The sequence below is a fragment of the Capra hircus genome (genome assembly GCF_001704415.2).
Source record: "Capra hircus breed San Clemente chromosome X unlocalized genomic scaffold, ASM170441v1, whole genome shotgun sequence".
Lineage (NCBI taxonomy): Eukaryota > Metazoa > Chordata > Mammalia > Artiodactyla > Bovidae > Capra > Capra hircus.
Genome location: NW_017189516.1, coordinates 23,083,092 through 23,371,449, shown reverse-complemented (window position 1 = coordinate 23,371,449; position 288,358 = coordinate 23,083,092). Strand labels below are relative to the sequence as shown.

At 40.2% G+C, this 288,358-nt stretch overlaps 1 protein-coding gene, 1 non-coding gene and 2 pseudogenes across 12 annotated transcripts; 2 read left to right on the top strand and 2 right to left on the bottom strand.

The window, feature by feature from the left end:
- Positions 1 to 38,312: 38,312 nt before the first annotated feature.
- On the bottom strand, positions 38,313 to 39,014 carry LOC102186199 (annotated as a pseudogene).
- A 23,267-nt stretch (positions 39,015 to 62,281) lies between these two features.
- HUWE1 (HECT, UBA and WWE domain containing 1, E3 ubiquitin protein ligase) lies at positions 62,282 to 222,125 on the top strand. 10 transcript variants are annotated; one of them, XM_018043737.1, is made up of 85 exons: positions 62,282 to 62,387; positions 62,584 to 62,684; positions 68,894 to 69,030; positions 102,659 to 102,727; positions 109,103 to 109,201; positions 109,877 to 110,083; positions 111,695 to 111,847; positions 130,438 to 130,500; positions 132,298 to 132,375; positions 135,271 to 135,318; positions 135,400 to 135,468; positions 135,908 to 136,007; positions 136,960 to 137,060; positions 137,231 to 137,381; positions 137,520 to 137,647; positions 138,208 to 138,348; positions 138,549 to 138,654; positions 140,502 to 140,627; positions 141,141 to 141,242; positions 141,705 to 141,785; positions 147,335 to 147,441; positions 147,961 to 148,138; positions 148,960 to 149,051; positions 149,862 to 150,073; positions 156,470 to 156,527; positions 157,516 to 157,692; positions 161,099 to 161,344; positions 162,399 to 162,532; positions 163,514 to 163,608; positions 165,802 to 165,993; positions 168,467 to 168,683; positions 169,086 to 169,208; positions 170,007 to 170,244; positions 170,632 to 170,862; positions 172,100 to 172,222; positions 172,667 to 172,762; positions 173,344 to 173,613; positions 174,661 to 174,813; positions 176,372 to 176,499; positions 176,728 to 176,809; positions 177,493 to 177,669; positions 178,149 to 178,308; positions 178,599 to 178,957; positions 181,369 to 181,564; positions 182,741 to 182,908; positions 184,402 to 184,547; positions 184,963 to 185,029; positions 186,967 to 187,181; positions 190,284 to 190,495; positions 190,950 to 191,132; positions 193,646 to 193,818; positions 194,171 to 194,319; positions 195,074 to 195,149; positions 195,975 to 196,073; positions 196,663 to 196,796; positions 196,983 to 197,151; positions 198,450 to 198,678; positions 199,560 to 199,738; positions 200,003 to 200,092; positions 200,253 to 200,407; positions 201,249 to 201,294; positions 202,771 to 203,058; positions 204,167 to 204,422; positions 204,620 to 204,750; positions 205,256 to 205,470; positions 205,549 to 205,837; positions 205,978 to 206,080; positions 206,917 to 207,463; positions 208,146 to 208,746; positions 209,643 to 209,770; positions 209,910 to 210,066; positions 211,283 to 211,415; positions 211,682 to 211,884; positions 212,474 to 212,601; positions 213,697 to 213,793; positions 215,603 to 215,758; positions 216,143 to 216,388; positions 216,653 to 216,770; positions 217,585 to 217,725; positions 218,707 to 218,994; positions 219,112 to 219,217; positions 219,832 to 219,949; positions 220,246 to 220,427; positions 220,709 to 220,899; positions 221,497 to 222,125. In XM_018043737.1, exons 4-85 carry the CDS (start codon positions 102,683 to 102,685, stop codon positions 221,597 to 221,599), a joined length of 13,257 nt encoding a protein of 4,418 aa, XP_017899226.1. In that variant the 5' UTR covers positions 62,282 to 62,387; positions 62,584 to 62,684; positions 68,894 to 69,030; positions 102,659 to 102,682; the 3' UTR covers positions 221,600 to 222,125. The 10 variants fall into 10 exon arrangements, with proteins under 10 accessions (XP_017899226.1, XP_017899224.1, XP_017899225.1 ...); XM_018043735.1 differs by having other exon boundaries at positions 136,939 to 137,060; positions 184,405 to 184,547; XM_018043736.1 differs by having other exon boundaries at positions 136,939 to 137,060; positions 204,182 to 204,422.
- Positions 122,777 to 123,950, bottom strand: LOC102183136 (annotated as a pseudogene). Its single transcript, XR_001297528.2, has one exon. The product of XR_001297528.2 is annotated as a ribosome biogenesis protein NSA2 homolog pseudogene (transcript).
- Positions 202,265 to 202,383, top strand: MIR98 (microRNA 98). Its single transcript, NR_129804.1, has one exon. It is a non-coding gene; the product is annotated as a microRNA 98 (primary transcript).
- Positions 222,126 to 288,358: the final 66,233 nt, after the last annotated feature.

The following is a 288,358-nucleotide window of genomic DNA, read 5'->3' as shown; positions in this document are numbered from 1 at the left end:
GATGTCATCCAACCATCTCATCCTCTGTCATCCCCTTCTCCTCCTGCCCTCAATCTTTCCCAGCATCAGGGTCTTTTCACCTGAGTCAGCTCTCCCCATCAGGTGGCCAAAGTATTGGAGTTTCAGCTTCAACATCAGTCCCTCCAATAAACACCCAGGACTGATCGCCTTTAGGATGGACTGGTTGAATCTTCTTGCAGTCCAACGGACTCTCAAGAGTCTTCTCCAACACCACGGGTTTGAAAGCATCAATTCTTCAGCACTCAGCTTTCTTCACAGTCCAACTCTCACATCCATACATGACTACTGAAAAAACCATAGCCTTGACTAGACGGACCTTTGTTGGCAAAGTAATGCCTCTGCTTTTTTTTTTTTTTTTTTTTTTTTGTCTCTGCTTTTTAATATGCTATCTAGGTTGGTCATAACATTCCTTCCAAGGAGCAAGCATCTTTTCATTTAATGGCTGCAATCACCATCTGCAGTGATTTTGGAGCCACAAAAAATAAAGTCTGACACTATTTCCACTGTTTCCCCATCTATTTCGCATGAAGTGATGGGACCAGATGTCATGATCTCCATTTTCTGAATGTTGAGTTTTAAGCCAACTTTTTTACTCTCCACTTTCACTTTCATCAGGAGGCTCTTTAGCTCCTCTTCACTTTCTGCCATAAGGGTGGTGTCATCTGCATATCTGAGGTGACTGATACTTCTCCCAGCAATCTGGATTCCAGCTTGTGCTTCTCCCAGCCCAGCGTTTCTCATGATGTACTCTACATATAAGTTAAATAAGCAGGGTGACAACATACAGCCTTGACGTACTCCTTTTCCTATTTGGAACCAGTCTGTTGTTCCATGTCCAGTTCTAACTGTTGCTTCCTCACCTGTATACAGGTTTCTCAAGAGGCAGGTCAGGTGGTCAGGTATTCTCATCTCTTTCAGAATTTTCCACAGTTTATTGTGATCCACACAGTCAAAGGCTTTGGCATAGTCAATAAAGCAGAAATAGATGTTTTTCTGGAACTCTCTTGCTTTTTCCATGATCCAGCAGATGTTGGCAACTTGATCTCTGGTTCCTCTGCCTTTTCTAAAACCAGCTTGAACATCTGGAAGTTCACGACTCACATATTGCTGAAGTCTGGCTTGGAGAATTTTGAGCATTACTTTACTAGCATGTGAGATGATTGCAATTGTGTGGTAGTCTGAGCATTCTTTGGCATTGCCTTTCTTTGGAATTGGAATGAAAACTGACCTTTTCCAGTCCTGTGGCCACTGCTGAGTTTTCCAAATTTGCTGGCATATTGAGTGCACCACTTTCACAGCATCATATTTTAGGGTTTGAAATAGCCGAACTTGGATTCCATCACCTCCACTAGCTTTGTTTGTAGTGATGCTTCCTAAGGCCCACTTGACTTCACATTCCAGGATGTCCAGCTCTAGGTGAGTGTGAGTGATCATACCTTCATGATTATCTGGGTTGTGAAGGTCTTTTTTGTATAGTTCTTCTGTGTATTCTTGCCACTTCTTCTTCATATCTTCTGCTTCTGTTAGGTCCTTACTATTTCAGTCCTTTATTGAGCCCATCTTTGCATGAAATGTTTCCTTGGTATCTCTAATTTTCTTGAAGAGATCTCTAGTCTTTCCCATTCTATTTGTTTCCTCTGTTTCTTTGCATTGATCCCTGAGGAAGGCTTTCTTATCTCTCCTTGCTATTCTTTGGAACTCTGCATTCAAATGGGTATATCTTTCCTTTTCTCCTTTGCTTTTTGCTTCTCTTCTTTTCACAGCTATTTGTAAGGCCTCCTCAGACAGCCACTTTGCTTGCATTTCTTTTTCTTGGGGATGGTCTTGATCCCTGTCTTCTGTACAATGTCACGAACCTCTGTCCATAGTTCATCAGGTACTCTATCAGATCTAGTCCCTTAAATCTATTTCTCACTCCCACTGTATAGTCATAAGGGATTTGATTTAGGTCATACTTGAATGGTCTAGTGGTTTTCCCCACTTTCTTCAATTTAAGAGTGAATTTGGCAATAAGCAGTTCATGATCTGAGCCACAGTCCACTCTCAGTCTTGTTTTTGCTGACTGTATAGATCTTCTCTATCTTTGGCTGCAAAAGATATAATCAATCTGATTTCGATGTTGACCATCTGGTGATGTCCATGTGTAGAGTCTTCTCTTGTGTTGTTGGAAGAGGATGTTTGCTATGACCAGTGTGTTCTCTTGGCAGACAAACAGGTGACAACTTCAGAAAATGCAAAAAACATTCTCAATGAGATTTGAGAGGACATTTCAAAACCAAGTCAAGCTTACTTTCAAATGAAAAAAAGTAATCATCAAATTTGAAAACACAATGGAGATAATGAACAGTACATTGGATTTGCTGCAAACCAAGTCAGTTATTGAGAATAAAGACCAAACAAATTCTTCTATAACCTAAAAGAATGAGAAGATGACAATAACGAGTAAAAAGAAAAGCAGTATGAAAGCATTTCATGAGTAAAGAAAGAAATCTTGTAAGAATCCAGAAAGAAAAAAGCAAGCCAACCACAAAGGGGGGAATATCAGGTCACCCTCAGATTTTCTTTCACATCACAAAATATGAGAGGACAATTGAGCAATACCTATGGAATTTTAGGGGAAACCAAGGTTGTGACACCAGAATTCTATAACCCACCAAGTTATCACTCACATATGAGGGCAGAGAAAGAGACATTCCCAGATATGCAGGGACTCAGAAGGGACACATTCACTTCCTCTAGGCCCAATCCTGCTTTGTCAGAAACTGCCCTGTGCGCATCATGGAAAGTGCCCCCAAATGACTGGCCATAGCTCTTTGGACCAGTGCTGGACACATGCCCAAAACTGAGCCAATCAGGTTATTCTAAGAGCTGGAAATGAGACCCTGAGGTCAGAGAGATAACTCTAGGCATTTGAATCAAAAGGTCATTTAGAGTCAGGGTGGGAGTCACCAGCATTGTAAACCTGCAAGTTGAAGCTCCCATACTTTGGTCACCTGATGTGAAGAGCCAACTCATTAGAAAAGACACTGATGCTGGGAAAGACTGAGGGCAAGAGAAGAAGGGAGCGACAGAGGATGAAATGGTTGAATGGCATCACCAACTCACTGGATATGAGTTTGAGCAAACTCCAGGAGATAGTGAAGGACAGGGAAGCCTGGCATGCTGCAGTCCACAGAGTTGCAAAGAGTTGGACACGACTTAGCAACTTAACAAGTTGAAATTATGGTGGAGCAGTGGGGATCTGAGAGGGAGGAAGACTCTGACTTGCAGAAGGAAAAAGAATGGAGTGGACTCAGAGAGAAAAAGGAAAGAGAAACCATGATTTATTTTCCTGTCCTTGATTAAAGAGGCTAGCTGTTGTTTTTGTTTTATAAAATACCTTATGTTTTATTTCTGTAGTAATGTTCTTTTGGTTGCAAGTAACAGAAACAAATTCAATTTAGCCTATAAAGATACTACAGTAGCTAGAGAAATCCAAAGACAGAAAGAAACTGGGCCTCAATAAGGAATCAAAGTCTCAAACACCCAGGAAGTCCTCTCTTTCCATCTCTAATCTCTGTTAATATATATTTGCTTCATTCTCTTTTTTTAACTGGAGTATAATTGCTTTACTATGTTGTATTGGTTTCTGCTGTACCACAACGTGAGTCAGCTATGAATCCCTCTTGAGCCTCCCTCCCATCCCCCATCCTACCCTTCTAAGTTGTCACAGAGCACAGAGCACAGAGATAGTTGAGCTTCCTGTGCTTTACAGTGGCCTCCCACTAGCTATCTATTTTACATATGGTAGTGTATACATGTCAATGCTACTCAATTCATCCCACCCTCTCCTTCCCCACTCTGTGTACACAAGTCTGTTCTCTACATCTGTGTCTGTATTCCTGCCCTGAGAATAGATTCATCTGTACCATTTTTCTAGATTCCATATATATGTGTTAATATATGATATTTATTTTTCTCTTTCTGACTTTCTTCACTCTGCATGACAGACTCTAGGTTCATCCATATCATTACAAATGACCCAATTTCATTCCCTTTTATGCCTGAGTAATATTCCATTGTATATATGTACCACAACTTCATTATACATTCATCTGTTGGTGGATATTTAGGTTACTTCCATGCCTTGGCTATTGTAAATAGTGCTGCAATAAACACTGTGTCTTTTTGAATTATAGTTTTCTCAGGGTATATACCCAGGAATAGGATTTCTGGACCAAATGGTAGTTTCATTCCGAGTTTCTTAAGCAATCTCCATACTGTACTCCATAGTGGTTGTATCAGTTTGCATTTCACCCAACAAACTGAGATAGTTTCCTTTTGCTTCATTCTTCTCTTTCTTACTGCCAATTGATTCTCACTGCTTCCCGGTCCACAAGGAGGGAGATTATTACCAACAGTTTCAGAGTTTCCATCTCCTCCACTGTTTAAGAGAATTATCAAACTGAGACTGGGACCTCTTAGTCTCAATTCCAAGGGCCCTACAGAAAGGGCTTATTGATTCTGTTTGGATCAGATGCCTACTCCCAGTCCAATCCTCTGTGGCCAGAAAATAGGGCCATGTTTATAAACTTGGTGTCTGAAAGCCCACACCTGTGTATCTAGGGTGGTTCCCAAAGTCCTTCTTGGAGTCGTCCACTGTAGATTATTTAAATAACAAAAATGAATACGTTGGACAGTAACAAATGCTGGTGAGGGGTGGAGAAATCAGAACGCTCATACATTGCTGGTGGGAATGTAAATGGTGCAACTGCTTTGGAAAATTGTTTGGCAGTTCCTCAAATAGTGAAACAGAATCACCATATCACCCAGAAATTCCACTTCTAGGTATATACTCAAAAGAATTGAGAATGTATGTCCACATGAATGCTTGTACAGAAATGTTCATAGGAACATTATTTGTAATAGCCCCAAAGTAGAAACAACTCGAATATCTATTGATTGATGAATAGACAGACAAAATGTGGTATATTCTTACAATTTAATATTATTTAACCTTAAAAATTGAAGTGTTAATACATGTGACAACGTGGAAAACTGCTGAAAACATGCTGCTGCTGCTGCTAAATCACTTCAGTCGTGTCCGACTCTGTGCAACCCCACAGACGGCAGCCCACCAGGCTCCCCCATCCCTGGGATTCTCCAGGCAAGAACACTGGAGTGGGTTGCCATTTCCTTCTCCGCTGAAAACATGCTAAATAAACGAAATTAACATAAAAAGCCACATGTTGTATAATTGCTTTTATATGAGATGTCTAGAAAAGGCAAATCTATAGAGAGTAGAAGTGGTTGCCTGGGGGAAGGAGAAATGGGGCATGACTGCTAAGGAGCATAGAGTTTCTTCATGGGATGAAGAAAATATTCTAGAACATTCAATACTTAGAATTAGATACTAGTGATGATTATACAACCTTGTGAATACATCAAAAATCATTAAATTGTACACTTTAAAGTAATGAATTTTTGATATGTGAATTCAACAAGATCATTTTATGAGAAAAAAATAAAGAAACCTTTAAGAAAACAAATACCTCTTTTAAAAAATCTAAATAATAAATAATTCCACAATGTAAAAAAGTATAAGTAGTTTCCTGATCACCTCTAAGGAATAACCACTGTCAATTGGCTGCTGTATATTTTTCCAGATCCGTTGTTTCATTTTTGTTTTTTTGACTGCCACCCCACAGCATGTAGAATCTTAGTTTCCCAACCAGAAATCGAACCTGTGCCTCTGTTTTGTTAGCACTGAGTCTTAACCACTGGATCACCAGGGAATTCCCCAGACCCTTTGTCGTGCACATAAAATGTATATATATTTAATATTCTCCATAAATAGGTTTGATGAGTTTTTTCCCTTTTCACAATGATCAAATAGATGTAATCATATTATATGTTGATTTCAAATTTTCTCTGAATCTTGCATGAGTGCTCCATTGTGTTAACCAGAGCCTGCACTCAGTGTTGGAGAAAGGGTCAGGGTCCTGCAGGACAGAGTTCACTCCTAGGTAGCCTTCTGGAGGTAGGAGAATTTCTTGCCTGCTAAGGGACATCAGCTGTCTGGATACTGCCTTACCTCTGCAGCCTAAATGCTTCTCCTCATACAGCTGTCCTTGTTTCATCTTTCAAGCAAATGCCCTTGACTCTCTTTTGCTACACGTTTCCATTACCTCTAAGCTTGGAACATCTTCGCTTATAAGATGTCCCCACCTTTTGCAGCAATTTTTGCCTATTTTTGTGACTCAAGGGTTTAGTTTCCTTTATCTTTCCAATCACATTTTCCTTCCATCTTCCACAGATTCCTCACAATTCTGGGTCTACTGGGAGTACCTCTTCCAGTTTTCAAACACAATGTGTGTGTTAGTCACTTGGTCATGTCTGACTCTTTGCAAACCCATGGACTATAACCTGCCAGGCTCCTCTATTCATGGGATTCTCCAGTCAAGAATACTGGAGGGGATACCCATTCCCATTTCCAGGGTTCAAGCACAATACTTCCTTTAAAAATATATCATTTCTGTCCTTTCCAATTACTTAGAATAGAAGCAGGATACTAGAGTGTGTGTTTAGTCCTCCATCTTGATCTACTCTCCTTCATAGTACTTTATGACTTGCCTTTTTCACTCAGCAATATATACTGGAATATTAGTTAAGGTTCCTTGATTGCAAGCAACCAAAGCTAATTTATTCTAACAAAAAAAAACAAAGGAATTTACTGGAAGAAGAATGAGATAACTCATAGAATTAATTGAAAAATCCCAACAACTGAATCTCAAGAAGGACAAGAATCAGGACAACTCCTAGGATCTAGGTAGTCAGTTCTAAATGACAAAGCGCCATTGTCAAGATAGATCTACTCCAATGATGTGTTTTCCTATCTTTGTATTATTACACAAAGGTTTAAGTTCCTGAGAGAGTCTTACTGGCCTAAACTAAGTCACTTGCTCACCCCTTTTCCATAGGAAATAAGAGGACTTAAATGGTAGTTTTGTCAAGAATGTATGTAGATATATATGAACAATGGGATATACATATACAATGGGATATTACTCCTTATTACCATAAAGAGGAATTAAATTATGCCATTTACAGCAACATGAATGGACCTAGAAGTTATACTAAGTAAAATAAGTCAGAAAAAGAAAGACAAATACCATAAGAGTGTGTGTAATTATTGGAGTGGGATAGTTCCCATAGGAAAAAGGAGGAGTTATTACTAAAAGAAGGTTGCTGCACAGGCAAAAGCAATTGCTGTCCACCACAGGCCACTCCTTGTCCACCCAATAGCCATTTCCTATAACTATAATTTCAAAATTTGCATAATGCAACCCCTTACATAATGGAACTATTCCATGTACAACTGAAAGTATACTTACTCTTTCCTCATAGACAATCAACAAAGGTCTCACTAGTTATTACATTCAGATCCAAGTTCAGGATCTCTACGTGATGTCTTTCCTTCTCCAATTCCATCCTGATCTTAATAGTCTGTAACCTATGGACTAAATGATGAAGCTCACCATCACACCCATCATATCTACATACAGCAATGGATGAGAATGAAAGAAAAATAATTTTAAAACATATATAAATATGTACACATATGTGTAACCTTAAAGATATTCAAATGGAAATATTCACCTCTATAACTGGTCAGGAGCTTGTGGCTGGTATTTATGACTTCCCTTCCCAAATATCCATCCTAAATTCTTAGCCCTTGGTGGTCCTGCCTATATTGAGTTGCTTTAGTCTTCCACTAGCTTTTATTTCTGGACATGGTAGTAGCAGGAAATGCTCCAGAAGAACCTCTTCAGGTGCCATCAATACTCATTTTTGCCCCATTTATTAGTAGCAGCCTTATTTTCCCTTGACAGTGTCAATAATTCCAACCTAATCAGTAACTCCCTCTCTTTTTTCTGGCCTGCTTTCCAAATGGCATGAGAAGCTTGAAAATGACAAGGTGGCTATTGTCAAATATACCTCAGGGGAAGCATTCTTCTCCTCAGTATTAAAACTTATTAACTGGGAAAGTTCAGAGTAACAGAGATAGGAAGCCAACATTTTATAATTCATGAAGTGTAATAATGATAGAGATCACCGCTCTCTTCAATCTTTGATTGCTGAATCCATGTATTCTGGCTATAAGAAATAAGCACCATATGTTTATCAGTTACTGTAGAATGGCACACCAACCTAACAAGGTGCTGCCTCCCAACTAGCGCCATAACTTCCCTTCCCATTCTATAAGGCCAGTTGCTTTGGGGTGATGGGATATGTGGTTAAGACCAGTGAACATCAGTTCATTGCCCGGCTTTTCTGCTATAAGATGAATTCCTTGGCCAGAACAATGTTTTATATAATATCATAATGGGGAATGAAGTATTCAGTACACCCATGGATAGTGAGAATTGCAGATGCACCGTGGGCAAGAAAAGTAAATTTGTTTCCAGAATAATTTGACATTTCAGAGACAACAAATCACTGCCTGCTGCATAAGGTAAGGAGTCTAGTATAATCAACATGCCACTGTGTGGCTGGTTTGTCCTCACTAGCCATAATTGCTCATTGGAAGCTCATGGCAAGCAATCAGGATTAACAAAATAGTAACTCAGCAAAGACAAGTCCAGGTTTATGAGGAGAAGTTGGCCTTTGATCATGAGTACGTTGAGCAGGCGTGGGTTTTTGGGAAGAGAGGTTGACCAGTGTTCACAGGATGGGTCATATTGTATGATCTTTGAGAGCCTCTTCTGTAGCTAGGGACTTTGGTATTATCAAGCTATATATACAGTCCTAAATTCTGGGACCATTTAGAGGGTTCATTTAGAGGTGGGCATGCTTCTTCCCCAGGTCTTTATGCCATTATACTTCTAATCTTGTTCCTTTCCAGTTCCCAAGCCTCCAACCAAACCATTTGAAATTGTCTATGATTTAGTGTACGTCTCACATCTTTATCTCTGCTTCCTGGCAATTAAACAACCACTGATAAATTGTTCCCTCACCACTGTCTTTCAAGGCCATCAGTTATTGGAACTGCAACACTGTAGCAGTCTACTTCCAACTAGCAACAGCAAACTTCACATGGAACAATCTGTAAACTATGCCAAATAGTTTTTTATTCTTCTGTAATCTGGCCATAGATAATTCTTATTGATCTCATTGGTGTGGGATCCAAGAAATATGAAACAGCATTTATGCAACTTGCAACCATGTAACTTACTTCTGTCTATAGGATCTGCTTGGATGCAATCTTGTATTTACTTCACTTTCATTTTGGAATACTTGTAGGAATGCCATATGCTATCATTTAGTAGATTAGAAGAAAATTCATGATAGACAACTTAAGTTGTATGCCTAGGTGTATTGTATGCCTAGGGTCAAGGCATTCAGTCTCCACCAGAGTAAACCAAAATATGTTACTCAAAAAAAGATCAGTGCTTGAGGAAAGGGGCACAGATTACAAACCCCGAGAGATCTTGATTATGATTCAACTAAAAGGGCCTTCCATGGGATCTCTACATGCTACAGATTAAGTTCTTTGTTCTGTAAAGGAGACATGGGCAAGAGTCTGGGTGGGTTTTGGACATAGCAGAGGCTGCTGTTCCACTCCCCTAGCCAGTACCACAAAAGGAAAGAGAGGAGAAAGGGAACTTATGATTCTCTCCATTCTATTGTAAGAACCTGGGGTGGAGGGATTCCTGGAGGAAAATGCAGCAAGAAGTTGAGACTGCTGCTGTCACTACAGCTCCTAAGAGATCCATACTATCACACTAGCTCACACACCAGCAATTGCCTCCAGCAATTCATCAAAATTTTTAGTTCAATGTTCTTACTGGCTTCAGTTCAGTTCAGTCGCTCAGTCATGTCCGACTCTTTGCGACCCCATGAATCGCAGCACACCAGGCCTCCCTGTCCATCACCAACTCCTGGAGTTCACTCAGACTCACGTCCATCGAGTCCGTGATGACATCCAGCCACCTCATCCTCGGTCATCCCCTTCTCCTCCTGCCCCCAATCCCTCCCAGCATGAGTCTTTTCCAAAGAGTCAACTCTTCGCATGAGGTGGCCAAAGTACTGGAGTTTCAGCTTTAGCATAATTCCTTCCAAAGAAATCCCTGGGTTGATCTCCTTCAGAGTGGACTGGTTGGATCTCCTTGCAGTCCAAGGGACTCTTAAGAGTCTTCTCCAACACCACAGTTCAAATGCATCAATTCTTCGGCGCTCAGCCTTCTTCACAGTCCAACTCTCAAGTCCATACATGACCACTGGAAAAACCATAGCCTTGACTAGACGGACCTTAGTCGGCAAAGTAATGTCTCTGCTTTTGAATATGCTATCTAGGTTGGTCATAACTTTTCTTCCAAGGAGTAAGCGTCTTTTAATTTCATGGGTGCAATCACCATCTGCAGTGATTTTGGAGCCCCCCAAAATAAAGTCTGACACTGTTTCCACTGTTTCCCCATCTATTTCCCATGAAGTGATGGGACCAGATGCCATGACCTTCGTTTTCTGAATGTTGAGCTTTAAGCCAACTTTTTCACTCTCCTCTTTTACTTTCATCAAGAGGCTTTTTAGTTCCTCTTCACTTTCTGCCATAAGGCTGGTGTCATCTGCATCTCTGAGGTTATTGATATTTCTCCCGGCAATCTTGATTCCAGCTTGTGTTTCTTCCAGTCCAGCGTTTCTCATGATATACTCTGCATGTAAGTACATGACATCAAGTAATGTCTGCCCCAGGGAAGAAAACATTTTGGTCCTGTGTCTTCCTGCAGGGGCCCCTGCCTCTCCATTTTGACTTATTGCCTCAGTTCTCTGAGGGGTTCATGAAGAGCCATTAATTTGCAATCTGCCCAACTTTTTTTCTTATTAGGATAAGAGTGACATCTTTCCAGCTGTCTACATGTCCAAGTTGAAACTAAGTTTGTTGGACACTGAAATTTGAATTTCATATAATTTTCACATGATACAAAATATTATTCTTCCTTTCACTTTTTCATCCCTTTAAAAATGTAAAAACCATTATTAGCTCACAGACCATATAAAAGTAGGCAGCAGGCCGTATTTGACCCACTAGTGGTAGTTTGCAAATCCCTGATCTAAGGGAGTTTATGCTAGTTTATGGACAGTCATGTGATATGAGGAAAGATCTGTCAGGGGGTTTCCCAGAAATTTTTCTCACTCTGAGAGACACATAGGAAAGACAGTCCAGATTCTTTCTTTTGATGTTACCTGTTTGTATAGGATACACAGAACTTTAGCAGCCACTTGAGAACTATGAGGAGACCAGCCTGAAGATTAAAGCCAGGAGGCTAAGGATGGCAGAGCAAAACGATGAAAGGAATCCTTGATGACATTGTTGAGTAGCTATATTAGCAAACACCAGAGCCATCCTAGCTCAGCACTTATTATATGAGATAAAACAGTGTTCTTATCTTTACTGTTTTATTATTGAGTTACATTTGCTGTTACGAATTCTTTAAAAAAACACACACACATCATTTTGAATTCTGTAACTTTTTAAAAAAAATGTATTTGGCTGTGCAGGATCTTAGTTGCAGCACGTGGGATCTTTTGGTTGCAGCACGTGGGATCTAGTTCCCTGACAAGAGATGAACCCAGGCCCCCTGCATTGGAAGCTCAGAGTCTTAGCCACTGGACCACCAGGGAAGTCTCTCTGTTAGGAATTCTAACTAAAAAAATAATAAATCAAAAATTCTTTATTTTTAACCTTATCAAAATAAAAAATTCTGCTCATTGAATGACACTGTTAAGAGAATGAATACACAGTCACAGAATGGGAGCAAATATTTGTAAATCATGTATCTGATAAATGACTTGAATCCAGAAGCTAAAACAAGATCTCAAGAATAAAAAAATTTTTAATTAAAAACAGGGAAAATATTTGACCAGATGCTACTACAGAAGATATATGGATGGCGATAATCACATTAAAAGACACTCAACACCGTTAGTCATTAGGGAAAGGAAAACTAAAGCCACAGTGAGATACTGCTACCTTACAAATGGCTAAAATTAAAAAAAAAAAAATTGTTGGAGTATGTGGAGGAACTAGAACTCTCTTACACTGCTAGCAGAATATAAAATGATCCAGCCACTGTGAACAGTATGGCAGTTTTTTAAAAAGTTATCCATGTATCTACCATATGATCCAACCATTCTCCTAGGAATTTATCCAAAGGAAATGAAATTATATTTTCACACAAATACTTAAAGAGAGTGTTTATAGCCACTTTGTTTTTAAGTCTCCAACCAGAAACAATCCAAAGCTCCATTAAAAGGTGAATTGAATAAACAAATTGTGGTACATCTATATAATGGAATTCTACTCAGCAATAAAAATAAGTGAACTATAATACAACAGCTTCCCAGGTGGCACTAGTGATAAAGAAACCGCCTGCCAATGCAGGAAACATGAGACGCAGGTTCAATACCTGGGTCAGGAAGTTCTCCTGGAGGAGGCCATGGCAACCCACTCCAGTATTCTTGCCTGGAGAATCCCATGGACGGAAGAGCCTGGTGGGCTACAGTCCATAGGGTCACAAAGAGTTGGACACGACTGAAGTAACTTAGAATACACGCACAATACAACAGCACAGGCAAATCTCAAAGTGTGCTGAGTAAAAGAAGCCAGAAAAAAAAGACTACATACTGCATGACTCCATTTATATTAAAGTCTAGAAATTACAGCTAATTTATAGTGACAGAAAGCAGAGCAGCGGTTGCCTCAGTGGAGGGGAGGAAGGCAAGGGTTGGTAAAAGGAATTACAACTGGCATAGGGAAATGTGGGATGGTGATGGATATATTCATTGTATTAACTTTAGTGATGGTTTCCCATATATATACATATTTAAAAACTTATCACAATTAATTATGCACCTTAAGTGTATTTATTACATATTGATTAAATCTTAATAAAATTATTAAAATAAAAAAATTTTGTCTGCTCATGCAAGTTTATATAGGTTTTCTATCATTTTTAACTAAAATATTTTTCAATTAGTTATAACTTTTATTATTCAGATATTTGTTAAAATTTTTAACTGATACAATTATCATGGTTATGCAAAGTAAAAGTGAAAGTGGCTCAGTTGTGTCCAACTCTTTGTGACCACATGGTCTATACAGTCCATGGAATTCTCCAGGCCAGAATATTGGAGTGGGTAGCATTTCCTTTCTCCAGGGGATCTTCCCAACCCAGGTCTCCTGCATTGCAGGTGGATTCTTCACCAGCTGAGCCACAAGAGGAGCCCAAGAATGCTGGAGTTAGCCTATCCCTTCTCTAGTGGATATTCCCGACCCAGGAATTGAACCAGGGTCTCCTGCATTGCAGGCGGATTCTTTACCAACTGAGCTGTCAGGGAAGCCCTGATATGCAAATTATGTCTAAATGATACATTTAAACAACCTCTAATATACCCAGTTCAGAGAAGGCAATGGCACCCCACTCCAGTACTCTTGCCTGGAAAATCCCATGGATGGAGGAGCCTGGAAGGCTGCAGTCCATGGGGTCGCTAAGAGTCGGACACGACTTAGCGAATTCACTTTCACTTTTCACTTTCACGCATTGGAGAAGGAAATGGCAACCCACTCCAGTGTTCTTGCCTGGAGAATCCCAGGGACGGGGGAGCCTGGTGGGCTGCCGTCTATGGGGTCGCACAGAGTCGGACACGACTGAAGTGACTTAGCAGCAGCAATATACCCAGTTGCACAATGGTGGAAGGAAAACCAGATAACTGAAATTAAAATTTGCATTTGGAAAAGAAAAAAGGAAACAGTACATACTCTACTGGGATAGCAAAGGTTCTCTTCCTCTGACAGTAGACTGCATCCCTTGATGAACCAATATGCTCCCACCTCTGGGTCTGTCTTAGGAAAATTTCTCCAACCTATTGTCTCCCTTGGCCCCATAGAAGAGGGTTATTGGGGAGAATTCCTCTTCTTGGGGCTGTATCACTTCAGTGGCCCACTTCTGGTTCACAGAGTCAGTGTTTCTGAAAGTACAATCCTTAATGTGTCTGAATCAGAATCACCTGTTTGAAATACAAACAGGTGTCTCACCCCTGAACTACTGAATCAGAATTGCTGGGAGCCTAGGAATCTACATTGCACTCAGCATTCTAGGTAATTCTTAGGTACACTGTAGTTAAGGAACATTGGATTAAGCCTTGAATTGTCACTCTCATGTAACACAAAGAAAACTCCAATTTAGGCTTAAATATTATTTCTTCCCATATTGATAATTCCTTCTGAGACTGTCTGAATTTAATATTTCTCAAACTAAGGTCCATGGCCCGTCAGAGAGTCCAAATGTATATTCTCAGCTGTCCACAAATTCTTCATAAAATATTTTAATTTTGTCTCTTATCATAATAATCTAATTACAACAATTATGATTATAGATTTAGATGAGTGTCTTACAGTCAAGTCCAACTACATAATTTTTTAAATTTATTTATTTTTTAATTGAAGTATAATTGCTTTACAGAATTTTGTTGTTTTCTGTCAAACATCAACATGAATCAGCCATAGGTAAATGTATGTCTCCTCCCTCTTGAGCCTCCCTCCCATCTCCTTCCCCATCCCACCCCTCCAGGTTGTCACAGAGCCCCTGTTTGAGTTCCCTAAAACATACTGCAAATTCTCACTGGCTATCTATTTTATATATGGTAATGTAAGTTTCCATGTTACTCCCTCCATACATCTCACCCTCTCACTCCTCCCCTCCCCATGCCTCATGTCCATAAGTCTGTTCTATGTCTGTTTCTCCATTGCTGCCCTGCAAATAAATTCATCAGTACCATCTTTCTAGATTCCATATGTATGCATTAGTATAAGATTTATCTTTCTCTTTCTGACTTACTTCACTCTATATAAAGGTTCTAGCTTTGTCCACCTCATTAGAACTGACTCAGATGCATTCCTTTTTATGGCTCAGTAATATTCCATTGCATACATGTACCACAGCTTCTTTATCCATTCATCTGTCTACAGACATCTAGGTTGCTTGCATGTTCTAGCTATTGTAAATAGTGCTGCAATGAACATTGGGGTACATATGTCTTTTTCAATTTTGGTTTCCTCAGGGTACATGGCCAGTAGTGGAATTGCTGGGTCATATGGTAATTTTATTCCTATTATTTTAAGGAATTCCCATACTGTTCTCCACAGTGGCTGTATCAATTGGCATTCCTACCAGCAATGCAAGAGGGTTCCCCTTTCTCCACACCCTCTCTAGTATTTATTGCTTGTAGACTTTTTGATAATGGCCATTCTGACTGGTGTGAGGTGATATCTCATTGCAATTTTGATTTGCATTTCTCTGATAATGAGAGAGTAACAGTTAGAACTGGACATGGAACAACAGACTGGTTCCAAATAGGAAAAGGAGTACATCAAGGCTGTATATTGTCACCCTGCTTATTTAACTTCTATGCAGAGTACATCATGAGAAACGCTGGACTGGAAGAAGCACAAGCTGGAATCAAGATTGCCAGGAGAAATATCAATAACCTCAGAGATGCAGACGACACCAGCCTTATGGCAGAAAGTGAAGAGGGACTAAAAAGCCTCTTGATGAAAGTGAAAGAGGAGAATGAAAAAGTTGGCTTAAAGTTCAACATTCAGAAAACGAAGGTCATGGCATCGGGTCCCATCACTTCATGGGAAATAGATGGGGAAACAGTGGAAACAGTGTCAGACTTTATTTTTTGTGGCTCCAAAATCATTGCAGTTGGTGACTGCAGCCATGAAATTAAAAGATGCTTACTCTTTGGAAGAAAAGTTATGACCAATCTAGATAGCATATTGAAAGGCAGAGACATTACTTTGCCAACAAAGGTCCATCTAGTCAGGGCTATGGTTTTTCCAGTGGTCATGTATGGATGTGAGAGTTGGACTGTGAAGAAGGCTGAGCACCGAAGAATTAATGCTTTTGAACTGTGGTGTTGGAGGAGACTTTGAGAGTCCCTTGGGCTACAAAGAGATCCAACCAGTCCATTCTAAAGGAGATCAGCCCTGGGATTTCTTTGGAAGGAATTATGCTAAAGCTGAAACTCCAGTACTTTGGCCACCTCATGCGAAGAGTTGACTCTTTGGAAAAGACTCTGACGCTGGGAGGGATTGGGGGCAGGAGGAGAAGGGGACAACAGATAGCTGGATGGCATCACTGACTCGATGGACGTGAGTCTGAGTGAACTCCGGGAGTTGGTGATGGACAGGGAGGCCTGGCATGCTGTGATTCATGGGGTCACAAAGAGTTGGACACAACTGAGCGACTAAACTGAACTGAACTGATAATGAGAGATGTTGAACATCTTTTCATGTGTTTGTTAGCCATCTATGTGTCTTCTTTGGAGAAATATCTGTTTAGGTCTTTTTCACACTTTTTGATTGGGTTGTTTGTTTTTTTGGTATTGAGTTATATGAGCTGCTTGTATATTTTGGAAATTAATCCTTTGTCAATTGTTTCCTTTGCTATTACTTTCTCCCATTATGAGGGTTGTGTTTTCACCTTGTTTGTAGTTTCCTTTGCTGTGCAAAAGCTTTTAAGTTTAATTAGATCCCACTTGCTTATTTTTGTTTTTACTTCCATTACTCTAGGAGGTGGATCATAGAGGATCTTGCTTTGATCTTGCTTGTCATACCTATGTTTTCCTCTAAGAGTTTTATAGTTTCTGGTCTTATCTTTAGGTCTTTAATCCATTTTGAGTTTATCTTTTTCTATCAACCATATAATTTTAATACCTGTGTAACCACTGTTTTTGATACTGAGGATGATACTAAAACATGTTATTTCAGTTGTCAGGTGTATAACAATATCTTTGACCCTCTGTCCATAGCTAATGATATAGTAACATGCCCCAGTTCTTGTTTTAAAATGCAGATATGAGAGCTCCTCTCTAACACCTGCAGATGTCCAGAAAGCACCCCTTCAAGTGCCATGGCCAAGGATCCTCACACATTGGCTAGATGATTTTGGCACAACGTCTTAAGGCACAGACAGTATCTTGTTTCCATTCATGTAATAAGAAGGCAGTAAGAAGGTGAGTCGTGGAGGTACAGGTGTGGCAACTGTTCGTTTATGCAGATGCTCAGGTGGCAAGATGTCAAAACACAAATAAGGTGATGTTTCCATTCATGGGATGGATACTCTTAAGACTTTAGCCCCTGGCCATGGTTCTGGGTTTGGTTCTCTGGTCCAAGTTTCTCATGGCAATATGCCTCATCTAATGACCTGGTCCTTCTCGGCCACTGACCAGTTATGTAACTATACCCAGTAGCTGGTCTACATTACCTTAAAAGACAGGTAAATATTTTTATTTTTTCATGATCTCAGCCTACCCCCCACCCAAAGACTTCTTGACACAATGTGTGAATCATGATTTGAACTCTCATAACCTACTACACCATGCTCTCAAAGAAAATCTTTATGCTTCTGCAAAGAAGACTTACTCCACATCCCACATCCCTCTTTATGAGAAAAAGGAATGGGTCATTTTCTAAAACTGGTTCAAAAATTCCTGGATGGTAGTTTCAGGGTTGATAGAGTTAGTAATCAAATGCCATCATCAAAGACACAGGGGCTTTCATTCTTTTTTTCTCTGCCTTCCTCTACTGACAGCAGATCTTTCCTCCTGGTTGTAAGATGGCTGTAGGAGTTCCAGCATTGCATGTAGACATAGCAATATTGTGTTTAAAAAGAGGGGAGTTTCCTCCTATACATTTCCTTTCACTTCTGAGGAAACCATTCCCAAAAGTCCCCCAGCAGACTTTCCCTCAGGTTCTAGGACTGGGTCATGTTCCCACACCTAAATCAACCACTGGCAAGGAGAATCAGGCCACCAGTAATTAGCATTGACTATTCAAGATTCCATCACCACCTCAACATGGTGCTAGGGTACGTATGACCCATCCCTAGGCAAATGACCACTTCAGGACCATGCCAGCAAGGAGGAATATGGAGAAATGGATTTGGGCAAATGATTGGCCTTATCTGTTTTACTCACCTATCTCCAGATTTCCCACATATGGACTGTTTTGGTTCAAAGAGTGCTGCACAGGATTCTCTAGGGCTGTAGGTGGGTGGGCAGCTTGATAGGTGGCTGTCTCCTTATCCCCACTTGAATTTACCATCCAACTTTCTCATTCTCTGATGGTTAAGGTGCTGTTTCCTTCAATTTAGTACAAAGCTGGAATCCTCAAAGCATTGTTCTTGCCTTCTGTTCTGGGTATGGAAAGATTGTTACCTGTCTACACTAGTGTATGGGTGGGGGGGATTTCCTAACCAGTTCCTTTATAAGCAATACGTTATTTTGGTAGATCACTTTATCTGGACTTGCCCCACTTTCTGACTACACTTTGTACACAGTAAAGGGATTCAAGTTTCCTTATCACATGCTAGGAAGTTGCTGCTCACAGGGCAGCCCCAAGTTTCACAGCAGCACCCAGGCCCCCTATCCTGTAGTTTCCCTTGCCTTTTCCTCTTTTGAATGATAAGAGGCAGCAAGTGACTGGCCTACCAGCCACTACTAACAATACTAAGGGCAGTTGAACAATCACTGAAGTTCCCTATAGTCTTGCCTCCCTCACCCATTCCAAATCAGAGATCCATGAACAGCCAAGTGTATTTTCCAAACACCAAAAAGCAACAGAAAAACCTAATGCATTAATTCTTCCTGGTGGCATTCCAGATGTGTGCCAAGAATGCCTCATACTGGTTTCTCTGCATTTTCTAATCAAGCCTGAGCATCTCAAATATATTTACTAAAATTTAGTTAAGCCCCTCTAGTTGTGGGTCTCCCCAGGTACAATGGGGCTCATCCTGAACCTCTGCACCCTAGTGCTGTTGTCAGAAAATGTAAATCTAGGGAAGAGTTCATACACTGAGAATTTTAGAGCAGGAACTTCCTAAAGTTGTTGCACATAAACCTCTTAGCTTTGGAACCAAATGACTATAGTCAGAAAATATATTGCGGGTGTCTGATTTTGTCCCCCGATATGTTCAGGTGCATCTCATCAAGGGATCAAAGGCAACAACTTGCTGAGAAAAGTACTCTAAATTCTCTCCCACTACCCACCACCACCACCCACTCGCTTCCAGATCACCCAAGTCATCATGCCACAGTCTTTAGACAAGGATGATTACACTTATTGCTTTCTCTGCCTTGTACAGGGCACTGAAGCTCCAGATAAAGCCCCCACCTCCAACAATTAGGCAGTTCTCATTCCCTCTAAACTTGCAAGAAATTAGTAAGGCCCTGAGGGAAACAGAGCCCTTGTTTCTTTCTTTGACCACCTTCCTCAGCTCAGGGTCAGCCCATGCTGTCTTCCTCTACACTGCCCCCGAATGAAGAAGCAGTAACTAACTTGGTGCCACGTGATACCAAGCAGCCCCCAACCGTTGGCCTGGGCTGGATCTTTTGCTACTCTTTTTGGGTATGCATTTGAACCCACTTCCTCTGGTTAGGGACTTCCCCATCTTATGATTCTTGGAAGGAAGCAGAGCCTGCCTCCCCCTACAGACTTGAGAATGCCACATTTACTCTCTTTCACAACTAGGGTGTTGGCGCATAACCTAAACCAGTTACCTTAGATTTTGTCCTAAGAGTTAGAGACAAAGAATCAGGGAGACAGGCAGTCTCACAGGCAGCACTGGCATTCAGAGAAAGAGAGAGCTCCTTGCAGGGTGACAGTGGTGAAAGCTGCAGACTCAGTGCTCAGAGGTGCTGCAGTGGGCTCCTCACCAGACCACTCCTGCAGCAAGGTTCAAGTGTTTGTTCTGTCTGAAACCTACTTCTTCAGCCCACCTGCTGATTCTGGGAGCTGCCCAACATCCTTTCGATGAGTGCTTTTCCTGCTTAAATCATCTAGAGTCAAATTCTGTTACTTACAATCAAAGATCTGGACTGATACACAGCTATATCTCCTTCAGGAACTTGTCCTACTTCTGAGAAGTCCCCAAGGGCTTTTTTTTTTTTTTTTGGTCTCCAGGGAGAGTTGAAGGGGATTCTTTGTAGCTGCCCATTTTCTTATGAAGGCTAAAATTAGAAACAGTAAATCTACCGCCATTGTCCCACACTATCTAGCTTAGTATCAGTGAGCACATATGTTATGAGCAATGTTGGAAAGCCCCTTTTAAAGACATTTTGCCTCAGCAAAAAACTTTATAATGCTTCTTGAAGTAGTTTCATGACATCCTTTATATAGTAGACCTGATCTCTGTGAATACATTATTTTGAAATGGGAATTTAATATGTGCTTTGGCAGGAGCTAAATATTCAAATATAATGAGCTTAATTGATTATGTTTCCTTTGAGATGATGCAATAACTGCCTGGTATTGAGTCTGTTGCTCCAGTGTGTGCTGGCAAGAAGGTTTTCAAAGTTTACCTTGATACATTTGAAATGTGGCAAGCCATTGGTTCTCTCTCTAAGTTCTGGTACAGAATCTAGCCGTAAATCATAAGGCACTAACATTGTCCTAAACCCTGACCAAAACAGGGCCAAACCTTGCTAAAACTTTGAATTCCAGTCATGTGGATCTATCTGGGAAAGCTATGGGGTCATCTCCCCTCTTATAATTATCAGGACTCACCTTTCGTATTATCTTCACTTGATGTGCTCACTTTAGGATGGTCAAAAATGGACTGAACTGGATGTTGTGCCAAAATTGTCATAGAGGCTCTAAGTATCTGGAGCTTAGGGGAATGCATACCAAGTATATATGTGCTGGTGAAGGAATTTCAGAAGTGAAGGAACTGTTCTATACCTTCATTGTACTGGTGATTATATGACTCTAAAAGCTCTGTCTAAACTCACAGAATTGTATACTAATAAGAGTAAATTTTATTGTGTGTAGATTAAAATTTCCTGCTTTGTTGACTATGCCAAAGCCCTTGACTGTGTGGATCACAATAAACTGTGGAAAATTCTGAAAGAGATGGGAATACCAGACCACCTGACCTGCCTCTTGAGAAACCTATATGCAGGTCAGGAAGCAACAGTTAGAACTGGACATGGAACAACAGACTGGTTCCAAATAGGAAAAGGAGTATGTCAAGGCTGTATATTGTAACCTTGCTTATTTAACTTATATGCAGAGTACATCATGAGAAACCCTGGGCTGGAAGAAGCACAAGCTGGAATCGAGATTGCTAGGAGAAATATCAATAACCTCAGATATGCAGATGACACCACCCTTATGGCAGAAAGTGAAGAAGAGCTAAAGAGCCTCTTGATGAAAGTGAAAGAGGAGAGTGAAAAAGTTGGCTTAAAGCTCAACATTCAGAAAACTGAGATCATGGCATCCGGTCTCATCACTTCGTGGCAGATAGATGGGGAAACAGTGTCAGACTTTATTTTTTGTGGCTCCAAAATCACTGCAGATGGTGATTGCAGAAATGAAATTAAAAGACGCTTACTCCTTGGAAGGAAAGTTATGCCCAATCTAGACAGTATATTAAAAAGCAGAGACATTATTTTGCCAACAAAGGTCCGTCTAGTCAAGGGTATGGTTTTTTCAGTAGTCATGTATGGATGTGAGAGTTGGGCTATAAAGAAAGCTGAGTGCCACAGAATTGATGCTTTTGAACTGTGGTGTTGGAGAATACCCTTGAGAGTCCCTTGGACTGCAAGGAAATCCAACCAGTCCATCCTAAAGGAGATCAGTCCTGGGTGTTCATTGGAAGGACTGATGTTGAAGCTGAAACTCCAATACTTTGGCCACCTGATGTGATAGAGCTGGCTCATTTGAAAAGACCCTGATGCTGGGAAAGATTGCGGGCAGGAGGAGATGGGGATGACAGAGGATGAGATGGTTGGATGGCATCATCGACTCGATGGACATGGGTTTGGGTGGACTCCGGGGGTTGGTGATGGACAGGGAGGCCTGGCATGCTGCAGTTCATGGGGTCACAAAGAGTCGGACATGACTGAGTGATTGAACTGAACTGAACTAAGATTAAAAATGAATTTTAAAAATTTAAAGAATATGAGTGCTCTAATAACTAATTTCCATGCGTGAATTATGGCTGTGCATTGGTGCAGCATGCAGGCACATGACCACAGAGGAGGACAGTGTCTCCAGCTAATCTGAAAGTACTATGTGTCTATTAGTTCATACTCCAATAGCCACCTCAGACATGAAATTATGAGACTTGTGAGTGACTGCCCTTTTCAGGGCCAAGAATTCAAATTTGTAAAGAGGGTACGGGGCATGACTTTTTTTCAGGCTCCTGCTGAATCTATTCCCCTAGGTATTTCTATGATACTATTTATTCTTAAACCCTAAAAACTGACATCTATGGGCATAATAAAAGGCCTAGTAGAGTTATGAATGCTGGGAAAGCAATTTGCACTGAACAACAAATTCCCAGTAATATGGTCCAAAATCCCAGTAATAGGACCAACTTTCCCTAAAATGTGTATGAGGTAGCTGGATTGCTACCATTCTGTTGATTTGTTGGTAAAGCCTTGGTTTCATTTATTTCCAGTTGCTGTGCACATAACTCTTGGTTGACCTCCTATCCTAACAGTTCTCAAACACTTAACATTTTAGAATTACCTTATACCCAGGATACCACCCAGACTAATTGGATAAGAATCTCTGTGGTTTGGAGCCCAAATAGCAGTACTTTTTAAAAATACCTCAGGTAGTTCTGAAAGGGGGCAAGTTTCTATATCATGGACAAACAGGAACACAGGAAAAAGAATTATTAGTCTGATTAGTCTGCCATAACAAAGTACAATAAACTAGGTGATTTAAACAGAAATTTATTTCTCACAGTTCTGGAGGCTGGAAGTCCAAGATCAAGGTGCCAGCAGGGTTGATTTCTCCTGAGGTCTTTCTTTGGCTTACACATGAACATGCTCTTTCTGCCTCTCTGCTCACTTACTTCTGGTATCTTTCTGTGTCCTAATCTCTTCTATTTATAAGAACACTGTAAGATTAGATTAACACGCACCTTAACAGCCTTTTCTTTTCACAGCTATATTTAAGGCCTCCCCAGACAGCCATTTTGCTTTTTTGCATTTCTTTTCCATGGGGATGGTCTTGATCCCTGTCTCCTGTAAAATGTCATGAACTTCAGTCCATAGTTCATCAGCCACTCTGTCTAGTAGATCTAGTCCCTTAAATCTATTTCTCACTTCCACTGCATAATCATAAGGGATTTGATATAGGTAATACCTGAATGGTCTATTTGTTTTCCCTCAGTTCGGGTCAGTTCAGTCGCTTAGTCATGTCCGAATCCTTGCAACTCCATGAACTGCAGCACGCCAGGCCTCCCTGTCCATCACCAACTCCTGGAGTTCACTCAGACTCACGTCCATTGAGTCAGTGATGCCATCCAGCCATCTCATCCTCTGTCATCCCCTTCTCCTCCTGCCCCCATCCCTCCCAGCATCAGAGTCTTTTCCAATGAGTCAGCTCCTTGCATGATGTGGCCAAAGTACTGGAGTTTCAGCTTCAGCATCATTCCTTCCAAAGAAATCCCAGGGCTGATCTCCTTCAGAATGGACTGGTTGGATCTCCTTGCAGTCCAAGGGACTCTCAAGACTCTTCTCCAACACCACAGTTCAAAAGCATCAATTCTTCAGTGCTCAGCTTTCTTCACAGTCCAACTCTCACATCCATACATGACCACTGGAAAAACCATAGCCTTGACTAGACAGACATTTGTGGCAAAGTAATGTCTCTGCTTTTCAATATGCTATCTAGGTTGGTCATAACTTTTCTACCAAGGAGTAAGCGTCTTTTAATTTCATGGCTGCAATCACCATCTGCAGTGATTTTGGAGCCACAAAAAATAAAGTCTGACACTGTTTCCACTGTTTCCCCGACTATTTCCCATGAAGTGATGGGACCTGATGCAATGATCTTCGTTTTCTGAATGTTGAGCTTTAAGCCAACTTTTTCACTCTCCTCTTTCACTTTCAGCAAGAGGCTTTTTAGTTCCTCTTCACTTTCTGCCATAAGGGTGGTGTCATCTGCAGATCTGAGGTTATTGATATTTCTCCTGGCAATCTTGATTCCAGCTTGTGCTTCTTCCAGCCCAGGGTTTCTCATGATGTACTCTGCATCTAAGTTAAATAAGCAGGGTGACAATATACAGAATTGACGTACCCCTTTTCCTATTTGGAACCAGTCTGTTCCATGTCCAGTTCTAACTGTTGCTTCCTGACCTGCATATAGGTTTCTCAAGAGGCAGGTCAGGTGGTCTGGTATTCTCATCTCTTTCAGAATTTTCCACAGTTTATTGTGATCCACACAGTCAAAGGCTTTGGCATAGTCAATAAAGCAGAAGTAGATGTTTTTCTGGAACTCTCTTGCTTTTTCCATGATCCAGCAGATGTTGGCAATTTGATCTCTGGTTCCTCTGCCTTTTCTAAAACCAGCTTGAACATCTGGAAGTTGATGGTTAGCGTATTGCTGAAGCCTGGCTTGGAGAATTTTGAGCATTACTTTACTACCGTGTGAGATGAGTGCAACTGTGCGGTGGTTTTCTTCAATTTAAGTCTGAATTTGGCAATAAGGAGCTCATGATTTGAGCCACAGTCAGCTCCTGGTCTTGCTTTTGCTGACTGTATAGAGCTTCTCCATCTTTGGCTGCAAAGAATATAATCAATCTGATTTTGGTGTTGACCATCTGGTGGTGTCCATGTGTAGGGTCTTCTCTTGTCTTGTTGGAAGAGGGTGTTTGCTATGACCAGTGCGTTCTCTTAGCAAAACTCTATTAGCCTTTGCCCTGCTTCATTCCGCATTCCAAGGCCAAATTTGCTTGTTACTCCAGGTGTTTCTTGACTTCCTCCTTTTGCATTCCAGTCCCCTATAATGAAAAGGACATCTTTTGGGGGTGTTAGTTCTAAAAGGTCTTGTAGGTCTTCATAGAACCATTCAACTTCAGCTTCTTCAGCATTACTGGTTGGGGCATAGACTTGGATTACTGTGATATTGAATGGCTTGCCTTGGAAACGAACAGAGATCATTCTGTTGTTTTAGAGATTGCATCCAAGTACTGCATTTCAGACTCTTTTGTTGACCATGATGGCTACTCCATTTCTTCTGAGGGATTCCTGCCCACAGTAGTAGATATAATGGTCATCTGAGTTAAATTCACCCATTCCAGTCCATTTTGGAGAGGGCAATGGCACCCCACTCCAGTACTCTTGTCTGGAAAATCCTATGGATGGAGGAGCCTGGTAGGCTGCAGTCCATGGGGTCGCTAAGAGTCAGATATGACTGAGGGACTTCACTTTCACTTTTCACTTTCATGCATTGGAGAAGGAAATGCTACCCTCTCCAGTGTTCTTGCCTGGAGAATCCCAGGGATGGGGGAACCTGGTGGGCTGCCGTCCATGGGGTCGCACAGAGTCGGACAGGACTGAAGTGACTTAGCAGTCCATTTTAGTTCGCTGACTCCTAGAATGTCGACGTTCACTCTTGCCTTCTCCTGTTTGACCACTTCCAATTTGCCTTGATTCATGGACCTAACATTCCAGGTTCCTATGCAATATTGCTCTTTACAACATTGGACCTTGCTTATATCACCAGTCACGTCCACAGCTGGGTATTGTTTTTGCTTTGGCTCCCTCCCTTCATTCTTTCTGGAGTTATTTCTCCACTGATCTCCAGTAGCATATTGGGCACCTATTGACCTGGGGGGTTCCTCTTTTAGTATCCTATCATCTTGCCTTTTCATACTGTTCATGGGGTTCTCAAGGCAAGAATAAGGAAAGGAGAAAAGGAAAAATATAAGCATCTGAATGCAGAGTTCCAAAGAATAGCGAGGAGAGATAACAAAGCCTTCCTCAGCGATCAATGCAAACAAATAGAGGAAAACAACAGAATGGGAAAGACTAGAGATCTCTTCAAGAAAATTAGAGATACCAGGGAACATTTCATGCAAAGATGAGCTCAATAAAGGACAGAAATGGTATGGACCTAACAGAAGCAGAAGATATTAAGAAGAGGTGGCAAGAATACACAGAACTATACAAAGAAGAGCTTCATGACCAAGATAATCACGATGGTGTGATCACTCACCTAGAGCCAGACATCTTGGAATGTGATGCCACGTGGCCCTTAGAAAGCACCACTGCGAACAAAGCTAGTGGAGGTGATGGAATTCCAGTTGAGCTGTTTCAAATCCTGAAAGATGATGCTGTGAAAGTGCTTCACTCAATATGCCAGCAAATTTGGAAAACTCAGCAGTGGCCACAGGACTGGAAAAGGTCAGTTTTCATTCCAACTCCAAAGAAAGGCAATGCCAAAGAATGCTCAAACTACCACACAATTGCACTCATCTCACACGCTAGTAAAGTAATGCTCAAAATTCTCCAAGCCAGGCTTCAGCAATACGTTAACCATCAACTTCCAGATGTTCAAGCTGGTTTTAGAAAAGGCAGAGGAACCAGAGATCAAATTGCCAACATCCACTGGATCATGGAAAAAGCAAGAGAGTTCCAGAAAAACATCTATTTCTGCTTTATTGACTATGCCAAAGCCTTTGACTGTGTGGATCACAATAAACTGTGGAAAATTCTGAAAGAGATGGGAATACCAGACCACCTGACCTGCCTCTTGAGAAACCTATATGCAGGTCAGGAAGCAACAGTTAGAACTGGACATGGAACAACAGACTGGTTCCAAATAGGAAAAGGAGTACGTCAAGGCTGTATATTGTTACCCTGCTTATTTAACTTAGATGCAGAGTACATCATGAGAAACCCTGGGCTGGAAGAAGCACAAGCTGGAATCAAGATTGCCAGGAGAAATATCAATAACCTCAGATCTGCAGATGACACCAGCCTTATGGCAGAAAGTGAAGAGGAACTAAAAAGCCTCTTGATGAAAGTGAAAGAGGAGTGTGAAAAAGTTGGCTTAAAGCTCAACATTCAGAAAACCAAGGTCATGGCATCTGGTCCCATCACTTTATGGGAAATCGATGGGGAAACAGTGGAAACAGTGTCAGACTTTATTTTTTGTGGCTCCAAAATCACTGCAGTTTGTGACTGCAGCCATGAAATTAAAAGACGCTTACTCCTTGGAAGAAAAGTTATGACCAACCTAGATAGCATATTGAAGGGCAGAGGCATTACTTTGCCAACAAAGGTCCATCTAGTCAAGGCTATGGTTTTTCCAGTGGTCATGTATGGATGTGAGAGTTGGACTGTGAAGAAGGCTGAGCACCGAAGAATTGATGCTTTTGAACTGTGGTGTTGGAGAAGAGTCTTGAGAGTCCCTTGGACTGCAAGGAGATCCAACCAGTCCATTCTAAAGGAGATCAGCCCTGGGATTTCTTTGGAAGGAATGATGCTAAAGCTGAAACTCCAGTACTCTGGCCACCTCATGCGAAGTGTTAACTCACTGGAAAAGACTCTGATGCTGGGAGGGATTGGGGGCAGGTGAGTAGGGGACGACAGAGGATGAAATGGCTGGATGGCATCACCAACTCGATGGACGTGAGTTTGAGTGATCTCCGGGAGTTGGTGATGGACAGGGAGGCCTGGCGTGCTGCAATTCATTGGGTTGCAATGAGTCGGACATGACTGAGTGACTGAACTGAACTGAACTGAACTAACAGCCTTATTTTAATTGAATTTTCTCTTTAAATGCCCTATTTTCAAATATAGACACATTCTGAGGTACTGGGGGTTAAGGCTTCAACATATGAATGGATGAGGGGTATAATTTAGCTGTTTACAAAGGATATGTTCGTGTAAGACTTCTCAGCCTTTTTGTTTTCTTAATCTCTTGGGTTTAATAACCAAACTGATGATTCTTTTAGAATGTGGCTGCTATCATCAGGGGTAGGAGAGTAGAGTTAAATAGGGCAGTCTGGGTTTCATCTTCATGACACCATTCTCCCAGTACTAACTCCTGCTCCTCCTAGGACCAATGTAGAGCACTTCTGCTTTGTCTCCAGAAGGCTCTGAAGTGGATTATAATAGGACATTAATCAAATTAACTCCAAGTTCCCCACAGCATAATAGGCTGTAAAGTCTATCCCTGTTGTATTTTCCTATCTTAAATTAAGTCCAGCAACATTGTCCAATATTGTTTACCAGAAGTCACACATTCAGCCCAAGTGATAGCATTAAAATATCCCAAATAATATATAAATGTCCTAGATTTGAACAGGGAAGGCAATGGCACCCCACTCCTGTACTCTTGCCTGGAAAATCCCATGGATGGAGGAGCCTGGTAGGCTGCAGTCCATGGGGTCACTAAGAGTCAGACATGACTGAGTGACTTCACTTTCACTTTTCACTTTCATGCATTGGAGAAGGAAATGGCAACCTACTCCAGTGTTCTTGCCTGGAGAATCCCAGGGACGGGGGAGCCTGGTGGGTTGCCGTCTATGGGGTCACACAGAGTCGGACACGACTGAAGTGACTTAGCAGTAGCAACAGATTTGAACAGTGTGAGTTCTTTCCTCTAATGAAATTCTTAGAAAGAAAAGAAATTCCAAAATTACAAAGAAATTTAACTCCAAAGTCATTTCCTCTCCAATTTCTGTCTCTGCCCACTTTCAGCTAGAAGTGTCTCACTCTGAGGTGTGAGGAGAGTGGAAGTTCCATTGGCAACTGCAAAGTGGGCTGTTGTCCACTGGAATAGGTGATGTTCACATAGGACCTCCAAAAAGAATTAATCCAACTCCAAGATTCACATGTCTAAGAGTTCAAAAAGTTAATCAGACATGTAAGATTTTTCCCTGCACTAATGCCACATGTACAAACTTCAGAAGAAAATAATGCAAGGGAGCAATCAGACAAACCCAGTAAGTGGAACATTCTGCAGAATCATTGGTATCGTCAGCAAATTAGTATCATTAAAATATATAGAGAACATTTAAATACATAGAGGACAGACTTATGGACAAGGGCATGGGGGAGAAATGAGAGGGTGAGATAAATGGCAAGAATAGCATGGAAGCATATACACTATTCTATGTGAAACAGATAGTCAATGGGAATTTGCTATATAACTCAGGGAACTCAAAATGGAGTTCTGTAACAACTTAGAGGGATGGCAGCTGGCATGGAGGTTAAAGAGGAAGGGGACATATGTAAACCTATGACTAATTCATGTTGACGTATGGCAAAAATCGACACAAGACTGTAAACCAATTATCCTTCAATTAAAAATAAATAAATAAACTAATTTTTAAAAATGGTGTCTGTGCTAGATTAAAAGAGATTAAGGGACATAAGGACCAGATGCAATGCATGGTCTGGATTTGGTAGTGCTTTGGATGAAGTAGCTATAAGGGATATTTTTAGGACATTTGGAGAAATACAAATATGATCCAAATGTTAGATAAGTTTAAAATTTACTAAAATAGCAAAACAAAGGTTGACAACTGAAAAACAGTGGGCTATAGAACAATATGTGTAGTGAGATCTCAGTTTGGTAATAAAACAAGAGCATGTCTAGATACACACACACACACACACACACACACACACAGAGTGGGGTGTGGGATGGATCCTGCAGGTTATGCCTAGGGTCTTACTTACCTAGGTGGTGATTTCTGGGTAGTGGAAATTTTACTTATTTAATTATTTATTATATTTTCATTAGTCTATATTGTCTAATTTTCTAAACTCCACCTGCACTTCATCTGTATTAATAGTTATTTAAAAGAAAAATTCTTAGCTACAAACAAAACTCAGTTCTTGAAGTAGCTATCCCAAGCAAAATTATGTGGTTAGAACCTAGTACATAACAGTGTCCAGACCCACACTGTTGTCAGAAAGCAAAGCATAAATCCAAGACAGTGATATCTGGAGGAAAAAAAGGGTAACCATAGAAAACGTGAAAAAAAGAGGTAATCATGTTGCTTTCAGCCTCAACAGGAGGCAACTTAGAGTGTGTTAGTTGTCTAAGCTAGGGTCCAAAATCCCTCAGTTTAAACTGTCCTGTTAATTAATTATCAAGAGATTAACAATGGCGCTGTTTGCCATATACGGGAGAGTGGAGCTCCATGCATTTTTACTGTTTTCTCTCTTGGAGAGTGACATTTGGCACAAACCTGTCATCTTGAAAAGTTAAGAGATTTTCTGGGATGACACCCCTAGTTCTCAGGTCATCCTTATTTCTATTTGAAACCACTTATATCTATGTTTTGAAACCCATGCTTCTGGCATCCCAACATTATTGCCATGAGGATGGACTTGGTGTGATAACCCAGCCTTCACACTCTTGTGAGCAGCCACCTCCCTCCTAAAGTAAGCATGGCTCTGAGCTTGGTTCAAAATCTTGCTGAAGGAATTTCCTATTGCTGCCAAAACAAATTACCACAAACTTAGCAGATTAAAATACACGTGTGCTCTTTTACAGGTCTGGAGGTGAGATGTCCCACACAGGTCTTGTTGCTGTTGTTCAGTTGCTCAGTTGTGTCCGACTCTTTGATACTCCATGGACTGCAGCACACCAGGCTTACCTGTCTTTCACTATCTCCCGAAGTTTGCTCACTTTCGTGTCCGTTGGGTCAGTGATGCCTTTCAACCATCTCATCCTCTGACACCTCCTTCTGCTTTTGCCTTCAGTCTTTACCAGCATGAGGGTCTTTTCCAATGAGTTGGCTCTTTCCACCAGGTAGCCAAAGTATTGGAGCTTCAGCACCAGCCCTTCCTATGAATATTCAGGGATGATTTCCTTTAGGGTTGACTGGTTTGATCTCCTTTCTGTCCAAGGGACTCTCTAGAGTCTTCTTTAGCACCACAGTTTGAAAGCATCAATTCTTTGGCATTCAGCTTTCTTTATGGTCCAACTCTCACATCCATACATGACTACTGGAAAAACCTTAGCTTTGACTACAAACCTTTGTTGGTAAAGTAGTGTCTCTTTTTTAATATGCTGTCTAGGTTTGTCATAGCTTTCCTTCTAAGGAGCAACCGTCTCTGAATTTCATGGTTGCAGTTACCATCTGTAGTGATTTTGGAGACCGAGAAAATAAAATCTGTCACTGTTTCCAGTTTTTCCTCATCTATTCGCCATGAAGTGATGGGACAAGATACTATGATCTTCGTTATTTAATGTTGAGTTTGTTTCAAGCTAATTTTTTGATGCTCCTCTTTCACCCTCATCAAGAAGCTCTTTAGTTTGTCTTCACTTTCTGCCATTAGGGTGGTATCATTTGCATATCTGAGGTTGTTGATATTTCTCCCAGCAGTCTTGATTCCAGCTTGTGATTCATCCAGCCTGGCATTTCACATGATGTACTCTGCATATAAGTTAAATAAGCAGGGTGACAATATACAGCCTTGATGTACTCCTTCCACAATTTTGAAGAAGTCTGTTCTTCCATGTCTGGTTCTTACTGTTGCTTCTTGACTAGCATACAGGTTTCTCAGGAGGCAGGTAAGGTGGTCTGGTATTCCTATCTTTTTAAGAATTTTCCACAGTTTGTTGTGACTCAGAACTTACTAGCAGATAAAAATCAAGTGTTACCAGGCTTGTTCCTGTCTATTGGCTCCAGGGCAGAATCTGTTTGGTGCTCATTTGAGCTGTTGGCAGAATTCAATTCCTTGCCATTGTTGGACTGAGGTCCCCAGTTTCTTGCTGGCTGTAAACTGAAGCTAACTACATTCCTTGGTTTATGGCCCCGCCTCTGCTTTCAAAGTCAGCAACATGGGTCAGGTCCTTCTCACAACATATCTCTCTGACCTACTCTTCTTCACTTCAAAAACAAAATTAATTAAATTAATTAATTAATTTTAATTGGAGACTAATTACTTTAAAATACTGTAGTGGTTTTTGCCATATTGACATGAATCAGCCAAGGGTGTACATGTGTCCCCCCATCCCAAACTACCCTCCCACCTCCCTCACCATTCCATCCCTCTGGGTTGTCCCAGTGCACTGGCTTCAAGTGCCCTGTTTCATGCATCAAACTTGGACTGGTCATCCATTTCACATATAGTAATATACATGTTTCACAGCTCTTCTCTCAAATCATCCTGCCCTCCCCTTCTCCCATAGAATCCAAAAGTCTGTTCTTTACATCTGTGTCTCTTTTGCTGTTTGGCATATAGTGTCATCATTCCCATCTTTCTAAATTCCATACATAGGCTTTAAATACTGTATTGGTGTTTTTCTTTCTGGCTTACTTCATTCTGTATAATAGGCTCCAGTTTCATCCACCTCATTGGAACTGATTCAAATGCATTCTTTTTAACAGCTCAGTAATAATCCATTGTATATATGTATGACAGCTTTCTTATCCATTCATCTGCTGATGGACATCTAGGTTGCTTCCATTTCCTAGCAATTGTAAACAGTGCTGCAATAAACATTGGGGTACATGTGTCTCTTTCAATTCTGGTTTCCTTGGTGTGTATGCCCAGAAGTGGGATTGCTAGGTCATAAGGCAGTTCTATTTCCAGTTTTTTAAGGAATCTCCACACTGTTCTCCATAATGGCTGTACTAGTTTGCATTCCCACCAACAGTGTAAGAGGGTTCCCTTTTCTCCACACCCTCTCCAGCATTTATTGTTTGTAGATTTTTGGAGAGCAGCCATTCTGACCAGCATGAGATGGTACCTCACCGAGTTTTTGATTTGCATTTCTCTGATAATCAGTGATGTTGAGCATCTTTCCATGTGTTAGCCAACTGTATGTCTTCTTTGGAGAAAAACCTGCTTAGTTCTTTGGTCCATATTTTGATTGGGTAGTTTATTTTTGTGGTATTGAGCTGCATGAGCTGATTGCATATTTTTGAGATTAATTCTTTGCCAGTTGCTTCATTTGCTATTATTTTCTCCCATTCTGAAGGCTGTCTCTTCACCTTGCTTATAGTTTTCCTCGTTGTACAAAAGTTTTTAAGTTTATGTCCCATTTGTTTATTTTTGCTTTTATTTCCATTACTCTGGGAGGTAGGTCATAGAGGATCCTGCTGTGATTTATGTCAGAGGGTGTTTTGCCTGTTTTCCTCTAGGAGTTTTATAGTTCCTGGTCTTACATTTAGATCTTTAATCCATTTTGAGTTTATTTTTGTGTATGGTGTTAAAAAGTGTTCTAGTTTCATTCTTTTAGAAGTGGTTGACCAGTTTTCCCAGCACCACTTGTTAAAGAGATTGTTTTTAATCCATTGTATATTCTTGCCTCCTTTGTGAAAGATAAGGTGTCCATAGGTGCATGGATTTATCTCTGGGCTTTCTACTTTGTTCCATTGATCTATATTTCTGTCTTTGTGCCAGTACCATACTGTCTTGATGACTGTGGCTTTGTAGTAGAGCCTGAAGTCAGGCAGGTTGATTCCTCCAGTTCCATTCTTCTTTCTCAAGATTGCTTTGGCTATTCAAGGTTTTTTGTATTTCCATACAAATTGTGAAATTATTTGTTCTAGTTCTGTGAAAAATACCATTTGTAGCTTGATACGAATTGCACTGAATCTATAGATTGCTTTGGTAGTATACTCATTTTCACTATATTGATTCTTCCAATCCATGAACACATGAATCCATGGTAAATTTCTCCATCTATTTGTGTCATCTTTGATTTCTTTCATCAGTGTTTTATAGTTTTCCTTATATAGGTCCTTTGTTTCTTTAGGTAAATTTATTCCTAAGTATTTTATTCTTTTCGTTGCAATGATGAATGGGATTGTTTCCTCAGTTTCTCTGTTTCCTCATTGTTAGTGTATAGAAATGCAATGTTAGTGTATAGGGACTTCTGTGTGTTAATTTTATATCCTGCAACTTTACCATATTCACTGATTAGCTCTAATAACTTTCTGGTGGTATCTTTAGGGTTTTCTATTTAGAGGATCATGTTATCTGCAAATAGTGAAAGTTTTACTTCTTTTCCAGCCTGAATTCCTTTTATTTCTTTTTCTTCTCTGATTGCTGTGGCTAAAACTTCCAAAACTATGTTGAATAGTTATGATAAGAGTAAGTACTCTTGTCTTGTTCCTGACTTTAGAGGAAATGCTTTCAATTTTTCACCATTGAGAATAATGTTTGCTGTGGGTTTATCATATATGGCTTTTATTATGTTGAGATATGTTCCTTCTATGCCTGCTTTCTGGAGAGTTTTAATCATAAATGGGTGTTGAATTCAGTCAAAGGTTTTTCTCTGCATCTATTGAGATAATCTTGTGGTTCTTATTTTTAAATTTGTTAATGTGATGTATCACATTGATTGATTTGCAAATATTGAAGAATCCTTGCACCCCTGGGATAAAGCCCACTTGGTTATGTTGTATGATCTTTCTAATATGTTGTTGGATTCTGTTTGCTAGGATTTTATTGAGCACTTTTGCATCTATGTTCATCAGTTATGTTAGCCTGTAGTTTTCTTTTTTGTGGAACCTTTATCTGGTTTTGGTATTAGGGCAATGGTGGCCTCATAGAATGAGTTTGGAAGTTTACCTTCCCCTGCAATTTTCTGGAAGAGTTTGAGTAGGATAGGTGTTAGCTCTTCTCTAAATTTTTGGTATAATTCACTTGTGAAGCCATCTGGTCCTGGGCTTTTGTTTATTGGAAGATTTTTTATTATAGTTTCAATTTCTGTGCTTGTGATGGGTCTGTTCAGATCTTCTATTTCTTCCTGGTTCAGTTTTGGAAGGTTATACTTTTCTAAGAATTTGTCCATTTCTTCCAAGTTGTCCATTTTATTGGCATATAGTTGCTCATAGTAGTCTCTTATGATCCCTTCTTTGTATTTTTTGTGTTGTCTGTTGTGATTTCTCCATTTTCATTTCTAATTTTACTGATTTGATTCTTCTCTTCTTTTTTCTTGATGAGTCTGGCTAATGGTTTGTCTATTTTATTTATATTCTCAAAGAACCAGCTTTTACTTTTGTTTATTTTTGCTATAGTGTTCCTTTTTTCTTTTTCAATTTTTCTCCTCTGATTTTTATGATTTCTTTTTCTCCTAACTTTGGGATTCATTTCTTCTTTTTCTAGTTGCTTTAGCTCTAAAGTTAAGTTATTTATTTGATGTTTCTCTTGTTTCTTGAGGTAAGCTTGTATTGCTATGAACCTTCCTCTTAGCACTGGTTTTCCTGAATCCCATGGTTTTTGGGTTGCTGTGTTTTCATTTTCATTTGTTTAAAGACTCATGTGATTGTGATTAGACTGGGCTCTCGCTGTTGCTGATCCCTGGGGAGCTCCTTTTTTGTTGTTGTCAGTTTTCAAGCTCAGCTGTCCATTTTCTCTAACTTCAAAACTATTTTATAAAAATGTGGAACAAATGTTTCAAATCAAACACACTAAAGGGACCACAACATACAATACAGGAAATTGACTGGCTCCTGGCTTTAAAAATGAAAAAAAAAGATATTTGGGGGACAACTAGGGAAATCTTAATATGGCTTGGATGATATTATTAGAAGATATTAAAGTTTTATTATAAGAATATTATTGTTCATTTCCTTAGGTGTGATAAAAGTGTTATGTCAGTTATGCCTCAATAAAACCAGGCAGGGGGAAAAAAGAAATTCTGGATCTGAAAAAGCAGATCAATAATCCACAGTTCAATGATTCTTATTCACTTTCACCTCCAAGAATTGGATAATTCCACCATTAAAATCAATGTCTACTCTAGGCTTAACTCAATCTATTACTGTCTGGCCCCATTCTCTTGTTATATGTCTCATCTTCCCTGCTTCTTTCTCTTGGTGTCCTAAATCCATACATGTTCTGAACTTCTGCCCATGAGAACATGTTCACACATAATTTTGTTGCCTTGAAACTCATCTAAAATGCTTGAAATAAAGATCTCTATAAATGTATAAAATTTGAATAAATATTTTATATTGCTTCCTAAAAAATAAAATGCTTGAAGTACTTTATGATATTCTTGTCTCCCTTTCATAAATCTGTTTAAATGTTTTATATCCACTTAATATTATGGCATATAATATTTTTCTATTGCTGTTGTAACAAATTATCACAGATTTCAAGATTTAGTGATACAAATTTGTTATCTCACTGTTCTATAGGTCAGCAGTCTGGATTGGCTCAACTGGTTTCTCTGCTCTGAGTTTCACAAGGCTGTAATCAAGGTATTGGCCAGCTGGGCTCTTATCAGAGGCTCTGGAATCTGTTTCCAAGCTCATTCAGGTTGTTGTTAAAATCTAGTTCTGTACTCTGGTAGACTTGAGGACTGTGACTCCTTGTCAGCTATCATCTGACAGGCTAAGGTAGCCCTTAGCTCCTAAAGGGCTCTTTCCAGTTCTTGCACATGGACCCCTACATCCTACCCTTGGAATCCCTCTGACTTCTGCCATTTCTCTCTTGCTGACAGCCAGGATAGGTTTGCTGCTTTTAAAGGGCTCATGTTATTAGATTGGACCTACCCAGAAAAACCTGAATAATCTTCCCATCTTAAAGTCTGTACCCTTATTTACATCTGCATAGTCCCTTTTATCATGTAATATATTCACAAGTTTTAGGAATTAGAGTGTGAACATCTTTGGGGAGGGCACATTTTGCCTATATTATGTGGATTTTCCCCCAGTTGCTCTAAATATAGACAGTCTAGGGTCAGCTTTTGGAGAACAGTTTTCTATGGGAATACCTGCTCAGAGCATTGTAGATATGCACTCTTGTGGTTAGAGTAATTTCTGCATTTTTTTCTTATCTCCCTATCTCTTCTTGGTTTCTTTGGGACGCAAACAACCTCTCTGACTTAGTAATAATTAATATATCCTTGTTTCCTAGTTACATCTTTAAGAAGCTTTAGATTCTTAAGTGTATCTTCTATTTCCCTTTCATCTCTGTGTAGTTTGTTCTCAAGATCACATTTTCCTAAGAAAATCCTTGTTTTTCCACCTTAAATAGTGTATTTTCTTAGATCTTTTTCTTTCACTCTGTCACTGATCTTGTTCTGACAGGAAAACCAAAGCTTTATTTTTTTAATGTTTTATTATGGGAAATTTCAAACGTACACAAAATTAGAGAGAACACTATAACAAATACCTATGAATAATAATGAATTACTCAGTGAATTACCAACACTTTGCCAATTTTAATTCATCTATTAATACATTTTTCCTGTGCATATTACTATACTGTGTTGTCACTAAATTGTGTCCAACTCTTTGCAATCTCATGGACTGCATCACACCAGGCTCCTCTGTCCTTCACTATCTCCCAGGGTTTGCTCAAGTTCATGTCCATTGAGTCAGTGGTGCTAGTTAACATCTCATTCTCTGTCACCTCCTTCTCCTTTTGCCTTCAATCTTTCCCAGCATCAGGGACTTTTCCAATAAGTCAGCTCTCTGCATCAGGTGGCCAAAGTATTGTATATTCAGCTTCAGAGTCAGTCCTTCTGATGAATGTTCAGGTTGATTTCCTTTAGGATTTATTGGTTTGATCTCTTTGTGATCCAAGGGACTCTGCAGAATCTTCTCCAGCACCACAATTCAAAAGCATCAATTCTTCAATGCTCAGCCTTCTTTATGGTTCAACTCTCACATTCATACATCACTACTGGAAAAATGATAGCTTTGACTGTATGCACCTTTGTCTGCAAAGTGATATCTCTGCTTTTTAATATGTTGTCTAGGTTTGTCATAGCTTTCCTTCCAGGGAGTATGCATCTTTTAAATGTAATAGTGTTTATTTAACTTTAAAAACATTTCAGCATTCTAAACATACAAAAAAAATAACAGAACGTTGCAGATTGTGTTTAGTACAGAAGGTTCTTGAACTTTCACTGGTGCAGTGGCTCTTGGCTTTGCTGACAGTGAAGAGTTCTATGGCTTATTTTAAAAAAAATGCTTAAAACAACCACACTTCAACTAAAAAGGATCCAGAACACTTCTCATGCTAGGTGACCCCCCTCCTTTTCCACAGCTAAGAATGGCAGTGGGATGCTATGTCACTATATACAAAAACATGACAACCTGAAGCTAAATGGATGCCCCACAGTGCACACCCTAAGCTATGGCCCCTCCAGAAGGCATCACCCCCACAGCCTCCACACCAAGCAAGGAGCGTCAAGAGTGTGTCTTGGTTGCTTTGTTCTTTTTTTTTTTATATACAAACTATAGATATGTAATAAGTTGAGAACTCGGGATTTCTAGCCAATGACCATAGAGTTAACATACTGCCTTCCAAATTAAAAAAAAAAAAAGTCAGAAATATTTTTAAATGCCTTGTCACACCAACAGCAAAGTGCACTGAGGAGAAGATGAGAGCCTTTTCATTTTAAAAATGTTTGGAAATATGTATAACTTTGATACAGTTTCCAGGTGCTCCATACACCCATGGCCACTTCATGTAAACCACTAATTGCTAGAGCACTTTGAGAGACTACGATATGATCATGATCCAGTTGGGTAATGAAACCTAGTGAGGGCAACAGACATGTCTTGGGTGAGAGGTGTGTCAATCATGGTGCTCCCTAGTCTAAGGTTTTCAGAAGGAGACAGATCAACAGTTTTTTTTTTTTTCAATTCATCCTCATCCTCTTCTTCCTCCTCCTCCTCTTCCTCTTCCACCTTTTTCCAGGCAACTTTAGCAGGACCCTTGGTACCATCAAACTCCCCTTTATAGTCTGTAACATCTTTCTCATACTTCTCTTTTAGGTTTGCGGCCTTGTTGATGTATAGCTGCTTCTCACTGTCACTTAAGTTATTCCACACCTCACCCAGCTTCTTTGCCACATCTCCAATAGAGATGCCAGGGTTTGTAGACTTGATCTTGGAGCAGAATTCAGAGCAGAATAGGAAAAATCCAGACAGTGGTCTCTTGGGGGCATTAGGGTCCTTCTTCTTGCCTCCCTTAGCTGATCCATAATCCTTCATTTCCTGATTATAGTGCACTTTATCCACCTTTGCCATTTCATCAAATGTAGACTTCTCTTTCCCAGACATGGTCTTCCATCTCTCAGAGCATTTCTTGGAAAATTCAGCAAAATTGACAGGGACTTCGGGGTTTTTCTTATGTTCCTCTCTGCACATCTGTACAAAGAAGGCATAAGCAGATATCTTGCCCTTTGGTTTCTCAGGATCACCTTTAGCCATCTTGACTGTATTATTCACTAGTCTGGGCAGCCCAGGGCATGATGCACAGCTCAGTACTCCACATCCTCGTGTAGCTGCATCCACAAGAGTTGCCTCCAAGGAGCAAGCATCTTTTAATTTCATGGCTGCAGTCACTGCATTGATTTTGGAGCCCAAGAAAATAAAATCCGTCACTTCTTCCACTTTTTCTCCTTCTATTTTCCATGAAGTGGTGGGACCGAATGCCATGATCTTAGTTTTTTTAAGTGTTAGTTTCAAGCCAGCTTTTTCATGCTCCTCTTTCACCCTCATCAAGAGGCTCTTTAGTTCCTCTTCACTTGCTGCCATTAGGGTGGTATCATCTGCATATATAAGGTTGTTGATATTTCTCCCGGCAATTTTGATTCCAGCTTGTGATTCATCCAACCTGGCATTTCACACGATGTACTCTGCATATAAATTAAATACGTAAGGTGACAATATATAGCCTTGCTGTAGTCCTTTCCCAGTTTTGAAGAAGTCTGTTCTTCCATGTCTGGTTCTTACTGTTGCTTCTTGACCTGCATACAGATTTCTCAGGAAACAGGTAAGATGGTCTGGTATTCCCATCTCTTTATTTAAAAATTTTCCACGGTTTGTTGTGATCCACACAGTCAGAGGCTTTAGCACAGTCAATGAAGCAGATGCTTTTCTGGTATTCCCTTACTTTCTCTATGATCCAACAAATGACATATCCTTGCCGCTTTCAGTCTGTGTCTAATAGCCCTGAAGTGAGTCTCTTGTAGGCAAGATATTGAAGGGTGTTGTTTTTATCCAATCAACCACCTTAAGTCTTTTGATCAGAGCACTTATTCTGTTGACATTTAAAGTAATTGTTGATAATTATGTACTTATTTTCATTTTTCTTCTGTTTCACAGTGGTTCTGGTAATTATTCTCTGTTCATTTCTTCATTTTGTTTCTACATATGGTTTGATGACTTTATTTAGCAGTATGTTTTTGTGTCTTTCTTTTTGGTTTTTGTGTATCTATTGTATTAACAGGTCTTTGATTTGTGGTTACAGTGGGGTTCATATATGTGTAAAAAGTGTGAAAGTGTTAGTTGCTCAGTCATGTCTGATTCTTTGCAACCCCATGGACTTTAGCCTGCCAAGCTCCTCTGTCCGTGGGATTCTCCAGGCAAGAATACTGCAGTGGGTAGTCATTCCCTTCTCCGGGGGAATCTTCCTAACCCAGGGATGAACCCAGGTCTCCTGCATTGCAGGCGGATTCTTTACTGTCTGAGCCACTATACAATGTGGCCTGGAATATTAAGCTAGTCTCAAACATCATGTCATATCACAAACGTCATACTCACAAATATGTTAGTATGAAACACTCATCATGTCATACTCACAAATATGTTAGTATGAAACATTATTCTGAAAGAAACCCAGTACCTTGATTTTGTGAGCAAACCATATTCTTTGAGAAGGCAGTCTTTAAAGTATTTTTCCTTATGTTTGGAATTTTAATAAATTTAAGACATGTTTCTCTACCTTAATACAAGAAGATGCCTATATATGGTAAGGACTCTCATTTCTCTAGCTGTTCAGTTCAGTTCAGTTCAGTCGCTCAGTCGTGTCCGACTCTTTGCAACCCCATGAATTGCAGCACGTCAGGCCTCCCTGTTCATCACGATCTCCCGGAGTTCACTCAGACTCACGTCCATCGAGTCAGTGATGCCATCCAGCCATCTCATCCTCTGTCGTCCCCTTCTCCTCCTGCCCCCATCCCTCCCAGCATCAGAGTCTTTTCCAATGAGTCAGCTCCTTGCATGATGTGGCCAAAGTACTGGAGCTTCAGCTTCAGCATCATTCCTTCCAAAGAAATCCCAGGGCTGATCTCCTTTAGAATGGACTGGTTGGATCTCCTTGCAGTCCAAGGGACTCTCAAGAGTCTTCTCCAACACCACAGTTCAAATGCATCAATTCTTCGGTGCTCAGCCTTCTTCACAGTCCAACTCTCACATCCATACATGACCACTTGAAAAACCATAGCCTTGACTAGACGGACCTTAGTCAGCAAAGTAATGTCTCTGCTTTTGAATATACTATCTAGGTTGGTCATAACTTTTCTACCAAGGAGTAAGCGTCTTTTACTTTCATGGCTGCAGTCACCATCTGCAGTGATTTTGGAGCCACAAAAAATAAAGTCTGACACTGTTTCCCCATCCATTTCCCATGAAGTGATGGGACCGGATGCCATGATCTTTGTTTTCTGAATGTTGAGCTTTAAGCCAACTTTTCACTCTCCTCTTTCACTTTCATCAAGAGGCTTTTTAGTTCCTCTTCACTTTCTGCCATAAGGGTGGTGTCATCTGCATATCTGAGGTTATTGATATTTCTCCCGGCAATCTGGATTCCAGCTTGTGTTTCTTCCAGTCCAGCGTTTCTCATGATGTACTCTGCATATAAGTTAAATAAGCAGGGTGACAATATACAGCCTTGATGTACTCCTTTTCCTATTTGGAACCAGTCTGTTGTTCCATGTCCAGTTCTAACTGTTGCTTCCTGACCTGCATACAGATTTCTCAAGAGGCAGGTCAGGTGGTCTGGTATTCCCATCTCTTTCAGAATTTTCCACAGTTTATTGTGATCCACACAGTCAAAGGCTTTGGCATAGTCAATAAAGCAGAAATTGATGTTTTTCTGGAACTCTCTTGCTTTTTCCATGATCCAGCGGATGTTGGCAATTTGATCTCTGGTTCCTCTGCCTTTTCTAAAACCAGCTTGAATATCAGGGAGTTCACGGTTCACGTATTGCTGAAGCCTGGCTTGGAGAATTTTGAGCATTACTTTACTAGCATGTGAGATGAGTGCAATTGTGCTGTAGTTTGAGCATTCTTTGGCATTGCCTTTCTTTGGAATTGGAATGAAAACTGACCTTTTCCAGTCCTGTGGCCACTGCTGAGTTTTCCAAATTTGCTGGCATAGTCTGGGTCTTTAAAATCCAAAGTCAAGGTCGTGGTTTATGTTATTAGTTAATCAAAAGCCAGCCTGAGACCATGTGGAGATGGTATATGTGTGGTGGTCTAGGAGTCTGTGGATGTGCCGTAAAAATTAAAAAAGGCAGCTCCTCCAGAGTTTTCCCTTGCCTCTGGGGTAGGATGCAATTCAAATCAAGATAACAGTGCTGATCAAATTCCATCTACTGAATGTAAAGATATAATCTGACCTCTTAGCACTGACCTGGAACTTAGCTACTTTTGCAGTTAAAAGCCCCAGGCTATGATCCTGGCTAAGTATTAAGAAAAAGGGAGTAAAAAATTTTCAGTCCTCTGATGCTGCTTTGAAGCTGTTTTGAGGTAAACCTTAACAAGTACCAAAATATTCTTTTCCTGATATCCTAATCCCTGTTTCCACCACAAAAGCATGCACAGTCTGTTTTTACTAGGACCCACTTGGGCCCACCTGCTTTTAGACACCAGCCACAGTTGTAAGGTCAAAAACCTATGAGGCTTATGCTTTCTAAAGTTGCCATCTATTAGAAGCAGTTGTATGCCTGCAGACGCCAATTATAATATAAACTTCTGTAAATTCCCATAGTCAATGATATGCATGGCCAGTGCTTTCTAAGATGCCTACTCTTATGAAAAAAAAAAAAAAGCAGTTGCAACACCTATGCATGCCAGCCACCATACTCCCACAAGGAGAACTGCCTCCCTCGGATGTTACTCTAGATCTCAAATGCCAGTCCTTATAACCATTTCCAAAGTTTTTTTACCCATGGGATCTCTCCAAAGGTCCTATAATCACCTCATTATCTCCCTTTGAATTTCAAACTAATGGATAAAGTTACTGTTGACAAGACTGGCTTGGAGAATGGGTCTGTGGCCTTGCAGTCTGAATCAGGTTTTCAACTTTTTCACCCCAAGCCTAGACTACAACTTACCGAGTGAATAGGTGTGTCTGTATAGCAGACCCTCACCCTGCTGAGGTCACCCAAGTGGGGCTGACTACATGGATGGGCAGAGAGGAGGACACAAGCATGATATGAACAAGGGAGCTCTGAAAAATAGAGAGCATAATGCTCAACAGGGGCTGAGCAATAAGCCTGCAATGACATTTTGGAATCTCATCCATCAGTCACTATGGGAAAGAGGTGGGTAAACGCAGGAGTAGGACAGTGGGTGCTAAGTTCTCTTCCCAATACTTCTGAAAGGGCAAAAGCTTCTACTTCAGGTACAGATGGGAATACTTGGAAGGGAAATAATAAGTATGGTCAAAGCAAAAGCACCAAGAGAAGGGCTCCTTCCCCAAGATATCAAGCTTTCTCCAGTGGCCAGCCTTACATCCTCACTACATGACTGGAACAAATAAGAACACAGTGATATGTAGAAATGGGTGCTGTAGTGCTCAGTAAAAACAGTGGAACCTACAGCTTTCACTCCATGAACACCTCTTAAAAGTCTTGCCTGATTACTGTGGCCATCTGGGAGAGAGAGATTTAAAGTCAATTTAAGCCCAGTTATTGGTGGTGGTTTTTCTTCTTTTGCCCTAGATGGCAGAAGACTTCAAGTCCAAATGCAAGATAGAGGATAGAGGAGAGCTTAGAACAGAGCTTGCAAACTGACAGCCTGCTAAACAAATCCAGTCTACAGATGTGTTTGATTTGGCCCATATTTTTAAATTATTTGTCAGCATATAAAAATTGGTAGAGTTCATGTAAAAACTCAGATTTTACGGCTTTTCTGGAAAAGTCAGGAGATTCTGGCCATATGGATGTGCATTTCTGTATGGCAAAATCAGCTGGACAGAAAAGGCCTTGTTCCTCTTAGGAAGAGGCACAGTGTCCATGTAAGCTTTTGTGTGACCTACCTAGCCCTTGTCTATATTTGAGCTTGTGATCTCTGATTTAAACTGACCAGCATTAAGATATTGTTTGTGATCTGAAAGACATGCAAATCATCCATATCCAAAAGTGTTTAATCATGTCAGGGCAAGTATTTGGCAATATGGAGGGTACCAGCGAGGTGTGTGCTAAGAATCTGACCATGTATCAGGAGGGGGAAGGATAAGCAGATATCTGTCTGTGTAACAAGGATGGGAGGATTGTTATGAAAGGCAGAAGAAAAGGGGGCCATAGCCTGCAGTGTGGAGAAGCAGGCTAGGCAGGTAACAGCGGGAGTCAATTACAGTCAAATGTTGCTAGGGCAACTCAGGCTCCATGAACAGCCTGGAGGGCCTCTGGCCTTCTTACTGCAAAGGCAGGTGATTTAGGAAGTCAGAGCTCTGAGGTCAGCGAAGCTTATGAGGAAAAAGATAAGGCTGTGGAAGCACTGTCTTGGTGTTAGGGCTCAAGTGTTGGTACAGATGCAGATGGAGCCACAACATTGCACACAGCGCCACTGGTAGCCACAAAGGCCTCCGTAATTGAAAACCATTACATCTCCCCACTTAAGGGCTTTTTTTTAGGTTGTAACACATTGGTGGGCAGTGACATTGATTTAGTGGGATGGAGATCATAATTTTTTAATGAAAAAAAGTACAATTTTTTTTAAAAGAGTTGTATTACACACAGTAAATACTGTTTTGTGAAACGCTGATTTCAGGTATGTGTTTGTGCATATGTATGCAGGTACATGTATACTGAGTTGTGATGTTAAATATATATCTTACTCTGTGAATTGAGCTCAGAAAAGTTTGAGAGCCCCTGTCACAGGCTACAGAGTGAGTCATCATGGCCAGCTGACTGTATGCACCTAATTTGGCATGTCTAGTGGATTTTTTTCTCTTTTGCTTTTGTTTTTGCTGTTGTGAGTAAGAATGGCAGATGTAGGCCAATTATAGCCTTCTAAGGAGAACTTTCTGGTATTACAAAAAACACAGGTAATGTTGCCAGCTGGGAAAACAGGTTTTGGGGTGTGGCTTTCTACGAGAGGCACAACTCCACCTGGCTGTTCAAGACTCTCTCGCCTGAGAGTGGTAGCACCACAGGTAAACATACAAGTGAAGCCAAAAGAAGAGACTGCTCTACAGCACTGGACCCCAAATCTGTTCTTGTCTGGGATTTTCCAGGGTTTCTAGGAGCAACATCATTCCCATAAATTTTTTTGCTTGGCCCACACTGTTGGTACCCTACCCAACGGACATACTTCACTTTTTTCCTTCCTAATATAGTCCCCACTTTTGTGAATGTTTAGAGCAATCCTGTGCATCTTGGGAGCTGGGATTCTCAAGTGAAGACCTACCTACAAATTGCCAGCCCCCAATTTTTATTATATTCAAAAGACATAACAACTACTTAGTCAACTCGTTATTAAAGTTTTTAAACAACAGACATAGAAAACAAAGGGGCAAAGGGGAAGGGATAAATCAATAGTCTGGGATTAATAAATACACACTACTCTATATAAAATAAATAACCAACAAGAACCTACTGTATAACACAGGGAAGTATATTCAACATCTTAAAATTATCTATAATGGAAAAGAATCTAAAAATATACATAACTGAAATATATATAACTGAATCACTTTGCTCCACACCTGAAACTAACACATTGTTAATCAACTATATTTTAATTTTTTAGAAGTTTCTGAATGTATAATCTCAATTTCTAAACCTAGTTGGTAACTAACAGTTGCAGACTAGTACCAGTCCAGGGGTCATAATGCAAGTGGCACTCGTCTGAGGCAACTAATCATGGTAATTCTATTTACCTTGCCAAATTGTTGGCTTCAGCATAGGCATGAGACATGATTTTTGGCCATTGAGCTAAGGAGGGGGGGGGCTCATGGGAAAAGTTTCTCTTAGTCATAATAAGGGATACATGGCAGTCAGCCTCTTGACGTTGGTATAAGACTATATGATGATTGAGTAGTTGTGGCCATCTCAGGATCATAAGGTGAAGGACCATAGGCTGAGGATCGTGAAACAGGATGGAAGTAAGTCAGTACTTACTGATGTTGCTGAGCTGTTGAATCATCTACTCTTTAATACTTCCATCTATGTATATATGGAGCTTCCCAGGTGCTCAGTGGTAAAGAATCTGCCTGCCAATGTGGGAGATGCAAGAAACATGGGTTCGATCCCTGGGTTGGGAAGATCCACTGGAGTAGGAAATTCCAGTATTCTTGCCTGGGAAAATACATAGACAGAGAAGCCTGGCGGGCTACTGTACACGGGGTTGCAAAGAGTCAGACACGACTAAGCGACTGAGCACGTGTATATATGGGAGATAATGAAATGGCCTTACTGGTTGATTCACTTTGTGTTGGCTTTGCCATTACTTGCAACTGAAAGAATTCTAACTGATGTACTTGCAGGACATGACAGGGTTAACTAGCTTGAGTACAGAGGCCTATCTGTACCTAGGATATTTTATAGTGAGCTTAGAATTTTCAGAAGAAATTGTTCAAATTAAAACAGTTAAACAAAGCTGCGGTTGTGTACTGACCCAAAAGACATAGCACATGTCATTCTAATTCTAGCATCTTTTTTTTGTATTTTATTTTTAATTAACAGACAGGAAATTTGATTTTTGTGTATACAGTTCCATTTTAACACACACATAGATTTGTGTAACTGCCACTGTAAACAGGATACAGAACAGTTCCATTGCCCCAGAAAACTCACTTATGCTATTGCTTTGAAGTCACAGCCTCCTCCCATTCCTAACCACTGATTTATTCTCCATCACTATATTTTTATCCTTTTAAAGATGTCATATAAATGAAAGTATACAGTACGTAATGTTTTAAGATCATCTTCTTTCACTCAGCACAATACCTTTCAGATTGATTCAAGTTGTTGCGTGTTCTTTCCTTTTTATCATTGAGTAATATTCCACTGGATGAATATACCACAGTTTTGTTTATCCATTCATTCCACAAAGGATATTTGTTATTATCTAGATGTTGGCGATTATGAAAGGACACTTTAAGTTTTTGTGTATAGTATCTGTGTGAACCTAAGTTTTTATTTCTCCAGTGTAAATACCTAGGATTGGGATTATTGGGCCATTAACTTCCCAGGTGGTGCTAGTGGTAAAGAACCCGCCTGCCAATGCAGGAGACGTAAGAGATGCAGGTTCGATCCCTGGGTCTGGAAGATCCCCTGGAGGAGGACACAGCAACCCGCTCCAATATTCTTGCCTGGAAAATCCCATGGACAGAGGAGTCTGGCAGGCTACAGTCCATGGGGTTGCAAAGAGTCGGACACGACTGAGACAAAGTAGCACACACTAGCATACAGGCATGTTAAGTGTATATTTAACTTTATATGAAACAACCTAATTCTTTTCCAGGGTGGCTGTACTATTTTGCATGCCTACTAGCAATATAAAAGTTCCAGATGTTTGTCTATGTTTTCTTCCAAAAAGTTTATAGTTTTATTATTGACATTCAGATCTATGATCCACTTTGAGTTAATTTTTATACAAGATGTGAGGTTTTGGTCAAGGTTCATTTCTTACACATGGATATCCAATCATTCCAATATCACACATATCATTTGTTGAAAAGACTGTCATCTCTCCATTGAGTTCTTTGCATCTTGTCAAAAAATCAATTGACCATATTTATGTAGGTCTATTTCTGTATTCTCTATTCTGTTGCATTGCTCTACATGTCTGTCACTTCTCTAATACCACACTGTCTTGATTGCTGAGCTGTACAGTAAGCTTTAAAATCAGATGGTGTGATTCCTCCACCTTTATCAATATTTTCAACATAATTTTGGTTATTCTACTTCCTTTGCCTCTCCACATAAATTTCAGAGTCAACTCATCCCGTCCATAAACATGGTATATTTCTCCAGTTATTTAGGTCTTTGGAGATTTCTTTCATCAACATTTTGCAGTTCTAGCATATAAATCCTGCACATGTTTTGTTAGGTTTTACCTATTTCATTTTTTGGAGCTATTATAAGTAGTATTGTTTATTGCTAGTATATAGAAATGTGATTGGTTTCTGTGTGCTGATCTGGTATTCTTGAACCTTGCTAAATTCATTTATTAATTCCAGAAAAATGAATGTGTGTGTGTGTGTGTGCATGCACACACATGTTTATTTGTGACTGTCTGGGTAGACAATCACATCATCTGTTAATAGGGACAGTTTTGCTCCTCTCCCTTCTTTCCTCTTCTCCCCATCCCTAACTGCTTAGAATTAAGATGCCTAATGTGGATGAAATATAAGAGTGGAGGATAAGTAGAGTCACCACAGGTCATCTGCAAATTATTCAAGCTGTCTAGCAGTCTGGACTTCATCAATGGCTCAGCAGGTAAAGAATCCAGCTGCAACACAGGAGACGCAGGAGACATGGATTTGATACCTGGGATGGGAAGATCGCCTGGAGGAGGGCAACCCACTCCAGTCTTTTTGCCAGGAAAATCTCATGGACAGAGGAGCCTGTCAGGCTATGGTCCATCAGGTTGCAAAGAGTCAGACACAACTGAAGCAACTGAGCACGCACAGGATTCATTCTATGAGATAATAGAAATATCATATGCAGATGATGTTATCATGTACTATGAAAAATGATAATAAAAATTTTAATCATAAATATTATAAAAATATCAGTGCTCCCTATGTGCCAGGGACCACTCTAATAATTGTACATAAATGAAACTTATCTAGTAATCACAGCTCTAAGACATGGGTACTATTTTCCCCATTTTACAGATACAGAAACCGTAAGTAGCAGAGCTGGGTACAAACCCAGGTAGTCTGGCTTCAGCACTTACACACTTTATTATTACACAATAGAACGTTAGATTCTAGAAATGGACTCTAAAATCTCGGACATATAGCATTTAATAAAGGAGCATTTCAAATGAATGAGTAAAATGGCAACTGTTTAGTTTAATTTAACATAATTATGTAGGAACAATTGGGTAGCCATTGGGAAGAATTAAAGTTGGAAATCTACATTTGTTTTGTACCTCAAAATAAAACCTATATGCTACAAGTATTCAAAAGTAAAACTTCAAAACATAAAAGTGCTAGGAGAAAACATGGAGAAAGAATTTTATAATCTTGAGGGAAGGAAAGCTCTTCAAAGTATAGTACATTTACCAGCTATTATAAATGAAATGAATAATAATTTGATTTAAATAAAGAAAATATTTTAAATTTGTATATTCCAAGAAAAAATTTACAAGGTTAAAGACAAATAACAAACTCAGGAAAATATTAGAAACAGGAAGACAAAGGGTTATTATCCACACTATTAAAAGATCTATTCCATTTTAAAACCTAGTTGTTTGGGGTTTTGTTGTTGTTGGGTTGTATGAATTCTTTATATATTATGGATATTAGCACCTTATTGGCTATATGATTTGCAAATATCTTCTCCCTTTGAGTAGGCTGTCTTTTCATTGTGTTGATGATTTCTTTTGCTATGCAAAGCTTTTTAGTTTGATGTAGTCCCATTTGTTTATTTTTGCTTTGTTTTCCCTTGCCTGAGGAAATATATCTAGAAAGATATGGCTAAGATCTGTGTCAATGAGCATACTGCCTCTGTTTTCTTCAAGGAGTTGTATGGTTTCAGGCTTTACATTCAAGTCTTTAACCCATTTTTGAGTTTATTTTTGTGTACGGTATGAGATAATAGTCTAATTTCTTTTTTCTTTTCTTTTTCTTATATGTGGCCATCCAGTTTTAATAACACCATTTAGTGAAGAGACTAAACTTTCTCCATTGTAAATTCTTTGCTACTTTGCTGTAAATTAATTTTTCTTATATGTATGGGTTTATTTTGGGGCTTTCAACTATGTTCCATTGATCTAGATATCTTATTTTTCTGCCAATACCATGCTGTTTTGATTACTATAGCTTTGTAACATAGTTTGAAATCAGGCAGTGTGATACCTCCAGCTTTGTTCTTTCTTCTAAGGACTATTTTGGCTATTTGAGGTCTTTGTGCTTCCATTTAAATTTTCTGTTCTATTTCTGTGAAAAATTTCCTTGAGGTTTTGATAGGGATTTCATTGAATCTGTAGACTGTGGTAGGTAATAGGGACATGTCAACAATGTTAGTTCTTCCAATCCATGAGCATAAAATATCTGTCCATTTATTTGTGCTGCTATGGAAAACAGTATGGAGATTTCTCAAAAAATTAAGAACTACCATATGATCTAGTTATTACACTTTTTGGTATTTATCCAGAGAATATAAAAATACCAATTTGAAAAGATATGTGTACCCCTATGTTCATCACAGCATTATTTACAGTAGCCAACATATGGAAAAAACCTAAGTGCCCATCAACAGATGAATGGATGAAGAGGATGGTATATACTACTCAGTCATAATAAAGATGAAGTCTTGCCTTTTATGACAACATGAGTGGATAATAAGGGTATTTTGCTAAGTGAAATAGACACATACTGTATGATGCCACTCATATGTGGGATACAAACAAACAATAAAAGATAAATGAATAAACCAAAACAAAACAAACATGTATATATGGGACAGAGTAGTGGTTACCAAAGGAGAAGCAGCAGGGGGGAATGCACATTGGGGAAAGGGGGCCAAGTGAATAATGATAAATGGGAAATAAATTTTTGGTGGTAAGCATGCTGGTGTGCATTCAGAAGTAGAAATATAATTTGGTATATATGAAACATATAATGTTATAAGTCAATGTCACCTCAATAAAAATTTTTATAATAAAAAATTTTAAAAGAGAACTATTCATAACTGGCAAGAAAATACTAAATTCAATGAAAACATGGGCAAACAACACAAACAAGCTGCACATTTGAAAAAGGAAGGATGCAAATGGCTAAGAAACAAAAGGTGCTCAATTTTACTAAAAATAAAAAATAATGAAAGTAATGACATATCACGTTACACATATCAGACTAGCAAAGAAAACATGAATGAAAATGCACAGCTTTGGCAAGGATATGGGGGAAAATCACTCTCATACTCTGGTCCAATGAATCTAAACTTCCATAATTTCTTTTAGAGGGCAAGTTGGCAATAGCTATCCAATTATAAAAAGTGCATACCCACTGGAGCAATTCCATTTCCAGCATTTGTTTTAAGGAGTGCATACATGTACAAAGCTATTTACAAGGATGTTCATTTTAGCATTCTATAAAAATAAAAAAATCAGTTAACAATCCAAAGGCGCACCCACCTTATGCAACTAATTTTTTTAAAGGTAAAACTTTAAGTATTGACCCCATGGACTATAACCTGCCAGGGTACTCTCTCCATGGAATTCTCCAGGCAAGAATAACGGAGTAGATTACCATTCCCTTCTCCAGGGGATCATCCCAACCCAGGGATCAAATCTGGTCTCCCACATTGCAGGCGGATCATTTACTATCTGAACCACCAGTGACCCCAATTGACATATTATGAAACCTATAATCTACTGTTACCTTATCCATTTATTTCTGAGGATTCTCAGAGGATTCTTAAAGGGTGACGATTACTTAAACGAGCACACCTTTGCAACCCATCAGTTCAGTTCAGTCACTCAGTTGTGTCCAACTCTTTGCAACCCCATGAACTGCAACACGCCAGGCCTCCCTGTCCATCACCAACTGCCAAAGTCCTCCCAAACCAATGTCCATAGAGTTGGTGATGACATTCAACCATCTCATCCTCTGTTGTCCCCTTCTCCTCCTGCCCCCAAACCCTCCTAGCATCAGAGTCTTTTCCAATGAGTCAACTTTTCTCATGAGGTGGCCAAAGTACTGGAGTTTCAGCTTCAGCATCATTCCCTCCTAAGAAATCCCAGGGCTGATCTCCTTCAGAATGGACTGGTTGGATCTCCTTGCAGTCCCAGGGACTCTCAAGAGTCTTCTCCAACACCACAGTTCAAAAGCATCAATTCTTTGGCGCTCAGCCTTCTTCACAGTCCAACTCTCACATCCATACATGACCACTTGAAAAATCATGGCCTTGACTAGACGTAACTTTATTGGCAAAATAATGTCTCTGCGTTTTAATATGCTGTCTAGGTTGGGCATAACTTTCCTTCCAAGGAGTAGCATCTTCCAATTTCATGGCTGCAATCACCATCTGCAGTGATTTTGGAGCCCCGAGAAACAAAGTCAGCTGCTGTTTCCACTGTTTCCCCATCTATTTCCCATGAGGTGATAGGACCGGATGCCATGATCTTCGTTTTCTGAATGTTGAGCTTTAAGCCAACTTTTTCACTCTCCTCTTTTACTTTCATCAAGAGGGTCTTCAGTTCTTCTTCACTTTCTGCCATAAGGGTGGTGTCATCTGCATATCTGAGGTTATTGATATTTCTCCCGGAAATCTGGATTCCAGCTTGGGCTTCCTCCAGCCCAGCATTTCTCATGATGTACTCTGCATATAAGTTAAATAAGCAGGGTGACAATATACAGCCTTGACGTACTCCTTTTCCTATTTGGAACCAGTCTGCTGTTCCATGTCCAATTCTAACTCTTGCTTCCTGACCTGCGTATAGGTTTCTCAAGAGGCAGGTCAGGTGGTCTGGTATTCCCATCTCTCTCAGAATTTTCCACAGCTTATTGTGATCCACACAGTCAAAGGCTTTGGCATAACCAATAAAGCAGAAATTGCTGTTTTTCTGGAACTCTCTTGCTTTTTGGATGATCCAGCAGATGTTGGCAATTTGATCTCTGGTTCCTCTGCCTTTTCTAAAACCAGCTTGAACATCTGGAAGTTCACAGTTCATGTATTGCTGACACCTGGCTTGGAGAATTTTGAGCATTACTTTCCTAGTGTGTGAGATGAGTGCAATTGTGCTGTAGTTTGAGCATTCTTTGGCATTGCCTTTCTTTGGGATTGGAATGAAAACTGACCTTTTCCAGTCCTGTGGCCACTGCTGAGTTTTCCCAATTTGCTGGCATATTGAGTTCAGCACTTTCACAGCATCATCTGGATTTGAAATAGCCCAACTGGAATTCCATCACCTCCACTAGCTTTGTTCGCAGTGATGCTTTCTAAGGGCCACGTGGCATCACATTCCAGGATGTCTGGCTCTAGGTGAGTGATCACACCATCGTGATTATCTTGGTTGTGAAGCTCTTTTTTGTACAGTTCTCCTGTGTATTCTTGCCACCTCTTCTTAATATCTTCTGCTTCTGTTAGGTCCCTACCATTTCTGTCCTTTATTGAGCCCATCTTTGCATGAAATGTTCCCTTGGTATCTCTAATTTTCTTGAAGAGATCTCTAGTCTTTCCCATTCTGTTGTTTTCCTCTATTTCTTTGCACTGATCACTGAGGAAGGCTTTCTTATCTCTCCCTGTTATTCTTTGGAACTCTGCATTCAAATGGGTATATCTTTCCTTTTCTTCTTTGCTTTTTGCTTCTCTTCTTTTCACAGCTGTTTGTAAGGCCTCCTGAGACAGCCATTTTGCTTTTTTGCATTTCTTTTTCTTGGGGATGGTCTTGATTCCTGTCTCCTGTACAATGTCACAATGTCCATAGTTCATCAGGCACTCTATCAGATCTAGTCCCTTAAATCTATTTCTCACTTCCACTGTATAGTCATAAGGGATTTGATTTGTGTATAGCTGAATGGTCTAGTGGTTTTCTCCACTTTCTTTAATTTCAGTCTGAATTTGGCAATAAGGAGTTCATGATCTGAGCCACAGTCAGTTCGTGGTCTTGTTTTTGCTGACTATATAGAGCTTCTCCATCTTTGGCTGCAAAGAATATAATCAATCTAATTTTGGTGTCATCTATCTGGTGATGTCCATGTGTAGAGTCTTCTCTTGTGTTGTTGGAAGAGGGTGTTTGCTATGACCAGTGCATTCTCTTGGCAGAACTCTATTAGCCTTTGCCCTGCTTCATTCTGTACTCCAAGGCCAAATGGGCATAACTGTAATACTTGCCTCATAGGATTGTTTATTATTCATTCCTTCAAAAATATTTATTGAATAGGTAAAATTTTCAGGCACTGTGCTTGGTGTTTATATTTATATTGTACAAATATAAGCAAAACAGACATGGTACCTGCTCTCTAGATGCTTACTCTCCACTATAAGGTGTGTGTTTAGGGTGTATGTATTTCTGTATGTGGTGGAGGGAACAGACATTAACCACACAACTGTACAACTGTCTTTGGTGCCTATGGAGTAAATAGCAGAGTATCACGAAAGTGTATCATAGGCCGCCTTGGTCTAGTTTTGGGGGGTAGGGTGAGGGAAGGGTTCTGGTGAAGTTATATTTGAATTTAAAAAAAGATAGTGATGGGCCAGGCACTTTGCATAAATGTTCACCCCAGAATCCAGATAAAAAGAATAAGTAAGGTAGATGTATATACAGTGATATAGGAAGCATGTCAAGAATACATTGTCAATAAAGCAATTTGTAAAACAGATACAGCATGATTCTCTCCCTTTTCATGGTTTAAAAAAATCTATATTATAATACACATATCTATCAATTTATAGATAGAAAAAGATCTGGAAGTTTATATACCATACTAACAATTGTTAACTCTATTTGAATAATTTGTCTTACATTCTCTAATCAAAAAAGAATAAAGACATGTATGAAAGTGAAAGTGTTAGTCACTCATTCATGCCTGGCTCTTTGTGACCCTAAGGACTGTAGCCCGCCAGGCTCCTTTGTCCATGGGATTCTTCAGACAAGAATATTGGAGTAGGTAGCCATGCCCTCCTCCAGGGGATCTTCCTAACCCAGGAATCGAACTCATGTCTCCTGCATTGCAGGCAGCTCAGACGGTAAATAATTCTTGCTTGGATAAACCCATGGACAGAGGAGCCTGGCGGGCTATAGTCCAGTAGGGTCACAAAGAGTCTGACATATATATATACACACACACACAAATATATAAGCAACTGCATTAACATTAGAAATAGTAGTATTAAGGTAAAAAAGTTTTAAATAGGGTAAAAGAGATACTGATAAAAGATACTATCTACCAAGAATATCTTAGTGTCATAAGCATATATACAAATGACATTCCATTAAAATATATAAAGAAATCACAAAAGCAAATAAGTTACAAAAGAAAGCACAATACATTTCCAATAGTAGGAATCATGAAAGTCATGCTATTGTACCACAGTGTGATACAACTAACTTCTAAGCACGAAAAGAGCATCCCCAAAAGCTGTCACTTTGAAAATCAAATAATACTTATAAATAACTAATGGTCAAAGAGGAAATCAAAACCAAAATTATAGACTAGAAATTAATGAGGATGAAAGCATTATATATTAATGTCAAGTAGAAAAAAAGTATCATCTTAAATTATTTTAGAAATAAGTAAGGAAGACTGAAAACAAATAAGCCATATATTTAACATAAGCCATTTCAAACAATACAGCAAATCAAACTTAGAAATAGAGGAATATATTAATAAATATAAAAGCTAAAAATAATTCATTAAGTAGAGAATAGCATAAGGGGAAAGTGGTAGAATGGGAAAATAAATCCAAGAAATATGGTTTAATTGATGGATAGACAGATGATAACTATATGATAAAGTATAACAAAATATTAATGATAAAATTTATGCTGTGCATTTATAAGTGTTCACCGTAAAACTCCTTCAGCTTTGCTCTATGTTTGAAATATTCATAATTAAATAGATTAAAAACCTATTATTACCCAGAACATGAGTTTGGGAAACACTGTACTAGAAGTTTCACTAAACCAGGAGAAAGACAAAGATGTCCACTGTTGCCTTTACTATTTAACCATTTTTTGTTGAAGTTCAATAAAACATAATATATATCAAGTAAATGCATATAGGAATTATAAATATGATAAGGAGGGGAAATCATTATCTACCTGGAAAACCAAGGAAAATAAATAGAAAAACTATTAGAACTGATAAGGAGGGTAAGTTATAATAACAAGGAAGGTAAGTAGGATGCCCAGTTACAAAAATATGTCCCATTATGCACAAAAAATATATAAAAGGCTATTTCTAAATAGAGGTAGTAGTGAAGGGGAAAGGTGGTGAAACATGCTTTTCATGTTTTGCTCCGTGTACAGTACTTCCATAATGGCTGAATCTTTTACAACCAGAATGATTCATGTAGTTTTTTGGGGGAAAAATAAATCTATAGTAGTAGGCAGAATCCTAGAATGCCTCACCTTAATTTCCCTAGATTTCCTACCTTAATTTCTGGATTTTGAATATGATGAGATACGATGCCGGTGATTATGTTAACATCACCTGTAAAACAGATTTTGCAGATTTTAACGCTCCCCTTAAAATAGGGAGATTATTTTGTATTATTCCCCAATCACATTAATCTAATTACATAATATTTTTAATCACATAAATCTTTTAAAAGCAGAGTTTTCTCAGGCTAGTGGTAGAATGGAAAGTCAGAGAGATTCCAAACAAAAAAAGGATTCAGTGTGCCAGAGCTGGTTTGAAGATGGAAGGGGACACATAAGGAAAAATGCGAGCAGCCTCTAGAAGCTGGGAGCATGGGATCTCAGTCCTGCAACAGTAAGGAACTAAATCCTGACAACAACCTGAATGAATTTGAGTGGATTCTTCCCCCAGATAACTCCAGATAAAAGCCAATTCTGGGGACACCTTGATTTTGGCATTGTATGATCCTAAACAAAGAACTCAACCAAGCCCACCAAGATGTCCTATCTACAAAACTGAGACAATAAGGTGTTATTTTAAATGGCTAAGTTTGTGGTAATTTATGATGCAACAATAGAAAAATACAAAATACATAACATCAACAGAACAATGATGTATGGTAGTGATGGTTTAGTCACTAAGTTGTGTCTGACTCTTGCAACCCCATGGACTGTAGCCTGCCAGGCTCCTCTGTCCATGGGATTCTCCAGGCAAGAATACTACAGTGGGTTGCCATTTCCTTCTCCAGGGGACCTTCCCAACCCAGGAATCAAACCTTGGTTCTATCAAATTTTCAAAAGTTCAAAATCCATTAATGGCCCAGTCATGGAGCAGGATAGGGAGATGACACCCATACACCTCGTGGAAATGTATTAATAAACTGGCAAAATCTTTCTCAAAGTATACTGAGCAATGCCTATCAACCTCTCCCAAAATGTGGATATGCTGTGCCTTGCTAAAATTTATTGAAGTTAAATAATTATAGTGGTAAGGAAAGATTTTTTCTAAATGTCCTTTATAGAATTGCTTATTCAGTTCAGTTCAGTTCAGTTCAGTCGCTCAGTCATGCTCGACTCTTTGCAACCCCATGAATCGCAGCACGCCAGGCCTCCCTGTCCATCACCAACTCCCAGAGTTCACTCAAACGCACATCCATTGAGTCAGTGATGCCATCCAGCCATCTCATCCTCTGTCGTCCCCGTCTCCTCCTGCCGCCAATCCTTCCCAGCATCAGAGTCTTTTCCAATGAGTCACCTCTTCACATGAGGTGGCCAAAGTACTAGAGTTTCAGCTTTAACATCATTCCTTCTGAAGAAATCCCAGGGCTGATCTCCTTCACAATGGATTGATTGGATCTCCTTGCAGTCCAAGGGACGCTCAAGAGTCTTCTCCCACACCACAGTTCAAATGCATCAATTCTTCGGCACTCAGCCTTCTTCACAGTCCAACTCTCACATCCATACATGACCACAGGAAAAACCATAGCCTTGACTAGACTGACCTTAGTCGGCAAAGTAATGTTTCTGCTTTTGAATATACTATCTAGGTTGCTCATAACTTTTCTTCCAAGGAGTAAGCATCTTTTAATTTCATGGCTGCAGTCACCATCTGCAGTGATTTTGGAGCCCCCCAAAATAAAGTCTGACACTGTTTCCACTGTTTTCTCATCTATTTCCCAGGAAGTGATAGGACCGGATGCCATGATCTTCATTTTCTGAATTGCTTATTAACAGTGGACAATTAGAAACAACATGAGTATCTGATAATAGAATACTGGTTTGTCAAATATAATATCCTACGCCCATTTGATGAAATAAATTTTTTCAATATAAAGCCCAAAATGAATTCTTATAGAATTTTACCAGTTAATTTAAAAATTTATCTGAAAAAGAAAATGCACTAGAATAGCCAAGAAATCTGTGGGGAAAAAAAGACAGAGGAGCTTGCCCTAGCAGAGATGAAATAATAATTTAAAGCTCAAATTTTTTTTTAAAAAGTATGGTATTGATGCTGGTACAGATTTTAGGACTATTGAAATGATGATTTACATTCAAAACTATATATATCCTTAGAAATTGGTTTTTGATAGAAAGAATGAATCTGTTCAATCAAAGCTTTTAGGGCCCTATGAAAAAATACTAATAAGTAATGATACCAATAAGTAATGATATTCACCTATGAAGCATACACTAGTAAGTAATGATATTCACCCATGAAGTGTACCATTGTTAGAACATATAACTGAGAAAAATATTTACCAAAAAAATCCCCCCAAATTAGAGTTAAATCTATAAAATTCTAAAATATTACAAGGAAATATAGAAACAATGTTTCTAATCTTGGAGTAGAAAAGTATTCTTATGCAAGATTTAAAATGCAAAAGCCATAAAAGAAACGATTGATAAATTTGAACACACCAACATTTAAAACATCTATACCCTAAAAGACCCCAAAAGCAAAGTTTAAAAATAAGGAAAGTCTGCAAAAAAATTTCCAGCACCGTGGGTTGGGGATTGGGTAGGAGGGAGATTCAAGAGGGAGGGGAAGTATGTATGGCTGACTTACATTTTTGTACAGCAGAAACCAACACAACATTGAAAAGCAATTATCCTCTAACTAAAAAAAAACTTCCAACACTTGTAACAAATACTCATATCCAAACTACATAATTTAATAATAAGTCAAACAATCAAATTGGAAAACAGATAAATGATATGAATAGGCAAAGTCACAAAATGACATAAGCAAATAGCCAACAAACATATGAAAATACTCCTTAACTTCTATAATAATCAGGGAAATGCAAATAAGGATACATTTTTCAACCATCACATTGGTACAACATTGAAATGATTAATACCAGCATGGATAAAAATTTAGGGAAATAGTTATTTTTATTCACTGCTGGTGGAGGTATAAACTGGGTCTTTTGGAATGGCAGTTTGGCATTACCTATTAAAATTCCAAAATGTGCTGTTTGAGCCACCTATTTTACTTCTTCATATTTATCTTATAGAAATACTTTAGCATATGCACAAAAAAGCATGTACACATTTTAAATTGCAGCACTATTTTTAAAAAAGTACTGTAACAGTATAAGATTGGAAACAATTTATATCTATCAATAGGTGTGGTTTAGTTGCCAAGTTGTATCCAACTTTTGCAACCCATGGACTGTAGCCTGCCAGGCTACTCTGTCTATGGGATTCACCAGGCCAAAATACTGGAGTGAGCTGCTATTTCCTTCTTCAGGGAATCTTCCCGCTCAGGGAATGAATCCGGGTCTACTGTATTGCAGGCTGTCTCCTGCATTGCGGCGGCGGGGGGTGGGGGGGGGGCGGGATTCTTTACTGACTGAGCCATCAGGGACTTACCAATAACTCTAGTACATTCATTCGATGGAGTTCTGTGCAGTATGTCGGAGAAGGCAATGGCAACCCACTCCATACTCTTGCCTGGAAAATCCCATGGATGGAGGAGCCTTGTAGGCTGCAGTCCATGGGGTCACGAAGAGTCGGACAAGACTGAACTACTTCACTTTCACTTTTCACTTTCATACATTGGAGAAGGAAATGGCAACCCACTCCAGTGTTCTTGCTTGGAGAATCCCAGGGGCGGCGGAGCCTAGTGGGCTGCCGTCTATGGGTCGCACAGAGTCGGACACGACTGAACGACGCAGCAGCAGCAGCAGCAGCAGTGCAGTATGTAAAAGAATGAGGTAGATTTATACATACTGACATGGAAAGATTTTGAGACATAGTAAGCGAATACAGCAATTAAAATGATACATAAAATAGAACATCATTCATATTTTTAAAACGTAAAAAATGAAACAATATTTCTATATGTGTATATAAGAGGAACTTTACATTTTTCTGTTTTGAGTGTTTGGCAACAATGTATTCATTCATGTGTAATCAGGCAAACATTTTTAAAATGAAAAAAGAACAAAAAGTTAATTACACATTAAAGAAAGGAATGCTTCATGTTGCCATTAAAATTATGTTATAGACAAACATTTCATGATATGGCAAATATTCACTAGGTTATCAAATAACATGCTATGATATTTTTTATTAGAAAAAATATATATATATATAATGCATAGGGGCTTCCCAGGTGGCTAGGTGGTAAGAATCCGCCTGCCAATGCTAGAGACGCAGGAGATGTGGGTTCAGTCCCTGGGTTGGATCTTTTTTATGCTTTCATATAATTTCTGAATAGTCTACAATTTAAAAAATAGAAACAACAGGTGTATGTGTGTGTGTCTGTAGATGTTAGTTGAAATTAGGACTGTAAAAGGAGTGGAGTTGGCAAGAGAACTAAAGGGGGCTCCAGACTAAAATTAAAACTAAAGTTGTTAGGTATGTGGGATTTTAGAATTAGTAGTTGGGGAACTAGACTTTGTGGGGCCTAGGAATTGACAATAGAAATGTAAGGGTTAGAATCAAGAGTAGAGATGATGGATTATCAGAATTAATGTAGATGCTGTGAGAGATTGGAATTAAAATCAAAGTCCCTGGCCTGAAAAATTCCATGGACAGAGGAGCTTAGCCAGCTATAGTGCATGGGGTCACGGAGTTGGATCCGACTGAGAGCGACAGAGCAGGAGCACGCAGGGTGGCTCAGTGGAAAAGAATCTGCCTGCCAATGCAGGGGACACAGATTCAGCCCCTGGTCTGGGAAGATTCCACATACCAAGGAGCAACTAAGCCCATCCTCTAGAGCCTGGGAGCCACAACTATTGAAGCCCGGAGTGCCTAGAGCCTGTGCTCCACAGCAAGAGAAGCCACCACAATAAGAAGCCTATGCACTGTAATGAGTAGCTCTGGCTTGTCTCAACTAGGGAAAGCCGGTGCATAAGACCCAACACAGCCAAAAATAAATAAATTAATAAATAATTAAAAAATCAACATCCCTATTAAAAGGCTTTTTGAAAACTATAATGGCAATATTGGTGAGAGTATGGGAATATTTGAATAAACTGGAATTCTCATATATTTCTGGTGGGATCCTAACTACATTTCTACAAATCTCTCCTTAAGAAAAGTCTCAGAAATATGCAAATATTTAGTTACATCAAATTTCATGTTTGTATTTCTTACAATTAAAAAAGCCACAAACATTGAGTCTTGCTTAAATAAATAATTAGCATTACAATGGAATAACAGCCACCCATTAAAATAGCATTGTAAGTATATTTAATAGGTCAGTCTATCTCAAAAGGGCCTCCATAATGCTGAGATTATACACAAAAGTTTATGTCTAAATATATATATTTGGCAGGCAGTGGATACATTCATCAGATTCTCAGTTTGGAGCATGAACCACTGCTCTGGAGGGTTGGAATTGAACAAGAGGGTAAAATTACAGTTTTTATTTCCTCTATGTCTCAAGAATACTTGTAGAGGGGGTGGGAGGAAGGCAAGAGGGAAGGGATATATGTCTACTTACCGCCGATTCGTGTTGTACAGCAGAAACCAACACAACATTGTAAAGCAATTATACTCCAATTAAAAATAAATTTTAAATTTTAAAAAGAGTACCTCAGATAGTGCTTTTGTCTCTATACTTTAAAGTACTGAGTTAATACATGCTTTTAGTTAAAAATTCAAACCTTACAGGAGTATCTAGAGTTTCGAGTCAAAGCTCCCTTCTCTCTTTTCAATTTTATTCTGCACCCCAGAAAAAGCACGGTTAATAGAGGTAACTCCTACCTGATCCTTTTTATTGCTATGCATTCACAGATGCAGATCCTCTATAAGCTCTTTGCCAATCGCACTCTCACAAATAACACCAAGGAGAAATAGAGAATTTTTTTTGAGGACTCACTACGTTCCTGAAGTAAGTGTTCTAAGGGTTTACTACCCGTGTAAACTCGCTGTGGTAGGCGCCCTCCACACTGTGTCCCCTCTTACCCTCTCGCCCCCCGTTCTTCGCTAGGCAGCTGGAGAGATTAATTTTTAAACGTTAGTCAAATCAAATCACGTCACCCTTCAGCGGTTTCCACCGTACCTCGAATCAAATCCAAATTCCTTAGCGACCCTACTATTCTTTATGGTTGGGTTTGCAGCGCCTGGAACAGCTCAGGCGCGATCGCCACCAAGGCACCCGGTTTCACCGCTGAGGGAGCGCCTTCCCAAGGGGCAGAGGCGGGGTTTCTCGAGCCGGGGGAGGAGCCTCAGACCTAGTGTGAGGAGAGGCGGAGGGGGAGGTTTTCCGCGGAGGGTAAGCGAGGGGAGCAGGTCTGAAACAGGGCCGCGGACTCGGCACGCTCCTGCGGGCCCCGCGGAGCTAGTGCCGCGGAGGTGAGCATCTTCCTCCGGGTTGGGGGGCGGGATCTGCTCTCGCGGCGGTGCTCGGCTTCTCGCTGGGGTTGTTCCCACGGGACCCTGCGCCGAAGAGCGGAGGTGGCGGCCTCGGGGAGCCTGGGAGAGGCTGGTGAAGGGGCCCGGCGGCCTGGCTCAGCCCTCCCTCAACCCCGCCTTCTCTCCCCTCCCCCAGGCCTCGGCCGGCGCCAGTGGTGAGAGCTCGCCGCATCCTCGGGGGCAGCCCGGCAGTGGCCGGCAGTGCAAGGAGAGAGTGGCCGACAGTGGGGATGCGAGGTACCGGCATTAGTCATGGCCAAGTGGCCCTAGAGAGGGAGTAAAGACCGGGTCTTCGGCATTTCTCAGGGGTTCGAGGAACTCGGCCTCAGAGGAGGGGGAAGGTGAGGGGCTGGCAGGCAGGCTTCGCGGGTAACTACTAGGCGTCGTACATGTAGGTTTTGGTATCTAAATGGCACTACACACACACACACATATTCATTTCGGGTAATTGCTTCTTAAAAACTTAACAATATGTCTTGTAGATCTTCCTATATCGGGAAATTTAAATTTACCTCATTTATAAACAGCTGCATTGTATGATTGTACTACAGTTTATTTAACCATTTCCGATTGATGTACATTGGCTTGTTTCCCTTTTGGGGGAGGGAAGGGGCTATTACAAGCAATGCTATAATGAATGGGCTTGTGTGTGTGTGTGTGTGTGTGCATATATTTCATGTATGAATATTTTTGTAGGAGAAATTCTTAGAAGAGTAATCGCTGGGTCAAAATGTATGTGCGTTTTGAATTTTAATAGATTCGTCCAAATTGTCTCTTTCTAAAAGGCTATACTAATTTACACTGTTCAATGTTATGCGAGAGTGCCCATTTTTCCACAGTTGTGCCAACACGAATTATCATCAATCTTTGTAATTTTGGTTAATTTAAAGGGCAAAAAATGTTATGTCATTGTTTTATTTGCATTTCCCTGATTACTAGTGAAGTTGAACGTATTTTTATTTATCCGATTACAAAACTAAATATCAATAGTCTATAAGCAGTAAGCATTTTGGAAATTTAATACGGCCCATTCGCAATAGCAAGAAAAACGAGCAAAAATACCTAGAAGTAAACTACAAAACTTTATTGAGGAATGTAATAAAAGAACATTTGCATACATGGAAAAGGGGATACCATGCTTCTGGATAAGAAGGCTCAGTTTTGTAGTTTTGTCCTTTTTTCCTGTGTTGATTTATACGATTCATGCAATTTCAATAAATATACGAAGTGTTTGGAATTTAATATTATTCTAAAGTTCATCCGGAAAAAAAGATGGCTAAGAATAACCGAGAAAATATTTTAAAGATAAGGATGGGGTGTTTGTACTACCAGCTGTTAAAATGTATTCTAAAGAAACAATGTATAAGTTAGAATAGACAGAATAATATATTACAATAGGAAAGCCCACAAATCGAGCCAAATTGGATTCCAAGATTTATTGGAGAAACATTGTTGGCTAGACGTGGAAAAACTGCCATATTAAAAGCTTCAAGCACGCACTCCCCCCACCCCCCCCCCGCACACACACACTCCCCGCCAACTCCCCCTTGGAAGCTTGAATTTTCCAAAGAGGGCAGACCTCTTTGTTTGGAGAAAAGCACTTTATTGGATCTTTTGGCTTTGCCAAGGTAAAGCCTCTGGAGTTAAAATTTGTGGCTTTGGAGCTAGAACTAACGATATGAGCTTTTAGTTAGATTAAGATGGATTCAGTAGCCTGCAGTGCGGCGAGGGAAAGAGTCTGAATATTATGTCTTAAATTTTCTTTTTCTTATCTAATTGGCAAAAAATGTTATGTCATTGTTTGCATTTGCATTTGCGTGCTTATTGTGAGATTGAACGTCTTTTATGTTAGTCCAAAATAATAGGTGATTCGTGGAAGCAGGTAACAATAGATCTATTGCTCCTCTTCCAGAATGGAGTTGGTAATTGGTACAGCTCTGCTCGGAAGTGTGAGAATAAACAGGTTGACTTTTTAAATTTTCCTCAAGCACTAGGCTCTAGACACCTTAGATCGGGGGCGGAGGCAGTTTTCAGGACATGGCCGAGATTTGGCGCTGAGCTGTGTCATCGCGAGGTTTGGCAGCCAGCTCCGCAGTGGGTCGGAAACCTCGTGGTAGGCGAGATCCCTGCAGGACGGGAGGTTCCTCCCTTCCCCTGAAAACTCTCAGTCATTTTCATGGAGCTCCGCCTCTCTCCTTTTTAGGAGAGTTCCCTAAGTCTCGCGAGATCTCGTGTTTCCTAAAGGCGAGGCGCGGGCAGCATCCTGCGGTGAATTCGAAGGTCTCGCAGAGACAGAAACGTACTATCGCGATAGTTCTTAAGACGCATGCGGGAGACGGTGGCGGCAGGTTGGCTCCGCCCCCTCGGTTCTTCGTGAGGTTGTGCGTCATTTGCTTTTTGCTTCGCGTAGGGTGAGAGTGGAGCCGTAGCGATTTCGGTTTTTGGTGGGAGGAGGGGTCTGGGAAGGGCTGGGCTCAGGCTGTTCCCGTCGGGTCGAGGTTATCGCGGGATCGCGCGGAGGCGGCCGCAGTTAGGCTACAGACTGCAGTAGCTGCGGAGGCGGCGGCAGCGTCTTCGGCTCGTGCTGTACCTAGCTGGTGAGTTCTCGCGGGAGCGCGGTTACGTCCTCGTGGGATCCGTTGGCGGTGGTGGAGGTGGCCCGGGGTGGGGGGGGGGGCAGTGACTAGGGTCGGTCTGCTTGCTGTTAAGATGGCGGCGGAAGCTGATGTCTGTCCGGCCAGGACCCGGGAGTGAGGAGTTGGCTCTCGGCGTTTGTGACGCTTCTCAGGTTCCCGACGTTAAGCAGGTGACGATTGGCGAAAAGACGAGGTGCCAATAAGCCGAACCTGAGGCGAAGACCACCCCCTCTCTAGTAGGTTGAGGCGTCACCATTTCCCGGGCCTCAGCCTCGTGTGGGCCCGCCTTTACCCCACCAATCGGTCAACGCCTCCGTTGTCGCCGCTGCAGTGGGCGGGTTGGGAATGATGGGGGGCAGGAGTCCTAGAGTTCGTTGGGGACTAAGGTTGGGAGTTAGATTGGGCACTGGGGGAGAGGGAACCATCCAACGACTATTGGTTTCCTCCCACTACCTTTTTGTGGGCCCGATTTTCCGCTCCTTCGGAAAAGGGGACAAATGAATCCTCTAGTTTTACTTGAGGTAGGCTCTACTTCCTCAACCCCCATGGTCTTTGAACTAAGGTATAGGAGGTCAAGCTTTGATGCCTCTGACATTCCTTCCCCATTCCCCCCTAGTTCCACCGTCCCATTGAATTTTTGTCTACTACATGGATATTTGAGGCTCATATTTAAGAGGGAAAGTCAAAGCTTTTCCCTGTCACCCCCTCCCCGGTCCTGCTAAGGCAGGGCTTAGCCCAGGTCCCCTAACCTGTCCTGTTCTCCCCCTTCCATCGGTCCCCTTGACACAGATGTTGACCAGAGACCCTTTCCTGTTCCCTGTATTCCATCTTTGTGGATAGAGTCATAGTAGCTTTCACGTTTGTATGACCCTGATTGGAGCACAGGGCACTCATTTCTCCCAACTCTGCTGCTCAACCATTCTTAGGTGGAACAATGAATTGGGTTGATGGTTGAATCATTGCTGTCTTCATGATCTCTTAGTCTTCGGGGCCGTTAGACAATCCCCCCTCCCCATCATAACACTCACTCCCCTCAAAAAAGGGAAAAGAAAACTTTTTTTAAAAAGACTGTAGAAAATAACCCTCCAGTAAGCCAACTTTTTGCCCTTTCTCACCTGCCATCCCCTTTGCAAACTTGGGAATCACCTCTTTACCCTGCCTTGCTCTTGAGATCTTGTGGCCTTTTGGTCTGGACATCTCTTTGCTGCTAACCACCTCTTACATGTTTCTCCTGTAATCATTAAGGATTTCTTAATCCTTCTATTTCCACACCCCACCCCATGCTGTTTTCCTGGGAGCTGAATCCCCTAGAGAGAAAGTAGCCCCTTAGGCTCCACAGCATTTACCCACCTCCATGTGCTAGAAAATAAAATAGCTTTGATAGATTATCTCTTGACAATCATTGCCCCATTCTACTCCCATCCCATTCCACAGTTACTGTAAACAGTTCCCTATCATTTGTTTCCTTTTTAGATTACATGTCCAACATTGTTTTCTTTTAGCCCCAGTGTTGCCTGTATTGAGGAGATAGCAACATTCTCCACTCAAGGGAAGCAGCCTGGTATGGTAGAAACACTGTATGCTTTGGGTTCACACCAAACTTTGTGACCTTGGGGAAATTACTTTTCAGATTCTCAGTTTTTCATGTGTATAATGGGGATAGTAGCTCTTAATAGTTGCTAGAATTAAACAACTTACAAAGTGCCTAGATTATGATAGGTATATAGTAAATTGTGGTTACTTTTTCTTGGTGTAAGAATACATTGGCAGATGCATCTGTTTCATATGGTAGTTTTATGACCTGGGAAAGAAGAGGCTTTTGTTTAAAGAAACAGTTAACTGTTAATTTAGTATATTTCTAGAACTGTTAATTTTTGGTATATTGGTAGGCCAGTCCTGTCATTTTTGTGTTTTTTTTCCCTCCTTGTAGGCCAAGCTTTTTATCTCCAATGGTTTATTATGTTTGAATGTGATTCCCACTTATGTTGACCTTCTAGTCTAGGAATTTTAGTGCAGAATCACCATCCTGGAGTGACCATCAGCCATAATGTTCCTGTCAAGAACCACACCCAAGTGTTCTACCTTTTGAAAGGGATGTTTCATCCCTTGCCTACTCCCTTCTTGCACTCCTTCAAAGGTAGTCTGTCCTGTCATTCACCCTATGAAAGTAATGAAATTTGGTGCTGTACTTTTCACAGTAACAGAACTTTTGCTAGCTAGTTTTTAAGTGTTCAAATGCTTTTCCTCTACCTCCTTTCTTTGGTCCCTCAGATCAGAGTGGTGGTGGTGGTTTAGTCACTAAGTCGTGTCCTACTCTTGTGACCCCATGGACTGTAGCCTGCCAGGCTCCTTTGTCCATGGGATTCTCCAGGCAAGAATACTGGAGTGGGTTGCCATTCCCTTATCAGAGTAGGGATCTCTTATTTGACCTTACCTGAGCAGGATAATTCCTATCTGAGAGGGTTTAGAAAAGTTTGGGGTACCAAGCTTCTTTTCCAAAGTGAATTGCTGGCAGTTCTTTAATACACTACCTCCTGTTGTGTGTTTGCTGGATTATATTTTTCAACACTAAATAGAAGTGACTATATTCAATTTGGATGTAGTTTTCCTTACTGTTAATATTTTAATTAGGCCAGTATTAAAATGAGTGCTTTTTACTAATTACCTTGGATGAATAATGGGGTTTGAAATATGATGGTGAAAAGTTTACATAGTATTAAAATTTTACCATAGGTAACCATCTAGTAATTAACTATACACAGACACTGGTTTTGTGCTTTGGTGGGTGCTTTATTTAGTTTGAAGTGCTTTGGAAGTCATTTAATTTTCCCCCTTTTTCATTGGAGGACAAGAATGTGAAGAACAATTGGGTCTGAGGCTTCCCTGATAGCTCAGTTGGTAAAGAGTCCACCTGCCATGTAGGAGACCCCCGTTCGGTTCCTGAATGGGGAAGATCCACTGGAGAAGGGATAGGCTACCCACTCCAGTATTCTTGGGCTTCCCTTGTGGCTCAGCTGGTAAAGAACCTGCGTGCAATGTGGGAGACCTGGGTTCGATCCCTGGGTTGGGAAGATCCCCTGGAGAAGGGAAAAGCTACCCACTCCAGTATTCTGGCCTGGAGAATTCCATGGGCTGTATGTATAGTTCATGGGGTCACAAAGAGTTGGATACAACTGAGCGACTTTCACACACAAGTCGGTCTAGCAGTGATCAGAAATTAAACCTCACTTTTACTTTTGTCATTTAGAACTAGAATAAATAATGGGAATGATAATCCAGGTGTGACCTAAAAGGTTTAATTTATTCTAGGTTGATCTCTGAGAAGAGAGGAAGGAGTGGCAATACCAGTTAAAAACTTTGTTTAACATTCAGTGACAAAGTTCAACCTGAGTTTCCAGGGTGTTTACCTTTTGTCTCCCAGTATGGCCAAAAAGCATGTATGAAGGTGAAAAATAATTTATGTGTGCAATGTTTTTCACAAAAAGTTTAAAATTGTCTTAATGTCAGTTCTCAGCAAAGACAGAAAATTGTCTGTAAAATAATCAGTATCCCCTGTGCTTTCATTTGGATTGAGAGCAGAGTTTTCAGGAGTGCCGTCTAAATGCCAGATTAGAAGAATTGCTTTAACTTTGGTTCTGAATTGTTGCTCCTCAAAGCAGTTCCTAAAAAATGCAACTTGATGTGTGAGAGCTGTTGCTTAAGAGGTAATAACTGTGATTAAGTTTGAACATTGATATAATGGTTAGCTCCCCCACACCCTAATAAATGTTGTGTATCTCTCCCTCTGTTTTTGTTTTTGTTTTTTTATAGGTCCTCCGGTAGTCTGACCTGAGTGGGTTAGCACTCCAGAGGAACCAGCAGACCAACTTGGTCAGGAAGGTTCAGGAAGCTGTTGGAGCAGTGTTGGGATTTCCCACCAGGATGAGTATGATTGGCTGTGATTTTAGGTTAGTTTTTGTGGATCTTTGTGGGTAATGTTTGTGTTTTATTTCCTGGAATGGAGATAGTTGGGGTGTATGTGTTTCCATTCTGTAATTGAGCTACTTTGGTTTCTTCCATTGTCTGGATCCGATGTGGTACTACTGGGTGATCTTGTGTTTAAGTGGAGCTCATTAGTAAATTAAAATTTAAATGAATTCTATCTGTAAATGATTTTTTTAAGTCACTCTGAGCATCATTCAAAAGTAAAATTGCAGGTTATTACATCTAACCAATTCTTTTTGGAATTTTTCAAACATAGCAAAACTGGATAATATAATGATCCCCCTCTGTACCCATTACTGGCTTTAACAGTTAACATCTTGCAGCCATTCTTTTTCATCTCTACTTCTGCCCACTGCAGCCCCTTACTGCCTATCCCCTAGATTACTTTGAAATAAATCCCTGCTGTTGTTTTCTTTTTATTTGCAAAATATTTGTATTTAAGGGCTTCACTGATAGCTCAGTTGGTAGCAACCACTGACCACCCCCCCACCCCCCTTCAATTCTTGGGTTGGGAAGATCCCCTACAGAAGGGATTGGGCTACCCACTCCAGTATTCTTGGGCTTCCCTTGTGGCTCAGCTGGTAAAGAACCTGCGTGCAATGTGGGAGACCTGGGTTCAATCCCTGGGTTGGGAAGATCCCCTGGAGAAGGGAAAGACTACCCATTCCAGTATTCTGGCCTGGAGACGTCCATGAACTGTATTTAAAACATAAAAGGCTCTTTTAAACCTAACTTCAAAAGCATTACCACAACTCAAAAAGTTACCTGATTTTCTAAAATGTCAAATATGAAGCTAGTGTTCAAATTTTAGTTTGTTTGAATCAAGATCCAAAGAAAGTCCTTTTGTCACTAAGGATGATTGATATATCTCTTAAATCTATTTTAGTCTGCATGTTCCCTCCTTTTTCTTTTCCTTCCCATTTATTTGTTGAAGAAATGGTCCTGTAGAGTTTCCCACCACATTTGGTGATTACATCCTCGGTGGTATCTGACCCATTCTTACTAGGTTAAAGACCCTGGAGGACCCCATTATAATGGAACAATGGCAGTAATCTCCTGTATCCCAGTTGGAGTTGATACTGCTGGCCTAGGCACTCTCCCAAAATAACTAGTCATGGATTCCTTTTTCTGTGGCAGAGTCTGATTTAATTGATATCTGACTTCAGTAGTTCCATGTCTTGGCCCTGCTTTCTGCTCCATGTGAAAAGTAGGCCTCCTTGTGGAAGAAGCTAATGTTTCCTAGATAATGACCTGATTGTGCCTTTAGGGTTTTTCATCATGGTTTCAATTTCCTTAGGTGGTTTAGTTATCTGTATACTATCTTACAATGTTGCTTCTTATTACTTTGATGTTAGTATCTCAGCTGCTCTGACCCATAACTTCTAAGCTATTAAGACACAGTAATTAGTTTCTCTGGCTGTAATAGTTTTTGAAGTGGCAATACTAAACGATTTTTGAGAGCTTCCACTAACATCCTGATTTTTCAGCTATTATACACAGCTGTAGTTTTCCTGTTATTTTTTTTTCCATTTTATTCCCTTTGGAAATGCTGTTCTCCCAGCATAGAGGCCTTTAAACTGTCTTTCCTTGTTCTGCATTGGCCATCATAAAATCTACCAAATGTCCCTTCCATGGTCAAAACCTGAAAATGGAACTTGGAATGCTCCAGCCAGCCTTTGACTTAAGCACATGTCGGGGAAGAGCAAGGCCACTTGTGCTTACCTTTAAAATGAGTGCAGTTACAAGTTGAAGGGACACAAAAGGTTTTCTGAGATGTTGAGATAAAGTATAATTGTGAATCACTGGTGCTGTGGTTCCTGAGTTCAGGCTTTTTGGTTCTTTGTTCATTAATGGAGAAATCAGATCCTTAGCTGTAAAGTGACTAAGTATCAAAGAAGTGATTTTTGGGGAATTACAGTGAAATCCATTTGTTCAACAAAATAATTTGAGCACATTGTATATAGTGATTAAATATTTACCCTTGTTCTGAGTTTTCTGTAGCTAGAAAGTTTGAACAATATCCCTTAAACCTTCTAATCCTGAGTTTGTGAAACTAGAATAACTAGATTTTGTGGACAGAGCTTTGCACACAGTAGGCATTTAGATATTTGAATTGTTTCCAGAGTTAAAAGTTTACAATAGAAATTCTGTTTCTTTTACCTCCTTTTGTTGCGTGTTTTCAACCATGGATTCAAAGTATTTCTGAAATGCTAAAATCGGTTGCTTTGAAAACATTTGCCCTTCACATTACATGTTACCTCTCTTGCAGTTTGATTAAATTGTTAAAATCTGATGTGTAACTGTAACAATATTTGGCTACTTTACAACGATCTCACTCTCTGTAAAGTTGATAGTCACAAGCAGTTGGGTGTTTTGCTATATTGTTCGCTGACTCGTTTCCTCAATGACTGGTTGCCAGATGTTTGTATGTTAATGTCTGGGATAACTCAGCTCAGAAGATTCTTAGGAAGCCCTCTCATTTGATGTGTCATAGAGGTTGAGTTGCTAAAACTTGATGTACTTGTTGACCAGCTTGGTTATAGAAACACTTTTAGTTAGTGAAGGAGTGGTTCTCTCTGAGTAAAAAACAACTGTAGGTTTTCTTTGGGCTGTTAACGCAAGTATTTTCAACTTTAGTTCTCCTGAAAAGTTGGCAGTGGTGACATAGGTTGGTTCTAGAATGTGATTTTACAGAAAATTGGAATTTCTTTCAGCTTCTTATTAATGTCTCTTTAAATGGAGATTGATATTGTAGATTGATTTATTTTGGATTGCTGACTGGACTAAGTGAATATGAAAATTGTTTTTCAGCTCGAAGATTCTGATTGTATCATCTTAGATGATGAAAGGAAGCAGTTTCTCCTTTTCATTAATCTTCAAGTAGTGACTAAAAGAAACTAGGAGTAGAGATGCAAATTATTCTGGAATGACTTTTTAGTATAATTTAGATTTTAAAGACTGGTAAGTGTGAACATATTGCCATGAATTTATGTACCATCTTTAGCATATCATAGATTTTAAGTCCTTGTAATTAGGTACCAGAGATAATTGCCCTGGAAATACTTGGGTATATTGTAGTTTGTGGCTGCTTATATTTTGGAACACGTATGATTACCTTATTTGCTACAATTGTTTTCTTGTTTTCCTGTCTATAGAGGTGTATGTCTCCTGGTTTTGTGTTTTTTTTTTTTTTTTTTCTGGCCACACCACAAGGCTCACAGGATCTTAGTTCCCTAGCCAGGGAACCTGGGCCCTTGGTAGTGAAAGCACAGAGTCGTAACCATTGGACCACCAGGAAATTCCCATCTTCTGGTCTTTGCCTTTTTTTTTTTAAACTTCCACTACTAATTCTTTATTACTGCATTCTGCTGATTGAGTTCTAATAGGTGGAAAGATCTTTCAGCACAGTGATTAGGAACCCAGACTCCCAGATTCAAGTTCTGACTCCATTTCATACTAGCTGAAGTTTAGCTAAGTTACTGCATATAAAGTTCATAGAACAGTGGTTCAGAATCACCTAGAGGGCTTGCTAAAACACGATTGCTGGGCCCCACCCCCGGAGTTTTTGATTCTGTAGGTCTGGGGGTAGGGGGCAATATTTTACATTTCAGACAAGTTCCCAAGAAGATGGTGGTATTGATGGTCAGTGAACAAACGGAATAGAACGGTACTTGGCAACAGGTGTTAACTTTTTCTTCAGAACTGCTTTCCCAGTCCCTGAGTAAAACACTTGACTCTTCAGTGCTGATTAGTATTGCCTTCAACTTAGAGCAGATTTGGAATCCTTCATTGCAGAGGTTCTCAAAATGTGGTCCCCAGATCAATATCACCATCTGGGAACTTGTCAGAAATGCAGACTCTCAGGCTCCAGCCCAGTTTTGTTTTAAAAGTGTGTTTTGACTTAATTGAGGTGTCTTACACTTTTATTAATAGCTTTATTGAGATATAATTTACATACCATATAATTCATCCATTTAAAGTATGTTGTTGTTTAGTCACTAAGTCATGTCCGACTCTGCAATGCCATGGACAGCAGCCCACCAGGCTCCCCTTCCTTAGCAACCACTAATCTATTTTATGTCTCTAGATTTGCCTATTCTGGGCACTCATACAAAATGGAATCATAGCATATGTAAGAAGCTTTAATGTGATTAAAGTCTTTTCCCTTTATTGTGAAAAATAGAAAACAAATATGGAAAACCACCTCAAAACAAATTTATGTACATAAATTATCTTAAAGTGCTTTTGTTACTACCACCCAAGTCAAGAAATAAAATTTTGCCTTTCACCCATAGAAGCCCCTCCATGTGCCCATCCCCATCACAGCATCCTTCCTCAGTCTGGAAAATAACTGCTATTCTGACTGCATAGTAGTCACTTCTTTGCATTCTTTTATAGTTTTAATCATACAGGTGTGTGTCCCTGGACAGTGTGATTTACTTTGTCCATTTTTTAAAACTCAAGTTTGTCTTGTCAAGAAGTATTTGTATCTTCTCTTTCTCCTTTTTCTTTATGCTTTCTATTGAAGAACTCAGGCCATTTGACCTGTAGAATTTCCAACAGACTGAAATTTGTTGACTGCATACTTAGTATATAGTTCAGCATGTTCTGTCCTCTGTATTTCATGTTAACAGCCACTGCTGCCCAAAGCTTAGATTCTTTGTTAATTCATTGGGAGTTGCAAAATGGTGTTTTTAACTCTCTCATTTTGTTTTCATATGTTGGCTGGAATAATTTATAGTTTATATAAGAAAGGCAAAATAAATGCTCGGTTTTTAAATGTTTTTCTGGCAATTTAACTATTTCTGTCTCTTTGGACAAGTTAACTTAGTAACCTATCAGTTGCTCCATCTGGGGAAAATACCTTATTTGTGAATTTTAAATGTGAAAATACACGGTATATTTATTTATTTAACATACTATTTCACTTAATTCCTCTAACAACTCAAAGATGTGCAGTCATGGTGGTGAACTCATGGTCAGTAAGCAAAGCCTATCTGGATCCTTCAGGCCTGTGGTTAAGGAGGAATGGTATTTGTTCTTTGATCATTTAGAGGCTAAGACTCTGGTCAGTGATAACTGAATTTTCCATCAGAGTCGTTTTTCACATTGCCAAGCGTTTGGGGTCACATTCGTACCCTCTGGAGGGTCTTACCCAGTTCTGTGGTGATGTGCAATACATTGATTGCCTTCATCTCCCACCCTCCAGCTACACAGCCCCCTACTGTTTTGGTTTGTTCGAGGTTCTGCTGTAACCTTAGTAACTCACGAGTCTTCCTAATGGTCATCACTGTTAACATAGTTGAGTAGCACTTTTACCATTTCATACATTATATAGAAAACAGCATATGGCACATAGTAAGTGCTCAATAAAATAGAAACCATTGTTGATTTCTTTGTTGTTATTGTTGTTAATATTATACCTTCTTTTTCTCTCTCACATCTTACCTCTCTTCAGTTCAACAAACATTCACTGAGTGTTTCTAAGTACAAGGAGCTGGGAACATAAGATGAATGAGAGTTAATCTCTGCCCTTGAGAAACTTACAGTCCAGTTTAGGACTGTATGTGAAATCATGTTTAAAGTTCTTAGGGTTTTCCTTTGTGTTATCATTTCTTTGCTTTATCTGTGAATGTCTATTGTTTTTCAAAACCCTCCTTACCTCTGTATCCCTTCCCAGCCTTTGAAACTTCTGATAGGTGAGAAAGCCTACAATTGTATTCTATGAATACAGGCTAATATCAAGAAAACCTTTGGGCCAAGATTAGATTTCAAAAGTGACATATGTGTTTGATACAACGATATCAGTTTATGGTCTTTAGATGAACCTACACCAGCATCTATCTTACTGCTTTAACTATCTTCATTTTGCCTTCTCCCTTCTGCTTCCCTTCCCTGTGCCACCCCCAAGATGTTTGCTACATAAAGAAAGAGGCTCCTATACACAGTTAGTGATCTATCAAGTATGTAAACAGACAGCTTCATATAAACTAAGTTTTGAGTGGGCCTAGGGTTTATCACTAAATTTTCATATCTATAAAATAATATTCATAAAGCCTGCCTTGTAGATTGCTGTGAGCATTAAAGTGAGATGCTGTATTTTTTTTCTTTTTTTAATTTTTATTTATTTATTTTTATTTTTACTTTATTTTACTTTACAATACTGTATTGGTTTTGCCATACATTGACATGAATCCACCACAGGTGTACATGTGTTCCCAAACATGAACCCCCCTCCCACCTCCCTCCCCATAACATCTCTCTGGGTCATCCCCGTGCATCAGCCCCAAGCATCCTGTAACCTGCAGAGATGATGTATTTTAAAATGTTTTATATAGAGTACCCTACAAAGGTAAAGCCATTATAATTTATGTAAATACTTAATACCTATGTTACTTGGGGCAAATTACATCATCACTGAGCTAGTTTCCTCACCCTTTACATCCTTTACATTCACTCAACAAATATTTGAGAACATACTCAGTAGAGCCAGGTACTAGGAATACAGAGATGAGCAACTGGAGAATGGAGGGCAGCATGGTCTATAGGGGAAGGAGACTTATAAATCATACTCAAAGGAATCTGTATAATAACATGAGTGAACAGAATGTGCTATAACAGTTTATAGGAAGGCATCAGAAAATATCACACAGAATTTTGTTAGTGTTAAGATACATGAAAAGTGTATCAACTCAAAAATGCTATACAAATGAAATTAGTTAAGTGTATTCCAAATGAACCAATACCCTCAACCATTATTTCATTTTCTCATTACTTGTACTTTAGATGTATTTATTTTTTTGAGCTAGATTTTATGTGCTCTTTTAAAAATATATATTTACTTATTTATTTATTTGGTTGTGCTGGGTCTTAGTTGATGCCATGTGGGATCTAGCTTTCCCTAACCAGAAATGGAACCCGGGCCCCCTGCATTGGGAGCTTGGAGTCTTAGCCACTGGAGCACCAGGGAAGCCCATTTATGAACTCTTCCAAGATGTTATATACTCCTATAGTAGAGTACCCTGAAAGTAATACTTTCCTCTAAAAGAATTTTTTCTTACCCTCTTTATCATTTTCTAGTTTCTATTGCTAAATTAATTTAGGAAAAACTGGAAAATGTGTTATTTTGGGAAAAGATTCCTATTCCCACAGTGATACTCAGTCACCTTAACATTTTGGTTGGTTTGTTCCCATCTTTATAATAAAATAACATTTAAAAAATAAACCCAGTAGAAAACTGTTGTTGTTTGCTTACTAAGTCATGTATGACTCTTTGCTATCCCCTGGACTGCAGCACATCAGACACCTCTATCCTTTATCTCCTGGGGTTTGCTCAGATTCATGTGCATTGAATCTGTGATGCTATCTAACCATCTCATTCTTTGCTGCCCTCTTCTCCTGCCTTCAGTCTTTCCCAGCATCAAGATCTTTTCCGCTTAGTTGGCTCTTCGTATCAGGTGGCCAAAGTATTGGACCTTCAGTTTCAGCATTAGTCCTTCCAATGAATATTCAGGGTTGATTTCTTTTAGGATTGATTGGTTTGATCTCCTTGCAGTCCAGCTGACTCTCAGGAGTCTTCTTCAGCACCACAGTTGGAAAGCATCAATTCTTTGCCACTCAGCCTTCTTTATGATCCAACTCTTAACTTCATATATGACTACTGGAAAAACCATAGCTTAGTTACAGGCTTTTGCTAGAGTGAGCGCTAAAAATGTCTAGTAACAAGAAAGGATATTCAAACTAAATGTCAGAAATACAAAGTAAAATAGTATCTTTTTTAAACCATTAGATTGGCAAAAAAATAATTTGCTAATATCAAATCATGGCAAAAACATAGGGATGAATCTGGTCTGAAATACTACCCACAAGTGGTCCAAACTAATACAACTATTTTGGAAATAAATTCGTGTAAGTTGCATGATATGAGGGCTTCCCTGGTGGCTCAGATGGTAAAGAATCTGCCTGCAATGCTAGAGACCCGGGTTCAATCCCTGGGTCAAGAAAAGAATGGCTACCCACTCTTACTATTCTTCCCTAAAGAATTCCATGGGTGGAGGAGCCTGGTGGGCTATATATATATAGTTCATGGAGTCACAAAGAGTGGGACACAACTGAGCAACTAACACTTTCACGTCACTTCATATACTGTGTGATGCTGTTTAGTATATATATAAAACTAGAGTAAGTTGATGAGTTTATTTGGGAGAAATGATCAAGGAACTTCAGCTTTTTTTTGTTTGTTTTGTAATGTTCACAAGAAACTGTAAATATCCTAAACAGTATCAAGAATAATTTGGCAAAAACTTTTTCCTACCTTCTCCCTCCCAAATTGATCACTTTTAACATTTATTTTTGCTTCAAGTCTTTGGGGGCAGGTGGTAATGATACTTCATTTAACCCAGCATTCTACTTCTCCTTGCAGTTATTACCATGAATTGCTTGATGTTTTTAATACTGTGAGAGTAGTATGAATTATTGATGTAAGTGGAAGTTTCAAAAACTATGTGGTGTCCACCCAACAATCTGTTATTGCTTGTATAATAAATTAGCATACTGCTTTAGAGTTACAAAATGATTTACTAAGAATTCTTTGGGAATGAAACTTTAGTTATTTTTGAGTAATGTTCTTCATGATTATAGAAGTATACATGGCTTATTGTTGGAAAGTACGGATAAATACAGAAATCTCCCCAAATCCTACCATTCAGAGAGAAATATTATTAACATGTTGTACACAGTTCATTTTTCCAAGGCTTTTCTTTATGCCTGTGTAACATGCCCATATGTTTTTTTCAAAATCGGTCTTTTAAGAAATTATTACCTTCCTTCCAACTTTTCATTATGGGTTTCAAACATAAAAATGCTGAAAGAAGAACACAATGAGCATTTGTGTATCACCAGCTATATCCAACAGTTGTTAAGAATTTGCCATATTTGATTCATATGTACCTAAACATGTTTTAATTTTTCTGAAGCATATGAAGTAAGAATGACACGTCATCCTTAAGTCCTTCAGCATGCATGTCTTAAGTACCTACAAACCACATAGCTGTTATCACACCTAGGGAATTTGTTCTTTTTGTTAATGTTATCTAATATTCAGTCCATATTCAAATTTCCTCAGTTCCCAAATTTTTTTGGCTGTTTCTCCAAACCACTATAGACATGGTATTTAAAATTTTGATTTCCACCTAATAAATTGATCACTGTTCCCTGTCATTTTATACTACTATAATTTTTAAAAATATTTATTTATTTATGTGACTATATTGGGTCTTAGTTGTGCTATGTGGGATCTAGTGCCCTAACAAGGGATGGAAGCTGGGCCCCCTGGGTTAGGAGTGTGGAGTCTTAGCCTGGACCACCAGGGAAGTCTCTTCTATAATGTGTTTAATGGCTACATTGTATTCTACTGAATGTGTGATCTATAATTTTATAACCAATTCCCTATGTTCAAACCTATAAGTCCTAGTTTTTCACAATATCAGTGCTTTCTGGCACACAGTAGGCATTTGGCAAATAAGTATTGAAGGAAAGAAGGAAGCATAGCATCCTAAAGAGAAATCTTTGTGACATACATGTTTATTTCTCAAGAAATTTCTAAAACTGGAATGCAAAAAGTGTAACAAGACTTCTGATACTTGTTGCCAAATTGCCCTTTAGAAATACTATCTTGCTTTATTCACTGTGCTATGTTTAGCATATAATACATGTTGATTTACAATATTACAACACCTCAGGGTAAGCCTTGATATGTTAGTCTAAGAGAAGAACATAAATCTGGATATATCCAGTATCATTGCTATAGATGCCTCTCTCCCTATATCTATGTGTGTGTGTTAGTCACTGAGTCATGTCCAACTTTTGCGACCCCATGGACTTTAGCCTGCCAGGCTCCTCTGTCCATGAAATTCTCCAGGCAAGAATACTGCAGTGGGTAGCCATTTCCTTCGCCAGGGGATCTTCCTAATCCAGGGATGAAACCCAGGTCTCTCATATTGCAGGCACATTCTTTATTGTCTGAACTATCAGAGAAGCCCCCCACCTTGTACCTATATAACTGCTGCCATATTTTGCAGAGGCTAGTTTGACTACTCCAGCTTAGAGTGCCTATTCCATCTTAGAGTGCCTTGCAGTCTGTTGACCTAATCTGGGGTTCCAATTCCCTGCCTCTTAAATTTCGTTGCCTATCTCCATGAGGGCAACCTTAAAAGGAAATATAATCTGGAGAAGTACAGATGTCACTTGAATACACCCCTGTTACATAAAGCATTTTGGGCCTCCCTGGTGGCTTAGACCGTAAAGCGTCTGCCTGCAATGCGGGAGACCCGGGTTCGATTCCTGGGTCGGGAAGATCCCCTGGAGAAGGAAATGGCAATCCACTCCAGTACTCTTGCCTGAAAAATCCCATGGACAGAGGAGCCTGATAGGCTACAGTATGTGGAGTCGCAAAGAGTCTGACACGACTGAGCGACTTCACTTTCACGTAAAGCATTTTAGATTTTTGCTTTTTAAAAGTAAAGCTAGGCTGTCTGCATGGGTGAACCCAGATATCTACCTCTAGCAGAACAAATTACTAGTGGCTTTTAAAATGGTAGTCTTCTCCATGTCCAACAGAAGATTTGGATAAGACCCTAATATTTGATATTATCCTTATCAAACTCCTTATTTTACAGCCACAGATTTTGGGGAGAAGACTTGCCCAAGGTAATATGGCTGCTTAGTGGTAGAGTTGGCCATTGAACCCAAGCTATCTTGTCTGATATGTTTCCACTGTGCTATATCTTTCCTTAAAACTGAATTTATCTCTATTTCTAAATACACCAACAGGTGTCATCCACAGAAGTGCAAAATAAGTGGCCCCATTCCTATAAGAAAGTTAACCCCCAAATTGGGAGACATTTAAGGGAGTAGAAAAGTAAATGAGAAAGTCGACAGTCCAGAGTTGTGTTTCTTTTGCCCTTTGCCTATGGTTGTTACTTTTCTTTTTCATGAATCAATTCAATTTGGTTGCATATTTATTTGATGATTTCATGCATATTTATTCATGCTGTAAATCTATAGTGTGACTAAATTTTCTGCTTGTAAAACTTTCAAATTAAAGTGGTTTTCTACGCTCATCTTTTTCCCTTCCATTTCAGCAGTTTTAAATTAGAAAATTAATTTGTTTGCTGTTTAAAAAAGATTCAAACAGAATAAACATTTCAGTTAAAAATTAGTACCCCCCCACAAATGAGTCTCCTTTATATCTGTTACAATATATATGTATATATTATTTCATGCCTCTTAACATTTACATACTATGTCCGTTTACGTACTATGCATATTTTTATATGTTAGAACATATGGCTAGACTCCATTTCTTTTTCATGGTTGCATTGCATCCCACAACATTATTCTGCTATAATTTCATCATTTCCTATTGTTGAGCCTTGAAAATAGATTCATTCTGGGTTAAAGGGTGGTACTCATTAATTTTTTTGATAGGTACTGCCAAAATGACCTCCAGAAAGGCTCTATTGAATTGCCTTTTCCACTGAAGTGTTTGTGAGTGTCCTTTTCTCCACCTACATTTGTCAAAACAAGATATTATTGGTTTTTTAAATTTTAACCAGTTTTTAAGTGAAAAATTGCATGTCCTTGCTTTGATTAGCATTATTGTAGTTACTAATAAGGATAAGCAAATGGTTATAATCTCTGCAAATTGCAAGTTCCCTTTTGCTTGGTTTTCAGATTATTTGTCTTAGTGAGTTTTGAGAGTTCTTTGTATATTAGAAGTATTAACCCTTTTCCTGTTGCAGAAAATATATTTATGGTTTAGAATTTTTATATAGTCAAATTCTTTTCTTTATGGTTTCTAGGTTGCACCTCTTTCTTGGGAGATCATTTCTTTGCCAGGATTACAGGAATATTGCCCTGCATTATCTAATACTTTTTAATTTGACAATTTAATTTGACCAAGTAGAAAACTGAGTTAGTTACTTTTTGCTCTTTAGCTTTTGAGAATAATTCAGGTTGTTCATCTTTAATACTTGTAACATTTGTCTTGAACTTAAGACATAGTATTATAAATAATTTGTTCTTTTAAGCATATAAAAGAATCTTTGTTCCTTCTAAATTCATTTAAAGTAATTCAAAATAGTTGAGATACACTTAAAATTGCTGATTCTTAAGTGGCATGGCTCCAACATCAATAGACTATTTAACCTTTGGAAAACTATAACTAACTTGAGAATGAGACCTGGAGCTTCCTAATCTTGTCATCAAAGTTGGGTTTATGCTCGTACTTAAGGCTAACAATATGGAGATTAATAAATAATTTCTGTTCTTCATATACAGATAACATGTGCAAAGGCTAAGGAAAAAACACTCTTTTTTGGCTCTTGATCCTCTGTGTGTGTAATATCCAGCATAAGATCGCTGTCCCTAGATTAATCTGGAGCTAAAAGAAAAAGAAGATATAAAAATACAGTTTACTCTTTGCCAGGCACTATCCTGTATTAAAAAGCAGAGACATTACTTTGCCAACAAAGGTCCGTCTAGTCAAGGTTATGGTTTTTCCAGTAGTCATATGGATGTGAGAGTTGGACTATAAAGAAAGCTGAGCGCCGAAGAATTGATGCTTTTGAACTGTGGTATTGGAGAAGACTCTTGAGAGTCCCTTGGACTGCAAGGAGACCCAACCAGTCTATCCTAAAGAAGATCAGTCCTGGGTGTTCTTTGGAAGGAATAATGAATGCTAAAGCTGAAACTCCAGTACTTTGGCCACCTCATGCAAAGAGTTGACTCATTGGAAAAGACTCTGATGCTGGGAGGGATTTGGGGGCAGGAGGAGACAGGGACGGCAGAGGATGAGATGGCTGGATGACATCACTGACCCGATGGACGTGAGTCTGAGTGAACTCTGGGAGTTGGTGATGGACAGGGAGGCCTGGCGTGCTGCAATTCATGGGATCGCAAAGAGTCGGACACAACTGAGCGACTGAACTGAACTGAATCCTATAATATAGACTGTGTTGTTTATTTTACAGACTTAAAGAGTTAGTGACTTGTCTGAAATTATATAGCTAGTAAATGGAATTTAAACCCAGCCTGACTCCCAGGCCTTTCCATTCTGTGTTGTCCTCTATTTCATTTTTACTTTCTTCCAGTAAGAAATCATAATCCACATATATTGTTGTTGTTTAGTCACTCAGTGTGTCCAACGCTTTGCGACCCCATGGACTGCAGCACGCCAGGCTTCCCTGTCCTTCACAATTGCCTGGAGTTTGCTCAAACTGAAGTCCATTGAGTTGTTGATGCCACCCGACCATCATCCTCTGTCTCCCCCTTCTCCCGCCCTCAATCTTTCCCAGCATCAGAATCTTTATTCTAATGAGTCAGCCCTTCGCATCAGGTGGCCAAAGTATTGGAGCTTCAGCTTCAGTCTTCCAGTGAATATTCAGGACTGATTTCCTTTCAGATTGGTTGGTTTGATCTCCTTGCTGTCCAAGGGACTCTCAAGAGCCTTCTCCAACACCACAGTTCAAAAGTATGAATTCTTCAGCAATCAGCTTCCTTTATGGTCCCAATCTCACATCCATACATGACTACTGGAAAAACCATAGCTTTGATTAGATGGACCTTTGTCGGCAAAGTTATGTTTCTGCTTTTTAATATGCTGTCTAGGTTTGTCACAGTTGTTTTTTTTTTTTTTTCCCCCCCAAGGAGTAAGCATCTTTTAATTTCATGGCTGCAGTCACCATCTGGAGTGATTTTAGAGCCCAAGAAAATAAAGTCTCTCAATGTTTCCATTGTTTCCCCATCTATTTGCCATGAAGGGATGGGACCGGATGCCATGATCTTCATTGTTTGAATGTTGAGTTTTAAGCCAGCTTTTTCACGCTCCTCTTTCACTTTCATTAAGAGGCTCTTCAGTTCCTCTTCACTTTTCTGCCATAAGGATGATGTCATCTGCATATCTGAGGTTATTGATATTTCTCCTGGCAGTCTTGTTTCCAAGCTTGTGTTTCATTCAACCTGGTGTTTCGCATGATGTACGCTGCATATAAGTTAAATAAGCAGGGTGACACTATACAGCCTTGATTCACTCCTTTCCCGATTTAGAACCAGTCCATTGTTCGATGTCTGGTTCTAACTGTTGCTTATTGACCTGCATAGATTTCTCAGGAGGCAGGTAAGGTGGTCTGGTATTCCTGTCTCTTTAAGAATTTTCTGCAGTTTGTTGTGACCCACACAGTCAAAGGCTCCAGCATAGTCAATAAAGCAGAAGTAGGTGTTTTTCTGGAATTCTCTTGCTTTTTCAATGATCTAATGGATTTTGGCAATTTGATCTCTGGTTTTTCTGCTTTTTCTAAATCCAGTTTGAACATCTGGGAGTTCTCAGTTCACATACTGTTGAAGCCTGGCTTGGAGAATTTTGAGCATTACTTTGCTAGTGTGTGAGATGAGTGCTATTGTGCGGTAGTTTGAGCGTACTTTGGCATTGCTGTTCTTTGGGATTGGAGTGAAAACTGATCTTTTCCAGTCCTATGGCCCACTTGACCTCGCATTCCAGCATGTCTGGCTCTAGGTGAGTGATCACACAGCATACAGTAGCAGATAGATACATTACTAAGTTCTCTCCCCCTTATACATATCTTTTTCCAGAATATTTTAAAGCCTTAAAACCTAGCTTTTATTTTTATTAAACAAAAGAAATATGCTTAATCTTGCTCTGGTGGACTAGGGCATGCTCAGTAAATCTTTAATCCAATTGTCTGCTGATGGGGGGGACTGTGCTCCCTTGTTGTTAGTTGTTTGGCCTTAGGTAACCCAGTCTTGGAAAGTCTACAGGCTCAACGTTAGAGCTACTGGAAACCTCCAAAAAAGACTTATGCCAACCCAGGCTTCCCAAGACTGCTACCACCAGGGCCCCTGTCCATATGGAAGGACACTTCCAATCCACGCCTCCAGGGGAAACTGTCAAAACACTCACAGGCAGGTCTGGATCAGTCTCTTGAGGTGTCACTGTAGTCAGCAAAAACAAAACCTGTAGGTGTCACTCTAGTCAGCAAAAACAAGACCTGGAGCTGACTGTGGCTCAGATCATGAGCTCCTTATTGCTTAAGGAGCAAAATTTAGGCTTAAATTGAAGAAAGTAGGGAAAATCACTATACCATTCAGTTATGACCTAAATCAAATCCCTTATGGTTATACAGTGGAGGTGACAAATAGATTTCAGTGGATTAGATCTGGTAGACAGACTGAAAAACTATGGATGGAGGTTCATAATGTTGTGAGGAGGCTGTGACCAAAACCATCACCAAGAAAAAAAAATGCAACAAGGCAAAGTGGTTGTCTGAGAAGGCCTTACAGATATCTGAGGAGAGAAGTGAAAAGCAAAGGAGAAAGGGAAACATATACGCACCTGAATTCAGAGTTTCAGAGAATAGCAAGGAGAAATAAGAAGACCTTCTTAAATGAACAATGCAAAGAAATAGAAGAAAACAATAGAATGGGAAAGACTAGAGCTTTCTTCAAGGATATTGGAGATACCAATGGAACATTTCATGGAAAGATGGGTACAGTAAAGGACAGAAATGGTAAGGACCTGACAGAAACTGAAGAGACTAAGAAGAGGTGGAAAGAATACACAGAAGAACTATACAAAAAAGTTATTAATGACCAGGATAATCACAGTGGTGTGATCACTCCCCTAGAGCCAGACATCCTAGAGTGTGAAGTCAAGTGGGCCTTAGGAAGCATTCCGATGAACAAAGCTAGTGGAGGTGATGGAGTTCCAACTGAGCTATTTAAAATCCTAAAAGATGATGCTGTTAAAGTGCTGCATCAAATTTGGAAGATTCAACAGTGGCTACAGGACTGGAAAAGGTCATTTTTCATTCTAATCCAAAAGAAAGGTAATGCCAAAGAATGTTCAAACTACTGCACAATTGCACTCATGTCACATGTTAGCAAGGTAATGCTCAAAATCCTTCAAGCTAGACTGAGCAGTACATGAACTGAGAACTTCCAGATGTATAATCTGGATTTAGAAAAGGCAGAGGAAACAGAGGTCAAATTGTCAACATCCGTTGGGTCATAGCAAAAGCAAAGAAATTCCAAAAAAATATCTGTTTCATTGACCATCACAACAAACTGTGGAAAATTCTTAAAGAGTTAAAAATTCTGGACCACCTTACCTGCCTCCTGAGAAACCTGTATTAGGTCAAGAAGCATGTTAGAACCAGACATGGAACAACAGACTGGTTCAGAATTGGGAGAGGAGTACTTCAAGGCTGTATGTTATTACCCTGCTTATTTAACTTCTATGCAGCGTACATCATGCAAAATGCCAGGCTGGATGAAGCAAAAGCTGGAATCAAGATTGCCGGGAGAAATGTCAACCTCAGATATGCAGCTGATACTCTTGGCAGAATGTGAAGAGGAACTAAAGAGCCTCTTGATAAAGGTGAAAGAGAAGAGTGAAAAAGCTGGCTTAAAACTCAACATTTAAAAAATGAAGATCATGGCATCTGGTCTTATTATGTCATGGCAAATAAATGGGGAAAAAGTGGAAACAGTGACAGATTTTATTTTCATGGGCTCCAAAATCACTGTGAACCTTGACTGCAGCCACAAAATTTTAAGAAGACGCATGCTCCTTTGAAGAATAACTGTGACAAACCTAGACAGTGTATTGAAAAGCAGAGACATCACTTTGCTGACAAAGGTTCATCTAGTCAAAGCTGTGGTTCTTCTAGTAGTCATGGAGATATATGAGAATTGGACCATCAAGAAGGCTGAGCACCGAAGAATTGATGCTTTCGAATTGTGGTGCTGGAGAAGACTCTTGAGAGTCCTTTGGACAGCAAGGAGATCAAACCAGTCAATTCTAAAGAGAATCAACCCTGAATTTTCATTGGAAGGACTGATGCTGAAGCCAAAGCTCCAATACTTCGCCACCTGATGTGAAGAGCCAACTCATTGAGTTGTATAAATTAGTTATCTTAGTTGCAAATGTCACAAAAAGAGTTTAAAATGATTTGAATTTTTTAAGCTTCATTTAACATTTACTGGGTAGTCATTCATTTGTTTATTAATCTACTAAGTGACAGGTCCTATGCTGGCAACAGGAATGCAAAAATGAATACACAAAGTCCCACTGATGCAAAACTCACTCTAGTGGGGAAGTCTGTTCCACAATTTGCTGTTGATTAGTTAAGTCGTGTCTGACTCTTTTGTGACTCCATGGACAGTAGCCCACCAGGATTCTCTTATCTATGGGATGTCCCAGGCAAGAATACTGGAGTGGGTTGCCATTTCTTTCTCCAGGAGATCTTCCCGACCTAGGGATTGAACACATGTCTCCTGCATTGGCAGGTGGATTCTTTACCACTGAGCCACCAGGGAAGCCCAACCCTAGTGGGGAAACTGGCATGTAAATAGAGGTGTGTTGATTGAGGGTATGTGCAGGATACAATGGGGACACAAAGGAGATTAATTAGTTTTACTCTGGGGAAGGGGATATCTGAAAAGGCTTGACAAAGAAGGTGACATTTAAGCTAAGCTTTAGGAGTATACGTAGGGAGCAGCCATTTTAGCAGAGAGAACAATTTGAGTCAAGGTATCAAAAGTCTTGAATAGTGGCCAAACTGTAAAAACTTGACATGGTTAAAGCATGTGGGGAGCCAAGAGGAATATTATGTAATGTCATGGCCCTGATAAGAGGTAAGCAGGGTCCTAGAGGTCTTAGATACTAGTCAGGTAAGGAGTTTACACTTCATGATGTAGGTAGATTTTGAGTTTGAGGAAGATTGCCCTGGGAGCAATCTGGAGGATGGAATGGGAGGATCTAGCAGGATAAAGTCTTAATTTAAAATATTTCTGATTTATGGGATTTTCAAACATATACAAAAGTTTCAAAATAGTATTAAATCCCCATGTACCTGATACTGAGCTTCAACAGTTGTCAGTACATGACTGTACTTATTTGTATCCTGCTCCCTATTATTTTAAAAGCAAATTCCTAAGTGAATTACAGATTAGAAAAGCATAATTAATAATATATAACAAAGTGAATAAAGGGCTCTTAAATCTGGCTATGTGGCCAGATTGTGTACAAAGCTTGAAAAACAAAGTTCCTACATCATATTTGTTGAGTCAGATTATGTATATGGGCAGACATTTTTAGTTTTACTAAATAAGTGTCAGTAGATATTGCACAGCTAGGGTTGAGAACTACAGATTTTAAGATATTTTTAAATTAGCTTTGACTTCTGATGGATGTCTTTTCCTGAATTCACTGAATGCTGCCTCTGGTTCCTCTGGGTGAAGTTCATCTATTAGATAGTGGCAGGCTTTTGTGTGTTTTAAGTTGTTAACAATTCAGTAGAGAGTATTAGTATAAAGGCTGATGTCCTAATTTTTTATTAAAGGTAGGACAGGCTGAAAAAGTACTTCCATCTTTGAATGTGATGAGATAGGGGATAATCAGTCGTCATTATAATTGATCTTCTGTACCAAAATCAGCCACAAGTAAGGAAGGGAATGGGAGACTGAGTCTCCTCCTTTCCTCCTTAATAAGCATAACTTTTATTCAGGCGGTGCTGTTTTGCTTTTTTTCCCTCTAGGAATGCTAGGAAGGGAGGGCTCCTTGGCATGCTGCTACTTCCTCTCTACTGGCAAAACTGAATTACTACTTTGGCAGACCCTATTTTCTTGCCTAAATACTTTTGATGCCAGTTTATCTTTTTCTGAGTAATTAGGACTATCACCAGAAGGATAACTCTTGGATCTGTACCTTCCCAGGACTATTAAGGTAGAGGATGTTTAGGGGATGCCTTCTCAGACATTATTCTCATCTCCAAAGTCAACATTGGAGGTGTCAGGTTCCTCCTTCTTGGTATCCCTGTCCTTATCTTGAGTATCAGTTCAGTTGCTCATCGTGTCCAACTTCTTTTCAACACCATTGACTGCAGCACGCCAGGCTTCCCTCTCCATCACCAATTCCCAGAGCTTACTCAAACTCATGTCCATCGAGTCAGTGATGACAGCCAACTGGCCCATCCTCTGTCATCCCCTGCTCCTGCGTTCGATCTTTCCCAACATCAGAATCTTTATTCTAATGAGTCTGCCCTTTGCATCAGGTGGCCAACGTATTGGAGCTTCAGCTTCAACATCAGTCCTTCCAATAAATATTCAGGACTGATTTCCTTTAGGATTGACTGGTTTGATCTCCTTGCAGTCGAAGAGACTCTCTAGAGTCTTCTCCAACACCACAGTTCAAAAGGATCAATTCTTTGGCGCTCAGCTTTCTTTATGGTCCAACTCTCACATCCATACATGACTACTGGAAAAACCATAGCTTTGATTAGATGGACCTTTGTCGGCAGAGTAATGTCTCTGCTTTTTTAATATGCTGTCTAGGTTGGTCATAGCTTTTCTTCCACAGAGCAAGTGTCTTTTAATTTCTTAACTGCAGTGATTTTGGAACCCCCCCAAAATAAACTCTGTCACTGTTTCCATTGTTTCCCCATCTATTTGCCATGAAGGGATGGGACCAGATGCCATGATCTTCATTGTTTGAATGTTGAGTTTTAAGCCAGCTTTTTCACTCTCCTCTTTCACCTTCATCAAGAGGCTTTTTAGTTCCTCTTCACTTTCTGCCATAAGGCTGGTGTCATCTGCATATCTGAGGTTATTGATATTTCTCCTGGTAATCTTGATTCCAGCTTGTGCTTTATCCAGCCTGGCATTTCACATGATGTACTCTGCATAAAAGTTAAATAAGCAAGGTGACAATATACAGCCTTGATGTACTCCTTTACCAATTTGGAACCAGTCTGCTGTTCAATGTGTGGTTCTAACTGTTGCTTCTTAACCTGCATACAGGTTTCTCAGGAGGTAGGTAAAATGGTCTAGTATTCCCATCTCTTTAAGAATTTTTCACAGTTTGCTGTGATACACACAGTCAAAGGCTTTAACATAGTCCGTGAAGCAGAAATAGGTATTTTTCTGTAGAAAAGCACCAGGATCAAGCATGAAAGCATATCTGAGCTATACCGTTTTCAGAGTTTGAGGGAGGGACCCTGTCGAAATATTTCTACACATAATTTCAAGTTTTGTCTTGAGTGAGCAAAGGCTGTACCTTAATTTCTTTATTATTACATCTTACTGTCAATGTCAGTAAAATATAGGTCAACAGTCCTCAGGGTCATGATTAATGTGGCCAACAATAGGAGTAAAAAAGTGAAGAGGAACTAAAAAGCCTTTTGATGAAAGTGAAAGTGAGAGAGTGAAAAAGTTGGCTTAAAGCTCAACATTCAGAAAACGAAGATCGTGGCATCCAGTCCCATCACTTCATGGGAAATAGATGGGGAAACAGTGCCAGACTTTATTTTTGGAGGCTCCAAAATCACTGCAGATGGTGACTGCAGCCATGAAATTAAAAGACGCTTACTCCTTGGAAGAAAACTTATGAGCAACCTAGATAGCATATTCAAAAGCAGAGACATTACTTTGCTGAATAAGGTCCGTCTAGTCAAGGCTATGGTTTTTCCAGTGGTCACGTATGGACGTGAGAGTTGGACTGTGAAGAAGGCTGAGCGCCGAAGAATTGATGCTTTTGAACTGTGGTGTTGGAGAAGAGTCTTGAGAGTCCCTTGGACTGCAAGGAGATCCAACCAATCCATTTCTGAAGGAGATCAGCCCTGGGATTTCTTTGGAAGGAATGATGCTAGAGCTGAAACTCCAGTACTTTGGCCACCTCATGCGAAGAGTTGACTCATTGGAAAAGACTCATGCTGGGAGGGATTGGGGGCAGGAGGAGAAGGGGACGACAGAGGATGAGATGGCTGGATGGCATCACTGACTCGATGGGCGTGAGTCTGAGTGAACTCTGGGAGTTGGTGATGGACAGGGAGGCCTGGCATGCTGCGATTCATGGGGTTGCAAAGAGTCAAACACGACTGAGCAACTGAACTGAACTGAGGGGGGTGAAGTGTGCATATTGACATTTTGTGCACTGTAGGTTTGTGGAGCAAATGTGGTTTGAATCTGGCTTCTACTTATTAGGTATATTGCTACTCTTGACCTCAGTAAACGAGAAACGATCCTCTTCTCCAAACTGTTATAAGGATTAGAGATAACAGATAATAGGAGGTCAGTATTATCTTATTACGGCTGATAAATGAGTTCTCAGAATATTTGTTTAGTGGGTATTAAAAGGAAAGATATAAGCATCTGAATGCAGAGTTCCAAAGAATAGCAAGAAGAGATAAGAAAGCCTTCCTCAGCGATCAGTGCAAAGAAATAGAGGAAAAGAACAGAATGGGAAAGACTAGAAATCTCTTCAAGAAAATTAGAGATACCAAGGGAACATTGCATGCAAAGATGGGCTCAATAAAGGACAGAAATGGTATGGACCTAACAGAAGCAGAAGATATTAAGAAGAGGTGGCAAGAATACACAGAAGAACTGTACAAAAAAGATCTTCACGACCCGGATAATCAAGATGGTGTGATCACTCACCTAGAGTCAGACATCCTGGAATGTAAAGTCAAGTGGGCCTTAGGAAGCATCACTACGAACAAAGCTAGTGGAGATGATGGAATTCTAGTTGAGCTACTTCAAATCCTAAAAAATGATGCTGTGAAAGTGCTGCACTCAATATGCCAGCAAATTTGGAAAACTCAACAGTGGCCACAGGACTGGAAAAGGTCAGTTTTCATTCCAATTCCAAAGAAAGGCAATGCCAAAGAATGCTCAGACTACTGCACAATTGCACTCATCTCATGCTAGTAAAGTAACACTCAAAATTCTCCAAGCCAGGCTTCAGAATACGTGAACCGTGAACGTCCTGATGTTCAAGCTGGTTTTAGAAAAGGCAGAGGAACCAGAGATCAGATTGCCAACATCTGCTGGATCATCCAAAAAGCAAGAGAGTTCCAGAAAAACATCTATTTCTGCTTTATTGACTATGCCAAAGCCTTTGACTGTGTGGATCACAATAAACTGGAAAATTCTGAGAGAGATGGCACTACCAGACCACCTGACCTGCCTCTTGAGAAATCTGTATGCAGGTCAGGAAGCAACAGTTAGAACTGGACATGGAACCACAGACTGGTTCCAAATAGGAAAAGGAGTACATCAAGGCTGTATATTGTCACCCTGCTTATTTAACTTAGATGCAGAGTACATCATGAGAAACGCTGGGCTGGAAGAAACACAATCTGTAATCAAGATTGCTGGGAGAAATATCAATAACCTCAGATATGCAGATGACACCACCCTTATGGCAGAAAGTGAAGAGGAGCTAAAAAGCCTCTTGATGAAAGTGAAAGTGGAGAGTGAAAAAGTTGGCTTAAATCTCAACATTCAGAAAACGAAGATCATGGCATCCGTTCCCATCTCTTCATAGGAAATAGATGGGGAAACAGTGGAAACAGTGTCAGACTTTATTTTTTTTTGTGGCTCCAAAATCACTGCAGATGGTGACTGCAGCCATGAAATTAAAAGACGCTTACTCCTTGGAAGAAAAGTTATAACCAACTTAGATAACATATTCAAAAGCAGAGACATTACTTTGCCGTCTAAGTTCCGTCTAGTCAAGGCTATGATTTTTCCAGTGGTCATGTATGGACTTGAGAGTTGGACTGTGAAGAAGGCTGAGCACCGGAGAATTGATGCTTTTGAACTGTGGTGTTGAAGAGGAGTCTTGAGAGTCCCTTGGACTGCAAGGAGATCCAACCAATCCATTCTAAAGATCAGCCCTGGGATTACTTTGGAAGGAATGATGTTCAAGCTGAAACTCCAGTACTTTGGCCACCTCATGCGAAGAGTTCACTCATTGGAAAAGACTCTGATGCTGGGAGGGATTGGGGGCAGAAGGAGAAGGGGACGGCAGAGGATGAGATGGCTGGATGGCATCACTGACTCGATGGACGTGAGTCTGAGTGAACTCTAGGAGTTGGTGATGAACAGGGAGGCCTGTCATGCTGCGACTCATGGGGTCACAAAAAGTTGGACATGACTGAGCGACTGAACTGAACTGAATGTAAATAATCCAAGACTAAACTGGATGAAAAAGCCTGGTAATCAATTGGTATTCCCTTTTGCAAGTCAGGTAATGTGATGATTCTGCTTCTAATCAAATGGTGAATAGCAGGCTGGGTTTCAGGATTCAGCTTACTATTTCCTGACACTATGAATGATCTGGGCATTTCTCACCCGAATTTACTTTCAGGGGCTACAGAGAGGCAAAAGGAAAATATTATCAAGTATTTTGCTTTATAGGACATCACAGTTTAGTATTATCTAAAGCATTGCTTAAAAACCACCATAGTACTTTTCCATGATTTCAGTGGAAATTTTAGGCTGACTTTTGTTTTGTCTTCCTGTTTTTCATTTAATTAACCAATATTTTTTATTTCCTATAAGAGCTAAGTGTACAGCAGTGAACAAAACAATCTAACAGGAAATATGCTCACAGCTTCATGGAGCTTACATCCCCATGGGTAGGCTGACATTGATTAATCCACACTCCTATACATGTGTGCAGCATTTCTTAACCTACCAATAATAAACCAAATTAATATTGAGTGCTTGCTGTGTGCCAGGATTAAACAACAACAAGTATGGAAAAGAAGTTCCAAGAGAAGATAGCAGCCAATCCAAGGCATTTGTTTAGATAATATTTTTCTTAATTTGATGCAGCCCTTTGCCTCAGGGGCCACTTTTTCTCTCTTAAGAAAAACTGTACACAAGAAAAATTCTCATTACAAGTGGATGCGTAATTATAGAAAATTTGGAGGCTCTGAAAAGTATAAATAAAGCTGTGTTATCCTGCCACCTACAGGGAGCCACTCATAATGTTGTATACTCTTTTACCAGGGTTGGTTGGTTGGTTTTCCTCCTCACTCTGTGACAGATATAGTCACATTAATGTCAGGAAGTGATAGGTACAGGGTACAGTGTGAGTACATAGGAGGGACACTCAGTCAAGTTTTAAGAGATTAAGAAGAGGATTGTTCCGGTTCTGATTAATACTGTTTCTGCTGTTCAAAACCCAAATAAATGTTCTTTCTGCTGTTCAAAACCCAAATAAATGTTCACTGTATAAGGTGAAACAGAGGCTAAATAGTCCCCTTCCCTCAACTCTCTTATTTTCTTTCCATTATTTCCTTCCCCTCTCCCGTACACTCTTTCAGTGAGACCCCCATAATTCTCTGCTTTCATTTACAGACAGTCTTTTCAAAAAAGTATTCTACACATGTAATCTATATTGCCTCACTTCCTAGTGATTCATTGATTAATTCCAGTCTGGCTTTCTTTCCAACCACCCTACTGAAACTAATGCTTGACAAGTTATCTCTATTGCCAATTTCAACAAACATTTTTCTGGACATACCTCGTTTTGACATTTGATCCACGTGCCATCTTTTGCCTTTCATGATACCGTGATGAACTAGTTTTGCTTCTACCTCACCAGCCTCTGCTTTGCTGGATTCTCCTCCTTTGCCTTCCCTTTATTATTTTTTTTGTTTTAAATTTATTTATTTATTTTAATTGGAGGCTAATTAATTTACAATATAGTAGTGGTTTTTGCTGTACATTGACATGAATCAGCCATGGGTGTACATGTGTTCCCCATCCTGAACCGCCCCCCCCCCCACCTCCTTCCCCATCCCATCCCTCAGGGTCATCCCGGTGCACCAGCCCTGAGCACCCTGTCTCATGTATCGTACTGGACTGGTGATCTATTTCACATATGATAATATACATGTTTCAGTGCTATTCTCTCAAATCATCCTACCCTCGCCTTGTCCCACAGCATCCAAAAGTCTGTTCTTTACATCTGTGTCTCTTTTGCTCTCATACATAGGGTCATCATTACCATCTTTCTAAATTCCATCTACATGCGTTAATATACTGTATTAGTGTTTTCTTTCTGACTTACTTCACTCTGTATAATAGGCTCCAGTTTCATCCACCTCATTAGAACTGATTCAAATGCATTCTTTTTAATAGCTGAGTAATATTCCATTGTGTATTTGTACCACAGCTTACTTACCGATTCATCTGCCGATGGACATCTAGATTGCTTCCATGGCCTGGCTATTATAAACAGTGCTGCGATGAACATTGGGGTACAAGTGTTTCTTTCAATTCTGGTTTCCTCAGTGTGTATCCCCAGCAGTGGGATTGCTGGGCCGTATGGCAGTACTATTTCCAGTTTTTTTAAGGAATCTCCACACTGTTCTCCATAGTGGCTGTACTAGTTTGCATTCGCACCAACAGTGGAAGAGGGTTCCCTTTTCTCCATACCCTCTCCAGCATTTGTTGTTTGTAAACTTTTTGATAGCAGCCATTCTGACTGGCATGAGATGGTACCTCATTGTGGTTTTGATTTGCATTTCTCTGATAATGAGTGATGTTGAGCATCTTTTGATGTGTTTGTTAGCCATCTGTATGTCTTTGGAGAAATGTCTGTTTAGTTCTTTGGCCCATTTTTTGATTGGGTCGTTTATTTTTCTGGAATTGAGCTGCAGGAGCTGCTTGTATATTTTTAAGATTAATTCTTTGTCAGTTGCTTCATTTGCTATTATTTTCTCCCATTCTGAAGGCTGTCTTTTCACCTTGCTTATAGTTTCCTTCATTGTGCAAAAGCTTTTAAGTTTAATTAGGTCTCATTTGTTTATTTTTGGTTTTATTTCCACTACTCTGGGAGGTAGGTCATAGAGGATCTTGCTGTGATTTATGTCAGAGAATATTCTGCCAATGTTTTCCTCTAGGAGTTTTATCGTTTCTGGTCTTTTTATAGTTTCTGGTCTTACATTTAGATCTTTAATCCATTTTGAATTTATTTTTGTGTATGGTGTTAGAAAGTGTTTTAGTTTCATTCTTTTACAAGTGGTTGATCAGTTTTCCCAGCACTACTTATTAAAAGAGATTGTCTTTTCTCCATTGTATATTCTTCCCTCCTTTGTCAAAGATTTATCTCTGCTTTTGCCTTCCCTTTAAATGTTAGAGCAAATAAGAACTCAGTTCTGTGTCTCTTCCTTCTCTGTAAGTGATCATCTCCAGAACCATGGCTTCAAGTTCTGTCTATATGCTTGCAATCAGAGATTTTATTCTCAGTGCATACTTCTTTCCTGAACTCAATTGTACAAATATTTGCATACCTACCACATGAAGGATGCTGTATGAGATGCTGAGAAATTAACATTGGAGACAGTCAAACCAGTTATTAGTATATGTGCTGCTGAAGCGAGCACTCAAACCAGTTATTAATTGATATTTTCTATGAGAGAAATAAGCAGAGCACTGTTATTAAAAAATAGCAGTTAGACCAGCTTTAGGTGGATTGCCTTGGGAAGCCATTTTAGGTCTTAATTTAAAGTCAGATCCTGAAGTAGAGGTAGCTGTGGGAAGAATGAGTGTGGAGCAGTAGCAACAGCACCTGTAAAGGTCTAGAGGCCAGAAAGAATTCAGAATAGTCCAGAAACTAAACAGAAAGACTGATGTGTGTAGAGAGGAGATTGGAGAGAGGTCCAGGAGCCAAATCATGCCAGGGCTCTTTGGGTCATGGTTAGAATTTGGAAATAATTCTAGGGAAACTGTTGTAAGGTTTTAAACAAGGAAGGTAACTTGAGCTGATTTATGTTTCAAGAAGATTACTTTTGCTGTTCTCTGGAGAATGGATTGGATGAAAGTGAGTATGGAAGTAGGGAGATTGGTTATCCATATTTCACAGGTGAGGAAACAGAAGTGCACATCACACGATTTGTCCATATGCTTATATAGTACATAATATAGCAGGGATTCTAATCTGGGTTTCCTGATTTGGAGCCTATATTATGATCTGGTGCTTCTCAACTTCAATATGTGAATCACTAGAAGATCATCTTAAAATATAGATCGATTCTTCAGGTCTAGGTGGGGCCTAAGATTTTGCATTTTTAATAACTCCCAAGTGATCTCCGTGCCGCTGATCCTTCAACCATACTTTGAATAATAAGGCCAGTCTACCAATATACTCAACTGCTGTTGACCCAGGTTTGGAACTACAGGTGTCCTCTGCCCTTAAGCTGATTTCAATATTGAAAGTCTTTCTAAAATTGATAAACTGGAGGTGATTACTACAGAGTGAGTTATCCTTTAAAGAATGACTTTGCTTGGTGTATTTTAATTATGCACTCTTGTCTTGATATAAAACCTGCAAAACCAAGATTCAAACTTCAAAGATAAGTGAAACTGGCAGCGGCAGTGGGGGGAGGGGGGGTTGGTGAAGAAGTGAAAAAATGGTTAATTAAATAGAAGTATTTAAGTTTAAAGATAATTGGTACCATTACCATGGTGGTGGTTCATAATAATTCATTAGTTTTCTGCAAGTTGATTTTTCTAACCTAAGTTTAGAAAGAAATATTTTTTATGTATAGAGATTGCTTGGTATACAGAGTTCTTGTCTGACTGAACAAAAGCAATAGGTCATTTCCAGGAATTTATTTAGAATTAGCTTCTTTTTGTTAGAGGTTTTTTAATGTAATGAGATTTTCATTTGTTTAATTTCTAAACATTAGGTAGAACTCATTCTTCAGTTATTGTTCCATCATTAGTGAGATTGATAATAGCTTTTCACCAAGTGACTGAGCTTCCTGTCTTACAATGTTTTTTTGAACAATAGGATCCAACAGTGTAGGAGAATTGGTCACAAATTGGTATTTTCGTGTGCAGGTATTTATTGTTGTAATGAAACTAGCAAATATTGAAGTATGAACTTGGGAATCAGAAAGATCTGGGTTTAGATCTTGGAGCCTACATTCACTAAACAGGCAAGGTACTTAATTTCTCTGAGCCTCAGTTTTCTATCTATAATTGGGGACAGAACTTGGCTTGAATGGTGAGGGTTGTGTTAAAGACTACTTTATTAATCTCCTGTGCAGCATGTCTCAAAGTATATTCTTTGAAATTCTTAAATTAGACTTCTAGTAGATGCGAGCTGGGGGAGGGGAGCAGGGAATGGCTCTGTGCCCGAATAAGTTTCCATTACCTAGGATTTCTTGGAACTGTTAGTAATGTCAGTCAGCCATGTGACTGTCCTAAAGGAAGAGAAATTTTTTGTTGTTCAGTCGCTAAGTCATTTCCAACTCTTTGCAACCCCATGGACTGCAGCACGCCAGGCTTCAGGTTTCCCAAGAACCTAGTCTTTGTGAACAAGTTGCTCTAAAATGTTTTGGGAAATACCAGCCTAAGTATTGTGTGGCTTATAGTAAGCACTCAAAAAGTATTCTCCCTTGCCACTGTGAAACCAGCTTCAGTTCAGTTCAATTAAGTCGCTCAGTCGTGTCCAACTCTTTACCACCCTGTGAACCGCAGCATGCCAGGGCCCCATGTCCATAGAATCGGTGATGCCGTCGAACCATCTCATCCTCTGTCGTCCCCTTCTCCTCCTGCCCTCAATCTTTCCCAGCATCAGGGTCTTTTCAATGAGTCAGCTCTTCACATTAGGTGGCCAAAGTATTGCAGTTTCAGCTTCAGCATCAGTCCTTCCAATGAACACCCAGGACTGATCTCCCTTAGGATGGACTGGTTGGATCTCCTTGCAGTCTAAGGGACTCTCAAGAGTCTTCTCCAACACCACAGTTCAAAAGCATCAATTCTTTGGCGCTCAGCCTTCTTCACAGTCCAACTCTCACATCCATACATGACTACTAGCCTTGACTAGACGGACCTTAGTCGGCAAAGTCATTTCTCTGCTTTTGAATATGCTGTGTAGGTTGGTCATAAGTTTTCTTCCAAGGAGTAAGCGTCTTTTAATTTCATGGCTGCAGTCACCATCTGCAGTGATTTTGGAGCCCGGGAAAATAAAGTCAACTACTGTTTCGCCATCTATTTCCCATGAAGTGATGGGACCGGATGCCACGATCTTCGTTTTCTGAATGTTGAGCTTTAAGCCAACTTTTTCACTCTCCCCTTTCACTTTCATCAAGAGGCTCTTAAGTTCTTCTTCACTTTCTTCCTTAAGGGTGGTGTCGTCTGCATCAGTTCAGTTCAATCACTCAGTCGTGTCCGACTCTTTGCAACCCCATGAATCGCAGCACGCCAGGCCTCCCTGTCCATCATCAACTCCAGGAGTTCACTCAGACTCACGTCCATCGAGTCCATGATGCCATCCAGCCATCTCATCCTGGGTCGTCCCCTTCTGCTCCTGCCCCCAATCCCTCCCAGCTGAGGTTATTGATATTTGTCCCAGCAGTCTTGATTCCAGCTTGTGCTTCCTCCAGCCCAGCGTTTCTCATGACGTACTCTGTATATAAGTTAAATAAGCTGGGTGACAGTATACAGCCTTGACATACTCCTCCTATTTGGAACCAGTCTGTTGTTCCATGTCCAGTTCTAACTGTTGTTTTCTGACCTGCATATAGGTTTCTCAAGAGGCAGGTCAGGGGGTCTGGTATTCCCACCTCTTTCAGAATTTTCCACAGTTGATTGTGATCCACACAGTCAAAGGCTTTGGCATAGTCAATAAAGCAGAAATAGATGTTGTTCTGGAACTCTCTTGCTTTTTCCATGATCCAGCGGATGTTGGCAATTTGATCTCTGGTTCCTCTTCCTTTTCTAAAACCAGCTTGAACGTCTGGAAGTTCACAGTTCACATATTGCTGAAGCCTGGCTTGGAGAATTTTAAGCATTTCTTTACTAGCGTATGAGATGAGCACATTATTAGAATAACTAGGAATGACAAAAAACTTTTGAATTTTCTTAATTGATGTCTCACAGGCAGTGATATTTCTGTTTTAGACTATAGGTATTTCTTGCAAAAAAAATTATAAAAGCCAGGTTAACATTGCATCTAGGAGGACATGTGCTTGATCAATTGTTTTGGCTTGTTTTATTTTTTTTACTTTGGTGCCTATCATCTGAATCTGTTTGTTTATAAAAAGTTTCGAACCTGAACAAAACTGAAAAAGCTGAATGCACTTGCTCTCCCAGAACCTTGACAGCTAGAGCATAGGCATGAGACCTCAGCTTCACCAATTAGATGGTCATTCTTGGGACTTTGCATCTAGGGCCACTGATGCAAATAACTTGAGACCATTTAGAAATCATACTGCTGCCAGCAGTTGCTTCTGGGCTTCCAGCATAGGTACTTCCAACTGAGCTGTGTCTGTGGCAGTTCCTTGGCTGTAGTTTGAGGATGTCTGGCTTCCTCGGCTCCTTCTGTTTTCTGATGTGGCTCTCTAAGCTTTCCTGTCAGTAGCATGAGCTATCAGTTATCCTTCCAGTAAATTATATTTTCACTTTGGTTCACCAGAGTCCATTGTTTTCCACCCAGACCCTTGACTGGTACAGAATAAGTCAAAATAGCTTTAGTTGAAGTGAGGTTGTGTGGAGATTTGCCAGCGACTTCATCTACATTTTTTAAAACAGTAAAATCATTGTAAGTTGTTTATTTGCATGAGTTTTAGTCAGTGCTCTTGTTTTGGAAGAATGGTGGGTTTTTTTATTGTTGAGTTTGAGAATTCTTTATATATTCTAGATAGTATATGTGGTTTACAAATATCTCTCCCAGTAGATTTTAAAGTTTTACATTTAAGTACATGATCTTTTATTTTTTGAGATGTAATTGATGTTTGACATTATATTAGTTTCTGATATTCAATATAAAGATTCCATATTTGTATATATTGTGAAATGATCACAATAAGTCTAGTTAGCATCTACCAGCATAGTTACAATTTTTTTCTTGTGATGAGAACCCTTAAGATATACTCTTAGCAACTTTTAAATATACAGTACGATATTAACTTCAGTCATCATGCTGCTCATTACATCTGCAAGGCTTGTTTTATAACTGGAAGTTTGTGCCTTTTGACTATCTTCACCTATTTCACCCAGCCCCAAACCCCTGCCTCTGTCAGACACCAATCTATTTCGTGTATCTGTAAATTTTGTATTTCGGGTTTTGTGGGTTTGTTTGAGATTCCCCCCAAAAATGAAATCATACAGAATTTATCTTTTATGTCTGGCTATTTCACTTAGCATAATGCCCTCAAGGTTCATTCATGTTATCACAGATGACAAGGTTTTCATCTTTTTTGTAAGACTGTTCATCCATCAGTGGACACTTAGGTTGCTTCCATGTCTTAGCTATTGGAAAGTAATGCTGCAGTAAATATAGGGTTGCATATGTCTCTGATCCAACATCCATCCACTGGATCATAAAGCAGGGGAATACCAGAAAAACATCTACCTATGTTTTATCAGCTGTGCTAAAGCCTTTGTGTGGATCATAACAAACTGTGGGAAGGTCTTAAAGAGATGGGGAAACCAGATCATCTTACCTGTCTCCTGAGAAATCTGTATGTGGGTCAAGAAGCAACAGTTAGAACCCCATATGAAACAACTGGTTCAGGATTGAGAAAGGAGTATGACAGGGCGATCTGCTGTCACCCTATTTATTTAACCTATACACTGAGCACATCATAAAAAATGCCAGACTGGATGAGCTACAAGCTGGATCAAGATAGACAGGAGAAACATCAACAACCTCAGATGTGCAGATGATACCACTCTAATGACAGGGAAGAGCCTCTTGATGAGGGTGAAGGAAGAGAGAGCTGGCTTAAATCTAAATATTAAAAAAACGAAGATCATGGCATCCATCCCCATTACTTCATGGCAAATAGAAGGGGGAAAGGTGGAAGTAGTAATAGATTTCCTCTTCTTGGGCTCAAAAATCACTGTGGATGGTGACTGCAGTCATGAAATCAGAAGACAGTCACTTCTTGGCAGGAAAGCTATGACAAACCTAGACAGTGTGTTGGAAAGCAGAGACATTATTCTGCCAACATAGGTCCATATAGTTCAGGTTGTGATCTTCCCAGTGATCATGTATGGTTATGAGAGCTGAACTGTAAAGAAGGCAGAGCACCAAAGAATTGATGCCTTTGAACTGTGGTGCTGGAGAAAACTTCTGAGGTCAAAGACTCCTGGTACTGGAGAAGATTCCTGGACAGCAAGGAGGTCAGACCAGTCTGTCTTAAGGGAAATCAACCCTGAATACTCATTGGAAGGACTGATGCTAAAGCTAAAAAGTTAGTCGTTCTGCTGCTGCTGCTAAGTCACTCAGTCGTGTCCAACTCTTTGAGACCCCATGGACTGTAGCCTGCCAGGCTCCTCTATCCATGGAATTCTCCAGGCCAGAATATTGGAGTGGGTAGCCATTCCCCTCTCCAGGGGATCTTCCCAACCCACAGATCGAACCCAGGTCTGCCACATTGCAGGTAAATTCTTTACTGAGCCACCAGAGAAGCCCAAGTTGAAGCTCCAGTATTTTGATCACCTGATGCAAATAGCAGAATCATTGGAAAAGTCCCTGATGCTGGGAAAGATTGAGGGCACAAGGAGAAGAGGGTGTAAGAGGATGAGCTTGCTGGATGGTATCACCGGTGCAATGGACATAAACTTGGGTAAACTTTAGGAGATGGTGAGGGACAGGGAGACCTGGAGTGCTGCAGTCCATGGGGTCACAGAGTCAGACACAACTGAGCAACTGAACAATAATAACAAAGTATCTTTTCAAGTTTTTTCATTGCCTTTGGATAAATATCCAAAAGTGGAATTCCTGGATTGTATTTTTAATTTTTTGAGGAACCTCCATACTGTTTTCCACAGTGGCTGCGCCAGTTTACATTCCTACCAATAGTGCACAGGAGTTCCCTTTGCTACACATCCTTGTCTCATGACCCATTTTGAGTTAATTTTAATATATTAAAATACAAGGTTGAGGTCAGAGTTCATCTTTTTGCCTATAGCTACTACTTGATCAAGTACCATTTGTTGATAAAAATATCCTTTGGTCTTCTTGCTTTATTTTACTGTACTGTAAAATAGTAAAAAATACAGAAAAACACAAATAAAAGAAACATACATAATCCATTTGGTTAGATTAAGGTAACATTTGGATGCATACCCTTCTGAGCTGTTTTCTTTAGACATGGGTTTATACTGCTTTCTGTTTCATAGCCTTATTTCACTGTGAACATGTTTACTGTTAATAGAATTGTGCAGTGTTTTTAACAGCTGTGTAATGCTCCGTTTTAAACCAACCCTATTCTGGGTATTTGCATCTTTCTAATTCACTGTTAGACATGGTCATGCAGTATGGATTCTTGTGATTAAATATTTATATACACTTTCATGATTTTCTTTGGGTAAGTTCCCAGAAGTGGGATTGCTAAGTTTTCCAGAAAGTTGTAGGATATGGTGAATTTTTTCCATCCTGAGGTGTGTTTAAGAAAACTTTTTACTCTTATTTTCAAGTATGAGTTTGAGAGTGAGTGAGGGGTAGGGGACATTTTAATTTTACCTTAGATTGATTACAAGCTGGTGGGCCAGCTTATACACGGATGTGGGTCAGCTTTGTCTGGAGAGATTCTTTATCCCTCCCTACCTCATATCTATGCCTCTGAGTTGGTTTGCATCATGATTCTCTTTTACTTAAAGAATTTTATGTTCTGTTTATTCTGTATTTTCTGTGTCCATGCATGTAGAGCTCAAGTTTGCAATGTTAAGTTCTCACTTTTGGGGAAATTTCCTTTTCAGATCATAAAACAAAAAATTGGAATCATGAAAGTAGACAGGACTAAACTGAAAAAGACTCCTACTGAGGCTGTAAGTATCCAAAGTTTGCCTGTTATTTTCATTTCGGAAAAAATTCTTTGCAGTCAGTTCACTCATACTGATCTTCCAAACATATCATCACTTATATATATACAATGTAGTAAAACAGCAACTTGTCTTGAAACATTGTTGACATTCATGTAGACTTCTTATGCTGTAGTTCAAGGAGCACAAGCTTTAGAATTAGACGTGTGTTTGAATTTTACTAGATTTTTGTGTCTGAGAGTTTATTAACTCGCCTGGTTTTCACAGCTATAAAATAGCTTTGATAATTCCTCACTACTTGATGTGAAGCAGGTTTTCAGCAAAGTATTGGGCACATAATTAATCAGTTCATTTTCTAAATTATAGGCCACTTGGTTTTTTAGAAACTGGAACTACCTGGCAGGTATCACCCATGGGTATCACTATTGATATTTGTTCCGGTCCTTAAAAGATTATTACATGGGCAGTTCTCCTGCCCTTTCCTTCAGTTTTACACTAATGAGTTTGAGAAGTGTTGTCTTCCCACATCTGCTCCAGCATTGCAGGTTATCTTTTAAATTTTTGTTAATAAGTGAAGAAAATATATTTCACTGTTCTAATTGCATGCCTTAATACATATATTTTCACATTTATTGGCCTTATGCCAGTTATCTGCATGTTTTATTTTGTATTTGACATTGAAATGTCAGTTTCTTACTGAATGCCATATGTACTGAGTATATATATTTTACATACCCGTTTATTTCCTTTTCATTTGGTTTTTGATATGTTTTGAAATCAAGAATTTTTGACAATTATATACTCAAATTTTTTCAAAACTGAAGAACAAAAAGAAAACTTGCATGATGTCCTTAAACTTCCATGATAATTCAGCCTTATAGATAATCAGAGAAATTCAAATTCAGATTCTTTATCTTTTACCTAGTACTTTGTTATTGATTTGTTCTTGGAGTCATGCTTATGTGCAAATTCCTGATTCATGTTAGTTGACAGCTATTAGTAAGTTACTTAGGGTAAACTGGAAATGGAATTTTTAGATCATTGACTATGTACATTTTTAAGGCCTGAAGATGCCTATTTTCCTCAGGCAGCAAGCCCAATTTCCCATACTGTGATCAATACTAGGTATTATTTTTAAGGAAAACATTTATTTATTTGGCCCTCTACACATTTCTTCCACCAGTCTATTTTCTATATCTGTGAGCTTGGGTTTCTTTTGCTGTTTGCTTTTTTGTTTTTTAAATTCCATATATATAAGTAAGCTCATATGGTATTTTGTCCTTCTCTGACGTATTTCAGTGCCCTCAAGGTTCATGCGTATTGTTACAAATGACAAGATTTCTTTCTTTATATGGCTGAATAGTATTTCATTGTATATAGGTACCACATCTTTATCCATTCATCTATCATTGGACACTTAGGGTATTTCCATATCTTGGCTGTTCATGTGGCAGTAAACATGGGGATTCATATATCCTTTCAAGTTAATGTTTTCACTCTCTAGATGAATACCCAGAAGTGGAATTGCTGGATCGTATAGTAGTTCTGTTTTTAATTTTTTGAGGAACCTCCATACTGTTCTCTATAGTGGCTGCACATTTATTGATCACTTTATGTATCAGTTCCTGTGTGAAGGATTTTTTTCCCCCTAGATTTGACATCTTTATTGGAGCAACTCAGTATATACTGTGGCAGTTGGTATGCAGCCATTGAACTGACGTGCTTTCTTTTGCATTACCATGAGTAAGGAAAATCTCAGTCTGTTTACATTTATGTAGCAGGGACAAGATGGTAAAGATTTACTTTTGTCCCTGGTGCATTTAGTAAACTCCAAGGTCCATAGGGATCTTGATACTCCTGATAAAACAACATTGTTCTGGTATGTTAAATTGATGCTGTTATACTAACTGGCATAATAAATTCAAATTCTAAAAGATGATGCTGTTAAAGTGCTACACTCAATATGCCAGCAAGTTTGAAAAACTCAGCAGTGACCACAGGACTGGAAAAGGTCAGTTTTCATTCCAATCCCAAAGAAAGGCAATGCCAAGGAATGTTCAGACTACCACACAATTGCACTCATTTCACACACTAGCAAAGTAATACTCAAAATTCTCCAAGCTAGGCTTCAACAGTACGTGAACCAAGAATGTCCAGATGTTCAAGCTCAATTTAGAGAAGGCAGAGGAACCAGAGATCAAATTGCCAATATCCATTGGATCATAGAAAAAGCAGTGAATTCCAGAAAAACATCTACTTCTGCTTTATTGACTATGCCAGAGCCTTTGACTGTGTGGATCACAACAAACTATGGAAAATTCTTAAAGAGATAAGAATACCAGACCACCTTACCTGCCTCCTGAGAAATCTGTATGCAGGCTAAGAAGCACCAGTTAGAACCAGACATGGAACAACAGAGTGGTTCCAAATTGGAAAAGGACTGCATCAAGGCTGTATATTCTCACCCTGCTTATTTAACTTATATGCAGAGTACATCGTGTGAAATTCCAGGCTGAATGAAATACAAACTTGGAATCAAGATTGCTGGGAGAAATATCAATAACCTCAGATATGCAGATGATACCACCCTTATGGCAAAAAGTGAAGAGGAGCTAAAGAACCTTTTGATGAAGGTGATAGAGGAGAGTGAAAAAGCTGGCTTAAAACTCAGCATTCAGAAAATGAAGATCATGGCATCTGGTCCCATCACTTCATTGCAAATAGATGTGGAAACAGTGGAAACAGTGACAGACTTTATTTTCTTGGGCTCCAAAATCACTCCAGATGGTGACTGCAGCCATGAAATTAAAAGACGCTTACTCCTTGGAAAAAAACTATGACAAACTTAGAGAGCATATTAAAAATGCAGAAACATTACTTTGCAGACAAAGGTCCGTCTACTCAAAGCTATGGTTTTTCCAGTAGTCATGTATGGATGTGAGAGTTGGACCATAAAGAAAACTGAGTGCTGAAGAATTGATACTTTTGAACTGTGGTGTTGGAGAAAGCTCTTAAGAGTCCCTTGGACTTCAAGGAGATCAACCCAGTCAATCCTAAAGGAAATCAGTCTTGAATATTCACTGGGAGGACTGAAGCTGAAGCTCCAGTACTTTGGCCACCTGATGCGAAGGGCTGACTCATTAAAATAAAGATTCTGATGCTGGGAAAGATTGAAGGCAGGAGAAGGGGATGACAGAGGATGATATGGTTGGATGGCAATACCAACTCTATGACTACGAGTTTGAGCAAGCTCCAGAAGTTGGTAATGGACAGGGAAGCCTGGCATGCTGCAGTCCATGGGGTTACAGAGAGTCGAACATGACTGAGGGACTGGACTGAACTGATGCTAACTGGGGCTTGTGACCAGAAAACACAAGCACTTAGGAGGCCTTAGACATACCTGTGCCAGAGAGTGCCCTTTGAAGGTTGAGTGCCTACCAGAAGTCTGGGAAATGTCAAGATTTCCTTCTCAAGTGAGAGACGTAGTTCCACACCTTGTACCACATACCATGAAGGTAGAGAAACAGTGTATGCCATGACTCTTTAGATTTTGGAGGCAGCATATGTCATGTTTATGCATGCTATTTTGATCCATATACTGGATAACTTCTATGGTGATAGTAATGTTTGGATCTAGAAAAGACTGCAAAAGGTTCAAGCTATGATGTAAACTGCCCTACTCCATGGACATTATGGTCTAGTAGAACCAGGTGTCTACCTTAGTGTCAGCCAAAGGCACTATGTGGTGCCTCTGGCAAGCCCCAATAGGAGAATAACAGCTTAAGACCTGGGGGATAGAGTTTGGCCATTAGAAATTGAAGTGGTATTGATAGTAGGCTCAAGTAGATCCAAAAGGCACAAGTGAACTAACTGCATGAGCAGGTAGTTCACACTCCTAAGTTACCTGTTTCTACTGCTTCATACCTCTCCTTCAACCTGTATGACTTAAAGGAAAGAAAGAAAAGGTGCACGTCTGGTTTGTGGAAGGATTTTGTGCCAAGAATTTTCAATGCCTTAAATTTTCACAGAAATTGAGATAGTTCTTAATGCTCATTTTAGAGAGAGGAAAGATACCAGACTTAGCTTTAAAAAAAAATTTGCCCTTGAGCCCCTGTTGTTCCACGTTCAGTTTTGGCTGCTGAAAATGCCCCTAGTTTAAATCTCACAACATTGCTAGATAAATAGGTTGTGTTAGTTTATTTTGTGAAAGAGGATATAGAGAGTCAGAGATGTAGCTTACCGACTACCTTAATTCTAAAGCCCATGGCCACCCAAGATGGACAGGTTATGGTGGAGAGTTCTGATAAAACGTGGTCCACTGGAGAAGGGAATGGCAAACCTCTACAGTATTCTTGCCGTGAGAACCCCATGAAAATTATGAAAAGGCAAAAGAAATGACACTGAAAGATGAACTCCCCAAGTTGGTAGGTGCCCAATATGCTACTGGAGAAGAGTGGAGAAATAACTCCGGAAAGAATGAAGAGACAGTGCCAAAGCAAAAACAACGCCCAATTGTTGATGTGACTGATGATGGAAGTAAAGTCCAATGCTATAAAGAACAGTATAGCATAGGAATCTGGAATGTTAGGTCCATGAATCAAGGTAAATTGGAAGTGTTCAAACAGGAGATGGCAAGAGGGAATATCGATATTGTAGGAATCAGTGAACTAATAAAATGGACTGGATTGGGTGAATTTAATTCAGATGACCATTGTATCTACTGCTGTGGGCAAGAATCCCTTAGAAGAAATGGAGCAGCCCTCAAAGTCAACAAAAGAGTCTGAAATGCAGTACTTGGACGCAATCTGAAAGATGACAGAGTGATCTCTGTTCGTTTCCAAGGCAAACCATTCAATATCCCAGTAATCCAAGTCTGTGCTGCAAGCAGGAATTCTGAAGAAGCTGAAGTTGAACGTTATATGAAGACCTGTAAGACCTTCTAGAACTCACACCCCCAAAAGATGTCCTTTTCATTATAGGGGATTGGAATGCAAAAGTGAGAAGTCAAGAGATCTATAAAGAAAGCTGAGCACCGAAGAATTGATGCTTTTGAACTGTGGTGTTGCAGAAGACTCTTGAGAGTCCCTTGAACTGCAAGGAGATCAAACCAGTCAATCCTAAAGGAAATCAGTCCTGAATATTCATTGGAACAATTGATGGTAAAGCTGCAACTCCAATACTTTGGTCACCTGATGCAAAGAACTGAATCATTGGGAAAGACCCTGATGCTGGGAAAGAGTAAAGGCAGGAGAAGGGGATGACAGAGGATGAGATGGTTGAATGGCATCACCGACTCGATGAACATGAATTCCATTAAGCTCCTGGAGTTGTTGAAGGACAGGGAAGCCTGGTGTGGTTCAGTCCATGGGGGTCGCAAAGAATTGGACACGACAGAGCGACTGAACTGCCTGATGTTCTTGGTAACAGTATGCTGTCTCTCAATATTTATGCTCCTGTTATGTGAGATAAGTGCTTTATGTATGTGAAAACACTTGAGCTTCACATTTCCAAGGTAGTTCTTAAAAGGTCTTTTTTCCTGATGAGAAAACTGTGGCTAAGAGGTTGGATTTGCCTATGATCAAACAACTTAGTAAAACATTGAGCTAAAAACTGAACCCAGATTTGTTTGGTTCCAAATCTAGGCCCATTCACAACATACCATACTGTTCTACAGAGTTAAATAGCAAGCATGATCACTTCCAGTTGCCTTCCATTAATAGAAGCTTCTCTGTCCCAGTCCCTATCCCTTCCCTGTCTCCCCCCACCCCCCGCCATCCCGCTTTTGAAAACTTACTATGAACTCTGAATCCACACCTGACAAGGTACCTGACAGGCCCTTTTATCAGTAAAACGAGAGCAGGAATATATGGAAATGGGAACCACAAGTAAGAATGGAGTCCTAGTTTTATTTGGTTCAGAAGGTCTTTGTCTCCTATAATTGGATGGCTTAATATTGTGAAAAATATAGTCAATGCTAATCTTCACCTTTGTGAATTCACTGTGACTCCTCAGTGTTTCTCTGTTTGAACATTTCTAGTCACTTTGGTTAACTTTCAGACCATGATACAGAGTCCTTCATTTTGTTTTTATTGATATTTAGCTTGTTTCCTTTATTTCTGTTGTTTGTACCCTTCCAAGTAGTTTGTCTACAAGTTCATCCAGGTTTAAAAAAATAACACCGATGGCTTGTATCATTATAAGATTTCCATATTAATCTCAAGTGATTGTCTGGAAATTTTCCATTTTTCTTAAGTCTGTTCTATCAAAAGTTAAATTGTTGTGTGTGTTGACATAAGGGTGTTTTTTCCCCCTGTTCTTTGTCAATGTGTCTCCCTCATACCCCCAAACACCCTTTTGTGAATATCCGTTTGTTTTTCTCAGCCTGCAGACTGCAGAGCCTTAATAGACAAACTCAAAGTTTGTAATGATGAGCAACTTCTTTTGGAACTGCAGCAGATCAAAACATGGAACATTGGAAAGGTATGTAAACCCATGCTCTCAAAAGAGAAACCACAATGAGGTGACCTCATTCAGCAGTTGCTTAATAAGCATCTAGTGTGTGTGTGTATATGTCTTGCACATCTCTAGACTGGTAATTTTAGCCTGTGAATGGTTACCAAGGAAGTTTTAAAAGAAATGTAAGGGAAAATTTTGCTTGCTGAGGGTGAAGATTGCTTAAGGTGATGATAAATAATCTCAACCCCAAAATACCTTTAGTTTAACTGACAATGTGAGTTTGAGATAGTCTCAGGATTTTTACTTTTAGTTTAAAAGACTCTTCTTTCGATGACTCGAAAAAGAAGCACTTCAGATAAAATGGATTTTAGCAAAGAAAGTCCTTGTGTTTTTAGACCTCAGAGTATAGCCAGAATTCTCTCTCTGAAGACCTAGCTACAGAGATTTTGTGGTGTCTCCTGGTGTTAGAACATGTATGTTTTGATGGATAAAACAATGAACTCGGGTCCATGTGGCTCAGAGTATGATTTTTCTCATTGGTTTCTGTATTAGTGGCGGATTGAAGAGAAGCAAAGCTGGGAGGTGAACTTATCTACGTATCATGATCAACAATCTATCGTAGCAAAGCTCAGCTGCGAAGTACCCACACAGTACTTTTACCTTGTTCTTACATATTCCTCTTTCTCTTCCCTTCTCCAGTGCGAGTTATATCACTGGGTGGATCTGTTGGACCGCTTCGATGGGATTCTGGCAGATGCTGGACAGACAGTGGAGAATATGTCATGGATGCTCGTGTGTGATAGGCCGGAAAAAGAACAACTGAAAATGCTTCTCTTGGCTGTGTTGAACTTCACAGCCTTACTCATTGAGTACAGCTTTTCCCGGCATCTGTATAGTTCCATAGAGGTAGGAGAGGTTTAAGCCTATATAGTCTGTTCTTTACTAGAATTCTTCATGTCCAGAATAGTCAAATTGTTATTTCTTTCTGATGATTCTTTCCTTTTCGTTATGAAATTCTGGAGTTTTCAACATCAAAGACAATGGTAGGATGTTTCTTGGCTAAACAAACCCTTCAGAGTGTTGATGAGAAGGTTCTTTACTGTCACATTCTCCTCATCTTTTAAGATTAAAGAAATTAATGAGAATGTAATACATGTATTGAAGTATTCTTGGGAATTTTCTGGAATTTATTTTTGTTCCAAGTTATCAGAACAGCCCCAGATTACTTTACTATGACATAATTTGATTACCTTGAGACATCACTGGACTTGGTGCTCTTCTAAGTTTTAGTGTGCTGCTTTTCAGTCTCCTCTCCCCTCTCCCCAAAATATATGTTAATAGCATGCTATGTATTCTTAAAAGAGTATAGTGGGCATGGGAATTAGTGAACTTTTGAATTCATCAGGAATCAGTATAAGAAGCCGTTCTCTTCCTTTAGCCTAACTTTGGAGTTTTTATCACTATTGATAGTGCCCTGTTGTTTGTTGTGTTACTTTTCCTGTCTTCATTAAAGAACCAGAATCAAAACAAACAGGTAGAAAGTAAATGGCTTAAGAAGAGAAATGAACTGAACTAAAGATAGCACCTGAGCAATCTGTTGAAGATTAAATAAATAAGTTGCAAAAGGAAATCCATAGCTTTCTGGATAATCAGCAGTCAGAAATACTTTGGTTCATTTCCAGCTAAATTACATACTGATTTTAACACTAACCAAATGTTTCAGTATATTGGTGAATTTTTATTGTATTAAAAAGCAAAAATAGTTACTCGGGTTATTGTTAAATACACTGTAACAGTTTTAAGTACCACCGACTGTTGTTATTTTTAGTTTCTATATAAAGAACCCTGTGTTTTATCTAACTCCAATTTTATATTTGTTGTAAAGGATACAGAAGGAGCAAAAATTATCTTACTCTACTTTTAGTCTAGTTGGAGAGTTAATGTTTTGAGTTCTGCTGTATTAAAATGCCACATTTGTCTCTTGTCATTGGTTTCTTGCTGTGGAGATGCCTATGTAATTTTGAACTACTGTTTACATTTTTTAAACTTAAATTGGACTTTCATGCTGTCAGATTATAAGCTTCTTGAGCATAAGATTGCATGTTGCTGTTACTGCTAAGTTGCTTCAGTCGTGTCCGACTCTGTGCGACCCCATAGATGGCAGCCCACCAGGCTCCCCCATCCCTGGCATTCTCCAGGCAAGAACACTGGACTGGGTTGCCATTTTATTCTCCAGTGCATGAAAGTGAAAAGTGAAACTGAAGTCGCTGAGTTGTGTCTGACTCTTAGCGACCCCGTGGATTGCAGCTTACCAGGCTCCTCCATCCATGGGATTTTCCAGGCAAGAGTATTGGAGTGGGATGCCATCACCTTCTCCGTAGATTGCATGTTGTAGGTGCTCAAATATTTACAAATCTTTTTATATTGTTAAACTTCTTGATAACTTTGTAATTGTTGATAAATCTATTACTCTGTTGGCATTTCAAGTTTTCAAAGTCACCTTTTTGTCCCCTGTAGCACTTGACAACTTTATTGGCTTCTTCTGATATGCAAGTGGTGCTGGCAGTCCTCAACCTTCTGTATGTGTTTAGCAAAAGATCAAATTATATCACACGCCTTGGATCTGACAAGAGAACTCCACTGCTAACCCGGCTTCAGCATTTGGCAGAGGTGAGTCATGGGTGAAGAGTTAAAAGAGCACGAAATTTGGACCCTATTATTCCTTTTCACAGGTGTTTCTTGCAGTGTCAAAATGAATAGGAAGCCCTAAGTTAACTTTACTGGCCTAATTAAGTAGGACTATTGGGGACCATTTAGAAGCTAAGTTCCCCCCCCAAAATCCTAGGAAGTATTCTCAATTTTATGAAGTAATTTTGAGGAATTTCATGGATATCTGTTCAAAAAGAGAATCTGTCTTAATTCAAAAATGCCACTTCTCTTCTGGAAGTAAAGTTTAGAATCAGATCTACTTGGAAGGAAATACTGGCTGCAAAAATCTGGATTTTGAGTCCTGGCCTGCCTACCTTATTAGTTCTGATAGCAATTTTTTCATCTGAGAATTTAGTTATATCTACCTTAAGAGTATTTTCAGAATAAAATAAAATGTAGGGTTCTTAGTGCTATGATGTGGTGGTAGTAATTGTTATTGAAGGCAAAAAACGCTCATGTTAAAAGTTCAGCTTACTCAAACTGTTGTCTACTATTCCTAGAGACAAATATATAACTAAGATTTGAGAGAGAGAACCATTGCTAGAAAGGTTTCTTGGAAGAAAATTGATAGGGCTGACTTTTTATTAATAAAAGCAGAATATAAATAGTTACCTCACAAGTCATAAAACTCGAGTTTCAGGCTAATTTTAGGTGTGTGGTTACTTAAAAATCATTTTTGCATGATTATAAATATAACACATTTATAAAAATTCTAGGATATATAGGAAACTAGAAAAAGAATAATCACCAGTTATTCATCTAGATGTAGCATCCCTTAAAATTTGAGCATATTTCCTTGGATTTGCAAATATGAGATTTTTTTTAACCATTTCTCTTTGAAGTCTTTTAGTGACTCAGTTAACTCAGTTGATGTGAGCCAGTTGTTAATATGCACAGATACTACTGAACTGAAAATGTAACAGAAGTACTCCCAAGAAGTCTTGAATCTGTTAAAAGCCAGTTGGTTTGGTTTTTGTGAAGGTCTGGGATACTGGTTCTCAGACTTGGCCATGCATGAGAAAGAATTGATTTATTAAAGCATAGGTTAGGGCCTGGTAATGTGCATTGCTAACAAGTTTCCAGGTGAGGCTACTGGTCCAAGGATTATTCTTTGAAAACATTGGTCTCGTCTATCCTATTGGGCAAAATTACAGAATCTTATCAGATTCTTATAGTTCCATCCCAAAGGCATCAAGACTTTTTCCCCTGTCTGAATACATACCCATTTTTTAGCAAATCCCATCTAGTGAGGTAGTATCAAATATGCTATGTGTTCTTAATTGCCAGGATCACATGGAGACTCTGGTAGGTGAAGACAGGGAGATTCAGAAGTTACATTACTTTTAGGAAAAGCCTATGAACTTTTAGCCTCTGATAAAGTGTGAGATGTGATATCTGCTCTTTATAGTGTTGATTATGGTTTTTATCCCAAACCTGGGTGTCAGCCTGAACCCGGCTCCTTGAATCCACATCCACATCTTCCACTTGATAACATTCAAGAAGTATATGACTAATCCTGTGTTGGATCTAGTATAAAACGTGTTCTTTTTTAAAAAAACAAAAGCTCACATAGTAGTTGAGAAAGTAATATATATGCATAATTAAAAGGATGAAGAACTAGTTATTGTGAGTAGTACTGATAAGTACCCTGGAATCTTAAACATTCTATAGATTTATCTTGTTGGTGGCATTTTTTTTTTCATGATAAAATTATGTGCTCAGTGTTTTAACATTTTGGAAATATACAGAAGAAAATTTATAATGATGTATGTATCTGCTGATGTATGTATCTGCTCATCATTTTGGTACATTTTCTTAGTCTTAAGGCATATTTCTTTACATATCTGAATGCATATATGTAACTTTATATCCTGCTTTATTTACTTAATGTACTAGCATCCATTGTTTTCCCATGTTAACTTTACATAATTTTGTGAGAAATGTTTCTTTGTATTTAATAATGGTAACATCTCAGAAATGTCACAACATCACAGACTTTCATGAATCAAGTTTGGCTTGACATGATCTTTTAAGGATCCCAGGTTACAACTTTCTTGTTGTTGGTGCTTGAGTCTTATTAGATCACAAAAGATAGGAAGATTTGTGGGTGACAGTAATCGGAGAAGTATTCTAAAACAGGTAGTTGTGACAACAGAAGAAACAGAGGGAAAGTAATTGTGAAGGTGTATAGCCTTTCAAGCTTATTCTGTCTTGCAAATTCAGATCGTTGGTTTGACTTACCTGTCACCTCTTAAGTACCATCAAGTGTCTATATATCCCTTATCCTCACAGTTTTCAGCAAATTCTTATTTCTTCAATGGAAGTCTGGGGAATCATGAAGAAAATATTGAAAATTGAATGAGGAAGTACTTTTCCTTTTGGGTATTAGCCTTTTTTTATAAAGCTAAAAGGAGTTAAAGTTGTGTAGTAACAATAGTGGAAAGTTTCCAGAAATAGATGTAACGTGTAAGAATTACTAAGCTTAACCATTTCTAGCTTTTGATATAAAGTGAGACTTGGAACTGTTCCTTTTACTTGAATACTTAGAGGCCATTGTAGGTTTTCTATGGCCTAATTATAATATTGTTGTGTCTCAGGGAATAGAGAAGCCTGAGGAGAGGGAGAGAGGTGCCAGTCAGAACACACATTTTTTTTCCATTAAATTTGCCATCTTGTAGGGGTGTGATTGATGGCACCCCAAAACAATGACAGTTGTAATAGCAATTATCACGGATCATATAGATCATCATAACAAATGTAATGATGAAAAATTTTGAAATATTGCAAGAGTTACCAAATGAGACACAGAGACATGAAGTGAGCAAATGTTGGAAAAATGAAGAGTAAGCATGAGAGAGCAAGAGCAAAGTCCAAATTTGCTTTAATTTAACTGATCCTGTTTTTCTATTTTGTTTCATTTATCTCTATTCCAGTTTTACTATTTCCTTCTTTCTGTTTGCTTTGGGTTTAGTTTGCTGGACTGTTAGGGTACTGATTTGAAATTTTTCTTTCTTATCAATAAATGGTGGCAATGAACAACTGTAAATTTCCCTCTGTATACTGCTTTATCACATAAGGTATAGCCCATGAGTTTTGATATGAAATGTTTGCATTTTCATTCATCTTAAGGAATATTCTAATTTCCCTTTTGATTTCTTCTTTCACCCATTGTTTGTTAAGAGTATATTGTTTAGTTTCCATGTGTTTGTGAATTTTCCAGATTTCCTTCTGTTACAGATTTCTAATTTCTTTCCATTGTCACTGGATATGATACTTTGTACCATTTTATTGTTTTTTCTTAAAGTTTCTTAGTTTGTATTGTGGCCTAACCTATGGTCTGTGTGAGAGACTGTTAATTATTTGTACTTCAGAAGAATGTATATTCTGCTGTTTGTTAGGCAGATTGTTCCATATATATATATATATGTATATATCTGTTACGTCTAGTTGATTTAATGTTCAAGTCTTATATTTCTTTGTCTTATCTTTTGTCTAGTTATTTATGTATTCCCTGTGTATTACAACTAACATCTTCATTAATGAGTTGTTCAAATTAGTACCAAGTTTTAAGAGTAGCCAAAAAGTTTCCTCCTATATAGTACTTTCTTCTCACTTTATGTTGTTATAGATTACATCTTTATATATATATTGTGTGTCTATCAACATAGATGTAGCATTTACTTTTTTATAGTTATAAAACACACAGAACAAAAAGGAATTACAAACCAAAAATAATTATGCATTTTATACTTACCTTTGAAATTAATTTAGTGGTATTCTTAATTTCTTCATATGGAGTCAGGTTACTATGGCCTATCCTTTCATATCTGCTCTTTTAGCATTTCTTATAGGCAGGTCTACTAGCAACAAACTGTCAGCTTTTATCTGAGAAAATTAATAATTGTGCAAGATATAGAATTCTAATTAGCAGTTACTTTCTTTCAGCACTTTGAATGTGTTTTCCCACTTCATTCCAACCCCTATGGTTTCTGATGAGAAATCAGCTGTGAGGTTCCCTTGTATATAACAAATCACATCTTGCTTGCTGCCTTCAAGATTATTCTGTCTTGGTCTTTGAAATTTTGATTATGTCTTTTTGTGAATCTGTGTATTTTTATCCTATTGAAATTCATTGAGCTTCTTGGGTTTGTAGATTCATATCTGTTGTCAAATTTGAGATGTTTTGGCTATTATTTCTTTAAATAATCTCTTTGCCTTTCTCTCTTCTCCTTGGATTCCCATTTTGTATATGTTAGTATACTTGATGAAGTCCCACAGAACTCTTAACCTTCATTTACTTTTTTCTGTCTGCTCTTCAGACTGGATAATCTCAACTGACCTATCTTCAAGCTCATTGATTTTTTTCACCTTCCAATATTTATTTTCAAATAAATTTGTCAGAATGTTTACAAAAGTATTCAGTTCAGTTCAGTCAGTCAGTCGTGTCCGACTCTTTGCGACCCCATGAACCGACCACAGCGCGCCAGGCCTCCCTGTCCATCACCAACTCCCGGAGTTTACTCAGACTCACGTCCATTGAGTCAGTGATGCCATCCAGCCATCTCAGCCTCTGTCGTCCCCTTCTCCTCCTGCCCTCAATCTTTCCCAGCATCAGGGTCTTTTCAAATGAGATTGGCGCAAAAGTAATTGTTGTTTGAGACCATGAATTTTAAATCATTATAACTAGTCTCAAACACATCTTTGTTAATCAAAATGGCAACCATTACAATCAACATATATTTCTGATAACAAGAAATAAGTTTGTTTATTCCTGTAGCATAAATATCCACAGTGTGTGTTTTTTTAATCCAAAAAACAATGTGTTGTGTTTTTGTTTTATTTTTTTAATTTTTGGTCAGCTCATGAGGCACCCACTTAGTGAGTTTTGTCACCTTTCCAGTTTGCTTCAAATGCTGAATGAGCGTCAAATGGTCAACATTTTCTTTGGCAGCTTCTCGTATAGTTGTAAGAGCATCAGTTTCAATGATTGGTCTCAGTCGGTTGTTATCAACTTCCAATGGCTGTCCACTGCAATCCTAATCTTCAAGGCTCTTGTCCTCTTTGCAGAACTTCTTGAACCACCACTACACTGCACGTTCCTTAGCAGTTCCTGGGCCAAGTGCATTGTCAATGTTGAGAGTTGTTTCTGCTGCTTTATAACCTGTTTTAAACTCAAATAAGAAAATCACTCAACTATGCTTTTGTCTAAAATCATTTCCATAGTCCAAAATAAATATAAAATAAACAGCAAGAAATAAATCATTAGCAAAAAAAATATAAAGCGAGAAAAGCACATTAAAATGATGTGTAATAAAATGACATTTATATTAGAATGTATTCTGATATCAAACAGCAGATTTTAGCAATGCAGAAACTGCAATTACATTTGCATCAAACTAATAATACATGTTCATTGTTGAAAATTAAGAACTCAAAATTATAAAGAAGAAAACAACAGTAATCCTCAGCTTTTACCATGTAGATAAAAAAAATTACACTGTTTCATGTGCTGCTTTTCCCAATATGTAACCTATGGTGGGTATTTTCCCACAGCATTAAGATTTTTCAAGATTGGACAACAGTCTTAGTTTCCAAGCCACCCTCCTGGTCCTCCATTGGTGCCCTTGACTGGTGCCTTCTCTTTTGCTGCCTCCAAGTGTTGGAGTGGCTTAGTGCTTCACCCCAGATTGTGTCTCTTATCCATTTATATTCTGCCTGTGTGATCCTATCCAGTTTCATGGTTTTAAGGACCATTAACTCCCAAAATTACGTGATTTCTTTGAACCTCAAACTTGTATATTTACTGCCTTCTAAACATCTCTTTCTGCTTTATTGACTATGCCAAAGCCTTTGACTGTATGGATCACAATAAACTGTGGAAAATTCTGAAAGAGATGGGAATACCAGACCACCTGACCTGCCTCTTGAGAAACCTATATGCAGGTCAGGAAGCAACAGTTAGAACTGGACATGGAACAACAGACTGGTTCCAAATAGGAAAAGGAGTATATCAAGGCTGTATATTGTCACCCTGCTTATTTAACTTCTATGCAGAGTACATCATGAGAAATGATGGGCTGGAAGAAACACAAGCTGGAATCAAGATTGCCGGGAGAAATATCAATAACCTCAGATATGCAGATGACACCACCCTTATGGCAGAAAGTGAAGAGGAGCTAAAAAGCCTCTTGATGAAAGTGAAAGAGGAGAGTGAAAAGTTGGCTTAAAGCTCAACATTCAGAAAACGAAGATCATGGCATCCGGTCCCATCACTTCATGGGAAATAGATGGGGAAACAGTGGAAACAGTGTCAGACTTTATTTTGGGGGGCTCCAAAATCACTGCAGATGGTGATTGCACCCATGAAATTAAAAGACGCTTACTCCTTGGAAGAAAAGTTATGACCAACCTAGATAGCATATTCAAAAGCAGACATTACTTTGCCAACAAAGGTCCATCTGGTCCAGGCTGTGGTTTTCCAGTGGTCATGTATGGATGTGAGAGTTGGACTGTGAAGAAGGCTGAGCACCAAAGAATTGATGCTTTTGAACTGTGTTGTTGGAGAAGACTCTTGAGAGTCCCTTGGACTGCAAGGAGATCCAACCAGTCCATTCTGAAGGAGATCAGCCCTGGGATTTCTTAGGAGGGAATGATGCTGAAGCTGAAACTCCAGTACTTTGGCCACCTCATGAGAAAAGTTGACTCATTGGAAAAGACTCTGATGCTAGGAGGGTTTGGGGGCAGGAGGAGAAGGGGACGGCAGAGGATGAGATGGCTGGATGACATCACTAACTAGATGGACGCGAGTCTGAGTGAACACTGGGAGTTGATGATGGACAGTGCTGCGATTCATGGGGTTGCAAAGAGTCGACTGAACTGAACTGAAACATCTCTACTGGATATCAATTGTAATGTGTACAAAATCAAACATATGACCACCCCTCACATGTCTTTCCCTAATACTCAGTCCATTTTAGATACCTGGCAGCCTTGCTTTCCTAGACAGTGCCAGGCACATTTTTGCTCCAAGGCCTCTGTGCAGCTATGTCCCCAGTTGTCTCTATGACTTGCTCCCTCATCTTCTTTTAAGTCTTAAAAACTACCATCTCAGTGAAGTCTTCCTACCATCCTGTTTTAAAATCAGAACACCTTCCATATTCTCTATTACAGTTTGCTTCATTTTTCTCTGTAGCACATATTACCATCTAACATTATATATTTTTAAAGTTTATTTATTCATTCTCCCTGCTTAAATCTGCTGTTGAACCACTTTAGTGAATTTTTCATTTCTGTTACTGTGCTTTAGCTACAGAATTTCTATTTACTTCCTTTTTTAAAAATAACTTCTAATTGGCAGTCTTTATTTGATGAGACATCATTCTCATGGTTTCCTTTAGTTCTTTGTATAGGATTTGGTTTAGTTCTTAAAGCATATTTAAGATAGATGATTTAAAGTCTTTGCCTAAATCCAATGACTAAACTTCTTCAGGAATTAATTCTACTAGTTTTTTTCCAGTTTGGGGATATATAAACCCAAATGAACTTTTTGGCTAACCCAATGATTGAAATAAAGCATTGTGTAACTTTAAGGTACACAACATGATGATTTGTTACACTTGTATATTGCAAAGTGATTCCCACAGAAGGAATAATTAACATCTCCATCACCTCGCATAATTGCCGTTTCCTTTTTTGTAGTGAGAACATTTAAGATTTATTCTTTTAGCAACTTTAAAGTATATAGTACAGTATTGTTACCTATAATTGCTATGCTATAGGTTAGATCCCCTAATGTTTTCCATTATATAATTGGAAGTTTGTGCAATTTGACCAACATCTCCCCTTTTCCCCCAGTCCCTAGCAACCACCATTCTAAGCTCTTTGTGGTCAGCTTTTGTAGAGTCCATGTATAAGTGATACCATACAGTAGCTGTCTGTCTCTGATTTACCTCACTTATTAGAATGCCCTCAAGGTCCATCCATGTTTGTCTTAAAAGGTGAGATTTCCTTGTTTCTCATGGCTGAGAAATGAGATGTTCTCATTTTGTGTGTGTGTGTGTATTTTTTACATACATGTATTTTACACACACATATTTTTTACACACATATATGGCACATCTTTATCCATTCATCCGTAGATGGGCACGTATATAGTTTCCATACCTTAGCTCCTGTGAACAATTTTGCAATAAAAATTGGAGTGAAGATATCTCTTTTTCCTGATTTCCTTTCCTTTGGATAGATAGCCAGAACTAGAATTGCTGGATCATAATGGTTCTGCTTTTAATTTTTTGAGGAACTGCTGTACTGTTTTCTGTAGAGGCTAGTTGTTGTTGTTGTTCAGTGGCTAAGTCGTGTCCAGTCTCTGTGACAACATGGACTGCTAGATAGATAGATAGTTAGAGGCTATACCAATTTATGTTCCCACCAACTTGCCAGTACTTGTTATCTCTTGTCTTCTTGAAAATAGTCAGTCTCTCAGGTGTGAGGTGATATATTACTGTGGTTATGGTTTGCATTTCCCTGATGACTAGTGATATTTAGCACCATTTCATGTAACTGCTGGCCATTTGTGTATTGTCCTTGGAAAAAAACGTCTGTTTAATTCCTGTGTCCATTCTATTTACTTATTTTTTAAAGGGATGAAGATAAATTTTATTTTTTAAAGCAGCTATTAGAATAGAGGAAAAGAGACCACAGTATAGAAGTTGGCTCAATTCTGAATGCAGGATGGGTGGGGACAGTGGGTGGAAAATTATTAAGAGGAAATATCAGGGGTAGGGGAGATTCTGGTTCCCCTGACTTAACTGGTTTCTTGCTGAAACTAGATTCTACAGGGAAGGACCCAGAAAAGCCCAAATTTGAGGACTTGCTGAGAAAATTACTCACAGGAGCCTGAGCAAGTTTGGGTCAAAGAGAGAGTCTTTGTCAAGACCCAGGATCTGAGTTCAGGGAAGGAAGGGGGGGAGTATAGGGGATTGAATGGTAGTCCCCAAAACGATACGCCCATGTCCTAAACCCCAGAACCTCTGACTATGAAAGAAGAGTCTTTGCAGATGTAATTAAGAATCTTAAAATCATCTTGGATTATCTGAGTGAACTTAAATCCAATAACAAGCATCCTTCTAAGAGACAAAAGATAAGGATAAAGCAAACACACAAGGAGAAGTCCATGTGAAGACAGAGGCAACTGCCCATTTTAAGATCAGATGGTTGGTTTTTGTTACTGTTACTCAGTTGTACGAGTTCTTTATATTTTGGACAGTAATTTCTTTTCAGATATAATGGTTTGCAAATATTTTCTCCTGTTGTACAGGTTATCTGTTCATTTTGATTGTTTCTTTTGCTATGCTAAAATGTTTTAGTTTGATTCAGTCTCCTTTATTTTTGCCTTTGTTGCTTTTGGTATCATGTCCAAAAAATTGTCACCAAAACTCGTGTCAGGGTGCTTTTACTCATGTTTTCTTTTAAGAGCTTTATGGTTTCAGGTCTTATGTTAAAGTCTTAAATTCATTTCAGGTTAATTTTTTGAGTGGTATAAGATAGGGGTCCAACTTGTTTGTTAGTTTTCTCAGCACCATTTATTGAAGAGATTATACTTTCCCATTGATTACTGGCTCCCTTTGAAATATTATTTGACTGTATATGTAAGGATTTATTTCTCTGTTCTTGATTATGTTCCATGGGGCTTTGTGTGTTCTTTATGCTAATACCTTACTGTTGATTACTACAGCTTTGTAATGGTATTTGAAATCAGGAAGTACAGTATCTAGCTTTGTTCTGTCTCAGGATTGCTTTAGTTATTTGGGGTCTTCTGTGTTCCATATAAATTTGAAGATTGTTTTTACTGTTTCTAGGGAAATTGTCATTGGAATTTTGAAAGTAAGTAAAATTTATAGATTACTCTCAGTACTGTGACATTTTGACAGTACTAATTTTTCCAGTCCATGAACATGGGGTATTTGTCTCTTCTTTAATCCCTTTCATCCGTGTTTTGTAGTTTTCAGTGTACAGATTTTACCTCCTTGGTATAATTTATTTCTAAGTATTTTACTTTTTTATGGTATTATAAATAGGATTGTTCTATTTCTTTTTCAGATAGTTAGTGTATGGAAATATAACTGATTTCTATATGTTAATTTTGTATCCTGCAACTTTACTGAATTTATTAATTCTAAGTTTTTGGGTGGCCCCTTGGGGATTTTCTGTATATCATTTGCAAGTGAAAACAACTTTTTTTTTCTTGCCTAATTGCTCTGGCTAGAATTTACAGTATTGTGCTGAATTTCCAGTTCTGTGTTCCACTACTGTGAGTGGTTAGAATGGACACCTTGTCTTGTTCCTGATCTTAGAATGAAAGGTTTCAGCCTTTCATCATTGAGTATGCTGTTGACTGTGGGCTTGTCGTGTTTACGTATGTTCTCACTATACCCCATTTTGGGGTTTTTATTATGAAAGGATATTGAACTTTGTCATTACTTTTTCTACAACTTCTGAGCTAATCATGTGATTTTTGTCTTTCATTTTCTTACTGTGATATCACATTTATTGATTTGCAGGTTTTGAAACATCTTTGCCCCCCAAGGATAACTCTCACTTAAATTCTGATCTATGTTCCTTTTAATGTGCTCTTAAATTTGATTTCCTGTTAGTTTACTGATTGCAAGTTTGTACATCAGGGGTATTGGTCTCTAGTTTTCTGTTCGTGTATTGATTGTCCTTATCTGGCTTTGGTATAAGAGTAATTTTGGCCAAACAATGGTGATTTTCCCAATTACCAGTTGAGAAGTGTTCCTTCTTCAATTATTTGGTAAAAATTTGAGAAAGATTGGTTATTTAAATGTTTCACCAGGGAAACCATTTGGTCCTGGAATTTTCTCTTGGGGGTCTTTTTTTTTTTTTTAAACTAGATCATTTTAATGTTGGCTTTTTTCATTTTTAAAACAGTAGAATAAATAGTTTTCTTTGACTGAAGACAACATGTAAGGTTGATTGGTAGTATTCAGAAATATCAGAGTAATGATTTCCCAACTGGTGTGTAGTCTTCAGTAATTATAAGGAGTTATTTGTATGTAACTGCTGTCAAACCAGTAAGACTGCATTTATGCATCCATCATTTTCAGGATTATTGGTAACCTGGGCATATTTTCCCCAGATGACTTTGCCTCCTTGTGTTACAAGGCCCAATTCACTTACGTTCACCTCAATGACGGTTCCTTTGGTAATAACACCCAAAGTTGTATATAGTGGGGATGAGGGATTCTTCTTTACACCAAGTATTGGCAAGCAAAAGGTGGCTTTCAGTTCAGGATGTGTTACATGAGCCTTCTTGAAACGTAATCCCATTGGCCTGATGAATCTTTCATATTTAGGTGGTTTTCGGGTAAAGCCATCTCCAACAAAGCAGACTTTAGTAACCATCCTCTTCCAGGCTTTCTTCTTTCTCTTTCCTGTTCGAATAACTTTTAATACTTCTGTTTCTCCCTGGGCACGAACTTTAGGCAGAGGGACCTCCCATTTTCCCGCTTTCTCTTTTCGTTTCTGTTTAATCATATTGGAAAGTACTTTAGCTCGAGACTGTCCCTCTCGGTCCAGTAGATATGCAGGTACTGCACCTTGTGGAGTCTTTTCATCATTCTTCTGTTTGGTGTTTCTCTTTTCATGTATCTTAATAGTCTTTTTCATTTGTATTTTCTCAGCATGGCACTGTTTATGGTAGAGCTTAGCTTTCAGACCAATCATCTTTTTTGCCTTCTTTGAACGTTCATGAGCCTCTCGACCTTCCTTCTTTCTCTTTTTCTCATGGTAATCCAAACGATATCCATAGCGCTTACGGTGTAACTCAATATATTCATTTTGTGGCATGGTGACGGCTGCTGAGCCGCCGGGTGCAGTCCCCGCGGCGCGAAGAAGCTCTCAATTTTCGGCTCTCAGAGACCCACGAGCCGACTCCGCACCACCCGCGACAGGAAAGGGTGTCTTCTAACTCGACGTGCTCCAGAAAATCCGCGACGCAACCGTTCCGAGCTTCCTTTCTCCACTTTTCCTGGGGGTCTTTTTTGATTACTGACTCAATCTACTTATTCGTTACTGATCTCTTCGTACTTTCTGTTCTCCATGATTCTGTTTTGGTTATTTATTTCTAGGAATTCTATCCAATTCTTCTAGGTTATCTAATTTGTTGGCATTTTGTTCCTAGTAGTCTCTTAGTGATCCTTTGTATCTGTGGTATCAGTTATAATGTCTCTTTTGTTTATGATTTTATTTATTTGAGTCTTCAGCCTTTTTTTTCAGTCTAGCTAAAGTTTTGAAACTATTTTGTTGAGTAGTTTTTAAAAAGTTCTTACTTTCATTAATCTTTTCTGTGGTTTTTCTAGTCTTTATTTCATTTGTGTCTACTCTGATCTTTGTTCCTTTCTTCTACTAACTCTGGACTTGGTTCATTCTTCTTTTTCAAGTTGAGGTATAAAATTAGGTTGTTTGAGATAGTTCTTATTTCTTAATGTAGTCATTTATTTCCTATAAACTTCCCTGTTGAAGTACTTTTGGTGCATCCTATTCATTGTGATATTTTGTGTTTCTGTTTGTCTCAAGATATTTTTAATTTCCCTTTTGATTTCTTCCTTTGACCCTTTAGTTGTTCAGGAGTGTATTGCTTAATTTCCAGATTTTTGTGACTGTTTCCAGTTTTCTTTCTGTAACTGATTTCCAATTTCATACTATTAGGGTCCAGAAAAATATTTGGTATGGTTTCAGTCTTAAATTTGCTAAGACTTGTTTTGTGACCTATCATATGACATCTCTAGGAGAATGTTCCATGGGGATTTGAGAAGAGTGTATTCTGCTGTTGAATAAATATTATACATATGCCTACAAGGTCCATTGGTCTAAGTAAGTGAAGTCGCTCAGTCATGTCCGACTCTTGGCAACCCCATGGACTGTAGCCCACCAGGCTCCTCCATCCATGGAATTTTCTAGGCAAGATTACTGGAGTGGGTTGCCATTTCCTTCTCCAGGGGATCTTCCCAACCCAGGGATCGAACCCGGGTCTTCCGCATTGTAGGCAGATACTTTACCATCTGAGCCACCAGGGAATCCCAGCTTATTTTTAAAGGAGTTAAGTTTATAGTTCAAATCCAATGCTTCCTTCTTGATCGTTCTCTCAGTACAGTCTATCCATTGTTGAAAGTGAGATGCTGACATCTCCTGCTATTATTGTATTGTTCTCTCTCCCTTCATTTGTTGTTCAGTCACTAAGTCGTGTCTGACTCTTTGCAACTCCATGGGCTACAGCATGCCTGGCTACCCTGTCCTTCATGCTATCTCCTGGAGTTTACTCAATTTCATGTACATTGAATCAGTGATGCTATCTAACCATCTCATATCTCCCTTCATATCTGTTGTATGTGTGCTCAGTCACTTTAGTCATGCCCAACTCTTTGTGACCCTATGGACTGTAGCCTGCCAGGCTCCTCTGCCTGTGGGATTTTACAAGAATACTGGAGTGGGTTCTAACTGATACAGGGGATCTTCCCAACCCAAGGATCAAACCTGAATCTCCTGCATAGCAGGTGGATGCTTTACCCACTGAGCCACCTGGGAAGCCCTCTTATCTATTAGCATTTACTTATACATTTAATATGTTCCAATGTTATATCCATATAATTTACAGTTGTTATAGCCTCTTTGAATTGACCATTTTATAGTGACCTTAATTGTTTCCCATTACAGGTTTTGAGTCAAAACCTATTTTTTAGGATATAGGTAGCTATCCCTGCTCTTTTGGTTTCCACTTCTGTAAAATAACTTTCTTTCCCTGCACTTTGAGCCTATGTGTGTCTTTAAAGCTGAAGTGAGTTGCTTGTAGGTAGCATGTAGTTGGGTCTTGTTTTCTTTTTCCCACCCAAGTACTTTATGCCTTTTGATTGGGAAAATGAATTCATCTACATTTGGAGTAATTAATAATAGGTAGGGACTTAGTTATGTCATCCTATTCTTTTTTGATTGTTTTGTGTTTCCCTTGCTCCTCTCTTCTTTTGCTGTCTTGTGAATAATGGTTTTTCATATACTTCAGTTCCCTTTATTCCTCTTTTTTTATCTAATCTAAGTTTTGCTTTGTGGTTACCATGAATCTTACATAAAACATAGATATAATAGCAACTTAACTTTGATTGCATATGAAAAACTTAACACTTTTACTCCTTTGATTTTACGATTTTGATGTCACAGTTTACCTCTTTTTATACTGTGTATTCATTAACAATTATTTTAGAATTAAAAAAAATTTTTTAATTATATTTTTTAAAAACACTCTTGTCCTTTAACTTTTATCATTCATGGGTGATTGTTTAAGATAGTGTTTTCCCGGAGCTCTCAAACACCTGCTGAGAGTGGCTGCAACCGATTCACAGACCACTGCAGGGTCTTTTCTCTAAGAATGCGTGCCAAGTTATTGCAGGGGCGAGCAATGGAGCACAGTGAGAGACATCTTATTGTGCTACCTTGCTGAGGCCACTCCTTATGTTGCTACAGTGGACATTTTGAATATTACAACATGGCAACTCTGGAAATCAGACTCTCACCCTTCCCCTTCCCCAGGGTTTGTTGTTAAGATTTGTTGTTTTTTATTTATTGGTTTCTGAATTCTTTATGTGGTCATTGAAGTCTCTGTTAGCGTAGTGGTCAGCTAGTGATTTGCCTTATTCCTGGAACTGAATTATCTCTGTCTTTGCTGGTGAGTTCTGTGTACATATTGGTATCTTTGATGTCAATGCTCACTATCTTCTATACTTAACCAGAAAGTTAAGAATCCCTATGGACAAGAATCCCTTAAAAGAAATGGAGTAGCCCTCATAGTCAACAAAAGAGTATGAAATGCAGCACTTGGATGCAGTCTCAAAAATGACAGAATGATCTCTGGTTGTTTCCAAGGCAAACCGTTCAATATCACAGTAATCCAAGTTTATACCCCCAAACAGTAATGCTGAAGAAGCTGAAGTTGAACAGTTCTATGAAGACCTACAAGACCTTCTAGAACTAACACCCAAAAAAGATGTTGTTTTCATTATAGGGGATTGGAATGCAAAAGTAGGAAGTCAAGAGATCCCTAGAGTAACAGGCAAATTTGGTCTTAGAGTACAAAATGAAGCAGGGCAGAGACTAACAGTTTTGCCAAGAGAACACACTGGTCATAGCAAACACCCTCTTCCAACAACACAAGAGAAGACTCTACACATGGACATCACCAGATGGTCAATACTGAAATCAGATTGATTATATTCTTTGCAGCCAAAGATGGAAAAGCTCTATACAGTCAGTGAAAACAAGACCTGGAGCTGACTGTGGGTCAGATCATGAACTCCTTATTGCCAAATTCACACTTAAATTGAAAGTAGGGAAAACCTCTAGACCATTCAGGTATGACCTAAATCAAATCCCTGATGATTATACAGTGGAAGTGACACATAGATTCAAGGGATTAGACTGATACAGTGCCTAAAGAACTATGAATGGAGTTTTGTGATATTGAACAGGAGGCAGTGATCAAGACCATCCCCAAGAAAAAGAAATGCAGAAAGGCAAAATAGTTGTCTGAAGAGGCCTTACAAATAGCTGAGAAGAGAAGCTAAAGGCAAAGGAGAAAAGGAAAGATATAACCATTTGAATGCAGAGTTCCAAAGAATAGCAAAGAGAGATAAGAAAGCCTTCCTCAGTGATCAGTGCATAGAAATAGAGGAAAACAATAGAATGGGAAAGACTAGATATCTCTTCAAGAAAATTATATATACCGAGGGAACATTTCATGCAGAGATGGTCACAGTAAAGGACAGAAATGGTATGGACCTAACTGAAGCAGAAGATATTAAGAAGAGGTGGCCAGAATACACAGAAGAATTATATAAAAAAGATCTTAATGACACAGGTAACCACGATGGTGTGATCACTCACCTAGACCCAGACATCCTGGAAGGCAAAGTCAAGTGGGCCTTAGGAAGCATCATTATGAACAAAGCTGGTGGAGGTGATGGAATTCCAGTTGAGCTCTTTCAAGTCCTAAAAAGAGATGCTGTGTTAAAGTGCTACACTCAATATGCCAGCAAATTTGGAAAACTCAGCAGTGGCCACAGGACTGGAAAAGGTCAGTTTTCATTCCAATCCCAAAGAAGGCAATGCCAAAGACTGCTCAAACTACTACACAATTGCACTCATCTCACACGCTAGTAAAGTACTGCTCAAAATTCTCCAAGCCAGGCTTCAGCAGTACGTGAACCATGAACTTCCATATGTACAAGCTAGATTTAGAAAAAGCAGAGGAACCAGAGATCAAATTTGCCAACATCCATTGGATCATGGAAAAAGCAAGAGAGTTCCAGAAAAATATCTATTTCTGCTTTATTGACTATGCCAAAGCCTTTGACTGTGTGGACGAAAACAAACTGTGGACGATTCTGAAAGATATGGGAATACCAGGCCACCTGACCTGCCTCTTGAAAAACCTATATGCAGGTCAGGAAGCAACAGTTAGAACTGGACAGGGAACAACAGACTGGTTCCAAATCGGGAAGGAGTATATTGTGACCCTGCTTATTTAACTTATATGCAGAGTACATCATGAGAAACACTGGGCTGGATGAAGCACAAGCTGGAATCCAGATTGCCAAGAGAAATATCAATAACCTCAGATATGCAGATGACACCACCCTTATGGCAGAAAGTGAAAAAGAACTAAACAGCCTCTTGATGAGAGTGAAAAGGCTGGCTTAAATCTCAACATTCAGAAAACTAAGATCATGGCATCCAGTCCCATCACTTCATGGGAAATAGATGGGGAAACAGTGGAAAGAGTGTCAGACTTTATTTTGGGGGGTCCAAAGTCACTGCAGATGGTGAGTAAAAAATGCTTACTCCTTGGAAGGAAAGTTACGCCCAACCTAGAGAGTAAATTCAAAAGCAGAGACATTACTTTGTCAACAAAAGTCCGTCTAGTCAAGGCTCTGGTTTTTCCAGTGGTCATGAATGAATGTGAGAATTTGACTATAAAGAAAGCTGAGCGCTGAAGAATTGATGCTTTTGAAAGAAGGTGTTGGAGAGAGTCCCTTGGACTGCAAGGAGGTCCAACCAGTCCATCCTAAAGGAGATCAGTCCTGGGTGTGCATTAGAAGGACTGATCTTGAAGCTGAAGCTCCAATATGATTGAAAGAACTGCCTCATTGGAAAAGACCCCGATGCTGGGAAAGATTAAAGGCGGGAGGAGAAGGGGACAACAGAGGACGAGATGGTTGGATGGCATCACTGACTCAATGGACATGAGTTTGAGTGAACTCCAGGAGTTGGTGATGGACAGGGAGGCCTGGCGTGCTGCAGTCCATTGGGTCGCAGAGTCAGACACAACTGAGCAACCGAGATGAACTGAACCAGAAAGTTTACAACTCTGGCTTAGCCTTCCCTTGCATAGAGCCTCATGCCAGCTAGAGATTTGGGAACAGTGCTTTTTCAGGTCTTCTCTGAGAATGTGCCCAACCTAGGGCACACATGTGGCCTTCTAGATTTTCACGAGTGTGTGGGAGTTTTCAAAGCCCTTATTCCCCAAAACATCACACTCCTCAACCTTTCTTTCCAAGCTTTTCCATTTGTCTATTAATTACCCCAACTGTATGTACTTAGTCTTCAATGTTTTCAACAAATGCCCACCCGCACCTCTGGGAGAATTTCGAATTAAGCAAAAATGATAGAAATCTCAAATGCTGTTGAAAATGTAGGCTAATTTTTAAGCAAAATTGTATGGCTGGGTTTTTTTTTCTTCTGTTTGGTACTCAATAATATTGTACAGTTGAGCCATTCTCCCCCATTACTTAGGGGCTAGTACTTGTTGATGAATTTTTTAGACGTCATGGCAGAGTACAATAATATTAAGCAATGCAGGATCTTCTACTTTGCACTTTGGCTCATGTCAAAAAGTAAGGAACTGAAGAGCATGTGGTTTCACCCTGAGAGAGGTGATCAGGCTGAGCATGGAAAGGATGGTACAGTACTTAAGATCCAATGGGTCAAGACTGACCTTTCAGCAAGCGTGACTGCAGGTATATCAAATGCATTTACTTGCAAGAGCTTCTTATATTCTTCCCAGTTGCATTCTCACAGAACAATGAAATTGATCTCATTGGAGAAATCACCTTTAGGCAGACCATCTTGCCTTGAGTCTTACTTAAGTTCTTGCTTCTATTTGCTACCTCTTTTTATTTGATTTTAATGTTGGTTGTCTTTTCAATGCTGTGTTCCAAGCAGCCGCATACTCTAAATACTTTATACACAAAGCTACCTTAAGTGAAAGTGAAGTGGCTCAGTCGTGTCCGACTCTTTGCGACCCCATGGACTATAGCCCACCAGGCTCCTCTGTCCGTGGGATTCTCCAGGCAAGAATACTGGAGTGGGTTGCCATTTCCTTCTCCAGGGGATCTTCCCAACCTAGGGATCGACCTGGGTCTCCTGCATTGCAGGCAGATGCTTTATCCTCTGAGCCACATTTTAATACTGTCTTTTTTTTTTCCAAGAGCTGGGGTGGTAAGGAGAATGGCTTTGGACTAGCAGAATGTTGCAGAGATTTGCATATGATGGTAAGTAACTGACATTTGAGTATCTTTTGACAGAACTTGTGTGATTTCTCTTTGAGCCTTACTTTACAATTAATATATGGCATTTAAACTTATCACTTCACATCAGGATTTTGAGGAATCTGAGATCAGTTGAGACATAGCTACCTTTTCTAGAAGTGCTTCAGTCCTTAATGTGCTGGTGGTTGCTGAAGAATCTCAGAAACACAGTATATGATCCTATGATCTCTTGAATAAGAAACTGCTTTTGTTGAGTTATCTTGAAAGTGATGAAAAATCCCAGAAATTACACTTCCTTGCATTCTCTCACTGGAACTGTCAGAACTCTGGGTAGTCTGGCATGATTGTAAAAATGACTGCTTGGAGAACAGGTCTGCCATTTTGGTTATTGAGAACTTGAAATATTTTGTGTGCTTTCCATGTTTACCCCTCATACCTGTCCTGCTCATACTTTGAGCTATGTTTAGATTATGAACTCAAGCCATCCTCCCCTCTGCTCTGATACGTTGCTATAGAACCACAAAGCACAATTGAATTATTATAATACAATTCCATGCCAAGAAGTAGCTGTATTTTCCAACACATATACTACTTCTTTTGTTAGTTTGTCATGTATAGGACAAATGGATGCAATGAAATTGAGTGTAATTATCTTAGCAACCCTCCCCCTCAGGAGAATGGTTCTTTTTATCGTCACAGAAAACTATAAATAGAACAAACTACTTTTCCACCTTAGCTGGTATGCTTTATTTATATTAGTGAATATTAGGTAATATGGGAGATGAGTGTTACCTGTTTTAATAATTAAAGCTGTGTAAATCTTAAAGGGCATGCAGTTTGGAATTCTAAGAAAATTATTTTTCATCTTAAAGTTTAGGTGATTAATTCTGAGGCTCCTTATGTATATCAAGCTTGCTCTTGGCCACTTGAGCAAAACAGTATGATACTCTACTAGGTTTGTATGGTGTCTGTTATGATGTTGGTCTTGACTTATATTAAGAAATCATCCACTCTTTTATTTATTGATATTTGGCATATCATGGGACTTTGAAAATTTTGTGTACTTTAAAAGAAAGTAGTACATGTTTTAAAAATTCTAAGAATACAAAGGGGTATATAATAATTCTCTACCCCCAGAGGCAACCACTGCTACTGGTTTCTTTCAAAGACACACTTTAATGGGCATGCTGTTGCAGTCTTATTTGCCATGTTGCTTTTCTAGAGTTAAGTAACATTTGTTGTCAGGGTCTGGTTCATATTGACTTGGTATCTGCCTGTGCAGAAAAGCAATTGGATATCGAGAAATGATATAGGATGTTATGGAAAAATGCATTTAAAGAATTAAAAAGGTATCCCCATGAGGCATAGTTTGAATAAAATATTTCAAAAGGTGATGATATTAACTTAAGATTTCCATAAGATGTTCTTTTCCATTCTCAAACTAGTACCTAGACCCTTGTGTTTGTCCTTCACCCTTGAATTTTTATTCATTATTGGGACAGGCTTGCCTCTCTCTTCCCTCTTAAGAATAGCTGCAGTCAAAATTGATCTCTTGAAGGAAATAACAACTGATAACTTGAGTTATCAGTAAGCAAAATGAAAGCTTTTGGAGCTGTGGGCTCCACTATCCTAATTTTGTATTACAAGACTTCTGAGCTTTGCTAAAACTAGGAATGAAGGCACTGTAGCTGCTGCTGACACTCCTGATTCTGCTGTCACAGTGAGTTGGACAAGTAGCTAAGACTGAGGGAAGATTTAGGAGAAGATAGTATCTGATTCTTTCATGTATTTTTTACACAGAAATACCCACCCAGTGCCACTACACTACACTTTGAATTCTATGCAGACCCTGGGGCTGAAGTCAAAATCGAGAAAAGGGTGAGTCTCATTCACATTTGTTCTAATAGAGTCAATGATCTGTACCTTGGGTTGACTTTCTAGGACTTCTCAGTAAAATTAGAGAATGATGTTGAGATACATTGCTGCCCTCCCAAGATAAATATATACAGCAGCTTCTCAGGAATAAGTGTTCATTGTTTGCCCAGCTGATAGGTTTGAATCTTACTTACGTTGGAACTGTCAAAAGGCAGGACCCTGTTTATAAGGCAATGTTAGGACTGGTATATTTTTCTCGGTCTCTGTTGAGAATTCCACCATTTAGTATTGGGTTGGCCAAAAAGTTCATCCGGTTTTTGGAAAAACCCAGACAAACTTTTTGGCCAACCCAGTATAATAGTCCAGTGATTGGTTCAACTTTCTCTGCTCAAGCCAGCCTGCATGAAGTCTGTGTATTGCTTACAGGGCCCTGCTTCAGTTATCTGGTCATTTCATATATTCTTTTGAGAAGATAGCAGAATTCACTTTGGTTTAGAAGTGGTCTAATAAATAAGATCCTTTTTCCTTCTACTTAAAATATATGCTCAGTCGCTCAGTTGTGTCCAACTCTTAGTGACCCCATGGACTGCAGCCTACCAGGCTTCTCTGTCCATGGGATTTTCCAGGCTGGAGTGGTTTGCCATTGCCTTCTCCATGCATATTTACAGAGAACCCATTTTCATGGATTCAGTCTTTGCTGTGAATATGAAGGCTGTGTGTATTAAAGTTTAAAAGGGATGAGGAAGAATATGAAATGTATCTGGCTATGTACATTATTTTTAATCTGGTTTCAAAGAAGCTTTGCTGAGAATGTATAACATGAGCATTTCATCCCCATGGAAAAGAAATGCAACAAAGCCAAATGGCTGTCTGGGGAGGCTTTACAAATAGCTGTGAAAAGAAGAGAAGTGAAAAGCAAAGAAGAAAAGGAAAGATATAAGCATCTGAATGCAGAATTCCAAAGAATAGCAAGAAGAAATAAGAAAGCCCTTCTTCAGTGATCAGTGCAAAGAAATAGAGGAAAACAACAGAATGGGAAAGACTAGAGATCTCTTCAAGAAAATTAGAAATACCAAGGGAACATTTCATGCAAAGATGGGCTCCATAAAGGACAGAAATGGTAGGTACCTAACAGAAGCAGAAGATATTAAGAGGTGGCAAGAATACACAGAAGAACTGTACAAAGAAGAGCTTCATGACCAAGATAATCACGATGGTGTGATCACTCACCTAGAGCCAGACATCCTGGAATGTGATGCCACATGGGCCTTAGAAAGCATCACTACGAACAAGGCTAGTGGAGGTGATGGAATTCCAGTTGGGCTATTTCAAATCCTGAAAGATGATGCTGTGAAAGTGCTGCACTCAATATGCCAGCAAATTTGGAAAACTCAGCAGTGGCCACAGGACTGGAAAAAGTCAGTTTTCATTCCAATCCCAAAGAAAGGCAATGCTAAAGAATGCTCAAACTACCACACAATTGCACTCATCTCGCACGCTAGTAAAGTAACGCTCAAAATTCTCCAAGCCAGGCTTCAGCAATACGTGAACTGTGAACTTCCAGATGTTCAAGCTGGTTTTAGAAAAGGCAGAGGAACCAGAGATCAAATTGGAAACATCTGCTGGATCATGGAAAAAGCAAGAGAGTTCCAGAAAAACATCTATTTCTGCTTGATTGACTATGCCAAAGCCTTTGACAGTGTGGATCACAATAAACTGTGGGAAATTCTGAAAGAGATGGGACTACCAGACCACCTGACCTGCCTCTTGAGAAATCTGTATGCAGGTCAGGAAGCAACAGTTAGAACTGGACATGGAACAACAGACTGGTTCCAAATAGGAAAAGGAGTACGTCAAGGCTGCATATTGTGACCCTGCTTATTTAACTTATATGCAGAGTACATCATGAGAAATGCTTGACTGGAAGAAACACAAGCTGGAATCAAGATTGCTGGGAGAAATATCAATAACCTCAGATATGCAGATGATACCACCCTTATGGCAGAAAGTGAAGAGGAACTAAAAAGCCTCTTGATGAAAGTGAAAGAGGAGAGTGAAAATGTTGGCTTAAAGCTCAACATTCAGAAAACGAAGATCATGGCATCTGGTCCCATCACTTCATGGGAAATAGATGGGGAAACAGTCAGACTTTATTTTTTGTGGCTCCAAAATCACTGCAGTTGGTGACTGCAGCCATGAAATTAAAAGACGCTTACTCCTTGGAAGAAAAGTTATGACCAACCTAGATAGCATATTCAAAAGCAGAGACATTACTTTGCTGACTACGGTCCGTCTAGTCAAGGCTGTGGTTTTTCCAGTGGTCATGTATGGATGTGAGAGTTGGACTGTGAAGAAGGCTGAGTGCTGAAGAATTGATGCTTTTGAACTATGGTGTTGGAGAAGACTCTTGAGAGTCCCTTGGACTGCAAGGAGATCCAACCAGTCCATTCTGAAGGAGATCAGCCCTGGGATTTCTTTGGAAGGAATGATGCTAAAGCTGAAACTCCAGTACTTTGGCCACCTCATGCGAAGAGTTGACTCATTGGAAAAGACTGATGCTGGGAGGGATTGGGGGCAGGAGGAGAAGGGGACGACAGAGGATGAGATGGCTGGATGGCATCACTGACTCGATGGACGTGAGTCTGAGTGAACTCCGGGAGTTGGTGATGGACAGGGAGGCCTGGCGTGCTGCAATTCATGGGGTCACAAAGAGTCGGACATGACTGAGTGACTGAACTGAACAGAACTGAGTGAACACTTTGATTTTTGAGAGCATACAGTTGAGTCTTCTATGTAGGGTAACATCTTGTTTTTCAGATAGCTCTTGGCAGTCCTATGGCATGGGGAAGCTAAGGTATACAGTGACTCCTAACAACTCTCTTATCTTTCTAATTTCAGACGTCTAGTAACACACTACATTATATTCACATAGAGCAACTTGACAAGGTAAGAGGAATATTTGACTGTTGGTTAGTTCTAAAATTTAGTTCACTTTTTTGTTCCTAACTGTCTTTTCTCCTAATGTAGATTTCAGAAAGCCCTTCTGAAATCATGGAGTCTCTTACCAAAATGTACAGCATTCCTAAGGATAAGCAGGTATGATATGTCTTATAAATATCTAAATAATATCCAGATAGATCAGACTATTGTGCTGGAGTGGGGAGATAGCATAGCAGAAAGATTGGAGTCACACCATGTTCAAATTAGCCTCTGTGGGCCTTAGTTTCCTCATCTTTTATGAGGGCAACACTTATTGGCTTCCTAGGTCCTTGTACAGTTTGAGAAAAACAGAAGCAGCTTTATTCACCATGAATATCTAAGAGGTGGTAACTTAACACTTGGATACCAAAGGAGAAAACATTTCGTTGTGTTATATTTTTTCTGCTCATTGTAATGGTGATCAGATATTTAATTTGATTAATAATCAGAACTCTTGCCAAATGTCAAGAGCCAAATGAGTAGGACTTAGCTCTCCCTCAGAAAGTATAGTCACCTTTTCCATTGGTTTCCTAATTTAGGTCTTTTGTCTCTACAGATGCTGTTATTTACACACATACGGCTGGCCCATGGCTTTTCTAATCACAGGAAGCGATTGCAAGCTGTTCAGGCCAGGCTACATGCAATATCTATATTAGGTAAGCAAATAACATGTAACAAGTTCTCGTTAGGCAGTTTAGACTTGGTTTCCTTTGAACTTCATCTGTCTTTGTTGCTATGGGCTCATTGTAGTTACCTAGCTGGCAAGTTAAATTGTAGTCAAATTGCCAGCATTTCTAATGTTCACTGTATTCATCATTCTTGGGCTCCTTAATGTTGGATCAGAAAGAGGATATTTATGATTCACACATCACATAGGTTTAGTGGGTGTTTTTTGTTTTGTTTTGTTTTTTATGAGTGTTCAGATAATCATCTTCCCTTAGACCCTATTTTTCCTCTTGCCAGTTCATTTTCCTCTCTTTGGGAGTGTAACTTTGAAATTCATTAAATAATACTGTGCATTTTACTTTTTCTTCTAGAGTAGTATAGTGGAAATCACACTGGTTTCAGAGTCAGTCCTGGGCTTTCACCCTGACTTTGTAGACTATTAGGCACCTGTTTATCCTTTTGGCCTCATTTTCCTGATTTAATGTTGGAACAATATGTATTTTATAAGCTGATCTGAGGATTAAATGAAAAAAACGATAAAGTACTCTCACGTTTTACTACAGTGTCATATAAGTTTCTGATTTCGTCCGCAGTAGTCCATCAGTTCTGTTCTTTATAGCTTGTGTAAGTTTCCAGTGTAAAACAGAAACATGAGTTATCAAGTAGTGATGTTATAAAGAATCAATTCTTCTCTTTTTATACTTAAATTTCTGAAAATCCTTGCTCAAGACAATTGATACCATTAATAGGAGAATTGGTTTGGTGGGTGTTTGGGGCTTGTAACTATATTTGATGCAATCTTCTGAAATTCAATGATTTTGTCCTCCAATGCTGGTGGGAAGGGAGTCCTTCCCCAGAATCAGTAGATGCCGAAAGGTCTGTCATTGGGCAGTGGCTTGACCACTGCCTTCTTGCCTAAAGTGTTTATTTCTCCTTTTGCAGTGTATTCCAATGCCTTGCAGGAGTCAGCAAACAGTATCTTGTATAATGGGTTGATAGAGGAGTTGGTAGATGTCCTTCAGATAACAGATAAGCAGCTTATGGTAAGTATTTATTAGATTCTTTACCAGCTGAGCCACCAGGGAAATCCCAGGAATACTGGAGTGGGTAGCCTATTCCAGTGGATCTTCCTGACCCTGGAATCGAACCAAGGTCTCCTGCATTGCAGGCGGACTCTTTACCAGCTGAGCTACTTTACTTTCTGTTTTCATAGGAGATTAAAGCTGCTTCTTTACGAACGTTAACATCAATTGTCCACTTGGAGAGAACTCCCAAACTCAGCAGTATTATTGACTGTACTGGAACTGCCTCCTACCATGGATTTTTGCCTGTACTTGTGCGAAACTGTATCCAGGCCATGATTGGTAAGTTTTTATGGTTATTACCCTTGGCACCTAAAGGAACCCTAACCTTTGTTTTGTCTGCCTTTGTTTAACATGCTGCTAACTTAACACCAAATTCTGAACTTGCTCTTTCTCTTCCTCTCTCAACTTCCCTTGTAGACCCTTCCATGGATCCATACCCTCACCAGTTTGCCACTGCTCTCTTCTCTTTTTTATACCATCTGGCCAGCTACGATGCTGGTGGCGAAGCCTTGGTCTCCTGTGGAATGATGGAAGCCTTATTGAAGGTGCTCTACTTACTTTTTTAAAATAAGTACATTTGGGGGGAAAATCAACTGAAAGAAGGTACAGAGTTATAAGTTTGAAGTGGTTCACAGTGAGGATAGTTGGCATAAGAAAGCTTACCCAGAAAATGTTATACTTGATTTCTCAAGTTTGGCCTTCTAGTTATCTCATTAACAACTTTTAAGATCAGCTATTTCCATTATTAAGAATTGATCATAGTCCAGCATGGTATAATAGGAGGCCCTGGGTACTAATTAAGAATTGCCACATCTCCTCATGACCTTAAGCATGATAGGCTTTGCCATGTGCTAGGCCCCAGTTACCAGCTCTTTTCTCCCTGAATATTTTATTTAATCCTGAAAGGTAATTTATGTCCCTGTTACTTCAGGCAGTTGAGTCTCAGAAGTGATAGAGCTGTCATTTGGCAAGCACCAAAAATCAAACATATATTTTTTCCTGCTGTACCATGGTGCCTCCCTGAGACCCTAGACTGCATGTTTCCAAAAGAATACTTGATTACAGCTTTCATTTTATTGGTTTTACTTTTCTCTTTCCCTAATAGGTCATAAAGTTTCTTGGCGATGAACAGGACCAGATAACATTTGTCACCAGAGCTGTCAGAGTGGTTGACCTTATCACCAACCTGGACATGGCAGCTTTTCAATCCCATAGTGGACTTTCTATCTTCATTTATAGACTTGAGGTATATGAGGAGTACTTTGCATATACTTAGATACAGTGATTGCTATGCCTAGAAACTAATGTAATAACCCTAAAGAGCCATGTTATCCCTTTTTTGTTTATAAATCATTTCTGTAATCTGCCTGTGACACTCTTTTGTTATAATTTTTTAATCTCTATTATATATGTAGGATTATCTTACTATTTCCCCCTTCATTATAGCATGAAGTTGATTTGTGCCGAAAAGAATGCCCGTTTGTGATCAAGCCAAAGATCCAGAGACCCAGTACTGCACAAGAAGGAGAAGAAATGGAAACTGATATGGATGGTAATTAATAATTACTATTAGTATTGGTTCATTACTGATTCATTATCTTCTTATTCCCACTAGAGTGTAAGCTCCATGAGATCATGATGCTGTTTTGTTCACTGGTATAATCTTCAACAGTGCCTGATATGTATATCACAGGTGTTTAAATATATATTACGAAAAGATAAGGAGAATATGGACACTAAAATGGGACCCTGTGAAATTATCTGGCTATTTTGAGGAGGGGGAGGTGGAAAAGTTGTTAGGTAGGGAACAACTTTTAAATCATAAAATCTGAAAGAAGACCAAGTGTTCTTAATCTTGGGGTAAATCAGATTATGTCCTTTTTAAAAACTTCCCCCAGTGCATAGCTCTTGATAATAGTACCCAAAATAAAAAATTGTTTCACAGCTATGTAACAGCTTTCTTAGTATTTAATCTTGTCTTCATGACCCATGATGTCATTACATATATCTGTAACCATGTTAATAATAATTTTTTTATAATGGTTTTCATTCTTGACACTAAATATCCATAAGTTTTCATTCCTTTTTTTTTCTCCCCAAACACAATGTGCATTGCTGTCCCTAGAGGGCCCTTTACCCAATATCTATCTCTAGTCTGCAATGGGCAACTTGGCATTTGAGGTCATGGGTATGGTCATGTGGTCCCAGATGTTGATTAAAATGTGACATCTCCAAAATGGTGTGGTATAGAAGATGATTTAAAGACTCTGTTCACAATAAATCAGTGGTTGTCAAACATAAGAAACCATAAGAATAAGAATAAATTAATGTGCTTGCTAAAGATTTAGTGTAATGCTTGATTTAGTAAGTTTATAAGTGAAGACTAGGAAATCTACATTTTTAACAGCTAGTTCTCATGTTATGATGTACCTATAGAGAAAATTGTATATTCACTGAAAATCAGGTTAGAGAACCATGAGTTTATGTCCTGTATGTTTGTATATGTATTTAAAAGATTGGAAGAAAATATTTCAAAATGTAAGCAGTGGTTTATCACTAATGGAGCTTTTTATTATATTTTATATGCTGTAAGAAGTAATTGTGTATCTTGCACTTGATTGATTAAAATTATTCAAATATATAAAGTAGAAATGATAACTCACTTCCCAGCCACCATAGCTATTTTAGTGTAGTTCTTTTCAGTCTTTTATGCATATTCAAATATATATTGACATAAGTATATAGTTTTATAAAACAAGAGAACATTAACATACTGTTCAGTTTAGCAGTGTTCATTCAGTGTTTCAGAGTCATCTTTCCATATCAGTCTTTATGCTTCTTATATTTAAGTCACCCTCCAAAAAAGCTCTACATACTACCCACCAGTAGTAAAGAAATTACGTATTTTACTTACTACCTTTTTCCCTTCCAAATTTGATGGGTGAGAAATATTGAAGGACTTCTTTTGAGGGGCTATTTTTAATTTGCATATCTTGAATAAATGGCGATATGAAATACCTTTCTAGTCTTTGTGGAAAGGTACTATTGACCCTTGAACAGCACAGGTTTGAACTGCATGGGTCCCCTTATAAGTGGATTTTTTCATTGAATATAGTATCTGTATAGTACTACAGATACTATACAGTCCACAGCTGATTTGACTCCATGGATTTGGAACCTCAGGTATGTTGGACTGACTGTAAAGTTATATGCAGATTTTCGACTATTTGAAGCATCAGGGCCCCTAACCCTCATGATGTTTAAGGGTCAGTTGTGTTTTCATTTTGGTTTCGATATTTTAATCCTTCTCCATGTTGATTCATCTCACTGTATAGAAAAAAAAAATAACTTTTTTTGATCTGTTTTATTCTAATTTCTTTATCATAACTTTTACTTCAGTTACAGATGTGACTATGGAAAGTAGTCCCAGCTCATCCATCTCTATGGAGCACCGGCTGGATGTTGAATTAAGGGCATCAAGTTCCAGCAGCACTAGCATCTCCTCTGGCCCTGGCCCTCGTCCTGGTGTGTAGACATATAGAGACACAACCAATCACAGTGATTGAAATACTAAGCTAGTGAAGCATGGTCCTTTAGGGGAGCTTAAGCAGTACATTTGGAGGTTTGCTTCTTATGACTATGACTGTTACTTTGCATTCTGGTGTTCATTTTCTTGTAATTAATACTTATAGTATTTATAATTTTTCAACTCTTCACGTATTGATTATTTTATCAACACATCCATGTTTGAAGGCAGATAATATTCAAAATGGGAAACAAGTATTAGAGTTAATCTTTTTACTTGGTGATTTTTCTCCTTAATACTTTAGACTTCTAGTATAATTTTGTGTGGTCCTTGGTGATTTATTTTTTCTCATTTTAAAGCTTAGGTAAATGTTCTTCCCAGCATCCAGAGATTTCACTTCGAATGTCTGCTAGTATTGGTATAGTGTATATGGATCTCCTAAAAATTTGTTTTATGTACCTGCTCATTGTACATAATGGTGAACCAGTATAATCCTCTTTCTCCCTTGCCAGGAGTCCAGTGTATTCCACAACGAGCCGCGCTTCTCAAATCCATGTTGAATTTCCTCAAGAAGGCCATTCAAGACCCTGCTTTCTCAGATGGCATACGACATGGTATTGGATTCTAGATATTTTCTACAAGGGTGTTTGACTCTCTCAAGGACTGATCCTTTTCATACTTTGTAGAAAAAGGCCATGACATTTTGAATAGCTTTTAGTGTTAGCTTAGTCTTTTAGTGTTACTTTTCCTGGACCTAAGGATTGTTCAACTATTTTAATAGTGATTCATCTATTTTTTTCCTTTTCCAGCTTTTAGATGTGTTAACTTCCAGTCTGCTACCCTACTCTGTCTCTCTGTTTCTGTATTCTTTTATTCTTTGATCTACTGTTAAAAGGTTATTACATAGACAAAGAATAAATAATAAAATATTAGGAGGAGACAAGTGGGTACCGTTAAGGAATCAAAATACTTTGTTTACCACTGTGTGGTGTATGTAATATATTGATCCATCGTCTCCACCCATCAAACTACTACTGGACTGATCATATTCTTCTTGATATTTGCTTTTCTCTTAGTGATGGATGGTTCTCTGCCTACCTCCCTGAAACACATCATCAGCAATGCAGAATACTATGGCCCATCACTCTTTCTCCTAGGTAACTGGAGTTGAACTTGTTTATACCAAGCTGGAATAACCTGGCAGTGCTCTGTGTGTGTGTTTTATATCTGTGTGTGTGCAGAATATTTGTCCACTGTATGATTTTGTATCTTTCTAGTTGGTGATAAAATAGAGAAAGATCAGAGTTCCTTTTCAAATAAATATCCATTTGCAATGTATCGTGTCAGGCAAACATGATAACCATTACACTACAGAAACCTTTTTTTTTTTTTCAGTGTATTGCAGTCAGTAATACTATTGTACACTTGGCTTTTTGTGCTACACTTAAACACTGTAGGTATAATAAGAAACATGTCTTTATTCAGTGGTTAGCCCTTGCGGGCTCAGTCACTTCAGTCCTGTCTGACTCTTTGCACTCCTATGGACTATATAGCCCACCAGGCTCCTCTGTCCATGGGATTCTCCAGGCAAAAATCCTGGAGTGGTTGCCATGCCCTCCTTTATGGGATATTCCATACACAGGGATCAAACCTGTGTCTCTGCATCACGAGTGGATCTTTGCTGCTGAGCCACCAGGGAAGCCCGTGGTTCTTAGCCCCTAACCTTGGTCTAAAATGCCCAATCAGAATGTTTTCCATTCTCAGAATTGAATGTCAAACCTGTAAGCTGTAGTATAGAAAATTGTTTCTTACTGTAGAAAATTCAGTTTTGGAACCTGTAGGTACTTTCTAGTTACTTGGAATAAATGTCCTTGCATTTTGACATCAGCACTACTTTGAGTGTTGCTATTGTTAAAACCTTGTTTATTAATGCGTTTATTGAGTGCCATACATATTCAGGACAACAAATGAGATATATATGCTTCTAGAATTCTCCTTAAAACTGTAAAGGAATTTAGTGGGAGGTAAGAATGCCTCCTGGTACCAGTAGCATGCATATTTTAATATTGCAGGGTGTCTGGAGGGAGTAGTTTTGGCTAGTACAGACTCAGATACTTAACTCCCTCACCAAAGCAATATAGGGGTTTTGTATATTAACTTTGTATCCTGTGACTTTGTTAAATTAGTAGTTCAAAACTGTTGATCTCTTAAGATATTCTATAAAGTCATCATCTACAAATAATTTTACTTTTATAATCTTTATGCTTTCTATTTTACTTTTTGTTCCTGACCTCAGGGGAAAGCATTCAGTCAATATCTCACCATTAAGTTTGAAGTTTGTTTTAAAAGAAAGTTTGAGGTTAGCAGAAGATTTTGTGTTGAATGTTTTGCTCCTCTTAATCAGGTTGAGGCAGTGTTCCCTTGTATTACAGCAACTCCGTTTTGACATGGAGAGACTCCTTCCAAGGTTAATTTCAGATGGGAAAACTCCTGACGGTAGTTTGGTATGGTCAAAGAAAGATTTGTTACTCAGTTGGAGAAGTCCTAGGTAAAGGGGCAGGGAAGGATGGCTCTCTCTGGGAGAAATCCCCCAAACAGAAAAGCAAATGCACAACCCTTTATTTATAAAGGGGAAGTTTAAAAGAAGCAGCAAGAAGATGCTTGTTCTTGTGGTTAGGGGTGCGAAGCACGTGAGCCCTCTCAGGATGATGCAGGAAGCATAAAAGCAGAATTCCTTCTTAAAAGTCTAAATTCATTCCTGGCATTTGAATTAACATAACCTCACAGGTTCCCTATAAATAAACTTGTACTTGAGAGGGATGAAATTTGTAAATCCAACCCAAAATAATTAGTTCAACAATTATTAACTCCATAAATGATAGTGTAGAGCCTTTCACCCCAGGCAGGAGATGGCCAGGGAAAGAAATTAATGGGGGACTGAGAATCTCTTGGAGTATTTTAGTAATATGATTAGCTCTTTTGGTTTGTTGTTTTATTTGTTGAACTATCTGTCCTATTCTATTAACCCACATGCAGCAGGAGTCCCCTTTTAAGGTACAAGCTGCACTTTGAAATACCAGTAGGTAGTTTAATGCTCATCTGTTATCAATTATCATAGCAAGTAGATTGCTTTGTCCCTCATTAAGGGCTTCTGTGACCTGAGCTGTTCGGTTTATGTAGTTGGCCAGGAGTTAGGCTGTTACCTGTGTAGCCTCTATAAGATGAATCTGTTACAGAATGAAGACGCCTAAACTTGTGCCTGTAACACCAAAGATGGTGATGAGGCCCAGTATAAAAGGTAAAAAGATGTCCCACTGCTCCCTTTTGTAGCCAGTTGGTGGAATACTAGGAAGAACCTGAAGGGGAAGTAAGTGAGGAAGCACTTGGTGAGGTTGTAATGTCCTCCTGCTGTCCATGCTGAAACCCACTAAGTAAAGACTCCCTCCTCCCAAATTCCACCTCTGGCTCTTCTGGCACTCTTTTATGCCCAACTTTAACTTCCCCTTTAACTTCTTCAACTGCCCTTTCTTCTCTCTCATCTCCTGTTTTATCTTTGCCACAGTTTAATCTGTTCAGGTCTGTATATGCCGTGTTCTTAGCCTGTCATATTGATCTCATTTCACTTAACTTTCTGAGAATTTCTCTGTATAATCTTTTAAGATGCCTGTTGCATTATCAAATCTTTAGTTTTTTTTTTTACAGGTGTTTTTGATCGCCAACTATTACCTTATTTTTAAGAGACCATTTATCTTGGATTGTTGCTATTTTATGGGCTTATGGATTCTAGAATTTGATTTTAAAGAGTTATCTAAATTCTTTTAAGAGTTAGTTGCTTAGTTCCATCTGAAGCTGATTGGTTTTTCTGTGTTCATTCTAATTCTTAATCATCTATTAATTTTAAAGGAGTATTTAAACTGTCCCCCTTGCACAGTAGCATTGTGATGTAGCATTATAGTTCAGTTCAGTCACTCAGTCGTGTCTGACTCTTTGTGACCCCATGAATCGCAGCATGCCAGGCTTCAGCATTACACAAACCAAGAACTTCCAGATGTCCAAGCTGGGTTTAAAAAAGGCACAGGAACCAGAGATCAAATTGCCAACATTTACTGGATCATAGAGAAAGCAAGGGAGTTCCAGAAAAATACCTACTTCTGTTTGAATGACTATGTTAAAGCCTTTGACTGTGTGGATCATAACAAACTGTGGAAAGCTCTTCAGTTCAGTCGCTCAGTCGTGTCCGACTCTTTGTGACCCCATGAATCACAACATGCCAGGCCTCCCTGTCTATCACCAACTCGCGGAGTTTACCCAAACTCATTTCCATCGAGTTGGTGATGCCATCCAGCCATCTCATCCTCTGTCATCCCCTTCTCCCCCTACCCCTAATCCCTCCCAGCATCAGTCTTTTCCAATGAGTCAACTCTTCGCATGAGGTGGCCAAAGTATTGGAGTTTCAGCTTCAACAGCAGCCCTTCCAGTGAATATTCAGGACTGATTTCCTTGAGGATGGACTGGTTGGATCTCCTTGCAGTCCCAGGGACTCTCAAGAGTCTTCTCCAACACCACAGCTCAAAAGCATCAATTCGTCGTCACTCAGCTTTCTTCATAGTCCAACTCTCACATCCATACATGACCACTGGAAAAACCATAGCCTTGACTAGACGGACCTTCGTTGGCAAAGTAATGTCTCTGCTTTTTAATACGCTATCTAGGTTGGCCATAACTTTCCTTCCAAGGAGTAAGCGTCTTTTAATTTCATGGCTGCAATCACCATCTGCAGTGATTTTGGAGCCCCCCCAAAAAAAGTCTTCCACTGTTTCCCCATCTATTTCCCATGAAGTGATAGGACCAGATGCCATGATCTTCATTTTCTGAATGTTGAGCTTTAAGCCAACTTTTAACATTATAGTTAGACCTCCTCAAAATGACCCTTGTTGCACAGTAGCATTGTGATGCAGGATTACAGTTAGACCTCCTCAAGAAAGCAGACTTGATAATAGAACACTAATTTTAGTTTATGAATACTCAATTGTTCCTTAGAACCTAAATTCTAAGGAATTTTTACAAATTAATGTCTATTGAAGAGTCTTTCATATACCAATAGAAACCCAAAAAAGGACTTATTTCCATAAGTTTATATAGCTCATCAGAAATAGCAAAGGCCATTCACAACTCTTGGTCCCAGTAATTGTCATATATCTCCCATTTCAGTAGCATTTGATGAGAGGAGTTCTGTTCACTGTCTTAAACTGAAAATCCTCTAGTTTCTTTTAGATCTTAGGTGTCAGTTATTATGAGTTTGTTTTCTACATGGCTTATGGATATTGTATATGCATGTACCTTCCTTGTTAAGTTTTAAAAGTAAACTTAAAAAAATCTCATGTGTTAGAAAGCCTTGTTTTAATTGTTCCTAAAGATTTAATAACATGTCTAGAATCAGCTTGATTGACTTGATTCCTTTCTGTTACCTGGTAGTATTTTTTACTTTAGAAATTCTTATAATAGTCTTATTGAGAGTTAATTTTTATGACATAAAAGCACTGTACTTCATCATGCACTTCACATAGTTTCTAAAATTTTATTTGTTGTGAATCCAGTTAAGTGTTTTTTCATTGCTAATATATAGTACTCTTTTCTTTATTAGATTTCCCTTAAGTTTGTAAACTTTTTTCAGTCCTTTCTGAAGACTGGTTATTGGTTTTAATTATTTGTGCTTTTTGCTTGTAGTTTCACTAAATTCTTTTTTTGTTACCAAGTATTTTTTCTAGCTTCTCTTTTGGTTACTTTTTAATGAATGCAATAATGCTGTACTGTTTCCTCTTGCATAGGGTTTTTGCCAAATTCTAGAATCATTAATAGAAGTCTTAGGGCACATTTCTAAATATTGTCAAAAATTGATCAGATTAGTACCCAAGGACTCTTAACATTGCTGGTATTTTTAAATTGCTGAAAGGGATTTTTAGAAGATATTTTGTCCATTTTCATCTGTAAGTTTACATTCACTTTAACCCAGCAAACTCACAACCCCATCATACATTTTTTCCTGCATAAGCATACGAAAAAGAGTTTATTTTTAAATTTATCAGGTTTTCCCATTATGGACTGGTTTGTATACAGGGTGGTACGTGTATACAGTGGAATGGTATGCAACCATTCAAATTGAATGAGTTGTAGTGAAATGGGAAAGATAAAGGAGATTATATCATGTATTATAATTGAAAAATGAAGTTAACCTCATTCTTGTAAAAATTAAAATTTCAGTTTTTTTTTTTTCTTAAATTTTATATATTTAAGGTATACAACACAATTTGATGTACATAGTGAAATGATTTCTACAGTTAAGCATTATCTCCTCACATAGTTTCCTTTTTGTGTGTGATGAAAGAATCTGAAATCTATTCTCTTAGCATATTTATACTATTCAATACAATATTACTAACTATATATAATTGTCACACCTATACATTGCTCCATACAAATCTTAAAGATTAATCACTAAATTCCTAATAGTGATCAATCTCTGATGAGCAGTATCAAGAACTTTTATTTCATACTAATCGTGTGTGTTTAAATGTTGTACATTGAGTTCTGGGATTTTTTTATGTGTGGTGCTGTTTGTTATTTTGTTTTGTTTGAACCTTTGGGGTTTTGCTTTTAATACTTGTGAAGAATCTCTCAGTTTCTTATGTTTCTCATCTCTTTTTAGCTACTGAAGTGGTGACTGTGTTTGTATTTCAAGAACCATCATTGCTTTCCTCACTCCAGGACAATGGATTAACAGATGTCATGCTACATGCACTGCTTATCAAAGACGTGAGTCCTTTCTGCTGCTCTGTAAAGAATTCTCAGTGCATAACCCCTTTCCATAAAATATACACACACACAAAAAGCAGTCTTACGACATGAAAACTCTCTCTTGGCTTCTATATGTAGTATTGAAACTATTGGAGGATGAAGGGAAGGGATAGTTAGGGAGTATGGGAATGACATGTACACACTGCTGTAGTTTAAATGGATAACCAATAAGGATCTACTATATAACAAGGATATCTGCTCAATATTATGGAACAACCTAAATGGGAAAAGAAATCTGATAAAGAATAGATACATGTGTATGTATAACTGAATCACTTTGCTGTGCACCTGAAACTCACAACATTGTTAATCAATTGTACTCCAATATAAAATAAGTATTTTAAAAAGAAAAGAAACTATTGGGATCTGGTCATCAAGATTCTTTTTATCTCTCTGTGCAGTACCCCTGGCCAAAGTTTTTCCAAGCCTGCCTGGACTCTTCGAAATGTCTTCAAGCTCACTTTATCTTCTCTCTAGGTTCCTGCTACCCGTGAAGTTCTTGGCTCCCTCCCAAATGTATTCAGTGCACTCTGCTTGAATGCCCGAGGTCTGCAGTCATTTGTACAGTGTCAGCCTTTTGAACGTCTCTTCAAAGTTCTCCTGTCTCCAGATTACCTCCCAGCCATGCGGAGGAGGAGGAGTTCTGATCCTCTAGGTAATTCATGAGAATTTGCCTTACAGTAAATAATTGGTTTGCTGTTGTGCCATGATTCAGGTGATTTCCAAGCCAGAGTTGGCAAGGAAACTGTTTCTTCCTTGATCTCACTTCGTGTCTCTGGCTAGGTGTGTGTTTATTGAGAATTATCACCATACATTCTATTGTAGGTAGAAAATATTTCATCCTTTACCGGTGTTCATAATATTTCCTTACTTCTCAGCAGTTCACTGTTAAATGTACTGTTACAGTGCTGTTGAGGAATAGATATTAGAAAACCAGCAGTAGATTTTCAAGTCTACCATCTAGTCTTCAGCAGCAGGAGATCCTGGTAATTTTCTGTTCTAATATCCAAGTCCCTAAGATAGTCACAAATGAATAGACTTCCTTCTCTGTGTATTTGAGACCAGATCACTGAGGCATAGCAATAAGGTAGAGTTTCAGAAGGAACCCAGTTTTCAAAAATGTGCTTTGTCTAGCCTTTTAGCCATTATCATTCTCTATCGGGGCAGTCAGGGTTAACGGTTTATGCTTCTTTCTTTCCTCACTCTCTCTTCACTCTTCAATACTAACTCAGACCTTGACAGTAGAGAGTACTAGAGTATAATGTAGCATACATGGTTACTTTTAAATGTGTTTACTAGACTCCTCTCCAGTGATTTGGTTGTTGAGGTTGGTATGAGTTCATTTGAGAAAGCATGACATTAGAAAATCACAACCACCAACTCAGTTTCTCCTTTCCTCCTTAAATTGGCACCAAAAAAAAAAAATAGTTCAAGCTCTGTTTTCTACAGTCTAACAGTTCCATTTTTGGCTTTAAGGGGATACTGCCTCCAACCTAGGAAGTGCTGTAGATGAGCTCATGAGACATCAGCCTACCCTCAAAACAGATGCAACGACTGCGATCATCAAGGTGGGAAGTGATTCGGCCATGACCATGGGCATGAGAGAGCAGTGGAGTGGGAGGTTTTAGGAAATGGCATCGTATACTGGAGGTCATTTGAATTCTTAGACTGTGCCTATAAGAGGATTATGTCTGCCTCATTTCCTCCAAGTCCTTGGGTTGGTCCTTTGCCTCCCCCCTGCCCCCCCAAAAAAAGTCACTTAAGTATTGCTTTCTTTTATAGGATATTAAGAAGTTGCCGAGGCTTAGCTTCTGTTCATGAAAGCATATTACCCTTTCTAATCTTTTTTGATTAGGTTTTTGTTTGGGGTTTATTTATTTCACATTTACTAGTTGTCTCTTAGGATTATTGAAACTGGTATATGAGTTACTAGTGGTTGGTGAGTTAGAACATGGAGTCAGGTCAGTCAGTCGATCACTTAACAGCCCTGTGATCCTGAAGAAGTTATTTAAATTCATAGGACTTCCAATTTTCTTCTTGTAAAATGAAATTAATGGCTACATGCCAGAAATAGTGTATATAATATTTAGTTAAAGTGTTTTAGAAGGAGAAGAGGGCATCAGGATGAATTGGCTGGATGGCATCACCGATGCAATGGACATGAATTTGGGCAAACTTCAGGAGATGGTGAGAGACAGAAGTCCTGGCATGCTGCAGTTCATGGGGTCGCAAAAAGTCGGACATGACTGGGCAACTGAACAAACAACAAAAGTGATTTGGCACTTCTGTATATAGCACATAGAAAGTGCTCCAAAAATGTTAGTCATCTCCCCATTCCTTAATTACTAATAAATAATCTTGCTTCCTTTGCCTTTCAGTTACTTGAAGAAATCTGTAATCTTGGAAGAGACCCTAAATACATCTGTCAGAAGCCATCAATCCAGAAGGCAGATGGCACTGCTGCTGCTCCTCCCCCAAGATCTAACCATGCTGCAGAAGAGGCCTCTAGTGAGGATGAGGAGGAAGAGGAAGTACAGGCCATGCAGAGCTTTAATTCTACCCAGCAGAATGAAACTGAGCCTAATCAGCAGTAGGTGTTCACAAGACAAGTTCTCTAGCCTTGTGATCTTGAGCATGTTGTTTTCACCTGTTAAAAATGAGAGAGTTGAATTAGATCTGGTTGTCAGGTTCTTCCAGCCCAAAATGTCTTATAATTTTTCTTTCTTTGATTCTTGTGTGTCATTTGTGCTTTGGGGTTGTTTTGGTTGCCTTAGCAAGCTTGCTTTCTTAAATGCTGTTCATGAAATTCAGTCAGAATTCAATATATCAAATTAAATGGCCTTCCTCAGAGGATTTCCCTTTGTTGATTTGGTATTCCACATCATTTACTGCTTGACTATTTCCATAAGAGAGCATACATCTAAGAAATTTTTAGGAGTTACAGGGATTTGTTGATTGGTCTTTGTTTATTTGATCTGTTCATTCCATATAAATCAGACGACTTTGGAATGTACTATGTGATTGTAGCCAGACACAGTAGATTTTCCTTCTTCTATTTATTTGAGGTTTATTCTACATAAAAATTGATTTCCTGGATGGTAAGATGGGGACAGAGATGATAAAGACTGCTGGTGGACCTGGTTCTTTGAGCTTCCCATGTTTGCATGCAAGGGATGAAAAGCAATAGCTGTTGCTATAACTCTTAATTACTTTCATGCTAGAAGTAGATGTGATCCCTCTGGACAGTTATGCATTCACTTATTTAATAAGTGCTCTTTTGATGTGTATATAGAAGTTGTTTTGAGAAAAGCATGATCATTTTAGGCATGAATATGAGTGGGTTTGAGCTGATCTTGAAGGGTGACTTGGGACTTAAGATTATGGTGGAATAGACAGCAGGAGTGTAGGGCTAGAATCCGAAACAAGTATCCCCTCTTGAAACTCTAGAAAGTAATGAAGTATGTTCCTTTCTTGGTCAGATATAGTTTCCTTATCTGAGAAGGCAACCCTGCCTTCATCTAATGCCATCTTCTTCTGTTTCGATTAAAACATTCTCTTTCTGGAAAAGGAGGATATCCTAACAGTTTGCAGGAGTTCACTTGCAAAGGAGTTGGAATCTTAGTGCTTCACTGCCACATCCTGGATTGTCAGCCATTCTGCTGGCATAGAGTTCTCTTTCCTGGCAATAAATGAGGGAATGATTTCTTGAATGTTAGTATTTGTGGTGGTTTTGAGTCAAGCTGTGCACATTCATCTGCATATAACTTTTCTACCTAGACTCCTTATAGCTTTTGTCTAACACGCCCAGATTTTAAGCTGCCTTGATAAATTGACATTTTTTCAAGTCCTCAAATGTCTTCACTCTGCACACTTTTCTTGGAATATCTTGTGTCACTGTGTATTATCTTCCTATTTATCCCCATCCCCAAATTATCTGATCTCTCCTTTTCTATCTGCCAGATTTCTGCAAGTTCATCTCAAATACCTTATTCTTACAGGAAATTTTCTCCCAACAGTTTTGTTAAAAATTATTTATATATTCTCTAATGGTTTTCCCCACTGATCTGTATACTTCTCCAAAGGCAAGGACAATGTCTTATTCAACAGTGTATCCCAATCACTTTGTATATGGTCAGTAACTGTTTATTTAGTGGTTGATAGAATGAATCAAGAGTATCAGATTAGAGGGCTTCCTTGGTCGCTCTGTGGTAAAGAATTTGCCTACCAATGTGAGACACAGGTTTGATCCCTGATACAGGAAGATCCCACATGCCACGGAGCAACCAAGCCCGTGTGCCACAACTATTGAGCCTGTGTTCTAAACCCTCAGAGTCACAACTACTGAAGCCCATGCACCTTAATGCCCAGGCTCTGCTAATCTAAGAATCTCACAAATATTGATACATGTATACTTTTCCACTTCTGCCACCTTCACAAGCTTCATTTGGGTCATATGAGGATTATTAGGGCTGAGAGAGAATACAAAAGACTACCTAAACTCAACTTACATTTTGAAAACCACTATCTATATTAAAGGCAAATTCTTTTTTTAAAAAATTTATTTAATTGGAGGCTAATTAATTTACAATATTGTAGTGGTTTTTGCCATACATTGACATGAATCAGCCATGGGTGTACATGTGTTCCCTATCCTGAAACCCCCTCCACCTCCCTCCCCATCCCATCCCTCAGGGTCATTCCAGTGCACCAGCCCTGAGCACCGTGTCTCATGCGTCGAACTGGACTGGCAATCTATTTCACATATGATACTATACATGTTTCAGTGCTATTCTCTCAAATCATCCCACCCTCGCCTTGTCCCACAGCATCCAAAAGTCTGTTCTTTACATCTGTGTCTCTTTTGCTCTCATACATAGGGTCATCATTACCATCTTTCTAAATTCCATCTACATGCGTTAATATACTGTATTAGTGTTTTCTTTCTGACTTACTTCACTCTGTATAATAGGCTCCAGTTTCATCCACCTCATTAGAACTGATTCAAATGCATTCTTTTTAATAGCTGAGTAATATTCCATTGTGTATTTGTACCACAGCTTACTTACCGATTCATCTGCCGATGGACATCTAGATTGCTTCCATGGCCTGGCTATTATAAACAGTGCTGCGATGAACATTGGGGTACAAGTGTTTCTTTCAATTCTGGTTTCCTCAGTGTGTATCCCCAGCAGTGGGATTGCTGGGCCGTATGGCAGTACTATTTCCAGTTTTTTTAAGGAATCTCCACACTGTTCTCCATAGTGGCTGTACTAGTTTGCATTCGCACCAACAGTGGAAGAGGGTTCCCTTTTCTCCATACCCTCTCCAGCATTTGTTGTTTGTAAACTTTTTGATAGCAGCCATTCTGACTGGCGTGAGATGGTACCTCATTGTGGTTTTGATTTGCATTTCTCTGATAATGAGTGATGTTGAGCATCTTTTGATGTGTTTGTTAGCCATCTGTATGTCTTTGGAAAAATGTCTGTTTAGTTCTTTGGCCCATTTTTTGATTGGGTCGTTTATTTTTCTGGAATTGAGCTGCAGGAGCTGCTTGTATATTTTTGAGATTAGTTGTTTGTCAGTTGCTTCATTTGCTATTATTTTCTCCCATTCTGAAGGCTGTCTTTTCACCTTGCTTATAGTTTCCTTCATTGTGCAAAAGCTTTTAAGTTTAATTAGGTCCCATTTGTTTATTTTTGTAAAGGCAAATTATTTTATCTCCCTATCCCAGATAGTTATCATGGTAGAAAAATTTGCAGTGTGTGCCACCCCCTCCTCTCAAAAGTATTGTTTGTATCCCTCAGTGAAACCCCAGATAAATTCTTGTCTCCCATGCCTCCATCTGTTTTCCAATGCCTTAAATGATAGGTAATTTTTTTCCATTAATTAATTTTGCATTTCCTATTTCCCTGCCTTAAAATGAGGCAGCCGCCTATCTTACTTCTGTCATTCATAGAACAAGTTTGCCTGTTCTAGAACATATGAATAGAATAAACAGAGTCTTACATGTATATCATACCCCAGTGTATATACTTTGTTATTTTTGGCTTTTGTTGCATAGTATGGTTTTGAGATTCATCCGTGTTGTCTATCAGTATGTTGTTTTTGTTGCTGAGTAGTATTGCATTGTATGAATATACTACAGCATTTATCAGTTTGCCTGTTGATAAACTTTCAAGTTTTCAGTTTTTTTCCAGACTAAGATAGTGTTCTTTTCCCTTGTTGTTGTTGTTTCACTGAAATCAGCAGTATTTGAAAAAAGTGATTGTATTTGATCTTGAGACACATGGTTTGTGCTAGAAATCTGGAATAAGGAAACTTAGGCACTACAATCTACCCCAAATACATGGAGCTCTGTTCTACATTCAAAGACATTCACCACAAGTAGTACTAAATACTTATTTGTTGGCCTCTTTCTTCTGCCTTCTAAACTGAGCTCAGCAAAACTGACATTGCTAGGGATGAATATACTTGCCAGTAAGTAACCAAGCTTTTCAGTTGGGCACCATGGTTTATTTTTGTGATTGATTCCATTTATTTTGCCTAACTTAAACACCTTCCCTGAACAACTTGAAAGAAATGGGTTATATAAATCCATGTGCCCTTTGAAACTTGAATGAAAACTGTTTGAGTTTAAAGGCATCAAATGCAGAGAAGCAGTTCCCTGAATTGTGGCCCACTGCTGCTGCTGCTGCTGCTGCTGCTGCTGCTGCTAAGTCGCATCAGTCGTGTTCGACTCTGTGCGATCCCATAGATGGCAGCTCACCAGGCTCCTCCGTTCCTGGGATTCTCCAGGCAAGAACACTGGAGTGGGTTGCCATTTCCTTCTCCAATGCAGGAAAGTGAAAGTGAAGTCACTCAATCGTGTCCGACTCAGTGACCCCATGGACTGCAGCCTACCAGGCTCCTCCATCCTTGGGATTTTCCAGGCAAGAGTACTGGAGTGGGTTGCAATTGCCTTCTCTGTGTGGCACACTGGAAGGGCTCTTTTTGCCAAAGGTAGCGGTGTCTCCTCAGAAGTGGGAAGAAAGACCTGATTTTCCTACCCACCCATCCACTCCCTCCCCACAAAAAGCCAAAACATGACATCTCTTGTCCTGTACCCTTGTACTATGACACTCAATTGGAATCCTCTACATCTGATTACGGGCTCCAGCATCCTAAATACACATGTAAAATTAAATTTGGGAATGTTTGTTTTGGAGAAAGGGGAGAAGCAGAAGTTTTTAGTTTGACAGTTAAGGTAAATTATTTCGTTCATTATAGGAATGCAGTCTTTCATTGTTTCAAAGATGCTCTGGGTCAGAGTTTTATATGAGTTTAGGATTTCCTTAAAACCAGTTAGTAAGGGGATTTCTGAGTTGATCATTTTTACTATTCCTATATGATGTCCTGGACCTGGAAGGCAAAAAGTTGACTATAGGGAGCAAAGTAGTTACTGAACAGGTTTGTTCTTGGAGTTTAAGAACCACTGTTGGTATGTTTTCTCTCTTGTTCTCTCCAGTTTCCATCTAGCAAGTGGAGAAAGTACCTAAGTCCCATTTCATGATAGTTACTTTGGCTCTTTACCCTTTTATTTGGCTTCTGCAAAGGGGCAGGTATCTCCCTGGGCTAGAGCCATACCTGTAATTCTTAGTTATAGAGATTCTCTCCCAAGAAGGTGCACTTAGGCTGGGGTGGTGTATAATTGGTGTAAGTAGCAGTGGTTCTGAGGAGGAGGTTTATAGTCAGAGAATGGTTTGCAGTCTTCCCAGGGAATCCTTTCACTCCTGGCATATATATAGGTCCTCCCTTTGTACAAAGTTCTTCCCCAGATTCTTCATTGAGCGTGTTCACAGCATCCTACCCAAGCTCTCTCTCTCTGGATATTTTAGCTCTAAAGCCATTCATCATGCCTCTCCACTCTCTTTCCCTAGTCTCCATTTTGCTGCCAAATATCCTTATGCCTGGCAAATGTTTGTGCACATTTTATCTTGCTCAGAGGTGAAAATTACTAGTTTCTTGCCAATTTTTCTGCCTTCTCCCCCTACCTTTCCCTTCTTCTGTCTCTGCCCTTTTCTCCCAAAGGCCTATGTCCAAAATTTTCCTTATTTCCCTCAAGTTTTGTCCTTTCCTAGGGTTTATCTTTTAGTTAGATTTTGTTTTAGTTTGTGGGGTTTTTTCCGCTCTGTTTATTTCTTAACAAAACCCAAGATGGGCTAAAGACTGCATTTTCTGCAGCTGTGGCATTATTGCAGCCTTCTTATCTTCAATGCATCATTGAAGCATCTGAAGCAAAAGGACATCATCACAATCTGTGGATAGTTCTCTGGAACAATCTGTGGAAAAGGCGGCCTTGGGTGTAGCCTCCATCTTGGACTAACTTCATCTGTTCTGGATGATTGATAAATCTAAGCATGGAATCTTGACTAAAATTAAATTCCATTTCCTGCTCTTTATAACTTAAAATTTGATGTGAGAACATGTTAAGATGTTTGTGTATTTTTTTCTTTCTACCGCCTTTTTTCAAGCAAATATTTAAATAGTCTTAATTGACCTTGCTTATTTTTAATATTTTTGTATTGATCAATTCCTCTTAGAGTAGTTTTCCTAATTTAGAAGTTTCTTTTGAGATACGTACAAATGCTGTGTTTGTGAAAGCTTGGTTTTTCCTTTTGTGCTCTCAACCTACTCAGGCTAGGAGACCTACCTTCAGAATTGATTTCACCTCTTTTCCTTTTTTTCTGGGCTGTATACTGAAGGATATGTCTTAACTGAGAGAAAAACCTAGAATCTCATTATTTCCTTTTCTTTGTTGCGAAGATCCCTTGGAGAAGGAAATGGCAATCCACTCCAGTACTATTGCCTGGAAAACCCCATGGACAGAGGAGCCTGGTAGGCTACAGTCCATGGGGTCGCAAAGAGTTGGACACGACTGAGAGACTTCACTTTCACTTTCACTGGTATTGTGAATTTCTGTGTAACTCACTCTTTTCTCCCTTAACAGGGTTGTTGGTACAGAGGAGCGTATTCCTATTCCCCTCATGGATTACATCCTTAATGTGGTAAGATTAATGGTAGGGCAAACTGAGTAAAGATGTGTGTTTTTCTGGAAAATGTGTGGGGTTACCAAATAATCTGATGACTTACAACTGGGGCCCTTAAACTTCAGAGCAGTCGGAAAAGATGTACAAAATTTGTTCTGTGAGATTGATTTGCCAAACTTAGCTAGCAATCTCTTTTGAAAAGTCCCAGTTTTCTATTCATCTCCCTTGGGAAACCAAACAGGAGGGCAGTGGGCTTTGTTAGGCCAATCTAGTATTACGTTCTTATGAATGTGTCCCAACATATTTTTTTCCCACTACCGGCCATTTTTCTCATTAACTTCTTTCTCTTTTACCAAAAAAAGAAAAATTTAATGTGGTGTTTTCTTTTAACTTCTGTGTATCTCACAGGAAAATGAGTTTGAATTTTCCCAGAATTATCTGTAAGGGGAAGCCCACTTAGCATTTGTTCTAGCCCAATAAGCACTTCCAGACAATGCGTCCAGAGATGGTTTCTCTTTTGGCTGTGTGTTTGTTGGCCATATTTTGCTTTCTTCCCCTTACAGAGTGCTTTGTTTGGTCTGAATCAGTGTTCCAGGATTCTAAGTTTCATGTGGATTATGAGCACATTTGAAGGAAAGTATCTATGATGTTTACTTCCAGGGAGAGGCAACACATTATCATGCAAGAAGCACTAAACAAACAAATTAAGAGATTAAACCTGATTCTGTCACTAATTCATGGTGTGGCCATGTACAAGTCATTTAGCTTCTCTGTGCTCTCAAATTACGTGACTTTAGGTGTAGCTGAAAAGATAGATTGGGAAGAAGTTGTAATTACTCTTTATTTTCTGAATGTTTGGGTTTCATATAGTATGCCTATCCCTTTTTACCTTTTTATCCTAGAAAATACTGATTTCATGACTAAGATTACCCCTATCCTTATTCCAAGCTAGCATTTTAGTTCCAAGTGTCAGGCTCTAACTTCTTTTAAAATTTTCATTACCCAGATGAAATTTGTGGAATCTATTCTGAGCAACAATACAACTGATGACCACTGCCAGGAATTTGTGAATCAGAAAGGACTCTTGCCTTTGGTTACCATTTTGGGTCTTCCCAATCTGCCCATTGACTTTCCCACATCTGCAGCCTGTCAGGCTGTTGCAGGTGTCTGCAAATCCATATTGGTAAGAAGCATCTGACCAAATATTTTCATTTCTTTTAGAGATCAATTTTGCAATACTTCTATATACATGTTTTTACCATGGTCTCCCCTTCAACTAAAACATAATGAAGAAATTTGTGTTTATGTACTGCAAGTGGATTTTGTGACTAATAGTGTGCCATATTATTTCTCATTGAAAAGTCAAGTGTTCTTCTTCCTGAGTTTGGTATATAGTTCTAACATAAGAGTTTTTTAGAAGGGAAAATGTATCTCTAAGAAAGCTTTGGAGATGGGTTTTAACACAATCTTATACTGTTTCACCATGTATTTTTTTTCCTTTGGCAGGCTTGATAGTTGTGTATTTTAAGCATGGTTGATCTGTAGTTCATTGCTCGAATTTTGCCCGAAAAATGAAGTTGCTTTAAATAGTGGTAAAATAGACATAACATGATAATTACCACTTTAGCCATTTCTAAGTGTATATAGTTTAATAGTGTTTAATACATCACATTGTTGTGAAAACCATCTCCAGAACTCTATTCATCTTGCAAAACTAAAACTCTACACTTTAAGCAGCTTTCAATTCCCTTCCCCCATCAGACCCTAGTAACCACCATTTACTTTCTGTCTTGAATTTTGACTATTCTAGGTATGTCATGTAATTTGAATTCATAAGGTATTTTTCTTTGTATAATTTAATTTGCTTAGCATAATGTTCTCAAGATTCATCCATGTTGTAGCATATGTCATAATTTTCTTTTGCTTTTAAGGCTGAATAATAGTCCAGTGTATATATAAACTGCATTTTGTTATTAATAGACATTTTTAGTTGCTTCCCTTTATGAATGGTGCTGCTACAAACGTGGATGTGTCCTCCAGACTCTGTGTTTGTTTATATTGAAAACACTTAAGATCTACTCTCTTAATAAATTTGATACATAACATAGTATTTTTATATATTATATATATATAATTAGCTAATTATAGTTACCACATTATACATTAGATCCCCAGAATTTATTCATCTTAATAACTGAAAGTTTGTACCCTTTGACCAGCATCTCCACAACATCCCCCAGCCCCTGACAATCACCATTCTACTCTCTGGTTCTGAGTTAGACTTTAAAGTGAGATCATACCTGAGACACTACTTTCAGTTTTTTGGTTATCTACCCAGATGTAGGATTTGCTAGATCATTTGGTAGTTCTGTTTTTAATTTTTTGAGAAACTATTATATTATCCACAGCAACTACACCATTTCACATTCCAACCAACAAATTCTCTGCATCCTCACCAACTCTTGTTATTTTATAGTTTTTTGATACTAGCCAACCTAATGTGTATGGAATGAAATCTCATGGTTTTGATTTGCATTTCTCTGTTGTTTAACAATGTTGAGCATCTTTCGTGTGTCTGTTGGCAACATGTCTTCTTTAGAAAAATGTCTGTTCAGGTCGTTTTCCCAAAACAGTACATTTTCCCCCAAAAAACAGTACATTTTATTTGACAACAGACTCCACAGTTTGTCTCATTTGTGACATATGTAGATGGCTTTAGATTATTTTTTGGTGGTCACCCATACTGAACAAGATTTTTCAATCTTCAAAACAACCAAGACTCAAAGAATTTGTGTGTTTCACTTCAGTTCACAAGTGAACTGTGTCCTCCATTTATCGAATTATTTTTGGCGTAGATTTCCCTTTGAATAAAAGGGTAGAGATGAAGCTACTCCCCAATCTCAAAGAAGTAGGGTGTTGCCAGCTGGTATTTTTCAGCAGGCTGGCACATCTGTGTATTTCTTGTCTAATGCTTCTCATTGGCCTGGAGCAGCTCTTCACATTTTCTCTAGATAGCCTAGCACTTTTTCCCCCCAGTTGCCTGATGGCTTCTTTCTCTCATAAGCCTAGAGCTTCTAAGGATAAGGCAGAGCCCATTTTTTAACTGGGTTTGTTTTTTGTTGAGTTACAGTTCTTAATATATTCTGGATATTAATTCCTTATCATAAATGATTTGTAGATTGTTTTCTCCCATTCCATGAGTTGCTTTTCACTGTGTTGATAGTGTCATTTGATGTGAAAAAAGGTTTTAATTTTGATGAAGTCCCAGTTTGGTTTTTGTGGGGGTTTTTTGTTCTTTTGTTTTTGCTCTTTACTTTCATTGCACATGCTTTTGGTGTTTTACCTAAGAAATCACTGTTAAATTCAGTGTCATGCAGCTTTTGTCCTATGGCTTTTTCTAGGTGTTTTATAGTTTTAGCTCTTACATTTAGGTCTTTGATCTGTTTTGAGTTGGTTTTTTTATATGATAGAAGGTAACAGTCAACTTCATTCTTTTGCATGTGGGTATCCAGTTTTCCCAACACTGTTGAAAAGGTTGTCCTTTCCCTATTACACCCTTGTCTTGGTAACCTTGTCAAAAATCATTTGACCATGTATGCAAGGGTTTATTTGAGAACTCTCTAATCATTGGTGTTGATGTCTGTCTGTCTTTATGCAAGTACTGCAGTGTGAGATAGTTATATCTATTTGGGATCCCTAGAGATTCTGTATGAATTTTAAGAGAGATTTTTTTGTTTCTGAAAACAAAAACCATTGGGATTTTTATAGGAATTGGATTAAATCTTTGACATTTCTTTGTTAGCTGAGTTGTGCAATAAGTAATTTCTCCTAAAAATCAGAAATCTAATTTCTTGAGTACTTGGAAAGATCCATAATTGTGACATTTGCATTTAATATTTTATTTTGCTTTTCTCTTTGCAAATATTTAATTCAGTGCTATTCATAAGAGACAGGGGGAAGGGAGGCTGCTCCATGTTTATTGTACCTTTAAGATACTGTGAGGTTGGATAGATTTATTTAAAGCCATAGGAAAGGTACATAAGCTCTCCTATTTGAATGGTAAGTGATAGTGTTCACTGTCAAGATTTTCCTTCAGGCTCAAAAAAAATTTACAAGGGCCATATAATCCTTGAGTTGTCTCCAGAATAAGAAAATGCCTAGCTAATGCCTATCCTAGACTTATCTCTCTTACTGTGGTAAGAAAAAAAAAATTTGTAACAATGGTTCATTTCCATGCTTTGAAACCTTACCTAATATTGCTCCCTATTGTGCAAAATTTGGAATTAATTTTACAGCATGGAGTCCTTGCTATAACAGTATTCCAGTTTGGCCATCACAGTCATTTACATTTGATTGACTTACCACATTTGAAAGCCTCTCATTTAAGAGAAGTGATGTGCTGCTCTAAAAGGAGGTGTTTAGGTATGTCATACGTGCATTCATATTTTGGCTCCACCATTTACCAGGTGAGAGACCATGGCCAGGTCTAAAATTTGTGAGTCTTATCTTCCACTTCTTTCATTGTGACTATTAAGATATATGCATATGAAGTTTATTGTACATTAATGCTTTAATTATTGTTATTTCAGACACTGTCACATGAACCCAAAGTCCTCCAGGAAGGTCTCCTTCAGTTGGACTCCATTCTTTCCTCCTTGGAGCCGTTACACCGCCCAATAGAATCTCCCGGGGGCTCAGTGTTGTTGCGAGAACTGGCTTGTGCTGGCAATGTTGCTGATGCTACCCTCTCAGCTCAAGCCACACCTCTACTACATGCACTCACTGCTGCCCATGCTTACATCATGATGTTTGTTCATACTTGCAGGGTTGGACAGGTAAGAATTATCTTAAGGGTGAACATGTTGGTTTAAAGTCCGTAAAATACCTAGGGCATATACCTGGCATCTTAGAAGCAGTACTACCTAGGCTGACAGGTGAGTTATTTTAGGTTGGGTGGGTGATTTAAGGTTTATGCTTCAAGTTGCTGTCTAGTTTCACTTTCCCTTAGTATTTTTTTAATTGGAAATAAGGTGACAATATAACTTGTTTCATGAACTGGACCTTCTTGAGAGTAAAAGAGATTGAGATAAATACAGGCATTAATAGATCTATAGCATTCATATAGGCCTTGGGGATCTATAATCACCCCTCATAGCAAGCAAGCCTCAATTGGGTGCTCATCTGGCCTTATTACCTCCTAATCTTTCTACAAATGCATGTAGACTTGATAGATGGCAAGAAGGAAATCTGACCACAGAACTTTTTAAGTCAATGGTAATTAACAGATTACTAACGATTTCCTAAATATCAACCTCTATGTTTGCACTCCATGTGAGGCTGCTCTTGTGCTTCCAGAAAGTTGAGGTTGTTTTTTGAGTGTTCACAGTTTTGCTACCTTTAGTTGTCAGTCTAAAGATTAATGGTGCATTTTTAGCTGGCCTATTTCATGCTGTTGAACAGGAGTATGTTCTTTGAACAAATATAATTGGAAAGCACAATTATAAACTATCTAGAAAGTAAATTATACAACAAAACTTTATGGGTTTATTTATTTATTGAAATAAATGGGAAATAACAAATCCCTTCTCCATCTAAAAAATTTGGAAGCTGTCTGTGAATCTGTAAAACTGTTTCTTAGATTTAGAAAAATGGAGTTGCCTATGACTCCTGTTTTTCAACTTACAAAAAAAACAATGAGATCTTAAAGATAGGTTGTAAATATTAAAAGAGAATACCTGTGATCTTCAGTGTGGAAATTTTGATGAAGCTGATAGCTCTCAGAATAATGAGGAAGGAAAAATAGAATCCCTTATCGTTTTAAATAGCTGAAAGTTCATTTTGATCGTTTAGAGGCCATCCCAAAGATCACCTTTTTCACTTTGGTTACAGAGTGAAATTCGTTCCATCTCCATAAACCAGTGGGGCTCTCAGTTGGGTCTGAGTGTTCTGAGCAAGCTGAGCCAGTTATACTGTTCCCTGGTATGGGAAAGCACTGTCCTCCTCTCCCTCTGTACCCCAAACAGGTAAGGGAATGAATGGTCATCTCTTTTATTATCTGTGTTGTCTTTCCCAACAGAGAAACGAAACTTAGTGAGCCTAGAGGATTGCTTTGGTTAAGGATAGAAAGGTAAAGAGTTCAGAGGCTTTCTTGTCTGTCTTAGTTCATTCAGGCTGCTATAACAAAATCCACAAATTGGGTTCTTATAAGCGATAGAAATTTATTGCTCAGAGTTTTGGCGGCTAGAAGTCTGCGTGGTTAGGTGAGGGCTCTCTTCTACATTGTAGACTTCTCATTGTATCCTCACATGGTGGAAAGGACTATGAATCTCTGTGGAGCCTCTTTTTATAAGGGCTTTGTCCCATTCATGAGGATTCTATTCTTAAGCACCTATGAAAGGCTTGAGCTTCTCTGATGACTCAGATGGTAAAGAATCTGCCTGCAGTACAGGAGACCCAGGTTGGATCCGTGCGTCAGGAAGATCCCCTAGAGAAAGGAATGGTTACCCACTCCAGTATTCTTGCCTGGAGAATTCCATGGACAGAGGAGCCTGGCAGGCTACTACATTCCATGGGGTCACAAAGAGTTGGACACAACTGAGTGGCTAATATGCACAGAAACCTTACTACTAATACCATCATCTTGTGGGGCATTAGGATTTTAACATTTGAATTTTGAGGAGACACAAGCATTTAACCAGTAGCATTGTCCTTCCCACTTACCAGCCAAAGGGCTTGCTTACAAATGTGTTGTGCATCTTTGATATGATATCCCAATTATGCTGTGTCAGCTTGGTGGGTGTTTACAATTTGGTCCTGTTGTTAGACAGGTCTAAAGAGTTGAGATAGAAACCAAACCTCAGGAATTCCATCATTGCAGATATTTTATTAGGTTAACTTACCTGCTATAGGAAGGGAATGGTGTCAGTTAAGCAGGTCAGAGACCAAGCACAGCATAAAAAATGAGTTATCAGAAGTTTTATTGCTCACTGTTTCTCTTCTTGCAGCTTGCCATCTGGGTGTGAATTTGGCCAGGCAGACATGCAGAAACTGGTTCCAAAGGATGAGAAGACAGGTACGACCCAGGGCGGAAAAAGATCAGGTAACTCCCAAGAAACTTAAAATCCCAGCCATTAATTCTTTTAAGTTCTGTCTCAGTGTCTTCATAGGTTTATTGTGAAAATTTAGTTAGCTCTATCATTTGTAGTCTTCAGGCTTTTTTCCATTCATTAATTAAGAAAAAATACATATCCACAATGATAAAAATTAGAAAACATAGTAGAAGAATAACCGATGTTTATACCACAGAAAATATTTTGAAAATGTCTGCCTAATCTTTTTCCCTGAGGATATGTTTTATTAACATAGTTGTGATTGTCTTAGACGTATTTTGTAGATCTCTCTTCACTTAATATTAAGTGCTATGTAAAGGTACCATGAATTAACCATTCCCTATTAAGTTTCTAATGTAATGTTTTGAAAACTGAACATCTTTGTATATGTTTTTTTGCAAATGTTGAGGTTGATTCTTAGAAATTACTATAGGTTGAACGGAAAAAACTGAATTTTTAATTTTTATTAATTTAAATGTAACAAACTATTATTCTGTTCAGTTGTTGAAAGACTTTAAAGTTTGTTTGGAAAACTTGGGTGTATGAATTGGTTTTTTTCCCCTAGTAAATTGTATGAAATATAGATCAATTAAGGAAAATTTAATATCTGTATTAAGATGTACTGTAAGTGTGAAATAGATACCGTGTATAAAAATGTATAATCTCATTAATTAACTTTTTAAGTGGTTAGTAGAAATTTTTAATTATCTATGTGGTTCACATTATATTTCTATTGCACAATGTTATTTTTGAAAATAGCTTTCATATTAAAATAGAAGTTCCAAATTGCAATAAGCAGAAATTATACAATTTGGACTTCCTGGTGGCTCGGTGGTAAAGAATCCACCTGCCAATGCAGGAGACATGGATTCAATCCCTGGTTTGGGAAGATTCCACATGCCATTAAGCAACTAAGCCTATGCGCTAACAGCTACTGAGCCCATGTGCTACAGCTACTGAAGTCCGCATGCTCTAGAGCTGGTGCACGGCAGCAAGAGAAGCCACTGCAGTAAGAATCTTGTTCTCCACAACCGAAGAAAAGCTTGCAACAGAGACCCACCAAGTGGAAAATAAATAAATAAAATTAGAAGAAGAAAAAAAATCATACAATCTTCTGACCCTAATGGAGCAAACCTAAAATTAATAAAAGCTGATTTTCTATAAAGTTTCTTTCTCCTATACTCTGCATCAGGGAAAAAATAAATTTGATAAACTAAAGAAAAAGGTGAGACAGTTCTATAAATAAAAGCCTATTAACTATGCTTAAAAATTGTATTGAGATTACTAAAAATAGAGAAAATGCTAAGGAACTAATAAAGCAGACATAAGTTATGAAATAAGTAATGACATATGACAGCTAGTTATTGTATTGTGGGAGAATGGGACAGAATTAATAAGATATACACAAACTTCTGGCAAGGTTAATTTTATAGAAATTTCTAACCAGAAGTTAGAATATCAAGTTTTGCCAAAGTGTACCAACTTTAACTCAAAAAATAATTTACTAAGAATCAGGAACAAAATTAGACTCTGGCAAAGAGTCTGCCTTGCATAACAATTTAGATGTATTTTTTCCAGCAGTTTTTTCCACAGATTTAACAAGGATAACTCCATTTACACATACAGTTTTTCCAGAATATTACAAAGAAAACTTGGTGATATGTTTTATAGATTGCCTAATGTTGATTCTTAGATCTAAGAGCACACATGACCACCCCAAAGAAGACACATCTCAAATTCATATACAAAAATCTTAAATTCTAGGAAATATATTTCTCCAGTAGTGATCTATGATGTCTGATTTGAGTTTATTAATGAGCTATAAAATTCTAGCAGAGTGTGTGCCTTGAGAGTGTGGGTCACCATGCACATTGTATTTTGTGCAAAGTTTCTTAGTCCTGTAGTATGCTTACAGTCTTCCAGGGTAGCCCTGGGTAAAGACCTTTTAACACGCTCCCATTGGAAGATGGATGTCAGTGTCACCTAGTTAGAAGGACTCCAAGGAAAGGAGCTTATCAGTACAGTTTTGTGTTTGATTTTTTTTTCTTTTCAGATTTAGGAAGTTGTGGCCATTTAAAGAGTAACGAGCACTATAGGTAGCTCTCTCTTGGGACTCTTCAGAACAGGAAACCAGTTAAGTCCTCGCTTACCATGGTCTTATTGCTCCCCTCTTATGGCTACAGATGGGGAACAGGATGGAACCACTGGAAGTATGGATGCTTCTACCCAGGGCTTGTTGGAAGGCATTGGGCTTGATGGTGACACACTGGCTCCTATGGAGACAGACGAACCTACTGCTTCGGACTCTAAGGGCAAATCTAAAATCACACCTGCCATGGCTGCCAGAATCAAGCAAATCAAGCCATTGTTGTCAGGTGAGTGATTTTCTTCCTTCTATCTCTTTTAGAGCCGGGTATGGCTCTATTGTTTCCTTTTAAGGAAACTTTAAACTTGGTGGCTCGTTTTCAGGTATCTGCTGTGTGACAGGCTCTGTACTAACTGTGAGGGAGACAGAGATGAGAGAGTGGCTTTCTGAAAGCCAAATCTACCCCTCCTTTTCTTTCTACTCTTCTGCTACTGCAAATGACCTCTGATCCTACCATTTCCCTGAAATGTCTCCCCAAGGTATCTAACCTCCTTATTGCTAAGTCCACTGGATACTCTTCAGTCTCCTCACTTTTCTGCAGCACAATGGTTGACCTACCACCTCTTTCTCAAAATAGTCTTTTCTTGGCTTTTGTGATATTAAGCCCACCTGCTTTCCTGTTACCTGTCTGACTATTATATTCAAGGCTGCTCTTCCTTTCTCTGTCATTCAAATGTAGCTGGCAAGTAATACAGTTGATGTGTGTTTTAATAGTTACTTTGCCACCTCTGTGGAAATTACAATAACATGATACAGGACTGTAGCCTACCAGGCTCCTCTGCCCATGGGGTTTTCCAGGCAAGAGTACTGGAGTGGGTTGCCATTGCCTTCTCCGAACATGATACAAGATCATATTAAAGATGTGCACTGGGGACCTCCCTGACTGTTCAGTGGTTGAGACTCCTTGCTTCCACTGTGGAGGGTGAAGGTTTGATCCCTGGTCAAGGAACTAGGATTCTGCATGCTGTGCAGTGCAGCGCCACCCCCCCCCCAAAAAATGCACTGACATGTTTTCACCATCTTTCACCCCTTCATTTTTGGGGAACCTATTTTGTATGCCTACACCAATTTTGTATGTTTGCCACTTTCTGACCTCTTACAGTGAAGGAAAATGAGGACAACTTACAATTGGGAGCTCTGCCCAAAGGAAAGCAAAACATGGCCTTTGGTGCTGTTGAATTTTACATTCCATTCTAATTTGCTTAATTCTACTCCTTTGTTTTAATTTGAAAGTCTACTTCCACTTTCCCCAAATTGAAGGAAAATTGACCACCCAAGAAGATGCTGATGTTTACCTCTCCTTTCTTTGTTACACCTCTGAAACCTTTGAACATTCTGGGGTTTCTGTGTGGGCCCAGCCCATGCTTTTGATGTCTGTTTCTCTGTGCTTACTGGCCGTTTGTTTTTCTCTTTTATCCTTGCTGACTACTTTTGAGCCACTTTGCTGTCTATTCACTTGAAAGCAGTGGTGGAAAAGTAAAAATTTAATGTTTACATATATTAGGCTTTCAAAGTCTGGGCACACCCAACCTCCAGTCAGGTAGTGCAAGTATCTGTAGCCTATTCCCTCATTATAATTGGAAGATCCTAATGTAGTTCGATTGGAAAAGGCAATGGCACCCCACTCCAGTACTCCTGCCTGGAAAATCCCACGGACGGAGGAGCCTGGAAGGCTGCAGTCCATGGGGTCACTGAGGGTCGGACACGACTGAGCGACTTCACTTTCACTTTTCACTTTCATGCATTGGAGAAGGAAATGGCAACCCACTCCAGTGTTCTTGCCTGGAGAATCCCAGGGGTGGGGGAGCCTGGTGGGCTGCCGTCTATGGGGTCACACAGAGTCAGACACGACTGAAGTGACTTAGCAGTAATGTAGTTCGATTAGGGAGAAGAAGGGCTTGTTCCTTTCTTAAGCTTTATATCTCAGAACTTACTGAGTTTGGGGGGGAGGGTATGACATGTGGCGCCAATTCAAGTAGAGCCAATTTTTTCACAGTGGGTTCATATGTTGTTTAGTTGCTAACTTGTGTTCAACTCTTCTGCAACCCCATCCAGTGTCCTTTGTCCATGGGATTTCCCAGGCAATAGTACTGGAGTGGGTTGCCATTTCCTTCTCCAGGATATCTTCCCAACCCAGGAATCGAACCCACTTCTCCTGCCTTGACAAGCAGATTCTTTAGTACTGAACCACCAGAGAAGCCTGGGTTCATGTGCTCTGATTAAGAGATGTGCTCTGATTCAGACCTAGTCTTATCTGTGGATTGTGATGAAATGTTTATTTCAGAAATACTGTGACAGCATTTTCATTTGTGATTTTAAGAGTAATAAATATTCACTATATAAAAGGTACAGAGAAATGTTTTAAGAAAAACAGAAAAATACCCATGTTTAGATATTTTTTCTTTTTCTATACCTCTCCTTTTACATGTTTTATTTGGATTCTGCCTTTTTGGTTCAGCAATATATACCGAAAAGCCTCCTACAAAGATGACAATTTGAAATACTTGTAATCTATGTAATACTGTATTAGATTTTTATAAGAAGGCCACTTTTTATATATGTAGAGACAAGTCCAGGTGTTTCATAGAATATTATGTGGGAGGAAGTAGTCAGTCATTAAAATGTATTAACAGTAATGTATCTGTTATAATGAAACCATTCTGGAAACACTGTACAGCCTTATTCTGACTTTTGGGTTCCAGCTTCCTCTAGATTAGGCAGAGCACTGGCTGAGCTGTTTGGACTCCTTGTTAAACTTTGTGTGGGGTCTCCTGTCCGCCAGAGAAGAAGCCATCATGCTGCCAGCACCACCACAGCACCGACACCTGCTGCTCGATCAACGGCCTCAGCCCTCACTAAGCTCCTCACAAAAGGCTTATCATGGCAGCCTCCACCATATACACCTACTCCACGCTTCAGGTGAGGTTCTGCTTAAGATGCAAAATCTAATTGGTTCCTTCTCTACTTGAATGCAGAGTGAATCACTGAATTAGAGGACTTAGAGGTCCTTTGTTTTACCCTAAATGTGTACCCCAAATACAGTGTAAGGTACTTGTCTTGGTTCTACCTACTCTAAAATACAGAGATTTTTAAAAGTATAATCAGACTGCATTTCAGTAACCTTGTGTTTAGTAGTAAGTGGAAACTGTCATCCTTTTTTGCCTTATAAATTTAATATCCAAACTAGTCACCCACTTGCATTCTAGTCAGTCAGTCACTTCAGTGCAGTATTAAATTTTACTCTTGGCTTCTATTTGAATTTCCCATTGTTTTTCTGGCTGCCCTAGAGAAGGTTAAATTTTTGCTTTTTCCCTCTTCCAGGCTGACCTTCTTCATCTGTTCAGTTGGTTTTACATCCCCAATGCTGTTTGATGAGAGGAAGTATCCCTACCACCTCATGCTGCAGAAATTTCTCTGCTCTGGAGGCCACAATGCCCTTTTTGAGTAAGGATCATGTTGCTTTACAGAGAAACATTGTTTGGAGTTTGGTCTTTTCTATTTGCCTTAGCAGCCCACAACTTTCTAAGCCACCTATCCTATGATGATGGGATTCATAGAGATAGCCATTGGTTGTACCCTTTCATGGTTTAGGAACTAGTTGTATTTATGTCCATCTTCCTAGAGGGTAGGATTCAGCCTGTCCTTGGGCTGTCTTGTAACAGTCTCTGTTTTTCTTCATTTGGATTGCCATGTCTTATACATATTTTTCTAATAGACTTATCCTTTCCTACTATTTCTTTGAATATGATAATTTTTCTGCTGCTTTTGGTCAGAAGATTTGAAGTTTCACTTTGATTTTTTGTTGTTGTTGTAGCTTTAAAAATAAGGCTGGAAATGGTATTAATTCTACCCTAAATATGTGTAACAAATTATCACTTTGTCCACCTTAAACTTATATATGTTATATGTCAATAATATATCAATAAGGCTGGAATAAAAACCCAAATAAAAGGTAAAGTGCTATATTCAACATCTTGTAATAATTATTATTGGAAAGAATATGAAAAAGAATACATATATAACTGAATCATGTTGCTGTTTACCAGAAACTAACACAACATTGTAAATCAACTGTACTACAATTTTTTGAAAAGGGTAAAGCTAATAAATATTGGACAGACTAGAAGCAGTATCTCCAAGAAGAGGACCTGGGAAGCTTTTGAATATGTCCCTGTCTTTCTCCCCACCCCCAATCTAAAATTCTAATATTCCATCTTCACATTTTCTCTTATTTGAATTTAGAACATTCAATTGGGCTCTGTCTATGGGAGGAAAAGTTCCTGTTGCTGAGGGATTAGAACATTCAGACTTACCTGATGGCACAGGAGAATTCCTAGATGCCTGGCTAATGCTGGTGGAGAAGATGGTAAATCCCACCACGGTGCTTGAATCTCCACATTCACTGCCTGCCAAATTGCCTGGAGGTGTTCAGAACTTTCCACAGTTCAGTGCCCTCCGCTTCCTTGTGGTAACTCAGAAGGTGAGTATTCAGCATTCTAAAACCAGGAGTAATTTCTCATGCCAACTAGGTAGCTCCCACTCTCTTTCGTCCTCCTTAGTGAAATAATTTGACTGGCGGAGAACCAGTGGATCCTAGTCCCAGATAGGGCTGCCTTGCATAATGGATTGCAGACCACTTGAAGATTTTCTGTGGTGTAAACCTTTGAACTCTAAACTCCAGATTGCAACTTCTAGGTTGGGTTTAATGCCCCCTTCTCTGTGCTTCCTTGGACCCCCTCAGTACTGCCTGAAATTTTGTTGTTGGCATTGATTGTGGAAGAACCGTCTCACAGATCTTTGACGTACTTTTCCTGGGTTTTGAATTGAGACAAAATGGTCTTCACATAGCTTTTCAAATGAATTACAGGCAGCGTTTACTTGCATCAAGAACCTGTGGAATCGGAAACCCTTGAAAGTGTATGGTGGGCGAATGGCTGAGTCCATGCTAGCCATCCTGTGTCACATCCTCCGAGGGGAACCTGTGATTCGAGAGAGACTGAGCAAAGAAAAGGAGGGATCTCGAGGAGAAGAGGATACAGGACAAGAAGAAGGTGGCTCTCGCCGGGAACCTCAAGTCAACCAGCAACAACTACAACAGGTGGGATTCTGACCTCACACTCCAGGGCCCAGACTTTGCACCTGAGAGTGTGTGGTCTGTGGGGTTTCTAAGTTTCTAAATGCCTGGTCTTATTAGGAGATAGGTTTAAATTTGCTCTCTTTCTTACTTTTTCTCCCAAGAAAGCTGAAGTGTCGTTTCAGTACTCCTAATAGGTAAAAGATCTGTGTCCTCCCAAGCATCTTGTTTAGTATTGGAATTCTTTTACGTATTCTCAGTAGACTGTGGCTGCCATGTTCTTCGGAGGCAAACTGTCCTCAGCTACTTTCTGATGGATCTGTAAAAAGAAGGGACATTGTGACCCAAATTTATTTTCCAACAAGAGCTTTTGGAAACCTTACTCACCTATAAGACTGTTTTCATTTTTTAAATTTAAAATAGTTGGAGGCTAGAAGTGGGGGAGGGGATGCACCTTATGATCCTGACATTTCAATCTCAAACAGCATTATATCTAGAGTCCTGTTCAAACGTCTTCTGTATGTACATGCCACATTTTTATTATAATAGTTAAGTGTTCACTTTAAGAAAACTTAGAAATATACCAAAATACTTTCTAAAGGCATTCATAATGTCACCACACAAGATAATCATTGTATCCTTATTTTCATCACTTAATTCTGTGCCTAATTTTTACCTAGCAGCATCATACAGAATGTAGACTTATACTGCTGTCTTTAAGAAACTAGGTCTTTTTTACTTCTTAATCATTCTTATATTGCTGGATATGTTGATTTTCTTATTGTTTGGTGTTGTAAAGCTGTGGTGTATAGCTTCATTCTCTACAAATCTTTCTATGCATCTCATGATTATTTCCTAGTTGTAGGTTTCCTGGGTCAGTTTTTCAGGCTCTTGTTCTGTTGCCAGTCTGTCTTCAAGAAAAGTGGGACCAAGTTTTGCTTCTATGTGTGAGTCTCAGTCTTAGAATAATCTTGCTAAGGAAGATGACCATCTAGCTGAATTTTCTTGAAGGATGGAATTGGGAATCACTTTGACTCCTTGGGTCATTATGTAGCTCTGTTTAAATGGTATGGAAGCACCATGCAGAAAGGATCATTCATGTTATCTAACTGACTTAGCTTTATAAATATTCTCAGTTCGTATGAAGTTAGAAAAACTTGTCTCCATCTTAAAAGGATTCCTCTTTTTTTTTTTTTTTTTGACAATGTGTTTGGATTTCTCTCTTACCATGGTTCTTTGAGATCCTGCATTCTTTTTGTAGCTCATGGACATGGGCTTCACAAGGGAACATGCCATGGAGGCCCTGTTGAACACCAGCACCATGGAGCAGGCCACAGAGTACCTTCTAACCCACCCTCCCCCGATCATGGGAGGAGTTGTTCGGGTGAGTTGGCTCAGGGGCTCTGATCTCTCAGGGTGTTGGTATGGCTGCTAATGTGCTTTACTTCTCCATGCCAATATTTTCTTTACACGCTAACTCTTACAGCTCTAGAATATAAGGAGCAGACGCTTTCTCTCTCTTACTCAGGCAAATTTTCCTGGACTTTGCAAAAGAACTCTTAAATTATACATAGGCAGAAAGTAATAGGAGAGGCTCTCTTTTCTGAAATGCCAAATAGGTGGTCACATTGAAGATCCTTTCCTATTTAATTTTGTTGTGGTTTTTCCCTCTTGTTCTCGTGGTGACCAGGTAAGCCTAATTGAATTTGATTCTACAGAGCAGCATTCAGAGCCCTCTCTGTTCTTCTCTAAAGTTTGAGCCCAGGATGTCTGATTCCTTATGATTGGGGTATGTGTAGTTGCTGGATTTTCTTTTGTTGCTCTTTAGGATCTGAGTATGTCTGAAGAGGACCAGATGATGAGAGCGATTGCCATGTCTCTGGGACAGGATATCCCAATGGATCAAAGGGCAGAGTCACCTGAGGTAACTAGGAAACGGGGCTTCCAAGAGGATCTGACACAGTGATCTTAGTGTTTCTATCAACATTCTGCTATTACAGTTGGGTAATTGCTGGAAATAAAGTCTAAACAAAGACATGGGAGTACTCATTCATCCCAACCTTGCCATCACTAGTCTACATTACATTGACCTGAAGCTTTATATGAAACAGATGAAGCATTACTATTACTGTCAAATAAGAGGCCCAAAATGTACTTGGTAGTGCTCATTAGGCCAAACTTGGCTGTCTTTATTACCTTGGAATCTAGGTAATAATTACTACCTACAGAGAATGCAGGACAGTTGTCTACAAATGATTTTTGTGGGAGGTGATGTCAAATGATGCAAATAAGTTTCTAGCACTTTGAGGATTGGAGGTGTCCTGCTGTCTTTCCTTAGGCTGTATAGCTGCCGTTATACTCATTGCCACGCCCTAATGAATGTACCACCTGATTGAGGAGAAGGTAGAGAATATTTATGTGGTAGGGCAGATATATTATTAGAGTCTCCTCACTTTCTTCCTTCAGCTGTACCATATCCTCTCACTCTTCCTTCCCTGCCTCTAGGAAGTTGCTTGCCGAAAGGAAGAGGAGGAACGGAAAGCTCGAGAAAAGCAGGAAGAGGAAGAAGCTAAATGTCTAGAGAAGTTCCAGGATGCTGATCCATTGGAGCAAGATGAGCTCCACACTTTCACAGATACAATGTTGCCAGGCTGCTTTCACCTTCTTGATGAGTTGCCAGACACTGTATACCGAGTGTGTGATTTGATCATGACAGCAATCAAACGAAATGGAGCAGACTATCGAGACATGATTCTGAAGCAAGTAGTCAATCAGGTAAGTTCTCCAGGGGCCAAAAAGTCTTTGAAAGGAAAAAACAAAGCTCTCTTTTTCTGTGTATCACTTCTTAGATTCATCTAAAATGTCAAAAATGTCTCTCACTCTTGAGCCAAATTAGGCCCCCTGAACTAACTAAATAAATGTTTTTCCCTCTCCTCCTATGTAATAATCTTTTGACAAATGAGTCCCCATTTTGATAAGTAGTTGTGACCTTTTTGTCTTTTTTAAGCAGTGTTTTTCTCGTTATAAAATTAATGTATGCTAGTTGTTGAAATATAATAAATAAACCACCCTAAATTCCCACATAGCCAGTTAACATTTTGGTTATATTTCCTTTACTTTTTTATGATTTATTTATTTAAATCATTGTAATCTGATGCATTTTTTAAGTTGAGAGACAGGAAGAAATTAAAAACTGATATATTTAAACATAATTTTAGTGTATGGAAACATCACAAGAGTAAAAGTCAAACTGAATAAAGCTTTTTCTTCCCCACACGATATGACCAATCTTTAGTTATCTTTATATCAAGAGCTTATAGAAGTTTGTTTTAAGAAAACAAACCTTAATAGAATGGAGCAATTATATAAAATTCATTACAAGAGTTTTTCAACATGCATACTAAAGCATGACCAATGTTTCTAACATGCTGAGGTTTTGTTTGTTTGGTTATTTTTCCTCTGTTTTTCATGATAATTCTGAAGCAGGTATAATGAAAGATTTAAAGTGGGTAGAACCTTTGTAGAGTTGACTGTATATGTGCACCAGAAATTTTTAAAATACTCATTGTTTAAACTTAGAATTTAGACTTCTTGTAATCTAGTCTTAAGAAAATAATTTTTGGAGGTGTTTCTTTAATAACATACATCTTCTTTTGATACAGACACCAAATGCCTATAGTAAATGTGTTAATATTTACCCAGTCTCCTTCAGTGAATGTGTTAGAGGTGGAGGGGGTATTTTACAAGGTTGAGAATGTTTTGACAAACCTCATCATACTCTATCTACAGTTATTTAACTTGGCTCCTTGCCTGCTTTTCTAGGTGTGGGAAGCTGCTGATGTATTGATCAAAGCTGCTCTTCCCCTGACAACAAGTGACACAAAAACTGTATCAGAGTGGATCAGTCAGATGGCCACTCTACCCCAGGCCTCTAATTTGGCCACTAGAATCTTGCTTTTAACACTGCTTTTTGAGGTAAGATTTAGACCTTTTGATCCCTGTTATTCATTCATCAAAGAATCATCAAACACCTACCATTTGAGACACTGAAGAAGGTATAGAGAAATGTAGGACATGTCTGCATTTCATGAGCCTACAGTTTCTGATAGGCTGTAATGCACGTGTGTGTGTGTGCTGTCACTCAGTCATGTCCAACTCTTTGCAACCCTATGAACTGTAGCCCGCGAGGCTCCTCTGTCCAAGAGATTCTCCAGGTAAGAATTCTAGAGTGGGTTGCCATGCCCTCCTCCCAGGAATCTTAAGTATAAAATACAGCATTCTGTGCTACATGAATGGTAATAATCTTGAGTTCAGGGAGGTCAGTATACATCACTTCTGGATAATAAGAGAAGTACTTCTCAGAACAAATGTTAATTAATTGAATTGGGTCTTAGAGGACTAGAGGATGGGGTGTAATTAGAAGAAGGTACTTAGAATGACTGTAAGTTGTGGATTTCTTTTGGCTTCTCTGAGGAAATCTAATTAGCAGTGGGGTAGGATATGGAATTTGGTAATAGATGTCAAATAGAATCTAACTTGTCTTTCTAACCTGGTTAATCAGCAGATTATTTGAGGTAAAGTATGTTCTTGTTCCAGCCAACATAGGAATTAGGAGGCAACTAACCTTGAACAAGTGACTCTTCATTTTTAGCTTATCATGTTTAATGGTAAAACCTGGATTTAATGGAGTAAACCCTTTATAGCATATTGGGGTTAAGTACAATATGTGTCATACTTTATGTCTACAGTCTTGGGGCTTTCCTTTATAATGGAAGTGGTGATTCTTACTATGTAACGCTTGTGAATAGATACTTGTGGGAAAGATTGCAAAGTTCTGAATGCTGGGGGTCCCCAATAACATTATAATGAGAAATTACTCATGAGCCCCCCCCCCTTTAAAAAAAATCACAAATGACAGTCTTTCTTCTGGTCTTTTTTCCTATACGTTTAAACAGTCAGGATCAGAATGTTTAGAAAGTTTTGTGTTCTTTCAAGTGTTATATTATGAATATTTACCATGTCATGTATATATTATTCCATCTTTTCAATGTCCCCTAGTTTAAGTATCACCTGTTGTTGGCCATTTATTTAAATTATTTCCAGTGATTTCCTGTTACATCAATAATGCTTTATGTAGCCCCTGTAAGAGGAACTATTAACTTTGTTGCTGTGTTTAATTATTCCATCTTGGATGATTATAAAGGTTCTCTGTAAATCAGAAGCTTTTAAGGTAGCCTAGATGACAGTTCTTAATGATATTAATCATACTAGTAATAGTTTCCACATTAAGCACATACTAATGTACACTCTGTTGGCAATTAACCTGGAGATATAAACATTATTATTCCCTTTGACCCAAGAGGAAACTAAGGCCTAGAGAATTTAAGTAATATATCTCAGATCACACTGGTAAGTGGTGAAAGTGGAATTTGAATTCAGCCAATTCCATTAGTGTTCACTCTTGTTTTATACCGTAGTAATCCTTGAAACTAAGTAGAAGTTGGTATTTTTTTCTCTTTGATTAATCAATCAGGAATTGAAGCTACCTTGTGCTTGGGTGGTTGAATCTAGTGGCATCCTTAATGTCCTAATCAAACTCTTGGAAGTGGTTCAGCCCTGCCTACAGGCCGCCAAGGAACAAAAGGAGGTCCAGACCCCAAAGTGAGTGACCCTATATCTCTCCTGGTTTCATTGCTATTTCTCTGGGCCTTTGGGCCCTCAAGTTTAGGACTTGAATCATGCAGTTTCCTGGGTGGGGCATGTATGGGATGAATCTTGGATGCCTTTTATGGTTTGAAAATTGTGTAGTACCTGATAAAATCAAGATAAGTTTTCCCGTGTTGCACAAGTTTCTGGTTTGCTCAGAGTAAATCATTTCTTCTGTTCTAGGTGGATCACTCCAGTGTTGCTCCTGATTGATTTCTATGAAAAAACAGCCATTTCCTCAAAGAGGAGAGCCCAAATGACTAAGGTACATAAAACAGTATATGTTTTATATACTGTGTATATGGTGAGCAGAACAGCTGAGCTTCTTGAAGCAAGAATAGACCAGAAGAGAATATGGGATAGTGGTATTAAGAAAAATGTAAAGCTCTCTGATCAAGGCATAAATCTCTTGAGGGATCTTAATAGAGTTCTCTTCTGAATTGTAAGTTAGAATTTAGTTTTTTTTATGGAGCTGCTTGCTAAAAGGTCCAAGAATTTACCCTGGAAGTAAATGTTAAAGATGTGTGCAGTTTCCGGAGGAGTGGCTCTTCTGTTATGTGAAGGGCTGAGTGTGCAACAGTTCCTCCAAAAGCAAGTGCTCCTTATATAAAAATTATATATGCCACATCATCTCAGTACCTTCTCAGAAACAGAACTTTTGTTCCAATACATCTAAAATAATGTTTACCTTTTGTGGAAAATAGTTGGAAACAAAAGGAAAGGATCACAGGATAAGAGTAGAGAGTATTTTGTTCCTGTGGAGAAGCTCAGGGATGTGAGGGATAAGATATATGAAAACTTATCTCTTGGTTTGCAACGTAAAATAAATGTCCAGTATATTTCCTTTTCCTGGGTTAGTTTTAGCAAAGAACACTGATGAAATGACTGTTGCTTCTAATAGTCAACATTATAAGGAAATACAGTAAAACTTTGTGCTCTTGTATTTAGTACCTACAGTCTAACAACAACAACTGGCGGTGGTTTGATGACCGCTCTGGACGTTGGTGTAGTTACAGTGCAAGCAACAACAGCACTATTGATTCTGCCTGGAAATCTGGAGAGACAAGTGTGCGTTTCACTGCAGGCCGAAGAAGATACACTGTCCAGTTCACTACAATGGTACAGGTACATGTTCACTCGATGCTGTAAACTTGATTGAAGGAGGGGAATGTGCTAAGTATGCCTTTCCATTTGTTTCTTCCAGAGCCAGCAGTCCTGACATATTATAAGAACAGTATTACCATTACTAAATGGGGTATAGTTTTCAGAGAACTGAGTCTTTCTAAAGCTATGTTTTAGGCCAGGAGTCTTGGCAATTTGATACTGTCCCACCTGGAAATCAACTTAAGTGTTCAATCAAGGATTAGGGAGTTATTGGGATATGGTGTCTGCTCTACTGGAAAGTTTCATAACTTGCTGTAGGGCCTTGTGTATGCCACTCTCTTTCTTAGGACCTTCGGGCTTTCTTTCTGTAAATAATAGGGATGGGATAAATTGCCAAAATTCCTTCTTGTTATAGCATTTTGCCACTGAGTCCCAATTGCCCCATTTCCCCTTACAATTCTTTTTTCTGTAGAGATATTTTTGTCTGCTTGAATTCCTAGGTTAATGAGGAAACAGGGAACCGGCGTCCTGTGATGCTGACACTCCTGAGGGTACCACGATTGAATAAAAATTCTAAAAACAGCAATGGACAGGAACTAGAGAAGACACTGGAAGAAAGCAAAGAAATGGATATCAAACGTAAAGAAAATAAAACCAGTGGTATGGACTTTCAGTTTTTGAATCTTTCAAGGAGGGTCTTATAATAAAGCTAATGTTCCTTTATGGCTTAAATTCTGACCAGTTTCATCATGAGTGATTTCTTACCCTTCAGATTGCTTGGTGACTTAAAGATACGTAGTTTTTGTTTTTATATGCTTTTTCATCTGATCTTTGAATTGGTGTTTGGTATATTTGTCTTAATAGCACCCAAGTGTTTGGTTACTTCAGAGGGAGAGGATGGAAGGAAATGTCAAGTTAACTGTCTGAACACTTACTTCTCCCATTTGTAGATACCCCCTTGGCCCTAGACAGTACAAATACTGAAAAGGAGACAAGCCTGGAAGAAACAAAAATTGGGGAGATCTTGATCCAGGGCCTGACAGAGGATATGGTGACTGTTTTAATCCGGGCCTGTGTGAGCATGCTAGGCGTCCCTGTGGATCCAGACACTTTGCATGCCACCCTTCGCCTGTGCCTGAGGCTCACCCGAGACCACAAATATGCCATGATGTTTGCAGAGCTGAAGAGTACTCGCATGATCTTAAATTTGACCCAGAGTTCAGGCTTCAATGGGTTTACTCCCCTGGTCACCCTTCTCTTAAGACACATCATTGAGGACCCCTGCACCCTGCGCCATACCATGGAAAAGGTGAGTTTTTGGTGTCCAGTGGGGTTTAGCTTTATATCATACTTTGTTCTTCTTGGTCTCAGGACAGATCAACTTCTGGTTCTTCGGGTATATAGATATGTGTTATATATATATGCTCTGCCCAGCAAAATTTCCCAGCTGTGTCCTCAGGTGCTTGCTTAGATATGATAGATAATCCCATTGAGTGACATTTTAAAAGTACTAGAAAATAGGACTTTTTTACCCCTAAATTACTATAGTGATAGCTCTTATCCAGAAAGTCCTCTTCACTTAAGAGCCTATTTTCTAACCATTGTGTTTTGGGGATTGTAAAAATGAAGTTTATCCTTGAATAACAAGTTTGAACTGCACAGGTCCACTTATATAAAGATTTTTTTCTAATAGTAAACACTAAAGTACTACCACAATCAGTTGGTTGAATTCGCAGATACAGAACCTCAGATATGGAGAGCCAACTAAAAGTTACCGTGGATTTTCAACAGCATGGAGGGCTGGCGCCCCTAACCCCCACAATATTCAAGCATTGATTATAGTAAAGTTTTTGGAATGTTTATTACTGGGAAAAGCTCTTTACAAATGCACATTGTGCACATGAAAACTGAGGTTTATATGTTAATTTTAGGAAACACATAAAGCAATAGAAGAAAGTAATTACAAAAATAAAAACCTTTATGACATCAACTTAAGACTTCAACAGAAGGGTTAGGGGCTAACATCTTACTAGTAAGACTTTTTTTCCACCCTACTTAACAGACTCTTCTTTCCTCTGCTAATTCTTCATCAGCAATCATCAGGTGAATGTTACTGAACTTCACTACCAATTTCCTCTCTTGGAACATTGTTTCCCACATTTATATGTAGTGTTGATAGTCACATTTTTGTGCATAGCTTTGTCACATTTACAATTGTTTTTCTTATAAATGCTTAGAAATTAGATCAAAAGGTATAAATTATTTTGGTGCCACTTCATACTTCTTTGTGTATATGCATATATATCTCACATTCTTCAGATAATTCTTCCTCAGCCAGCTTATTTGATTTCACCTGATAGGAGCAAAGCCAAAAGAAGGAGGGCTGTTAAAGACAACATGTACATTGATCCAATGTTAGGAGACAGCCCAACAGAGAAGAAACAACTATATACACAGTATTCTGACTTAAAAACACTTTTAAAATGTTTAAAGCTTAAACAACTTTTTTAAATGCTAGGAAAAAATATATAGGTTCTTGTTGGACGACATAAAAGTTGCTAAACTTAAAGGAAATTTTATTTGGGGGTATAGGGAACAAAGGAATATCTGTCAGTTTTAATGTATCAAGTGGCAAAATGTAAATGCTTGATAATATCCACTGCAGGTACGGGAGTGGAGAACTAGGCATACGCCTACTTTTTGTAGGAGTGGAAATTGATACAACTACATTGGAGGGTAATTTGGTATTGTCAGTTAAGATACTCTTTGACCTAGAAATTCTATGCCCAAGAATTTATCTGATAACTAAAGTCAAGTATGCCAAGGTACATATACAAGAATGTTCACTGTAGAACTGCTTGTAATATCAAGACTAGACGTCCAGTGTCCTACAAAGGACAGAATAAATTAACAATGGCACATAGTGGAATTGCATTTTTCTGTATTTAAAGAATGAGAGGTATTTTACGATTTGGAGCCAGACAGGCAAGATAATGGAGGTTATTATGCTAAACTGAAGAGTATGGCTATAGTGTTTACTATTGGAAAAAAATCTCCATATAAGTGGACCTATCCAGTTTAGACCTGTTAAGGGTCAACTGTACTTTTCCAACCTGAAAAAACAGTGTTTGGAAAATAGGCTCTTGGGTGAAGTAATCCTACAGGGAATGATCTTTAAAACATGAGTTTGGTGGAAGGTGTCCTAGTCCTTACTAACAAGTTTTAGTTCAAGAAACCTATACTCCTGGCTGTCACTATCCAAGACTGATGATTGACTTTGAAACTTTAGTTTTGTTCTTATAAAGTAGGTGTCAGTATTACCTATTTTTAGAGTTTGAACTATTCTGATTTAAAATTGGGACGGCATGTGGGAAGGCTCAGAACTGGCACTTAAATTTGGTAGCTTTAATTTGGAGGAATGATCAGTGATCTAGATATGTTTCCCAGTTTCTGTAAGGATTGTATATTGTCTAGTCTAATAGTTGATAGTTTGGGGGGTATGCTGAATATTGTAACTTTTTTATAAGCCACATATTTTTGAATTGTGGAGGACTAAAATTCAAAAGACCCAAGTGTGTCTTCCTCCCAAAGATCAAAAGGCTTTCATCCACTGTCTGGAGGGAGAGCTTGGTTGGTATTTTAATCCTTGGTAACTCTTCCTAGAATGTAGTTTTGTTTTAGAAGGTGGTCTTTAATCAGGAGTGTCCTCCTCTTTACTAGGTTGTTCGCTCAGCAGCTACAAGTGGAGCTGGTAGCACTACCTCTGGTGTTGTATCTGGCAGCCTCGGCTCTCGGGAGATCAACTACATCCTTCGTGTCCTTGGACCAGCCGCATGCCGCAACCCGGACATTTTCACAGAAGTGGCCAACTGCTGTATCCGCATTGCCCTTCCAGCCCCTCGCGGCTCAGGAACAGGTAAGTTTACTCTTCTCCTAGCCTTTGAGACATTGAGGTCTGTGGCTTAGTATAACTCAAAAAATTTTCTGTGAGGAAGCCTGTAGCTTGGAAAACTCCCTTAGGCAGGCATTGGGACATTGGCTTGTTGATCAAGTGGGTCAATTCAGAGGTAGTTCAGCAGCTTCTCTGGTCTTTGCCCTGTAGTAATTCCTGCCAGAGATGCCAAGAACTCATTCAGTCTAGTCCTTGCCTTGAAAGAATTTAGCTTGATGTGACAACAGGGATTACAAACGGAGTGATTGGTTTATAGGCAGAGTGATAATTGAGGGATAAGTGGACATGTGATTTATGCAGTAGAAAGTATGCGGTATCATCAATATAATCTTGTCAAAAATATTTGAACTATAATTATAAGGAAAAAGTTAGATGGGTACAAATTTGAGACATTCCATAAAACAACTGGCCTAGACTCTTTTCCAAAATATTAATGTCATGAAAGGGAAAAAATGCAAGAATCTTGTAGCTAAAAGGAGATGAGAGAAACCAGCAACCTTAATGGGATGCTGACTCTAGATAAAGGAGATTTGGAGAAATTAGAATATTTACTGTGTAGAAGATAATATAATTGTATCTGTGTTAAATTTCTTGAGTATTATTGTATTCTGGCTGTGTAGGAAAATATCCTTGATTCTTGGATTCGGGTAGACATATTTAGGAGTGAAAAATGGTGATTCTAGATGAAAAGTATATGGATGTTTTTGTACTAACCTTTCAGCTTTTCTGTGGGGTTTGGGGTTTTTTGGTTTGTTTTTTAAATTAAAAGTTGGAAAAGGGACTAATTATTTTGGGAGCCCCAGCCTGGCCTTGCCTGTGCTCGGCATTTCTCATGTGTGGTCTCTTTTAATCCCCAAATTTTCAAGAATGAGAAAATTGAGATTTATTGAAATTGGCCAAGATCCTGTCACAGAACTTGGTTTTAAAACCAAATGTCCCCAAATCCTGTATTCTTCTTTTACTATTTGATACTGCTATATTAAATCGTATGGGATTTAGGGAAGGTAAAAGCCAGCTTTTCTATGTAGACTCCTTGAGCATTGTTTGGAAGTGGCCCTCCACTTCTTAGTCTTTATCAGTTACCAGATATAGGTACCTGTTCATTATTGACTGATTTTTCTCTGTCTCACTTTGACTTAGCTTCAGATGATGAGTTTGAGAATCTCAGAATTAAAGGCCCAAATGCTGTACAGCTGGTGAAAACAACCCCTTTGAAGCCCTCACCTCTGCCTGTCATTCCTGATACTATCAAGGAAGTGATCTATGACATGCTAAATGCCCTGGCTGCATACCATGCTCCAGAGGAAGGTATGTAACTAGCCCACCTGAGGAGGCTGGCACTTTGGTTAGGTCACTTTAACCAACCCATGGCTTAGTGAGCACTGAACTATTTCCCCATGCTCTAGGAATCAAGATGAATAAGACACATAGCCCCCTTCTCTGAAGAAGTTAATAGTTATACAGTATGAATGATAACAGTCTGACAAAGGATATGACCAAGGAATGATAAAATGCCGACAAAGGTTCATATAGTCAAAACTATGGCATTTCCAGTAGTCATGTGTGGATGTGAGAGTTGTACCATAAAGAAGGCTGAGCACCGAAGAATTGATGCTTTTGAACTGGATATTGTAGAAGACTCTTAAAAGCCACTTGGACAGCAAGAAGATAAAATCAGTCAATCCTAAAGGAAATCAACCCTGAATATTCATTGGCAGGACTAATGCTGAAGCTGAAGCTCCAATACTTCAGCAAAATCTGATGTGAAGAGCCGACTCATTGGAAAAGACCCTGATGCTGGGAAAGATTGAGGGCAGGAGGAAAAGGGGACGACAGAGGATGAGATAGTGGGATGGCATCATCAACTTAATGGACATGAGTTTGAGCAAACTGGAAGATAGTGAAGGACAGGGAAGCCTGACGTGCTGCAGTCCATGGGGTTGCAGAGTTGGGCATGACTGATGATTGAACAAGAACAAAAATGAATGATAAGAATAAGGAGATTGCCCAAATCATTTATATAAGAGTACATCCTATACAGGCAAGAGTGAACAAAGATTAAAAAGGAGATAGTAGCATCTTATGAGCATGTTGAAAATAAAATACCAAGTCATCTCTAATGTTTTCATTCTCATAAACAAAACATCTTTGTTGCCCAATATTACAAGGTGAGGCTAGGCTTTCTGACCTTTGAGACCACCATCCCTATCTTTTGTCCTTAGTTAAGGTGCTGCTTTTAAGTACTGGGAAAGTGATAAATGAATTGCTTGGAACCTAAGGTTCTATTCCAGTCAGATACTTCTGGATTTTATTCAGGACATACTTATTTGATAGGTCCCACAGAATTGCCAAAAGTTAAAGAATAGTGCATTTAGCAAGTCAAGAAAATCTGAGTCTTTACTTCAGTGCTTTTCATTTATACAGCAGTCTGATCTTTATAAAGCTTCTTGCTTTTCCCACAATTGGAAAACCTTTACCCACCTCCTGAACTCTCCTCCCTGCTAAAAAAGAATAATCTAGCTATTTATAGTATCCATTTATTGACTTCCCACTGTACTAGGCAAAGTGTCAGGTATGTTCATTTAAGCTTAGTAGTGATAGCGAAGGACAGTAAGGAGACTAAATTGCCTATGATCACAAAACTATTGATGAGGCTTTCAGTCATGCTCTCTACATTTCTCGATCATAGCCTAGCAATATTACTATGTAGACAGTTGTAGCAACTTGGAGGAAAATTGACCAAGCTACCAGATGGGCATTAACATTGCATAGTCTAAAAAGTTTTGTTTTTGTCTTTCTAGCAGACAAATCTGATCCTAAACCAGGGGGTATGACTCAAGAGGTTGGCCAGCTCCTGCAAGACATGGGTGATGACGTATACCAGCAGTACCGGTCACTTACCCGTCAGAGCAGTGACTTTGATACACAGTCAGGATTTTCCATTAATGTAAGTCAGTTCCAACCTTCAATTTTCCTTCTCTTTTTGGTACCTATTATGGGATAAAGGGTTATGCCAAGAATATTTCAAAGCTGTTAATTTTGATGTATCTATAAATTATCCATTTCCTAAAAATGAAGATTGGGTTGTCCCTGGGATTTTCTTTTTTCTCTTTGGATTAAAAATGTTTCTTTAATTCATTTTTCATTCTCATCTTCCTCTGTTCTCTTTTCTGCCAATCTTCTAGTGGCTGTTTATAATGATACCTTCCCACAGGTTATAGTATATAGATGGGAAAGGTGGTTAAAAGATAGACAAAGAGAGTCAATAACATTTACAACCAATACCCTGAAAAGGAGTCCTGCCACTTGGGGACAATTGTCTTTGAAATTAATAATGGCTCAGAAGTTTTCTTCTTCCATAGAGTCAGGTCTTTGCTGCAGATGGTTCCTCCACTGAGACTTCCACATCTGGGGCATCCCAAGGAGAAGGTAATGGGTTTACTTTTCTCTTTTGTTCTTATTCCTTGAGAGGACAACTTGAAGAAACTGGGTGTCCTGGACAGGCAGTAGAGGAATACAGGCATAATTGTCATGTTTACTTGCCTAAGTGAACTTTCTCGGGGGTGAGCTCAGCATTCTGTAAACAAAAGGTCCATCCCAGTTATCTGAGACTAGATTAAATCTTTATATTCTTCAGGAATGCAGGAATACATGCAGATCTCCTTAGAGCCAGCAGCTCAGGACTGTAGGCCTCATTTCTTGCCATTGCTATCAGCTCCAGAAATTACAATGCTTTCTATAGGGTCTTTAGAAGACTGCCATTTGAATACCCCAGTGAGAGCTGGTGCAGCACAACAGTGTTATTAAGGAGCATCCATTAATGACCAGAGCCAGGTAAATCAAAGACCCTGGGCCCAAAGGGCTCAGGCCAGCTTTCTGTATCAACGTTTTCACCCATGCCTGTTTTCTTATTGAGCTCTATTCTATTTTTTAGTATGGCATCCTGGCCCTCTACCTACCCCTCATTATATGCTAAAATTAATGGAACTGACCATCAAAAAGAATGAAATTTTGCTATTTGCAGCAACATGGATGGAATTGGAGGGCCTTATGCTAAGTTAAATAAGATAAATATAAATATTGTATGACATTACTTTTACATGAAATCTAAAAAATAAAACCAGTGAATATAACAAAAGAAGCATGCTAACATACAGAGAGCAGGCTAGTGATTACCAGTGGGGAGAATTAGGCGGGGGCAGTATAGGGGTAGGGGATTAAGAAATTCAAACTATTGGGTATAAACTAAACTATGAGGATATATTAGGGAATATAGCCAATATTTTATAATAACTATAAATGAAGTATAGCCATTAAAAATTGTGAATCACTGTATTATACACCTGTAACTAATATAAGTTTGTGCTGCACTGCAATTCAAAAGGAAATACAATGAATAAATAAAGCCAATGGAATTGTAACTTAACTAACCCAGTAGTGGTTGCTATGGTAACATCCTTTAGTTCTCTTCTTGAAACCTCTGCATATATTTCTTTTGGTAGCTTCCACTAAGACTTATTATAGAACCTTAGTGCCAGTGACACTCTCCTAGCTATAACATTTGCATGGTGGATTCTTGCTTTCTAGCAGTTTCAACAGAGTCCATTGGCTACTTGCCAAGAATTAGAGAAATGTCCTGTGGATGAGACAGTTCAAGAGCTGCTGCTTCTTGACAGGAAAGAGCTTTGAAATCTAAGTTAAGATGTTGTCCTTAATACCAGACTAGTCCATGGAGATAAGTTTAAAAGGCTAATAATAAAATATTGGTTAGTTCATTTTGTTGGACTTACTGCTCGTATGTAGTATATAGTATGGATGATGGTACTATCATTCAAGGGAAACATCATTGCCCACTGTGTGACAGACTGTGTTTTTGTTTAGTCACTCAGTCATGTCTGGCTCTCTTTGCAACTCCATGGATTATCTCCCACCAGGCTTCTCTTCCCATGGGATTCTCTAGGCAAGAATACTAGAGTAGGTTGCCATTTCCTTCTCCAGGGGATCTTCCTGACCAGGGGATCAAACCCATGCTTCCTGCATCGGCAGGTGAATTCTTTACCACTGATCCACCAGGGAAGCTGTGTTGCACTATAGGAGACACCAAAATGAATCAGATTTGTTCCCTGCACTTAAAGAATTTTGTCTAGTGAGGGTAACATGCACTGTTGTATTTCTGGAACATTATAAGAGGAGGGAAATGGCAGAAGATGTGTAAACATACTATATCCACAGATTACATCTGAAACCTGACCATCTTAGTTATCTGTCCTTCTACTGCAGTAGAAGTGATATCCTTTCCACCGAAGACTTGATTTTGCCAATATTCCTGTGTGGAATTGAACCAGTGTTTGGCTCCTTTTCAACAGTGTCAACTCCGGAGGAGTCTCGGGATGGGAAGAAAGATAAAGAAGGGGACCGGGCCTCTGAGGAAGGCAAGCAGAAAGGCAAGGGCAGCAAACCTTTAATGCCCACCTCCACTATTCTTCGGCTTCTGGCAGAGTTGGTGAGATCCTATGTTGGTATTGCTACGCTGATTGCCAACTACAGCTACACTGTGGGCCAGTCTGAGCTGATCAAAGAGGTAATATTTCTAATTTTTGCTTAATATTTTATACTTGCATCATTTGGATACCTGCTATGTGTTGGATACTTTGCTAGGAACCCATGCATGCTAGCCCAGTGGTGAGAGGCAGAGGCCTCTTAAGACATGTTCATGAGCTTGCCTTTTTTTCCATGATGTGGAGCCATCAGGCTCACTTGCCAAGGAATGAGCTGATTACAGTTTATTACTTTGTTTTGTAGAAAATCACTTGGTCTGCATTAGTAGAGACTACAAAAGGCAAGGTTGTAGTCAAACCAGTCAGGACTGCTAATATAGTCATCTAGGGTAATATAGGATATTGATGAAGTTAGAGGGGGAAATGAATGAGTTGAAGAGAGATTGTAACAGTAGAAATGGATGAGATTGGATTTGGAGGGTAAAGGTGAAATCAAGAACTCAAGAGATGTTTCTTGTTTTATGTTTTTTTATCTTTCATTAGAAGAGGAAATGGTTCAAAGAGAAAATGTGGAATATGAGAGGTATCTGTGGGTCACCTACGTAAAGGTATCTAGGAGACAGGAGAATAAATGAAATACACAATATTGGTGTTTATCTTCCAGATGTATTCACACCTGAGCAAAGACACCTGATGTGGTAACAGTATTGGTAATAAATAGAATATAAAAGCCTAAATGTTCATCAGTAGAGCATGGGAAAGAATGAAGTCATATTTTATATGTCCTGATACAGAATTATCTGCAGGTTGTATTTTTCAAGTGAAAGGGAACTTTAAGAAACCATATCATGTTCCCATATATGTAAGAGGGGTGCCCAAGGAGGGTTTTTCACAAAGGAGACCTTATTTTGGCAGTCACATAGTTATTTCATGGTTAGTAAACAGTAAAGGGTGTGAGTAGAACAAAGGCAATCATGTTGCAGACAGAGAATCTGAAAGTAGCTGCCATTTTTAAGCTATTTTTATCTTAATCCAAGCTTTAAAATACATACAAAAATACACAACTCCTAAGTGATTCACCAATTAATTTTTCTTGGATGACTACCACTCAAATAAAACATTACAAACCCCACAAAAGCTATCCCATGCACATCTTTGCACATCTCCCCTTCTCCTTTGAACTTCCATAAACTCAGCATTAGGACTTCCCTGGTGGCTCAGATGGTAAAGCGTCTGCCTACAATGCAGGAGACCTGGGTTCAATCCCTGGGTCGGGAAGATTATTTTACATTCATAGATTGACTTTGTACTTTATATAAGTGGAATCTTATAGTATGTCCTGCTATATCTGGCTTCTGTTGCTTAACATGTTTGCAAGATTCATCTTTATGTGTAGTTGTAGTTTATTTTCATTGCTGTATAGAATTTCATTATATGAATGTAATACAATCTTCTTATCCATTTTAGCACTTATAGACATTTGGCTAGTTTTCCTTTTAGAAGTATTAAAAAGTAGTATTGCTATAATCACTCTTATACATGTCTTGGTGAACGTAAATTCATTGATTTTTGTGTGTGTGCTACATATATAAATTCATACATAAATTCATATATTTTATGTTGGATGGTATATGCATAGGAGTGGAATTGCTGGTGGTCTGTTAAGCTTTAGCAACTAGTGTCAAGTTTTCCAGAGCAATCATGTCAATCTATATATATCACCAGCACAGCCTATAGGTGTTTGGATTATTTCACCTCCTTGCCAGTACTTGATATTCCTGTTTTTCATTTTAACTATTCTAATAGGTTCATGCTGGTATTGTATTGTGGTTAAAATTTCCTGTCTTTCCTGGCTATATTCTTTTTTGTGAAGTGTCCAGGTCTTATTCTTACTTCTTCTGAATTCTTTATATATTCTGGATATAAGTCCTTTATGGAGTGTGTGTATTAAATATACATTAGACATCTAATTCAAAGCTTATGCCAGTTGTAGTTATAATAATGGTGTACTTGTGGAATAGGACATTTAATTGCAAATTTGTGCAACTTAATATGTGTCAAGTGACCTTCCGGCTGTATATTCATAGGTGCTTTATAGGTACTATTGACAATCCTCACCTCAGCACTGCAAGGTTGTTAGCATTGCTATCCTTAAGAGAAAAAAGAAGGCTCAGAGGGGTCAATAACCTGCTCAAGACCACACTGCAGAGTAGCAGGACTAGGATTAGAGCCCAGATCTCTGGTTTCAAATCCATATTCTTTCCAGTCAGTCATGAATACATGATTCCACTCAGGAATTGTCACCCAAATTGCAAGGCTTTTATTCCAGTTTTTACTGATAATGTTATACTTTTATTCACAATATTGTTTTAACTTTTTGTTTTATTCACTACTGGGAACTTTTATCTCTAGTAGTTCTGTCTTAACCAGGGTCACCCTATCTAATTTCACAGTGCCTAGAATTCTTCAATGCATTTTCTAAATTGAGGTAAAATACACATAAAACTAAGCATTTTAAAGTATATGGTTTTGGGATTTAGTGCATTCAGTGTTGTGCAACCATCATTTGTATCTAGTTCCAAAATTGCCAGTATGTTTTGATCCAAAATCTACCTGAATGACAACAGAGCTAAGTTTCTAAGATACAGAATTAACAAGTCAGAAATCATTTTTAGAGGCTGGGGAGTCTGACTTAATTTTCTCCCCTATTATTGGGCCTTTTTTGCTATTTTAGGTAACCCTGCATTAAATATTTCTGCATATCCATATCTGTGACTGTGCTGTGTGTTTCTCATCCCCTGCCAATTTTTAGCTCAGGGTCCTGGGCACATTGTAGGTTTCAGTACTACAATTTATTAGAAACTGTGGAGTAATTGTAGCATTGAATTAGGAATCAAGGCTTGAATCATCACCACTGACTTAAGTTCTTTGTGCAAGCCATGTTTCTTTGGGCCTCAGATTGATGAAGATATGTAAACTTCTGAGAAATGAATGGAATTTGGAAGCATAAAACCTTGTTACTCACTTAGCTTGCACCTTTAAGGCTTGTTTTTTTCATCTATAAAGTGGGCCTGATAATCATTAACTGAGTGAGGATCAGTTCTGTGTGCATGCATCTTGTTGCTGTGCAAACAGTATGGCATAATTATGCTTATGAATAAATGTCATGATTAATGACTTTTCAGGACTGCAGTGTGCTAGCTTTTGTCTTGGACCACCTCCTCCCGCATACCCAGAATGCAGAAGACAAGGACACACCTGCGCTGGCCCGCCTGTTCCTCGCAAGCCTGGCTGCCTCAGGGAGTGGCACAGATGCCCAGGTGGCCCTTGTGAATGAAGTAAAAGCAGCCCTGGGAAGGGCACTGGCTATGGCTGAGAGTACAGAGAAACATGCCAGGTAAAATCCATGCCTGACTTAGTGCTGATAACCAATAGCATCCCCTAACTCCATTCTTGGCCCATGGAATTCCTTGCACTTGAACAAGAGTTCTGGTCATACTGGCACTGTACAGTCTCTGGTTCTCAGATAATTCTAGTGCTGCAAAATACCCAAAGGACTAATGACACTTGGAGGAAGTTGGTAAATGACTTAGAGGAAAAAAAAGGGATGTTTCCTTCTGTTACTAGGGTCTTCAAGCAAAAAGTGGAGGAGGTTATTCAACTTTACTTTTTAAAATTATGTCTGAAGAAAATGAAGAATGCCTCCACCCAGGGAGTGAGTTCTTACCTGGTTAGATGTTACTTCCAGATGGAAACACAAAGGGAAGAGGGTTATCTGAGGCAAGTTAGTGAAGACTTGGCCTAAGAATGGGCTGTGTTCACATGAAAGAGATGTCAAACTTCTCTCCCAGACTTCAGGCAGTGATGTGTATCATCAGTACTATCATGGAGTCCTGCCCCTCCACCTCCAGCTTCTACAGCAGTGCAACAGCCAAGACCCAACACAATGGCATGAACAACATCATTCGACTCTTCCTGAAGAAGGGACTGGTTAATGACCTGGCCAGAGTGCCTCACAGCCTGGACCTGTCCAGGTAAAATTATTCCTGAGCTCCAGCCCCAGACTTTTGCTCTCTCTTTAATCATGCTGCATACTGCTCCATTTGCCTAGTGTTTTATGTATCCTTGTCAGATAAGTAGTTAGCCAGTATGATAGGGAAAGTTTGGGTGTGGGTGGAAACCTGAGTTCTTGGTATTGTTGCTTTTAATTTTAAGCAAGGCACTTTCCTGGGGCGGGGGCAGGGCCCTTCATTCTCTCATCTGCTGCAAACTCAAGAGTTGGACTGGATCAATAATGTTTTTTCCAAGCTGTTCCCCCTCTTAATTATTAATTATGGACCTTGTATTACATCTGGTTACGTCCTGAGTCTCTGTTGTACTAACACAGTTCCTTAATTTTTTTTTAATTTTCACTTTATTGCTGTTGTTCATGAACTAATTTGTTGAAGTGACCAGACCGGCAGAATATTTTTCCTAGGTTTGATTCGCTTGGTTATATGCATTATTGTTTAACTTGTTCCCTTTATTCCTGTTTGCTATAAATTTGGAGGTGAGACTTGGGGAAGCAATTTAAAAACTACTGGCTAGGTTATATCATAGATGGTGTACATCTCATATTGTATCAGAGGGAGATGCATCTCTTTGAACTGCCATTTAGTCATGGTAAGATTGACCACTAGGGTAGAGTGATAGTCATCATTGTACTATTATATTTTTCTCCTTCTTAGTAGAAAAGAAACTGTGTTGTTACTTTCGCACTGTACAAATGTCTAGTTCCCTATTAACCATGTTCCTAGTGAATGGTCTTAACACCAGTTGATAATCATTGCCTGCATCTTTTAATTTCTTAGAGGGTTATCAGTGACACCTTTCTAATTTCCATCATTCCTTCTGTTATTAGCTGCTATCTTTCTGTGATTATAGCTCCAGTTCAAGAGGGAAAGTTGGTTACCCTATAATACAGTTCCTACTAAAAAGAAAAGATTAAAAACTTATTTTTTTCCCTTCAGTCACCAGTCTTGAGAGTAAGTCAAAATGGAGTAACCAAAAATGGGTTAAACTCCACCTCAAATACAAACTCTGGCTTTCTGTTTTCTAAGTAGTAGTATGGACTCATGAATTTTCCTTGATTTTTAAAATCTGATTGAATTATTTAGATCACTACAGTTATCCTTTGCATGCTCTTTTTAATTACATCTTTGAGCTTGTGGGACCTCTTCAAGCTGGCTTCTCTGTCCTTTTGATAAAACCTCATCAACTTTTTTAAATATTTAAAACTATGAACTCAAAGTAGTATAATGAGCACTGTATGCCTCACCTAGATTAACCAGTGGTTAGCATTCTGAACTGTCTGCTTTATTCCTCCCTCCCCTCCTCTTCATGAGCTAAATTGTTTAAAGTTTTTTTATAAACATGACACTTAACCTCTGAACACTTGAGCATGTGTCTCCTAAGAACAAAAATTCCCTTACATAGCTAAAATACCATCATTACCTCTAAGAAATTTACCATTAATATAATGATACTATATACTTCATACTAATATATACCCAATTATTTCAAGAATGTCTTTCTCTTTATAGCCTGGGGGAGAGTGTGTTGATCGAGGATCCAGTGAGCATCACTCATTGCATTTGATTGTCATGTATCTCTTATTTTTTGTGACATTTGACTGTTTTGAGTCCAGAATATCAGATGTCTTATAGAACATCCCATAATCTAGATTTGCCTAATTGTTTCTCCATGGTTAGATTCAGGGTAAACATTTTTGGCAAGAATACTACATGGGTGGTGTTTGCATTTCTTAGTGCTTCACATCAGGAGATGCACAATGCCAATTTGTCCCATTATTGAGTGATGCTAAGTTAGATCACATAGTTAATGGTTAGAACTCCCCTTTGTATTAACAAGGCTTCCTTGGTGGCTCAGATGGTAAAGAATCTGCCTGCAATGCAGGAGACCTGGTTTCAATCCCTGGGTCAGGAAGATCCCCTAGAAAAGGGAATGGCTATCCATTCCCATTCTTGTCTGGAGAATTCCATGGACCGAGAAGCCTAGTGGGCTATATATAGTCCATGGGGTCTCAAAGAGTCAGACACAACTGAGCGACTAACATACTTTGTATAAACAGGTCATGTGAGGTGATGGCTTTGAGTTCATGTGAATATCCTGTGCCCTGAAGATTTTTTTAACTCAATAGTTTTGGTATTGATTAGTGATCTTTGCCTAGATCACTTAACATTGTTGGTTGCAAAGTGACAGTTTCCTGATTTTCTTGTTCCTGTTTATTAGCTAGCATTCTTATAGTGTATAATCTATTACCATCTCTATTTTTGTTTGATGCTCGGATTTGGCCTGTGGTAATGACCCCATTAATTTTTTAAAGCCTACTTGATTTTGAAGGCCATTTGGCACAACAAGTTGTCTCAGGCTCACCTTGTACCTTCCATGCTCCATTCCTGGAATCAGTTGTTACTCTGATGAGCCTCCATTCCTTTTAGTGTGGATTTCTGTGCTCAGTTCATCTCTGTATCTTCCTTTATCTCAGTCCCAACATGGCCAACACAGTCAATGCTGCTCTGAAGCCTTTGGAAACACTTTCCCGGATTGTGAACCAGCCCAGTAGCCTTTTTGGCAGTAAGAGTGCTTCTAGCAAGAGCAAGTCTGAGCAGGATGCCCAAGGAGCTGCTCAGGACTCTAATAGCAACCAACAGGACCCAGGTAGGGAATCAGAGCCAAAGGACTGGAAAGCTGTCTGGGTGGTCATAGTTATTTTATGGGCATGACATCACAGCTGTTCTGGCTTGGTATTGTTTCCCTGGGAACTTGCTGGCCTTCCACAGATCTGTCATAGTAGTGTGGGAATCTGCCCCACAAAGAATTCCTTAAAACTGCAGCCTTGTTTGGCTCTCCTCACACGTAGCCTTGTCTTTTCCTTTGTCACCCATTCATTTATTCTCTGAGAACTCGTAAATTTGCCCAGGGAAGGGACTTGATTGTTTTCATGCTTTCCTCATGGTGCCCCGCACATAGGCACTCTTTGATTATTTTGCTGGTTGGTTGACTGTTTCAGGCGAGCCTGGGGAAACAGAAGTGCAGGAGGAGGATCATGATGTCACTCAGACAGAGGTGGCAGATGGGGATATCATGGATGGGGAGGCTGAAACCGACTCAGTGGTGATTGCTGGGCAGCCTGAGGTGCTCAGTTCACAAGAGATGCAGGTAGGGAGGCAGATCACCCAGCATATACCCCTATTGTGGTGCTGAACCAAACCCCCAACTGGTGTGGGTGGGTGAGTACTTTAGCTCTTTGCCATTAGCTGTCTGTTTTCCACAGGAGCACAGATAATATGCTTCATAGATGCTCAGTAAATGTGTTTGAATCATATTAAATGAGGGGTTGATACAGGGCCAGGATGCCATATTATGAAATGGAATTGATCTCAGTAAGAAAACAGGCACAGATGAAATGTTGACACAGAAAGCTGGCCTGAGCCCTTTGGGCCCAGGGTCTTTGATTTACCTGGCTCTGGTCATTAATGGATGCTCCTTAATAACACTGTTGTGCCTATAGCACCAGCTCTCGCTGGAGCATTCAAATGGCAGTCTTCTAAAGACCCTATAGAAAGCACTGTAATTTCTGGAGCTGGTAGCAGTGGCAAGAAATGAGGCCTACAGTCCTGAGCTGCTGGCTCTAAGGAGATCTGCATGTATTCCTGCATTCCTGAAGAGTATAAAGACTTAATCTGGTCTCAGATAACTGGAATGTACCCATTTGAAAGACAGTCTTGAGTGTGGGTTGGCAGCACATGGTAGTTTCTGTGCTCTTAGCACCAAGTGTGTGGTGCTTATGTAACATCCTCTGTCACATATTATCCTAGAAATATATGCTCCCTTGCTGGCTTTTTTTAGGGTTTCAGCACTAGCACAATGATAGACTTGTGTGCATCCATATATATGTTCTATTTCTCTCCAGGTTGAGAATGAGCTGGAGGACCTGATAGATGAGTTGCTTGAGAGGGATGGCGGATCTGGGAACAGTACAATTATAGGTGAGAGCCCCAGAACTGAGTAGAGCCTCTTCCTTTGCCTCAGTCTCTCTTGGGAGGACCCTTTTTCTCATCATCTGCTTGCTCAGCTCTGCCTAAGGGCTCATAGCCAGCCTAGATTGCTGCTTGTCTCGATGTTGACGGTCTTACAGATGAGAAATTCACAAGCCATCTACAGACCTGTGGCTGGTCTGAAGTGTTGCCTGTGTAGGGGAGGCGGAGGGGGTGGCCATCAGTATAGATAATACATCAGGCACATCAAGAGTGTTTATTCATGGAGGATTAGAGGAGGCTATAGAGGCTGTAGGATGAGAAAGCGCTTTCCTTTCTTCAGTGAATCCAGGGGCTTTCTGCCTCTCAGTTTCAGTAGTGTAAAAAGAGTGAGCATTCCCTAAGGATAGCCCTTTTTACAACTCAGGGAAAATGACAAAGGTACTCTACTGTCACCATGCTCCAATGGTATATGTTACTTGTTTTTATTTTATTGATGAAGTAAATCAAATGATAAACTGAAGTAGACATGTATTCTTCAATTTGACAAGGCTTTTTCACACCCATTATCCTCTGTGGTTTCACAGTTAGTGGGATTGGCAGGGCAGATGTGATCATCCCATTTTACAGATGAGGAAACTGAGACTCAGATGGTAAAGTGACTGGCCAAGCTCACCTAGCTAGTCAACAGCAGTGAACCCAGGTCTTCTCCCTCATCCAAAAAAAAAAAAAAAAGGAATGGATATCTGCTGGGTGTACATAGCTACATTAGGTGCACCCAATCTGGAAAGGGAAGTCCTCTGTTGTTCAGTGAAGGCTCTGCTCTGTAACCTTCAGTGAGCAGAAGTGGAGAGGATGAATCACAAGAGGACGTGCTGATGGATGAAGCTCCTTCCAACCTCAGCCAAGCTTCCACCTTGCAGGCCAACCGAGAAGGTGAGAGTGCTGAGGCCAGAAAGGCCTCCCTTCTTGCCCTGCACGTCTGACAGACACTACACTAGGGTTTTCCTGGAGGCAGCTGCCCACATGTGCAAAATAAGGAAGCATCTGTCTGCATGCGCTGACCTACACCATCCACTTTTATCCTCATCCAGTTTTTCGAGTAACATGTTACTACTGCTTGCCCAAAAGTCTGTCACTTCTTACTTGGTTCACTTTCTTCTCACCCACCTGCTATCATCGCTCCAGATTCCCTTTTACCAATAGGATGCAGTCAGTAGCAAACTAGGGCTGGAAAGGCAAGAGGGCACCAATAGACTTGGTCAAGTCCTAGACCATGGCTCCTCAAGCACCACCCTATAGCCAGCCTCCACAATCAGCCACGTGGCTCGGCATATTGATGCACTGGTTGGCACTCTTAGGAAATCGGGGCTGGCTCACTAAGTCTGTAAATCACCCTAGATCTGGTTCTTCCTCTCCTAGAGTCAAATATCCCATCACTTTCCCACTCAGATCTGCTGGCCTGCACAGTAGCCTGTTTTCTAGCTACTCAGTATAGTCCTCCAATGTGCTCCCTTTGTTTTAGATTCCATGAATATCCTGGACCCTGAGGATGAGGAGGAGCACACTCAGGAAGAGGACAGCAGTGGCAGTAACGAGGATGAGGATGATAGTCAGGATGAAGAGGAGGAGGAGGAGGAAGATGAGGAAGATGATCAGGTGAGGGGGGACTGTGTTTGGGTTGGTTCAGACAACTTCGTCCATGGGAACACAGAGCTGGAGAAAACCAACAGTCCGGGTTGCTAGCCTCAGCACCTCCCTCCCTCATGTGCAAATGTGGCCATGACACCAGACTTCAGAAATCCTTACCTCCAGCAATTCTCCATCTCCTATTTTCCCCTTAAGGAGGATGATGAAGGTGAAGAGGGAGATGAAGACGATGACGACGATGGCTCTGAAATGGAATTGGATGAGGATTACCCTGATATGAACGCTTCTCCCTTGGTCCGATTTGAGCGCTTTGACCGGGAGGATGATCTCATCATTGAGTTTGACAACATGTTCTCCAGTGCTAGTAAGATACAGGGGCTCAGCTGGGTTTTATCTCTTGATTCTTATACCCTGAACCAGAGCAGCTCTTGATCTGATACAGAAAGCACTTCTTTTCTTAGCTGATTTCCTGGGGCAAGGGATATCTGACTCCATCTCTCTCAATAAGTATATGCCTAGAAGAAGAAATTATGAGAGGCTGCTTTTGTTCTCGCCACCTCAGTAAATAGGCAGCCAGTTTAGAACCTGAAAAACTTGATGATTTGCTTGAATTAACAAAAAAAAGAGACCAAGGCTGACTGCATCAGGCACTCATGTGCACATTACAGTGATAGGGCAATAACTAATCCTTATGTCTATAACACTGGATTCTTGAGAGTTTGGATGGACACCTTTGAGCTTGGCATTGGGGAGTAGATTTTGAACATATTCACTCTGTTCATCAAGGACGCATCTTTTCAGAGGAGAGAGTGAATCTCTTCCCTCCCTCCTCCCCCATCAATATCAAAGTTCCCTTTTAGCATCAAGTTCTTAAACTGTCTTGAGAATGCAGGTCTTTACTCCCAAATCACAAGCACAATATAGCAGAAAACACTGAACTGTTCTGGTCTGTTGTCTTGGCCAAGTAGTCTCTTACCTCTTTGAGCCTCAGTTTGTCACCTGTAAATGAAAAATGTGGAAAAAATGGGGTGGATTACATAATTTTCAAGATACTTTCTATTCTTTGGTTTTCTTTGCATTTTTGTGATTTCCATCAGTCTTTCTTAGAAGTTGAGCCTCTGTCCATTCAGCAAATTGAACAAATATTTAAGGAGTGCCTACTGTGTTCTAGGTACTAGGGATATAGCAACCAAAAAGAAAAGAGTCTTTTTCCCTCATAGAAGCTTATGGTCTATTAAGAATTATGAATAAGCAGGCATTACATTGTAGTATGGTAAGAAAGCACAGAGTAAAGGCCCATCTGTAGAATCAGAAGTAATTTCTAGGCCAAGAACAACAAAACAGGTGAAAAGTGGGGAGAGGTGTTGTCAAGGCGGAGAGAACAGCATGTTTCTGAGGTTCCAACAAGCATCACTGTGGCTTAGTGTCAAGAATGAATTGGGATAAGGTACTACTTAGGAGACTGTTGCAGTATCTAGGTGAGAGATGGCAGCATAAGCCATGGTAGTATCAGTGATCCTAGAAGAGGTGTGGGAATGAGGGAGAAAGGACAAAGCTCAGGTTTCCGTGTGAGGAAGTAAGGCCCAGGAGACATGGTTCTGCCTGAACAACCATGGAGAAAGTTCTTTTTGGCACTGATCCCTTTGCATATTGTCCTTGCAGCAGACATCCCCCCATCCCCAGGAAATATCCCTACCACCCACCCACTGATGGTACGCCATGCAGATCACAGTTCCCTGACACTGGGCAGTGGCTCCTCTACAACACGTCTCACCCAGGGCATTGGGCGCAGTCAGAGGACCCTGAGACAGCTGACGGCCAACACAGGCCATACCATTCACGTTCACTACCCTGGGAATCGCCAGCCCAATCCTCCTCTTATACTCCAGAGGTGAGTTACAAGGAAGATTATTGGGTTCACTGAGCTTTAGCATTGTTTTGATCTGACAGTATAATATTCTTGTGACAGACACAAATAATGTATTTGCCCTGTTTCTTTGTGGATTACATGTGCAGCCTTTGGGGAAATACCAAATTGTATAACATGTTCTTTTGCTTAAGTGTCCTGTCCATAGATTCAGCAGTCATTAAGCATCTCATATGATAAGCTTAAGCTTATGCTATACTTAGCACTTAAGATACAGTCAGGAGAGGATCCCTGCCCTTAGGCTTAGTTTCTCGCACTAGGGAGAAACAATTTTTAGAGGTGAAAGGAAGAAGTATAGATGTCATAATGGTCAATGTACAAATAGTAGTGGGTGTACAAGAGAGATATTATACCCTAACCCATGCTGTGCCATACCGTGCTAAGTTGCTTCAGTCATGTCTGACTCTGTGCTACCCTATGGACTGTAGCCCACCAAGCTCCTCTATCCATGGGATTCTCCAGGCAAGAACACTAGAGTGGGTTGCCATGCCCTCTTCCATGGGATCTTCCTGACCCAGGGATGAACCCACATCTCTTAAGTCTCCTGCATTGGCAGACAGGTTCTTTACCACTAGCGCCAGCTGGGGAGCCCCTACCCTAATACAGTGCCTGATAACAGTGATGCTCACTCTGTTCCAGGAACTATGGAGTAATATGCAATTTCAACCAAAAAAAAAGTTGGCAGACTGATCAAGTAGTTAGAAAAGTAAGACTTATATGCAATATGATCAGGTCCATAATAATGTTATGCATTTCCTAGAGGATACAGAAAGGATCTCACAATAACAGGCTGCAGGGCCCCTATGGATATACAGTGACCATGGCACCCCACCATCACCCTACAGGTTGCTTGGTCCCTCTGCTGCTGCTGACATCCTTCAGCTGAGCAGCAGCCTTCCCCTACAAAGCCGAGGCCGAGCCCGCCTCCTAGTGGGCAACGATGACGTCCACATCATCGCCCGGTCTGATGATGAACTACTGGATGACTTTTTCCATGATCAGAGCACAGCTACCAGCCAAGCAGGCAAGTTTATGTGGTGAAAAAGAGGGTAACGTTTGTCTGGCTCTTTTTCCGTGCTGAGGAAAAGCAGAATAGTATCCACCCTGCTTGGAGAAACCCCATTTTACGGGAACCAGAACCACTCGGTGATTAAGCCAAAGACGTTAGTACCTGTGATGTGCCAAACCTTATGGCAGACATTGGGTCCTTTTAGTGAAATGCTGCAACTTTTGGATCCGTTGAGGCATGACAAGGCTAAGAGTCTCACTCTCCTTGGTTTCTCTACAGGGACTCTATCCAGTATCCCTACAGCCTTGACTCGCTGGACAGAGGAATGCAAAGTTCTTGATGCTGAGAGCATGCATGACTGTGTTTCAGGTGTGTAGCAGCTTGATTATCAGGGCAGTATTGAATCTTCAAGGGCTGAGACAGTGCATGGAAAATTGTTTCCCTTGTTTTCTGTGACCACAAGCTCTGCCTTTTGGCTTTCTCCCTACCTCCCCTGAGCAACCTCTGATCTTTTGTTTCTTTGGTCCAGTTGTTAAAGTGCCCATTGTCAATCATCTGGAATTCCTGAGGGATGAGGAGCTGGAAGAAAGGAGGGAGAAAAGGAGGAAACAACTAGCTGAGGAAGAAACAAAGATAACCGACAAAGGCAAAGAAGATAAGGAGAACAGGGATCAGAGTGCACAGGTGATTCCCATGAGCTGGGAGGATTCATCTTTGGCTGTGTCTGCTTTAACTTTCCTGTGGTTTCAGCATACATGTGGCTGGCCCCAAGAGTCATTAAAGATTCTAAGATGGTCACATTGAACCTGAGAAATGATCCGCTCCAAATTCACTGTACATGCATATGGCTTTTAGGGGAAAAACCAAAGCCAGAGCTCCTGACTTAGCAGTTACACTGTATAGTCTCTACCTTCAGTGACTTACAGTTAGACAAGAAGAATGAATGACCTTGACTAAGCCCATGCTTTTAATGTTTCAATTCCATTTCAGTGGATTGTCTTCCCTAGTGTCAGGGAAACCTTATTGATAGGATTCCATTCCAACATTTGAACAAGTTGGGCTTAGGCTTCAAATCAGAGAAAATGTTTTATCTTGAACCCCTTCAAAAACAGTAGCATTGCTTCAAACATTTTAAAAAGTTTGGGAAATAAGCAAGTGTGGTGAATGATTGAAAAACCTGGAGTGTAAAATAAGCCCAAAGAAGGGAACTATAGGTAGATGAAATTCTTGCTGGTCTCAATGATGTGTGTTCAGATCATGTCCTGTGCCCAAGCCCAGCTCCAACGTGGTTTTTATTATCCTTTCCTCTCATTGTTTAGTCAGCTCCCTGACAGTTTCCCCCTTATCCCCAAGCCATCTCAAACATGAGTTTATTTTAGAGAAATTGGAGGTCTGTTTTCATGCTAAAGTGCTTATCCTCCGTCCAGGTCATATGTGTCACATGTGGGAGATGGCGACTATTAGAATTGACCTCTATCTCATGTGCTTGCAAAGTCCAACATTGGTCTGTCCCTTTTCTTTGCAGTGTGCTGTATCTAAGACAAATGACTCCACTGAACAGAACCTCTCAGGTAACTTTCCTTCCCATTTTCCCTTCTTGCTAATTATTAGTTGATTCTTTTTCCTGACCCAAGTAGCTGGCCCAAGTAGACTGAAGATGAACACTGGTGCTCTGTGGGATGAGGTAGTAGATTGTATAGTTTTAGGGTCATACCCCATCTTGGAGATAACTATACAGTCTACTGTCTTTCCCACGGTGGTGCACTTCCCCTTCAACATACTATGTTTACAAGTTCTCATTCTGATTATGCTGTACTGCATTCTGGCATGTGTAGTGAGGCTATGTGTCCTGTCCCTTCTAGTGACCATTGTGGTATGGTGCTTCATGAGAACACCTGACAGTGGTTCCTAAATGCTAGTCCTCGGTGGAAGTTAACAGAATAAGGGAGGTTTAATGACTTTTTCAGAAAGCTGAACTTGTTCAATTTAAAGAACTGTTATAAATTACAGAGATTATGTATTTCCTACTTCTTTGGTATCAATATTTTTATTGAATGATATTAATGGATTTTTTCTTACTTGGTTAAATTAAAAGTTGGTGACCCTGTGTTAGTCTCTTTTTATTTTTTCTTTTTATATAAATTTCATGGGTCTGTGGAATCTAAAAGTCTAGGAATGTTGCCTTGGGCAGTCTGCTTTGGGGGAGGGTAGCTCTGTGGGCTAAATGGTATTACTACTAAATACTTTTGATTCCTCATTCTAATGTGCCTAATGTAGCTATTTTGTGACTGTGATTCTAATAACTGGTCTATGTGGTATTATATGTCTCCCCTACCCCTATTTCCTCAGAACTTACTTCTGCTACCCTATACCTTCTGTCTCCTTCGGCACTTGAATTGGGAAATGATTGTACTAAAGCCTACACAATATTTTTTAAAGCAGTGAAAGAGGGTAGGTGTCCTGGTGCCGTGAATCTGGCAGAAGGTCATTGAAAGGGTCTGTCATCAGGTAAAATGGCCCTTTGCCTGCTGTTATTGCTAGAGGACTCTGCTCATGCTGGGGTGAGGTAGTAAGTTGTATTGTTGTGGGGTAGGGATTTTAGGCCCCAATTAGAAGATAACTATACAACTTACTACTTTCCCTGGTGTGTAGCACATTCACATTTAGTCTTAACTTGGTTCCATCAAAGTTGTAGATGCTGCTTGGATAATTAGGACTGAAGGAAAAGGAGGTGGAAGGGGATAGGTGATATGTAGTGTGAGGCAAATACTATAAAGTGACTTGAACTCTCCCCCTCCACCCGGGGTACAGAAAGGATTTAATCCTTAGGGTCTGCAAAGACTCAGATCTCTGGTTCTTGGCACTAATGGCACTGTGCCTTAGCCCTCATCCCAAGACACCAGACCAGCCAGGTGCTGTTCCTGGGAGCAATTGGGGATTGAGGGGAGTGCTGCATCACTGTCATGCCACATGTGCTGATTGAGTGGCTTCCCCTGTCCTTGACCGATTGCCCTTTAACAATCTTATTGTCATTCTTTCCGAGAAAGATGGGACTCCTATGCCTGACAGCTACCCAGCAACCCCATCTTCAACTGATGTAGCTACATCTGAGCCCAGGGAGACCCTTGTCACTCTGCAGCCCTCCCAACAGCAACCAACACTCCCAACCCCACCAGCTTTGGGAGAGATTCCTCAAGAGCTGCAGTCCCCAATTGGAGAAGGTGGGAGCTCTACACAGCTATTGATGCCTGTAGAGCCAGAGGAATTGGGTCCCACAAGGCCAAGTGGAGAAGCAGAAACAACTCAGATGGAGCTATCCCCAGCTCCCACTATAAGTAAGTAAAATTTCAGGGTTTGAGGGTAGGGGTAAAACAGGAGGGAAGAATGGACATCTTTGTAGTTTCTCTTTACTCTCTTATTTTAGAGAATTTCTAAAGTAGAAGCTCAAGTCCTCATAATTAGGTCTCATAAGGGGGCGGCAGAGGATGGGATGGTTAGATAGTTCACCAAGTCAATGGACATGAGTTTGAGCAAACTCTGAGAGAGAGTGAAGGACAAAGGAGCCTGGCGCACTGCAGTCCATGGGGTCTCAAAGAGTTGGATACTACTTAGAGACCGAACAAACATTGTACATTACCTTTTTAGCTAGAGTTGAGGTGTCTTCTCTGTGTCCTCAAGTGATTATATATATGTCTGAGTGGCTTATTGACACCAACAGTTTGAGGTGATCGCTCTGTTCCTGGCTATCATGTGAGGATTCTTTAACTTCTTTAAAAAGAAATAGAGGGTTGTTACCCATGAATAAACTGAAACTCAGAGTGAAACAATTAGCCCAGTAAGTGGTTGAGCTGTGATTAAAATCCAGATCTGTGTAACTCTGAAGCTTGCTTTTCTTTAGCGCTTCTAGGTCTGGCAAGCAAGTGACCACACATATAACAAACAGCTCTCCCATCCTGGCCAACACCATTTATTTCATGACACTATTTCCTACTGGTTTGAAATGGGGCCTCAAAATTCTTCTCAGCAATGTTCCAACAGGGTAAACAAACCTGTTGCTATCCATGCTCTTTACCGTACTGCATATGACTTACTCTGGAGAAACCTTTAGGTGTAGGGGTTTTTGCCTTGCTTGTTGAGATAAGCAGAACCAAAGTCCTTGTGCAAATGATACCTGTAGGGAATCTGAACGTGACGAGATCCCTTATCTGGGATGCCTAGAGAAGATGTTTCACAGGCATGCTTGGAACATCATAAATGTTCAACAAATGATAGAAAGGGTTTGAGCTAAGTTCTTTAAAGCAAATGAGATTGAGAGGGGAGCATCAGGCCAGCGTCTGAAGTGAAGTTAAAGAAGTAAGAAGTCTGATCTGGCTGCTTCTTAATTCAGCCCCCTCCCCGCCCCCCGAAGCAGAGATCTAACCTCTCCATGTGACTTCCTCCTAGCCTCTCTTTCCCCAGAGAGAGCTGAAGATTCTGATGCTCTGACAGCTGTCAGCAGTCAACTGGAAGGCTCTCCCATGGATACTAGCAGCCTGGCTTCCTGTACCCTGGAGGAGGCTGTGGGTGACGCCCCAGCAACTGGCAGTTCTGAGCAGCCCACAGCAGGCAGCTCCACTCCTGGGGATGCCCCACCAGTTGTGACAGAAGTACAAGGCAGGGGTGATGGGTCAGGGGAACCTACCCAGCCCCCTGAGGACAGGTAAGCACTGTGTGAGTGAGAGGAGGGAAAGATGTGTTGGCAGGTATTTCAAGCCACTTCCATATTTAGTAACTAATGCCCATGCTTTGTACACTGGGGAAATCAACTTGGCTTCTATAAGAAAAGGGGTACTGTAGGAGTATTTTATAAGTTGGAAAATATGGTTCAGAGAACAACCTGAAAATGATTTCCTTCAGCTCTCCCCCTGCATCCTCTGAGAGTTCTTCCACCAGAGATTCCGCAGTGGCCATTTCTGGAGCAGATTCCCGGGGAATCCTGGAAGAGCCATTGCCTTCAACAAGCAGCGAAGAAGAAGATCCTCTTGCAGGTGAGCTCCATGTGTGCTCAGGCCATCTTGGGATTGTTGAGGCTTCTAGTAGCCCTTGGTGTGGAAATGCCCACTAGTCAAACGGTTCCATCCAGATAAAGGGCGGCATATGTGTAGGAGGAGGACCTGCAGTAAGGGAATGCTGATGCTACACAATGGAATGAGCCCAGGCCTTTGGAGTCAAACTGATCTTAGCTCAAATCCCCTCTCTGCCACCTCCTACTTATAGGACTTGGAGCCATTGCTTAACTTCCCTGATCCTCAGTGATACTGAAAGGGTGATGATAGCTACATGGTGGGGTCTTGATGAAGGTTCATTGAGAGCACACACACAAAACTTGGCAAATAACAAGAAACTATTCTGAGCCTAAGGAAGGGTGGGTTGTCCTTCTCTGTATGTCCTGTGTCCTTGGCATAAAATGAGGACTGAAAGCTCATGCAAGGCCATAAATTTCCTTCAATCAGTAGAAGTGAGAGTCCCTTCACATCTTGTGTCTCCCCTCAGGTATTAGTCTCCCCGAAGGTGTGGATCCCTCTTTTCTGGCCGCCCTGCCTGATGACATTCGCCGAGAAGTCCTACAGAACCAGCTGGGCATTCGTCCACCAACACGAACTGCCCCCTCAACAAATAACTCAGCTCCTGCAGTGGTGGGGAATCCTGGTGTCACCGAAGTGAGCCCTGAGTTCCTGGCTGCCCTGCCTCCAGCCATCCAGGAGGAAGTATGTGAGGCGGGTAGGGGGCTGATGGGCCAGGCTGCCTGGCCATGATATGCCCCATTGACTTCTTCTGCTCTGTAGGTACTGGCACAGCAGAGAGCTGAGCAACAGCGACGGGAACTAGCACAAAATGCCAGCTCAGACACCCCCATGGACCCTGTGACCTTCATCCAGACTCTGCCCTCAGACCTACGCCGTAGTGTCCTAGAGGATATGGAGGACAGCGTGTTGGCCGTGATGCCACCTGACATTGCAGCTGAAGCTCAAGCCCTGAGGCGAGAGCAGGAAGCCCGGCAGAGGCAGCTCATGCATGAGCGGCTTTTTGGGCACAGCAGCACCTCTGCACTCTCTGCCATTCTCCGAAGCCCAGGTACAGAGGGAGGCATGTGGGAGGGCTCTGTAATGTCTAGCTTTGGCCACATGAAACTCTTTGTTCCCCTTTGTATTACCTGGGCCCAGCTCAGCACATGTCCCCTCCTCAATTTCAGTTTCCTCTTTCTTTCCTACCAGCCTTCACCAGTCGCCTGAGTGGCAACCGTGGGGTCCAATACACTCGCCTTGCTGTGCAAAGAGGTGGCACCTTCCAGATGGGGGGTAGCAGCAGCCATAATAGGTACCTTTTGCCTGTCTTTTCTCTCCTTGCCATACCACCTTTCATGTCTACTAGTAGTCCAGCTCCCTTTATTTTTAGGTGGAGAAGCTGGATGACCTCTCTAGGGTATTTACTTGAATGAATGGGGAAGCCAGATTTTTGAACTCTCCCTTCAAAAAAGCCACAATTTTGGGTTAGTGTAGCTATCGTAGACCATAAGCACAAAGTAAGGCAGGCAGGCACCAGGTTGTAGCTGTGATTACAGCAAAGGAAGCCACCTGCCTCCCACACAGATAGGAAAATAGCAAGAGCCACTTGTCTTGAGACTACAGCATCTAGGCTGCAGAAGATTTCATTTTTAACCAGGCCAAAGAAGAATAGACGTAACATGCCAAAACATGAAGGAAGTCATCAGTCCCTATTCTGCAGGCAACATCCTGGTAGTCTATAGAAGGCCAAAGTAAGCATTGTCTTCTAGCACTAGGGGCAGTCCAATTTTACCAGTTGATAATACAGACCTGTCCTGCAATCTCTGCTCTCTTCTCAGTCGTCGTGCGGTGAAGGGCAAGTTACTTAATCTGTCTGAGCCTCTTGCTCATCATCTCAAAACTGGATGGTTCTCTGATCTTTACAGCGGCCCTGTGAGGAAGTTGTTACAGATATTATAGAGTATATGGTACATAGTAGGCACTTGAGACAGCTCTTATTACTATATAAAGAGCCCTTACAGTTCTTGGACTGGACACACTCTCTTCTCAAGCCTTCTAGGATGTATCAGCTCATCCCCCTCCCCTAGGGCTACACCTGATCCCAGAGCTCTAGCCGAAGTGTTACCCAGAAACCATGCTCTGTTCCAGGCCTTCTGGCAGTAATGTGGACACCCTCCTACGTCTCCGAGGACGGCTCCTCCTGGATCACGAAGCCCTGTCTTGTCTCCTGGTCCTACTTTTTGTGGATGAGCCAAAACTCAATACTAGCCGTCTTCACCGAGTACTGAGAAATCTCTGCTACCATGCCCAGACCCGCCACTGGGTTATCCGTAGCCTGCTTTCCATCTTGCAGCGCAGCAGTGAGAGTGAGCTTTGCATTGAAACACCCAAGCTCTCCTCAAGTGAGGAAAAGGGCAAAAAGTCAAGCAAGAGCTGTGGGTCAAGCAGCCATGAGAACCGGCCCCTGGACCTGCTACACAAGATGGAGTCTAAGAGTTCCAACCAGCTTTCCTGGCTCTCAGTATCCATGGATGCAGCCCTAGGCTGCAGGACTAATATATTCCAGATCCAGCGTTCAGGGGGTCGCAAACATACTGAGAAACATGCAAGTAGTGGCTCCACTGTCCATATCCACCCCCAGGCTGCTCCTGTTGTCTGCAGACATGTTCTGGATACACTCATTCAATTGGCCAAGGTGAGGAGCTTAGAGGAACCCAACTCCTGGGAATGAAAGAGGGGTGTCATTCATAGCCTAGTGAAATCTGAACTCTGAGGGAGCTCACAGGTCCTTACTCTTGGTGCTGAGATGTCTATTGTTTCTGGGAATTGTCCAATAAAAAATTTTGTGGGGGTTTTTTCCTCTTTACAGTTTTTATGCATTGTCTCATTCATTCATCAACCTTCAGTGGTCTGTATGGTCCCGATTTTACAGATGAAGAAGCTGGGACACAGAAATCTTTAGTGGCTTTGTCATGTGGCTAGTGATGGAGATGACTGGACCTAGAACTTAATACAGTTCTCTTTTTAATAAGCTTTGCTGCCATTTTTTGAGGGCCTGCCTTGTACCAGGCACTATGCAAAATACATTACCTGTAATCTCAACAATTTTGCACGATGGTATAGGTATTCCCCCCACCACCATTTGTAAGTACAGAGATCAGTGCTCAGAAGAGTTTACTAATCCTTTGTCTCCCTACAAAGCTTTTGTTCATTTCTCTAGGCTGCTTCAGTTGGATGAAACTCTTATGTTACATCTCTCCGGTGTTACCAAAGCTGTCCTAAGGAGTGGAGAGACTAGGAGCCAGTGTCTTTCCTTGTCAGGAAAATAGTTTCTGTGTAGACCTCCTAGACCAAACCTGTCATTCTTTTCCTGGCAGGTGTTTCCCAGTCACTTCACACAGCAGCGGACCAAAGAAACAAACTGTGAGAGTGATCGGGAGAGGGGCAGTAAGGCCTGCAGCCCATGCTCTTCACAGTCCACAAGCAGTGGCATTTGCACAGACTTCTGGGACTTATTGGTAAAACTGGACAACATGAATGTCAGCCGGAAAGGCAAGAACTCCGTGAAGTCAGTGCCAGTGAGCGCTGGTGGTGAGGGGGAAACCTCCCCATACAGCCTCGAAGCCTCTCCACTGGGGCAACTCATGAACATGTTGTCACACCCAGTCATCCGCCGGAGCTCTCTCTTAACTGAGAAGCTCCTCAGACTCCTTTCTCTCATCTCAATTGCTCTCCCAGAAAACAAAGTGTCGGAAGCACAGGCTAATTCTGGCAGCAGTGCTTCCTCCACCACTGTTGCCACCTCAACCACATCTACCACCACTATCACTGCCACCTCCAGCACGTCCACTCCGCCTGCTGCAACCACCCCTGTCACTTCTGTTCCAGCCCTGGTTGCTGCCACGGCTATATCCACCATTGCCGTAGCCGCTTCAACCACAGTGACTACCCCCACAACTGCTACCACTACTGTTTCAAGTAAGTGTGGATGTACGCTGGGAGCTGTGGGGTGTGTACATCCACCTCACTCTCAACTCCTCCATCCAGGTATTCCTCCCTGAATGACAGCAGTCAACTTGGTTTGTGTTTATTATAGCCAAGTATGTTAATTCTCACCCTCATTGGTCAGAGTTCTCTGTCTTCCCCCTTCTTTCCTTTCCTTCCCTCTCTCCCTCTCTCTGTCCTGTGAAGACCAGTGAATATGGGTTCCCCTAGGCTAAGCACAAAAAAAGAAGAGAAGAAAGTCTCTGTCTTAAAAGAAACACCGCAATCTTTCTAGCCTGGTTGAGGGAGCCAGTTCTCAGAGGAAATAGCTCAAGAGCAGGCAGGATATGGACTTCCCTGGTGGTCCAGTGGCTAAGACTTGAGGCTCACAATGCAGGGATCTGGGTTCAATCTCTGGTCAGAACTAGATTCCACATGCCACAACTAAAGATCCCACATGTTGCAACTAAGACTCAGCACAGCCAAATAAATAAGAGTGTGGATTAAAAAAAAACAAGCAGGATGCAGTGTGAATCATGGTAGGATCGAGTAGCCAGGCCATCCCAGGAAGTAAAGGGAATGAGCTTTGCAGCAGACTGCTAAGAATCATTTGAAGAAACAGATTTTGAAGGAAGGGGCTTTCAAAGGGCCCTCTTATGGGAGAGGAACAGTTGAGATAAATATCTGAGATTCTTTGTCATTTTAGAAGGTACCATAAGAGTACTTGGCATTCTAAGTCACTTGGATTTGGCCATGGGGAGGGGGTGGATCTTCATTTTCACTACTTTTCCATTTTGAAACCCTTGGGCAGTGCAGTGATTCCTTGACTCTGCCACTTTAAGTCTGTAGCAAGTGAGTTTCAGAGGCTTACAGTGTTCTGTTTCTCAAAGCTGCTACTACTACTAAGGCCAGCAAATCTCCAGCTAAAGTTGGTGATATCGGCAGCAGCAGCAGCAGCACAGACTTTAAGATGGTATCCTCTGGCCTCACTGAAAATCAGCTCCAGCTCTCTGTGGAAGTAAGTCCAAGCTTTTCTGACCTCCCAAGGTTGGGGGAGAAAGAGTCAAAGGAGGTGGATAATATTAGGATTGACTGGGGTGAATAATGTTTTAGTTCTCAAGTTGGGGCTTGCCCAATCTCCCTTCTTTTTCCCCCAGGTGTTGACATCCCATTCGTGTTCTGAAGAAGGCCTAGAGGATGCAGCAAATGTGTTACTGCAGCTCTCTCGGGGGGACCCTGGGACCCGGGACACTGTTTTGAAGTTGCTACTGAATGGAGCCCGCCATCTGGGTTATACGCTTTGTAAACAGATAGGTAATAATAAGAATAAAGCACTTTGTTTTTCTGAAACCTTCCACTTAGGTGTCACCTGTTTATGGAAGCCTCCTGGAACCCCCAGGCTGAATCATATCCACTCTACATCTGTAGCACAGCTTCCAAGCATGCTTTTATCACAGCACTGATATCACTAGGTTGTCAGGATCTGTTTTCCTGTTCAGTTGTTCTCTGAGACCAAGGCTGGCCTTCTCTCTATATTCCCAATCCCTGGCACACAGCAGTTCCTTAGTGAAGGGAAATGAGCACTCATAGGACTAACATTGCTTTCCCAATCTGGGTGCTCATAAGAGCCCTATGATGAACCTGCTGAGGCAGTTCACCACCTGAGAGATGCACCTACACTACCTTCAGGCTTAGGAATTGAGAGAATAATACCCTCTGCTTTTGTGCAGTTTTGAGGGTACAAAAATTCTAAGAACACTTGTAAATCATCTAGTTCAGTCTTTTTCCTATTTTACCAAGAAGAAAACTAAAACCCGGGGTAGTGTAGAGATTATGAATCAAGGAGTAGAGTCAGATTTGCTTTCAGCATAGAGACTCTCTTTGTTCTCTCCCACCTCCATCCCACTCATAGATCTCCCTAAATCTGATACTACTTGTGTAGTTATCTCTTTCTCAAAAATGTCGCTGGAGCTGAGTTGATACGGGAGTCAGTTTGACTATATAGGGTATTCTTTGCTGCATGAGAATTACAAAGTTCTTCTGGATGATCCAAGGCCTCTTGACTGCCACCAGTTTATTCAGCACCCTTAGGCCAGGCAGTGGCCTAGGCACTATTGTAGATAGTTATCTCCTAATTCTCGAAGCAGCCTTGTGAGTTTAGGCAATATTAGTCCCCATTATTACAATGGGAAAGCAAATTGGGAAAGAGGTTAAGTAATTTGCCAAGACTACCACAAAAACTTCCGAAGTTTGAGAGGTATACAGGCTTCAAAAGAGATACTTTTTCCCCTCTGCACTAAGGTGCATTTCATGTAGATTCAGCAAATCCTTGAGGCCAGGTAAACCAGTGGCCCTTGGGCAGCTGATCCATGAGTACACAGTAAAATGAATGGAGCAGAATTATTGTACAGTCCCAAGTTCAGTACAGCTGAGCAAAGAGGACGGCCTGGGAAGGTTTCTTGAAAAGTTTTGGCTTTTAGCTGCTTCAGTAGGGAAGTGTCAACACTTTCTGGCTTCTCTGCCTGCCCAGGAACTCTTCTGGCTGAGCTACGGGAATACAATCTGGAACAGCAGCGGCGAGCCCAGTGTGAAACCCTCTCCCCTGATGGCCTGCCTGAGGAACAGCCACAGACCACCAAGCTGAAGGGCAAAATGCAGAGCAGGTAGGTGGCAGCTGCCCATCTGGCTGTGGAGTTGGGGTCTGGGACATTATGAAAAGTGGTTCTTCCTGATTTTCTAGTTATTTTTTTCCTCCTCTCTGAGCCAGTTTTGTTTCTGTCCTATATATGCACATGGCCCTATTTTTCCTACATGTGTGATTTCCTTCTGAAATTCCATACCCTCTGGTTGACACAAGAAAGCTCTGCTTGTTCTAAGTGTTTATGCTTTGATGCTCTCAATATATGCGAGCCACCTCTACACTATCCAGGTTTGACGTGGCTGAGAATGTGGTAATCGTGGCATCTCAGAAGCGGCCTCTGGGTGGCCGGGAGCTCCAACTGCCTTCTATGTCCATGTTGACATCCAAGACATCTACCCAGAAGTTCTTCTTGAGGGTACTGCAGGTCATCATCCAGCTCCGGGATGACACACGCCGTGCTAACAAGAAGGCCAAGCAGACAGGCAGGCTAGGTATGGAACTGGGGTGTCCAGTTGAGGGGCAGGTTTGGTGGTGGAAAAACAAGAGACCCAGGAGGACAGGGCTTAATGTCATGTCTCCTTCCTGTTTGACCTTTTCTAAAGGAAGTGATGATACTTTCTTAAAATGTTGGTGGCTGTATTCTGTATTTCACTCAAGCCGTCTACATAGGAAATTTCACTAGGGCCAAGTGGGAAGGGCCTGGAAATCTGACAAGGAAATTGGGGACAGATCTTTTGGTGAACAAGATTTAACCCACTGTGTTTGTCTCCTCTCTGCTTCCTTGATTACTCCTGGCTAAAATATTGTAGCCATGTTACTTCAGCTATGCCCTGCCAAATCCTTCCCCTCTGTCCTACAGAACTCTCACCTGCCACCATCCATCTGCCTAGCCCCATGTCCCCTGCCCTTACCTGTAATGGTAGCTCTTAGTGCCTGACAGTGAGCACTCTGAGACTAACTGAGCATAAAGCTCAAAGACCTCAGCAAGATGCTTGTGGTGGCTCAGGAGATGGGACACAGAAAATTGAGCATTCCTTCTTTCCACAGGTTACATCTTACCTTCTTTATTCTTTCTCCCAGGTTCCTCCGGTTTAGGCTCAGCTAGCAGCATCCAGGCAGCTGTTCGGCAGCTGGAGGCTGAGGCTGATGCCATTATACAAATGGTACGTGAGGGTCAGAGGGCGCGGAGACAGCAACAAGCAGCAACGGTTAGCATGATGCCTGTGGCCCCTCATTCATTTGTCTTTCCTCCCTCTCCCACCATATCATCAGTGGGATTTCATTGCCCTTACCTTGTATGCTTTTGCATTAAGTTGGCTATATGAATGCTTCTGGACAACAGTTAATTTCTCTTGGTGCTTTCTTGACTGTTCATTGGTTTGGTTTGGTTTAAAGCTTGGCCATCATACCCCACTCCCAGCTATCCAGTCAATAGTGGCGCTTTTGCAAACTGCATAATGCTAAGTGTCTAGGTCCTGAGGGGATACGGGATAAAGATTTTTCAGTTTCATGGAACAATGCAAGTGCCCCAGAGAAATATCAGAAATCCTGCCCTTGAAAGTCTCCCAAGCTTGGTACACTTCCCACATAGCCTCTTCTGGCAATGGCTGGTCCCTCCACCCTGGTCTCTGCCTCTATTCTTCATACTCCCTTGGCACCCAGGCTCTTTTAGGAGGAAGCCTTCAGTTCCTAGGTAGCCAGTTCATTGTTAGGATCTCAGCATAGAGTGACTGTAGGAAAAGCCTAGCATCATGTATATACACTATGGCATTCATTGTTTGCCTGTCCTTATACAACATGCAAGTTACCTTCCCAAGATCCAAGAAATAAGGATATTTTGAGGCCTGTTGGTTTAAAAAGCCAATCCCACCCATCAAAGATTGCATTAATTCATTCCCCTGTTATTTCCTCTTTCGTGAGCAAAAAGGAACAAAGAGCAAACCTACCTTTTGCCCATCTGAGCTTTATACACACACACACACACACACTGTTCCTAGAAGTCTTGAAGTCCAGGAGCCTGGTGCCTGACTGGACTCAGTCCTGGAATAGAATGGAGGCAAATGGCAGGCATCCAGGGAGCTCTTTGGAAAAGCATGCTAGCTCAGGGTGGAAGATAAGCAGAGGAGGTGGGAAGGCCATTCTTTTGTACTGGAGAGCTAAAGAAACTTCTTTCCATATGGGAAGATATGGGAGGCTTCTTTCCAAGCTTAATGATATGTGAGAGATTGCAGGACAGCCTCTAGCCTATCCCTGAGGAAAACAGAGTTGCACCCTTTATGTGACTTTGTCTCCCTTTTATCCAGTCGGAGTCAAGCCAGTCAGAGGCATCTGTCCGAAGGGAGGAGTCACCCATGGATGTGGACCAGCCATCTCCCAGTGCTCAAGATACTCAGTCCATTGGTCAGTACTACTTTTCTATTTCTAGCCCAACAAAAGGGAGAGCCAATCTTATTGGAATGGGTGCCTGATCCCCTGCTTTCAACATACATAAACTCAGTGTTTTCATTTGTTTAAGTGAACCCTGGTTTCTGTATATTGATAGATGCATACCAATCAACTAAAATCACTAACCCTCACCACCTGGTCCTCACTGGCGAATCCTAGCACACACTGCAATTTCGGTAATAAAGAAACTGTGGGGCTTCCCTGATGCTTCCATGGTAAAGAATCCACCTGCCAATGCAGGGGACACAGCTTCAATCCCTGATCCAGGAAGATCCTACATGCTCTGGGCAATTAAGGATATAAAAGATCTGAACAACTATTAATAATTTTGACATATACAGGACACCCCAGCCAATAACAATAAACTTTTTGAAATGCATATGGAACATTTACCAAAATTAACCATACCCAGAACTTTAGCTTAATAAATTTCAAAGTGCTAAAATATCTCAGAGCATATCCTCTGATAATAGTAGAAATATGTGATATCGAGATTTCCCTGGTAGTTCAGTGGCTAAGATTGTGTTCCCAATGCAGGGGACCCAGGTTCAATCCCCGATTGGGGAACTAGATCCCATATACCACAAATAAAGATCCATGTGCCACAACTAAGAGTTCTCATGCCACAACTAAAAGACACCACATGCCACAATGAAGACATGGGCCAGCGAAATAAACCAACAGGTGCCTCCCTGGTGGCTTAGTGGTAAAGAATCTGCCTGCCAATGCAGGAGACATGGGTCCAATCCCTGATCCAGGAAGATCCCATATGCCATGGAGCAACTAAGCCCATGCACCTCAATTATCGAGGCGGTGCTCTAGAGCCCGGGTGCTGCAGTTACTGAAGCCCTCACACTCTAGAGCCCATGCTCTGCAACAAGAGAAGCCATCACAACTAGAGAGTAGCCCCCACTCACCACAACTAGAGAAAAGCCCACACAGCAATGAAGGTCCACAATGGCCAAAATAAATATTTTTTTTTAAGACACTGTGACAATACTGTGTGGAGATAGCATGTGTTTGGATCTCTTTCAGTTTCTTCATTTAAAGTAAGGATGTTCCTAGTTAGGACTGAGTTAATGTGTATATATAACACTTAAAGCAGTCCTAGAACACAGTGGATGCTATTATTAGCAGCATTTCTCAAGGTTAATTTCATATAGAATGCTTTTGGGCACCCTTTTAACAGATCCCTGTGGGATAGTGTCATCATAGGACATCTGGTTTTTAAAAAATAGTAGATCATTTAATTGGAAAAGACCCTGATGCTGGGGAAAGACTGAGGGTAGGAGGAGAAGGGAGCAACAGGATGAGATGATTGACTCATCATCGACTCAATGGACATGAGTTGAGCAAACGCCAGGAGATAATGAAGGACAGGGACACCTGGTGTGCTGCATTCCGTGGGGTTGCAAAGAATCGGACATGCCTGAACAGCAACAAGAAGATCATTTAATAATCCATAGGTCTTCTGGGAGCTGATAAGGCAATGAGGAGACCAACACTATCTGGTAGAATTTTCCTGCAGTAGCCATTAGCTCCATGTAGCTGTTGAGCACTTGAAAAGTGTCTAGTGCAACTAGACAAACTTTTTTCTTGTATTAATTTTATTCCGTTTAAATGCCATTCAGTGTAGCACGAGAGCTTGCTTTCAGATGTTACTCAGTGGCCAGTGGACCAATCTATTTGGTCTTTCTAATGGCCTATGCATTTGGTCCAAATGAAGAAAAAGCTTCCTGAATCTCTCTTCTGTGTTCCATCTAGCCTCAGATGGAACTCCACAGGGGGAGAAGGAGAAGGAGGAAAGGCCACCTGAGTTACCCCTGCTCAGTGAGCAGCTGAACTTGGATGAGCTGTGGGACATGCTGGGAGAGTGTCTAAAGGAACTGGAGGAATCCCATGACCAGCATGCGGTGCTAGGTAAGTTGGGCCTGACGGCCCAGGCCCGCTGATCTGTTCTGGGGCCCTTTCTGCCAGCTTGATTTTCTTCCTTCCAGATTACTCCTCTCCCTCAGGTCTCCATGAGAGTTCAAAGGAGAGGATTTTTTCTCCGACTTCATTATCAGAAAAAAAGATTTGCTTTCTCTTTTGGTAGCTCTTATCTTTTACTGTGTAGGGGAATCTTTATAACTGGTTGTCTATCCCATTTTTCTTTGGAAGCTCTGACTTCCTCTGTGGCACCATTATGTATCTCCTGCAAGTTTTCATCTAGTAGTTTTGAAATTTGATTCTGAGGGGGAAGAGGTTTATATGTTGAAGTTTATAAAGTAAAATGTCACTGTCCTGTATCATTCCTACCCCCAGTGCTACAACCTGCTGTCGAGGCCTTCTTTCTGGTCCATGCAACAGAGCGGGAGAGCAAGCCTCCTGTCCGGGACACCCGTGAGAGCCAGCTGGCACACATCAAGGACGAGCCACCTCCACTCTCCCCTGCCCCTTTAACCCCAGCCACTCCTTCCTCCCTTGACCCGTTCTTCTCCCGGGAGCCCTCATCTATGCACATCTCCTCAAGCCTGCCCCCTGACACACAGAAGTTTCTTCGCTTTGCAGGTACAGGGAACTCTTAGGCCCCCAAATGTAGAAGGCTTCATTTTTCTACAGGGTCATTTTATATATTTTGTTGTCAGCTGATTTGCAGGATGAGTGTGTGTGTGTACTGGAAAGTGAGGCTAATGAGTTAGGGACTGGGTCTGGAAGTCTTTTTGTGCCACACTTTTTTTCCCTGAAACAAGGAAGAGTTGCTGACTGATTGACTTACGTCCCTTCTTCTATGACCCATGATGTACTGATTCCTGCTGTCCTTTCTCCCCTCAGAGACTCATCGCACTGTGTTAAACCAGATCCTACGGCAGTCCACCACCCACCTCGCTGATGGGCCTTTTGCTGTCCTGGTAGACTACATTCGTGTCCTCGACTTTGATGTCAAGCGCAAGTATGTGCCCTGGATGTTGGGGGTGGGGGAGCTTTCTAAATAGTATCTCCCCTCCCAAAAAGGAGCCAAACATCCTCTGGGGATGATGTTTCCAGAAAAAAAATGTTTTCCTCGGTGGCAGCCCTTGGATTGGAATGGTGCTAAGCAGGGGGAAGAGACTCATCTTTGCCACCAAGTGCCACTGTACCTAAATATCCCTTGGTGCTCTTCAACCTAGACTCTGTTCTTTCATCAGAGAAGTGCAAGCCTTTGTTTAACCACATGAATTCTAAAATCTCTGTCTATCCTTCGGGGTAATACAGGAGATGCAGGTAGCCATAGTATATTTACAGCAGGGCTTGGAAGGGTTGAGAAGGCCTCCACAACACTCCTGTCATTTTTTACTCTTCTCTTCCTTTCTGTGCACCTACACATGCTTAGCTGCTTGTTGCAGAAATTCCATGCCATAATGTCTGTGGGCCCCTATTTGATGGACACGGGGGAAATTTAGAGTTGGTAGTGAGTGGCCTACCTTTTCCAGTAGTAGTAGTAGTGTTAGTCACTCAGTCGTGTCTAACTCTTTGCGATCCCATGGACTGTAGCCCACCAGGCTCCTCTGTCCATGGGATTCTGAAGGCAAGAATACTGGATTGGGTTGCCATTCTCTTCTCCAAAGGATACTGGGCATTTCCCCAGGAAAAAAAAAGGTGGAGAGCAGAGGTCAAAGTGTCTAGAGGATGAGGAGAACATCACTGTGGGTCTTAATCCTAATCAGGCAAACAGAAATTTGCTCTGCCATCCCAATCTTATTTTCCTTTCTTTCCTACCTCCCAAGATATTTCCGCCAAGAGCTGGAGCGTTTGGACGAGGGACTCCGGAAAGAAGACATGGCTGTGCACGTTCGTCGTGACCATGTCTTTGAAGACTCCTATCGTGAGCTGCACCGGAAATCCCCTGAAGAAATGAAGAATCGATTGTAAGAACCCAGAGCAGAGAGTAAAACAGGATGGCGTGGTTCTGACCCTTCCTACTTGGTAGTGAAGGCTTACTTGGGGCCCAGATGTTCAGGGGAACTTAGAGAGGTGCTTGCCCTCCCTGGTAGGAATTCCTAAGAGGAATCTAGCTCTCACTGAGCTGTCGTCCATATTCTCTGCCCAGTCTCATGAAACTGGTCTTCTGTTGGCTAGCTGGCCCTTGGGCTGAGCTACCCAACAATTCCTATACAGATAGGAGAGTCTGTGGAATTTACAAAGGTACACCTGATGGCTTCACAAAGAGCTTTTCTCCATTGTTACACTAGGAACGGGAATCCTGCTGAGCAAATGGTACCGTGGGTTGAGGGAGACCACACTTGCAAGAGTGACTCCCCACCAAATTGGTAATCACTCCCTGGTGATTCTGACGCCACCTAGAGGAGATTGGCAGTTTGCAGTATCATGTGTCATGGGAGCCAGTGAGATGATAGACCTATTGAAGTCGTTTGATGATGCTCTTGAACTCAGGAACTTGATTCCTCCCTCCCCTTGTGGCATGGACTCACTAGCCATGTCATCACACAGGAATTCAGAGAAGCTTCCAAGACAGACTGAATCCTGCTCTTCCACCACCAAATCATAATAGACCTCAAACTCAGCTCAGCTCTCTTTGATACCACTTGATGACTCCTCCCTGTTTAAAGGCCTTATTAGGTCTTTATATCTTTCCTATTAGTGTTTTCTGGGTTATCAGTGAGCCTTTACTGACACTTCAGAACATCTCTTCCATCAGTGATGCCCTTTTGTGTCCCAGATCCCCACCTCTCTTCTGGGCTCTCCTGGCACTCTGCATTTACCACTGTCCTCTGACTCTGCACTCCCCAGCTACTGCTTCACTCAGTCACTCACTCAGGTCATGCTGTGCAGAAGATTGGATTTGTCCTGGGCTTTCTGCACATCCCTGTTTCTGCTCTCTTAAACAGGTATATAGTATTTGAAGGAGAAGAAGGGCAGGATGCTGGAGGGCTCCTCCGGGAGTGGTATATGATCATCTCTCGGGAGATGTTTAACCCTATGTATGCCTTGTTCCGTACCTCACCTGGTGATCGGGTCACATACACCATCAATCCATCTTCTCACTGCAACCCCAACCACCTCAGCTACTTCAAGTTTGTTGGACGCATCGTGGCCAAAGCTGTGTATGACAACCGCCTCCTGGAGTGCTACTTTACTCGGTCCTTCTACAAACACATTTTGGGCAAGTCCGTCAGGTAAGGATGTGGCACAACCCTGGGACTGTCCTCAGTCCTGGAAATCTGGTCCTTGTGCCCCATCCCTAAGCTGCCTCTCTGCCACCCCAATCCATGGCCCTATTTGTGTTTATCTAGATATACAGATATGGAGAGTGAAGACTACCACTTCTACCAGGGTCTGGTTTATCTGCTGGAAAATGATGTATCCACATTAGGCTATGATCTCACCTTCAGCACTGAGGTAGGTCAGGAGATCCTGACTGTCACATACCCCAACTGGTTTAGGAAACCCCATTATGCGATTGTTCTTGAACTGACATTGGATAACCTCTTAATATTTCTAAGGAAGCATCTTGATGTCTTAAAATCTTGTGCCCCATTCCCTATCTGTCAGAGAGCAGTGAGTATTTGCAAGAGACAGCACAAATAGAAAAACCAGAATTTGTAAAACAATACTAGTTTCCCCTATATTTTGAAAAAAAAATAGTACACTATTCATCATTCCCAAAGGTACTTCATTGTAGAAAAATTGTGCAAATATAGATAGATGAAAAACAAAAAAATCTCACTGTTACACTTCCCCAAAATTGCTTTACATAAAGATTTTTTTTTGTATTACGTTATATTATCCATGCCTTTTTCCCTTTTACTATTGACAGTATGTTTTAGGACTAAACCCTTGGCCTTTTCCATTTAGGGATTCATGAGCTCATGAGAAAAGTCACTTTTTTTTATGACCTTGCTCCATTTCTTTGCCCAGGATACAGCAGAGAGTTTAGGGTGTGCTTCCAGGTATATGTAAGTCCCATCCTAGACCAAGCCTGATTCATATTATTGGTATTTTGGGTATTCTAGGTCCAAGAGTTTGGAGTCTGTGAAGTTCGTGACCTCAAACCCAATGGGGCCAACATCTTGGTAACAGAGGAAAATAAGAAGGAATATGTACACCTGGTGTGCCAGATGAGGATGACAGGTAGGAGAAATGTCCCTTAGACCCCTTAGCTGTTCAATATGGGACAAAGTTAGGCCTCACTCATTACACAGACATTGTTTCTTCTTTTCCCCTATGCCAGCCACAAATGCCTTGCATAAAAGGAGTCCAAAAACCTGACCAAAAAATATTCCCCTTCGTCCACCCTCATACAGGGGCCTAGAAACAGTGATGGGTGAGGTAGGCAAATCAGTCAACATCCTGCTGGATTAGGGATCTCTGACCTCTGACAGCTGTGCAAGTTCAGATGCCACATGGCTTGTTGGTTCTTTCCCCAGGAGCCATCCGCAAACAGCTGGCGGCTTTCTTAGAAGGTTTCTATGAGATCATTCCAAAGCGCCTCATTTCAATCTTCACTGAGCAGGAGTTAGAGCTGCTCATATCAGGACTGCCCACAATCGACATTGACGATTTGAAATCTAACACTGAATATCACAAGTACCAGTCCAACTCTATTCAGGTGAGCTGATGCTGGCATCCCTCCCTGTATCCTTAAGCAGTGTTAGTTTGTATGACAACCAAATAAACCGGGACTGTTAGGGGAGGGGGGTTTTGAGTGGTAGCCTACCTGAACCTAACTCTTCATTGTTCTGAAGTTTCAGTTTTCAGGTGATGTCATCATGTGAATGGAAGAACTGAAACCTGTCCCACAGAAGGGACTTGCCTAACATTGCATATCCCATCCCCCTTTCTTCCAGGAGCTCTCTACCTAATGCTGTCTTCTTGTGTTCATTCCTATAGATCCAGTGGTTCTGGAGAGCACTGCGTTCTTTCGATCAAGCTGACCGTGCCAAGTTCCTCCAGTTTGTCACAGGTACTTCCAAGGTGCCCCTGCAAGGTTTTGCTGCCCTTGAAGGCATGAATGGCATTCAGAAGTTTCAAATCCATCGAGATGACAGGTCCACAGACCGCCTGCCTTCAGCTCACACATGGTAAGAGGAAAGGTTTGTTCTTTTCAGCATTTGAATTTAACTTGCATATTTGCCACTTCTGTGCCCTTACCATGGTCAGGAGTAGTCAAAAACCCAAATCTAGCGCCAGCTACCCTGAACCTACGGGTAGCTCACAGTTTGCTGGTTTTTGTGGAGATGATGGTGTTTGAGATGAGAAGCTGACCCAGATTCACAGTGGCGCTCGGGAGACATTGCAGGTGAAAACTGCCCTGTGAAAACAAGGTGTATTCCAGGGCTCAGCATGGTCAGAGCAAGAAGTTGCAGGGGGCAGAATGCTAAAGAACTCAGCACAGGTGACCAGTGACCCTGCATGCCTCCTTGGAGCTTTCGGGCTCCAAGGGGTATGGTATTTGGGAGGTGGTATTTATACCATGGTTGGGCTATGGTATTTAAGGAGGAGTGATAGGGTCAGGTTATATTTTAGGTGCCTGGTAGCCAGTAGTGGGGCCAGATTTGAGGACAGACAAGGCTAGGACAAGATTGGGAGTGTGCAGGCAGAAATCAGGTGGGCACCATGGGAACACAGGGATTTGGTTATCATCTTTTGTCACGAATTGATGTGTCTTCTTTCCCTAGTTTTAATCAGCTGGACCTGCCTGCCTATGAGAGCTTTGAGAAGCTCCGCCACATGCTACTATTGGCCATCCAGGAGTGCTCTGAAGGCTTTGGGCTGGCCTAAAAGGGCCTCACCCACTACTGTAGGGTTTTTTTTTTTTACCATTGTTGGACCTGGTAAAGGGGGAAACGAAAACAAAAAAGAACCAGAAAGAAATGTCAAAAACCAATAAATGAAATCCACCAACTCACCATGTGTGTGTCCCAGCTGCCCCAGCGCATACCCGTTCCCCCTTTGCTGCTCATCCTCTCTACCGGCTCCCTTTTCCTCACCTCCTCCCCCCATTCCATGCCGTCCATGATCCCCCACCCCATGTGTTAAAAAGGCAATAGCCTTTACAGGGACCCGTTTGTCCCAACTGTTTGAACCGTGTGCTCCTCAGATTCTGTGTTCAGAAGGATTTGCTGCATTGAGACTTGAAACCTTTGGATAGGGGAAAAAATTATATATATATATATTTTTTTGTTCTGTTTGCAATTCTTAATTTGTGCTTGGAATGTGTTGATGTGCACAGCTAATGATTCAATGCGAGACAAGATTGGCGTCTGTGTTGTGGAGGTTTCAAATAAAGAGCACTCTTCATAACTCACTTTTCACAATGGAGTTTTTTTCAAGTTTAAAAAGAAATAAGCACCTCTTGAACACATGCTAGATGGCTGGAGAAAAAATCCAAATGGACTCTCCAGAAAGCCATTTCTGTTACCACACTGGTGCATCCTCCTCCTTCAGGGTCATCAGGAACTGAGGGGATCTTTTTCAGAATGGCATCTACACTTGGGAGTGGTGATGGTGTTAGAGATTTGTAGCTAAGGACAAAGCACCGGCTTGCTCTAGGGGAACAAACCAGCAGGTTTTAAGAGAATTCTCTCAACCCAACCGAAGGTTCTATATCCTGAGCCTTTGTAGTTTCAAGTCTGGAGCTCAGTTTAAAATTATTTGATTTATTAATGTTTTAGTTTACTTTTAACAAATTTTAATAAATAATTTGACTGGCTCCCCAGAACAGTCTTTGCATCCTTTTTGGTTTTGTTTTGCATTGTCTTGTCAGATCTGTTCACAGATCGACCAATAGTCTCTTGTGGGGTTTTTTTACTCCATCCATCACTTAAAGTTGATCTAAGAACTTTGATGGTTCCAGTCTTCAAAGATAAAAGTAATAAAAGTTTAGTAAACTCAGTGGTACTGGCTTTGTGTGGTTTTTCTCATTCTCTAAGGCTCTGCTTCTTAAAAATTTTTCCCTTGACCATGTCCCAGAGTGTGGATCTAGGAAAGCAGTAGTGTGTGTGTTCTTAACCTGATCCCTTGGTCTTGATGCAGATAGCTACTAGTCTTTTTTTTTTTTTTTTTTTTCCCCTTCCAACATTCACACTGTCCTGTTCCTGGCCCTCGTGACTACTGAGAGGACAGATGAATCAACCCTCCACCCTCCTATTGAGCTTCTAGTCTAGAGGAGGAGACAGATCATTCTGTGTCCAGATGTTGGAAGGGGGATCTCTGGGTACACAGAGCAGAGCAGAAGTATCTGGTCTAGCCTGGGAGATCAGGAAAGGCTTTCTGTTGGTGGTGGTACTTGGGTTGAATCATAAGGCTGTGTGAGAGTGAAAATTAAGGAGGAGAGGGTAATCAGGGTCAACACAGCAGGAGTTCCGTTGCTAGGGCAAGGCTTGAGTGAGGAATAGTGGCCTGAGATGAGGCTGGGAGTCCAGCAGGGCTTTAAAATGAGTGGATGAGCAGAAATATAGTAGAACTGATCATATACTTAGAAATTGGTTCTAAAAACTGACCATTTAAATTTGAAAGGGACGCAAGGGTTGGGAGTTGGGTGTGGAAGTTGGGAGTACAGACGGAATAATCCTGGAGGAAATAAGTGAATCTAACTCAATGACATACCACAATAACCTAATGTGACTGAGTATGGTTTGTCTTTTGGATATGTTTATGGTGTGATATTCATCATCTCGGTGTCAAAAGAGAAAAAACTTGTGACAGTAGATTGTAACTTTTAAAGGTAAAGATACTACCTTGATAAGGTAGCCTCAGACTAACAGCCAACATCACGCTGCAAGCATAAAGTGGTCAGTTATCACCAACACAGTTCTGCAAGTTCTAACCATTTCCATAAGGCAGGAAACAAGGTACAGCTGTTGAAGAGAAACTATTTTGCTAAACCAAGAAAATCAAAGTTATTAGAGCTTAAGTGAGTCCAGCAAGAGGCCTGGTTATAATGAACAAAACAGTTCATGTAAGTATTTGTGTCTGACTCTTAGTCCATGGACTGTAGCTCGCCAGGCTCCTCTGTCCAGGGATCTTCCCAACCCAGGGATCCAATATGGGTCTCTGGCATTGCAGGCAGTCTCCTGCATTGCAGGTTGATTACTGACTGAGCCACAAGGGAAGCCCTTGTTATCTAACAAGTATAAATAAATAATAAGGTAAATTGCTATACAATAGTAAAAATGTATCCACATATATCAATGTACACAACCTCAAAGATAAGCAAAAAAGTATGATACCTGCCTGTTTAAAACTTTAAAAACAATGCTACATGCATGTATACCAAGAACATGAAAAGCCATATCCACATGTATGGAAGCCCATGCATAAGTATGACAATACTGCATGATGTTCAGGATAAGCTGTGGGGGAAAAAAGGCAACGCAGCTGGGAAGAGGTATTATCCAGAGGGCTTAAACTAAATGTTTTTATTTCTTAGCTTGGTGGTGCTAGGTACATAGGTATTCCTTCAGTCAGTTCAGTTCAGTCGCTCAGTCGTGTCCAACGCTGTGACCCCATGGACTGCAACACGCCATGGACTGCAACACGCCAGGCTTCTCTGTCCACCAGCAACTCTGATGGCCACCAACTTTTAGAGCTTACTCAAACTCCTGTCCATTGAGTTGGTGATGCCATCCATCCAACCATCTCATCCTCTGTCGTCCCCATCTCCCGCCTTTAATCTTTCCCAGCATCAGGGTCTTTTCAAATGAATCAATTCTTCACATCCGGTGGCCAAAGTATTGGAGTTCCAGCTTCAGCATCAGTCCTTCCAATGAATATTCAGTACTGATTTCCTTTAGGATTGATGCGTTTGGTCTCCTTGCTGTCCAAGGGACTTACAAGTGTCTTCACCACCACAGTTCAAAAGCATCAATTCTTCAGCGCTCAGCGTTCTTTATAGTCCAACTCTCACATCCATACTTGACTACTGGAAAAACCATAGCTTTGACTAGATGGACCTTTGTCAGCAAAGTAACGTCTGTTTTTTAATACGTGGTTTAGGTTGGCTCATAGCTTTTCTTGCAGGGAGCAAGCGTCTTTTAATTTCATGGCTGCAGTCACCATCTGCAGTGATTTTGGAGCCCAAGAAAATAAAATCTGTCACTCCTTCCTGATCTATGTTCCATGAAATGATGGGACAGGATGCCATGATCTTAGTTTTTTGAATAAGTTTTAAACCAGCTTTTTCACTCTCCTCTTTTACTTTCATCAAGAGGCTCTTTAGTTCTTCCTCGCTTTATGTCATAAGGGTGGTGTCATCTGCGTATCTGAGGTTATTGATATTTTCTCCCAGCAATCTTGATTCCAGCTTGTGCTTCATCCAGCCCAGCATTTCCTATGATGTACTCTGCATATAAGTTAAATAAGCAGGGTGACAACATACAGCCTTGACATACTTGTTTCCCAATTTGGAACCAGTCTGTATTCCATGTCCAGTTCTAACTGTTGCTTCTTGAACTGCATATAGATTTCTCAGGAGGCAGATAATGTGGTCTAGTATTCCCATCTATTGAAGAATTTTCCACAGTTTGTTGTGATGTACACAGTCAAAGGCTTTGGCATAATCAGTAAAGCAGAAGTAAAGTAGAGGTTTTTCTGGAATTCTCTTGCTTTTTTGATGATCTAACAGATGTTGGCAATTTGATCTCTGGTTCCTAAGAGATCAATATAAGGTATTCTTTATAATGTTATTTATAACTTTTCTACACCTGAGATATTTCATAATAAGTTTTTTGAGATGGACAATTTATTAAATTTCACAATGCATTTGAAGCAGGTATCAGGGGACTCAGTAACAGGCCTAAGTCTATGTGAAGGCTAACAGCTGCTTTCATGATATGATTAAACAGTCTCTTGCCCCTTAATAATTCCCTTCACTGATGTGTGTGTTATAATTACTACTGGTTATCACCTTATTAAGTCTTCTTGGACTTCCCTGGTGGTTCAGTGGTGAAGAATCTGTCTGCCAGGAGACACAGGTTCCATCCCTGTCTGGGAGGATCCCACATGCCAAGGGAGCAACTCAGGCCATGTTCCTCAACTATTGAGTCGGTGCTCTAGAGCCCAGGAACCTCAACCACTGAGCCCACACACCCTAGAGCCCATGCTCCACAACAAGAGAAAACACTGCAACAAGAAGCCCAGGCACCGCAACTAGAAAGTAACCTCGACTCACCACAGCTAGAGAAAAAATAGTCCTCTTACAGATAGACCTTACAGGTATCTTAGAGATATCATTCAATGTTGGGCAAGTTTTCAAGTAAAAAGACTGCTATTAATAATTAGGCTGTGGGATTTCCCTGGACATTCAGTGGTTAAAAATTCATGCTTCCATTTCAGGGGGTGTGGGTTTGATTCCTGGCTGGGGAACTAAGATCCCATATGCCACACAGCACAGACACACAAGAAAGAAAACTATGCTGGGCCACAGTGCAAACAAAGCCGGATAAATTGGGATGTATATCTCTATACTATGAGACATATGTCTTGGCTGGAGAAACAATTACCCAACAAACATTTTTATTGGCGCTTACCACGTGCTGACAACACTGTGAAGTCCCTACTTTAGGGAAAGGAACAGGTGGTGGGAAAGTATAGAGGGCACTGGGTACACAAAGAGACTCTATAGGCAGGGGTAGCAGGAATAAACATTTTCTCAAATACAAGCAATGACCAGTTAGAAAACAACAGGAAACAGATTCCCTTCATAATAGTAAAAAAGAATACCTAGGAATAACCTTAAGCAGTGTTTGGGACTCATGTGAAAAAGAAAGCTGCAAAACTCTTGTGAGAGGCATAAAAAGAGGTAACTGAGCAGGCTTAGTGTGTTTATTTGCATAAAAAAAAAAAACAAGTATAGCTGGCCTTAAGACTTTGCTGACATGCTAAGCAAGGTGGGAGTTGAAATGAGCACATTTGACAGGGAATGGCTTCAAGCCATGAATATTGTCTGCTGTGGTCTACTATAAAGACAAAATGAAGCACCAAGAGCCAGTTGGGGAATAGTTTTGTCAGTGTTAAATTTGGGAAACTTGCCTAAGTATTGGAAAGGAGAGAAATAGAAAGTTCGCTCTACGTGTCACACTAAAATTCCAAATGGAAGATTCAAGCATGAAAAGCATGAACTTATTTTTGGGGGGAAAATAACAACTGATCTGGAATATAGAAAATCTAACACAAAAAAATTAAAAAGACATTAATGGAAAAGACTAACATTTGACTACTAAAATGTTGGCAACACCACAAACAATTAAAAAGCAAAGGCAATCTAGGAAAAAATACATCTCTATCTATGACACTATATATATATATATAACATTTACAAATCACTAAGAGACAAACTGCCAAACAGAAAAACATCCAAGGATATGAAAAGGCAATTCACAAAAGAAGAAATACAAATAAGCACTCAGCATATATAATTGTTTTTGTGTCTATGATAATTATCTCTGCAACAAGGACACCAATAAACGCTTCTCAAATTGAAATACATACAAGTGTGACTCTCGCCTTCTGGGAAGGCCCATACTGTCTGTGGAATGTGTTTCTCTCTAATTCCATTTCTCACCCATTACTTTGTCTCTCACTGAATTCTTTGTGCTGAGACACAAAGAATCTCAGCCAAGATCAGACACCAGAATTTAGGCTTCCAGTTCAAGATGGCAGAGTAGAAGGACATGTGCTCATCTCCTCCAGCGAGAGCACCAAAATTGCAACTAGATGTTCAATAACCATCGACATAAGGAAACTAGAACCCACCAAAAATAAGAAACCCCATGTCCAAAGACAAGAAGCCACAAGATAGTAGGAGAGATGCAATCACAATAATATCAAATCCCATACCTGCCAGGTAAGCGACCCACAAACTGGAGAACAATAATACCAAAGAAGTTCTCCAACTGTTGTGAAGGTTCTGAGCCTCATGTCAGGCTTCCTAGCCTGGAGATCCAACAAAGGGACTGGGAATACCCAGGGAATCTGACCTTGAAGACCAGCAGGATTTGATTATAGGACTTTCACAAACTCCGCTCTTGGAGGGCACAAAGTCTTGCACCCACAAAGACCCAGAGGGAAAAAGCCATGATCCCACAGGAGACTGAACCAGACCTATCTGCTAGTGTTGGAAGGTCTCCTGTGGAGGTGTCAGTAGGTGGGGGCTCACCATAGGGACGGGGGCACTGGAAGCAGCAGTCCTGGAAGATACCCCTTGGCATAAGTTCTCTCGGAGGGTGACATCAACCCTCCCATAGGCGCGCCAGCTGCAACAGACCACGCAGAAGCGTGGCCGAGAGAAGCTACCCCTCACCCAAGGTCAGGGGCGGTGACCGAGAGTGCCAGGCTGTGATGGCACAGGAGCGGCCTAGAGGAGCTACCCCATGTTCAAGGTCAGGAGGGGCGGCCATGAGAAGATAACCCTCGTCCAAGGTAAGGAGCAGCAGCTGCACTTTGCTGGAGCAGCCATGAAGAGATACCCCATGTCAAAGGTAAGAGAAACCCAAGTAAGAAGGTAGGTGTTGGGAGAGGGCATCAGAAGGCAGACACACTGAAACCATAATCACAGAAAACTAGCCAATATGATCACACGGACCACAGCCTTGTCTAAATGAAACTAAGCCATGCCCTGTGGGGCAACCCAAGATGGGAGGGTCATGGTGGAGAGGTCTGACAGAATGCAGTCCACTGGAGAAGGGAATGGCAAACCACTTCAGTATTCTTGCCTTGAGAACCCCATGAACAGTATGAAAAGGCAAAATGATAGGATACTGAAAGAGGAACTTCCCCAGGTCGGTAGGTGTCCAATATGCTACTGGAGATCGGTGGAGAAATAACTCCAGAAAGAATGAAGGGATGGAGCCAAAGCAAAAACAATACCCAGCTGTGGATGTGACTGGTGATAGAAGCAAGGTCCAATGCTGTAAAGAGCAGTATTGCATAGGAACCTGGAATGTCAGGTCCATGAATCAAGGCAAATTGGAAGTGGTCAAACAGGAGATGGCAAGAATGAACATCGACATTCTAGGAATCAGTGAACTAAAATGGACTGAAATGGGTGAATTTAACTCAGATGACCATTATATCTACTACTGTGGGCAGGAATCCCTCAGAAGAAATGGAGTAGCCATCATGGTCAACGAAAGAGTCCGAAATGCAGTACTTGGATGCAATCTCAAAAACGAAAAGAATGATCTCTGTTTCCAAGGCAAACCATTCAATATCACGGTAATCCAAGCCTATGCCCCAACCAGTAATACTGAAGAAGCTGAAGTTGAATGGTTCCATGAAGACCTACAAGACCTTTTAGAACTAACACCCAAAAAAGATGTCCTTTTCATTATAGGGGACTGGAATGCAAAAGTAGGAAGTCAAGAAACACCTGGAGTAGCAGGCAAATTTGGCCTTGGAATATGGAATGAAGCAGGGCAAAGGCCAATAGAGTTCTGCCAAGAGAACGCACTGGTCATAGCAAACACCCTCTTCCAACAACACAAGAGAAGACTCTACACATGGACATCACCAGATGATCAACACTGAAATCAGATTGATTATATTCTTTGAGGCCAAACATGGAGAAGCTCTATACAGTCAGCAAAAACAAGACCAGGAGCTGACTGGGGCTCAGATCATGAACTCCTTATTATAAAATTCAGACTTACACTGAAGAAAGTAGGGAAAACAGCTAGACCATTCAGATATGACCTAATCAAATCCCTTATGATTATACACTGGAAGTGAGAAATAGATTTAAGGGACTAGATCTGATAGACAGAGTGCCTGATGAACTATGGATGGAGGTTCATGACATTGTACAGGAGACAGGGATCAAGACCATCCACATGGAAAAGAAATGCAAAAAAGCAAAATGGCTGTCTGAGGAGGCCTTACAAATAGCTGTGAAAAGAAGAGAAGCGAAAAGCAAAGGAGAAAAGGAAAGATATAAGCATCTGAATGCAGAGTTCCAAAGAATAGCAAGGAGAGATAAGAAAGCCTTCCTCAGCGATCAGTGCAAAGAAATAGAGGAAAAAAACAGAATGGGAAAGACTAGAGATCTCTTCAAGAAAATTAGAGATACCAAAGGAACAAAACATTTCATGCAAAGATGGGCTTGATAAAGGACAGAAATGGTATGGACCTAACAGAAGCAGAAGATATTAAGAAGAGGTGGCAAGAATACACAGGAGAACTGTACAAAAAAGAGCTTCACGACCCACATAATCACGATGGTGTGATCACTCACCTAGAGCCAGACATCCTGGAATGTGAAGTCAAGTGGGCCTTAGAAAGCATCACTACAAACAAAGCTAGTGGAGGTGATGGAATTCCAGTTGAGCTATTTCAAATCCTGAAAGATGATGCTGTGAAAGTGCTGCACTCAGTATGCCAGCAAATTTGGAAAACTCAGCAGTGGCCACAGGACTGGAAAAGGTCAGTTTTCATTCCAATCCCAAAGAAAGGCAATGCCAAAGAATGCTCAAACTATCGCACAATTGCACTCATCTCAGTTCAGTTCAGTTCAGTCGCTCAGTCTTGTCCGACTCTTTGCGACCCTATGAATCACAGCACACCAGGCCTCCCTGTCCATCACCAACTCGCAGAGTTCACCCAGATTCACATCTATTGAGTCAGTGATGCCATCCAGCCATCTCATCCTCTGTCGTCCCCTTCTCCTCCTGCCCCCAATCCCTCCCAGCATCAAAGTCTTTTCCAATGAGTCAACTCTTCACATGAAGTGGCCAAAGTACTGGAGTTTCAGTTTTAGCTTTAGCATTCCTTCCAAAGAAATCCCAGGGCTGATCTCCTTCAGAATGGACTGGTTGGATCTCCTTGCAGTCCAAGGGACTCTCAAGGGTCTTCTCCAACACCACAGTTCAAAAGCATCAATTCTTTGGCGCTCAGCCTTCTTCACAGTCCAACTCTCACATCCATACATGACCACAGGAAAAACCATAGCCTTGACTAGACAGACCTTAGTCGGCAAAGTCATTTCTCTGCTTTTGAATATGCTATCTAGGTTGGTCATAACTTTTCTTCCAAGGAGTAAGCGTCTTTTAATTTCATGGCTGCAAGAGGCTTTTTAGTTCCTCTTCACCTTCTGCCATAAGGGTGGTGTCATCTGCATATCTGAGGTTATTGATATTTCTCCTAGCAATCTGGATTCCAGCTTGTGTTTCTTCCAGTCCAGCGTTTCTCATGATGTACTCTGCATAGAAGTTAAATAAGCAGGGTGACAATATACAGCCTTGACGTACTCCTTTTCCTATTTGGAACCAGTCTGTTGTTCCATGTCCAGTTCTAACTGTTGCTTCCTGACCTGCATACAGATTTCTCAAGAGGCAGGTCAGGTGGTCTGGTATTCCCATCTCTTTCAGAATTTTCCACAGTTTATTGAGATCCACACAGTCAAAGGCTTTGGCATAGTCAATAAAGCAGAAGTAGATGTTTTTCTGGAACTCTCTTGCTTTTTTGATGATCCAGCGGATGTTGACAATTTGATCTCTGGTTCCTCTGCCTTTTCTAAAACCAGCTTGAACATCAGGAAGCTCACGGTTCACATATCGCTGAAGCCTGGCTTGGAGAATTTTGAGCATTACTTTACTAGCATGTGAGATGACTGCAATTGTGCGATAGTTTGAGCATTCTTTGGCATTGCCTTTCTTTGGGATTGGAATGAAAACTGACCTTTTCCAGTCCTATGGCCACTGCTGAGTTTTCCAAATTTGTTGGCATATTGAGTGCAGCACTTTCACAGCATCATCTTTCAGGATTTGAAATAGCTCAACTGGAATTCCATCACCTCCACTAGCTTTGTTTGTAGTGATGCTTCCTAAGGCCCACTTGACTTCACATTCCAGGATGTCTGGCTCTAGGTGAGTGATCACACCATCTTGATTATCTGGGTCGTGAAGATCTTTTTTGTACAGTTCTCCTGTGTATTCTTGCCACCTCTTCTTAATATCTTCTGCTTCTGTTAGGTCCATACCATTTCTGTCCTTTATTGAGCCCATCTTTGCATGAAATGTTCCCTTGGTATCTCTAATTTTCTTGAAGAGATCTCTAGTCTTTCCCATTCTGGTTTTTTCCTCTATTTCTTTGCACTGATTGCTGAGGAAGGCTTTCTTATCTCTTCTTGCTATTCTTTGGAACTCTGCATTCAGATGCTTATATTTTTCCTTTTCTCCTTTGCTTTTCACTTCTCTTCTTTTCACAGCTATTTGTAAGGCCACACGCTAGTAAAGTAATGCTCAAAATTCTCCAAGCCAGGCTTCAGTAATTCATGAACTGTGAACTTCCAGATGTTCAAGCTGGTTTTAGAAAAAGCAGAGGAACCAGAGATCAAATTGCCAACATCCACTGGATCATCAAAAAAGCAAGAGAGTTCCAGAAAAACATCTATGTCTGCTTTATTGACTATACGAAAGCCTTTGACCATGTGGATCACAATAAACTGTGGAAGATTCTGAAAGAGATGGGAATACCAGACCACCTGACCTGCCTCTTGAGAAACCTATATGCAGGTCAGGAAGCAACAGTTAGCACTGGACATGGAACACAGACTGGTTCCAAATAGGAAAAGGAGTACGTCAAGGCTGTATATTGTCACCCTGCTTATTTAATCAAGATTGCCGGGAGAAATATCAATAACCTCAGATATGCAGATGATACCACCCTTATGGCAGAAAGTGAAGAGGAACTAAAAAGCCTCTTCATGAAAGTGAAAGAGGAGAGTGAAAACGTTGGCTTAAAGCTCAACATTCAGAAAACTAAGATCATGGCATCCGGTCCCATCACTTCATGGGAAATAGATGGGGAAACAGTGTCAGACTTTATTTTTCTGGGCTCCAAAATCACTGCAAATGGTGATTGCAGCCATGAAATTAAAAGACGCTTACTCCTTGGAAGGAAAGTTATGACCAACCTAGATAGCATATTCAAAAGCAGAGACGTTACTTTGCCAACAAAGGTCTGTCTAGTCAAGGCTATGGTTTTTCCAGTAGTCATGTATGGATGTGAGAGTTGGACTGTGAAGAAAGCTGAGTGCCGAAGAATTGATGCTTTTGAACTGCAGTGTTGGAGAAGACTCTTGAGAGTCCCTTGGACTGAAAGGAGGTCCAACCTGTCCATCCTAAAGGAGATCAGTCCTGGGTATTCATTGGAAGGACTGATGCTAAAGCTGAAACTCCAATACTTTGGCCACCTCATGCAAAGAGTTGACTCATTGGAAAAGACTCTGATGCTGGGAGGGATTGGGGGCAGGAGGAGAAGGGGATGACAGAGGATGAGATGGCTGGATGGCATCACTGACTCGATGGACATGAGTTTGAGTGAACTCTGCGAGTTGGTGATGGACAGGGAAGCCTGGCGTGCGGCAGTTCACGGGGTCGCAAAGAGTCAGACACGACTGAGCGACTGAACTGAACTGAACTGAGAGCCCAGCAGACCCCAGGGCTGGGTCACCTCAGGCCAAACAGCTAACAGGGAGGGAGCACAACCCCACCCAACAGCAAATAACTAGATTAGATTAAAGCTTTACAGAGCAAGGCCCTGCCCACTAGAGCAAGACCCAGTTTTTCCCACCCAGCCCCTCCCATCAGGAAGCTTACTCAAGCCTCTTAGGCTCCTCCACCAGAGGGCAGACAGAAGAAGCAAGAAGAACCACAGTCCCACAACAGCTAGAACAAAAACCACAATACAGAAAGTTAATCAGGATGAAAAAGCAAAGAGTTATGCCCCAGATGAACGGACAAGATATAACCCCAGAAAAACAACTAAATGAAGTGGAGATAGACAACCTCCCAGAAAAAGAATTCAGAATAATGATAGTGAAGATGATCCAGGACCTCAGAAACAGAATGGAGAAGATGAAAGAAATGTTTACCAAAGACCTAGAAGAACCAAAGAAAAAACAGAGATGAACAATACACTAGAAAGAATCAATAGCAGAATAACTGAGGCAGAAGAACAGATACATGACCTGGAGGAGAGAATGGTGGAAATCACTGCCACAGAACAGAATATTTTTTAAAAAATGAAAACAGCCTAAGAGACCTCTGAGACAACATTAAATGCACCAATATTTGCATCACAGGGGTCCCAGAAGGAGAAGAGAAAGAGAAAGGACCTGTGAAAAATATTTGAAGATATAATAGCTGAAAACTTCCCTAATATGAGAAAGGAAATAGTCAACCAAGTCCAAGAAGCACAGAGTCCCAGTCAGGATAAATTGAAGGAGGATAAAATATTAAAAGCAACAAGGGAAAAATGGCAAATAAGATACAAGGGAATTTCCATAAGGTTATCAGCTGACTTTTCAAAAGAAACTCTACAAACCAGAAGGTAATACCATGACATATTTAAAGTGATAAAAGGGAAGAACCTACAACCAAGAACACCCTACCCAGCAAGTACAGTTCAGTCACTCAGTCATGTCCAACTCTTTGCAACCCCATGAACAGCAGCACGCCAGGCCTCCCTGTCCCTCACCAACTCCCAGAGTCCACCCAAAGCCATGTCCATTGAGTCAGTGATGCCATCCAACCATCTCATCCTCTGTCATCCCCTTCTCCTCCTGCCCACAATCTTTCCCAGGATCAAGGTTTTTTCCAATGAGTCAGTTCTTCGCATCAGGTGGCCAAAGTTTTGGAGTTTCAGCTTCAACATCAGTCCTTCCAATGAATATTCAGGACTGATTTCCTTTAGGATGGACAGGTTGGATCTCCTTGCAGTCCAAGGGACTCTCAAGAGTCTTCTCCAACACCACAGTTCAAAAGCAAGATTCTCCTTCAGATATGATGGAGAAATCAAAAGCTTTCCAGACATGCAAAAGTTGAGAATTCAGCACCACCAAACCAGGTTTACAACAAATGCTAAAGGAACTTTTCTAGACAGGAAACACAAGAGAAGGAAAACACCTACACAAAATAAACCCAAGACAATTAAGAAAATGGTTATAGGATAATACATATCAATATTACCTTAAATATAAATAGATTAAATGCACCAACCAAAAGACATAGATTGGCTGGGTGGATGAAAACGTGTGCATGTATGCATTTCCACTTACCACATCACTGTACTTAACCCCCCAAATTGTATGCAATTATTTTATATTGTTAGGTTATTCATATTTCCATTGTGGCTTGCAACTTTAATTATCTTTTATTTTTTGTCTGGATATTGATTGTGAAAACTAAAAAAAAAACATCTTTTACTATGATGATTATATAATTATTATTCACAATACCATTGTATCATGATTGGTCAACAGAAAATAATAGGATTCTATATCACCAAAACTATCATTTAACTTTTTTTTAAACCTGTAATCACTTTTTAAAATCCAGATACATATCAAAATTATCTCAAAATTTTTAAAACAATACAAATGCCCAGGTTTGCTTTTTTCTTCAAAGCTCCAGATGTGTTTCTAATGACCAGCCATGTTTAAAAATAACTGGACTATATGATGATATTTTACTTTAATCTGGTTTGTTTCACCTTTTCTATTTAATATGCAATGTTTCCATTTCATTTAGTTTATGTTTTCCAATTTATCCATCTCTTTTTTTAAATGTTTTTTTCTCAAGCCTTTATCAAGTATAGTAGAAAAACCTTTGTGTATGTATATATATATATATTTTAGAAAATTTATGAATTTGGGGCTCCTAGCTAAAAAAATTATGATATTTTGATTCCATTTGTTCAAATTAGTATGACTCAGTCCAGTTCAGTCACTCAGTCATTTCTGACTCTTTGTGACCCCATGGACTGCAGCACACCAGGCTTCACTGTTCATCACCAACTCCTGGAGCTTACTCAAACACATGTCCATTGAGTCAGTGATGCCATCCAACCATCTCATCCTCTGTTGTCCCCTTCTCCTGCCTTCAATCTTTCCCAGCATCAGGGTCTTTTCAAATGAGTCAGTTTTTCGCATCAAGTGGCCAAAGAATTGGAGTTTCAGCTTCAGCATCAGTCCTTCTGAATTTCCTTTAGGATGGACTGGTTGGATCTCCTTGCTGTCCAAGGGATTCTCAACTGTCTTCTCCAACACCACATTTCAAAAGCATCAGTTCTTTGGCACTCAGCTTTCTTTATAGTCCAACTCTCACATCCATACATGACTACTGGAAAAACCATAGCTTTGACCAGATGGACCTTTGTTGGCAAAGTAATATCTCTGCTTTTTAATATGCTGTCTAAGTTGGTCATTAACTTTTCTTCCAAGGAGCAAGCTTGTTTTCATTTCATGGCTGCAGTCACCATCTACAGCGATTTTGGAGCCCGAAAAAATGAAGTCTCTCACTGTTTCCAATGTTTCCCCATCTATCTGCCATGAAGTGATGGGACCAGATGCCATGATCTTAGCTTTCTGAATGTTGAGTTTTAAGCCAACTTTTTCACTCTCCTCTTTCACTTTCAAGAGGCTCTTTAGTTCTTCTTCGCTTTCTGCCATAAGGGTGGTGTCATCTGCATATCTGAGGTTATTGAAATTTCTCCTGGCAATCTTGATTACACCTTGTGCTTCATCCAGTCCAGCATTTTTCATAATGTACTCTGCATATAAGTTAAATAAGCAGGATGACAATATACAGCCTTGACATACTCCTTTCCCAATTTGGAACAGAATGCTAGATTTCTAAATTGTTTAAAAAACAATAGATACCCAACAAGTAACAAAGGTTTACTGTATAGCACAGAGAACTATATTGTAATAACCTATAATGGAAAATAATCTGAAAAATTATATGTGTATATGTATAACTGAAATATATCCATGTGCATGTGTTTGTGTATGTATTAACATGAGTGAGAGAGAATGTGAAGAAACAGGTGCTGTTATATACTGCTGAGAAATTGGCACCACCTTTCTGATGTGTGATTTTATAATATCTACTGAGAAAGAGAAAAAACAGCCCCTGACTTCTGAGAGCTGGCCTGGTGTTCAGTCAGGACTTAGTGTTCTGTTGAACATAAACATCAACAGCAGACGAGGCCACTCTGTGACTGCGATAGATTAAGACAAAATTGAGACCACTCCCTAATCATATCTGCTGCTGCTGCTAAGTCACTTCTGTCGTGTCCGACTCTGTGCGACCCCATAGACAGCAGCCCACCAGGCTCCGCTGTCCCTGGGATTCTCCAGGCAAGACCACTCGAGTGGGTTGCCATTTCCTTCTCCAATGCATGAAAGTGAAACGTGAAAGTGAAGTCGCTCAGTCTTGTCCAACCCTCAGCGACCCCATGGACTGCAGCCTTCCAGGCTCCTCCATCCATAGGATTTCCCAGGCAAGAGTACTGGAGTGGGGTACCATTGCCTTCTCCGAATCATATCTGAACACAGACAAAATATAAACCACAAAAGTTAACCAAACATCCCCTATCCCGATTAATATGAGTGGCTGCTATTTTTTTAAACAATTACAGTTTCAGTCTCTCCCTAGTCTGCCCTCTCTAGAGAGATGTATTCAGTTCAGTTCAGTTCAGTCGCTCAGTCGTGTCCGACTCTTTGCGACCCCATGAATCGCAGCACGCCAGGCCTCCCTGTCCATCACCAACTCCCAGAGTTCACTCAGACTCACGGCCATCGAGTCAGTGATGCCATCCAGCCATCTCATCCTCTGTCATCCCCTTCTCCTCCTGCCCCCAATCCCTCCCAGCATCAGAGTCTTTTCCGATGAGTCAACTCTTCGCATGAGGTGGCCAAAGTACTGAAGTTTCAGCTTTAGCATCATTCCTTCCAAAGAAATCCCAGGGCTAATCTCCTTCAGAATGGACTGGTTGGATCTCCTTGCAGTCCAAGGGACTCTCAAGAGTCTTCTCCAACACCATAGTTCAAAAGCATCAATTCTTCAGCACTCAGCCTTCTTCACAGTCCAACTCTCACATCCATACATGACCACTTGAAAAACCATAGCCTTGACTAGACGGACCTTAGTCAGCAAAGTAATGTCTCTGCTTTTGAATATGCTATCTAGGTTGGTCATAACTTTTCTTCCAAGGAGTAAGCATCTTTTAATTTCATGGCTGCAGTCACCATCTGCAGTGATTTTGGAGCCCAGAAAAATAAAGTCTGACACTATTTCCACTGTTTCCCCATCTATTTCCCGTGAAATGATGGGACCGGATGCCATGATCTTCGTTTTCTGAATGTTGAGCTTTAAGCCAACTTTTTCACTCTCCTCTTTCACTTTCATCAAGAGGCTTTTTAGTTCCTCTTCACTTTCTGCCATAAGGGTGGTGTCATCTGCATATCTGAGGTTATTGATATTTCTCCCGGCAATCTTGATTCCAGCTTGTGTTTCTTCCAGTATACCCAATTATACACTTACACCCCCCCCACACACTTCTGGATAATATTGAATCTAGAGTAAAACATCACTTCCTTAAACTGTGCCCAAACCACCTAACACAAGTCCAAATTCTATGATACATCTTTTCTTTTACTGAGAGAACTCGTAGCCCCCCATGCTGGGTATTCTCCTCACTACCAACTTGCTTGACTAAGGACAAGTCTGTGCCCATGGCCTTTGGCTACAGAGGTGCTGACACTATGAAGACTCTTAAAACATACATAGTAAAGTATCAAATAGTATCTATCGTATACTTCAGTCAATTTTTTTAATCTTCACAAGATGTAAACTGGCAGCCCAAACTTTTTGAATTGCAGACACAATACGGGGTGTGTCTGCAAGCATGCATGTGTGTGAGTGCTAATGTGAATGACTTGGGGTGGACATAGCTTCTTCAGGTCCTATGGGAACCACTACTCCTTATACCCTTCTGCTTTGTTCACTCATTCAAAACAATATTTATTGAATACCTACTGTGTGCGAGCTTGAGGATGCAGCAGTGAACATATCAGACATAAAGCCCTGCCATCAAGAAGCTGATATGCAATGAAAAAGGAAGACAATAAACAAATATGCCAGAGAGTGAGTAATGTATTTTTTCCTCTAAAGAAAAATAAGTTAAATAAGTAGAGTGACAATATACAGCTTTGATGTACTCCTTTCCCAATTTGGAACCAGTCCATTATTCCATGTCCGGATCTAACTGTTGCTTCTTGACCTGCATACAGATTTCTCAGGAGGCAGGTAAGGTGGTCTGGTATTCCCATCTCTTAAGAATTTTTCAGCTTGGGAGGTCTCACCCACTGAGCGGACACACTGCCTAGGACCCTTTCTCAACTGGGACTCCAGATGTGCTGTGACTCAGGACTTCCCAGTGCTGTTTAAGTCTGGATGTTGGTCAAAACCCAATTTGGTGAGGTATCCTCTGTTCTTTCTATTTCTCTTTTAATATGTTGAAAGTAAGCTAGATAGTTCTCTAATAAATGTTTGTATTATTTATTTGTATATAACGAATGGCTTATTTTGTTAACAAATCCTTTGAACCTGAGGTGAAAGCGAAAACTTTCAGCAAAGCATTAATTGGCGTTGTGAGCAGGATCTGTGAGACAAAATGCCATTCTTTAAGAAGGATGAGATGAAGGTTGATTAAGTTTTTATTCCCAAATGGGAAGATTCACTTTATTGCTCTTTAGCTAATGAATAGTATTCATTGAATTGTGTAAGAACTGGAACTTTGAATTAAAGCAGGTTGAACCTTTAAAAGTTATTACATGTTTGTGGCTTGTGCTGATTGAAAAAGGTTAAGAATGTGCTGTGCTAGGTGAGAGGCTGTATCCTTCTCTCTGCCTACAGTAAGGCACATAAAGCTAATTGAAAATTGTCTGAAGAAAAGTTAGAGTTGGAAAAAGAATTATGCGATTTGTGAGGATGATAGTCCATGTTACAATGCCAAAGTTATATTTTAGTTGATCAAATCTTCACTTTTTAAGTCGGCTCTCCTTTGAGCCTGTCCACAGCTTCTCTCTCCTTTCTTTGTCCTGTTGCTGCCTTACACCCCATCCCCATCTGGCTCTGTCTCCTTCTCTATCAGCTAATCCCTTTCTAACTTCCCCTATCTCTCAGGAAGTGAAAGTGAATGAAAGTCGCTCAGTTGTGTCCAACTCTTTGCGACGCCATGGACTACACAGTCCATGTCCATGGAATTCTCCAGGCCAGAACAGTGGAGTGGGTAGCCATTCCCTCCAGGCCAGAATAGTGGAGTGGGTAGCCATTCCCTTCTCCAGGGGATCTTCCCAATTCAGGGATCGAACCTAGGTCTGCATAGCAGGCAGATTCTTTACCGGCTGAGCTACCAGGGAAGCCCTTAGAGGAGAGGGGGAAACTAGCTTCCCCCATTCCTTCCCAACTCTAGCAAGTTTGTTTCTGCCCCTGTTATTACAGTCAATTTGAGTACTATTTGGTCTGTATTTTAGCTATGAAACTATGACTAGAGAAAGGAAAGATGACTTTTTTGACACAAGATGGCCATGATATTCTTTAGACTCCAGAGAAAACTGGTTAAAATGAAATTTTGTTTTCCTTTGAAACTGCAAAACTGGTTCTTCTTACATATGCAATTAAAAACAGCTAGCTTCTTAAAGAGGCCGGCCCAGGAAAAAGCTTGAAGTCAACCTTTGCCAGGGCTTCCCTGGTGAGAACCTGCCTGCAATGCGGGAGACCTGGTTCGATCCCTGGGTTGGGAAGACTCCCTGGAGGATCCCATGGACAGAGGAGCCTGGAGGGCTACAGTCCATGCAGTCCCAAAGAGTTGGAGACAACTGGAATGATTTAGCACAGCACGCAACCTTTGCCACGTCCTTGAAATACAGAGTCCAATTTGTCTGAGACCTCAGCCTTGGGCAAATTAGGATTTCAAGCCAAGAAAAAATAAAAGGAAAGAGAAAAGAGTCAGAGACATTTTAAATCTCAAATGGAAAACTATGAGATCTCTGTCTGTCTGGATTTATCTATGTCTCAATGTGTGTCTTTGTTTTTGGATAATATGAGGTTAATTTGCAAATGAGCTCTATTCAATTGGCTTAAAGAAAAGTAAGCACTTATGAATCAAACAATTACAAGAGAAATTAACCTAAATGAATTTCAGGTTCATGTGAACTGGGAAATGTTCAATATTAAATATCTAGTATTAATGCTTGTTTGCTAATCTAATTAAGACATGTCTTGAGTCATCAACATTGTGCAATACTTTTATTATGCCTAGGTTTAATGTAAGCTAAATTTGTCAATAAGGAGAGTAACTCAAGTGAAGAAACTTTAAAATATATATATAAATGGGACGAGAGCTTTTAGATAATTAAGAATAATTATACTAATAATTATACTTTAGGAATGTCTGTCTAAAATAGTCTCTCCAGACTGGGGTAACTTGAATTTCTAGGGTTGTGCTAAACTAAGTAGTAAAAGTTTATTGAATAGCTAGATCATTTCCAAATAAAATAAGATTTTGAAACATTAATTACTAAATGCTAACTTCATCTTAGAAACTAAAGAGATTTTGGACTATTAATAAATATGCTTGGTGCCATCCTGAGATGTTCTCTACAAGAAAGCAAATGTTTTTAGAAATTATCATTGGTATATATGTTCACCAATCTACAGAATGCTAATATAAAGGACAGTTCATAGTTGCTTAAGGAAAATAAGATGTGTTTTAAGTTAAAAAAAAAAGTATGAGAAATTAAATTGCATTTTATCAAGAAAAAAGAAAGTAGATCTGACTTACAGGTGGCTGTTTCTAAATAAACAAAGTAATTTTAAAAAAGAGAGACCGGTTTTATGGAAAGTGGACCCCACGAAAATAGTTTTGTACATAATACAAGTTATCTTGAGATGTTGAACTGCCTTTGATAATGGATTTTAAGTTTCTTTACCTGTGAAGTGATCTGTTCTATGTTTATCTTTGAAATCTTTTTGTTAACTTTGGCTAAGAGAGTAACTGTTGTTTCACAATGACCTATATGACCCTATCTGACTGTTATAAACCCCGTTGATATTTTTGGCAAAACACCCTAAAATTAAATTCTAATGAAGTTCTTTTGACCTCTAGCCAACTTTGGGATGTTTCAGAGGGCCCTGAGACATCCCAAAGAAAGGTATGAAACTACATGGGTTCATTTAGACATGTTAAATTACATGGGAATTATTGTCAGAGGAGTGATAAATCTTCTCAGGTTATATGTATGGTTGATGTTACTAATATAGGTATCCTAAAAATTATGTGGAATTCATAAAGATCTGACATGTCCTGATTAACTGTTTTTAATTGTAATTCTAGTTATCATATTAAAGTGTTACATGTCACAACAATGACCAGGTTGCTTTGTCAACTGCAATATAATCAGATTTTAAACATGCCTTCTATGGTTTCCCTCTCATGCCTTTAGAAGAATACTGCTAGGTCTTCAAGATTTATGGAAAAAACTTTCTAAGATTAACCAGATAAACAAATTTTGTTATTAACATAAGATGGTACCAGACTGGAATTTGGTTTTCTCTCTGTTAAGAGAACAAAGTTTTCTTAGAACGCAGTTTCTGATAACAAATTGTGAATTTCTTTGCCTTTAAGTGATTTATATTTGTTTTAAAAATCTTGTTACTTTGGTAAAGTAAATAAGTATTATTTCCTAGTGATCTATAAAGATTATGGTACATGTAGATAAAGTTTCTTCTGTTCTACAAAATTGACCTCTCACTGTCAAACTATTGCTATCCTGATGTCCTTAAAAACATAGCAATAGTCTACTCCTAAATTGGGGAATTTAAAATGGGTAAGCTGTAGCTGTAAATCAGTCTGGGCTATGGGAAATCCAAGATGGCCACCTGGCTCTTCCTGGCTCCCTGACAAACCTTACTTCTATTTGATGGGTTAAAGCCCTTACAATGAAAAATGTTTATGTTTCACTGAACATTACATTCTAGTTTTGTATTCACTTCTGAAATAGTTCCTTGTTGTTATGTTGTATTGCTAAAATTTTAATTAAGTTGTTAAAGGACACTTTATTTCTAAAGCTTATATCAGTAGTCAATCTTTGAATAAATATCAAATGCTTCATTATGTACAACCAGGAGATTAATACCTGGATATAATCATTTAACTAAGTTAGATGACCTGGGGTATATTGGGCTATACCTGATGAAAGTTCTTGACTTAAATTCTAGCTTATGACCTTACTAACAACTGCTGCTGCTGCTGCTAAGTGGCTTCAGTCATGTCCAACTCTGTGCGACCCCATAGATGGCAACCCACCAGGCTCCCCCATCCCTGGGATTCTCCAGGCAAGAACACTGGAGTGGGTTGCCATTTCCTTCTCCAATGCATGAAAGTGAAAAGTGAAAGTGAAGTCGCTCAGTTCTGTCCAACTCTTCATGACCCCATGGACTGCAGCCCACCAGGCTCCTCCGTCCATGGGATTTTCCAGGCAAGAGTACTGGAGTGGGGTGCCATCGCCTTCTCCGGCTAACAACTGCTAGCTATATTATTTTCTATGTTGCCTGTTTCAGAAAATTGTTGTCTCTTACATTACCAAATATGTGACTGAGCCACTGATAAAATGATGATATATATAGCTCCATATGAGATCAATGATTGTAATAATCTAACTCTAGATATGGGAAGAAGCAACAAGAGGGTATATTTTCCTGGACCAAGAAGCTAGTAAGACAGGAATGGTCCAGAGACTTTTGTATTCACAGGGCCTAGTCCAATAACAACACACTGAATGGCCCATCAATGGAATCTTTGCTAGACCTGGAAATCAACCTTTCCAGCCCCGTGGGACACAATGGCCATAAAATGCCCCCAAAGCATGGTCAAATCTGTGGCTGTGAAGGGGCCTGCTGACTGGAAACTGGCACTTGCAGACTGCCTCTGCTAAGATTAAATCTGGCCAGCTGTAGAGCTGCTGCACTTCAACACTCCCTGAAAGGAATTCAGGGTGGATGTCAGAAATCAGGCACTCACACTGCACTCTGGAAAAATGGACAAAACAGGCATTCAGATAGTCAGATGTTTTCAGGTACAGATGTTTTTTTATGAGCCCAAATGCTTGCATTTTCTCCTACCTAGAGAAATACTGACATCATAGGCCAATGTCTGGCCCTGGTTTTCCTAACCTTTCTTCTAGACACCTTGACAGCTCTTCTACTTTTATGCATCTTTAACCCTCTTGTTAAGTTTCTTTCTTTGAGAATGCAGCAAATGGATCTCCAAATGGTAATACAAGAATATCACCTAGCTAACACGGAAGACAATTTCACCTGCCCTACTGTTGGCCAATAGAAGCATAAAATCATAGACTCTTGCAAAGGTGGTTAAATTATCTAGACTTTGATAACTACACCCATTTATTGACAGACTGTGACAAGGCTATGGAAGGACTGCTGTATGGACAACCTTCTCAAGTTTGAGAACTCTGCTTATTGGAACACTCCATCAATTACTGTGAGTGAGTGACTGACTGATAGTCCCTCAGTTGTGTCTGATTCTTTGCGACCCCACGGACCTTAGCCTGCCAGGCACCTCTGTCCATGGAAGCATACTGTCCATGGAAGCATTCTCCAGGCAAGCATACTGGAGTGGGTTGCCATTCCCTTTTCCAGGGGATCTTCTCGACCCAGGGATCAAACCCAGGTCTCCTACACTGCAGGCAGATTCTTTACCATCTGAGTCACTAGGGAAGCCCATTCAATTTCAATGAGTGAATTGTTTTACTAAAACCTACAATATGTTCTACATTGTTACTTTACAGAATTAATAAGACTGCTTATGTTATTTTGCCTTGTTCCTATGTTCTTCAGTCTAAACAATCCTGGGACCGACAGGGAAATTAAATAAATAGTCTTGTTTAGGCTTCAGAGACAAAGCAGAGCAGGCCTCTGACCTTGCTTCTAACCTGCCTGGACACTGCTCTGACTAGGAATGACTGTGAGGGACTGCCTGCTGTGAGTGTAAGACTTGCAGCACCATAGATAAGATGGGGGAGGAATCTTGAGATTGTGGAGACCCTGGATGGGGCCTGGCCAACCAAGCCCCAGGTTTAGCAACATTCCAAGTTTTACAAGACAAAACAAACAGCATAAACATAAAACCAGGCTTGCAATTCTGTCACAGATTGATGATGATATCAGTGTGCCTCCATCCTGGGATTATAAACAGGGACCCAATCTTTGAAGTTTCACCCACTGAGCTGCCTGGGAACCTTTCCCAATTGAGAATCCAGATGTGCTGTGACTTGAGACTTCCCAGCACTGTTTAAGTCTGGATATTGGTCAAAAACCAACTTGGTGATGTAGTCTCTGCTCTTTCTATTTTTCTTTTCTTTTAATGTTAGTATATTGAAAGTAGCTAGATACTTCTCTAAAATATATTTGTATTATTTATTTGTAAAAAACATTTTTTTTTCAGTTTGTTGTGAGCCACACAGTCAAAGGCTTTCAAGTAGTCAATGAAGCAGAAATAGATGTTTTTCTGGAATTCTCTTGCTTTTTCTGTGATCCAACAGATGTTGGCAATTTGATCTCTGGTTCCTCTGCCTTTTCCAGCTTGTACATCTGGAAGTTCTCAGTTCATGTACTGTTGAAGCCTAGCTTGAAGGATTTTGAGCATTACCTTGCTAGCATGTGAAATGAGCACAATTGTGTGGTAGTTTCACCATTCTTTGGCAATGCCCTTCTTTGGGAATGGAATAAAAACTGACCTTTTCCAGTCCTGTGGCCACTGCTGAGCTTTCCAAATTTGCTGACATATTACATGCAGCACTTAAACAGCATCATCTTTTAGGATTTTAAATAGCTCAGTTGGAATTCCATTACCTCTATCAGCTTTGTTCATAGTATTGCTTCCTAAGGTCCTTTTGACTTCACACTCCAGGATGTCTGGCTCTAAGAGAGTTACCACATCATTGTGGTTATCCAGGTCATTAAGACCTTTTTTGTACAGTTCTTCTGTGTATTCTTGCCACCTCTTCTTAATATTTTCTGCTTCTGCTAGGTACTTACTGTTTCTGTCCTTTATTGTGCCCATCTTTGCATGAAATGTTCCCTTGGTATCTCTAATTTTCTTGAAGAGATCTCTAGTCTTTCCCATTCTGTTGTTTTCCTCTATTTCTTTGCATTGTTAAGAAGGCTTTCTTATCTCTCCTTGTTATTCTTTGGAACTCTACATTCAGATGGGTATATCTTTTCTTTTCTCCTTTGCCTTTTGCTTCTCTTCTTTTCTCAGCTCTTTGTAAAGCCTCCTCAGACAGCCACTTTGCCTTCTTGCACTTCTTTTTCTTGGGGATAGTTTTGGTCACCGCCTCCTGTACCATGTTAGGAACTTCCATCTATAGATCTTCAGGCACTCTGTCTATCAGATCTAATCCCTTGAATCTATTTGTCACTTCCACTGTATAATCATAAGGGATTTGATTTAGGTCATACCTAAATGGCCAAGTAGTTTTCCCTACTTTCTTCAATTTAAGCCTGAATTATGAATTAATTATGAATTAATTATGAATTAAGCAATAAGGAGCTCATGATCTAAGCCAAAGTCAGCTCCAGGTCTCATTTTTGCTAGCTGAATAGATCTTCTCCATCTTTGGCTGTAAAGAATATAATCAGTCTGATTTTGGCATCGACCATCTGGTGATGTCCATGTGTAGAGTCTTCTCTTGTGTTACTGGAAGAGGATGTTAGCTATGACTAGTGTGTTCTCTTGGCAAAACTCTGTTAGCCTTTGCCCTGATTCATTTTGTATTCCAAGGCCAAACTTGCCTGTTACTCCAGGGATCTCTTGACTTCCTACGTTTGCATTCCAATCCCCTATGATGAAAAGGACATCATTTTTGCTGTTAGTTCTAGAAGGTCTTGTAGGTCTTCCCATAGAACCGTTTGACTTCAGCTTCTTCACCATTAGTGGTTGGGGCTTAGTCTTGGATTACTGTGATGTTGAATGGTTTGCCTTGGAAACAAACCGAGATCATTCTGTCATTTTTGAGACCTTGCTTATTTAATTTATATGCAGAGAACATGATACAAGACGCCAGGTTGGATGAATCACAAGCTGGAATCAAGATTGCCAGGAGAAATATCAGTAACAGATACAAAGATGATACCACTGTAATGGCAGAAAGCAAAGAGGAACTAAAGAGCCTCTTGATGAAGGTGAAAGGAGAGAGTGAAAAAGCTGGCTTAAAACTCAACATTCAAAAAACTAAGATCATGGCATCTGGTCCCTTCACTTCATGGCAAATAGATGGAGAAAAAGTAGAAATAGTGACAGATTTTATTTTCTTGGGCTCCAAAATCACTGCCGATGGTGACTGCAGCCATGAATTTAAAAGACACTTGCTCCTTGGAAGAAAAGCTATGACCAACCTAGACAGCATATTAAAAAGCAGAGACATCACTTTGCTGACAAAGGTCTGTATAGTCAAAGCCATGGTTTTCCCAGTAGTCATGTATGGATGTAAGAGTTGGACCATAAAGAAGGCTGAGCATCAAAGAATAGATGCTTTTGAATTGTGGTGTTAGAGAAGACTCTTGAGAGTCCCTTGGACAGCAAGGAGATCAAATCAGTCCATCCTAAAGGAAATCAATCCCTGAATAGTCAATGGAAGGACTGATGCTGAAGCTGAAGCTCCAATACTTTGGCCACCTGATGTGAAGAGCCGACTCATTGGAAAAGACCCTGATCCTGGGAAAGACTGAGGGCAGGAGGAGAAGGCAAGGACAGAGGATGAGATGGTTGGATGGTATCACTGACTTAGTGGACATGAGTTTGACCAGACTCCAGATGATAGTGAAGGACAGGGAAGCCTGGCATGCTGCAGTCCGTGGGGTTGCAAAGAGTCAGACAGGACTTAGTGACTGAACAACAACAAAGAAATATAAACCAAAACAAAAGAATAGAGTTGAAAGGTCACATAATTTAGCCAGGGTGGTCAGAGGAAGGCCTCTCTGAAGTGGTGATATTTGACCTTGAAAGATCTGCTTGGAAGAAGCGAAGGAATAAGCCATGAAGGGAGCTCAAGGAAGAGTATTCCCAATAGTACAGAAGTTCCTCAGAAAAACTAAAAATAGACCTACCATATGATTCAGCAACTCTACTTCTGAGTATTCATCCAAAGAAAACAGAAACACTAATTCAAAAAGATACATTCCCTGGTGGTCCAGTGGTTAAGAATCACTCTTGCAATGTAAAGGATGCTGTTCAATCCCTGGTCCAGGAAGATCCCACATGCCACACAGCAACTAAGCCCTTGTACCACAACTAGTGAAGCGTCCGTGCCTAGAGCCTGTGTTCCGCAACAAGAAAAGCCACCACAATAAGAAGCCATGCACCGCAATGAAGAGCTATCCCCCACTCACCACAACCAGAGAAAGCCCATGCACAGCAATGATGACCCACCAAAGTCAAATAAATAATCTTTTTTAAAAAAAAATGATACATATGTCACAATGTTCATAGAAGCACTGTTTACAATGCCAGGACACGGAAGCAACCTAAGTGTCCATCAACAGATGAATGAATAAAGAAGATATGGTACATATATACAATGGAATGTTACTCAGTCATAAAAAATAACAAAATAGTGCCATTTTCAGCAACATGGTTGGACCTAGAGGGTATAATGCTAAGTGAAATAAATGAGAGAGAAAGGTGAACAACATGTGATTTTACTTATACGTAGAATCTCAAACACAAAACAGACGAGCAAACAAAAAACAGAAACAGAGACTTCCCTGGCAGTCCAGGGGTTAAGACACCACACTTCCACTGCAGGGGGCACAGGTTCCCCTGGTGGGGCAACTAAGATCCCACATACCATGCGATACAGCCAAACAACAACAACCAAAAAAAAAAAAAGAGATACAGACAGCAAACTGGTGGTTGCCAGAGGAAAGTAGGATGGGGGGCTTAGGCAAAATAGCTAAAGGTGATTGAGAGGTACAAATTTCAAGTTATAAAATAAGTCACAGGGAACTAATGTACAACATGGGAAATATACTCAATAATACTGTACAGTGACAGATGGTAACTAGACTTAATGTGGTGGTCATTTTGTAATGTATAAAAATATTGCATCATGTTGTATGCCTGAAACTAATATTGTATGTCAATATAATTTAATAAAAAAGGAAAAGGAAGTGTTCCAGGCTGAAGGAACAGCCAATGTGACTCTAGGGAGGTGACTGATGGCAAGCATGGTAGGAGATGAGATCAGGAAGGCAGACAGGGGCCAGATCTGGGTCTTCTACTCTGAGTGAAGTTGGAACTACCAAAGGGTACTGTGCAGAGAAGATGTGATGTGAGACCTCTTCAGTGGCTCCTGGGAGAGTGGGTGGGAGGGGCCAGCGTGGAGGCCAGGAAAGCCCCAAAAGGCTGCTGCTGCCTTCTTCCAGGTAAAACACTGGAAAGAGTCCATAATAGGCTTATGTATGCATGGGGGCAAGATATAAGGCGTTGTTAAGGGAGGGTATAAGGAATTGGGGGCCTGAGGGGGAGCCAGAGTGTCACATTGATGCTTGAAGTTTTTATCTGTATTGTGACTAATTTTTTTTTATTTTATTTTTTTGGCTGTGCAGCTTGCAGCTTGTGGGATCTTAGTTCTTAACCGGGGATTCAACCTGGGTCCTTGGCAGTGAAAGCTCGGGGTCCTAACCAATGGACTGCCAGGAAATTCCCTATCTGTATCTTTATCAATGTGGTGGTGGTGGTACTGATGGGGCAATGGCAGCATTTTCACTGTCTGTTTTTCATTGTGAGCATGTATTTTTACAATTAAAAATAAACAGCCTAGGGAATTCCCTGGTGGTCCAGTGGTTACGACTTGGTGCTCTCACTGCCAGGGGCTGGGGTTCAGTCCTTGGTCATGGAATTAAGATCCTGCAGTGAACCAACAAGGACCTACTGCAGAGCAGAGGGAACTCTTTTCAGTAATCTGTAATAACCTAAATGGGAAAAGAATTTGAAAAAGAACATATACGGGTATATGAGCAACTGATTCACTCTGCTGTATACCTGAAACTAATATAACATTGTTAATCAACTATACTCCAATACAGTATAAAATTAAAATAAACAGCCTAGCATCTGGTAGGAGAGCAGCCTGAGGGCCCGGCCCCATGAACTCAGCCAGAGACATAGCCCCAGATAAGCAGACATCAGGGAGAGAAGGAGGGAAGAAGGGAAGGAAGGAGGGAACCATTGAAAGCATCCCCTCCATATGATATCACTTATATGTGGAAACTAAAATATGACACAAATGAACGTATCTACAAAACAGAAATAGACCGACACACATAGAGAATAGACTTGTGGGTGCCAAAGGGAAGAGGGGATCAAGGAGGGATGGAGTTGGAGTTTGGGGTTAGCAGATGCAAACCAGTATACAGAGAGTGGACAAACAACAAGGTCCTATTACATAGCACAGGGAAGTATATTCAATATTCTGTGATAAACATAATGAAAAATCATATTTTGAAAGAATATATATAAATATATATATAACTGAATCACTTTGCTATAAGCAGAAATTAACACAACATTATAAATCAAGTATTTTTCAATTTAAAAAGAAAGGCTGAGGGAGTTCTCTGGTGGTCCAGCAGTTAGGATTCAGCATAGCTCTAGGTTCAGTCCTTGTCTGGGAACTAAGATCCTATAAGCCACATGGCATAGCCAAAAAAAAGAATGAAAATTAGTTGTAGTTTTATGTAGGTGCCCTTTATCAGGTTAAAGAAGCCCCCAAATTCCTAAATTTCTAAGAGATTCCTTTTTGTTTCTTTTTTTATTTTATCAGAAATGGATGTTGGATTTTATTAAACACTTCACTGGCATCAGTTGAGCTGATCACATGGTTTTCCTTTATTAATTCATTAATATGGTGAATTATACTGATTGGTTTTCAAGTGCTAAACCAACCTTACATTCCTGGGATTAAAACCCACTTGGTCATTATGTATCATCCTTTTCATATATTGTGTTGGATTTGATTTGGTAGAATTTTGTTAAAAACTCATCTATATGTGGGTTTTTTTCAGCTTTATTGAGGTATAATTGACAAATAAAACTGTCATGAATTTAAAGTCCTACAGCATGATTTTATATCTATATACATTGTGAAAGGATCCCCATAACTGTCTACTCCTTTTTTTGAAGTGGATGCCATCCACCATCCAGTCTGGAACAATTAGGGTTAGGGCTAGGGTTAGGTTTTTTTGAAGTAACACTGATTTGCAACATTATGTAATTTTTATGTGTACAACATTACAATTCGACTTCTGTATAGCCTAGAGCATGCTCACGACCAAAAGTCTAGTTTCTATCCAGCACCATAGCATTGATGCCCATTACCCATTTCTCCCTATCCCCATACCTGTTCCCCTCTGGTAGCCACCAATCTATACTCTATACCTAATTTGTTTTTGTTTTGCTTGTTTGTTTTTTAAAATATTCCACATATGAGTGAAATCATACAAATGTCTTTCTCCATCTGACTTATTTCACTTAGCATAATGCCCTCATTCATCCTGTCACAAATGGCAAGATTTCATCCTTTTTTAAGGCTGAGTAGTATTTTATTGTGTGTGTGTGTATGTGTATATACATATATATAGATAGAGAAAGCATCTTTTTACTCATTCATTTGTGTATCTACATTTATGAGGGATATCTGATCTGTAGTTTTCTTTTTTAATAGACTTTATTTTTAGAGCAATTTTAGATTCATAGCAAAACTGAGAGAAAAGTACAGAGATTTTCCGTATACCCCCTGCCACCACACGTGCATAGCCTCCTCCATTAACAACATCCTGCACCACTGATGCGATGAACCTCCATTAGCACATCATAATCACTCAGTTCATAGTTTACATTAGACTTCGCTCTTGGTATTGTACACTCTGTAATATGCATCCATTACAGTATCATACAAAGTATTTTTGCTTCTCTAAAAATTCTCTGTGCTCTGCCTATTTATCCCTCACCCCTTCCCCCTAGTCCCTGGCAACCACTATCTTTTTATTGTCTCCAGAGTTTTGCCTTTTCCAGAATGTCATGTATTTGGAATCATACCTATTCAGATCAGCTTCTTTAACTTAGTATATACATTTAAGGTTCCTCTCTGTTTTTTCATGGCTTGATAGCTCATTTCTATTTAGCACTTAATAGTATTTCATTATCTGGATGTACCAGAGTTTATAGATCCCTTCACCCACTGAAGGACATATTGGTTGCTTCCAAGTTTTGGTAATTATGAATAAGGCAGTTATAGACATCCACATGCAGGTTTTCGTATGGACATAAGTTGTCTTTGTATATTTTGTATACAAAGACATAAATTCTTTGTATATTTTGGATAATATTCCTTTACCAAGTAGCTCTTTTTCAAATATTTTCTCCCAGTTTGTGACTGGTCTTTTCATTCTCCTCACTGTCTTTCACAGAGCAGAACTTTTTAATTTCAAAGAAGTTCAGCTTATCAATTCTTTCTTACATTGATCATGTATTTGGTGTTGTAGTTTAAAAGTCATTGCCAAACCCAAGGTCGTCTAGATTTTTCTCCTATAGTATCTTCTAGTAAAGAGGAAAAAAGTTAAAATTTTACATAACCTCCTACTCCTTCTGCCTCTGTAAATCAGCTTGCTCCTTGCAAAGTCTGGATCACAAAGGTCACATAGTCTCAGAAGTGGAGACTTACAGTACTAGGAACTGGAGCTTATTCACCCTTGTCCTGCTTTTTGGAACTGCCCAGCCCCTGCAAACCTGCTTAATTATGCCTGTCCGCGTAAAGGTCAGGCATCCACCTCTCCATCTTGACTGCTGTTCCCAGGCTCACACAAAACCCCTTAGTTTAAACCAGCCTATTAACAGCTAGTGTTGCCCACTATAGTTTGTCTATAAAAACAGTAACCCCTTTGTTTGGGGCTCAGAGCTTGGAGTGTTAACTCCTCTGGGCCTGCCGACGTAATAAACCTGAGATCTCCAACTCTCCAAGTGTGATGCTTGGTTTCTCGGTTACTGGTTTCTGTAACGCTAGGAGTTCTATAGTTTTGCATTTTACGTTTGGGTCTGAGTTAATTTTTGTGAAGGGTATAAGTTCTGTGTCTAGATTGCTTCTTTTGGCATGTGGATGTCCAGTTGTTTCAGCACCATTTATTTTATTGTGATAAGAACTCTTTAACTTAAGATCTACTCTGTTAACAAATTCTTAAGTGTACAAATTATTATTGCTGACTATATAGATAGAATGTTGCACAGTATCTCTCTAAAGATTACTCATCTTGCTTGACCGAGACTACGCCCATTGATTAGTAACTCCCCATTTCCCTCTCATCTCAGCCCTTGACAACCACCATTCCATTCTTTGACTCTATGAGTCATATGAGTAGATTCATGCAGTATTTTTCCTACTGTGACTGGCATATTTCACTTAGCATGATGTCCTCAGAGTTCATCCCTGTTGTATATTGCAATTTTAATATTTGTAAAGGCTGAACAGTATTCCACTGTATGTATATACCACGTTTTCTTCATCCATTCACCTGCCAATGGACATTTAGGTTGTTTAGACATCTTGGTTATTGTGAATAGTGCTGCAATCAACATAGGAGTGTTCATATCTCTTTGAGATACTGTTTTCAATTCTTTTGGATAAATAACCAGAAGTGGGATTCTTGGATCCTATGATAGTTCTATTTTTAATTTTTGAGAACCTGCCATACTGTTTTACCACAGTAGTTATACTATTTTGCATCCCCACCAACAGTGTGCAAGGGTTATAATTTCTCCTTATTCTCACCAACACTTTTGTTGTCCTTGTTGTTGTTGTTGAAAATAGCCATCCTAAAAGGTGTCAACAGCCTGTTGAAAAGACTGTCTTTGTCTCACTGTTATTACCTTTGCTCCTCTGTCAAAGATCAGTTAACCACATATATGTGGGTCTATTTCTGGGCTCTCCTCTCTGTTCCACTGATCTATTTGTCTATTCTTTTGCCAATACCACACTGTCTTAAATACTAAGTTTTATTGTAAGTCTTAAAATCAGGTAACATCAGTACTCCAAATCTGTTCTTCTCTATCAATATTGACTGGGCTATACTAGATCTTTTGCCTCTCCATTTTACATTTTAGAATCTGTTTGATATCCATAAAATAACTTCCATGGATTTCTTTGTCTGGTTTTGATATAAGATTAGAGTAATATTGGACTTTCCTGGTGGTTCAGATGGTAAAGAATCTGCCTGCAATGAGGGAGATCTGGGTTTGATCCTCGGGTCGGGAAGATCCCCTGGAGGAGGGCATGGCAACCCACTCCAGTATTCTTGCCTGGGAACTCCAATGAACAGAAGAGCCTGGTGGACTACAGTCCAAGGGGTCACAAAGACTCGGACACAACAGACTGACTAACACTTTCACTTTTTTTTTTTCATTCAGGGTAAATATTGAACTCATAGAATATGTCAGGAAGTATGCCTTCCTTGTAGTAGGCAGAATTCTAATACAGCTTCCAAGATTCCCAGCTCCTGATGTACATATACTTTCTCTCAGTTATTTAATTAAACATGAATCTAGTTACTAGAAAAAGCAAGAGAATTCCAGAAAAACATCTACTTCTGCTTCATTGACTAAGTTAAAGCCTTTGACTGTGTGGATCACAACAAACTGTGGAAAATTCAAGAGATGGGAATACCATACCACCTTACCAGCCTTCTGAGAAACCTGTATGCAGGTCAAAAAGCAACAATTAGAACCAGATATGAAACAATGAACTGGTTCAAAATTGGGAAAGGAGTATATCGAGGCTGTATATTGTCACCCTGCTTATTTAACTTATATGCAGAATACATCATATGAAATGTCAGGCTGGATGAAGCACAAGCTGGAATCAAGATTGCCAGGAGAAATATCAATAACCTCAGATATGCAGATGATACAACTCTAATGGCAGAAATTGAAGAGAAACTAAAGAGTCTCTTTGATGAAGGTTAAAGAGGAGAGTGAAAAAGATGGCTGAAAACTCAACATTCAAAAAACTAGGATCGTGGTATCCAGTCCCATCACTTCATGGCAAATGGACGTGGAAAAAGTGGAAACAGTGAGAGACTTTATTTTCTTGGGCTCCAAAATCACTGCCGATGGTGACTTCAGCCATGAAATTAAAAGACGCTTGCTCCTTGGAAGAAAAGCTATGACAAACCTAGACAGCGTTTAGAAGCATTAGAAGCAGAGACATCACTTTGCCAACAGAGGTCCGTCTAGTCAAAGCTATGGTTTTTCCAGTAGTCATGTATGGATGTGAGAGTTAGACCATAAGGAAGGCTGAGCATTGAAGAATTGATACTTTTGATCTGTGGTGTTGGAGAAGACTCTTGAGAGTCCCTTGGACTGCAAGAAGATCAAACCAGTCAATTCTAAAGGAAATCAGTCCTGAATACTCATTGGAAGGATTGATGCTGAAGCTGAAGCTCCAATACTTTGGCCATCTGATGCAAAGAGCCAATTTATTGGAAAAGACCCTGATGCTGGCAAAGACTGAAGGCAAAAGGAGAAGGGGACAGCAGAGAATGAGATGGTTGGATAGCATCGTCAATTCAATGGACATGAATTCAAGCAAACTCTGGAAGATAGTAGAGGCAGAGGAGACTGGCATGCTACAATCCATGAGGTCGCAAAGAGTCAGAAACGACTTAGCAAGTGGGCAATAACAACATACACACACACAGAATGGAACATTACTCAGCCATCAAAAGAGTAAAATCATGCCATTTACAGCAACATGGATGGACCTAGAGATTACCATACTAAGTGAAGTCAGAAAGAGAAAGACAAATACTATATGATATCACTTATATGTGGAATCTAAAATACAATACAAATCAACATATCAATGAAGCAAAGACAGACTCACAGATATAGAGAACAGATTTGTGGCTGCCAAGGGGAAGGTGGGTAGGGGAGAGAAGGAATGGGAGTTTGGGATTAGCAGAGGCAAACTATTATATATAGGATGGATAAACAACAAGGTAGGGCTTCCCTGGTGGCTCAGTGGTAAGGAATCCACCTGCAATGCAGGAGCTGCAGGAGATGTGGGTTTGATCCCTGGTTTGGGAAGATCCCCTGGAGGAGGGCAACCCACTCCAGTATTCTTGCCTGGAAAATCCCATGGACAGAGAAGCTTGGTAGGATCAGTCCATAGGGTCGTAAGAGTTGGACATGACTGAACCAACTTAGCACACACACACAAATAACAAGGTAATTCTGTATAGCACAGGGGAACTATGTTCAATATTCTGTGACAAACCATAATGGAAAAGTGTATGTATATATATATATATATATAATATGGTGGTGGTTTAGTCATTAAGTTGTGCCTGACACTTTGCAATCCCATGGACTGCAGCCCGCCAGGCTCCACTGTCCATGGGATTTCCCAGGCAAGAATACTGGAGTAGTTTGCCATTTCCTCCTCCAAGGGATCTTCCCAACCCAGGGATTGAACCCATGTCCCCTGCATTCCAGGCAGATTCTTTACCACTGAGCCATCGGGGAAGCTATATAAATAGAAAATGAAGTCACTCAGTTGTGTCCGACTCTTTGCAACCCCGTGGACTGTAGCCCACCAGGCTCCTCTGTCCATGGGATTCTCCAGGCAAGAATACTGGAGTGGGTTGCCATTTCCTTCTCCAGGGGATCTTCCCGATCCAGGGATCGAACCCAGGTCTCCTGCATTGCAAGGCAGACACTTTAACCTCTGAGCCACCAGGGAAGCCCATATATATATGTTAAACTGAATCATTTTGCCATGCAGAAGAAATTAACATACTGTAAATCATCTATACTTTTAATAAAGTTAAAAAATAAAAATAAGTAGCATCTCTTTACATTATCTTAATTTCTGTAGGATCTGGACTCCCCTGGCAGTCCAATGGTTAAGACTCTACACTTCTACTGCATGAGGCCTGGTTTCAATCCCTGCTCAGTGGAGTAAAGTTCCTGAATGTCACGTGGTACAGCCAAAAAAAGTCATTCCTATTATGAGTCATTTGGATCGTCTTTCCTTTTTCCTTCATCAATCTGTCTAGAAGTTTATCAGTTCTAATGATCTTCCCAAAGAGCCAACTATTGGTTTCTCTTCTTTTCTCTATTGTTTCCTGTTTTCTACTTCAGTGATTTCTGTTCTTTATTATTTTCTTTCTTCTGCTTACTTTGGGCTTCCCTTGTGGCTCAGCTGGTAAAGAACCCACCTTCAATGCAGGAGATCCGGGTTGATTCCTGGGTTGGGAAGATCTCCTGGAGAAGGGAAAAGGGACCCACTGCAGTATTCTGGCCTGGAGAATTCCATGGACTGTCTCGTCCGTGGGGTCGCAAAGAGTCGGACATGACTGAGTGACTTTCACTTTCACTTTCTGCTTACTTTAGGTTTGATTTACTCTTTTTATCATAATTTCTTAAGTAGCTGAGGTCATTGGTTTGAGACTTCTTTTCTAGTATAAGCATTTAATGCTATAATTTTCTCTCTAAGCACTGCTTTTGCTACATTCCATACATTTTGATATATTTTCATTAATTTCATTCAACTTTTTAATTTTTCTTAGGATTTCATCTTCAACCCATGGTGTGCTGGTTATCAACTTATTGCCACTCAACTTCAAATTCACCCTTTCTGCCTGTTCTGTGGTAAAGAAACAATTTTAACTATTTTCCCTTTGCCAGCTGGCACTGAAGCTTTCTCAGTAGAGGGTGCTGAAGAGATACCGCAAAAAGAAGAGTTTTCCTCCCTGATTCCTGCATGCTCGATTGACAGGCTCTTTCTGCATGGGTTTTTCTAGCATCAGACTCCTGCAACACTCACAACTCTTCCAGGGCCCGATTTCTACAGTGCATAGTGACCAGTAGTACCCAGTGAACAGCAGCTTTCCCCTCCTTCCAGAACTCACCCTCAGGCAGTTTGCAAGCAAGCAGAATGCTTCTGGATCTTGCCACACTCACAGCTTCCCCAGAGCCTGGTTCCTGCGGTGTAGACAGGCCAGCAGCACTCAGTGAACAGCTTTCTTCCACCTCCCAACAGGTAGATTTCTGGCAAGTTTCACCAGTATGGCATCACAATGACTTCACCCTGAAGCGAAACTACCATCACGCCTCTCCAACAAGATCTGGATCTCAGCCTCGGTGGCATTTGTCAACCTAGGGACAGTGACTACTTCTTTGGCAGAGGTGTGAGGCTTTTGGGATCTTAGTTCCCTGACCAGTGACTGAACCTGGCCCTTGGCAGTGAAAGCACTGATACCTAACCACTGGACCGGTAGGGAATTCCCCTGTGACTGCTTCTTATATCTGCCATTTCTATGTTCTTTAGAGTCCTCCTCACATCTTACTAGCCAATCCCTCATTATTCCAATCTCCTGTTATAGGTAATTCCTTATATTAACTTTCTCTATTCAAATTCCTGTGTTATCCCTCTCTCCAGATAGAGCTCAGGCTGATACAGAATTGTTACCAGGAGTGGTACCAGGAAATAGATTTGCAGAGATGGGACTTTGTGATTGGTTTCTTCATTCCTCTAGCCTTATTCACGGTGATGAACTCCTTGCCAGTGAGAGATGGGTGCTAGTAACAGAGGCATCACAATTAATCAACCTATGGTTGTGATGAAGTGCCAAATGAAGCACATGTCCTGGAAGCCAAAATGGCTGCTGCACTTGACTATTATAGTCGTGACCATGACTATGAATATCATGATGAGGGAGAGATTATCTTGAATGCACTTGAGCACTTACAAAGAGAAAAATAACAAGCTTGGGTCCATTCATTTCTCAGTTCAAGTCACAACCTAAGAACCAGAGAGCTTTCCTGATGCCTAGCAACAGGGTTAATATTGTTAAACATCTAACACATGTTTAATTGTATAAATTGCTGAATTACAATGTCAGCTGAATTCACAGTCTTTTTTTTTTTTTTTGAATTCACAGTCTTGACAAGTTTCTCATGTGAAAGTTATTGTATTGACTGGTAAAGAATGGGATCCTGAAACTTGGAATGGGAACATCTGTTTGGCCCCAGATGAAACTCACAGTCTTGAACTACCAAGTCATTCTGAGCCTTCCTTACTAATGGAAGTAGCTTGCCTTTCAGTGTCCGAAACTAACCTTTCTCTCTTTGAAAATGCTGTGATAAACTCAACTGGTCCAGGGGCCTTGAAAAGAGATGCTCATTCTCAAGACCCACCACAACCACCCCCTACACTGACAGACCCATCAGTTCAGTTCAGTCGCTTAGTCGTGTCCCACTCTTTGCGACCCCATGAATCGCAGCACACCAGGTCTCCCTGTCCATCACCAACTCCCGGAGTTCACTCAGATTCACGTCCATCGAGTTAGTGATGCCATCCAGCCATCTCATCCTCTGTCGTCCCCTTCTCCTCCTACCCCCAATCCCTCCCAGCATCAAATCTAAGCAGGGGGAACAAGGGCACACTATGACCAAGTTGGAAATCACTTATACACCAAAATAATTGCAAGAGTTTGCTAATATATAATGGCAGAAACCTGGGGAATATGTGCAGAAGAGGATTCTATGGGTGTTAGATGAAGGAGGGCAAAATATAACTCTAGATTAGGCAGAATTCATTGATATGGGTATGCTTACTAGAGACTCTGGATTTAATGTGTCAGCACATGCTCTAAGTGCTTTCTTGGTTGGTTGACTGAAACTGAGACTCAATTGTGGCTTACCGTTAATGAGGCTGAGATGTTAGAGGTGTCCTGGCAAGATATGGAGGAGGGAATCCAAAGGCTTAGGGCAATAGGAATGTTGGACAGGATTTATCATGCAAGACTTGCATGCAATCCCCAACTATATTCCATGACAAGACTCAGAATACACTAACTTCACCAACCCTTTAGTGAGATGTGTACCTGCACCCTTGGAAAGCTCTATGGTTGCTCTCTTCTGTGGGCCAGGAATGACTGTAGGGGAAAAATAACCCTGAAGGCAATCCAGAGATCATCAGGACTGCCCCTCTGATCACAGGCCCAGAGCACAAAGGCCCCAGGGGCAGAGTAATTTCAAAGGAGGAGCCACTAGCACATTGATGGGCACTACCTTGTGGCTCAGCTGGTAAAGAATCTGCCTGCAATGTGGGAGACCTGGGTTTGATCCCTGGGTTGGGAAGACCCCTTGGAGAAGGGAAAGGCTACCCACTCCAGTATTCTGGCCTAGAGAATTCCATGGACTGTAAAGTTCATGGGGTCGCAAAGAGTCAGACACGACTGAGCGACTTTCACTTCACTTCACCTCATATGGTGGTGGGTTCTGCTACCTCGCTCGGCACTGGTCTCCCCCAGGTGCAGCTCTAGCAGCCTGCGGTAGTATGGGCTACATCCACATGAACGAAGGAGATATGGTACCTCCACCTAGATTTCAAAGAATTGGGCCTCATGGCAGAGCTGCAGGCTCAGGACTCCAGAGGCAAGAGCCATGGGGCCCTGGTGGAGAATGGCCTGGGAGCTGGCTGCCCAAAGCCTTGAGGGCCCAACGCAGCAAAGCCACACCATTGTGCTTCACCCCACTGTATCTAGAAGATGGACCTCCACCCCAGTGGGCCTGGAGATTAGAGCATCTGGCCAAAGAGCATTATTCTCAAGCCTTAAGGTCTAATGAAACTGGCCCCCTGGAGTTTGGACTTGCTCAGGCCCTTGTCACTCTTTTCTTCTCTCCTATTTCTCCATTTTGGAATGGGAATGTCTATCCTTTGCCTGTTCTAACATCACATTTTGGAAGCACATAACTTGTTGGGTTCATAGCTGGAGAGCAATTTTCCTCAAGATGAATTGTACCTTGAGTCTCATCCATATCTAAGTTAGATGATATTTAGATGAGACTTTGGAGCTTATCCCTGGGATATACATACTTAGAAACTGGCATAATCCCCACATCAACTTGTTGATAATAATGAGAGCATTACTGTAAGAAGGGCTAAATGGAAGTGAATCTCCACTCCCTTCAAAGTTAGTAAACCAGAAGTGATAACTCATCCCTGGGGGAGTGCACAGATTAATGGCCCTGTGGGTGCATGCTAAGTCGCTTCAGTCATGTCCAACTTTTTTCAGCCCTATGGACTGTAGCCCACCAGGCTCCTCTATTCTTGAGATTCTCCAGACAAGACTACTAGAGTGGGTTCCCATGCCCTCTTCCAGGGGATCTTCCCAACTCAAGGATCAAACCCTGGTCTCTTATGTCTCTCCTACATTGGCAGGTGGACTTTTAACCACTGGACCACCAGGGAAGTCCTCAACATGAATGTTGAGGAACACAATTCAGTCCATAGAAGCTCATGAATGAAGTGGCAGTGATAGAACTGCCCAGGCTCAACAATATAGTCTTTGCATTACTGAGGGTGGTGTGGTTAATGCTGCTGCAGAGTGACTAATCTGCCATCAATGGAGATGGCAAAGGAGAGATCTGTGTGGGGACCAGCCAGCCACCTGGTGGCAGGTTAATTATCTTGGACTTCTTTCATCATGGAGGGGGACAGAGATTCATCTTCACAGGAATAGACTCATTGTCTGGATATAGTTTTCCTTTCCCCACCCATAAGGTTTGTGCCAGCACCACCATCTGTGAACTCTTCTGCACAGCCTTGCATCTGATCCAGAAACTCATCTCACAGCAAAGAATATGTAGCAAAATGTTCATGCCTATGAAATTAACTGGTCTTACCATATCATCTAGATGCAGCTGGCCTAATTGAGAGATGAAATGGTTTTACAGACTCAGTTATGATGCTAGGTGGGAAACAACACCTTAAAAGGATGGGATTCTGTTTCATAAGATGCAGTATATACTCTGAATCAGAGACCATTATACGGTGCTGTCTCCCCACTAGCCAATATAAATTGGTCCTGAAATCAAGGGGTAGAATTAGGAGTGGTCCCTCTAATTATTACACCTAATAACTCACTTGCAGAATTTTTGTTTCCCATCTTGGCAACTTTGAGCTCTGCTCATTTGGATATCTAAGTCCCTCTGATTTTTATGTGTCAACTTGACAGAGCCATGGAGTGCCCAGATATTTGGTTAAATATTAGTCTGGGTATGCCTTTGAGAGTGTTTCTGGATGAGATTAACATATGAATTGGTAAACTGAATAAAGCCCAATGGGATTGGGCCTCATCCGATCAACTGAAATCTAGAATAGAACAAAAAGGCTGAGTGATGGACAATTAATTCCTCACTGCCTGATTGACTATCTTTGAACTTGGACATCAGTCATTTCCTGATGAAAAATCGGACACAGAATCTCATCCTGTGATTGGCTGAATTACAATGCAAATTGAACTAGCTTCACAGGGTGTCTACTATGAAACTAAGGGCATTGATGAGGAAGGAATAGGATCCTCTAAGATGGAATGGGTACATATGGGAAGACTCTATTGAACCTGGGGATGCTCTAAATTCTAATGAGTCTTCTCTGCCAGTGGAAGATGCCCCTACCAGGGGGTACATCCATGGGTCCATTGCATAGGAAAGTGAGACATTTTAGGCTCTATGCCAATGAAACTATAGGAGAAAAAAAAAGTGTGGAGGAGAGACGTAGAGTTAATTCACTGACTGGAATGGTTGATCTTCATTACCAGGGGGAAATCAGGTTGCTGCTATACAACAAAGGCAATGAGGACTATGTCTGCAACCCAGAGGATTATCTGGGGTGCCTCTTAGTACTTATATGCCCAATAGTAAAAAATAATAGAGAACTACAGCAACCAAAAACTGGCAGGATGATTGAAGACTCAGGAATGAAAGTTTGAGCCACTCCATCAGGTGAAACAGCATCTGAGGTTCTGGAAGAAGGCAGGGGAAATACAGAATGGGTAGTGGAAGAAGGAAGTCATTAATGGTGACTTCAGCCTCATGATCAAATACAGAAATGAGTACTACTGTAGCTTTGCCTATTTTCTTTTTGCTTGTTATATTTGTTTATTTGTATGTGCTAGCCATTTTCTTTTTCTTTCTCCTGATTTTTATTTTATGTACAAATAGTTGTTAGAATTTTCTAATTTAGTCTTTAGATAATGGAGTATCAATGGGACTATGATTAAATTTGAGGAATAGTTAACAGCAATGGATACAATGGCTTTGGGACTGTGTGTCTCCTCATTTGGGGGAGAGAGTCATAACTTCCTCTCTTACGAGACAGCTATATCTTGTTAGGTAGAAATAAAACTGTTTTGCTATGCAAAAATTCAAGGATTCAAAAGGGTGCACACAGAAGCTGAGTAGTCAGAGGGGTGGAATGTGCCACGTACTGATTTTTTCCTCTTGGCTTCAAATCCACTCTCTATACTTGCCTGCTCTGCACAAATGGATCTGATCCATTTAAATATTTTTTTCCTTTGCCAGCCAGCCCTGAATTTTGGCCAGTAGAGCTAGAGAGACACTACAAGGAAGAAAGTGGTTTTTGCTTACCGGCTCTGGGGTGTCCACTCCGCAGGGTCCTGCAGCACACACATCTTTCTCCAGCACTAGGGGCATGAAGCACCCACACATCCTCCAGTGCCTGGCTCCTGCCATGCATGGTGACTGCCAGCACAGAGGCCAGCTGCTCCTCCCTGGAATCCCACATCAGCCAGTCCTATAGCAGTTTGCCTCTGCTTGTGAAGCACTCACACAGCATATCCAGTTATTGCAACAAACATACTTGACAACCAGCAGTGCCCAGTGGCCAGCAACTCCCCACAATGCCTCCCACCCTGCACCCTCCCTCAGGTAGTTTTGTAGCAGAATGCCTCGAATGACACACTTTCCCCATGTTGCCTTCTTTGGCACCCTAGAGGGTAGATTTCTGCCAAGTTCCAGAAAGCAGATTTCTAGCAAGTCCCACCACTCAGAGAACCACAACCATATTCTCTCCAATAGGGACTGGATCTTAGCTCTGAGTTTGAAGGGAGCGGGGGGTGAGGTAGGCTCTTCCTTGGGTGCTCTATTTCAGCCCTGCTTATGCTCTCCTCTACCTTCTTGAACGTATGGGTTATACTTGTAATAGCTGTTTTAATGTTTTTTGTCTATTGGTTCTATCATCTGGGTCATTTTCTATGGATTCTTTTCCCCTTTATTATGGGTTGTACTTTCCTGCTTCTCTGTTTTACTGGCTGCCAGACATTGTAAAGTTTATAATGAGTAAAACGTGAGTGCTTTTTTAATTTGGTACTTAAAAAATTGGGGGGCGGGATTGGGCTTTGTTCTAGGATACAGTTAATCAGTTTGATCCTTTTGAGGCTTGCTTTTAAGTTTTTTTTTAAGGCAGGACCTGAACAGCCTTTAGTCCAGGGCTAATTTGATTGATAGCTACCTCCCTCGTAGCTCAGTCGGTAAAGAATCTGCCTGCAATGCAGGAGACCCACATTTGATTCCTAGGTTGGGAAGATTCCTTGGAGAAGGAAATGGCAACCCACTCCAGTATTCTTGCCTGGAGAATCCCATGGACAGAGGAGCCTGGCAGGCTATAGTCCATGGGGTCACAAGAGTCAGACACAACTTAGCGACTAAACCACCACCACCACCTTAGTACCGAGGCAATACCTTCCTGAGTTCTCTATTCAATGCCTCATGTACTAGGAGGTTCTTCTACTTAAGCTGGTCTGGAGATGAACTATTCCTGTCTCTGATAATTGCTCCTCCTGATCCTTTTCAGTGGCCTTTCTCTGGCCTCAGACAGTTTCATCACATATGTATTCTGACTGGTACTTGGTTGAAGACTTGAAGGGAACCCTCTGTAGATCTCCACAGCTTTTTCTCTGTGTGCAGCTCTCTTCTCCATAGCACTCTGCCTGTTCTGAGAACTCTAGCTACTGTGACTGCCACAAACTCTTAACTGTGTCTTCTAAATTCAGGGAGACCACCAGGCTATTTTTGAGTCCTTCCCCCGCCCACACACACACATCCTTGCACTGAACATGGAAATTCTCTCCAGGTAATCATATGGTTCATTCATTTATTTGCTTTCTCTGAGGAAACATGGTTTCATGTTTCCTGTTGTCTAATATCTATAAACCATTGTTCCATGTATTTTATCTGGTTTTTTAGTTAAGCCAAGAAAGTAATTCTAGTGCCTGTTACTCCATCATGGCTGGAAACAGTAGTCCCCAAACTCTCTTTTCTGACCCATCTTGTGAGAACTTGCCTTCTAGAACTCACACTTAGTCATCAACAGAATCTCTCCATTCTCAATCTCTTCCCTGAAGGCTGAATTTGCCTTCTTGCTCCAGTGGAAACATGAATCTTCCTGGACAATAGTGAAGCCCTCTTGAGCAGTGAATTTACTCCCACAGCTCTCAGACCAGTGATTTAGGAGGCACAGATGTCCTTGCACTTCATATGCAGCCCCCAGATCATGCTCTCTCCCTACTCAGGAAGCCCTCCAGCTCCTTTGAGGCACAAGCATCAGTCTACATGGACTTCTCTGCATCTTTGTTACAGTCATCTGCAACCCCTCATCATTCCTCTTTAGGTTTTGAGGATTATTTTCCCTGGCTCACTGTCACCCTCTCCAATTCCTCTCTTGTTCAGAACCTTGGTGATTTCAAAATCTGCATGATGTTGGATTCAAAAATACACATTCCAGGCACTTCCCTGGGGGTCCAGTGGTTAAGAATCTGCTTTGCAATGTGGAGGATGTGGGTCCAATCCATGGCAAGACCTCACATGCCATGGAGAAACTAAACTCGCACACCCCAACTACTAAGCCTGTGGGCTCTGGAGCCCGCATGCCACAAGTAAAGAGCCCACATGCCTCAACAAAGAGCCCACGTGCCACAACTAAGACCCAGTGCAGGCAAAATAGATAAATAAGTGCTTAAATTAAAAAAGCACACAAACTACACATTCTAAACCTCTAGTCTCTCCGTTCCATGAGCATTTCTTCTCCATTAATATTGTGTTCATCCTCCTTTAGCCATCTACTCCCATCATTATACCCTAACCTGCATCAGGAACATTAACTGCAACCTCTCTACAACCTCAATTTCAAGGTTCTCCCTCTTTGACCACCACCTCTTCTTCCAGCAACTAATGCAATACTGTTAATCAGCTATATACTCCAATATAAAATAAAAATTTTTTAAATAAAGAAAGTAGAAGTTAAAAAAAAAACCCCACCAAAGTCCAACACATTGGGGATTATGGTTGCAACATATGAATTATGAGGGGCACAAAAATTCAGTATAGCAGAAAATAAGGAGGAAGTATTCACAGTTTCTGTAACTGGTCACGTGCTTGTAGTTGGTATTTATAACCACCTTCCTCCACAACCCATTCCATATTCCCTTCGCTTTCAGCAAGACTATCAGTTGGTTGTGGTTCTTTACCTTTATTCTTGAAGGATCTGGGCCATTAATAGCCCTGCCTGAATTGGGTTATTGTAATTTTTCCATTGTCCTTAATCATCAGATGATTACCTATATTACTTGTATTACTAAGAGATCACCTGTATTCCAGATGTCTTCCTCACTTCCATTGTGGAGTAGTGGTACAATTTACCCTTGGTAGTCAGAATCAGTCACCCCAGTAACTCCCTTCTTTACCATTGATTCAGAGGCACAAAAAGATCAAAGCAGTGGGGCAGTAGGTCTTAACTTTCATTTCAGTGGAATTATTGTTGCATCTCCTGATGGAAGCATTCTTCCTTTTAGAACTAAGGCCTCTAGGCCAGCAGAGCACATGGTCATGGGAATAGGAAGCACCCCACGGCCCAGTCAAGTTGACATATAAAATTAACCATCACATCCTTCAACCCTATTAGGACCCAGAATTTATTGACCCTACTATATTTTCACTGTTCCAGACCTCTCTCATGTCCTCACTTCCCTCCTTACCCAGCTTAAAAGCTATGGTCCATAATTATGTTTATTGTGCCTTTTTTACTTCTTTTTTTTTTTAACTACAGCCTACCTCCTAAGGAAAATATAGATCCAGGCAGTGATCACTAATGATTGCCACATCCCAAAAAGACCATACTGGATATCACCATCACCAGATGTGACAAACATATTCCCTTCTGTGTGCCTATGTCTGACAGTGTGTTTCAGGAGAATTTCTATGACTGCTTCTGGGTGTATGTGACCCCAGTCTGCATGCCCCTTTGCTTCTCAGCACCTTTTCTTGTGTATGTGCCTGTGTGGTTGTGTCTGTATAGCTCTGGTTAGGCATTGCTGTGTGTTAGCCTACATAGGCTCTGCTCACACCTGTGCTCATGAGCTGTGTGTCTCCACATGGCATGTGGGTATCTATGGGATTTATGTTCCTTTGTGAGTGACTGATGGTCACAATACTGGGTGTCTCTGTTTGCTATTGGGTATGTCAGAGTCTGTGTGCCTATGTCTGGGTTTGCGTGCTGTGGCTGTGTGAATAACCCATGGTCATTGTACATGGGTGTCTCTGGATCACTTAGGGGGCTGTGTCTGTACCTCTGACTGAAAGAGAGAGACAGCAAGATGACTCTGATCTAGAATCTTCACTCCCACAGGCCAAGCCCACCATCTTACAGCGCAGGCATTAACTGCAAGAGTTAGGTGATCCACTGGTTGGGAAGCACCTGCCACCTGTATCCAGGGCTCTCCCCAGATGTAGAGCTTCCCCCAGGAAGGGAGAGAATGAATGAAGGAGGGAGGGAGGTAGGGGTCCTCCAAAGAGTCCAGAAGTGCCCCATACTTCCTCTCCCCCTCCACCCTCCCCATTCTAATCCTGACTTACTGAGTCCTCAAGGATAAACTCTATGCTGGCCCCACTCCCAGCGGAGTCACCCAAATGCCAGATATCCACACCTACCTCCTGTGCTTATCTTCCCACTACCACCTTCACCAGACCCACTCCAAGAGAGCCTCTCCCCTCCCTCCTGCCCCCTTCCTTCTTCTCCCCTGTGTTACCACATTGAGCCAAGATGGAGTGTGTGCCTGGAAAAACCCAAGCCAGAAGCATCTCTGCCCTTATTGCATCCTTGCCACTAGCCAAGCTTACTCCCAACTCAGGACCTTTCTACAGTCCTCTGTCTGGAACACCCATCCCCCAGACCAATGCATAGCTAGCTCCTTCAGATCATTGTTCTGGTTTCAGTTCATGTTTCACCTCAGAGAGGCCTTCTCTGATCACCACTGGTAAGTGATCACTCCCTCAGTCCGCTCTACTTCACCTCCCTGCTTTACTTTCTTTAGGGCATTAATCCCTCTGACATCATGTACTGATTCCTTTGTTCACTGTTTGCTGTCTCTGCCAGAATGACAGCATCCTGGGGAGCAGGGATTTCTATCTGTTCTGTTCACCACAATGTCCCCAGCACCTAGGATAGTGCAGGTGCTCAGTAAGGAATTGATTGGTTGAATTAAAAGATTTCTCACTGTGAGATGTGAGATTCCCCCACCCTTGGCTGTTAGCCTCACTGCTCACGGCCCTGAAGGAGGGCAGGGCGAACTGGGTCGAAGGTGAAGTCACAGTACCTGTCAAGTCAGGGGAGTTGAGCTAGCCCTATACCCAACAGTTCCCACACTGGGCATATTCCCTGCAACCACCCTTGGCTCCTAGGGACCTTACACCCAGGAGCTGAACAGGGTTGTAGCCCTAAGCATGCCTGCACTGATCAGCAGCAAGGAGGCGCTGCTGAGCTAAGAGGAGCCTCTGCCTGCCCTATCAGGCCCAGTCCCTCTAGGGAGGGTTCCTCTGCCTCTCCCACCACCCCTGGGCCCTGAAAGTAGCAGAAACTCAGAGGCTTTCAGAGTTCTCAGAAGCACAGCATCCATAATGGCATGACCCAGTTTCTTACAAAACAAATGTCTTTATACATGCACACAAACCAACAGACTAGCTGGCCAACTCACCAAACCATCAAATCTCCTAAAACTCAACTGAAAGCTAATTCGCTGAAAAATCAACGTGTTGAATTCTTGATGATTTAGAAATAATTTGCATTTAGAAGAGACTTAACACACACACACTAGTTCTGGGTGGTACCAGAAAAACACTTTCAATCAAGTCTAGGTCAATTCATTGCAGTTGTTCTAAAGCCAGAGGCAGCAGCATGGATGATAATGAAGCAAAATCTTGAGGGGGGAATCCCTAGGTATGGGTTATCTTGGTCACTTAGCAACTGAGCATCAAGGGGAGGATCCTGGGTGGCAAAGTAGCCTCTTCCACTGAGACCCAGGATAGGGGGTAGAGTTGGGTTAGGAAGTGACCATAAGGAGTAGATATCAACATACCAAGAGCCATGAGATGAGCCCCACTCCAAGAGGCTCTAGTAAATCTTCATGACCTTAGATTTAAAAATGGATTCTTAGGGCTCCTCTGGTGGCTCAGTGGTAAAGAAGCCACCTGCCAATGCAGGAGGCACAGGTTCGATCCCTGGTCTGAAAAGATCCCATATGCCATGGAGCAACTAAGCCAATGCGTGTGTGTGTGTGTGTGTGTGTGTGTGTGTGTGTGTGCGTGCACATGCATGTGTGTGTCATGTGTATGAGCGTGTGCATGTGTTAGTCACTCAATTGTGTCCGATTCTTTGTGGCCCCACGGACTGTAACTTGTCAGGCTTCTCTGTCCATGGGATTTCCCAGGCAAGAACACTGGAGTGGGTAGTCATTTCCTCCTCCAGGGGATCTTCCCGACCCAGGAATCAAACCCTGGTCTCCTGCACTGCGGGAAGATGATTTACCATCTGAGCCACCAGGGAAGCCCAACTAAGCCCATGCCCCACAACTATTGAGCCTGCACTCTGAAGCCCTCGAACCACAACTACTGAGTCCATGTGCCCTAGAGTCCATGCTCTGCTACAAGAGAAACCACCAAAATGAGAAGCCCATCACTGCAACAGAGAGTAGCTCCTACTTGCCACAACTAGAGAAAAGCCAGTGCAGCAACAAAAACCCAGCACAAGCTAAAGAAATTAATTTAACTAAAATTTTTAAAAACGGATTCTTAGAAAACGGGGTATATATATACAGTGGAATACTACTTGGGCACAAAAAAGAGTGAAATAATGCCATTTGCAACAACATGGATGGACCTAGAGATTACCATAGTAAATGAAGCAAGTCATAAAGAGAAAGACAAGTACCATACGATATCACTTATGTGGAATCTAAAATATGATACTAATCAACATATACACGAAACGGAAACAGACTCACAGAATACAGACTTGTGGTTTCCAAGGGGGAGAGGGGTTTGGGGGGAGGGGATGGGGGAGAAATGGGTTGGAAGTTTGGGATTAGCAGATGCAAACTGTTATATAGAGAATGGATAAACAACAAGGTCCTACTATCCAATATCCTGTGATAAATCATAATGGAAAAGAATACGAAAAGAATGTACAGAGAGCTCCCTAGTGGCCTAGGGCTTCCCTGGTGGCTCAGCAGTAAAGAATCTGCCTGCAATGCAGGTGACATGGGTTCGATCCCTGGGTCAAGAAGATCCCCTGGAGGGGGAAATGGCAACCCACTTACAGTATTCTTGCTGGGAAAATCCCATGGACAGAGGAGCCTCATGGGCTACAGTCCATGGGGTTGCAAACCATCTGACTTTCGCTGCAATGGCTCAGGTTCAATCCCTGGTTGAGGAAGATACTACAAGCCATGTTGTGTGGCGAAAACAAAAAACAAACAAACAAATATATGTATATCTGAATCATTTTGTTATACAGCAGTTATCACACTGTAAATTAACTATACTTCAATAAAATAAAATTTTAAAAACAGAAAATGGATTATTAGGTATAACACCAAAAGTACGCACAACAAAAGACAAAATAGATGAATTGGACTTCATCGATAATAAAAAATTTTATGCACCAAAGAACATTATCAGGAAAGCAAAAAGACAACCTATGGAATAGGAGAAAGTGTTTGCAAATCATGTGTCTGATAAGGGTTTAGCATCCAGAATATATTTTTAAAAAGTCTTACAACTCAATAACAAAAAGAAAAAAAATATGATTTTTAAAATGGGCAAAGGACTTGAACAGAAATTTCTCTGAAAAAAATATTCAAATGGCTAGAAAGCACAAGAAATGATGCTCAACATCATTCATAATTAGGAAAATGCAAATCAAATCCACAATGAGGTACCATTCCCAATGGGACTGCTATAATTAAAAAAAAAAAAAAAACAGAAAATAAGTGTTGGTGAGGATGTGGAGAAATTGGAACCCTCATACACTGCTAGGCTTCCCTGGTGGCTCAGCTGGTAAAGAATCCGCCTGTAACATGGGAGACTTGGGTTCAATCCCTGGGTTGGGAAGATCCCCTGGAGAAGGGAATGGCTACCCACTCCAGTATTCTGGCCCAGAGAAGTCCATGAACTATATGGGATCGCAATTGACTCCATGTGGTCGCAATGAGTTGGACACAACTGAGAGACTTTCACATACATAGCTAGCAGAACTATAAAATGGTTCAGCACAGTAGAAACAGTTTGGTAGTTCCTCAAAAACCTAAACAAATATAAAGCTAAACACAGAATTATCATCTGATCCAGGGACTTCCCTGGAAGGCCAGTGGTTAAGATTCCATGCTCCCGAGGCAGGGAACACAGGTTTGATCCCTCACTGGGGAACGAAGATCCCACATGCCACATAGCACAGCCCCTCCTATCTCAAAAAACAAGAATTACCACCTAATCCAGCAATTCCACTCCTAGGTAAACACCCAAAAGAACTGAAAACTGGTACTCAACAAATACATATGCATGTGTGTTAACAACATTATTATTCACAGTAGTCAAAATATGAAAATAGCCCATATAATCATCAGCAGATGAATGGATAAACAAAATGAAGTATATACCTACTACAGACTATTACTCGGTCATAAAAAGTTATGAAGTCATGCTATATGATATATATTACAATGTTGATGAATTTTGAAAACATTATGCTATGTGAATAAAAACTGATCACATGGACCACAGCCTTGTCTAACTCCATGAAACTATGAGCCATGCCATGTAGGGTCACCCAAGGTGGATAGGTCATGATGGAGAGTTCTGACAAAACATGGTCCACTGGAGAAGGGAATGGCAAAACACTACAGTATTCTTGCCTTGAGAACCCCATGAACAGAATGAAAAGGCAAAAAGATATGACACTGAAAGATAGGTCAGTAGGTGCCCAGTATGCCACTGGAAAAGAATGGAAAAATAACGCCAAAAAGAATGGAGACAGAACCAAAGCAAAAACAATGCCCAGCTGTGGATGTGACTAGTGCTGGAAGTAAAGTCCGATGCTGTAAGAACAATACTGTGTAGAAACCTGGAATGTTAGGTCCATGAATCAAGGTAAATTAGAAATGGTCAAACAGGAGATGGCAAGAGGGAACATAACGTTTTAGGAATCAGTGAACTAAAATGGACTGGAATGGGCTAATTTAATTCTGGTGACCATTATATCTACTACTGTTGACAAGAATCCCTTAGAAAAAATGGGAGTGACCCTCATAGTCAACAAAAGAGTCTGAAATGCAGTACCTGGGTGCAATCTCAAAAATGACAGAATGATCCCTGTTCGTTTCCAAGGCAAACCATTAAGTATCACAGTAATCCAAGTACATGCCCCAACCACTAGCGCCAAAGAAGCTGAACAGTTCTAGTATGACCTAAAAGACCTTCTAGAACTAACACCAAAAAATGATGTCCTTTTCATCACAGGGGACTGGAATGCAAAAGCAGGAAGCCAAGAGACACCTGGAGTAACAGGCAAGTTTAGCCTTGGAGTACAAAATGAAGAAAGGCAAAGGCTCATAGAGTTTTGCCAAGAGAATGCACTGGTCATAGCAAACACCCTCTTCCAACAACACAAGACAATACTACACATGGACATCTCCAGATGGTCAATATTGAAATCAGATTGATTACATTCTTTGCAGCCATAGATGGAGAAAGTCTATACAGTCAGCAAAAAAAAAAAGACCAGGAGCTGATTGTGGCTCAGATCATGAACTCCTTATTATAAAATTCAGACTTAAGTTGAAGAAAGTAGGGGAAACCACTAGACCATTCAAGGTATGACCTAAATCAAATCCCTTACAATTATAAACTGGAAGTGACAAATAGATTCAAGGGTTCAGATCTGATAAACAGACTGCCTGAAGAACTATGGACAGAGGTTTGTGACAATGTACAGGAGGTAGGGATCAAGACCATCCCCAAGAAAAAGAAACGCAAAATGGCAAAATGGTTGTCTGAGGAGGCCTTACAAATAGCTGAGAAAAGAAGAAAAGGGAAAGGCAAAGGAGAAAAGGAAAGATATAAGCATCTGAATGCAGAGTTCCAAAGAAAAAGGAGAGATAAGAAAGCCTTCCTCAGTGATCAATGCAAAGAAATAGAGGAAAACAATTGAATGGGAAAAACTAGAGATCTCTTCAAGAAAATTAGAGATACCAAGGGAACATTTCATGCAAAGATGGGCACAATAAAGGGCAGAAATGGTATGGACCTAACTGAAGCAGAAGATATTAAGAAGAGGTGGCAAAAATACACAGAAGAACTATACAAAAAAGATCTTCATGACACAGATAACCATGATGGTGTGATCACTCACTTAGAGCCAGCAGACATCCTGGAATGTGAAGTCAAGTGGGCCTTAGGAAGCATCACTACAAACAAAGCTAGTGGAAGTGATGGAATTCCAGCTGAGCTATTTCAAGTCCTAAAAGATAATGCTGCAGTCAATATACCAGCAAATTTGGAAAACTCAGCAGTGGCCCCAGGACTGGAAAAGGTCAGTTTTCATTCCAATCCCAAAGAAAGGCAATGCCAAAGAATGTTCAAACTACTATACAATTGCACTCATCTCACACACTAGAAAAGTAATGCTCAAAATTCTCCAAGCCAGGCTTCAACAGCACGTGAATTGTGAAAACTCCCAGATGTTTAATCTGGATTTAGAAAAGGCAGAGGAACCAGATCAAATTGCCAACATCCATTGGATCATAGAAAAAGTAAGAGAATTCCACAAGTGCACATGGAACATTCTCCAGAATAGATCACATCCTGGGCCATAAATCTAGCCTTGGTAAATTCAAAAAATTAGAAATAATTTCAAGCATCTTTTCTGATCATGATGTGGTAAGATTAGATGTCAACTACAGGAAAAAAAAACTAATAAAAATATATACATATGGAGGCTAAACAACACACTTCTGAAAAACCAACAAATCAGAAGAAATCCAAAAAGAAATCAAAATATGCATAGAAACAAATGAAAACACAACAACCCAAAATCTATGGGATTCAGTAAAAGAAGTGCTATGGGGAAGGTTCATAGCAATACAAGCTTATCTCAAGAAACAAGACAAAAATCAAATAAATAACCTAACCTTATACCTAAAACAACTAGGAAAAAAAAGAAATGAAGAACCCGAGGGTTAGTAGAAGGAAAGAAATCTGAAAAATTAGGGCAGAAATAAATGAAAAACAAAGGAGACCATAGCAAAGATAAAAAAAACTAAAAGCTGGCTCTTTAAGAAGATAAATAAAATAGACAAACCATTAGCCAGACTCATCAAGAAAAAAAAGGGAGAAGAATTGAATTGACAAAATTAGAAATGAAAATGGAGAAATCACAACAGATAACACAGAAATACAAAGGATCAGAAGAGACTACTATTAGCAATTAGATGCCAATAAAATGGACAACTTGGAAGAAATGGACAAATTCTTAGAAAAGTATAACCTTCCAAAACCAAATCAGGAAGAAATAGAAAATCATAACAGACCCATCACAAGCATAGAAATTGAAACTGTAATCAGAAATCTTCCAACAAACAAAAGCCCAGGACCAGATTGCTTCACAGGTGAATTCTACCAAAAATTTAGAGATGAACTAACACCTATCCTACTCAAACTCTTCCAGAAAACTGCAGAGGAAGGTAAACTGCGAAACTTATTCTATGAGACCACCATCACCCTAATAACAAAACCAGACAAAGGTGCCACCAAAAAAGAAAACTATAGGCCAATATCACTGACGAACATAGATGCAAAAATCCTTAACAAAATCCTAGCAAACAGAATCCAACAACATATTAAAAAGATCATACATCATGACCAAGTGGGCTTTATCCCAAGGATGCAAGGATTCTTCAATATTTGCAAATCAATCAATGTGATATACCAAATTAACAAACTGAAAGATAAAAACTATATGATTACCTCAATAGATGCAGAGAAAGCCTTTGACAAAATTCAACATCCATTTATGATAAAAACCTTCCAGAAAGCAGGCATAGAAGGAACATACCTCAACCTAATAAAACTCATATATCATAAACCCACAGCAAACATTATCCTCAATGGTTAAAAATTGAAAGCATTTCCCCTAAAGTCAGGAACAAGACAACAGTGCCCACCCTCACCACTACCATTCAACATAGTTTCGAAAGTCTTAGCCATAGCAATCAGAGAAGAAAAAGAAATAAAAGGAATCCAGATTGGAAAAGAAGAAGTAAAACTTACTGTTTGCAGATGACATGATCCTCTTCATAGAAAACTTTAAAGACAGCATCAGAAAATTACTAGAGCTAATCAATGAATATAGGGCTTCCCTCATAGCTCAACTGGTAATGAATCTACCTGCAGTGCCTCAGTTGGTAATGAATATAGGGCTTCCCTCATAGCTCAGTTGGTAAAGAAACCGCCTGAAATGCAGGAGACCCCAATTCAATTCCTGGGTTGGGAAGATCCCCTGGAGAAGGGTAAAGGCTACCCACTCCAGTATTGTGGCCTGGAGAGTCCAGAATCAATGAATATAGTAATATTTCAGGATATAAAATTAATACATAGAAATCCCTTGCATTCCTATACACTAACAATGATAAAACAGAAAGAGAAATTAAGGAAACAATTCCATTCACCATTGCAATGAAAACAATAAAATACTTAGGAATAAATTGACCTAAAAAAACAAAAGACCTATATATAGAAAACTATAAAACACTCATGAAAGAAATCAAAGAGGACACAAATAGATGGAGAAGTATACCATGTTCATGGATCAGAAAAATCAATATAGTGAAAATGAGTATACTACCCAAAGCAATCTATAGATTCAATGCAATCCCTAAACAAGCTACCAATGGTATTTTTTCAGAGAACTAGAAAAAATTATTTCACAATTTGTATAGAAATAAAAAAACCTCGAATAGCCAAAGCAATCTTGAGAAAGAAGAACGGAACTGGAGGAATCAACCTGCCTTACTTCAGTCTGTACTATAAAGCTACAGTCATCAAGATAGTATGGAACTGGCACAAAGACAGAAATATAGATCAATGGAACAAAACAGAAAGCCCAGAGATAAATCCACACACCTATGGACACCTTATCTTTGACAAAGAAGGCAAGAATATACAATGGATTAAAGACAATCTCTTTAACAAGTGGTGCTGGGAAAACTAGTCGACCACGTGTAAAAGAATGAAACAAATACTTTCTAACACCATACACAAAAATAAACTCAAAATGGATTAAAGATCTAAATGTAAGACCAGAAACGATAAAACTCCTAGAGGAAAACACAGGCAAAACAATCTCCAACATAAATCACAGCAGGATCCTCTATGACCCACCTCCCAGAGTAATGGAAATAAAAGCAAAAATAAACAAATTGTACCTAATTAAACTTAAAAGCTTTTGCACAATGAATGGAGAAGGCAATGGCACCCCACTCCAGTGTTCTTGCCTGGAGAATCCCAGGGACAGGGGAGCCTGGTGGGCTGCCATCTATGGGATCACACAGAGTCAGACACGACTGAAGTGACTTAGCAGCAGTAGCAGCAGCAGCACAATGAAGGAAACTATAAGCAAGGTGAAAAGACAGCCTTCAGAAGGGGAGAAAATAATAGTAAATGAAGCAACTGACAAAGGATTAAAATATACAAACAGCTCATACAGCTCAATACCAGAAAAATAAACAACCAAATCAAAAAGAACTAAACAGACATTTCTCCAAAGAAGACATACAGATGGCTAACAAACACATCAAAAGATGCTCAACTTCACTCATTATCAGAAAAATGCAAATCAAAACCACAATGATGTGCCATCTCATGCCCATCAGAATGGCTGCTATCAAAAAGTCTACAAACAATAAATGATGGTGAGGGTGCGGAGAAAAGGAAACCCTCATACACTGTTGGTGGGAATGAAACTAGTAAAGCCACTATGGAGAACGGTGTGGAGATTCCTTAAAAAACTGTCAATAGAACTGCCATACGACCCAGCAGTCCCACTGTTGGGCATACACACCAAATAACCAGAATTGAAAGAGACACACGTACTCCAATGTTCATCGCTGCACAGTTTACAATAGCTAGGATGTGGAAGCAACCTAGATGTCCACTGGCGGAAGAATGGATGAGAAAGCTGTGGTACATATACACAATGGAATATTAATCAGCCATTGAAAAGAACACATTTGAATCAGTTCTAATGAGGTGGATGAAACTGGAGCCTATTATATAAAGTGAAGTAAGTCAGAGAGAAAAACACCAATACAGTATACTAATGCATATATATGGAATTTAGAAAGATGGTAACAATGACCCTATATGCAAGACAGCAAAAGAAACACAGATATAAAGAATAGACTTTTGGACTCTGTGGGAGAAGGTGAGGGTGGGTTGATTTGACAGAATAGCATTGAAACATGTATATTACCATATGTGAAATAGATCACCAGTCCAAGTTCAATGCATGAAACAGGGCACTCAAAGCCAGTGCACTGGGACAACCCTGAGGGATGGGATGGGGAGGGAGGTTGGAGGAGGGTTCAGGATGGAGCACAAATGTACATCCATGGCTGAGTCATATCAATGTATGGCAAAAACCACTACAATATTGTAAAGTAATTAGCCTCCAATTAAAATTAATTAATTTTTTTAATAAGAAAAAGCAAGAGAATTCCAGAGAACATCTACTTCCATTTCATTGACTATGCCAAAGTCTTTGACTGTGTAGATTACAACAAACTGTGGAAAATTCTTAAAGAGATGGGGATACCAGACCACATGACCTGCTCCTGAGAAATCTGTATGCAGGTCAAGAAGCAACAGTTAGGACATGGAACAACGGACTGGTTCCAAATTGAGAAAGGAGTATGTCAAGGCTATATATTGTCACCCTGCTTATTTAAATTATATGCAGAGTACATGATACAAAATGCTGGGCTGGATGAAGCACAAGGTGGAATCAAGATTGCCAGGAGAAATATAAAAAACCACAGATATGCAGATGATACCACCCTTATGGCAGAAAGTGAAGAGAAACTAAAGAGCCTCTTGGTGAAAGTGAAAGAGGAGAGTGAAAAAGATGGCTTAAAACTGAATATTCAAAAAACAAAGATCATGGCATCCAGACCCATCATTTCATGGAAAATGGATGGGGAAACAATGGAAACAGTGACATTCTATTTTCTTGGGCTCCAAAATCACTGCAGATAGTGATTGCAGCCATGAAATTAAAAGACCCTTGCTCCTTGGAAGAAAAGCTATGACAAACCTAGACAGCATATTCAAAAGCAGAAACGTTACTATGTCGACAAAGGTCCATGTAGTCAAAGCTATGGTCTTTCCAGTAGTCACGTATGGATGTGAGAGTTGGACTATAAAGAAAACTGAACACCAAAGAATTGATACTTTTGAACTGTGGTGTTGGAGAAGACTCTTGAGAGTCCCTTGGACTGCAAGGAGATCAAACCTGTGCATCCTAAAGGAAATCAGTCCTGAATATTCATTAGAAGGGCTGATGCTGAAGCTAAAACTCCAATACTTTGGTCACCTGATGCAAAGAACTGACTCATTGGCAAAGACCTTGATGCTGGGAAAGAGTGAAGGCAGGAGAAGGGGACGACAGAGGATGAGATGGTTGGATGGCATCACCGACTCAATGGACATGGGTTTGGGTGGACTCTGGGAGTTGGTGATGGATAGGGAAGCCTGGCGCGCTGCAGTCCATGGGGTTGCAAGGAGTTGGACACGACTGAGTGACTTAACTGAACTGAATAAAAATAAGAAACTCAGATGATGATACTGAGTGCAAATCAGGGCAATGGGAGAGGGGGTGTTGGGTGACTGAGACAAGGAGGTCTTGCTATTTAATATGAGATGGTCAGGGCAGACCCTACTGAGGAGGTGACAGTCAATCAGAGACCTGAAGGAAGCCTGGATTATTAGGCTGATTGCTTCCCCGGACCTGTTCAACATGTTCCTCTGATGCCTGGATATCTATAAACTGGTAGTTTGATCTATAAGTTGACCTGCTACACATTCGGTTTGGGGGCAAGAATCCTTCCTACGTGGTGCTGTGAGGTCTTCCATCAGGAAGCATGTACATCTGGGTCTCGTGACTTTGTGGCCCTAGATAGCCATTGCCTGGATCCACTATTTCATTAGGGTTATGCAAGTGATGAGAATCCATCATTCCTTGTTCAATATGAGTTATTTTTAAAATTCTTGTTACACAGAGATTACTTTCAAACAATTCTCCCTCCCTTATCCTAAAGTCCCTCAGTTTAAAAACATTATTGAATAATTCCTTAAAGTCTATCAGTTCAGTTCAGTCAGTCAGTTGTGTCTGACTCTTTGAGACTCCATAGACTGCAGCATGCCAGGCTTCCCTGTCCATCACCAACTCCCAGAACCTGCTCAAAATCATGTCCATTGAGTCAGTGATGGCATCCAACCATCGCATCCTCTGACATCCCCTTCTCCTCCTGCCTTCAACCTTTCCCAGCATCAGGGTCTTTGCCAATGAGTCAGTTCTTTGCATCAGGTGACCAAAGCATTGGAGCTTCAGCTTCAGCCTCAGTCTTTCCAATGAATATTCAGGATTGATTTCGTTTAGGATTGACTGGTTTGATCTTGCAGTCCAAGGAACTCTCAAGAGTCTTCTCCAAAACCACAGCTCAAAAGTGTCAATTCTTCAGCATTCAGCTTCTTTTATGGTCCAACTCTCACATCCATACATGACTACTAGGAAAAAAAAAAAAAAACAGCTTTGACTAGATGGACCTTTGTCGGCAAAGTAATATCTCTGCTTTTTAATATGTGGTCAGGTTGGTCATAGTTTTCCTTCTAAGGACCAAACGACTTTTAATTTCATCTGCAGTGATTTTGGAGGCCAAAAAAATAGTCTCTCACTGTTTCCATTGCTTCCCAATCTATTTGCCATGAAGTGATGGGACCGGATGCCATCATCTTTGTTCTTTGAATGTTCAGTTTTAAGCCAACTTTTTTACTCTCCTCTTTCACTTGCATCAAGAGGCTCTTTAGTTCTTCTCCGCTTTCTGCCATAAGGGTGGTATCTTCTGCATATCTGTGTTTTTTTATATTTCTCCCAGCAATCTTGATTCCAGCTTGTGCTTCATCTAGCCCGGCATTTCGCATGCTTTACTCTGCATGTAAGTTAAATAAGCAGGGTGACAATATGCAGCCTTGACGTACCCCTTTCTCAATTTGGAACCAGTCCACTGTTCCATGTCCAGTTCTAACTGTTGCTTCTTGACCTGCATACATATTTCTCAGGAGAAGGTAAGGTGGTCTGGTATTCCCATCTCTTTAAGAATTTGCCACAGTTTGTTGTGATTCACACAGTCAAAAATTTTGGCGTAGTCAATGAAGCAGTAGATGTTTCTCTGGAATTCTCTTGCTTTTTCTATGATCCAATGGATATTGGCAATTTGATCTCTGGTTCCTCTACCTTTTCTAAATCTAGCTTGAACATATTGAAGTTCTCAGTTCACGTACTGTTGAAGCCTGGCTTGGAGAATTTTGAGCATTAATTTGCTAGTGTGCAAGATGAGTGCAATTGTGTGGTAGTTTGAACATTCTTTGGCATTGCCTTTCCTTGAGATTGGAATGAAAACTAACCTTTTCCAGTCCTGAGGGCACTGCCGAGTTTTCCAAATTTGCTGGTATATTGACTGTAGCACTTTCACAACATCATCTTTTAGGACTTGAAATAGCTCAGCTGGAATTCCATCACCTTCACTAGCTTTATTCGTAGTGATGCTTCCTAAGGCCCACTTGACTTCACACTCCAGGATGTCTGGCTCTAGGTGAGTGATCATTGTGGTTATCTGTGTCATTAAGACCTTTTTTTGTATAGTTCTTCTGTGTATTCTTGCCACCTCTTCTTAATATCTTCTGCTTCTGTTAGGTGCATACCATTTTTGTCCCTTATTGTGCCCATCTTTCCATGAAATGTTCCCTTGGAATCTGTAATTTTCTTGAGGAGATCTCTAGTCTTTCGCATTCTGTTCTTTTCCTCTATTTCTTTGCATTGATCACTGAGGAAGGCTTTCTTATCTCTCCTTGCTATTCTTTGGAACTCTGCATTCAGATGGGTATATCTTACCTTTTCTCTTTTGCCTTTCACTTCTTTTCTTTCCTCAGCTATTTGTAAGGCCTCCTCAGAGAGCCATTTTGCCTTTTTGTGTTTCTTTTTCTTGGGTATGGTCTTGGTTACTGCCTCCTGTACAATGTCACGAACCTCCGTCCATAGTTCTTCAGGCACTCTATTTTCAAACGTTTCAGATACATGATTTCATAGCTCCCTCTTAAAACCCTTCAGTTTTAATGCTCATGTTATAAGAGTCCCAATTTGGTTGAAGTCATCTACCAACTTTCATTTCTCTAGAACTTTAGTTCCTAGATTGCTATCCCTGTCTCCAATACCTTGAACCTTGCTAATTTGATTTCTGTTTAAATGACCTTTCCACCTCTGCACAGAAACCTGCCCTCCCTTCCTTGACCTCCTCTCCTCCAGTGATCTACTCAGTTCCTCACTCACTCCCACAGAAATAACCTTGACATCATCACCCAAAGCAGAACATGTACAATATTAAGTTCATGTATCCCACTCAGACAATTTCTTCCCATTGCTTCAGCTCATTCTCTCTAGTACCCCAACCAATCATTTGTTGTTGTTGTTCAATCACTCAGTTGTGTCCGACTTTGTGACCCCATGGACTGCAGCATGCCAGGCTTCCCTGTCCTTCACCATCTCCCAGAGCTGGCTCAAACTCATGTCCATTGTGTCAGTGATGCCATCCAACCATCTCATCCTCTGTTATCCCCTTCCCCTCCTGCCTTCAATCTTTCCCAGCATCAGGATCTTTTCTAATGAGTCGGCTCTTTGCATCATGTGGCCAAAGCATTGGATCTTCAGCATCAGTCCTTCCAATGAATATTCAGAATTGATTTCATTTAGGATTGACTGGTTTGATCTCCTTGCAGTCCAATGGGACTCTCAAGAGTCTTTTCCAACACCACAGTTCAAAAGCATCCATTCTTTGGTGCTCTGCTTTCTTTATGGTCCAACTCTCACATCCATACATGACTACTGGAAAAACCATAGCTTTCACTATACAGACTTCTGTCCACAATCATCATACCCTAAAAACAGACACTGAAACATCTTAAAGACTTTTCACCCATGAATATAGACACCAAGGCATATCAGAGACAAGTCACCATGAAAACACCCCCCACAAATCATTATGATTTCAAATCCTGACAAAGATCCATGAAAATCTCAGCTACCTCCCACATGGACTGAACCCCCAAATTCATAACCCTGTAATCCCCCAGGTACCTCACACCCTGGGATAAAGACCCTCCAAAGTATAGAAATTTTACAATCTGAGGCACAGACCACCAATAACACAGACCTCATCCTCCAGAACAGACCAGCAAATAACTTAGATACCTCATACATTAGACACATAACCCCCCAAAAGTTCTGAGACCTACAACCCTGACACAGACCTGCTCAAACCTCAGAGACCCCAATCATGTCTAACACCTCACACATCAGACACAAACCCTTAAAGAGCTCAGAAGTATCCCACACCAGATCCCAAACACCTTAGAAACTATACATCCTTAATCACAAATCCTTCAAAAGCTCATAGGCCACATGTGGTGGGCACAGACCCCCAGAAGGCTACACATCTCATACCATGGACACAGAATCCCAAACAGATTTGTAATCTTATACCTTGTGACACAGAAACCCTAAAAGAATGCAAACATCAGATCCTAAGACAGAAAACTTAAATCAACTCAAAGATCCTCAATACATGGTCCATCTCCACAAAAGCATCATAGAGAACTTAACACCCAGAGACACAGCCCTAGAAAGAATTCAGAGACAGCACATCCTACAAACAGATCCCAAACAGAGGAGAGACAGCTCATTCTACAAAAAAATCCCCCAAACAACTGTAGATGCTACACATCCAAGGATATCTACCCACAAATTGCTTGGGTGCTATCATCTTGAACGGAAACCCAGACAACTGAGTGACCTCACATTCTGGACACGGGAACTAAATTACCTCAGCTCAGAGCCCTGAAACATACATCCAAACAGAAACCAGCAATGCAAACCTTAAAATGCCAAAGCCTCCATACTCGGGGATACAGACCCATAGAATATCAAAACCTCACCATCAGGGAAAAGTCTCACAAAGGTTGACAGTCCCCATACCCTGGACAGCAAAACCACAAAGGGCTCAGAGGCCTCGAACTCAGGTAGAAAGTGGGCAAATCAGCTTAAAAGAATTCACAACCTAGAAAACAGGACACCTGGTGGAAGAGGGGTTAAGATCACATACTTCTACCGCAGGGGCATGGGTTTGATCCCTTGTCACAGAACTAAGATCTCATGTGCCACACAGCATGGCCAAGAAAAAAAATAGAAAATAGGACATGAGACAGCTTAGAAACCTCGTACTTCGGACACAGATCTCCCAAAAGCCCAGAGACCTCACACCATGGGACCCAGAAGAGCTAAGAGATTTCACTCTGTGGAACAAAGACCCAAGTAACTCAGATACCCCACATCATGGATAGGGATTCAACATACTAAACTATAAAGATATCATGTCATAGACAAAGACTCTCAAGCAACTCAGACACCTCACACCCTGGGACACAAAACCCCTAAGCACCTAGTATTACCATATGATAAACTGTCCCCATCAGCCTTTGGGATTTCACAACTTGGAAGACAAGATTCCCCAAATTACTCGTACGTTTAACATACTGCAAAGATACATTAAAAAGTTTACTGATGGAATTTCCATGGTGGTTCAGTGGCTAACACTCCATGCTCCCAATGCAGGGGGCCTGGGTCCAATCACTGGTCAGGGAGCTAGATCCCACATGCTGCAACTAAAGATCCCGAGTGCCGCAACCAAGACCCAGCACAGCCAAAGAAAGAAAGAAAGAAAGAAAGAAAGAACAATGTTACATTTAAAAAAAAATCTTTTTTAAGAAAGCTTATTGATCTCACATTTCAGACAGTTGCTAAATCACTTCAGAAACCTGGCACATGACTAAACATACCTTAGAACAGCTATGTGGCCTCAAATTTAAGGAGAAAACCTCAAAAATTCAGAGATGTTAATAGTCAGGGATGCCAACCCTCCAAATATCAAACACCTCACAACCATGGTAATGGGCCCACAAAGATTTTAGAGAACTCATGCCACGGTCAAATACAAATCAGCTCAGAGACTTGCACGTGCTCAGAGGTACACGTTGAGAAGTAGAACCACAAAGGATTCAGAACCTTCACAGCCTGAGATACAGCTTAGAGACCACACACTCGCACATACAGACCCCCAAACAGCCAAAGGAAGTCACAGCCTGAGACAAAGAAACATAGATATCTCAGTGACCTCACATCCATGTGACACACACTCCCAAACATCTTAGAACCTCAGACTGTGGGTCACCAACCCCCAAATGGGCTTCCCAGGTGGCTCAGTGGTAAAGAATCTTCCTGCGATGCAGGAGACCTGGGTTCGATCTCTGGGTCAAAAAGATTCCCTGGAGAAGTGAATGGCAACCCACTCCAGTATTCTTGTCTGGAGAATCCCCATGGACAGAGGAGCCTGGTGGGCTACAGTCCATGGGGTCACAGAGTCAGACATGACTCAGTGACTAAGCATGTGCACACCCTGGAAACATAGACCAAAGTACTCAAAGTCTTCACATACTGGGAAGCAGAGCCCCAAACAGTTCATGGACTCCGCACCCTAGGACACAGATCCCCAAAGAACTAAGATACGACACTGTCCCTCAGCCAGCCTAGAAGCATTATTTTGCCCCCTGCAGAAAAGGTGACAGTGTAGGTGGTCTGGTGTTGTGGCTGCTGTCTCCCTCCTCCTGCCATGGGGCCAGACAGGGAACTTTCTCCCGATTCTCCTGTATCCTTACTGTGAGAGCTTGGTGGGGTTCTGGAGTAAAAACCTGCCCTGCAGCCCCCAGAAGCTTCACACTCTCTAGCCTGCACTCAGCCTCCAGCAATCTGTCAAAATTTCTAGTTAACGTTCCTCTCAGCTCATATAGCATCCGGTGGCTTCTGCCCCAGGTGAGCAAATGCTCTCTGGTCCTGCACTCCTTGCAGGCACTAGTTTTTTTTTTTTTCCCAGATCTCAGGATGACCATCTGTCCTGTGATCTCAGTTCTCTGATGAGTTCATGCTATTGTTAATTTGCTCTCTGTCCAACTTCTTTCCTGTTGAAGGATAGGAGTTACTTTTCTTCAGTTCCTTACATGTCCAAGTTGAAACCAGAAGTCTTTTCATTTATCTTTTTAAGCACGTTTTCTCTCTCTCTCTCTTTTTAAACTATTTTATTTATTTATTTTTGGCTGTGCTGGGTCTTCACTGCTGTGTGGGCTTTCTCTAGTTGCAGAGAGCGAGTCCTACTTTCTAGTTGCAGTGTGCAGGCTTCTCATTGTGGTGGCTTCTTTTGTTGCAGAGTACAGGCTCTAGGGCCTGAGGGCTTCAGTAGTAACGGCACGTGGGCTCAGTGGCTGTGGCTCGTGGGCTCTAGAGCACAGGCTCAATAGCTGTGATGCACTGGCTAAGCTGCTTCACAGCGTGCGGGATCTTCCAGGATCAGGGCTTGAACCTGTGTCTCCTGTGTAAGTAGATACTTTACCACTGAGCCACTAGGGAAGCCCCTCTTTTCATTTATTTTTTATCTTAAAAGCTTTCCTCCTTTTCATCTATTTTTCTTAAGCCATTATCTGTTGTGTTTATTATGTTCCTTCTAGTTCAGTCTTTGTTTCTGAAATGAGTTTTAGTCCTTTCTAATTCTTTAATTCTATTACTTCATTTTTGGATTTTTCTCATTCTGATTTAAGCTGCTCTTTCATATCTTATACATTTATTAATGTCTTAGTTCATTTGGAAATACTAGGATGGAAGTTTCATTGGTTTTGTTTATCTTTCTGACATTTTCTTATTATCCATAGGGATGTTATTCTGCTCCTTATACTCTTTTTTCTTGTAATAATGTTATATGAGATTTGACTTCCCTTCTTTTATATAAAATCCATTTTCTTGAATGTTCAGAAAGGAACAATGGTTCAGGATTGCTTTTTTAACTTCATGGCTTTATAGCTCCCTCTTCTGTTTTTGCAAAGAGCTCAAAACTGTGGGAACTTGGTCTCTTCTATTCTACTCTTTCACTTTTATCTGGACCTTCTTTTTCCTTTAACTCTATGTTCTTCCTGCTCACATTGGATTCTGTTCCCAGTATTTCCAGTGTGGTTGTTTTGACAGTTCATAAGACTCAAACTGTTCCTCCTTTCAGAATTATTCTTTATTTTTGTGTATGAATGATAAGTTCTATTAATAAATTTTTTAAAATCTCTATGAGATACACAGAGTTGAGTGGGGGGAAGAGAATGAAAACACTAGAATATTATTAATAAAGAATAATTTTAGGGGATTCTCTGGCAGTCCAGTGGTTAGAACTCCAAACTCTCATTGCTGATGGCCTGGGGTTCAATTCCTGGTGGAAGAATTAAGATTCCATAAGCCTCGTGACCAAAAAAAAAAAAAAAAGAACAATGTTAGCAGTCCATGGGGTTGCAAAAAGTCGGACACGACTTAGTGACTGAACAACAACAATGAGGGGGAGGGTGGATACTGGGTAGATGGACAGCAATGGCAGGAAGCTTTTCACTGCACACCTGTTAATCTTCATTTTTTAAGTAAATGCATATCACCTATTCCAAATTTAAGTAATTCTTCAAATTGTGCCCCCAAAATAAAAGACATCAACCCATGAGGACAAGAATTGGAGAAGAAAATTCTGGAATGTATTTTGGTATATAGGAGGCATATGGATGAGTGGTAACAGCAGAACAGAGAAATCAAAATCATATACTAGCAGTTGGGAGGATAAAAATCAGCATGATATTAAAAGTGGAATCCCCATATGACTCTGAAATCAATAGTATCAGGTACTCTGGAAGTAAGAATGCATTCCAAAACATGAAAAGATTCTCAACATGGTTAATCAGAGAAATGCAAATCAAAATCACAATAAGATTTCACCTCACACTTGTCAGAATGGCTATCACTTAAAAAGTCTATAAATAACAAATGTTGGTTAGGATGTAGAGAAAAAGGAAAACTTGTATACTATTGTTGGCAATATAAATTGGTGCAGCCACTAGGGAAAAAAGTATAGAGGTTTCTCAAAAACACAAAAATAGGCTTCCCTGGTGGTCCAATGGTTAAGAATTCACCTTGCAATGTAGGGGACACCGGTATGAGCTCTGGTCCAGGAAGATCCCACATGCTGTGGAGTAACTAAGCCCCTGTGCCACAACTATTGAGCCCGCACTCTAGAACTCATGAGCTTCAACTACTGAAGCCCAGATTCCTAATCTACATAACAAGAGAAACCACCACAATAAGAAGCCCTCGCACTGAAACTTAGAGAGCAGCCCCTACTCGCCACAACTAGAGAAAGCTCAAATGCAGCAACGAAGACCCAGCACAGCCAAAAAAAAAAAAAGAACTATCACATGACCCAGCAACTTCACTCTTGAGTATTTAACTGAAAAAAAAATGAAAACACTAATTAGAAAAGATACATGCACCCCAATGTTCACAGCATTATTTACAATAACCAAGATATGGAAGCAATCTAAGTGTCCATCAAAGATGAATGGATAAAGATGTGATGCATATATACACTACTCGATCATAAGAAAGAATGAAATTCTGCCATCTGCAGCAACAAGAATGGACTTGGAGGGTATTATACTAAGTGAAATAAAGTCAGACAGAGAAAGACAAATACTGTATGAGATCATTTATATGTGGAATCTAAAAAATAAAACAACTAGTGAATATAGCAAAAAAGAAACAGGTTCATAGAGAACAAACTAGTGGTTACCAGTGGGGAGAGAGAAGGGGCAACAAGAGAGGGGTAGGGGATTAAGAGGTACAAACTGCTATGTATAAAATAAATAAGCTACAAGGATACATTGTACAGCACAGAGAATATAGCCAATTTTTTATTATAACTATAAATGGAATAAAATCTTTAAAATTTTTGAATAACTATGTTATGTACCTGAAACATATAAATAATATTGTGCAAAGTATATAAAATATACTTTGATATAAAAAATAAGAACTTAGACCCAAACATCTCCAGTTCTACCACATGAGTCTGGAAGGATATAAAAGATCTGAACAATTATTAATAACTGACATATACAGGACATTTCAGCCAATAACAGAATAATAAACTTTTTGAGATGCATACAGAACATTTATCAAAATTAACCACATCCAGAGTTTTA

Bases quoted from the DNA above. Each gene is read 5' to 3' on its own strand.
- HUWE1 (XM_018043729.1), top strand. From the start codon at position 102,683: ATGAAAGTAGACAGGACTAAACTGAAAAAGACTCCTACTGAGGCT. The intron at 163,609-165,801 runs GTAACTCCCAAG...TTATGGCTACAG, and splicing joins CCAGGGCGGAAAAAGATCAG to ATGGGGAACAGGATGGAACC. The intron at 200,408-201,248 runs GTGATTCCCATG...TTTTCTTTGCAG, and splicing joins ACAGGGATCAGAGTGCACAG to TGTGCTGTATCTAAGACAAA.